The sequence below is a fragment of the Parasteatoda tepidariorum genome, chromosome 10, assembly GCF_982258835.1.
Source record: "Parasteatoda tepidariorum strain Cologne lab strain chromosome 10, Ptep-v5.0, whole genome shotgun sequence".
Classification (NCBI taxonomy): domain Eukaryota; kingdom Metazoa; phylum Arthropoda; class Arachnida; order Araneae; family Theridiidae; genus Parasteatoda; species Parasteatoda tepidariorum.
This window is the reverse complement of record NC_141764.1, coordinates 44,109,722-44,398,079: the sequence shown is the minus strand read 5'-3', so window position 1 is coordinate 44,398,079 and position 288,358 is coordinate 44,109,722. Positions and strand designations below refer to the sequence as shown.

Below are 288,358 nucleotides of genomic sequence, written 5' to 3'. Positions count from 1 at the left end.
TCAAAATTAGAAGAACTTTCAAAATGAATCAATTATCTCTAGATCTACTTGACGGATTGTAATTAAATTTGGTTACGATATTAGCTGAAATGAGGCGAAAGAATTAATTATAATACTTTTCTATAGTTGTAATACTTATATTTGCATAAATATCATTTGAATGGTAAATCACGAAAATGCAGTTACAAAATTTTTAAAAAAAATTGGAAAATATGTCATATGGCTTCTTCTTTCATGTATACAGACTGCTAGAAATATTTCATACTCTAAATAATACAGCTTATTCAGCAACGACATTTTTTGTCCCTAGATGGTTATCAGAGAGGGATTGCAAATTTCATTTGTCCTTCTCAGAGCTTCCAGACACTTCTTACCGGAGTTCCGGGTTCGTGGAGGTTCCGATTCCCTGCACGAGTCAAAATTCTACTTCCACAGGCATGGAGGCGTATGCGGGTATTCAACATTATTTCTGCTCAGCCCTCCAAACTTCTGCTACTAAAATATACTATTTTTTGGTCATTGGTGGGAGAAGCAGATCTCGATCACTTTTCGTTTTAAAGTGTAAATCATTTGTACTGAAAATCCACAAACTGTTCTCGTTCACCTTAATGTCGTTTCTTATGGATGATAAGGTTTGTTAGTTTTTGAACTTCTAGTAGTCATGCATCCCTTAACGTCTCACAAAGAGGCATTTAACAAGCGTGAGGCCAGGCCAAAGGGTCTTGGAGCCCGGTGTTTGACTTTTTAGGAGTGCAGTTGACCCTCAATATTTCGAAATACAACGAATGAACTCATAGAACTCATCTTGCTGTCAAAAACTTTCTGGAAATTAACGACATCCAACTGATAAATTAGCCCTCGACATCTCCAGATCTTAACTTTAAGCAGCATGATTAGGACGCTGCAGAAAACAAAAATCTCTCTGGTACGCTGTTCAAGTCGGAAAATCGAGTTCCTGTAGTCGAAGAGCTGATTGTCATAGGCACTCTAAAGCTGCTTCATTTCCAACACGAAACCACGATTTTCTGTCAAAGGTTTCCACTTTATCTGTGAAAGGGACTCCAAACTAGTTCTTTATTGTTCCGTTCTACAACTATTATTTTTTACTTTCTCATTTCCGCGATATTTACAATTGTTTATGAGTATGTAATGTAAAAGTTACATGCTCATTTTTAGTTTGTATTACATCAACAGATAAGTATACCAACATACATCAATGTATACAAGTCGCACCAATTTCTTTAAAATTGTCATATATTCTCTAATTTTAAACATCAAATTGTTTCCTTACTTTAAGTACAAAAAAAATCGAAAATAAAAGATTTTGAATGCGTGTTGGTTTTGAAGTGTTTTAAACATAAAATCAAATTATAAACTTAGAGACATTTTTTTTTTAATAAAATGTTTTTATAAATTTTATACATTGAATTTCTTGCAGAGATTTATATTAAATATATATTTAAAGCAAACAGTTGCTCTTGTAAATTGAAAAGAAACAGAAGAATTAAATTACTAACTAATTTTAAGTAATAAAAGTAAATGCTAGAGGAATATTTCTTCAATATCGAAACAAAGTAAATATACATTTTTGAGTCTTAGTAAGCTGGCCAGTATCCTACCAAAACTAAAAAACTGTCGTACATTTTAAACGTACACTTAAAAACTCATTGTTTTACCTTCCCCATTTAATATTCTGAGAACAGAAATTCCTCACTCAAATGCTCTAACAGAAATAATTTTTTAATAATTGAAATAGTAAAACAGTGAGTTTTCAAACAACTGCTTGGAAATTTTACTATTTATTTTTTTTAGAATTGAACTATGGTTAGCTTAGTTTCTGTGTCATTCATACAGGGTATTTTCAGTATCATTCATACAGTATCTGTCAAACGAGACTCAGAAACCAGAATTTAGTAAATAAATTAATGATAAAAAAATCAAAATAGATTTAATTTACTAAAACCCAATGAAGGAATTTGAAACCTATTAGCAAAATAACAGTCATATTAAAACAGGAGTAAGTAATCTTTGCATCATTGAAATGACACGATTCCTTTGCCTTCTACAAATGCCAAGGAAATTGCATTTCATTAACACTTTGTAAGAATCGTCGACAATAGATGGCGCTGCGAGATAAAAAAAAAAACTTAAGAAAAAAAAAGAAGCTGGGGGCTGTTCTCTAGCTTGGTGGGAGAAGACTGGAATGTTCTATGATGGAGCGCGAAGTTTCATTGATTATGTGATTAATTACTATTATTTTCTATATACTTCATGTTTGTGCCGTGGCATAAGAATGCATCTAAATAAAATCGTTTATGCCAAGAAAGGTTTATGGTGAAATCATTTCACATTGAAAAATCTGAAAAAGAACCTGCGAAATATTACTGGCGCAGCCGGCAGGATGATGCAGAACCAAAAACCAGGTGAGAGCTCACTTTATATTTGTAAATGTATGCTCCCATAAATAAGTAATTATAATTATTTGGGCGAAAATTATACAAAATGGAAATTAAATGTTTGTGTTCCGACATGGAACATTAATTTAGTTTACTCGTCAGAGTACGAACACGCCAGTGTTCTAAAGTGAATTCTTTTACTCGCCAGAGTACGTAGATAGCATATTTCTAAAAAGAATTTGGTTGTTCTTGTTGTTTTGATTTTCGTCCCAGATAATTGAAAATTTTATTTCATTATATTGAATTTATTGTGGTTTTTAAGTTCTGTTTTGGAAATTGTTGGAAGCACGCCAGTGCATAACGTATAGCGTGGTATCGTAATTGAAAATTTTATTTGATAAAATTGAATTTATTGTGGTTTTTAAATTCTGTTTGGGAAATTATTGGAAGCAGCATAAAATATAATGTTGCAATCGTATTTCGAAAAATAAAGAATGCTGAATGATCTATTATTTATATCAAATAAGATTTATTAAACCAAACAAAAAAAAAAGCATAGGTTGTATCAAATAACGGAATATAATTTGGCGTCAACCAACCTTGGAAGTCTCATTCTAAAACGATTGTTTTGTTTCTTTTATTTTGCATAAAATGTTTTTTTTATTTCTGAAAGAAGAGGCAAGTGTCTTTTAATAAGAAAAAAAATACAAAACTGAGTTTGTTTTATTCTATTTGATTATTTTAATATTGAATTGTATCATTGTTGAATTTTTTTTATACGTATGATATATTTTGTTTTCGTACATTTTAATGAGAAATTTATACGAAAGTTATTTATAAATTTCTTATCGCATTTAATGATTTAAAATATTCAGTTAAAGTTTTCATTCTCACGTAGAATTTGATTTTTGTTCTAAGAATAATTATTTTGGTTAAAATAATTTTTATGTTTTGAATTTGTGAACTTGTAGGAAAGTATATATTATATCTAGTGTACACAAAGTATTGATTTAAAATGTTCATAAGTGTTAAGGTTTGTTATATAAGGTTTATTATATAACAAATCGATAACTGAATATTACAAAGTATTCTCAGTATTTTGAGGTTGTTAATTTCGTTTTGAGGTTGTCAAAAATAGACATTTTCTATAGATTTGTGAATGATGTTCATTTATGTGTTTCTTTTAAGAAATTATTGGAATATTAATTAGGAAGTAGTCAATTTTTTTCGTTAATTTTTTTTATGATTGAGAATTATTAAATTTAATCCATGGCATTTTTGGGAAAGGGTAAAAAGGAGGATTTGATAACGTTGGCCACCGAATTAGAAATTGATGTGGATCCAAGTATGAAAATTATAACACTAAAAAACAAAATAACACAAAATGACACATATGATGAAGCGTTTGCCAGAGAAATGTTTTTCTCAATTGTGGAAGAGAGGAAAAGGAAGGAAGAAATTGAGGAACAGCGAAGGAAGGAAGAAATTGAGGAACAGCGAAGGAAGGAAGAAATTGAGGAACAGCGAAGGAAGGACGAAATCGAAGCTCAGCAGAAAAGAGAACAAATGGAATTTGAGTTGAAAAAACTTGAAATTGAATCCCGTACTCAACTAACTCAAACTTCATCGCCCAATGGAAACGGACAACATAACGTTGACTTAATTAAGCTCATTCCTAAATTCAAGTTAAGGGATGATGATATCGTGATTTATTTATCTTTATTTGAAAGACAGGCTAAAAGAACAGGGATTGATTCTAAAGACTGGGTGTCATGTTTATTAACTTTATTGCCTTCTGAAATCATTCAACTAATTGGTAGAGAATCTGAAGAAAAATTTGAAGACTACGAATACATTAAGGCCATCTTATTAAAGAGATTTAAATTGAATCCTGAAAGTTTTAGAAAAAAGTTTGTGATGCACCAGAAAAGCACTGAAAATCGTGGAGGGATTTTTGTTATGAAATCACGAATTATTTCGAAGAGTGGATTGATGGACTTGAAATCAAAGACTTTGCCAGTTTAAAAAATCTCATTATCACTGATCAACTTAAGAAAAAGGTACCTCATGAAGTAAGAGACCACCTTCTTGATGAGTGGGCAAATTTCGTTTCTCCAACCAAATTAGCGGATAAGCTTGACGAATATGACAGTGTACGTAATGATTCAAGGAAAACAACTGGAACTCCCTCAAAAGACAAAACTAATGAAAAGTGGCGACCTCGTTCTCCACCTTCAGAAAGAAATTCAAGAAACAAATTCTACAAACAGGGCTCCTCAAGCGCATAGTGAAGAAGCAAGAGTGATGAACTACAGAGGTCGTTTTCCAAACTATCTTGTTATACTTGTGGAAGAGAAGGCCATACATCCAGATTTTGCCTTAAAAATCGGCAACCTAGAAACACTCCTACAAATGCCCAAAACAATCTAATCCAATCGTCACCACTCCCTTTAGAAAAAGAAAAACCAGAAGTGCTAACTGCCAAGATCTCTATTCCTGTCTCAAAATCCGTGGATATATCTGGAAACATAGATGATTTAAAACTCGTCAGAGTTAAATGCGGAAACGTCGTTCTAAATGGCATTGTAGACACAGGAGCCCAGATATCGGTAGTCCGCGAGAAGTTAGTCGCCGACATACCTTGTGAAGGAGAAAGTAAAATAGAGATATCTTCTGCTTTCGGAGAAAGCGAAGTCACTCCACTGAAAATTTTCCAAATGAAAATAAATGACGAACTTCATGGTAGTGTACCTATCACCTGTGCTGTTTCAAAGAAGCTGGTAACCGATTTGCTGCTAAGTTCTTCAGCTTATGAGGTACTGTGTGAAAATATTGAGCTTTGTCACAGTAATCTTCAATGGAATACCTCTTCAGAGGGGGAAGACTCTAGCGACGAACCATCACAATTGAAAGAAAATACTTCAAATTGTGCTGTCATTACCCAAATTTCACAAAAAGACATTAAGAATGCAAGAATGGAAAATGACACTAAATTGGATTTTAAGACTCTTCAAGAACAAGATGAGAGTCTAGCAAAATGCTTTGAATGGGCGAAAAGGAACAAAAATGCTTATACAGTTCAAAACGAAATTCTACTTCACTCGGAGAATATTTGTGGCGAAAACATCAAACAAGTTGTGTTACCCTTAGAGAAAAGAACAGAAGTTCTGAGAATGGCTCATGAAATTCCTCTTGCTGGTCACCTCGGTGAGAAAAAGACAACTCAACGAATTAAATATTCATTCTTCTGGCCTACTATCAAACAAGACGTTAAGAAGTTCTGTGAAAGCTGCAAGGAATGTCAATTGAAGAGAACAATCACATATAAAGATAGAATTCCAATCCAACCTATCGTCAGACCAGAAAAACCCTTTGAAGTATGGAGTGTTGATTGCATTGGACCGTTAGAACCACCATCCAGAAGAGGTCATCGGTTTGTGATATGTGCAATTGATTTATGCACTAGATGGGCAGAAGCCATCCCTGTTAGAGAAATAAGTGCAAAGACCACATGCAACGTCCTGATGAAGATTTTTTCTCAAACCGGATTTCCGAAAATGATTTGTTCCGATCAGGGAACTAATTTCACAGCCAAACTCACCCGATCTTTTGAAGACTTACTTGGCGTATGTCCCAGATTTTCCACTCCCGGACACCCCGAGAGTATGGGTGCTGTCGAACGATGGAATAGGACTTTAAAAGAAATGATGAATAAAAATATCCAGGAACATGGAAGAAATTGGGACCTACACCTTCCCTATCTTCTGTTTGCCTACAGGGAAGTGCCACATAGCACCACTGGTTTGTCTCCCTTCCAGATGGTGTATGGGAGACTGCCACCGGGACCTTTATCCTTATTGAAAGAGATCTGGACAGGCGAACGTAGCGTTCCAGTCACTGCATCCCGCTCAATTGAAACTTACCTACATGATCTTATCGGAAAAATAAGAAAAGCTCATGACATTGCAGCTGAAAACTCCAAAATCTCTCAAGACGGATACACATCAAGATACAACTTACGGTCTAAGGATAAGACTTTGAATGTTGGGGACAAAGTCCTCGTGCTAATTCCATCGTCATCTCACAAATTGCTCAGTACTTGGCAAGGACCAGCTACTGTAATCGAACTTACCAGACCTCACTCTGCCAAAGTCGAAATGGAAAACGGGAGTATAAGGGAACTCCACATAAATAAATTAAGGCCTTATATTGTTCGAGTGGATCATATTGGTATCATTTTCGACCAAGATGAAGACTTTGGAGATATCCACTATGCACCAGCGGATCTTATGGACAAATCTACTGAAGACTTATGGACCCACTTGCAAAATATGAAAGGTGACCTAAAATATTACCAGCGAAAGGAACTATTCAATGTGTTAAAATCATACACCGATGTTTTTAGTAGCAAACCAGGTCAAGCCCATGTCGATGGTCATGACATAAAAGTTACAGCAGACTGCAGTCCGAAGAGATTAAAACCCTATCGTGTCCCCATTTCGCTACAAGACGAAGTTGATCGCCAAGTTAAAGAATTACTAGAATGGGATCTAATAGAGCCCAGTGACAGTGAATGGGCACATCCTGTGGTATGCGTTGCAAAAAAGGATGGTAGCGTTAGACTGTGCATTGACTTTAGACTTCTGAATAGCTTCACAGTTCCTGACGCATATCCAATGAAGATCGCAAAAGACCTACTTTTTGAAATAGGTAAAGCCCACTTTATAACAGTAATCGATTTAACGAAAGGGTACTGGCAAATCCCGATGAAGGAAAGCGCCAAACCATATACAGCATTTGTCACTCATGCTGGCCATTACCAATGGAAGGTCCTTCCGTTCGGTTTAAAGAATGCTGGAAGTACCTTTCAGAAATCCATGGATAAAGTACTAGCTCGCCATAGACGCTACTGTCGCTCATTTATTGATGATGTGGCGATATTTTCTAGATCCTGGGATGAACATCTCTACCACATCGACCAGGTGGTTCAAACTCTGCGAAGTGTTGGTCTAACCGCAAATCTAGAAAAGTGTGATTTCGGAAAGAGTCACGTGAAGTTCTTAGGTCATATAATAGGTTCTGGCACTCACTCTCCAGATCCTGAAAAAGTAGAAGTCATCCAAAATTTGTCTAAGCCTACCACCAAAAAGGAAGTTAGAAGTCTGTTAGGGCTGGTGAGCTATTATAGAGAATATATCCAAAAATTTTCTGAAATAGTTCTACCTTTAACGAACCTTACTAAAAAGAATGTTCCGAATAATATTTCACGGGACTCGAAAGCAGAAGCATCCTTCAACAAACTTAAAGAAGAGCTGATTAAAATGCCATCACTACATACTCCAGACATCGATAAACCCTTTCAACTCTATACTGATGCGTCTGCGTTTGCAATTGGAGCATGTTTAGCTCAAAATAATGAACAAGGGAAAGAGATGCCCATCGCATTTTTTAGCAAAAAACTGAATCCTTGCCAACAACGATGGTCAACCATTGAGAGGGAAGCGTTTTGTGTCATCGAAGCGTTGAAAAAGTTTGATACTTGGATTTTCGGTGCCAAGGTACAAATTGTATCAGACCATAATCCCCTTACTTACCTGACCCGAAGTACCCTTCATGGGGCTAAACTCTCTCGGTGGGCCTTAGCCTTACAACGCTACAATATGACTTTAACATACCGTAAGGGCAGTTCACATGGAAATGCCGACGCATTATCAAGGTTAACAGTTAATTCCTAAAGAAATCATGTATATATATTTGTCTTAAACTCGGAACAAAATTTAAATGTCAGGGTTGTTTAAAAGAAAAAAAAAGTGTTTTTTTTTACATTGATAACGTGTAAAAGGAGAAAAAAAAATAATAATTTTTTTTGTAATATTTTGAATTGTTTATATTTATGTTTTTATTTATCATAAGGAATATAGTTTTTTTTTATATACTTATATATATATATATTTATGATTTTTGGGAGCTGCATATTTTGGAGCTCTCACTTGAATTTCATCACCTGAATAGAAGCTGTGTTGCTGTTTTTTTTTTTTTTGTTTATTGTATTTTTCAGGTTTCTCTCTCTCTCTCAGCAGCATTGTCTCTAAGGTGACGAATGTGCTTCCTTTGGGGGGACTTGTAAGAATCGTCGACAATAGATGGCGCTGCGAGATAAAAAAAAAACTTAAGAAAAAAAAAGAAGCTGGGGGCTGTTCTCTAGCTTGGTGGGAGAAGACTGGAATGTTCTATGATGGAGCGCGAAGTTTCATTGATTATGTGATTAATTACTATTATTTTCTATATACTTCATGTTTGTGCCGTGGCATAAGAATGCATCTAAATAAAATCGTTTATGCCAAGAAAGGTTTATGGTGAAATCATTTCACATTGAAAAATCTGAAAAAGAACCTGCGAAATATTACTCACTTCATTCACCGTAAAATGCATTCGGGTATCAAACTAAATATATTGTAAGCTATATCTGAAACTCACAATTCTATGCTGCTTAATTAAAATGAATCATCTAATTTAAAACATTAAGTAACAGGTGGATTAAGTAAGATTACGAATCACATGCATCAGAATAAAAATTTTTAGAACGCTTTAATCAAATGAATTCATAGTAATATTGAAAGCAAGACTCACAAACGAGTATTTAGTAAATAAATTCCAGATAAAAAAATCAAAATCAAAATAGATTTAATTTAATAAAACTTAATGAAGAAATTTGAAACCCATTAGTGAAAGAAAAGTAACATTAAAATAGCAGTAAAGAATCTTTGGATTATTGAAATGACACAATTCCTTTGCATTCCTTTACAAATACCAAAAAAATTTCACTTCATTAACCCCTCATTCACCATAAAATGCAATTGGGTTTCAAACTAAATGTATTGTAAGCTATTTCTGAAAAACACAATTCCATGTTATTTAATTTAAAGGAATCTAATTTTAGACATTAAGTAACAGTTGAATTAAGTTAGATTTAGAATCAGATGCGTCAGAATAAAAGTTAAAACATCATGTCAGTTATTATATTTAATGTTTGATATTTGCGCCAATTGTTTCAGTTTAAAGGGGAAATAATTCAACTTATGAGGTACGAAAGCTATTAAATCTTCTCGACTTTGCACAATAAAAACGTTTAATTGTAATAAAATTAATTTGAAAAATAATGTTAAAGATAAGGCACTTTTAAATTAACCTTTTTAATTAAAAATAATACAACTTTATTGAATTCAACACATAATAAATTGAATTAATAAATTTAACACATTAAAATGCAATAGTTATTATTAAAATGCATTTTATCAAAAATTCGGAAATTGTGCAGTATAATTTTTTTAAATATATTTAAATTTATATTTTTGTATACTCTGAAACTATTATTTATATTTCTTTGATTTAATTTAAATGCATGCATATTTCTACTAACACATATATGCAATTTAAATAAAGACTTTTTTTCCCTAATTTAAAGGAGTTATTTAGTTCTGTTGTATACAGAATGTTTGGTAATTTTAGAATTCATGTCAAAATTACTCTCTTTAGGAATGGAAATTAATAGAAAGCTATAAAAAAAATGCTATCATTCTCTTTAAAATAAAATGGAGGAAAGTTATTTTAGGAAATCAAAACCAGTTTGATTTAGGGTAATAAAACCCTGTATTTGTTTATCCTCCTTATTTTTTAGTTTATATACTTAAATAATTTTAAAGCAAAGGTGTAGCATATCCATATCAGACAACTTTAAAATTGGCATTCCATCTGTATCAAATCATTGGTCGATGTTCGTGCGAATCTGTTAAACTAGTAAATACTAACTAGTTTTAACATTTAAAGCATTTGTATATCTCATTGCTAATAATTTTCAATTAGAACACATTTAACAAAAATCTCTTTTCATAGATCATGAACGGTACTGCATAAAAAGTAATTCAGTGATGTAATATTTTTTTAAAATAAACTCTAAAATCACTTAAACGTTTAATATGAAAAGAATTCAATTGAAATACAATCACACAAAAAAAATATTGACAGAGACAATAAGCAAAATGACTCTCACCAATCAAGCTAAAAAGCATGAGGAAGAAATACATTTTAAGAAATACATTTACATTTTCAGAAGTAAAACTCTCACTTTTGACAATTCATCTATCCTTGAGCAGTATTTCGTTGATTTTAAGAATAATTTCATCACGAAGTCAAGTGATTTGTGACAAAACACGAACTCTCAAATATATGACGAAAATTTCTCAACTCGAAACTTCACCGTAACGCATTGTTGGGGATTGTTAACAAGATTGGCGAAACTGGAATAAAAACTAAAGATTCGAAGATAATGTGATGGCATGTAAAGTGATCCAGAAGTTATATCAAGAGGATCCGGGGTTTGAATCCCGCTTTGGGCAAAGACCCATTTGTTCCTGTTACGCTGTGCTACCTATATGGTGCCCATGATAAATGAATTATTAGAAAAGTTAAATATATTAGGCAGTAAAGTTTTTTTTTCTCGAGGAATGACAAATGTTATAATGAAATCATATCTTGAACAGTTCATTATACCTCAAATTTTAACTGAAATACTAAGACAATCAGTAATTTCAATTTCATTGTAACTAACATTGTCACTCAACTATTAATGTAAGATTCTTTATAATTAATGAAAAAAATTAACAATGAAATATAGTTTTATAAAATGCGATAAAATGTGATAGAGGTGATAATTTTATTAAGAAACCTTACAGCATTTGAGAAAATCCATTTATTCAGTTTAAATTTACTTAATGCGTGGTGACAAGAACTATAATTTTGAAGACCCGATTCTGTAAACGGCACTGTAAACCGCAACAATAGGAACGGAACAATTAGGAAATGAATGATTTAAAAAGCGTAAAATTCACTATAAAATTAGCTTTAAGTATAGGTAAAACAAAATAAATTCACAAATTTATGGTTACTGATTCAAATTTTTTATAATATGCCCTAAATTTTGAACCCCGTACTAAAATCATTGAATACAGAAATAGTTACGGGAAAGCTGCAAATTTAAGCCGAGCATGAATATTTGAGGTTAACACTCCCCCAGATAAGCTGTAGTCTCCATTTCGAATTCCCAGAGGGAAAGAAACAAAAGTGGGGAAAACTTACATTTACGCATCATTTATCATTTTTTATACATATATATATATATATATATATATATGTATATATATATATATATATATATATATATATATATATATATATATATATATATATATATATATATATATATATATATATATATATATATATATATATATATATATATATATATATATATATATATATATATATATATATATATATATATATATATATATATATATATATATATATATATTTGATTAACACAAGCATTTTTGTGAAAATTTATTTCTCAATTTTAGAAATAATATTAAATTTATGTTTAATTTATTACTATTTTTATTAAATAATAATAAATTGAACATCATAAATTCATCATTTCAAGCTCTAACTTAAAAAGCAACCCTTTATTCTTCATTCATCTAATGGAAAAAACAAATCATAATTATAACCAGAAATGTTTATTTAAAAAGCTCATTAAGACGATCTAATTATCCCCGACTTATTTGTTGTGAAAGTTTCACACCGTAAGTTATTATTTATACAGAAGTTTCGAAAGAATTTTATATGAAGTCGATAAATTTAACAGACTTTTATAGTCGCTTAAGGGCTGATGGAACTCTTAGAATAATATGTATTTAATTTATCAGAAAATAAGCAGAGTTTTATTTCAGAATTTAATTTCGTTCTACTTCTTAAAATAATTAAAATTTTAATAAAAGAATTTTATTTTATTAAAAATTGCTTGTTCTGAAAAATATAATTTTTATTAAAATATTATATTTGCATTTGAGATATAATAATCATTTTACACATGCATTTCAAATGTTAAAATTGATAGTTATTAAGTATTTCATATTTTTAGAAAATAAAAACAAGAAAACAAAACAAGTAAAACGACTGAAATGACAGGGAGGTACAAAGAAGACAAAGCAATCTAGTGTGAATAAAAAAGACTTTTGAATTTATAATGCACGCAGAATGAAATAATTTACTGAAAAGCAAACTGAAATTTTTGAGTCGCTAGAAGTTATTACACCTAATGAATGAAATAAGGATAAAATATTAAAAGAAATTTTTAAACTAAAGACTATCTCTATTAACTAAAACTAAACAATAGCTTTTCGTACAAAAATACAAAAAACACAAAACTCTGATACAAAAATCTACAAAAAAAAATCAAAATCTGACTAACAAAATCTGATGCACCTTAATTTTTTCAGTAATAATTACAGTAAAATCAGTGCACTCTAATTAAATAAATATTAATGTAAATACTGCTTAATATTTTACAGTACAAAAGGATTTTACGGTAAAATTAATCTTACAGATGATACTCCCAAAATGCTGGTACTTTATAGAGTAATTTGATCCGCAATCTATTACAGTGTATAAATACGTGTTCGAAAATCACAAAAAAAGAATAAATTTAATTTAATGTTATCTAAATTAATTTTGTTTCATTTATGGTTTTCGATGCATTATATGTTATCTAAATTAATTTTGTTTCATTATGGTTTTGATTCTTGTTTAAAAATCTTAACTAATGATATTATTTTCATTTTAAAAGATAAGGTAACATAACATCGTACGACGTAATAGCATTTTAAAATATCTTCTTTATAAAAGTATAATAGATGCTTTTCATTAATTTATTATCATCTCATAGAAAATATTTATCAATGAACTTTCAAGAAGTATCTCTTAAAAGTTGGGAATTTTTAGCTATTTATGGATTATGGCTTAACTTGTGTACATATGCACCTCAGCCTTCCTGAAACTGAAGGTTTAAACTATTAAATCTAATGTATGACTTAAAAATTTTCTTAAGAGTTTTAAACAATTATGGGAAGCTATTTTCGTGACTTGGAAGATTAATTACCTTTTAAAGAATATTAGTTTATTTCATCAATTTTTAATCAGTTCTTATTGATTCGACATTATATTTAATTAGGGTTTTAAAGTCATAGAAATGAAAATTTTTCTTAGTGGATTAGTTTAATATTTGTAATTGTTCCGAGCACACTATGATTGTTCTTATTTATATAAAATATTATTCTCTTCATCTAAGATATTTATTTTTCTATAAAAATAGAATACATTTTACGTGGTTTTCTAAAAGGCAATGCTAACATAACAACCGCTAATTACATAACCATCAATAGAACTAAATAACCAAGAATTTCTGACTAATAGTAAAAACAGAGCTCTATAAAAAAAATTATTTACATTTAATAAAATTATAATTCAATATGGTAATTAATAAAAACACCGTTCTATAAAAGTATATTGTTTGCATTTAATTTAATTATAAGTCAACATGGTAATTAATAAAAAAAGCATAATTTTATCACTTAATAAACTGATTTGACAACGCAAAATAATTTATAAAATAAACCAGAGGAGCGTATTTGCAAATGTTATAGATCGAAAAGTTGTGGAGCATTATACTATTTAAATTATAAATTTCTATCTCTCAATTTATATTAAAAAAATTAAGTCATTAAACATTTACGAATCAAATAGCATTTAATATTTGAAATTTTAACAATTATTTCCATATACTATTCTTATTAAAGTTTGTGGTGTAACTACCACTATAAATATTAATTGCCGATTCATTAGTATAAAAGACAAGTTAACTTGATTCTATCTTGAAGTACCTTTTAATGGATGAAGGTTGACATGGTCGATTAAAATAAACCCTTCAATGGTGACCTGTGGACATGTTATGAACTTGCCAAGATCGAGGGATAGTCCACATTAAACAGTTGCTTTTCTTTAAATATAGCGCTAAAAAAAAGAAGAATACGGTGAAGTAAATAAATGTCTCCCGGTCAATAAACGAAAAAATGAAGAAGAAAAATAATGAGGGAAATCTTATAAGCGAAATGAAGAAGAAAAAAAAGCGCTATAGTAATACAAATAAAAAAAATAATAAATAAAATTAAAAAAGTGGTATTCGTTCATCGAATTCTATCACAGATAAAATTCTGGAAGGGGAGTAATGTGGCGTAACTACCACTATAAATATTAAATACCAATTAACTAGTATAAAAGATATGTTATCTTGAGGTACGTTTTGATTGATGAAGGTTGGCATGGTCGATTAAAATAACCCTTCAAGCTTAAAAAAGAAGAATTTTCAAAAAATATTAAAAAGAAGAGTCTTTCATGATGCTCTCTTTCCTTATCTTATTTCTCTATTTTAATTAAGTTTTGTATACTTGATTGGTTTCAATTTTTCAATAAGTAAGAAGCATTCGACCTACATAAAGCTAATTGGAGTAAACAAATTTTATAATTTTGTGCAAAATTTTTTCAAGATGTAATGAAATGTGCATAACGCATAATAAAGAATAAGGTGTCCAAACTTTAAACTGTTCTCCTAACCAAACTATTGAGACCACATTAACTAGATTGCGGCTGCCCCTTGCATTTGAGCAGTCAAGAATCTAAATCGGTCGAAAAAATAGAAGGTTTATTCAGGGAAAATACGTTTTTATGTAGTAACTTAAAATATGGTCTGCACTACCTACATAACATATTTGAGGTCACCTCTACGAGCCACTAAGACTGAGTAAGAGCACGCAAAGATCCGAGAATTAAATCAAAAGTTATAGAGAGTTATTATTTTTTTTAATTCTGTGCACTGTTCATCCAAAATAGTTCGGTTTTCACTGAAAGTGAATAAATAAAAACTTATTATTTTTTTACTGACAATTCAGCTGTTACTAAATTTATACATTTGCCAGTGTTAGTGAAAAAAAAATATATTAAATGAAAACAATTTATTCAATATTCACAATTACAGCATGGTCATTGTTCGAAAATTTCTATTTTAGTGAGAATTAATGATATTTAATCAAATTAATATATTCATCATTACTCTTTAGGGTATACTGAATATCGACAATTGCATGTTTTAGTGAAAAATAATGATATTCAATCAAAATAGTAATTTTTTATTCCCCTTTAAGGTAATCTGAAAGTCAAAGTTTGCTAGTTTAAATTAAAATATTAATTCAAAAATTAAAAACCCTTTCAAAGTTATCTTTATTGATGTGAACTGAAATTTTCTAACTTTGGTATAAAATAATGATGTTCAACTTTATAATACAAGTCGAATGCTGATATATAAAGAAATGTAATATTTAACCAAAACATTCCATTCAACCTATAACAAGGTGCCAAATGCCATCATTTGAAGGTTTTAGAGGGAGATCCAGTGATATGCAACAAAATATTAAATCAGCGTTCAACTTCAGCGCATGCCAAATGCCCTTATTTGCAAGTTTTAGAGGGAGAATCAGTGAAAATTAACCAACATATTTTATCAGCATTCAATTTTGGTGTACACCGAATGCCAGTATTTGTACGTTTTAGAGGGAGAACTAGTGCCATTTAACCAAAATATTTTATCCACTTTCAACTTCAGTTTGCGCAGAATGCCAGTATTTGGAGGTTTTAGAAGGAAAACTAATGGCATTTAGCAAAAAAATATTTTATCTACATTCAATTTCAGTTTATGTAGAATGCCAGTATTTGAAAGTTTTATAGGGAGAACTAGAGACATTTAATCAAAATATTTTCTCCTCATTCAACTTCAGAGCATTGTTTTATTTTATTTCATTACTGTCGTTGAAAAGCCGACCCAACTTTGGGAATGTTTAACTCCGCAGCCTTGCAATTTTGAACTCAATTCAAAAGAGGAAAGAACTTCTGGATCAAGTATTGTAAGAAATTTGCCTTCGTGGAGGGCTTTTTGATGAAACTAACCAGCATTTGTGCTACATGGAGTGTAAAACCACGAAAACATCCTTCGGTTAGCCTCACGGCAAAAGTACTCTAACCCATGATGCCTCTACCTCTGAGGATATTTTACGTCAACACTGTGTTCTATGCGAGCCGGATGTGGAATTCGTATCAACCAGCCATTGCAAGGATTCGAACCCGGTTTACCTCATTTAAAGGCGAATGGTCTATCCCCTGAGCCACCATGGTTCTTATTTTTGTGTTTGCCGAATGCCAGTAATTTCAGGTTTTAGAAGGAGATCCAGGGATATTTAACTAAAATATTTCATTCCACATTCACCTTGAGTTCACACTGAATGCCAATATTTGAGAACGATAAAAAAAACATAGTCAATAAATATTTGAGACATACACATAAGTGACTAATTTAGTACTAAAATTAAATGAGGAATACATATGATAACTTTCGGTTACTTACAAAAAAAATTTATTGCAAAACTTTACGAAACACAAATTTATACTTTTGTATATAAATTCGCTTTTTTAGACTCATATGTAACTTCTGAAATATTGTACGCCAAAAATATAGATTTATAAATCAAATACGAGTATGGTATACTTTAAAATCTTGTTTATTAAAAAACAGTGTTTTTAATATTCGGGTTCTGAATTATTATCTAAGAGGGCGGCGGTCTGAGACAGCTTCCTAAGTGATAACTCATTTTGGGACCTCCAACCCTTTCTTCATATTTCATAAAGATAACTTACTGTCATCTTACATCACAAAATACTTTTGAAAATCTCCCATCTTTCCCAAGCTATCAATTTTATATATTTTTTAGTCATCATACTTTTCCTGTAAAGAAGTTCACTGCCCTGTTTGTTTTATAGCTGATCTTGGAAAAGGACAAACCGTTAGGAAATAAAATCTACACATTTTATGTGGTCGGTATTTGCGAAATTATTTTGAAAATGCTGCGATGGCTATATCTTGAGAAATATCAGTATCAATGTTGTCTACACAATAATAAATTTAATAAATGTAGATATAATATTTTTTGAAACAAAAGCAATAAATTTTATGACATAAGAGAAGTCTGTTTCTATTTCATTGTATTTTACTCATAGTTATTCAGAAAGTTCAATTTAAAAAAGTGCTAAGGTATTTTTTTAAATATGAAAACGCATATAAAATACGTTATATGTTTATTGTTTTATAGATACAAGTGTTTATTATTAATAAAAAGAACAAGAAATATTTATAGTTATTTATTATTACTTATTACGATGACTAATGATAATTATAACTCATTATTTCAGACTGTTGTATTAGAGATATCTAATGGAATATCAGTATCAGCTATCAGCAGATTAACGTATTGTGTGAATATAGATTTTTTTAAACAAAAAAATGATTTATGTCGCATAATTTATGATGAATATGTTTTTTATTATATTTAATTCGCAATTGTTCAGCAATTTCAATTCAAAAAGTGTTAAGACGTCCTTTAAGTATAAAAACGATACCAAAATTATATATATATATATATATATATATATATATATATATATATATATATATATATATATATATATATATATATATATATATATATATATATATATATATATATATATATATAATAATAATAATAAAAATAATAAATAAATAAATACAGGAAAACACTAAGAAAGTTTAGAAAAACAATAAGTTTCATTTATTGCGCCTAAGCTGCAAGTAAACAGCACTCATTAGATAAGTTCAAAATGAAGAATAAAACAAAGAAAAATTTTAGACATATGAAAAAAAGGGGGTGGGAAATAATAAGTAAAAAAATAACAAACAACATTTTATTAAAAAAAAATTAAATGTTAATTAAAAAAGCCGGAAAAAAAGATATAATCTTTTCTTCAGCCCACACGATTATATCCGCAAATCAGAGTGCTTTCTGATATTGTATCAATAAAGCCAAAGCAAAATATATTAATACAATAGTGTATATATATATATATATATATATATATATATATATATATATATATATATATATATCGATTCATGATTAAAAAAGGAAATTAGTTATAATTATTTTATAATAGTCTAAAATTATCTTGAAAATCAACATTTACAAATAATAATTGTTGACAAGAAATGCTTTATAATAAGTAAAGAGTTTTATTTCTTCTATAGTCCTAATGTTTGAATAGATTAAGGAAATAATAATAATTAAATGTTCATTATATAAATGCCAGGTAACTATACTTTATATATTTTATCTACAATTTTGTACTTTAAGGGCATCAAAATTAGCTCCTAACTTAGTAAGTGTGTTAAATACTTTTGTTTTAAACATCTCCCTAGAAAATCACTTAGCACCTTAAACTGAGCAAGTGAGAATTTTATTTAAGTTCTCCAAAAAGCATTTCATACCAATCCGTTACTTACAATGCGAATGATACATAATCAGAATTGCTTTGAATGATTACAGCGCTCTCTATTAGTCAGGCAGCAATTTTAAGCAGCATCTATTTATGAAATGCAATTTTTAAATAAAGTGTATAGCATATAACTTATTCTTAAATTTCGCTTAAGCTATTTAAGTTAATTAATAACTATTTAAATATAAAAAAAAACTGAAAACTTTTGGAGAGGAGGGGGGGAAAGCATAAACATATGATGTGGCTAAAATTTAATGTCCATTGTGTAATTCTTTAATGAACTGAATTGCCAACAATGTATATTAATTAATTGAATTTTCGAACAAATAGCTGTTTTACGAACGAAAAACTGAACTAAACAAAAGAAAACTATTTGAACTAAAACCACACCTGTGATAATTTTATATTAATTTATTCCATAAAAACTTGGAAAAGAATTTTCTTTTATAATCCAAACGAGACAAAAAAATGTCAGTATTACGTCTGTTTTTCTATTGAGAAACTATGACATTGAATAGAATTCTAAATTTAATATCCTTAGGGATATTTCTTTGATAAATATTTTTTCCTTTCGTTTCAGTTGATGCAAGTTCTATGACTATGACAATTTTAAAAAGAATATATTTTCTTCTAAGTATCAGAAAATATGTTAGTTACGAAATATTTTTCTCAAAAATAATATCTTAGGTTAAAAAAACATTAAAACCAATTTTTAAATTTTGATACATTATTTAGAACATAGAAATATCCATTTATGTTTCATTATGTAGCATGCAATCTCTATTCTTTTTATTAATTTTAAAATGATATTATAATAATTAAGTAGAAAAAAAATGTAAAAAAATGTCTCCTCAAAAACGATATTTAGTAGTATATATATATGCAGCAAAATAAATAAATACAAAAAAACACGAAGAAAATATAGATAAACAATAAGTTTCATTTTTTGCGCATAAGCTGCAAGTAAATAGAGCTTATAAAATAAGTTCAAAATGAAGATAAAACAAAGGAAAATTACAGACGAGACAAAAAAGGGGGAAGAGGAAAAATAACAATAACACTAGGGGGAAAAAATATATAATAAAAAAATTTTTTTTATAAAATCCGAAAAAAATGATAATTTTTTTTTTAAATCCGGAAAATAAAAGCTATAACCTTTTCATCAGCCCACACGATTATATCAGCAAAATAATTATGCAAATATTGATACAATATTAGAAACCACTCTTTTTTGATGATATAATCGTGTGGGCTGAAAAAAAGATTTTCTGGATTTTTTTTAATTATATTTTGATTGCTTTATTTATATTCAATCACTTCAATAAATGGCAAAAATTTAACTATAAAAAAATAAGTGATTTGACGCATAAGGAAGATTGTCACAAACTTTTGATAGCTGTTTTTTTCTGAACAAGAAAATTCTACTAGAAAAAAAGTTTTCTTACAATCAAGAATGTAACTTTTTTCAGAATAGAAGTAAGTAAAGTTTTAGTTTCAGATATGAAATTTGAATGTTATTTTTTTTAAATAATCTTAAATTTTTATATTATTTGTCGTGTTTAAAGCATTTTTGTGAGTTTTCAAAAAGCAAAATTTTAAAACAATTAAGGCCGCTGGGTAGCTGTGATCAAAAGAAGATATTATTTTGCCTCCCAAACAACTCCAGCAGATGTCATTGAACAATGAGAGTTTTATTAACACTTATCAAAAGTAAGTTTTTTAAGTAAGTTAAATAGTTTTAAGTAAGTTAAGGTTTAGTTAAAAAAGGGAAACAAATATGGCGTTTCTGGAAAATTAGAGCTATCTTTGATTCTTTAAAACTTTGAAACTTTGCTAATTAGGAATCAACACACAAATAAGCATTTACATTTCTTTCTCATTGCCGTTCAGACGCTTTCAGAGTTTTTAAAAATGTTTATTTACATACTATTCATGATATAATATATGTATATATATATATATATATATATATATATATATATATATATATATATATATATATATATATATATATATATATATATATATATATATATATATATATATATATATATATATATATATATATATATATATATATATATATATATATATATATATATATATATATATATATATATATATAATATATACATATTATTATATTATATTTATGTATATTTATGTATTATTAGCTGAATACCCGTTCTTCATAGGAGTGAAAAGAAAGTAAATAATCAATAAATGATATTGAACACAGCGAAACCATGCAAAATACTGAAAAATATATACCAACACAAGTAATTAAGTTAAGTCAATTTGTTTTAAATTTTTTATTTGCTACATTTGCAGGGGGCTTTATGCTATTAGTTAAGCGAAATATATTTTTAGAAGTTTATCCTATCAAATTAACGATTAATTATTATATCATTCGACATAATACTTCTGATCAAGGTCACCTCCTAATAGTCAAAAATTACCATAATCAGAAATCTTACCCGGCACTCATATGTTTTAGTATGCCGTAAAAACTTTTTTTTCTCCACCTATAGTAGGTACCACCTATAATAGGTAACCTATTATAAATACTTAAAAACCTAATTAGCATAATAGCTGTAGCGCCTATTACTAAAATTAATAAAGTTAGACACAATGAAAAGTAAAAATATTGACCACATACAATGGCCTGTGTACTCCTCGGATCTAAATCCTATAGAAATTTTTAATCATATAGAGTAAGCCTAGATTGTCCTTGACTGACTTATTTCACAAAGAACACACCCCATCCAAACCGTGCAAGAACTATAAACCGCCTTGAGATATCCCACATGGACTCTTCCATAGTTTAAAGACAACATCAAGGAATGTAACATTCACAGATGCAATCACACATTTTACTGAGGTACTCATTTCTGTTTCATTCAGGCAAGAAGATTAATTTTTCATGGCTGTTTTGAAACCGTTCAATAAGCATCGTTTTGATTTCAAATTTCATTAGTTTTCGATTTGTCAATATCTGAACTATTCTGCATAATAATATATGCACATTGTCTTTACTAAATGCGAATTTAGTTTCATTTCATCAATAAACATCTATTATTAATTATTCCGAAAAATGTAACTGTTCCTTAGCAATTTGCAAGCAGTGCAGATTTAAATATAATTTATAAATCAGATTTAACCATTTTATGTAGACCATATTTGTGTAAGGGTTTTACTGTGCAATTACCATTGTAATATCTTTGTTAAATAAATTCTATTGTCATATTCGTATAGCGTTAAGATGCATATTTGGTAATGTTTAAATATAAATTATATTTTCTCCTTATTTTAACAACACTCAGAAAAAGTTTACCCGTTGTACATTAAATATAAACATCTGCACTAAACCGTACTTTTAAGAATTAAATAAATACCACAACAGTTTAATTTTCGAATAAAAAAGTATTAAACTTATGCTACTCACATGACTTGAAAAATAAATATTATATATAAAACATTAATTTTAACGATGGAAAATGTTATAGAAACCTCTATGAAGATGTCAAGCCATGACAAGAGATTCGTGATATTTTTTGAATGAAATACTTTTATTTTAAAAAAAATGTGAGGATATACGATATTTATAGTGTACAATTTGATAGCATAACTTTTAAATTAAATACAGTTTCTTAAAAATAATTCAAGATAATCTTAAAGTTGAAGAAAAAATATGAGTTTTTTTTGCAAAATATAATAAAAGTAGGAAAATTAAACAAACCTTTTTCAAGTATTTTAAGAGGAAATTTAAATTTTAACCAAATTGGATTATTTTGCACTATTACAGTGTTTTATTGTGAAGAACCAGGGTTCTATACCCAGTGATGGCTTAAAGCATACCGAACTACTGATTGAAAGTTGTCTGTTGATCTAGAAAGTAAAGGCAACCTGCACGAAATACAACCATCGTAAAGTTGCTCTTGAAATTGTGTAGCTTAAATTCCCCTGATTAATAAACGGGTTTTTAAAATATTTTACTATTATGGAGTTTGTTGTAAGAATACTTTGCCAGCCATAAGAAAGTGTAAAAATACTATAATAATGATGACAAAAAATACATGATGTCTACAAATTAATAATTATCGATAATTTCAAGAAAAAAATATAATCTGATTCATTATTTTAACAGAAACAAATACTCAATTATAAATTTTATTTATAGCTAAAATATATGTGCTTATTTCAATAAAAAGTTTAGAGTCATTAATTTAAAGTTTAGCTGTTGAATCTCAGAGACTGTTTAAATATTGCATTTGATTCAATGGTAAAATTGGATTTTCTTTTAGCCTCAAACTTCATTCTTCAAATTTATCAGGGATCTTTTTAACAGCTTTTCTTTTTCTTTTCTTGTAAAAAATAACCAAATTCCTTATTTCATTCCTTATCTGTGCTTTGTGTGTGTTCAACAACTGAAAAAAAATATTCCGTTGAAATCAAGAATACGGATTTTGGTTTGCCTTGAGCTTAGAGAGTTGAAAGCACAAAACCAGATTGAAAAATCAATACTAATGTGAAGATAGAAAGCTTTTCATCCTTATGCAATGTATGCAACAATTCTTTCCACAGCTTTGGCAATAGGAGCATTTTATATGGAATACGGAAAACGTTTGTCCTGACATTCATTCTCCGTTTTATGGGGTTTTATGAGCTTTAACTGGCGATGAAAAAGTGCTTTACTCGCAAAAAAAGTGATTTTACTATCTCATTGGAATAGAACAAATCCTTTTCTCATACGATGCATTGCGTTTTAGCATATTTTAGAACATAGTTTTATGGTTTAAAGAAAACAAAGACTGCTTGTTTTACATTTTATGATACGTCACACATAATGAAGCGAGTTTTATTGAAGTGTAGTGGCCGTAAATGCAATCGGTACATCATATTATTATTCGTATAATGTGACTGGATTCTAATTTTTCGAACAATTATTTTAATAATTTCCTCGAGAATTCTTTTTTTTTCATTGAATGAATTTGAATGTCTCGTTAAGAAAATTTTTTTTATAATATACCGTGCATAAATAAAGATTCTAAATCGCTTCGATGCATATTATGAAGATCTTTGAAATGTGATTCAGATAAGTCAAATATACAAGATAAAGACAAATAAATTAGCAAATTTTAAATATTTATATTTTCGAAATTCTACTCATTACAATTACTGTTCAGACAAAAATATACAGAGTTTTCTTGGTTACAATTGTTTAATGTACGCCTCTTTTTTACACAACGAAACTTTCATATGTACTATGTTTGCTCCATACATTTTTTAATTTCCTTGTGCATTTTTACGTGCTTGCAGTGTTTACAGCATCAATGTCTTATAAACTTTTTCTTGGCCTTACGGATAATAATTTATTTACCTAAAACTGCATGACGCCCAAACTTCCCGGATCTTATGATATAATCGGGATTATACCAGAGCTTATATTATACATTTGTGCAAGATTAGGAACCAATTGAACACAAAATGTGAGGAGTGGATCTTGACTATGCATATTAGGTGTTTGCGTGTAACAATATTTGAAATAGAAGAAAAATATATCTTTTACTTAATTTCATACATCACTTATATGTGTAATAGTTTAAAAACTGTAAACGTTTAAAATCTGATACATCTCTTGTGTTAATAGTGTATTAACTAAATAATACCTCAAACAAATATATTATGTTGTTCTCAGTAAAATTTAATTTCTTTGAATCAAATTAAACATCTATGACTTAAAAATAAGTTGAAAGTAGTTCAGGAAAAATCCATACCTAAATAGAGGTATAATTCGTGTTGATACATCTTATATAGTTCATGAAGTGCTTGTTAGATTAAAATATGAATAATTAAATTCATAACATTGAAAGTAAATTATTTAAATTAGCTCGGAATAAAACTAAACACCACGCAAGAAATTTCATGAAAATAATCTAAGATTTATAATTTATGCATTCATGAATAATAAGTTGGTTAAAATTAAGCAATACAGAACATTTAATAAAACTGAAGTATTATGCAAATTTATACTACAGAGTTCAATGAATTTTAATTTTAAAAAAATTACGCTAAGTATATTATTTCTGAAAAAAATAATTTAGCTTTTATTATAAAAGAGTTCTCTGCAGTCATATGAAATATCTACGTCATGCAAGAAAAATTGGAGCATTTTTTATTAAATGCAGCACATTATAATTATTAGAATTTCGCTAATTTTAATGTTGTGGTTCATGCCATTAAAATTCATTAATATTCTTATTTTTATAGTTTATTCTCTCAATTTTACAGTTTATTGTATTTTAATGCACATAAATTATTATATAACTAAGTATATATTACATATTTCAAAAAAACATTTTTTTTTTTGTATTGAATTGTCTTAATAATGACTTTAAAATATTTCTCAATAATTGAAGTGTTATTAAAAGTTTGAAAAAGCTTTGTGATAGGCAGTAAAAAAATATCGAATAAAGTGCGCGTTAATTTAAAATTTATTATATAAAATTATCTGTCATATAATTTTAAAACAATTATTTCATTAAAATTCAAATAAAAATATCTTCCTTTAGAATCAAAATGGATATTCATATCTCATTAGGTTAGTGTACCTATATCTTACATAATTAGAGTTTTACGGCAAGCAGTTTCAAAATTGCCTAAAAGGTTCATTTCCATATTTAAGGAAATTTCTATCAAACTCTTTTTTTCTTTCTTCGCGCAAAACCATTTTGACTCTATCGAGCTACGCCTCGCTACGATTATTTAAAACCCAAAGGACAATCGAAACAGCACTAAAAGCTATGTAAATTATTAAATAGCTAATTATGCTTGTTAAATATAAAAATAAAATTTTTTTTTCCATTAGTTTGTAAAAAACTTCGATAAATAACAGAAAACTGAAATTTCACCAAAACATTAGATGAATTTTGGCCCATAACAGCATAAAAAGCTTGATAAAAGAACCAAGTGTATTTTCAAAGTTTTTTTTAAAAAAATTTTAGGATATAGTTACTTACCACTGTTTTTGTATATTTTAAATTATTTAAGTAGTTAATATTAATGTCAAAAGCCAGGAAAAAGCATGCATGCTTTCAATTTTGAGATTCTAGGTCATTAAGGTGCCCGTCAATCACTGTAAGTATAGTTAACGAGGAAATTCGTATTTCTATTTTTTTTTTCACTTATGTCTCTGAATCACAGATTGTTACCAGTATTCGATAACTCTCTAACCACGATTGATACAAGAACTTTAATATAGATAACAATAACAGTTTTATGCACGCAAAAACAGTAAAAAGATTGTTAAATATATGGCAGACTAGACACTGTAAATAATCAAAATCAAAACAAAATATATAGTATAGTTTATTGAACTTCATTTTGAAAAACTCTTATTCATTGAAAAATATGAGCCAATTTTAATTAGATCCCAGTAGAATTCCGGTTTTATTATAAGATTTATTATACTGATAAAAAAATGAACAAAAATGAAAATCTTTGAATATTTTTGTTTTTTTTATTTTGTTAAACAGAAACTAGAAAAGACAGTTTTAACAAGAAGTTTCTTTTGATGTTATAATAATTACAGAAACATACTTTGAAACAATAATATTATTTATATATATACTTAAATCTGAGGTGATAAATAAAGTTTTTGTTGCATAAATATTTTATTTCATTTTTGCAATAAGGAAATAGGAAAAATAACAATTTAAAAGATAACTAAAATCAAAATTTGGTAATTAACTACTTATTAATAAGACAAGTTTTGTCATTTGTCAGCTGAGCTACCAGAATATGGTAAAATTTATCATGTTTATGGCTCTATGGGAACACCAATGAACTCAATATTACTCAACATAATGTGGGAAAAACTTTGATAAATGAGGCAAAATTTGGTAATTTATCATGATACTTAGAGCATGGTGTAAAAAACCATTTAATAAGTTGAATTATTCAACTATATATTTTTTTACTAAATGTGTGATAAGAAGAACAATAATTTTGATAACTAAAATTTCTTTTTAACCGTTACCATATGAACAGAAAAATTATCAAATGATCGGTTATATTTTGGCTTTATTAACCAGCATTAGGGTTTTTTTTTACCAGAAATATCATAACTCCACAGTGCGCTAATTTTACCAGACTTTTTCGCTGTGTTTATGTTTAAAATATAATGTTTATTTAAAAAATAATACGTGTGGGATATATGAAGTATGTCTTTCAAACTCTGCGCATAAAACTTATTTTTAAAGAAGAAACATTTCCTTCGGTATAATGTTTAAAACATGTCAACTAATTGCATATATTTCAGTCAACTAATTGCATATAAAACAAAGAATAAATTATTGTATTTTATTCTTTGTTTTATTATTAATATTTTTATTTTTTATAAAGTACTATATCCAACCAAAAGCAATCAAAATAAAATACAGGAAACCAAAAAAGCTCTTACAGACGAATTGAAATGCAGTAGAAAGATGATGTTTAAGCAAAAACAAACATTCCAAATATAGTTAAGCTACCATGCATTATTTAACATGGAATGCAGTATAATGCAAAATCACGCTACGTTTGTCGTAAATGGATATTCAAATAAAAATATCCGGGATTCGAGCAATGCGCTTTACCTCCGGTCAAAAACCTCGCCAATGAGCAAACAAAAAAGCTTACTTTGCATTATTTTGGCATGATAAGTCAGTTTTGTTTGTAAATTGAAAGGAAGAAGTATCGCCCAGGCGCCATTTGTGATTCTGCATTACAATAAAAGCATTACATGCATTAAGATTTTCTCTTGAGAATCTTCCAAGAAATCTGTTTTTAAGTATTCGAAAAGAAAATATTATTCTTGGTAACTAAACTAAAAAAACTTCCATTCTGTACAAAAGCAGAGTTTTACTTATTTGACTGAATTAATCTAGGAAAACAGAAAACATTCTGAGTAATTAGTCGCAATTTAAAATGCTCTGAAAAGATTACCGAATATTGCTGAAAAGTTTTACTTTCTTGCTTTAAAACTTTACATAGGAACGCAATTTAAAATAATTAAATAGTATTGGATTCCCACAATGTTTGACAAAATAATCTAAATGCAGGCTATATAAATTTTTGATAGAATTGATTTGTACTCATGCCTCAGACCTTATCAATCAATTTCCTTATGGGTTTGGATTTAGTGATTTAAAAATATATACTTCATGAAAGTTTTAAGTTTTTAAACTAACAGTATAACTCGTTTTTAAAATGTTGTTGTTGTTGCTTCTAATACCTCTTGCCAATACCAACAAACCAGCTTGGGGAAACCAAACGAATTTAAGGCAGATGGAGAGTTTCTTCTTTTTCAGGGGCGCCATCTATAGAAAAGAATACGACTTCAGCCACATTCACGTCCCAGGCCATTTATAGGGTTTATCCATTCATTCATCCACAGATCGTAATTTTGACCTGAACCAGAGAACATTCAATCTCTAATTCATTACCCCCAGAGGTAGGGTTTGTCTTAGGAACATAGAGGACTTTGTGCTCTGACAGATTTACATGGGATCATTCATCTTCCAATGAAGTGAACGGGTTCGAATCCCAGCACTGGCTGGTCGATATGAATTCCACACCCGGCTCGCACAGACCACAATTCTGACGTAAAATATCCTCAATGGTAGAACGATCATGGGTTAAAGTCCCCTTGCCATACGGCTTGTCATGGGATGTTTTCGTAGTTTTCCCTTCCATGTAACGCAAATGCGGATTAGTTCCATCAAAAAGTGTGCCACAAAGGCAAATTTCCCCTAATTCTTGACCCAGGAGTTCCTTTGTCTTCTGCATTGGGTTTAAAATTACAAGGCTGTGGAGTTGAGCATTGGTTGTCATAAACTAAAAATTGGGTCAGCTGTTCAACGACGTCAAATAAAATGTTTACTAAATGCTAAAAAAAGGTTTAGGGAAATACTGAAAATTTGAAGAGAAAAAAATGCCTTAGATGCAGAAAATGCAGAGCAACCAAGTAGAATAATATAAACTTTTCTAGAGCAAAGCAATGCTCTGAATTAGTTTACTTCGAAAACTTCTAATTCTAAAAGCTTATTTGAATCAAAGTTTATTATTTACTTTTTCCAAACACTCTTAGAATTATTAGATATTTAATACGATTTTTGTCAAATCAAATTGAAAAAGCCCAAAAAGAAAAAAGAAACTCATTGTGCAACATTCAAGACTTGAATCAAAAACACCATCAGTGGTACAATTTGAGTTGATTCTTACAATTTTGCTTTATTTTTGGTTACGCAATCGGTTCAGCTGATTCTCGTGGAGGGTAGCTGTTGTTGACTACCTTGTTAAAAACTTAATTTTTAAAATTATTACTTTCATTTCGAATTAGAGTTTTTATTTCTTTAAACATAAAATTTTTTTAATGCATAATTAGATATTTCAAATAACATAAATAACTAGTGATAATAATAATATAAATTAAATACAATAAGTTGGAAAAAAATATTATTAAAACTTGTTACCTATTTTAAGGATCTGACTATATTTTTAATCACTGTTTAATTACGTCTTCGGTTTTTAATTATTTCTCTAATCCACTTTTAATATCTTTCTTAATATTACTTTTTAATATAAATTAACACGCAATCCACAAATACGAATTTATTTCTGGGAACAATTAACTTTTCTAGGACGTAACAATTCTTAGAATCGGTTTTATTCGAAGAATTTCTCCGAATCTAAAAGTTTGTATGATACACAGAAATGGGATTAAGTCTTTCAGAACTCTTCATTCGCATCTCTCTGAATTATCGGCTATTGAATGTGATAACAATAGAGCAGATAAGAGGCATGGATACGGCACAAATTAATTAATAACTTCTAAGAAAATTTATCGTTATAGAATATTAATGTACTTTTTATTTTAATGATATAATTCGGCGACATAAAGAAAACTTAAAGCAGAGTTTAGAAGACAATCTAAGAGTCTATAATGCTTTTTATTTATTAAAATGGAGTGTGGTAGACCAGTGGTTAAAGATTCGGACACCAATCTGGAGGAACGAGATTTCAATCCGTGATTCTGCTTAGATGCACCGAGTACATGCGATACACGAGCATGTAAAATCTGTGGAATCGAAAGTTCTGGGGTCAATCACTAAGTAGCACCACGGTAGAGAAGCTGGGAAATATTTCCTTTCCCTTCTGATAGATGTCTAAATTATGAAGTAGTCCCATGAATAATTGAAGCTACCATCCATCCCGCGTGGTTCTGAATCAAGACGTATTTTCACCCTTGCGGTGCTCTCTAGTCAAACGAAAGGCACACATGACTTGCTTAATTCGTGAGGCCAATGGCTGCCATTAGCAACAACATTTATTAGAAATAGCTAAAAAAGAGTATGAATAATAAGGAAATGAATTATTTCGTCACGTCTAAGTGATTTTACTTCATAAGTGTCTTTTCTTTTCTTCCTAATTCGATATGCATAAATCATTTCAATAAAAATATATTTCATTTACTGAATGTCTAGATAAACATCTTAAAATTTCATGTTTTGTAGACACATCTTAATGCATCTATTATTACTTCAAAAAATATGAATATACAGTTCAAAAATTACTCATTTATAAATGAGTTAATTATTTAGACAACGTAATTTTGTAACTAAACGCAGTTGAATAAATTTCAACAAAAAGAATATATTTTAACATGCAAATTGCAATTGAATAATTTACAATAAATCTTATTAGCAAATGCTCTTTCAAGTTTTAAAATGAATTTTCTTGAACAATTCGAAAAGCATCTTTGTAAATTGAATCATTCATTATTATTCAAGTGTATTAAAATGTTTACTGGCATGACTTTTATGACTAAATAGTTTTAACATATTATAACTTGGATTTATACTGGATTATAAAATACAAAAGTTAATTGCCTTTTTTTCAAGGAAAAAACGTCTTGTTAATTTCTTATTCTTAAGAAAAAATGATAATATAAATACATTCTTTAATTAACAATTTATTGAATAGTTAGCATTTAAAGGCGTATGAATAATTATAAAAGGTATTTAGTTTCTTAGTGCTTTGAAGAAACTTTTTTATTTTGTGAAACGGATTTATTCCACTTAAAAAAAGTTTAAAAATTTGAAAATAAAAAACTAGTTTATTATGCTAATTCAATAAAATTGCTTACCAAGTTTGAAATATGTACATAGAAAAATGAAATACATGTATTAAGGTTTAGAAAGCAAACTAAATAAACATACAGAAGGGGGAAAAAAAAGGCCAACTAAAATAACTTTTGATCTGATGATCGGATTTTTACGTTCTGGGACTCAATCTTAATCGATCTCTAATATTCTAATTAATTAGTGCAGACAATATTTTCAGTTACGAAATCTGATACAAAAGTGTACTTTCTCTGAATGAACATCAAAGGATTCGGATTTCTGACTCCCAAAATATAAGGGTTTGTCTGGCAAGGGGAAATATTGCCCCAATAGTTTGGTTAGTAGATCGCTTCCCCTTAATGATAATTTTACCCCTTTTTGACCCCTAAATGTTAATTTTACTTTTTGCGTATTTCGCTAATATCTCGAGAACTTTTTAAGCAAACTGAAAAAATTTTGCACTCAATTAAAAAATTCGTTTATCCAACGATAACCATGTTAAACATATATTTTTAGTAAATATTTATTATTTTGTATTATTTTATTAAATGATGGACGAAAAACCTTTGAATCGTAAAACATACTATCTTTAGCATCATTTTAAAGAATGAACTTTTACATGGCAAAATGCAAAATTTGAGCATTATTGGTCGAATAGTTCCTGCGAAATCAAATTTTGAAAATAAGACTTTTCTAAAATTCAATTTCTCAAATTTTGTATTTTGCTATGTATAATTGCATTCTTTAAAATTATGCAAAAAGCTATGTATCTTATAATTTAAAAAACATTTCGACCATTATTGAATAAAATAATCAAAAATAATAAATATTTAGCAAAAGTTTTATGTTTCATAAAATTGTCTTTAAATAAACGAATTTTATAATTGTATGTAAAAAATGTTCAATTTACTTTAAAAAGTTCTCGAGATATGGTGAAATGCGTAAAAAAAAATTAACATTATGGGGTCCAAACTTTGAATTGCTCTCCTTACTAAACCATGAGGACCATATTTCCTAGATTTCGTCTACCTTCAATATTTTGGTTATCAGAAATCTCAATCCGTTGAAAATAAAGTGTATATATTCAAATAAAGTGCGTTTTTGGTTCAGATTTCTGTAACTTGAAATATCCACCGCTTTATTAGCATATTTGAGGTCCCTCCCTCTCAAACCCTTAAGAATGAGTCCCAGAAAGTGAGGTTCCAATCATTAGATCAAAAGATATTCGGAGCAGTCCTTTTTTTCGTGCATTGTACAATAATGATTTAATGCAATAAAAAATATTTTGAGAAACAAGAAATATTAAAACCACATTCCTGATTAAAAATTAGTGTTTAATAAAGAGAAAGGAAAGTTTTCTGAATTTGCTTACAGAGTTTCAAAAGTTTTCTGAAATATATTGCCTTTATTACACATTTTAATCGAAATTTTGTTAGACACAGTGGTTACTTGACAATAATGATCAATAGAAAGTATATGTACTTTGGTAGATTAATTATTTTTAAGAATTAGATAGTTTGTTAGTTGTACAAATTTTACCTAAATTAATAGTTTAAGAAAACAAAATGCTTCTTAGGTGGTACAATGTTCTGGTCGCAATGAATTTTATCATAATGTGACGCTTGAGAAATCTTATTGATTTTTAAAAGCGATTTTTATGGTCAAAAAACTGTTAAACTATAGAAATTACATTTTGACTTAAAATAATGAATCAGTGTTGTTTCAACATGTTTAACTCTTTCACGTGTATTTAACAAATTTTCATTTACCACAAAAAAGTGCTAAAAGTAATTAACAAGAAATTTTCAACGTTATACAAATTCATAGCAATCAAATTGCTTTTTACTCAAATTGTTTGTGCACAATAAATAGATACGTTTCATTTGCACTCTATAGTCATAATTACCTAAGTAGCATGCAAAAGTAATTAGCCCAGTTTCACAGTTTTGTAGATCAAATTTTGTGCCTGGTAATAATATTTTTGTTTGTGTATTCAGTTAATTTCACATACGCATGATTTTTCTTTCAAATTAGCACATTACCAAGTTTGCAAAAAAGGGCTTCTTAAAAACTTGGCAAAAAATGTCAAAATAGCTCCGAAACAAATATTATGGATTAGGAAAATCTCATGTAGTTAAAGTTAAAACAGCATATCATCATTTTTTAGCAAAATGCATTGTCTCAAAAATTGAAGTGCAACGAGACACGTGTGAGAGAAATGTCCGTTGAATGTTGGCAAGATTCGAACTTAGGACCTTCAAAATCGGTAATTTTAATCTCCTTTTTCGTTTATTTAGCTTTATCTCAAAAACTTTCAAGTGAATGGTATGTACGTCATGATATGTCATTGCAACACTATACAAAGCTTTCCAATTCTCCCTGGAGTGGGGTGTGCAGATATAGTGGTTAGAGCATCCTGCTACCATTTTCGAGGTAGTAGTTTCGTATCCTGTCTGCAAGCAACAAAAGTCTCTTTCACACTCTCCCCTTTCACATCACTTTTGAAACGATACATTTTGCACAAAAATGAGTATATCCTGTCGGCCAGCAGCAAAAATCTCTCTCACACTCTCCCCTTTCACATTATTTTTGAGACGATACATTTTGCTCAAAAATGATCCTGTCTGCAAGCAACAAAAGTCTCTTTCACACTCTCCCCTTTCACATTATTTTTGAGACGATACATTTTGCTCAAAAATGAGTATATCCTGTCGGCAAGCAACAAAAGTCACTTTCACACTCTCCCCTTTCACATTATTTTTGAGACGATACATTTTGCTCAAAAATGAGTATATCCTGTCGGCAAGCAACAAAAGTCTCTTTCACACTCTCCCCTTTCACATTATTTTTGAGACGATACATTTTGCTCAAAAATGAGTATATCCTGTCGGCAAGCAACAAAAGTCTTTTTCACACTCTCCCCTTTCACATTATTTTTGAGACGATACATTTTGCTCAAAAATGAGTATATCCTGTCGGCAAGCAACAAAAGTCACTTTCACACTCTCCCCTTTCACATTATTTTTGAGACGATACATTTTGCTCAAAAATCAGTATATCCTGTCGGCAAGCAGCAAAAATCTCTCTCACACTCTTTCCCTTCACATCACTTTTGAGACGATACATTTTGCCCAAAAATGAGTAAATTCTGTTTGAATTTTGTTCAACTCTGTTTTAGTTAAAAGGTTTTCAAATTCGATAATGTTTCTTTCTGAACTATTTAGACACATTTTTTCTCAGTGTTTAGAAGCAGTTTTTGCAGTGAAATAGGTGGTAAAATGTTGTTAACCTGCTTAATTTAAATATACAAGTATATTCCAAACACAATCGTACACAAGTGCATGCTCGACAACTATACCATAGAATTTTTGCTTAATCACACCAATAAGACAAATAGACCATCGTTGCTAGAATAAAATGAAAAGAAATAATTTAATTGCTTCCCAAGAATATACTTAGGAACAGTAACATACATTGAAAAGCAATACAAACACGAAAAACTAACTTTTCCAGAGACGAAGGAGATTACATAAACAAAATTGACAATAAGAAAAAAAACTCTTGGATCCAATCATGGGAAAATACCTTTCACATAAAAAATATGAAAGCCCAATTGTATTTCAAAAGTTTATGCTGAGAAAAATATTTTTTGGCATGAAATACTAGCTTCCCACATCTAATAAATAATACCATTCAAATTCTCCACCATTCTGAATGGAAATTATTATATATTCTCATTCCCATGGTGCTTCTGGAGCTAATAGGTATGGTTATAGAATATTTTATATCATACAAAATATACATTTTTTATATTTTTTCCTACACGCAATATTAAAAATTTTATATAATGACTCAGGTTATCATTTATTCTTCTATTAAAAAGTTGGTATGATCAATCAAACTTTTGTGCTAGTAGTTCTTCGTAAGCTAAAGCTATTCGTAAACTAATTTAGTCCAAATAAAAGTAGAAACATAAGGATGATTATTTTTCTACCATTCTTGTATAAATATTGACATGCTGAAATAAATACTGAAATGAATATTTTAAAAACTGAAATGAGTACTGAAATATTGAAATGAATATTTAAGTACTGAAATATTGACATGAATATTTAAATATTGAAATAAATCTTTAAAAAAATGGCTAAATTCCAAAATAATAGGGCGAAATATCCAAACATTGAGTTAGGTATATAATAATTCTTTTAACTAAGAAGATATAGGACTTAAAAATGAAAATATTGAATGTATATGTAAATTGTTTACAAGTACTGAACAGTGGAGAGATTCAAACAAAATAGCAAGTAAACAATGAGTAAAGTTGATAAAAAACAACAAAACATTTCATAAAAGATTAATTACTAAAAATGAAAAATGAGCATGGATTCAATTCTCTTTTTTAACACTTCTTAAATTACAAAAGTACCACAAAACAAAGTAATCTAATACAATTGCAAGCAAAAATAGAATAAAAGAAAGAAAAACACTGTTTCGAAATCTAAGTCTTTTCTTTAGGTAATAAAAAAACATGATTTAACTTACTAAACTGAAAGGTCATCCACGTGTACACACTCATTTCACATTACAATTGTTGTATATGCAGAACTAGCGTTCTATATGCAGGACTCAATCTTAACGATGTTGAGATGTTTTTTTTTTTAAATTAACTGTGTCCTCTTACTTGAAACTCGTGTCTTTTCTGTGTTAAGAAACCTAGGAAAACAATCCTGATAAGTTTTTGTTTTCTTGAAAAGAATTTAAGAAGTAGAATCAAATAAAGAAGCAATTAACAAAATCTAATCATGTTTTTAGTTGCTTACTTTGTACAAAAAGGTAGATCTTCATTTTTCTTTTAAAAAAAATAACAGTATATAATGCCGATTTATTACACGAAAAAATATTTTTCGAAACTGTTCGAAGCGTGAGGTTTACATAAAAAAAAGTTGTTTACAACGAGAGAATTTTAAATGAAATAATTCTGAACACTGATTTAGAAATAAATTGTAATTTCAGCAAAATTAAAAAGAAAGTTTTTATCCTTATTATTTTAAAAGGAGACTTTTTTAATTTGCGCTTTCAGGAAGTGACGAACACTACTACTTATTAAATTCAGTACAATTTTTCTTTATTTTGCTGTCATCAAAAACTTTTTTTTATTTTTCTGTCATCAAAAAATACGAGAGACTAATATAATATTTACATATGTTTTTTTTAATAGTTGTAGTAGTACTGCTTTCGTCTGCCGTGCATTTCGAAATCAAAATTGTTTGTATAAAAAAGAGTAAAAATATATTTTTAGCACGACCTCTGATAACAAAAATCTTACAGAAAAATTTTGATCACTGTATATTATACTGCAAAAACACATATGTAAGAAAATCATTTGGGTCTTCAGTCCAAGTGCGAACAAACTATTAAGCAATTCAGTGATTCTATGTAATTGGAAAAACATTGGATACCAAATTTTGGTTAAATTAATCAATTACATGATTCGCTGTGAGATGTGATGATCTCTTCTGAAATGAGTTGTAGTAATTAAGGGAAATTTAAGACACAATTATATTGCATATGCCTAGCAGTTTAATTAAATATATTTCTTGAATTAAAAATATATATAATATATAAATGAAGGATTAAACCCATGAGACAATTTATTGCTTTATTAATGACTCAGAAAAATTGTGAAATAAACCTCGGGTGAATTGAATCAATGAAAGATAGCGTACATTAAACAGTTTTAAATGGTTTGAGTAACTTATTTCATATACGTTCCAATTTTTGGCTTTATTACTGAAATTAAACACATAGAGAACTTTTTTTTAAAAAAACATTTCGATTTTTAGTTTATTAAAAGTAAAAAAATTAAATGTAAGTTAAAGCATGTTGAACATAATTTAAGTGATAAAATCTGAAATTTCAAAAAAACTTGTTCATGACAAATAAAAAATTTCACAAAAGCCCGTATTTTAGTCAACGAGAGTTGAAAATTAAGGGTAAAGATTCGAATTAAAAACTAAGGTTAAAAGCTTTAATTCTATATTTAAACACCCAAAATACAAAATTTCCATCAGAATAAATATTTAAGTAAAATAGAGTGTAATTAGTAAAGTAATGTTACAAATATTTTTCACGACTACGTGAAAATTTAGCCAAACCATTTAACTAGTTCATGGCCAATAAAAATTCAAAATATTTGTCTTTAAAGTTCATTGGAATCTAGATATAAAGCTAAATATTAGAAACAGCTAAATATTAGAGTATATTTTGGTTTCATTAACCTGAAGTGCGTTTTTTTTTTAATTTTAAAAATTATATAAACCCGTTTTGAAAGTATAAATATGAAAAGATAAACACGTGATTGCAGATAATTTTAGAGATGCAAATTCATTGACGTAGTGCGTCTATATCATCACGTTCACGTTGCTTATTACGTTTATCTTACATATATATTCGCTATAACGAATAAAAAATAATTTAATGTCTAAGGACATACAATAAACTTATTTTTAATGAGAGCTAAAGGTTAGCAAATATTACTGTTATCTTTAAAATATTTAGAAGAAGAAGCAATCGCCTACAATTTAATTGAACCAATGAAAAAATTCCATTTTTCAAAAGCCTCTCCCGAATGTTTCAATCGAAATTTTTGGTCAACTTTTAGGATTTGTAGCTAAAACCGCCCTTTTCACCATTGCCTAAATGTCGGTACATTAACATAAGTGATTATGGAGTTATAACAGCGAAAGACAGACGGATAAACTATTGATTTTGCTATTATAGTTTACTGTAATGAAATGGCAATAAAATACAACCAATTTCTGAAACTTTTTGTCATTAAAAATTTGACTAAAATAGCTTTCAATGACAATGTAAGTTTCATTGTTTCATCAGCTCTACTAATAGATTTTAATTATCCTTTTCCACTGAAAGAATATAATGTCAATCAAATCTTTGAACATTTTTCGACTTACTAGAATACTTAAATTTACACTGGGGATAAAGCAATTTTCAATCCTTTTAAAGCCGCAATAAACAGAATTTATCGCCCTAATATTTGTCAATGGAAGTTAATTACCACTTAAAATTTTATTCACTTTCTAACTAACATGAAAACTAGCATTTTTTTTCCTTTTAGTTGCTGTTAGACCACAATAAATAATTTTGTATTGTTTCGTAGTCAAGGAGAGTTTAATTCCTTATTTACGCTAAAAAGGTATCTGAGGTACCTCCAAATATTCCAATTACTTTTCGGCTGGCTAGTTTCTTCTTTTTATCCTTCATCCAAATGGTCTTAGATGCGTTCTTGCCTTCTTCAGAATTCTATTCAATGACGTTTCGTTCTTGGCTAAGGTTTTTTAGTTTGTTATCCTAATAGTTTTAAAATCTTTTCTAGAAAGTTATCCCACCTAAGATTTTGCTTCCCTTTGATCGAGTACGAGATCTTTCGGCTAAGAAGATGATTTCAGTGGCTAGACCATCATCCAATCTTATTAGGTGTCTCACCATTTTAAATCTTTTCAAATCAATAAATTAAATGATGTCAGGCTTTTGAAATATTTTATAAATTTCAGAAATTATAGTTCTTTTCTAATAATTGCGACACTCCATTCCTCCAATAATACTTCTCAATTATGCAGATTTTCGCATTTGCTGATGATGTTGCAGGTGTCTCTGGGATCTTGAAACTATTTAAAAAGTTATTCCTTTTATTGGAAGATGCAAGTAAAATGCATCTTTCCCTCAATCATCGCAAAAACAAATATTTGTTATGTGCCAATCCCCATTTAATAAGTCCCCTTTTTAAGATAGGTGAATACAGGTTTGAAGTTGGTCATAATTCCAAAACTTTGGGCTCTGAAAGGAACAAAATGAATTCATACATAACGCCAAGGATAAAAAATAGAGTCACATCCACATTTTTTTCCACCAAAGATATTTGAAATCGAATTTCATCAGCAGAAAAATCGAACTACTTCCATACTAAACCTTCATGGGACTCATCTTTATTTATATGTTTGAAACATGAACAATAGCTGGTAAGACATAGAATTCTAATAAATTACCGTACTTTATGGTAAAGGAATTTTTAATTTAGAAAAAGAAAGCATAATTTCGGTTATACAAAATATATAAAGTATTTAAACCGTTTATTTGATAATTCTACAATTCAAATTAATTTCTTTCAAAGCAATATTGATTCAACTGAAAGTTTGGTTTTCAAAATTATATAGTTCTTATTACACCAAATTAAGTAAAATATACAGTAAATTTTACCATATTTTGGTAGTTTTGACCATGCATTTTTTCTCAGTGTAACAATATATATTACAATTGTTTCTACGTGCTACAGGTTAAAGTTTGTTACCAATTAAAAATGTTAACAACTTACAAACACAAACATTCACCTGACTAAAATAGATATTTAAAATTTACATTTTTACAAATAAACTGAAAAGTATGTATTGGTATTCATTTTTTTTTCAGATCGAAAATTTAAAACAACATTGTGCTCATTAACTTTTTAAAAAGCTTTTATTAGCACAGTGTAATCCCTCTTCATCTTCCAACAATCAGGAGCTTTACATTTAACATTAAGATTTTTATAAATAAAATTATTTTAAGCTTTTATTCTACTTGGAAGACTCAGTTTTTAAGTTTATATTTAATTTTAGTACTTTTAATTATATAATAAACATAAAAAAAGTCCCAAAAGAAGGTATTGATTTAAAATTATATATTATTCAGAAGTGAAAAAGTAAATCCTTTTTGTTAAGTGTTAATATGAGATAAGGAGTTTTTAAGCAAAGAACATGCTAAATATGTGAAATAGCAAATATAATGAACAATATAAAATTAAGAAAACCTTTGCTGTTCTTAAAACTACGAATTAGCAAGTCTCATGTGTAATTAATGTGAATAATTGTTTACTCAAAAAGGCGATGCAACATCATATAGAACAACAACATAAAAGTAGTACAAATGGATTGAATTATTCCGGGAAAGATAAAGAATATTAATTTAACTCGAAACAAATAATCACATATTGTTACATTAAAACTAAGCACGTAAAAGATAAATTAGATTTGTTTTGTATCAATTAAAGCCTTTGATCTTTTTGTTTGCTGCGTAAAATATTCAAAAAATAGTATACCTTAATTAGGAGGAAGATTCCGTAAGTGTTAGTTTTTGTTTTTTTTTAGTGATTATTATCGTATTTTGAGATTTTCTTCCTTTTTATTTGTTTTTAATAACCGAGATTCTTTATTTGTTTCTTGTCAGTTTATAGATAAAACAAATAATTTTTAAAAACAAAAGCCTAGTTTCAAACAAAAGAATTGAGTTAATTTTTTTTTCCATAAATGTATAAATTTAAGTGGAAAAGATTCAGGAATGTAAAAAAATCACGTTTGTTAACATATTTGTTTTGATTTTACTCTTCTTAGTTTTAAGGAAACTCAACTATGTCTACAGTTTTATTGGGCATATAAAATAACAGTGACAATATTTATATTGTTTGATTTTTAATGTAATAATAGCAATTTATATTTTACCAGCTCAACTTATTAATGAAATATGTAAAATTATAAAAATCTCTAAATATAATCACAATTAAAAAAAAAGAAATAATATCATGCAATCGCCTTATTCAAACTAAATAGTAATACATAGTTTCAAACTGTATATAGTTGCGTTGCGTATGTTGTTTCTGTGCTAGATTACAAAAGCCTTGAAAGTGTATTCAATTGTCTTTTATTTTCTGTTGGCTTTAATTTATATTTTTTGGAGAAATACTACTATGTTTTGTTCAAGATACTATTAATACAGTTTGTTTAAAGCTTCATCTTATGTAAATTTATTGATTCATTGCACAGAAAAACAACCTAAAACGCCCTGTTATTGTGATACCATGTCTATCATTCCGGTCCATTGATTCTAAATACATCTTTTTAACAATTAATTCATAGGTTAGTAATTTATAACTTATACACTTCTAGTTAAACTCATCTAATACTCTTCCAAGTTATAGTCTTTATCTCTTGTAAACTTTTAAGCAAAATTAAGTTATGAAAAACGAAACAAAAATATTTATAAATTTTAAAAATCAAATGTTTTAGTTTTATCTCTGCTTATATGTTTAATATTTTACTTATTTTGGCTTATATATAGCTCAATAAATTCCCCCAAACCTTTTAGAAAGTAGCATTTATTTCACCAGTAAAAAAGAAGCTTTGTTTTTGAATACATCTATAATACAGAAATATTGAAGACCGAAAAACTGCTTTTTTTATAATACTTTACATTCTAGAAAGCATAAACAGTTCTGAAAGTCTCAAGATAACATCATGTGAAGTGAGAGTCCAAATAAATCATATGGAGAATCAAGTAGTTCAGTTTGTTGCCTTAGCGTTTGTTGTTTTATTACATATTCTATTGGCTTTAAAATATTTAAAACTTTCGCCTTGATATTACTTTTTTAAAGGTTCTCGCTTTTAAATTTAGCAGTCTTGATCGGATTTTTATATGTTTCAGAGCTTTTCTTCTTTAAATATTAAAATTATATTTTAAAAGTGACAATCCTTATTTGAAAGCAGTTATGCCTACATTGATCACTACCTACTAACTCAATGATTTTAAAAATTTCTTCAAGTATTAATATCGCCTAAAGAAGCACAAAGAAGTCTTCATTCTCTATTTTTGTTCATTGTTCCTAAAACTTTCGCTACTTTTATTTTAATTTGTGAATGACTGTAATAATTAGAAGCATTTTGGGGACAAATACAATTAATCTTTCGTGCACAGTAGATGAAATTTATTAATGTGTTTTTTAATTAAACTCAGAAATATTGCGTGTACTTTGAGCAAAAAAAACGGACCACCCTGAAAAACTTTTGATCTAATGATTTCACGTTCAAGCACTCTTAATGGTCAGAGAATGTGACCTCAAATATGCCATTCAATAAAAGCTGACGATATTTTAAATTATGAAATCAGACACAAAAACGTATTTTCTCTGAATAAACTGCAAATCTTTTTTTCGACGGATTTAGATTTCTGACCTCCAAAATATAGGGGATAGCCACTATCGGTGAAATATGGTTCCAATAGTTTGGTCTCAAGTTTGGACTCTTTAATGTTAATTTTACTTTTAACGTTTTTTGCAGTATCTCAAGAACTTTTCCACGCAACTACAAAATTCGTTTATTCAAAGATAATTCCATACAAAAAATGACTTTTAATAAATATTTATTATTTTATTTAATAATGGTGGGAAACATTTTGAATTGTAACAAATTGGTAGTATACAAGTATACTGGTGTAACTGGTAGTATACTGGTGTAACAAATTGAAGGTATACAAATTGTTCGAATAGCAAAATTGGTCGAATAGTTCCAGAGAAATCGAATTTTAAAAATCTTTGCCATTCAAAATTATATTCTTTTAAAAGATGCAGAAATTTTTATGAAAATTTTTGCATGAACAGTTCAGGAACTATTTAACCAATTTTGCTCAAATTTTGTATTTTGCCTTGCAAAATTATATTCTTTAACATTATGCTAAAATTTGTATACCTTACAATTCAACATTTTTGCCACAATTATTAAATAAAATAATGAATATTTACTGAAAATTATTTTCTACGTTTTTTTTATCTTTGGATCAACGAATTTTATAATTGTGTGCAGAAATGTTTGAATTCACTTAAAAAATTCTCGAGACATAGCGAAGCACGCAAAAATTAAAATTAACCAAAGAGGACCAAATTTTGGAGCGCTCTCCTGTACATGGAACTTGAGATTAAATCAAGACTCTAAAGTGTGATTTCTGAGCCCCAAAATCAAGGAGTAGTCACAATCTGGGAAATATAGTCCCTAATGTTTAGTCAGAAGTGTGAATCAAAGCTTGGTACCCTTAATGATACATTTTTTTTGCGTATTTCGCCATATTTCTTGAGCTTTTTAAGCAAATTAAAAGATTCTGCACACAATTATACACTATTAGTATTATTATCCCAAAAATATGGTGTAATAACCGGTAGAAGTCTGTCCATCTGATTAACCGTAAATTTATGGTAAGGAACATTTATTATCTTTACGGTTTTGAAACCGTTTACTACTAGCATGGTTATAAAACCATTAATATAAAACTATACTTTTTTATTTAATCATTTACAATTACTATGGTTTCAAAAACATAAGAAAAGAAATTTAATTTCACATAAGAGCTAGCCTTTTCGATATGTGTGTGGGAAGTGCAGGACACTAGAAACTGTTCATGTGTTGAATGGAATGGAGAAAATATTGTGGTGTCAATGCTGGGACTCGAATCCCAGTTCTCTCGGTCATTTGACTGACAGATTAGCCTTCTCGGCTGTAATATATGAGCAGTTAAAAGGAACTAAGTGGGCTTAGTCGGTGCTATAAAATTTTGGTTGTTTAACAGTATTGGGTAAAAGCAGTTGATAAACAATTGTTCTCACAGTTAAAAGCTTGATTACTATGCTATTTATGGTTATTTGACTGTTTTGTGTGAATATTGTAAAATAACAATTAAATAAATTGTAATTTAACAATTTTTTTCGAAAAATTTCTAACAGTGTACAAAGCTAACTCCAGCCGAAAAATATCTTTTAATAATTATTTCTATTGTTTTTTAATATTTTTCGAAAAAAATTTGAAATCCAATTCATACAATTTTTGACTCATTTAAGAGAATGCAATTTTATATAGTAAAATTAAAAATTTAAACGAAGTCGGTCGAATAGTTCCTGAGAAGTCGAATTTTAAATATACAAAACTACTTTTAAACATTTACGAAAACAAATCTTTAAATTGTTTGAGTCACATTCTTTTAAAAATCTATCAGTAAAAAATAGCCAAAACACTAAAAATTTTATAACGCAGCTTGTTAAATAGTATATAACTTTAATAGAAATCTGCAAATAAAATGTTTTAAACTAGAAACAATAGAATAATTTAAACATAAGTGCAAAAATCGAAAGGTTAAGGGCAAAAAATGTATTTCTCAGCTATTAATTAATTACTTAATATGACGTATAAAGTATCATTATTTCAACAATAACTTATTGTTCATTGCATGAAATATATTTTACATACTGTTTTCTTCATTAACGACATTACTGACATAAATATATATTATCATTGCTGGTTAATAATTAACAATCCCCTTCAGACAGTAAAAATATTTTATTTTTTAATGTTAACTTAAAGAAAATTATATGAGCACAATTTATTTCTTTATTAACCAATCAAATGTTATTTTTGAATAAATTTGCTTTATTTCAATTATTGATTTATATACTGTTAAACTTTGTTATCTGTTTTTAAATTTGGAACTTCAAGGAGCTTTTGAAACGCTAAAACTGAACTGAACTTTTAAAACTGATTTTTTTTATATTTTTTATTTCAAAAATATTTACAATCTCAAAAATCTGGTAACGAATTTCAACAGTATGCAACTCAATGCTTAAACTAAAATAAAAATTACTAAGAAAATGCCATTCATCTAATTCTCTCTAGGTTAAACTGAAGAATGTATAAAAAATGTATCGTCTGAACAACGCTTAGAACTTAAACATATTCTATGTATCAATTATTTTTTATCAATTCTAGCAAAACTTTTTTATAGCATTTACCCTAGAGCACAACTAAAAACGAAAGATCCTCTTTATAAAGATTCTCTTTGACCGAGCCATATCTGCTAAATTTAATTTGTTCAGAATCTTTCATTTCTGGTATTGTGGTGCATCTCATTTTTTCTGGAAATGAAATTTCCCTGTTTTGATCTTTCTCCCATTTTTCTTTTTCAAATTCTCATTACATTCTGTTTTGTTAAATATTTGAAATGTTACTTTTTAAGCTGTTCAAAATATTCTATCGAATATATTTCCAAGACAATTTTGTTACTTTTGTTTTCTGGTTTTGTGATGTCTCTCATTTTAATAGAGGGGGGGAGGAAATTCCCATGTTTTGATCTCTCACCGACTTTCTCTTTCAAATTCTCATCACATTTTGTTTCGTTAAATATTTGAAATGTTACTTTTTATGCTGTCCATAGCATTTTATCAAATGTATTTCCAAGACAATTTTGTTTTTTTTTGTCTTGTAAAGTTTCTTCACAAATGCGGTTAAAAATATTGAAGGTTATTTTTGTTAAATCTTTATTTTTCATCAGCATGTATTACGTGTATAAAATTAACTAAATATGTTTAATTTATTTTCATAAGTACTCCATCAAAAAAGATAATGCCTCATAAACAGTGAAAATCTGAAGCTTGTTTTAGTTTTTTCGATTTGAAGTATAATAAAATACACCAGGAAAAGTGCTTACCGTTGTAAACACTTAAAATTTCTCTTCAAGCTAAATAAAAAAAAATAGCGTTAGGACCCAAGACTGAATCAAATCATGTTCTCAGCTCAAATTGGCTGTATTTCTGATTTCTGATTAAAAATATTAAAGTATTAGACGGATCAGGGCGGATTAGACGGATCAGTGCCCTTGCATTCAGGTTAACCGTGGAAGGTTTTTGTGAACTTATTCTCCACGTAACAAAATGAGGGTTAGTTTCACTCCAAAAGACCTCCACAAGAGCGAGTAGGCTCAAAATATTGATCAAAAAGTTTACTTGTCAATTAAGTAGGGTTAAAAACTACAAAGTTTTAGAGTTGTAAATTGTCATAGCCGTTAGTCTGATGTGGATCAAGGTATGAAAATTAAGTATATATATCTAGAAAGATAACTCCTAAGTTTATGGTTTATTCATTAATATTTCTATTTAAATTATCAATTATCAAAGACTATTATATATGACCAAATAAATTCCATTTTAGCTTTTTTATAATGAATATGATTTTTATTAAATATTACTTTTAAGAATTGTTTAGGATTGAGTCAATCACACCGCAAAAAAATTCCAGATTGAAATACGATAAAAGTAGAGACACTCAGTTTGCCAGTATTCTTCTCTTACAGTAAATTTATTTTTACCGTAACACGTTAAAGAACAAGAATCTTATATAACATAATTTCTACAGTAATAATTTCAGCTAAATCGCTGAATCACTCTAATTAAATAAATATTACTCTAAAAACTACGATATAGTACTTTACTCAAAAATTGGATTTATGGTAAAATGGATTTTATAGATGGTATACCCAAAGCACTTTATACTGTAAATCAGCCAGATTTTCTTTATACCAGATTTTTTACAGTGTTATATTCACTTTTTTCTATTTAGCTCAATGCAATTTGTTTAGAAAACTTAGTAGTGTAGTATAAAAGGTTTTAGCTATGACAAAAAGGTTTTTGAAAATAGAACAAATAAATATAACACATACATATAGAAGCAATTTAAAAGAAATAAAACTTTTGCGTTCGTACCGTGCTTGACATGATAATGTAAACGAGGGTATAATTTGTTAAATGACAGTGCAATAGTTAAATTTCAATGAATTACGTAATTGTTAAAATACTATTAAAACAATATTGAATAGTTCATGCAACATTTCAGTTTCAGTTTTCAATTTAAATTCGTTATTCACGCACTGAATAAAATTAATTCCTTTAAATTCCTTTTTGGTAAATCCTGCATCACACTAAAATTAACGGAAATAAAATAATGCAAATCCAATACGAATTTAACATTTTAAATACTTAATTCTCAAAAAGATTTCTGTTTAAAAAGTATTTGCAATTCTGCTTAAAAAGTAATTTCTTTATATGCAAAAATTCGTAGAAATGTTTCTTAAAAGTTAACTCTTCAATAAGGCACCTCATATTTTATATATGCATGGATTATATGTTTTGCGGGTGATAATAGCGCAAGAATTACATTAAGAGCAAAAGTAATTCTTCGATATAGCACGGAATTCTAAATGGCTGCAATGTATTCTCATATATACTCTAAAAAATAAGTTCCCAGATTCTGGACTTAGCAACAAATCAAATAAATATTTTTGATGGCTTAAGCATTTCTGAGAATTATTAAATCATGTCAAGAGGGCATTCATGTGTGCCAAAAGTGCACCGAAACTTAAACGCACTCTCAGAAAAAAGTACTCCCTTTTCCCAGAAGAGCTTAATCATGGCTTGGGCACCCTTCTTCAAATTTCGTCGAAATATCTCGTCCTCGGGACATTTTCAAATCCAGGACTGAGGAGAAAAATGACGCAATTTCGGGAATTTAAGGGGGGGATGCATCCAAAATGACGGGGGTTAACTGTCGCGCAAGCTTTGACGTCATCAGGAGCGCATGTGCCCGGGAAACCTGGGGTTAGAGAAAACCATAGGTACGTACCAACTCTCCCCTCAGAAGATGAATCCACATCTCCTCTTTCGCATCTCCACTTTTCCCGCTCTAAGCAGGAAAAGCTCTCTTCTCTGATTGGTTGGTTTAACTAAGAAGAAAAGTAAAAAAAGTTTGAGTGAAGGTATAGTTAGATGGAATAGAGATCTTTTGACTAAATATTTAGGTCTTATCAAGATTGTGTATGACATCCGCTTCGTGGTATTTGATTACGAATCTCCCTCGTGAGAAGGTAAGCATTGTTTATAAACTTGTTGAATAGATAAATTGTTGCACGCTTTGCTCTTATAAACGCTTGGAGTGATTCATGTTTACATTTTAGTACATTGTAAGTTAAGTGCTTTTTGATTGTTGAAAACAAAATTATATTGCATTTAAAAAGTTATAAAAGGTATTACAAAAGAAGAAAATATTGCATTTTTAACAATTTTATTTGTTGTTTTGTTTTAAAATTTGTGTTTGACGTTTTGAACAATTGCATTTAAACTTAAACAGCTTAATTCCTTTTAAAGCAATAACTTAAATTGCACTTATAAAACTAGTTAATTAAAGACAAAAAATAACCATTTAGGAATTTTTGCTAAATTTTTCTCTTGTTTCTAAAAGAAACTGTTATATTTTTTTTTCAAAGAAACGTATATTGCTATGGTTTTTCTGTTACTTCAAAAAAAAAGTCAAGCAACTTGATTATTACTAGCTATTTTTGTGAGATTTAAATTTGTTTAACTTATAAATCACTTTGAAATTTGTGGTCAAAAACTTTTACGAACTATAGATTAGGTTAAGGGAGTGATATTTTGTTTCAGTAATGTGTCAAAATAGTTATGAAATTCATAAACCTTTTATAATAATGGCTGATCCAATTTTCCGCTTTCTACGTTGTTCAAAAAATACAAAGTTACGCTCTAAAAATCGTTGTAAATATAAGTATACATGTAATAAGTAAACGGACAAATATATATATATATATATATATATATATATATATATATATATATATATATATATATATATATATATATATATATATATATATATATATATATATATATATATATATATATATATATATATATATATATATATATATATATATATATATATATATATATATATATATATATATATATATATATATATATATATATATATATATATATATATATATATATATATATTAAATTTTTATTTTCTTTTTAAAAAATTGCTTTTGACAGTAAATGTAGTTTCATATATATGCCTTCATCAAAAAGATTTATCACATTTAAACAAGTTTTTCAATCTTTAAAGTTATATAATTTACTTCTACGAGCATACAATTGTTATTCCTAAACACGTAATACATTACTTAACAAAATTCCTTAAATATAAAAATCAAATGTTTTTTTTTAAATTATTTTTAAGCACGTTTATTTACAAAGGTTATACTGTTTTAGAATTAGTAGAACTATTCAATTTCTGTATAGTTTAGTACATACTGCTTCAGTTTTTTTATCACTATTAAAACAAGATATTTAGTAATTGATTCATTAATTTTATACTTGTAAATGATTCGTCCTCTACACAAATTAAATATGTTTTTGCGCTTCAAGGATCCCATACATATTCTTATTCAAGATATAAAAAAGTTACTGTATATACATATTTTATATAATAAATAAATATATTTTATATAATAAATATGATATATTAAAAATAATGAATGTATTTAAACTAAAAATCGGTACACATGCAAAAAGAGACAGTTTCATTAAAATTGACATAATTTTAATGTACATATTTCAGTAACTTGCGATAAAAGTTTCATCAAATTTAAAACAAAATAATGTTGAAAATTGTCTGATTTATTTACAAGCTTTAAATGTAATTTGTCTCTTAATTGATAATTCATGATACAAAATAAATTTCATTTTTATGTTTACGATCCATAAATATGTGAATATGCGAATTCATGAATTAAGTTTATTTAAAATTAAAATCTTTTTTGTGAATGCACTTCTTTTATCAAAAAAATATGTTTTTTTTTCGGTTAAGGTATCTGAGTGGGTTAAAAATCGTCAATTTTAAAGAATTTTTTTTCTGCAAAGCAGAGTAACAATTATATACTTTAAATATGCATTTTAAGAAAAATGTTGATTTTGAGAAAATTTATTTAGCGAATATACGTAACAAAAAAAGTTTATTGTAGATTTCTTTAAAACTTTTAATGCAGATTTTGTATTAAGATGAAATGTAGATATTCTATCAAGAATGAAGATTTTCAATTTCATTATATTTTTAAAATTTCATGAAGATTTTAGTTCGAAACACAGATAACTATATCACTGAACACGAAAAAAATATTTTAATATCCATGTATTACAATTTGTTGTAAAGCTATTAACGTAACTTAAAAAGTTTGCAGTCTCTTTGCTCAAAATTTACACTCATTCTGAGAAAAATGTTTTAAAAATTTTATACTTTATTTTGTGTTTATAATTTTAGAACACTTGCCTGCTAAAAAGTATCTTAAATGTTTTATTAACTAAGCTTTTAATTTAATTTCCGAAATAAAATTGTGTTGAACTCGAATATATTAAAGAGTTAAGATTTTGAGAATATTTATTTATGTGAACGAAGATATTCAATTTCCTTATATTTTTAAAATATTATAAGTATTTTAGTTCGAAATACATATTACTATATTATTGAACACGAAGAAAATATTTTAATATTCATGTATTATAATTTGTCGTTGAGCTATTAGCGTAACTTAAAAAGTGAGTAGTTTCTTTAATCAAATTTGCCCTCATTCTGAAGAAACTATTTTATAAATTTTAAGCTTTACTTTAGTTTTATAATTTAAGAATACTTTCTTACTAAAAATGATCTTAAAATTTTAATTAATTAAAATTTTAACTAAATTTCAAAAATAAAATTGTGCTGAACTTGAATATATTAAAGGGTTAAGATTCTCTCAAGTAATTACTGACCCATCCTCAATAATTTTTCTTAATATATATATATATATTTTTTGTTCATTTTTATCAAATTACGTTTATAAGTTTATAAGACCAATTTATCATTATGTTATTTAAACTTAATGCAATACAACATATTCCATCTCTGACGTCCTTAAAATTTACGTTACAAGAAACATTTGCATGTTATTTATGGAGCTATTTTCAATCATTATTGGAAAAGTAAAATATTTTAAGAAAACTTATGTTATTATATAGATTATTTTATAACTACCAATTTCTTTTAAATAAAAACCAAAAGACTACACCTATATGTCTATACATTCTTAATTACTATTTTAACCATAACGAATTTTAATTTATATAACTTTCTTTTAAATATAATAAGAAAAATTTATTTAATTCAATTATTTTATCGCAGCTACTTTTGAAACAATCACTATTAAAATCTTAGTATGAGATTTTGTTTTCACTTCTCTTTTCTTATTGGTTATTGTGAATAAATTAAAGGTTTATAATATTAGTTTTAAAAAAAATTCAACTTGCTAAATTAATCAAAATTATGTATTAATTTTACGGAAGAAATCTAAGTCTTCACAACATAGATTAGGAAAGAGTCATTTTTTTTAAATATTTAAGAAATATAATTATTGATATATTTAGAATGGCGCAAAAACCATTCATTAGTTTAAATTTACTTTTCAGTTTTGTATTTTCTACTAAACGTGTGGTAATAAAAAATGTTTTGAAGACCAGAATTTCCAGCAAACCGTAACTAGGTGAGCGGAAAAAAGTATGAAATTAGTGGTTTAAATACCGTATATGTTGGTTTAATGAACCAGAATTAGTTTTTTTTTTTTTTTTAAAAAAACCAGAAATGTCATTACAATACAGTGCGGTCATTTAACAGAATTTTTTTTCTCCGTGTATGGGTCAACTTGTTTTTCATTGGGACGCAGTTAAAAGTTTCTTTAATTTTAACTCAAAAACCTGATACAAATTAAGGAATTCTACATTTTTAATTTTTTATGTAATAAAACATTTTATTTCAACATACAACAGTAAAATGGTTCAATTTCATAATGAGTTTGAGGTAAAAACTAGTTGGTATCCCAGATAGAAATGCAGTTTTTCTTCGTGCTCTTTCACAAAGCTGCGCTTAGTAGGGTTGATTTCGTATAAAATTGCCCCAGTTCCACAACAACAGTTGAATTAAGGAAATTTATATCATCACAGATACAATTCATGCATTTTTATACGTTTGATACATATATTACATTATTATAAGAACTCAAAATTACTCTAAGAATATTCCAATTTTGCACAAAACTTTTTGAAGAACTTAGCTAAAGAACCACTGGTAATGTAGACATGATTCTACAATTACTAAGATTCTACTTTACTATATAAAGTAGAATTAAAGCGATGTAATTTATGTTACCCTAAATATAGCTGATGCTATTTACAGTTTGTAAAAATTCATAACTTTTTGAAATCGAATGATTCTCATAATTTATGAACTACATAAAGTGTATAAATTAATAATTTAAAATTAAGAATCGCATTGAACTAAATTTTAATTTAGTTTATTTTAAAAGTTGTTAAGCTCTTGAATTAAAATTTAATTCAAGTAAACTATTGCCTCGTTACTTCACATAAACTATTGTTTTCTTTTTAACTGAAAACTTATGTTACATAATTTATTACCGCGCACTTTCACATGTATTTAAAAATATGCAAAATGTAAATACATAGAAACCAAACTAGATTATTCAAAATTATGCAAATAATAAGGGAAATCATGAATAAATAAACAAAGTAAATAAATAAAATTAAAATAAACAGTTTCATTTTCAAAGAAAATGCATAAAGAACATTATGAAAACTTGTCAGTATATAAAAATTCGAGTTTAAAAAGATATATCTTAATGAAAATATGACATAGAATTTTTTCTTAAAATAAAAGAGTATTATAAAAAGCGTGCTTTGCTATATTCTTCCCTCAGGGCCTTAATTAATTTTTCATTCTTGCACGAAGATTTATAAAACTTTCCATCTGATTAAATTCCTGATTCAAACAATGGTGATTTAAATTTTTTAGTAAAGACTGTTTTTAAATTAAATTTACTCGTATATTAAAATATTTAATAAACTTTTGATTTCAATAAATTATATTTCAATACTAAATATTATTCAATTCAATAATAAATATTATTCAATAATGTTGATTTTTATAAAGAAAATGCTTAGAAAAATCAACATTAATGTTTTAAAAGTAGATGCAAATTAAGATCTTCTGTTACATATTTACAAACAAAAATGCGAATAATCAGTCATAAAACATTAATAATATTAACAAAATTGTATGTGCATATATTGAATTAATATTAATATCTTTACGAAATTATTATTCTATTTTCAAAGAAGATTAGACCTGTGTTTGAGCTAAAGCCTCACAATTTACATTTATTTAGAGAATCAATTTTTAATAAATAAATAATAAATGTAGATATATGATAAACAGTTCAAATTCATTGTAAAACATATGGCTTTTGAATTAAATATAGAACATTTTGCGTGTCTTCAGTTTCTTATAGATGCATAGTAAAAGAACACAGAATTAAATCGCTCTTTTCGAAAAATTAAAATAAATATAAAGATTATGTATTCAGTTTCATGTTTACTCGTAAATTTAAGAGCTCATTTTTATATTTTTTTAAAGTGTACAACTGATTAAAATAATTTACTGTTAAAATTGAATGGATTATGAAACTTAATTGCAAAAAAAAATTTTATTGTCGAGTGAGGGAAATTTTTAATGCATCATCTTCATTAAATTTATTTAATGCTGCCTTAATTTTTTTCAATGAAAATTTTAATTAATTTTATGAAGTTCGCATTGTACTTTCATTTTTTATACTTTCAATCTCCTTCCCAAGTCTAAAAATAAATTATTCATAGAAATTAAAGCAATCGTCATGTATGAGAAGGAGACATAGGAAATAAATGAATTTAATTGCGTCATATAGAGATACTAGTCAGGTATATGATCCAGATATTTAATTTTTACAAGAAATATAAAAACATCAAAATGCAGCTTATCAGTTTTACAATAAATTCTTCATACATAATACATGACTATGAATAAAATTTCTGCAAAATTCAAGGGCGAATCAAAATCTTTCCATTGGTATTCAAGTCACATATATATTTGAAAAATATTAGAAATAAACCCAGAATTCTTACGTACTTTATTTCGCGAATAAATATATATCTGTCTTTTCTAACAATCCCTCTGGCCTTTGGATATATTTCAATCTAGAAAAACGGAATGTTCTGTGGGTATATCGATCTTTTCCCTACTTTTAGCAAAAATGTTACTTTAAATGACATGCTTAGTTTTTGCTTTCTACGGTAGTTCTTGTAGCAACACACTCAAACAATCATTAATACTACTTTGATACACAGATATGATTTGAATACACAGATATGACAGTTTGAAAATGTGGTATCCTGCGTTAAGTATACTGCAAAAAGCAAAACTAGTTTTTATTTTTGACAGGAAAGAGATTAACTTTCGCTTGCTTGCGCATATATTACAAACTAGCAAAGAAAAAAAAAGTTTAAAAGGAGAAAAAAAATCTTATTTCACACTTAATGCTTAACTCTCGTTCATAGTTTCGTTAAAATTCCCAGAAACAAATTTGAGTTTACTAATATGATATAATCATTTCAATTAAAATATTAAAATTTAAGAAATGTTTTAAATTGTTACAGATATGATGATGATTCCAATTATTATTTATTTTTGCGGTAGAATTGTTATTACATTTATTAACATTTTATTATTAACTCTTATGGTTAACATTATATTATTGCCGCTTTTTATTAAAGTTATATTATTAATGCTTATTATTACTTATTTGCTGCAAATTTATATTAAATTAAATGCTCATTATTTAAGCTGTTTAATCTGAAGATTATTTAATTGACAGCAAAACGCATATTTTAGAGCTAGCACAACTGAGAACTAGTTAATAAAATCGTTGATTTTATGACATTGAGTAACCAATAATGATTGCGTTTGAAGCATTATACTCTTTTCCGGTTTTTATGGCTTAATGGCTTATTACTTTATAGTAAGCCAATCAACCAGCATTGAATCCGAACATAGGCATAATTTAAACAAGGCAAAAGTGTCCATTTTAGTAGATTTCTGCTTAATTTAACTATTCAATATCTGAGATTTTGTAATCTCAATTTCACTTTTGTTACATACCATAATTTTCTTTTCTTATTACTACTTAAAATAATTGTTCTAAATTTTTGCACTATTTTTAAATGTACAATTTTTGTTCAATAATGTACAGTTTTTTCAATATTACTAAAATAACAGTTTTCTATCTACTTCAAAAATGAATAGTATTCAGTATATTATTCATTATATTATTATCATTACAAATATATTTGAATAATAGATTCTGGGAAAATATATTTTATTTAGTAATCTTTAAACATTCTGTGCTATGAAAAATTAAAAAAGTTTTAGTGAGAGGGGGGAACAGACTAAAGCTTTTTTAAACCTTTCAACAAAAATTATCTTTTCATAGAGCTATTCTATCTAATTTAAAATACTAGAGAGTTTTTTGAAATTATATTCAAGCATTAGATTCGCAAAATTAACTAATTTAAAGACTTGTCGATATTTTAATGTTCATGGCTATAAAAATTATGCTTCATTTTGGAGGCAGTATATTTTGTTGAACTCTATACAATTCCATCAAAAAGCATCAAGAAAAGTGCAATAATTTTTGGTTTATTTAAAATATAAATCAGAGTGCAGAAATTAATATCTATAGTAGTAATTTAAAGAATTTTTACTACTCATAGCAGGCATGTATTTAGATTGAATTTTGCTATTGTAAGGGAAATTGTTTTGTTTTCTATAAAAAAAACTGCCATATGCAGGCAGAAATTCCCGTGAAAACTTATCTATATCTTTAAATATGCTCATAATGTAGCGCCATTTAGCTATTTTTGTTATCTTTTACATTAGATAATATGTTTGTTACATTTCTTTAAAAAATAAAATTTTAAATAAATTTTGTTTTCAGCTTTAAAATTACTATGTAGGGTATAACCGAACAAATAAATAATTTTTTATATACTTCATTGTACCTGTAAGATATAAAGCATTAGCTACTTCCAAGGGCTAACACAGAAGTAAAAAAATATCCGCAACACTTAGCGAAGCCTAACCATATAAACACTTAACTCCGCCTGTAGAAAACAATTCATAATTAATATAATTTTAAAATTTATTCTTAAACCTCTATTTCGATCTGTTTTTTAGATGATGAAAATAATAGATTTTGACAGTTTTTAATGATATTAGATAAAAATTCATCAACAGCTCAAACGTTTTTTTTTTAATGGCGGGCACTTGGAACTATTGTCCATTGGCCACAGAAAGTGCCAGAATTGCTAACTCTCTTTTCGTTACCCAGTGGGCACCTGTGGCGAAGCCACGGCGGTGGAGCAGCGTCGCCCACGTCACACTACCACAACCCATTTATAGGGCGGGTCACATTCACACAAAAAGGAGAAAGGACATAGAACACAGATAGAGAGAAAGAAAAATCCATGCCTTTCCCGGGATTCGAACCCAGTTCCCTGCCCCCTACACAGGCCGGTCGGCACAGCTCAAACTAACATATTTTATAAGTTGTTCATAAGCAGATAGTTTGTAAGCATTAAAATTTTCATCAGTTTCCAAATCTGAAATATTAAATACTTACCGTAATTCCAGTGAATGTTACTAAGAATATTAAATAAATAATCTCAACTTAAAAAGAGAAATTAGATGTTGTTCTACATATAACCCTTTTATGAACGATGATGTATTGTGAGGGAAGAAATTGTGATATAAAACTTAACGCAATTTTTTTATGAAAATCCACATATGATAATAAAATATTTTTTGCATAGATACAAGCTTAAAAAGTAGTTTTAAATAAATATATTAGAGAATTTCATGCAAATGTACGAAAAAAACATAAAAATTACCATGGAGCTTTTATAAACATCATGGCTTAAACTTTTTTATATGTTAAACAAATATTTCAATTTAAAATAATAAAACTATCCAAAAAAGGTTTCCTTAAATAATACATTATTTGGTATTTTTCCAACATTTTGCTCCATATAAAAATTAAAAATCTTCCAACTAAGTCGTATAAATACAATGCTGTTTAATTAAATATTATAACTAAATCGATACTTTTGAATAGTAGGTTCTAAACTACGTTAGCTTCCGATTAGAAAAGTAAGATCATCCCATAAAGTTATATTGTACTATTCGGTACTAAACAATATTACCTTATTTGGAATTCGTAGAATATTTCAGATTAGAACATCAAAGTTGACCTTCAAAGCTTAAATTAAATAGCATAGTTTAAACAAAACTAACATATTATATTTTTAATTTTTGAATATAGATCAGCAACTATGTCTCGAAAAGTTGCATTTAAATATTTGACGATTTACAACTGTACCTTATTTGGTAATTTTCGTTGATTATTTTAGGTGAAAATGATAAAACTATATTTAAGTAGTAGATTTTGATCAACATTACCTTATTTTGTATATTTTTATGGTATATTTTAATATTGAACAGTAAATTTATCCCACTAAATTGAATTTTATGATTGGGTGATAAACAGCGCTACCTCAATATGTAGTTTATTTTTAAAACTTCAGACTAGAATAATACATTTTGATTTAAATACTATGCTTTAAGCAACTTTAAATTCTGTAATTTTTAAGGCATATATATATATATATATATATATATATATATATATATATATATATATATATATATATATATATATATATATATATATATATATATATATATGTCATGCCATAAATAACAAAAAGCGCTCTAGATAGCAGAATAAATATAATGAAGCTATTCTGAATATTATAATTGAAATTATTCCGATATTAAAAACAATTACATAAAACTTTAGTAAATGAAAATAGAGTCGTCACATCGAAATATATAAGGTATGCCAAAAAGTTTATATTATATTGTTTCTTTTCCTGTTTTTAAGTTAAAAAAAACTAAAACATCTTCTACCTAGCATGAATAAACACTCTGAAGCTTTTTGAAACATTATGACTTAAACTATTCTGATATAAAAATGTAGGATAAATATTTTATTCCATCTAACCAGTTATTTACGCAACACTTACCTTTCACGGTATATATTTCTTTATAAAAAATATAAACTTTGTTCTCAGATATTTATCGCAAAATAAAATGTGACATAGCTTATTTTATATTCTTAAACAAAACAAAATATGCCGTCGTAATAAAGCAAGGTCAGAATGTACATGAATAAATATTTAACTTTTAAAACTTGATTTATTAATTTTAAAAACCCTAAGGAATACTTTGAACAGACAAGAGTGGAAATTGAATGACTTGTATTAGATTTTTTTTTTTTTTTTGGATTTAATAAAATCATTTATACCGTCAAACTTTTTCAGAAAAATCGAATTAATTTTGAACCATAATACTGGAAAGTTTAGCCAGTACCAAAATTGCTATGACCATAATGAGGTGTTCAATTCAACCATTATTCAGTTAAATTTGAACCACAGTATCGCGTATTTAAGTACAAAGTACAATATGGTTCAAAAAATTATGGTGCAACAATTTCAAACGATATATGGTCTAACAAAATTTGTAACGGTATATATCATTTCTGCTTTTGCACAGCTTTCTAATCTGTTAAGTTACAAATACAGTCACAATGTGTAAAAAAATAGAATTATTTATCATTCTTTCTTAATATTATTTCACACTACGCACCGGCACCGTTATTATTATCTTTTCTTATTTTGATTAATATTCAATATTATAGATTAAAATCAAAGAATTTTCCTGCATAATGTTACAAAATAATTGCATGACATTACTATAGTACACAATATTTTATAATTATTAAACGTTAAAATTGCTTGTGTTAAAAATTTTGCGTATTGTTGCATGCAATTAAAATAATTAATACAAAAAAAATACTTCACATTTTTTAGCAATATGAAAAATTAACTTTTTGTACTATTACTTAATAATCTGTTAGGTGAAAGATGTCTATTAAAATATCTAATAAAATATATAGTATCCAAAATAAAAATTAATTTAGGAATCAAGTTTATGGAATAAGTTTCAGTGATATTCAGGCAAAATTATTCAACTTAAATTTTATCTTTTTGTGAATTTTTATGGAATTTCAGTTAAAACAATCCCATGTTATTAAAATATGGAGTTATAGGACATTTTGAATAAATATTTTTATTCAAAATGTTAATTGTTAATGTTAATTGTTCTTTTTTTTCGTTAAAAAAATAAATTCAAAACTGTTGTGGTTGGTTGTGAGTGAAATGATCAAGGGTAGCAGCTTACGATTATTAATATAGGGAAATATTAGTTCATAATATTATAATAAATTTAATTATAATATTAATTGTATTAGTTATTTTTAAGTTGTAAAACTTATAAATATTATTGTAAATTTAAGTTTTAACTGAATTCATTTTATAAACAACTAACAAGAAAGGTACATGAAGGGACACTTACTCACCATTCAGGCTGATGTTTTTACAGATAATATTTCAGACTTTAAAATCATATAGAAAATGTATTTTATATATTTTTAGTAATAAGGAAGTGATAAATTATCAAATACAAAAATTTTTTTCCTGAATACGTCGCCATGTTTAATTGTGTAGACAAGGAGCATTAATGGCTATAAAAAAAAATTTTTAATTTAAGATTTCCCTCCATAATTGCAAACTTCAATGTTTGCGAATTAAAATAAAACTAAATTTAAAAGATATTATAAAAAAAGAAAAATATTATGTTATTTTGAATAATAAAATCTAAGACTCCCGCATGAGTCTGCATTTTTCTAGTACTCTTTATTATAAAATTTGTTAGTTGAATTAAAACTCTAACTATATATCGTTTGAAGTTAATTTGATAAATATCTTAAATGTGGTTTTTTTTTCCAATTGTATTATTTATCGTGCAATTGATAAAGTTTCGGTGATTTTTCATATTTTTTTATTTAACTCAAATTTTCTGCTACCTTTTTTGTAAGTAATTTACCACTTTTCTCACAGCACAAAAAAAAACATTTACTTTTTTCGGATAATAAAACAACAATTATCACAATTATTTAGAAAATAAATGCCTATTTTTCATTCTAGTTACAAAAATAGGGAGAAAAAAAGCATGAAATGAAAAGTTTGTTCTCTACTTCTTACAATTTCATTTGTAACAAGTTGATTTTATAATAACAAGAAAGATATTAGAAATGTCAAATCCTGACGTTTGCTTGTTTCTTTATTTTGTTTCGCTTATTAAAAAATAAATTTATCGTCTGTGTATGCTAGTCTAAGCATATTTAATAATAACGTTGAATAAACATTGAATAAACTCGCCTACGTGAATTCATGCGATAAACATGAAAATACACTAGCATCTTCAGTAAAAGAAATGTTAAACAATAAATTTGTTCATTTCTTTTTCAAATGTTTTTTTATTCTTTTAATATGCAACTGTTTGGTTGCATATTAACTCCAAATTTTCAACATTATTTATTAATAAAAATTCAATTTAAAAAATTCTCAATTAAAGTTGATGAAGAAAGTTAATTAATTAATAAAATACATTACATTCAGTAATAGTTAAGTTACATTCGATACATTAATAAGTTTAGTTATCTCTTTAGAAATAACTGAATATAAGTTTTTAAGTTTGTAAGTAGACATCAATATGAGATATTTTTAAATGTAATAAAGCTTTGTTTTAAAACTTTGTACAATTATTTTACATACTTTCAAATTTCATAACAATGATTCCATTCTAATGAAGAAAAAAAAGATTTACATGCAAATTAATTTTGAATATAGCTGACTAAATTTTAACTAAAGGTTCATGATTAATTCGAAACTAAAGAAGTTATTTGTTGATATTATATAATACAAAAGAAATAATATCATATGCATAGCGAAATATTATTGTACATTTAATCAAATTGCTCAATACATTCGAAAGTTTGGTAAAATATGAACGGTTTCGAAATATTTTACTTTCAAATTAAACGTTATATTAATAAAACACGAAAGAGATTGTTTTATTTGTATTTTAGTTTAATCGAAGCTTTTAGAAAAATTTATTTTTATTCACTCTTTCTTTAAAAGTTTCATTTATACAGATTATAATTTATGACAATAAGAATTCTTTCAATTGAATATGCTTATATCAATTCATAAGCTTTTCAGTTTGTTATCAAAACGTGAGGTCGGGATATCGAGGAAGAAACGGAAATGGAAAATGGCATGATATAATTGCCAAAATGTTGATCGAGGACCGTGCGAACAGACATCGCAATACGCCATCCTACACGCCATTTAGTGCATTTCGCTGCTGCAATTCTTTATATGATATAACGTAATCGTACAACATAGCTACATAACGTGAACATGCTACGAACCCCTTCAGCGTCACTTCCACAAAAATAAGTATCGGCCGAGAACATATATACCTAATATGCCGCACTACACAGTAATTTTGGAGCCATAAAAAGGTACTAGTAACACATCATGCGGATTCCTGTTTTCCCAGTGCACACAATTTTTGGCCTTCTTCGGTCTGAAGGGTAAAATAAGCCTTGTCCGTCCATTAAATGCGAAGAGGCCAGTCGTTATCGTCAGCATATAGGATAAGAAATTCATTCGCAAAGTCGATACAGAGTCCACGTCCAACGTCTGGAAACGCTGTTATCGGTATGGAAACATGCGGAGTACGGAGCGTTAGTTTTAGAACTGTTGATTATGGTATATCCAAGACACGAGTGGTACCTCTTACAATTTAACTGTGTTTTGAAGTCCGAATCTCTGTCTCTTACAGGTGCAGTCAGTTTCTTCGAATTTATGTATTAAATCTCACAGAGCTTGAGGTGAACATGGGCCGCATATTAGGCAATGGTTTCCACAGTAAACATGCAAAGTTTTCATATTGTTCATCTCATTTTGATAAAAGAGTTTTACTAATTTAAAATGAACTTTCTTCAGGGTCCCTTCTACGGCTCCCGACTAAAGGACCAACGTTTCCATCTGACTTTTTATAGGTTTTATATGTTAAATATTTAGTAAACGCCATTGTGATACTGCTTTCTTAACTTTATAATATTTCCTCTGTTTGCCTCTGCCGTACGCGTTTTTGACGTGCAAAGGGTACTTAACCGTGCACAGCAAATGCTGTGCGACACGCAAAGTGCGTCTGTCTTTTGCGATTCGCTCATCGTTCCAACTGTTTTTAGGATTTTTATATGCGCTGATTGGTTTGAAATAAATATTTGTTGCTGTTAAAAAATTGTTAGTTTCTTTGACACTTTTTAGCCATTTTTAGAATCTCGAGCTCAGACCCTTAAATAACTCTCTGAAATCTCACCAGGATTGGTTGTACGAACCAGTCGCTAGTGGCCAATAAGTGAGTTATTTTATAACTTATCCTGTATATCTAAATCTCAACCTTATAAACCTAAAAACACAAGGCAACTCAAAAAATAATTGAAGAGCAATTCCTTACAAATAAATGCAGTAAAATAAAGGGTTTTAAATGTTGGAGAAATTATATTCAAAATAAAATAAAAAGAATAATCATTTCGAAGTTTATTTGAAAATTGAAGAAAATAACATTAATTTCTATTAATTTTTCATCGGAAAAAATCGTTTAGAAATTTTACTAAAAATGTTACTAAATCTGTTTTTGTTGCCTAAAGTTCAACACATTTACATCAAATTAAGGAATTTCCATGAGAAAAAAAGTTTCAATAATACTTCTTTTGCAATACTTATTATCAAAAATAAAAAGAAATTTCTTTGAAAATTGTCCAAAATTTCATTCATTGTTCAAACACATGAGCGTCAATCTTAGAATTTATCCTGCAAACTAGCAAAAAAATAATTCTTAACTTTGGTAAAATCATTTTTTTCCCTTTTCCTTGATTTTAAAACATTTGCGGAAATCTAGAATTCGTTTTAAAAACAAAAATTTCATGTAATTTTTATACCAGTAATAGCAACTTTTCCACCCATACCCCTGTTATTGAAAATATAGAATAAAGTTTGTTTTATTTTTTAATATTACTGCAATAACTAAATAAATGAAACTAAATTTAAATTAAGTTGCATTGATAATTTTCAAACATCAATTAAAAGTGCTTTAAAAGTAAATAAAAGCAAACTCTTATTTAGCAACACGTAAAATAATTTAATTTTATTTATTCTGTGTACTACAAGATACATGTCTAACTGATCATCCATTACATTATTGGTAAAGATGATTTAATTGATATTTTTCAATCCCTCTAATATTAGCGATTATAATATTATCGTTATTGAAGTTTTGAATACGATACAAATCTGGATCAAATTTCTATAAGACGTCGGGTCTGATTATGGATAATTGTGTCTACGCTAAAGGCTCGTTATAAGTTAAGGAAATCGAATAAACATTCTTTTTATTAGATAAATAACTTTTCTGGAGACTTTCCCAACGGGTAATTGGTATTCCACTCCGATCGTTATTGTATGGTAAATGGCATTAAAAGTAGCTCCTCTACTTTAAGCTATATTTATATTTTAATATTGCGAATTCAAAACTTGCTTATTCTGTATTTTAAGAAATGCTTTCAACTATATTAGGATTTGATAGTTAACATGCATTAAATCATTTTGTTTTCTGTTTATCATAAAACAACCTAACATCTTTTACAAAACTTCTTTATATTTCAATCAGTCTACGAAAAGAATTCGATGCACAGTGAAACAAGTTTAAACTGATTTGTACCTATAATTAATAATTCGCAATCAATTGTATTCAATAGTACTCCTGTTAAGTTGCTTTTAGAGCATCCAACTCATTTTTAATATCAAATTGCTATATTGCCGAACATAAATATATGCTATTGAGTTAAGATGCCTTTTGATACTAAACCAATGACATGACACACTTTAACGCGTTTACAGTACTGAAACAAATTATAAACATCAAATTTCATATTAAAATTTGAAAAAAAGTATATTTGAACCACAAGACATCTGAAAAAGCTTAAAGGATATAGATAGATGGATAAACCTTCTGAAAGCTGTCTGAAATGTTAAGAAAACATGAATGAAAACATGAAATGTTAAGAATGTTTTTTTACCTCAATTTCAACACATTTGCTACAAATTAATGAACTGTTATAAAAACTTAAATTTGTTCTATATACTGCGTACCACTAAAAATACATTTCGTAACAACCAGATATTGAAAATGAAATAAACTATTTGGAATTTCGTAAAAAAGAAGACATTTTGCTGAAAATAAAAAGTATATGTGTGTACCAATTTTGAAGTTTTTTAAAAACGTTAAGAAAAAATTTTTACGTAACTTTTTCTTGTCTAATGCATTTGCTGAAAACTAAGGAATTGTTATGCAAACTAAAATTAATTTTTAATGCGAATTTCTTTTACAACTAGAGCTTCTTAACGCAGGACCAAATTTTAAACCAAAAATATTTTTTTCGGAATTTTACTAAAAATCTTTGAAACAATTTTTTTTTCTTTCCTAAATTTAACGCATTTGCCCAAGTTAAGATATCGTCATATAAACTAAAGACTTTTATGTAAACTTCTAAACTTCTAGAAACGAGCAGAAAATATTTCATCTCATTTCCTGCTATTGAAAGTAAAATATAATATTGTTTTGTTTTCGAATATTAATGTGTTCTTAAACCTTTCATTATTTAACAACCTTTCATCACAACTATTAATAGGAAACTAAACTAACTAAATGAAATTAACGTATACACATGTCATAAATTGCCTCAATAATTTTCAGACACCAACTACAAATGCTTTAAAAATAAATAAATGTTTACTCTTAATTGGTAACACTGTAATAATACATTTTCCTTTATTTCATGCATTTCAAGATTGATATCTAATTAACAACTTACGATATGGCTGATGAAATTGTTTTTGATAAGATAACAAACTCTCTCGTACATTATCGATTACAATGATTATCTTGATTGCAATTTTGAATACGAGGCAAATCTCGATAATTTTCTTTAAGATTTCGGGGTCTGATTGCGGGTAATTGTATTTACGCAAAATACAGCTGAAGGCTCCTTACAAGTTCAGGAAATCGAATAAAGATTCTTTTTATTGGATAAATTACTTCCCAGACGTCTTTCCCGTTGGGAAATAGGTATTCCACTCATATCACTTTTGTATCGTAAATAACATTAAGTGCGGCTCTTTAACTTTAAAGGAATTTTATATTTTTATTTTTTGAATGCAAAGCTTACCTAAATATTTGGCTCTTTAGAGCTATCTTTTAAGAAAGTAGGAAACCCTACCACTTACCAGCCCCTCATCCTTGTTTTTTTTCCCTATAAAACTTGATTTTTTTTCTTTAAAAAAAAGCTCAGTTTGTTTATAAAAAAGATAATTATTTTAACTATGTATAAAAACATTTTGTTGATAGGTCAATCGAAACAAAATTACCGATTGCTTGGATTCGAAAAATGATGAACTGTACTTGAAAAAAATATACAAATTTAAGAATGCTGATTATGTAACACAATACGAAGTAATTAATGAAGAGTAAGGGGCCGGAATAGCCTGGTCGGAAGGGAGCTGGGCCCATGTCCGAGAGTTCGTGGGTTCGAACCCCGCCAGCCGATGACTTCCCGTGTAGTAAAAGTGACTGATGCAAGCTAAATCTGTCGCGTCGCAAGAGTCCTCCATGCTCCCATAACAAATCAATACCTCTGGGGGTACTGGATAGGAGATCGATCGTTCTCTGATTCAGGTCGAAATTACGATCTGTGGATGAATGAATGGGTCCGCCCTATAAACGGGTGTGAGGCATGGTGTGGCAGAAGTCGAATTCTTGGCCATAGATGGCGCCACTGGAAAACAAGAACAATCGCACCCCCTCTGCCTAAAACAGGCTTACGTCAACAACAACAAATGAAGAGTACTTTTGTTAATTTTGTATAAAAATTACATAATGTTTATACAATATATGTCATAAGTCATTATATTTTTAAATCTTTTGATAAAAGTGTTGAGATATAATTTTTAGTTGAAGCAAAAATGGAAAAATAATATTCGTAAAAAGTGCTTAAAATATTCGCAATTTCAACTTTCTAAGTTTTATAGTTTTATTCCCATCAAAACAAAATGTAACGTTAAAATAAAAAAAATGAGAAAAAATTCGTAAAAAATGGCACCTAAAATGGCACAAACATACGAAAAAAACAGGATTTGAGAGCTAATTATCGTACTTTATTTATTCTTTCGTAGTTTCTTTGCATTTTATACACACCTTTATAGTTTCAAGTCATGGTATCTCATAGTTTTTGCGCAACAAACCAAAATTTAATGTTAAGTTGAACTTTCAAACAGTGGCGGCAGTGCTTACGGTTTTTTCTTTAAGTATAGAGATGATAGTAAACATTTTTTAAATCATTTTATTAGCCGTTCATCATAATGAAAACTTGACGTCTTTTGTAATGCTGCAAAGTATTTCAAAATGTCTTTACAAAATACACAATGATGCATGAGGAAAGAAGTTTAAACCAATTTGATCCCAAAATTAATAATATTAATTCTCTTGTGATTAATAGCTAAATTACTTTTGATTTACTGTTTATATGTTATTTAATGTACATCTAACTATTTTTTAATGTATGAAAATTACTCCGCTTATTACTGATAGCGGTAAAAATAATCATGCGTAATAGTGGTACATTTAAAATCAAAGCGTTTTCTTGTCTTATCTTACTTAACATTTCACGTAATTTTGATTGAATTTACAAATTTCCTACATGGTATTGCAATTTTTACAAACATGAGTGTGCATTTTTATTCGGAACATGAGTGCATAACCAAAATACTATATTGCATATGATTAAAAAAAAAACAATATATTGAACTGAGAAATAATTTTATATTAAGCTTATAAAATCAGGTTCATTGCTGAAACAAATGGCGCTTAAAATGAGGAAACAAATTATAAGTATCTAATTTTTAATCAAATTGTAAAAGAATATTACAAACCTTATATTTTACAGTTTCAATAAATTTTAAAACTTTATTAGTTTTAACATCATCGAATAGAAGATTGGAATAGTATAAATATCCAAGCAAAAAACTTTATTTTTGCTTAAATATATAAAACTTTGCAATTTTTGATACAAAGTGCCTTATAAATTATATTTGAAATCGAAATGACAGGAAAAACTTGAATGTCCAGACACTTTTGCAGGAATTGATTATTTTTTTATTTTATGAAATATCAGTAACACATTTCAATAATTTTAAAATAATTATTTTTAAGGAGACTGAAAATCATTTTCAAAGTTTTTTTTTTCATTTTTTTGCTGAAAAATAGATTCTAAAAATGTAAAGAAAACTTCACTAAACATTTGAAAATTACATTTTTTAAAATTTTATTTGTTTTTGTATTCAATTTGTTTACATTTTCTTTAGTTTTGTGAATATTTTGCTTTAATATAAACTATTATTTATTTAAATTTTATTAAAAAATACCGGAATAATTATTTAAGTTTTTAAATTGTTATTAAAGTTTTCATTTCATTCAATCAGTTGTAATTTGTTATAAAAAAATTTATAGAATAATTCAATATATATTTTACTTTTACTTTTATTTTATTTTTTAAATGTATACTTTAAAATCTGAAACTAATTTTGCAATTTCAAGAATACAAATTGAAATAAGTTTTTATGCGTTTATCCTTTATACATTTTTATCAAATGTAATTTGAAGATTGAAAATACATGTTCATAACTATAACCTAGAAAAATGCATTTCAAATTTCTACTTCATTTAAATTTCAACGAGGAAACAATGAATCAAGTTTCATGTAAATACTGCATATGTGTAATAAAATAGTTAGCAGTACTTTTAAATTTAGAGTTTGAATAGTTTTGTGCGTTCCCTTTAAATAAGGAACTTTTAAGGAATTGTTTAAGATTTGTTTTAATTCATTTTAGAAAATGTTACTTTTTAAGTTTTAGTTAAGAACTGACATTGAAAAATTGTCATTTTAATTTAAGGAGTCAAAATTAATTCAATAAAAAAGCCATCTTTAAAAAATAAATAAAGTCTGTGTTAAAATTTATTAGATTTTATTTCCGAAGCCGTCTGAATTAAATTGATGATTTTGTTCATTCTTCACATTTCATAATGAGTATGACAGTTTTTGAATTTTTCCTTTTAAAAAATAATTAGATTTAACTAAGCAAGACTCTCAAATTTTCCTAGGATCGGAATTCTCAATTCCGGAGACAATCTCAAAATTTATAAATTAGTCGAAAACTTCTTCACTATCAGACATACATAATTAAATGTATAAAAGTTGAGCTGGTTATTAATCAAATTCTGCTACATTGGTTTTGCAATTTTCAACTTTTCTGGTGTTATAAAACTGAATGATATCCAGGTTATACAATTTCAAAAAAGTCACTGTTTATAATTAAATATTATCATAAAAATTCATTGATAATATATTCTACTTATTTCTATTACATTCAAATAGGGTGCATTAACGTGACATTGGCAAAGAACGACTTAATTACAAGATTCAAATTTAAATTGTTCCAAAAAATTTGAAAACGAACATATATTTATATCCACGCTACAAGGAAACTTGAAGACCATTTATAATTTTTTTTATGAATTTCAACAGAAATTTAATAAAATATAAATAAAACAAAATTCCTCCAAAGAATTTATAATGGAATATATATTTAAAACTAAACTACAGTGAACCGTGAAAAATTTAAATATTCCTAGATATTTCATTAAAAATTCAATAAAATATACATAAAATAATTTTTTTCTCAAGCATTTTGTAAAGAAGCATACGTAGTTATATCCAAACTACAGTTAAATTTGAAAACCTTTAATTTATTTTCTATGTATTTCATTTCAATAACAATTCAAAAAAATATAAATAAAACAATCTTTATAAAAATAAAATTTTATGAATTTTTATCAATTTTTATAATTAGTATATTTATAATTTTTATTATATTAAGCCTTTGAAAATACCCAATATTTTAATTACTTTAAAATTAATGGCTATAAAAATAAAAGAAGTAGAAACGTACTGAATATATTTTATAAAAAAATAATAAAATTAAGGATACTCAATAATTTCATAACAAAATTTTATAAATCCTTCCAACAATTAGAATAATTTAAATCAAATAAGAATATTTTTATTACATTTTTATGTATTTTTAAAAAATCAAAGAGTATTTTTTAAATATATTTGATATCGTTTTAATGAATAATTAAATACCACGCATTTTAAAAATAAAAAATAAGGAATTAGAATAAAGCTTCACTGCTTTTTTTAAGGAGGTATATGATTTTTTTACGAAACTTGTCATATTACGAAAGAGATTAGGAGGAGCAAGTTCACTTCTTTTAATTACTTTACTGAAATTTATTACTGAAATTAGCGCACATACACGCTTTCATAATCAATACGGTATCAGAAAAAAAAAAGACTTTTCTACTTTTTCAAGAGTTTTTGTTTATTTTTACGCGCATTCGTACTGATGCTTCTGGTATAGTGGAAAAAGATAAAAGCCCTATTTTAAAAGGGAATTCATTAAAAAAAAAATTTTTCTTGATTATGAAATGACTAAAAGAATTTAAGGAATTTTTAATATTGTTGTAATTTGTCGCTTTCGTTAGTCGATATTACTTTGAAAAATTGCTGACAAACGAGAATAAACAGTAAAAAAATGTCAAAATATGCAGACCAATTTTTAATTTTTCTCTAAATTAAAATCAAATCTATAAATTGTCAACTCCTTTATTTCATGAAAAGTTTAAAGTAAAAGTCCTACAGAAGCATAAGAAGTATGATATACACAAAAACTTAATTAGCATTCTCATTTTAAATTATGTTTTAATAATTATCTGGGCTATGGTAAGCAATTTTAAGGCTTGCTTATGTGCTGAGGTACTCAACTATTTACCATGACTCATCCATTACATTATAAAACCCTCGCAAAAATCTTTTATTTTCGTATTGTAAGTTTTGCTTGGGAATTTATTTTATGAAAAAATGCCAATTGATGAAATTGTTAAACAATACATATCAACTTCAGACAGACTATTAGCAGATGTAATACTTGTACGCATATAATTAATTCTGATGGAAATTTAGAAAATGTCAAAATTTGTAACATCAATTTTTTATTGAAATTGTTTGAAATCATCATCTTTGAACAACTGATCTCCATAAAGAAATATCAGCTTATTTATGTTTTACTCTGCAGTCTTGTAATTTTGAAACCATCAGAGAAGACGAATTATCTTTTTGATCAAATATCAAGGAAAACTCATTTTCCTTGTAAGGCTTTTGAGTGAATTCAAACTGAATTTCTGTAAGGAAAACAAACTTTAAGCTGAATGCTATGTACAGTAGCTTAATAAATTGGAAAATGAAACATAAAAAAATGAAGTATGAGAAGTCAATTTCAACAAAGAACTAAATCCAAATCCATGGAATGTCAGGAATCTTCATTTCTCCAAATCCATGGAAGGTTATTCATTGCCTGCATTCAAAGCTTTTCAATTATGAAAAATTTTATTAATAAGACAAAGAACCATCTTTCATAATTTTCTTCTCAGCTAGTTCTTCCAAATGTAATGCAAAAGAAGCATTTCGTGTCTGATCTTGTTCTGATCTTTCTAATTGATTTTGTCGAGAGAGCCCGTTTAGAGTTTTTGGCTACAGACCAAAGGGTCTCTAGTTCAATCTTAGCCCGTGTCCAATGAAATCTCTTCCTCATCTCTTCACACTAATAACCATGCCCAATGAACATGAAACTCCCTCGTTCCTTGACAGATGGCACCACTATACTATATTGCTTCGTGCCATGATTCATTTTAACAAGACAAACGCAATCACCTGAGTAGACACTTTCAGCACTGAACTTCTTAAAGTCAATTGTGCTGATTTACTTTTACCACTACTGGGAAAATCTGTTATATACAAAAATTTTCTGTATTGCTTAGTTACAGAAAATTCCTGTCAACTTTGCTGCTAAATAATGTGAGCAATACCACAGAATGTTTTAACCCTGTACCAGCTCGTCCAAAACTATTCAGTTCTAATGGTTTTAAATATATATTTAAAAAAATTGAGAACTAGTCGTGAGATCATAGCGATGATAAAAAAAACAACAGCCGATTCATTTTATTGACATGAGTCTAGACTATTTTCCTAGAGTAATTTACTGTAAGAGTTGAGTATTACTGTAGAAACAACATTTCACCAAATAAATGGGAAAAATATAAGTTGTCAGAAGTAACTGACTTGACATTTAAAAGAGTAATCAGTTTCGCGACGTATTTAAAAGTTCTTAAATTTTTCAAAAATCCCGTGATTTCGTGATGAAATGATTATCAAAAATATGAAATACAGTTCAAGACTTGCAAAATCATATAAATTGAAAGGTTTATTTCGATGTAAAGTATATCCTTTATGAACGTCCTTCGCTGTCTGTATTTTCATTCCAAAGTTTCTGAAAAATAACCAGCAGCCGTCTATCCATCCAATTAACCGTAAAGTTTGCGGTAAGAAATATTTTTTACCTTAAGTGTTTAGAAATCGTATACAACTAGTATGGTTAAAAGGCCATGAATGCAAAGTAATAAGAGTTTTAACCATTTACAACTAGCATGGTTTCAAAACCATAAAAACTAAATTTAACTGGACATTGAAGCTTGGCGCTACGTTAGGTAATGGTTATTGGAGATAGGTTGTGGTTGGTAGTGTTGTGTTTTATCAAATGAGCAATAAAATGTGGTATAAATATTTTGTGTTTGCTTCACCTATGGTAAGACATGGGAATTACTCGACTTTTTTGTGTCTATCGGCCTTATGGTTACGTCATCTATGCGCGAATGAGAGTATCGTGCTCTAATTGTCCAGGGTCGCAAATTGGGAGTTCAAGACATAGGAAATTCTTCATGCGTAGAAGAGAATGGAGGAAATATTGTGGTGTGAACACTGGGACTAGACCCCCAGTTTATCGGTCATAATTGACAGATTTGCCCTCTCGCCTATAACATGTACCCACCTACAAGGAACTAAGTAACTTCATTAGGTGAGCATAGCTGGTGCGATAAAATTCTAGGTGTTTAACCATGTTATATAAGAGCAAATAGTAAACAGTTTTTCTCACAGTCAGAAATTTAAATACCATCTTATGTATAGTTATTTTACTGTTTTGTTTGAATCTGGTAAATTAACATAAATTGTTATTTAACCATTTTTTCGGAGAAATTTCTAGCACTGTTCATTATCAAAATCTTTTCAGAAATCTTAACAAATGTGATCTACCATTTTAAAATGTCATCTATATAAACTCTCCCCTCCCCTTTCCATCAAGAAATAAGTAACGCTATTTTGCTCTCCACTGTTTACATAATCGATAGTCACTAAAAATATTCAAAATCGATCGATGATCGCATGTCACAAATGTTACTAACAATTTAGTTAAGGAATCCTAATTTACGCGTTGAGATAAATTTACTATTATGCCGCTTGTTTAAGTATCATATTCTGTATTCTTTCATTTGCGTTAGTAAGATTTATTCTTATTTTAAAAGATTTAAAACAAACTATAGATATTTCTTCAATTTGTGTTTTTCACAGTAATAATAATGCTGTATATATTTGTAGAAAAAATAGTCCTGTGTTTTTAAAAAGCAAACATAAGTTTAAAATAGTTAAAAAAATGAATCTAACTTGAGGGAATAAAATACAAAAATAAATAAACAGATTATGAAAGCAAAACTATTCATTTGCTTAGTTTTAATAAACTGTGTTTTGTTTTAGCATTTCTACAATTCTGTCAAAATAATTTCTCTGTTCATTTTATTTTCCAGGATTTAAATCTTTTGTTTTCAATCCACCTTCACTCCTCCAGTTTTGCCACTTTTATTTTTGAAACAAATATAATATTTCAGAGTCACATTTTTACCTATTGTAGTTTTTGCAAAAAGATTATTAAATTAGCAGTAATGCAATCAATTTAAATGTTACAAACAGTTTTTTTTAAGTTTTATTCCGATTTTTTTATTTACTTTTTTTCTTATTTTTGTAAAACAGTATTTATTTGCTAGTAACCTAGTTCGCCGTATTTAATTATTTTTATGAAGCTAGATAAGTAATTTTAAAAAATTAGCAGAACTTGAGTTTAAATTAAGCTAACTTAATTCTTTCCTAATTAGATAAATCCAGTTTCAATTTTCATTCTAGAGAATAATTTTATCCTTTGAATTTTTCCTCTTTCGACTTATAGAAACAAGTTTAACCAAGAACAAGATATATAATATTTTGAAAAATTTTAAGATATTGTTTGATTGCGTAAACAAAATAGTTCATTACTCAAATACTTACTTCAACAAAATAACTAACAGTTAGTTTTTTCCTAGTTGCCATAGTCTACAAATTATAAAACAGATCAATGACTACTTTTTGCGAGAAGTCCTATTTTTATTACTGTAAAAAATAAGTTTACAATTTTGAGAATTTTGAAAAAAAGTATTCTGTCTTTGATATTTTATGAAGAAAACAAAGAAATTTCCAATATATTTGTAAATTTCTGAGAAACCTACTCATAATTTACTGAATTTGAAATTCGAATAGAATCATGTTCTTTCTTCCACATTTCTATTTTTGAGAATGTTTTAAAATAAGGTCCTGTTTTATAAAAATCAAAAAAATCTTGTCTTTCTTTTTTAAAGTTAAGAAATCAATTACGCCATCGACTTCATTATTAAAATCTTTAGTCCGTCCCGTTTTCTCGTTTTTTAAAAGCCGAATTTTTTGACGAGTTTATTTTTAAAACGAAAAATATTGTGTTGGTATCATTATTTAGATAAAACATCTTGTGAAGGACCGGCCTTTTTGATAAAACAATTTTCAGTCGTGGTAAAATGTCTGGTATAAGGCCTACAAATGGACAAGAATTTCTCCTAAAAAGACCACTTCACTGCTAAAATTTTAATTCTCAAATTACGTAAAATAACCGTCAGCAGTCTGCCCAGTCGGTTAACAGTTAAGTTTACGGCAAAGAGCGTTTTTTCACTTTTATAGTTGTGAAACCGTTTAAAACTAGGTTTCATGGGTTAATGAATACAAAACTATACGGATTTTTAGCCATTTACAACTAGCATGGATTCAAAACCATAAAATGACATTTAACTGAACATTGGATCTAGGCTTCTTGTTATAAAATGAGATTTGGAGTTAGGTTGACGTTGAGTTGTGTTCTATCAAATGAACCCTGGAATATGGTTTAATTAGTTAATCTGGTTGTTTCACCTTTAATAAGAGGTGGGGTATACCAATTTTTTTTGTGTTAAGCAGCTCTATGATGTCTATGTGAGAATAGGAGTATTGTGCGGTTTTTCTCACAGTTAACAGTTTGAACACCTTCTTATTTATGGATATGGGTCTATGGAAAGAACTCTTCTCACTATTTGTCTGAAGCAGTGACAGTAACTAAACGTTACGAGGTTTATTTCAAGTAGGTGTGCTGGGTCAATATTTTTGACTCGTGTCAACGAGAGGAAGGGAATCAGGGGATAAAAAAGCTCCCCTCTTTGAAATGCGCCTTTTCTTGCTTCCGTAGCAGCAGATGCCTTAGATTTTGTGACGAGATGAGTTCTTTCCATAAACAAACTATATTTGACTGTTTTGTTTGAATATGGTTAAATAGCAGTTAAATAAATTGCCATTTAACTATTTTTTCCCAGAAATTTCTAATAGTTTGCAATCTGACATACTTATTGTAAAACTATTATTCTCTCATTTTGTATTATTTCTTATTTTATTATTTTACTAGCTTTCACTCCTTAAGTTTTCTCATTATCAAATGCATTGTTTGTTTTTTTAGAAAAAGCATGTGTCAAAAACACACATTTTGTAGTTAATAGGGCATAGATACCTCATTACCGGTTGATGGCATAAACCTATTTACTGAAATATCCACCAATGAAAAATGACATCACAAATAAAAATTTACGATTGTTTACAAGCAAGCAGTAAATTTGAAAGGAGATTCCGGGCATAAACAACAATCTTTCTTGCGCAGTAGTCCCAAACACGTTTCCCATTGTTCAAAAGGATTGCGTTCCCGTATGAAAGGCACGTGTGCCTCTTAAATATATGAGCACCAGGGATTAGCCCTATACCAAATAGTTACTTACATCTTTGACGCTAGCTGTTTACTTGTAAAGCCAAAGAAAAAATAGACTTTTATTTATTCGTCGAAAACATGGGTAAGACTTAAACGTCCCAAAATTAGAAATAAGCTGGATAACAAGTAATCCCAAATCTTACTACATACGTTTTGAATCCTTATCACTAAATGAAGGCATAAAAATTAGATACCCTACTTTCAGAAAACTTCGTTAGATATTGAACTATTATATTAATACTTTGAACTATAATATGGTGCAAAGTTGATGTAATCTTAACACCTTAACGATCGATTAATTTTCAAGAAAACGGTCATAAAAGAGCCTATTTTTTTGGTTTTTGTATTTGTATTACGTTTTTGATTAGTGCTGAAATCTAGTTTAAAATAAGCTAACTATCTACAATTACCTTAAAAATATCCTGGTGCTGCTATTTGGCGGGTAAAATGAGAAGTAAAATGTTTTCCAGGTAAAAGAAATGAATTAGTTTTATTCTTATTGGCGCGTTACTACCGAACACTCCAGCCCGTCAATATCACAGGAGCGAGAAATAGCTGGCGAAAACTCACCCCGTCATTTTCACGGGAACAAGAAGGAAAGGGTTAATAAAGTCTTAAAACTGATCCATGTATCAAGTAAAACCACAACATAGCGTAAAGGAGCTTCAAATTCACAAATATAGTTTAATTTCTTGCCATTTTCTGGAGCTCTTTGTTCGCAGCATAATTTCTTATTCAAAAATTTTAAGCACTTTGAAATTTGAAAACCATGTTTAAGTAAGAAATCTTAATTCCGAACCAACGAATGATTTTCGGAGTGTATTTGAGCGGAGAAAGGATTGAAACAATCAGAGCCTCTTTATTTGTATGATGGAGCTAACATGAGGTTCCAAACGATAGTCGGACACCTAATAAGAACATAATTTTAATTCTACACTATTAGAAACTTCATTGCGTGTTTAACCATTTAATCAGCAAATCTTTCAAATTTGCAGCAAACTTTATACGGTGCTAAACCACATTATTATCTTGCAAATAAAATCACCTTACGTGATGCTTTTCAACTTAAAAATATGATTCAGTCATATACTTATTAATATTACATCAAATTTACACGATATCATGGTTAAGTAAAAATTTCCTTGTTTAACGGTGAACCGCTATATTTATAATGTACCGAAATGGCATATTTCTAAAATTGCATCATAAAAGCCTTATTAACAGCAAATAGAAATTGTGATACACTGAAGGAAATTTTGGAGCAAATTGAACCATATATGGATCAACATCGCTGTTTTAACATTTTTGGGGGCTAATTTGAATCATATTTACCGTGCATTTTAAACTTAATGTAACACTACTGTTTAGCGTGGACAGAAATAAGATTTAATCTAACACAATATTAAGATTGTTCAGAGTACAAAGATTATGGTCAACTAATTTACTTGAAGATATTTTTCTGGGAAATTAAAACATAGCACATCCGTTCTTGAGACATATTTATCATATAAACACTGAAGCGTGTGTATTTATGTAGATTGTTAAAATTCTGATGAAGTTTATGTTTTGAGTTACCAACAAATAATAGAAAACTGAAAAATCAAGTGAATTAGCAGTCATAAACATGAACATTAAAATAGTCATGTGATGACGGGTAGCGAAAAACTGAGACAAACTGAGCTTTAAGTTGGGAATAAATAAAAAGAAAAGCCAACAATTCATAGAATCAAACTGTTCTTTATTTTTGTTTTAATTATTCTCGTTAATTTACGTAGGTCCAATAAAAATGCGGGACTGCATTTTAGTTTTAACGGTGTTTCATAATTAATGCAGGATGACGATGCATTTTATGAACAAAGGGCCAACTAAGCTTTTTTTCCAATTAGTACTTTCTTCTTACACTTTATGAGTTTATGTCAGAACAAAAAAATAAAACTGTTGTGTCTCCCAACATTCCAATGTGTCACCAGTTTATAATTGTATGTACAGAAGAATTCTATAATTTATTTGTCTCAAAAGTTTTTTTTTTTTCAAATGTCACTGAAATACGTATAAACCAATCTACAATGTATATACACAACACAGTTAGAAATTCATCGGAAAAAAATTATTAAATAATAATTTATTTAATTATTATTTTACCACATTCAAACAAAACCGTCAGATAACTGTAAATAAGATAGTACTCAAACTGTTAAATGTGAGAAAAACCGTTTATTAACTGCTTTTACCTAATAAACAACCATAATTTTATCACACCAACTGGGCCAACCTAATGAAGCAACTTAGTTTCTTGCAGCTGGGTGCATAATATAGCCGAGAGAACAAATCTGTCAATCTTATAACCGACGGAACGGGGGTTCGAGTCAATTTGTTGATACCGGAATATTTCCTCCATTCTCTTCAACACATGAATTGCTTCAATGTGCGGCACTCTCCAATTTGTGTACCTCGTCTAGTTTGAATACGATTCTCTCATTCACGCATTGATGGTATTTCCTGAAGGTGCTTAACACAAAAAATTCAAGTATTTCCCATCCCTTACGATAGGTGAAACAACCAAGCAAACTAATTAAACTACATCCCACGGTTCATTTAATAAAACACAACTCAACCGCAGCTTAACTCTAATGCCCAATTACCTATGAAAAATCTAGATCCGATTCCTTTTTTATGGTTTTAAAACCATGCTAGTTATAAAGGGTTTCGAACCGTAAAGGTAAAAAATATTCTTTACCGTAAACATCATGGTTAATCGAAGGGGACAGACTGCTGTTAGTAATTTTACAGTAATTATCGAAGGAAAATTCTAACAATGTTTGTGAAAACTTCAACACTGTGAAGGAAATTAGAAATTATTGTCTGAAATTATTGAAAATTATTCCATATATTGTTGATATTAGTGCACAGTCGAATCGTAATTCAAATTAATTTCATGTTTCACCTCTTTTTAGATATCGTGTAATTTTTTTTTTTTTCAATTTGCATAATTCCTTCTTAGTGTTGCAATTTTCACAAATATGAATATAAATCAAAAGTTTCACAGGATGTGTTGCATATTTTTAATATTTTTAAAAAAGTACCGACATACATACCACTAACATACATACATACTACTAACATACATACTACTGACATACATACTACTAACATACATATTACTAAGATACATACTACTAACATACATTCTACTAACATACATATTACTGACATACATACTACTAACATACATACTACTAACTTACATACTACTGACATACATACTACTAACATACATATTGCTAACTTACATACTACTAACATACATACTACTAACATACATACTACTAACATACATACTACTAATATACATACTACTAACATGCAAAATAACATACATACTACTAACATACATACTACTAACATGCATGCTACTAACATACATACTACTGACATACATACTACTAACATACATACTACTAACTTACATACTACTGACATACATACTACTAACATACATATTACTAACTTACATACTACTAACATACATACTACTAACATACATACTACTAACATACATACTAACATGCATACTAACATACATACTACTAACATACATACTACTAACATAGATACTACAAACATACATGCTACTAACATACATACTACTAACATACATACTACTAACATACATACTACTAACACACATACTACTAACTTACATACTACTAACATGCATACTAACATACATACTACTAACATACATACTACTAACATACATACTACTAACATACATACTACTAACATACATACTACTAACATGCATACTACTAACTTATATACTACTGACATACATACTACTAACATACATATTACTGACATACATGCTACTAAGTTACATACTACTAACATGCATACTACTAACATACATACTTCTACCATACACTAAAAGCTATATTAAAATACGTTAGTCCGGTAAGTCCCAATGAGCGATCTGAGTGCTCTCAAATATCCAAGCAATCCGAAAGAATTTGCAAAAGTAGTTGGCTAGCGCAGCAAGCAAGCGAGAGAGCCTTCTAGTAAATGTTATATTTTCTGATAAGTGAGAATAAAAAAACGATAATAAAATAAAAAACCTTAGCTTTGAATTTAAAGAATTTTTACTTTTCTCAAAATACCACAAAAACTATATAGTAATTATAGCCAGATTTAAAAAAGTTTCCCAAGCAAATTTATTATTTACTTTTTTAACCGCAACAATTCTCGCCCCTAACCACAAATCCATATCTTTAGGCTTCCATGTTGCAACATTTCATTCAAATTGGACACATTTTAATTAGAAATCTAGATCTTGTATATCTTTGAATTAATTTACTCTGCGCAAAGCGGATTTCATTTGTCACGCCAGTCATTTCATTCATTATGTAGCAACATTACTCACCTTTACAAGATACTAAATCTGATATACTGTCGTCGCCAAAAACCGCCAAATTCTGAGTTACCATCCCAAATTATCTTCGCTTGAGTCGCAAACCATTTTCATCAGCCTGATTGTTAAATATAGGGTCAAAGCTGCTCTCACACTATCTGTCGCTATATCTTAGAAGGTAATGATGGGTTGTTAAATTTATTTCGTGACATTTCGCTTTCAGTTTAATGAAGATGCTTAGGCTTTATGTGATAATTAATTCTATAAATAGATATTTCAATTTTAATCTATTTTGAATTAGTTATTATTATTAAAAGCACAGGAGTAAAAATGTCACATTTACTAGCATTGTAATCATAAATAATCTTGTAGTAATATGGTACTGAGTATAGTAATCATATGAAATTTATGATGTGTGTATATTTATTTACTTATGATGTGTGTATAAATTATTTACTTTTTACATGTAATTTTTACTACATTCAATTATAAATTGTGTGCCCCAAACCAATTTGCTACATTTGGAAAAAATTTCAAATTATTGATAGTTGGAGCGTAAATTCATACTAACTAATTATTTATAAATAGTGCACTGTAAAAAATTCTTGATCGAATTACAGTAAAAAGTAACCACATTCAAGATTCCGATATAGTCATAATTCAACGTCGGTGGAATTAAAGTTATTAAACATATTCATACATTTACTATGATGCAATCTTAACTTCTTAAACATAGAAATTAAGTTTATAAATCATTTTTCATATATTTCCCCTTGTGCTGCAGTTCATATTTTTTTACAACCGTCGTTGAACAGCAGACCCAATTTTTGGGTTTACGACTACTAATGCTCAACTCTGTAGCCTTGTAATTTTGAACCCAATCCAGAAGACAAGGGAACTCCTGTATCAAGTATAGGGAGAAGTTTGCCTTCGTGGAGGACTTTCGATGGAACTAACCCGCATTTGCGTTACATGGAGAGGAAGATCACGAGAACCACCCACAGTTAGCTTGACTGCAAGGGGAAATCTCCCTTAAATCCACGAAAATCTCCCTTGGTTAGCCTGATCCCATGATCCGTCTACCACTGGAATATTTCACGTCAGCACTGTGATCGGTGCAAACCAAATGCGGATTCGTATCGACCAGCCATCGCCGGGATTCGAACCCGGTTCATCTCATTGGAAGGCGAACGCTCTATTCCCTGTGCCATCCCGGCTCGCAGTTCATATTTTATTTTATTTTATAACCGTCGTTGAACAGCCGACCCAATTTAATGGGTTTACGACTACTAATGTTTAACTCCGTAGCCTTGTAATATTGAACCAATCCAGAAGACAAGGAAACTCCTGGATCAGTACCCCCAGAGGAATTGATTTGTTATGGGAACATGGAGGACTTTGAGACTCGACAGATTTAACGTGCATCAGTCACCATTTACTACACGGGGAGTCTTCGGCCGGCGAGGATCGAACCCACGACCTCTTGGACTTGGGCCCAGCGCCCTACCGACCAGGCTATCCCGGCTATATATGTAGAAACTAATGTACTACATCTAGAACTTCATGCCATTTTATCACATGCTGTAAAAATGCTGGATTAAAATAAAAAATACCTGCGCTCAAGTTGCCAGTACTTTTTATAGTAAAATTCATTATTCCCGGAACATGTTATGGTGCAAACAATCTCATATACTGTAATTTTTCAGTAATAATTACCATAAAATCACTGAATCACTCTGATTAATTAAATAATATTGTAAAAATTCTGGTATAATATTTTACGATAAAAATGGGTTTTACTGATGCTGCATCCAAAGCGCCAGTGCTTTATTTCTTAATTAGATCTGAAATTTTTTACAAAACATGTAATTAATGCAAAAAACAAAATGACTTAGATATGGCTTATTTAAATGTCATTGTGTGTCAAAGTTATGAAGGTAATTCTTATTCACATTAAATAAACATTATAATCTGTGAAGTGTAACATTTGTATTATTTATCGAAAAATCTTTCCTTTTAGAACATAGAATTTTAATGTTCAAAAATAAACCAAGAAATAAACACTAACATTAAAAATTCCATTGAAAAGACTAACGTGGTCACAAGAGACTGCATTTAATTAGTTGTTTATTGCAAAAATTCAAGGTCGCTCTTATTAAAGTAATTAAAGACTCTGGTGATTAACAAAAGAATATTTAAAGCTCTAATTTGCATAATTCCTAGTTTTGAAAACCGTGAATAATAAGATGGCATTTCCAATTTAATCCTTTTAACTCTTTCAATAAATTTTATCTTGGTAATAAGTCGCGCAAAATATATTGTTAAATAAATATGCTGTTAAGAAGTCATTTAAATTACATTTTAACTTTTAGTAAAAAAATATTATTAATTAAAACCGTGAAAGTTCTTGATTTAAGCTATTGTCATTCCTTTAAATGTTTCTTTGGAATGTTGATTTGATAGGAGAATTTCGATTGTTTAAATTAGATGCATTTTCTAAACAGACTGAATATGAAAATTCTCCTTTCAGTTATTATTTACTTTGAAAGAATAGAATACAATTGAAAAAAGCTATAAATCTGGTTGTGCAATAAGAAACAACACTGGATAATTTGTAATTCATCAACTAATTTAACTCCCAATCAACAACCTAATTTACAAACCTTTTTTTATTTTTGTTATTTTGACAGCCAATTTCCTACTTAAAACTCTGAGAAGCTACAAAATGTGCAAAACTAAACATGTATCAGAGAAAAGTGTAATATTTTTTAATATTTTATTTTATAAACGTCGTTGAACAGCTGACCCAATTTTGAGTTAACAGCTACCAGTATTCAACTTCTCTGACTTGTAATTTTGAACCCAATACTGGAGACAAGGAAATTCATTAATCATATATTAGAAAAAATTGGCCTTCATGGGAGACTTTTTTAATGGGATTGACTCGCATTTGCGTTACATGGAGAGGAAAACCACGAAAGCTTCCATGGTTAGCCTAACGGTAAAGAGTCTCTAACTCATGATCTGTCCACCGCTGAGGATATTTTACGTCAGCTCTGAGGTCGGTGCGAGCTGAGTGTGGAATTTGTATCAACCAGTCACTGCCGGGATTCGAACCCGGATCACCTCATTGCGTGGCAAGCGCTGTATCCCTTGCGCCACCATGGCTCAAAGAATAATAATTTTATCTTATAACCGTCTTTGAACTGCTGACCCAATTTTTTTGGGTTTACGACTACTGATGTTCAACGCTTAAGACTTGTAATTTTGAACCCAACCCAGAAGACAAGGGAGCTCCTGGATTTAGTATTGAAGAAATTTACCTTCTTGGAGGAATTTTTGATGGAACTAACTCGCATTTGCGTTACATGGAGGGCAAAACCACGAAAATCTCCCTTAGTTAGCCTGATGCTATGATCCGTCTACCACTGAGGATATTTTACGTGAGCATTGTAGTCGGTGCGAGTTGGATGCGGAATTCGTATTGATCAGCCATCACTGGGATTCGAACCCAGTTCACCTCATTGCACTATTCCCTGAGTCATCACAGTTCAAATAACAATAAATTAATCTTGTAACCGTCGTTGAATAGCAGACCCTGTTCCAATTAGGATCTGGGTAATAGTTTACAATCAGCCGCTTCCTTTCATTTTTGGCGGTTTGCAAACAAACGAATATGTATGTAAATAAACCAAGAACCAATCACATAAAAGTAAACGAAAGTTTCGGTAATCCGAAGGTGACATCAGTGAAAACAAAGACCGCAAAGTGTTATCATGGTAATCAGAAATGAGATTTCAGCAAAACTGAAAGAAAATTATCGCCATACCAAGAAGAGTCCGATTTCACACTAGAACCAAAATCTGTAACTATTGATACAGATTTTTACCGTTTTGAATATGAAAAACTTGTATGCTGGTTAGGGAGTTGACCTCATACCAGGAAGATACCGCCTCATACCGCTTCGGGCCTTTTGAACTAAAAGATGGAAAAAAATAAGTAGTCGATTTCTCAAAAATCATGGAACTTCACATAAGAAATTAAATGTATCAAAACTTTAATCAAAATTTCAAAAATCTGCTTAACTCTACAAACCAGTGGTTATACAGCTACCTCCATACTGAATTTCTCTATCGCACCCTGACCGACGGAAAATATCTGATGGGTACAGATATTTTCTGTAATGTTTTGTTACAAAAAATTTCTGTCAACGTGTTTCTTCTGTAGCATACGGATAATATCTGCCAATTTTGCTGCAAGAAATTTTCGGTATTATAGCAGTTTTTTTCTACAACGTAGCTTTAAAAAGTTTTTTCTTTCTCAAAAATGAAATTTTTTCACATTTTTTTAAAATACATAACTAGCTTCAACAATAAAAAAGTGTATTTTTACTACATTTCTCATATGAAATTTTAGTTAAGTTTCTGCACAAAACTAAACAAACAACAAAAACTAAATACATTTTATTATTTATTCTTATTTACATAAAAAATCCCAAATTAAAGCTTCTTTTTACGACGTAGTAAAGTTATTAAATATGTAGCAACAATAGTTTAAACTTTCTAGATGTGAAGTTTTTTTCATTTAACTCTTTTAATTATTCATTTAAAACCACTCTTTACAAAAGAAGTTGAAACAAAATGCCTTGTTTTAGGAAAGTCACGTCTACAATACAAAATAAATTTCTATTATTTTTGGAATGGCACTTAAAATGTAGTTAATTAAACAATGACATATTTATTTTGCTGGTAATTATTTTAAGAAAACAGTTGTTTTCCTGTTATAATTCTAACAAAACTTAGTGCTAAAATAAAAAGAAAATCTTTATTTGGAATTAAGTTTTCGCTTTAACACAATGCAAAATAAAACTTGTTTCCCTAATTAGTTTAACTTCTCTTATTGTAGCTACAGGCTCTCTTGCTTTGAATATTTAGTGAGCAGGTCATTTTTTAACTACGTGAGTTCAGCTCATTTATATAGCTTTAGATGATGGTTTAAAATTATTTTTAAACCATTCTTGTCAAGCAGAATTCTTATAATAAACATTAGAATTATTGAATTACATAAGCGTAAAAATTTCACAATGAATTCTGTTCCTTATATTTTGCTGAAAAAAGTTCTAAATGTATCTTAAGTGTATTTTTAAATTGGTGGAACTATGTAATGAATTGCTAACTTTGTTTGTAAATGCAAATATTGATAAATGTCGGAATTAATGAATTAAGTAATTGGTAAAATTTCACAATGAATGCTGATCATTATATTGAGTTTGAAAGAAGTTCTAGTTGAATCTTAAGTGAAAACTTATGATCGATTGATAACTTTGTCTAGAAATGTAAATATTGATGAATAACAGAATTATTGAATTAAATAAGTGTAAAATTTCACAATGAATTCTATTCCTTATATTTAGTTTGAAACAGTTCTAGGTGTATCTTAAGTGGAAACTTATGATCAATTGATAACTTTGTTCAGAAATGCAAATATTGATGAATAACAGAATTATTGAATAAAATTTCACAAGGAATGCTGTTCATTATATTTAGTTTAAAAGAAATTCTGATCGTATCTTAAGTGGAAACTTATGATCAATTGATATATCTTAGTTTAGAAATGCAAATATTGATGATTATCAGGATTATTGAATTAAGTAAGCAGTAAAATTTTACAATGAATTCTGTTCATTATATTTAGTTTGAAGAAGTTCTAGATTTATCTTAGTGGGTTTGAACCTTGGTGGAAACATATGATCAATAGCTAACTTTGTTTAGAAATAAAAATATTAATATAAGTATAAGAAGGGTATACTTTTTTAGTATACCCTATTTACAATATTTGCTATTATTAATATGATAGCAAATATTGATGAATATCAGAATTATTGAATTAAATAAGCAGTAAATTTCATAATGAATTCTGTTCATTACGTTTAGTTTGAAGAAGTTCTGGATGCATCTTAGTGGATTTGATCTTTAGTGGAAACATATGATCAAAAGCTAACTTTGGTTACAAATAGAAATATTGATATATAAGTATAAGAAAGGTATACTTTTTTAGTTTATGTTTGATTCTTTCGTTAACGAATATGTTAAAGTCAAAGATTAATACATCTTACGCATACATTGTGTTTAAAAATATACTAAATCACTAATTTCAAATCGATCAACAAACCCCTAATATGAAATTTGTAATAAAATTAATTGGAAATCAAATTTTAAATTTTAAACTGATTATCTAACTGAAAGCTTTAAAGCTTATAAATATTATTTATATTATTATTACTATTAATAATAATAATAATAATTTAAAACTGAAGGAATTTCCATTTGCCTAGAAATATTAAGGTGCTTAAATAAAAGTAAAAATTGCTTATTCTCCCTTTATTTTGTTTAAATAAGCTGTTAAATTACATATATTAAACTTGAATTGATCCTAAGCCTGACTTTTTTGTTTGATTTTTTTTAATTCAAATATTTTGCTTTTTTAATGAATTAGCTTTACTTAAAATCAGCTTTACTTGAATAAATATATTTTAATTATTTTTGTTCGAAGGGATTTTTTTTCTCATTTAAATGTAAAATAAAGTGAATTGAAACACTTTATTTATAATCTTCCTTACTTGCATAACCTTAAAATTTGCATACGTAAGAGAATGCGAAAAATGCAGATAAAATTGCGGTGAAAGTTACTAGGAAACAGTGTTGAGTGCCGATACATTTTTCACTGTAAAATCCATTTTACTCTAAAATTTTATACCCAAATTTTTTCAATAATATTTATTTAATTACTGTGATTCAATAAATATTACTATAAAAAAATTCAGGGTGACAGCACTTTTTACCTTAGCTTTAAACAGAATTTATTACAGTGAAGCTTCATAAAAAAAAACATTTATTTAGCAATTTATATGGTAATGAAAGAACGCATATTTTTAATGTAAAACATTTTTCATTATTGATTTTTATAATGTATTTTATAATAATAACAATCACAGATCATACCAGGCATAGATTTATATGTATGTAGACATTCGTAAAACGACACTAAGATAAATTATAAAATTTGTTCAAACAATTACATTTGAAATTTATGTAACAAATTATTATATATAACCAAGTTTAAAACATTCCGGAATCAAGTTAAACAATTCCAGATCAAATTACGATTAAAAGTTCTAGCACCTTGAGGGCAGCATCAGTAAAATTCATTTTACCATTAAATTTTGCACCGTAAGTATAACTGTAATATTTATTTAATTGCATTGGTTCAGTGATCATACAGTATGTGTTACGGTATATAATTGTTTTCTGTTCCGAAAAAGTTTGCGGTACAAATTAATTTTACGGTAAAATGTACTACTACCCTAAAGCCTGGTACTTTTACCGTAATTTGATCCGGAACTTTCTGCAGTGTATACCAATTCGTAAATGTAAAATAATTTAGAATTTCCAAAAAATTACTTTTGTATTTCACAGAGTTATATAATAAATTAACAATTATGTAATTGGTTGTTCGTAACCAAGTTAAAAGTATCATATATATTGACATTTATAAAAGTCAAAAAGAAAATTAGTTTTTACAATTTGTAATACAATATTTTTGAATTTCGCAAAGTAATATAGTATACCAAGTGTTATATAATTATCATATTATAACCTAGTTTAAAGTTATAAGTATATAGACATTCACAAAGATAAAAAACAAATTTGTTAAAAACTTTCAATAAAATACTTTTGTGTTTCTTAAAATTATAAAATAAATAATTAATTTGCATAACCTAGTTTAAAGTAATGACTACATTAAAATTCATAAAAGTAAGAAATTTAATTATTTTTAAATACTTTTGTTTTTTAAAGAATTATATTACTCCGATAGTAAAACGAAACAAATAGACTATTTGTCAGAAATCAAGAAATTTTCGGAATTCTAAAAATGGCTACTGTTTCCATTGATTCGATCTTTTTCCTTACATTGCAGAGAAAACGTCTTTCTAAAAATAGACACAGTACATCCCCCCCACGCATTTCACATCCCCATCCTCCTATCCTCATATCCGATTCCATTAACAGGATCTTGGAAGTGCTATTTGTAATTTACACAAAGAATGAGATATCGGGACATATTTTCTTCAAGGGATAAGATGTCGAAAATTTAATTTAATCGTATGATTATTTCTGTAAGGAAAAAACGCATTAATTCGATAAAATATATTGGAAAGGTTGAAAAATTTGTTTTACATTTGAAGCGTTTAAGAAATTATTTCTTGAATTTGTTTCCTTTATCTTTGCTTGCTTTAAACTGTAAAATTTTGTTCTATTTGTTTTATATATTATGTTATATTAATTCTATTTGTCTTTTTAATTAATTGAATTATCAATATCATAAAAATATGGCATCAGTAATTGCAATATAGCAGTAAAATGTAGAGACTTTTAAAATTATGAATGAAAAGAATAAATTGTAAATCTAATATCATAGAATTTAAAACACAAGTGTCCATAATTGGGACAAATCATTTTATATAAACCTAAGTAATAATAAATAATTAATCGAATATATTGAACAAAAAGACAATATCTGAAAACCCAAACAAATATAACTTTCATAATTGATTCTAAATTTTATTTTTGAAAAAAAACTGAATTACAGATCATAAATCCTATAAATAGATTTAGACAAATATATTTAAAGACATTAATTAGAAGAAAGAAACTTTACACAGAAAGTAGGAATTCTCAATAATAAATATTAAATCACATTCATAAATTTTATGATAATAAATATTTTAATAACAACTATAGAGTCTAAAAAAATAAAACAAAATTAATTGTAATTAAAAAATTGGTATTGAAGCTGATAAATATTTGGAAAATATATAAGTTTGAAAGAGTACCTAAACTTAAAACAAATGTAAATTTCTAAACCTAGCAATAACCTATAATATTATTATATTATGTTTGAAATGTTTACTAACTATTTGAAATGTTTATTGTAAAACTGATATTTGTTTGCTTTTTGCTTTTAATTTTATATAAGTTAATATCATAAAATCAATATATATTTTGTATAAGTCAATATCATAAAAATTTGGAATTAAACAAAAATTGTTTTACATAAAAATATAAGAATTGAAAGTAATAAATATCATATCAAATAAATGAATTTTAATTGAGTAAACCTAGAAAACAATCATTATTTCTCAACTTATTTATTGTTAAATATGAAATATGTTAAAGATTAAGAAAGCAAATTTTCATTTACATTATAAAATAAATATTTGCTTAGGACGTATTAACTAATGTAATGAAAATATAGTTTCGGTAACTAAACCGCAACTTTCTTTTCAATAAAAATTTAAAATTTAAGACAATAAATACTAAAGCAAGCATGTGGGTTCCATGAAAGTCCATTATTTGTTTTCACAATAGCTACAAATAATTACACGGAGAAAAAAATTCTGACAAAGTTACCGTACTGTATGGTAATGAATAACATTTCTAGTTGAATATTAAAAAAGGAAAAAACATTATTTTAGTTAATAAAATTAAAAGGAACACTCCAGATGAACATTTAGATAAAGGAGAAATATTGCTCTTTAAAACCTAAAAATAAAATTTTGACATCAAAATTTATTGTGGATTATTTTTCTGTCCACTGCTTTGAATATACGAAGAAAGTTTAAGGAATTATGATGTTAATGTTACACTTTCAAATTATTCAAAAGAGGATTTTTGGTTAAAAAAAATGGAAGGAAAGAAAGAAAAAATATTCCCAGTTAGCCAGTTAGTTAATAAGCTAACTAGTATATTGTACTGTTATCTAAAGGAAATTCTAGATGTAAAATACCTATCTAAAAAAATGTTGAGGAAAAATTTAATGTAAAATATCACCTTCGAAAAAGTATGACTTATCATTAAATTGTGCCAGGTCTTTCATATATATTTTATAATAATTACACCATAATTTATACACTATGGAAAAAAATCTGGTAAAATTATTGTACTGTATGGTAATAAAATCTCTGGCTTGGAAGGCAAAACATACTTCTGGCTAATAAAACAAAAGTATCCGATATTAAAACCATCCAGTTGGTAATTTATTCATTCATATGGTACCGGTTTACCATAAATTCCTGGTTTTAAAAATTATAATTTCCATTTCCTATTACTATTATAATGGGAATTATAGTATATAATTCCCATTATAAAACTGAAAGGTAAATTCAGCTTAATAAATTATTTTAATGCCATGCTTTAAAGTCATGATTAAATAACCAAATTTTACCACTATCACAAAATTTTATTAAATAATTCAAAACCATATTTTATTGTTAATTTTGCCAAAATCATTACCAAGACGCTTCGGTAAAAATTACCGAATTTTTTGATGTTCCCATAGAGCCAAAAACACAGTAAATTTCTCCATATTCTGGTAGTTTTGACTATGCATTTTTCTCAGTGTATTTATTATACCATAAGACCATATGCAAAAATCGTTAATCAGTACAATAATTCGTAAAACGTAATGATAAAAAGAAAGAAAATTTTTAATGTGAGCATGGTACGAACCTATAAGTATACTCTTGAAACAGCCAGCGATTAATGATTGATTTAATTCAGTTTTTCTGAAAGCAAAATTTTCAATATTATGAATTTAAATATTACAATCTGGTTCCATTTTAATACAGATTCCAACATTTAAAATCCTGAAATAAAAGCAATATACATAAAAACTCTCGTGTTTTTTTTTCGGAAATTTTGCGACAAGATAAAAATATTTTTCACAGAAATGCACACAAGAAAAACTTATACTAAATCTACCATAAACCACTTTTTTAAAAGAAGTTAAATATTTTCCATGATTATCTTTTTTTATGCTAAAAGTATAAGAATACTTGGAAGGAAATACCTTAAAAGTAATATTTGCATATAAAAAACTTCTTTTAAAAAATTAAGTTAGAATTTTTAAAACACGAAGAAATATTTTTCTTGCATGCCTACTTTTATAAACGCTCATTCTAAAATCATTTTAATTCTCTTAATGCAAACACAGATTTAAATTCAAAACAAAGAAAACCGAATTTATTTGGAAATGTTTTTTTCATTGCAAAATGTCGTGGAAAATGGAAAATAAGTCATGTTATTTTTTATAATTTTCTTGCTCGTGTAATTTTAAAAATATTTCTACATTAGTTTAATGTATTTTATTCAATAATTTATTAATTTTATACGGCAGTATTTTTTAACAAAGCTTAGTAAATTTATAAAAAACTTAATATTAAATATAAAAACACAAATCATATTTAAAGTTGAATTTTATTTGAATTATTCATTCCGTAACATTTTTATGTGTAGTAATTAAAAGGGAAAAAAAACATTTTTCATAAATATATCGAACTTTTATTTATTTATTTTTTTAACCTGCTTTCTGATATCTTTCTTTTATTTCAGGGGAATTTCAAATTAAATGCTGATTTTATGCATGTTAAATAGTTAATAAAACAGCGTATTAGAGTATAAATATGTATACGACTTAATTAACTGATTGCTGATTGTTAAGCATATCAACAAGTGCATACTAGCATCAATAAAACAATGCAAAACAAGCAATTCAAATTATATTAAAAATTAATAAAATAAATCAATGTAATACTTATAATGATGTAAATCACATGCTTTTATCATTTACATGTTTGTGAGTGAATAGAATTTTTTGAGAAAGTATAATTATATCTCTTTTAATATGCAGAATTTAAAAGACCTAATTTTAAAATAAGCCCATTATTCTTCAAAACAACTATTTAATCAAATTTAAACTACTCTTTTGTTTCTGGGTGTTAAAACGAAGCTCAATCTTAATTAATAGTTGCCAGCCAAATTTATCATTATTTTACAGCCAAATAAAATTTATCCTCCAGCTAATCAAAATTTCAAACACTTTATGAACTGCTAGAGTTAGTTCTCTAATGTTTACTACAACTCTTTAATTTGATAAAAATGCAGTTTTTAATCGTCTTATGAAGGCTACAAGCAGAGATTCATTTATCAGATCATCATTTTATCGCTAAATGGAATTTGTTTTCAATAAAATTTTCGACGCTTTTCTGAATAGCTAGAGAGCTCAAATTTCAGCTGAATCTGCTGGGCAGTATTGAAAATAAAGTTTATTTCCAACAAAGGAATGTGTACTCTTTGTGATATGTAGAAAGCAAAAAACGTCAAATAAAAGCACAAATGTTAGTACATAAATGAACATACTATAGTTTCAATTCTATAAGCAATAACCTTCCTCAGTGTCTAAACACCAAAGATTGCATTTATTTCCACCTTAACACCAAATGATGAGATCATTGGTGTTTAGACACTGGGGAAGTTTCTTGTTTATAGAACTGAAACTATAGTATTTCCATTTATGTACTTTCATTTGCGCTTTATTAACTTTTTTTTTGCTTTATTTACTTTGTTTTTGCTTTAGTCAAGTTTCTATTGACTACTGACCACTACAAGCAGAATTTATAGCCAAAGAGCTTAGTTAATCAAAATTTAATAAATTTAGTAATAAAATATCGAAGTTAATTATAAAAGTAGTAATAAATATCATAAATTTAGTATTAAAATTAGTTAATTTAGTAATAAATATCGCAGTAATAAAATATCGTTAACACCGTTTTAAAAGATTCTGCCAATGTCATTACTGATATCAATAACGGTATAAATTATAGCTATAAAATCATTGTTTTTATGAGTAGTGTGCTTAACTTGAATGATGAGGACAATAAAATCAGTTTATGAAATCTTTGTAAAGTCTTTACTCCAAAGTTCCGGTACGTAACTTCCCTTCTGCATATCTTTTAATATTTTTTGTTTGTATCCCCTTCTTTTTCCTTTCAAAAGCATCATCATTTAAATTTGACAAGTTTCACTTAAAAACACCAATTTCAGTTGATTATTATAAGAAAAATTAAAGATTAAAAACATCTTTTGATGCAATTTTCTTAAAATTAAATGTTTCGTTTTAAATATTTAAATATGTATGAAATCGCATCCGGAAAACGTAATTTTAAAATGCTCCATCAAAACACCACATTCTTCGATTCTTTTTCAGTTTCACATACTTCAATTGCATTATTTTAGAATACGTGTATTTTTTTCTGCTTTCCTTTGATTCTATTTCCTACATGAAACAAGGTGAAGAGACAAATTGAAGTTCAGAAATTGAAGTGTCGACGCTGGTTTCTTTTTACTTCAGTCGAGGGATAGATGAGAAAAGAGATTTGGTTACAATGGTACACGATTTGTTGATAAACGTTCGACACTATTTCAACAAAGGATTTCGAAGTCTTCTGACTTCTGAAAATTTGCTTTTCGGATTTTTTTTTTTTTCTTTTTTAACTTCCTTATTTCTTGAAACTATCTATCTATTTAGTTTCCTTTAAAACCGAAGCGTTGTGGCACATTCTTTATAAGATTTTTTTTATTTTAATGGAAGATCACCATTACGGTTTTCTCAAAACAAGAATTTATTTTTCACATACATATTTTTTACATTTTTAATTACTACATATTTATTTTAATATTATTCAGTATATTATAAACTAAACATTAAAATTGTTCATAAAATATATTCATTAGAAATAAACCCGTGAATAATGTTAGTCATTTTCTTTAAAAGCATATAAGAACGATGGATTTTATTTTTTATGTCTAACAGAAGGGCCGGGCCTATTTAATGATCAGGCAGCTTACCTCATGTCAGAAAGATTCTGGGTTCAAAAATCCCGGTAGGAAGCATGAATTTTTTTCCTTTTTCCCTATACTACCTATCTTTCTTATAGTGGGAGCAACATTGGCCCACCTAGTTTAGTGCCCCTATAAGAGTAGTCAACATCTGCCCTTCTGATATCCGAGTGACAAATGTTAATATATGAGGGTAGGCATTGAAAAGAAAGTATCTTTATCTGATTTGCACAAGTTTTTGACAACGTGTATATCGTTGCACAAACTTTTGTTACTGGTAAAATATTTTAAGGACCATTTATGTATTAAATTGAGACATGTTAAATAAAAAAAGTCTAATTTTTATGTGCCGTTTTATTAGCAAAGAAAGAATAAGTGAAGATAAAAAAAAATAATTGAAAGAACGGAAGGATGTATGCAGACGAAGAAATAACGATTGCAATAAACTGCAGAGAAGGAAGGATGCATTGAAGCAAGAAGAAAATATAAGAAAATAAAGAGTGGCATATAAGCAAAAAGGAAGTAATCTATAAGCTAAGGAAGAGTTTGTAAAGATAAAAAAGAAAGAATTATGGAAAGAACAGACGGATGTATGGAAACAAAGAACAAACAATTGCAATGAACTGCAATGAGGGAGAGATGCATGGCAGAAGGAAAAAAATTTAAGCAAATGAAGAGTGATATATAAGCAAATAAGAAAACAATGTATTATATTAATAGATAAGCAAAGAAAGAGAGAGTGAAGATCAAAAAAAAAAAAGAATAATGGAAAGAACGGAAGGATGTATGGAAAGAAAGAAATTACAATTGTAATGAACTGCAGTGAAGGATGGAATCATGGGAGCAAGGAGAAAAAAAATAGATGCAGTGAAGAAAAGGAATGATGCAACGAACTGAGGATATTCGTGGAAATAAAGAAAATATAAACAAAAGGGGATAAACGAAGACATAAAAGGAAAACTAACAGAAAAAGGAAAGAAAATACAGATAAACGAAGAGGGTAACGGAATAAGAATATGCCCTTAACTTCAAGTCAGAGCAGGTTCAAAGAATATATATATATATATATATATATATATATATAATTATATATATATATATATTCTTTGAACCTGCTCTGACTTGAAGAAGACTTGCACTACATTGAATTGATAACTTTATAAGAAAAAAATACAATATTATAATTAATGCAGAAAATTTTTCTTCTTGTTTTAACTCCAAAGTCCTTTTAAAATTTATTAATTTTAAATCCTACTTCCTAAGATTGTAATATAACTAGATACAAACATAAATTATTGTTTATGTTTAATAATTTTATTTATTTATTCATTTTATTTTTAATTTTAATGATCATAAATTTCAGCTCTGTTGCATTTTTAAGCAGTAATATAAATTTTTATGAACAATTCTTTTTATTAAAGCATTTTAAATCATAATTATTTCAGTAAAGTCAATTTTTGTTTTCTATAAAATCTCCACTTCAGAACTTAACATATGAAATTAGAATTTCAATTACCTAAAATGTCTGTATCGGCAACTTTAATAATTATAGGGAATATGTCCGGTAATTAAAATGTAGCTAAACTTCCCCAGAGATATTTAATGCCTCGTTAATTTTTCTATTGCCGCAATAATTTAAATGTCAGTCAGCACTTTTATTCATTTCCAACATGGTGCACTTTCGGCGTCTCATAACAAATATTTCATAATAACAAGGAGCAAAATTTACCGAATGCATTTTTATGAATGTATAATTTTTTTTTTTAACTTTATTCTAACTTCATTAAGAAATAAAGCTGTTTCATTATTTTTTTAATGTATTAAATACGAAAAAAAAAAGTTAAATAAAAAAGTTAATTTTCAGTTAATAATAAATTCAGCAAATGAAAAAAGAAAAAAGCTTAAAATACGCAAATATTTATAATTTTATTAAGGGTAGTGCCTGATTTCAATCACAGTCAGAATTTAATTTTTGGAAAAAGTTTTTAATGTTTTATGTGAGAGTATCTGTGAAAATTAAAATATTATTTGCTTCTTCTGAAAAAAATTATTTTGGTACAATTTTTATTCTTTTATTTCTTCGGGGAGAAAAATTAACGTTACACTGTAAAAAAGAGTTTCTCAAAATTGAGTATGGAAACCGATCTGTTCTATACTCAAATATATCGGTTTTGAATCGGAATAGATTATGTATTCCGATTCAGAATTTTTCGCGTACTTGTTTCTTGTTTCATTAGCTTATTTTAAAAGTGGTGATTGTTTATAAGAAGTATTGACTTTTGATTTTAAAAACCTATTAGTGAACACATATTTTTTTCAGTATTTATAGCTTGTATGCGTTTGATTTAACTTTACGAAAAGCTTTACAGCTATTTTTAATTTAAGCATGAGTGAGGCATTCTACATTTATTTCTTAGATAAAATAATAAATAAAAGATTTTTTATCAAAACTACATTTAAATTTGATTTCATACTAATATGTCTAACAAACGATTTTTAATATTTTCTGATAAAGTTAAAGACCAAGTGGAAATATTAAATGAATAAGCTAGTCCAAGAGTAAATGGAACAAATGGAAGAAATCAGGAAATTAATCATCATATGAGGAAAAGAGAGAATCAAAAAACAGGCTAAATAATTTATAAATAAATTTTAAAAATAAAAACTTTGTTTACCCACTACTCGTTTTTCGTTTAAAAAAAACACTTTAAAATCAGAAACATTTATTGTCTTAGATGAAATTTATGTGAGTATGAACTGAAAATAATGTAAGAACATCAGTGTTACGGAGGGAAAATGCTATTTTTCTCAAACAGTAACGTAAATAGAGAGTTGATTCTCCTTAACGCTTGAACAAAACTACCTGCCGCAGGTTTAGTTCGTAAAATACGCTATAGATGTCAGCACTACAATTGAAATAGATTTGTACTTAAAAAATTCAATTTGCTTTTTATATATATATATATATATATATATATATATATATATATATATATATATATATATATATATATATATATATATATATATATATATATATATATATATATATATATATATATATATATATATATATATATATATATATATATATATAAGTTCATGAATAATTCGCTCACAAAAACAATTATAAAAAACTTGGAAAACTTTTAATTTTTTCTATTAAAAACACAATAATTTTTTTCTTTTATTTCACGTTTATAAAAACACTTTTAATTAATCATCATAAATTGAAGTTTGAAAAACATTTTATGTGATTTTAAAGTTTAATTCATTGCTAATAATAAAGTTTTAAAATTATTGAACAGACAACACCTGAACAAGATAAATTATTGCCTAAGTCTTAATTTATAACTTTAATTGTGTTTACAGTCTTAAGATTTGGAGCATTAAGCTAGTTTAAGTAGTCGATGGCTCTTGTTCAAGTTTTATTTTAACTTTGCAAATTTATTTGAAAATTAAACTACTCATATAAAATTAAACTAGCCTAAATGCTTGCTCTACCGTAATATTAACGGAATACAAACCTAGATGTTTGCTATATTGTCAACGGAATGCCAAATTGCCGATATCGTCAACTAAATGTCAAATAAAATGTTTGCCTGTGGAAAACCAATCTAAATGTTTGCAGCATTGTCAACGGAATCCGGTCTGAAGATCACATGTTTACCTCAATATTAACCTATGTTCGCGTCTATCCCTTTTTACTGAATAAACGCAATATTTCAATATACGGGTGAAACTCCATCGCCTGGTTAACTGTGGAAAATATTGTTTTTCTATGAAACCGTATGAAGTTGTATATAAAATATAACAAACCCAAATGCTCCTCCGTAATGTCATAGAAATAAAAAAACCTAAATGTCAGCCGTATTGTCAACGAAAGTCTAACTTAGAGGCCAGCTAAATTGTCAATGGAAAACCAATTTAAATATTCGCAGTATTATCAATTTTTTCACTAATGTTACCAAATGTTTGTTTCCATTCCGCTTTACTATGCTTAGAATATTACATTATATATTAATTTGTGCTAAAAGTTCAAGCGTTAGGTTAACCGTGGAAGATTTAATGATTTTTCTCTCTACATAACACGTAAGGAATGATTTCATTCAAATAATTTTCTGCAATGGCGAGTTTGATCAACATTGACCCGCTACTTGTTTTCTGCAATGTTGACAAGTTTGATTACCATTAATCCGTTTCTTATTTTCTGCGATGGCGAGTTTGATCAACATTCATCAGCTACTTGTTTTCTGCAATGGCGAGTTTGATCAATATTGATCCGCTATTTAGTTTCTGCGATGGCAAGTTTGATCAACATTGATCTGCTACTTGTTTTCTGCAATGTTGACAAGTTTGGCCACCATTAATCCGCTTCTTAATTTCTGCGATGGCGAGTTTGATCAACATTCATCAGCTACTTGTTTTCTGCAATGACGTGTTTGATCAACATTAATCCGCAACATTTTTTTTTCAGTCATCATCTCAAGACCTTAAAAAAATATAAATTTAATTAGAAAAGTTTTTTACTTCAAACCAACTTATAAAATTGGATTGTTAATCGGCAACAGTAAAATTATTTTATTATAAAGCTCTAAAATTAATATCCTGTTATTGTTATTTTCGTCTAAATTTAAAAATATATGTCACTTTTTAATGATTAAAATGCAAAAGCAAAATCGAAACAAATTAAAAAATTCAATAAATTAGGAAAGTAAAATTATTTATCATAGTTGACTTCGTTATAAGAAAATTATCTGAATATTACATCAGAAAAAATTAAGGAATTAATTTATCCTTTAAAAAAATCTAATTATTAATTTTTTTTACCAACTTTGTCACGAACTCAAATTTCATTTAAAAATTAATTTCCAAAATAAAAATATGACAGCAACCAAACTTCTAACAACGAAAAAGTTTTAGTTAATGGTAAAATCTAATAAAGTATTCTTTAAATTAAAATCAATGTTCTCTGGGTTACGAAGCAGAAAGTAAAGTTTTAAAATCAAAGAGATTGAACTAACTTAAAAAGGTTTCACATTGCAGACATGAAAAATAAGATCTGAGAGTAAAATTGTTACTAATTATTACAGTAAAACATGAAACCGTTAAGTGTTTTATAGATTATTCATTTTCTTACTTCAAGAAAATGAGCTTTTCGTGTTGTTGAAACTTAGATCAATTAAAATAAATAGAGAGGGTTATTTAGATTATTTATATTTTTCAATGTGCAGTGATAAAAAAATTACTTTACTGTAATAGTAAATCGCAAAAGTAACTATTGTGCTTATATAGAGCAAATTAATTGTTAAATTTTTTTTCTATTTTTATAACTATTGCACACATTGCATTAAATAATGTACTAAAATATTAAAAATAATTTATAGTTATAAATTTTTGGAGGGTGATCCCATTGTTATGGGACAAACTTTTAGTCTTTAATCAATTTCGATTTAGTCATTTTGTAGCTTTTCACTATCAATAATGATTCCTTATACTGCATGTATGTGTTATTGTTCAGTGTTTTCAGCATAAATGGTATATGAACATTGCCTTTTGTAAGTGAGGAACAGCGATTTACTATTACTCCCATTGCCTTCCATTTCCCCCGACATTTTCATGAGATTACATTTTATATAGATGACATCAAATACATTAAAAGATCACGGATGCCAAAAAAATTGTAAAACACTGAAATTACGCGTTTCTGCTGCATTAAAACCTATTCACGGGGAAAAATTGCAAAATGTGCTGAATGAAGTCGTTCACAGATTAAAGGTTTGTTCTAACAAATGGATCACACATCGAATATTTGTCGCTAAAAAAATCATCGTATATTTTCTTCTTTTATCATTTATTGTAATATGATATATTATTATAAAAATATAAACATTTAAAATCCTTTATGCTAACCCTGTTTTATTATAAAGGTTGAACATTTGTCAACTTTCTACATTATGGTTCACAGCATTTTTATGGTGCGTAGATGAGCATCAAGTGCATTCAACAGAAAAATCCTTCGAAGAATATTTCGTTGGTATCGAGTACCCTGAGATTTAGGACCAAGGCACTACTTTATAAAGTGCTCAGATCTGTACTTACATGAGCCACGGAATCGTTGAAGATTACCTCAAAAGATGAGCATTAAGTGCATTCAACAGAAAAATCCTTCGAAGTATATTTCGTTGGTATCGAGTGCCCTGAGATTTAGGACCAAGACACTACTTTATAAAGTGCTCAGATCTGTACTTACATGAGCCACGGAATCGTTGAAGATTACCTCAAAAGATGAGCATTAAGTGCATTCAAAAGAAAAATCCTTCGTAGTATATTTCGTTGGTATCGAGTGCCCTGAGATTTAGGACCAAGACACTACTTTATAAAGTGCTCAGATCTGTACTTACATGAGCCACGGAATCGTTGAAGATTATCTCAAAAGATGAGCATTAAGTGCATTCAAAAGAAAAATCATTCGAAGTATATTTCGTTGGTATCGAGTGCCCTGAGATTTAGGACCAAGACACTACTTTATAAAGTGCTCAGATCTGTACTTACATGAGCCACGGAATCGTTGAAGATTACCTCAAAAGATGAGCATTAAGTGCATTCAACAGAAAAATCCTTCGAAGTATATTTCGTTGGTATCGAGTGCCCTGAGATTTAGGACCAAGACACTACTTTATAAAGTGCTCAGATCTGTACTTACATGAGCCACGGAATCGTTGAAGATTATCTCAAAAGATGAGCATTAAGTGCATTCAACAGAAAAATCCTTCGAAGTATATTTCGTTGGTATCGAGTGCCCTGAGATTTAGGACCAAGACACTACTTTATAAAGTGCTCAGATCTGTACTTACATGAGCCACGGAATCGTTGAAGATTATCTCAAAAGATGAGCATTAAGTGCATTCAAAAGAAAAATCCTTCGAAGTACATTTCGTTGGTATCGAGTGCCCTGAGATTTAGGACCAAGACACTACTTTATAAAGTGCTCAGATCTGTACTTACATGAGCCACGGAATCGTTGAAGATTATCTCAAAAGATGAGCATTAAGTGCATTCAACAGAAAAATCCTTCGAAGTACATTTCGTTGGTATCGAGTGCCCTGAGATTTAGGACCAAGACACTACTTTATAAAGTGCTCAGATCTGTACTTACATGAGCCACGGAATCGTTGAAGATTATCTCAAAAGATGAGCATTAAGTGCATTCAACAGAAAAATCCTTCGAAGTACATTTCGTTGGTATCGAGTGCCCTGAGATTTAGGACCAAGACACTACTTTATAAAGTGCTCAGATCTGTACTTACATGAGCCACGGAATCGTTGAAGATTATCTCAAAAGATGAGCATTAAGTGCATTCAACAGAAAAATCCTTCGAAGTACATTTCGTTGGTATCGAGTGCCCTGAGATTTAGGACCAAGACACTACTTTATAAAGTGCTCAGATCTGTACTTACATGAGCCACGGAATCGTTGAAGATTATCTCAAAAGATGAGCATTAAGTGCATTCAACAGAAAAATCCTTCGTAGTATATTTCGTTGGTATCGAGTGCCCTGAGATTTAGGACCAAGACACTACTTTATAAAGTGCTCAGATCTGTACTTACATGAGCCACGGAATCGTTGAAGATTACCTCAAAAGATGAGCATTAAGTGCATTCAAAAGAAAAATCATTCGAAGTATATTTCGTTGGTATCGAGTGCCCTGAGATTTAAGACCAAGACACTACTTTATAAAGTGCTCAGATCTGTACTTACATGAGCCACGGAATCGTTGAAGATTACCTCAAAAGATGAGCATTAAGTGCATTCAACAGAAAAATCCTTCGTAGTATATTTCGTTGGTATCGAGTGCCCTGAGATTTAGGACCAAGACACTACTTTATAAAGTGCTCAGATCTGTACTTACATGAGCCACGGAATCGTTGAAGATTACCTCAAAAGATGAGCATTAAGTGCATTCAACAGAAAAATCCTTCGTAGTATATTTCGTTGGTATCGAGTGCCCTGAGATTTAGGACCAAGACACTACTTTATAAAGTGCTCAGATCTGTACTTACATGAGCCACGGAATCGTTGAAGATTATCTCAAAAGATGAGCATTAAGTGCATTCAAAAGAAAAATCCTTCGAAGTACATTTCGTTGGTATCGAGTGCCCTGAGATTTAGGACCAAGACACTACTTTATAAAGTGCTCAGATCTGTACTTACATGAGCCACGGAATCGTTGAAGATTACCTCAAAAGATGAGCATTAAGTGCATTCAACAGAAAAATCCTTCGTAGTATATTTCGTTGGTATCGAGTGCCCTGAGATTTAGGACCAAGACACTACTTTATAAAGTGCTCAGATCTGTACTTACATGAGCCACGGAATCGTTGAAGATTACCTCAAAAGATGAGCATTAAGTGCATTCAAAAGAAAAATCATTCGAAGTATATTTCGTTGGTATCGAGTGCCCTGAGATTTAAGACCAAGACACTACTTTATAAAGTGCTCAGATCTGTACTTACATGAGCCACGGAATCGTTGAAGATTACCTCAAAAGATGAGCATTAAGTGCATTCAACAGAAAATCCTTCGTAGTATATTTCGTTGGTATCGAGTGCCCTGAGATTTAGGACCAAGACACTACTTTATAAAGTGCTCAGATCTGTACTTACATGAGCCACGGAATCGTTGAAGATTACCTCAAAAGATGAGCATTAAGTGCATTCAACAGAAAAATCCTTCGTAGTATATTTCGTTGGTATCGAGTGCCCTGAGATTTAGGACCAAGACACTACTTTATAAAGTGCTCAGATCTGTACTTACATGAGCCACGGAATCGTTGAAGATTACCTCAAAAGATGAGCATTAAGTGCATTCAACAGAAAAATCCTTCGTAGTATATTTCGTTGGTATCGAGTGCCCTGAGATTTAGGACCAAGACACTACTTTATAAAGTGCTCAGATCTGTACTTACATGAGCCACGGAATCGTTGAAGATTACCTCAAAAGATGAGCATTAAGTGCATTCAACAGAAAAATCCTTCGTAGTATATTTCGTTGGTATCGAGTGCCCTGAGATTTAGGACCAAGACACTACTTTATAAAGTGCTCAGATCTGTACTTACATGAGCCACGGAATCGTTGAAGATTACCTCAAAAAATGAGCATTAAGTGCATTCAAAAGAAAAATCCTTCGAACTATTTTCGTTGGTATCGAGATTAATGAATTGGGAGAAGAAGACCCAACCATAACCGCCCGACTTTATAAAGAACATGACATTAGCAGATATATCAAAATTCAAAGGATGAAATGGACTGTCCATCTAATGCTATCACCGGAAGAATGTACATTTAAGAGAATTTTTACGACTAAGCCATTTGGGAATCTACCAGGAGAAAGACCCAAATTCAGATTGCAGGCAGATCTGATTCTGCAGATAATAATTTTCTCATACTGAACTGTAAGAACTGGAGACAGTTGCTAAGAAAAGGTTAAAATCGAGAAGGCCAGAGCCTACCCTGGCTCTCGTACCAAAGATGATGATAATATATCAGAATTCAATCATGCAACAATTTAGAACCATTCACGCAGATGAAACAGCCAAAAAATAATTTTATCGTTAATTATTATTTTACCAGAATCAATAATTTAAAGCAATTAAACAACTAAGTAAAGTTTAAAAAGTGGTAGAATTGTTTAAAGATAGAGCCATTTACATCATGGGTGTCTTTGCACTGTAATAAATTCCTGTTCTCTTTTACAGACTTTCTCTTCATGTTTGACGGTTTAAAGCTGTTTTGTTGACAAAACGGACTGTTTATCCTCCTTAATCATAAACGGATTAAAACCGCTAGTTCAAATTCCAGTTTTTGCAAATCAGTTTTCTTTAACGCTGTCTCTTAATCAGTTTTCTTTGACTTTTAAAGTTTATGGCTACAAATTCATCATCATTCATTCTTTAAAGGATAAAATTTATTGTCTCGTCATTTTTAAATATGAACTTAAGAATTTTAGCAAAAAAGCAAATAATGTAACAGCAAAGTTCCTCCCTATTTCATTAAACACAGCTGTTTTTCACACATTTCCAATACTGTATACTTAATGAATAAATAAACAAATAATTTTTAGATATAAATCTGTTTCCTCTTTTCTCGAATTTAACCCAGGTTTATACTTAATTTAACACTGAAAATCCATTTAACTATCAGTGCGCATTGTTTCCTAAAAAAAGAAAACTACTCAAATGCGAAATAACTAGTTGAAGGGGCAAGTCACAGAGAAATATATTTTAAAACACATTGTATTATGTGCAAGACAAAAGCAGAGGGTTATAATTAAAAAAAATAGTAGATGTTTTCTACAAGCATTTTCGACAGTTACAATTAAATATTAATGAGTTCGAAATTGTGTTTCAGTTGACATAGGTCAATGATGCCCTCTAGTGTGACTTCTGATAATTTTTTTCCTCACCTGTATCAAGAATACTTCATGTGTGAATTTCCGGATACCGTCTATAATCCGACGGAAACATTAAAAAAAAATTGTTAGTTTGCTTTTTTTAACTCTTATCACGCTATAAATTAACATGTTCAATTCAAATCATGAATTCAATTTAAATAATTATTTTTAATTCAAATCAATCTAATACAATTTAAATAATTCAAGTTAATTTAAAGAGTAATTCGATTCACGCAATTCGTTTAATTTAAATGATTAAATCAGGTCATATAGTTTATTAAATTTAAATAATTAATTATATTTGAATAATTAAATCAATTCTTTTGTTATACTTTTTACTAAACAATTCAATTCAAATTAACCATCCAATTTAAAACTACAGCAAACTTAATTGAATTCAGATCAATAATCCAATTTAAATAACTCAGTTAAAATCAAATCAATAATTCAATTTATTTAATTCAATTAAAATTAAGCAATAATTTTATTTAGCTTCAATTAAAATCAAATCAATAATTCAAATTTATGAATTCAATTTAATTAATCCAATTAAAATCAATAATTTAGTTTAGTTCATTCAATTCAAATTACATAAATAATTCAATTTAAAAATACAGTTTAATTAAAATTATTCAGTTCTAATAATTTTTGAACTTGTGCTGTACTATAAATTAAATACCTGAAGTCAAATTTATTTATGTCGGGATCAATATAACGAAGTGCGCCAACACTTTCATTTCTTTGTGAGAAAAAGATATATACGATGATGACTCCATTAAACCACTTCATATTTATTCATACACACTCACATTAACATTCTTAATGTAAATTGGAATGTTTTAAGCTTCCTGTAGAGGTCTAGCTTCCAATTAATTTCCGCTGCTGTTTTTCAGAAGTGACGTCAATGACAAGTTTAACCAATCAAGTCTTAATTTTCTCTTCCCGCCCATCAACTCAAAACGTCATTCTTTTCTGTAACCGCGAAATAGAATTCTTTCCAGGCGAAAGTTATTTGTTTTGCGTGAGTGATCTGATTGATAATGATGATGATGACAACTGAAAATATTATTTTGCCTGTGTTCGATGAAGCGGTGAGATACTTGGTAGTGACAATTATTTAATATTTTATTTAATGTTTTATTTAATTGAAACTTAATTTATTTCTAATATTTTGAATTATTAGTGAAATTGATACAAAAACCTATTAAGTAACGTATAGTGAGTTAGAAGCATACGGCAGAGAAATATAAAACTGTTTCCAAAAAAATTATTTTAAAATTACATTATACAAAACTTTTTGTAGAAATAAATATGCCAAAATTTGAACGGGAAACTTTGAGTGTTTTCCATGTATTACTTGACACATTCAGACATGAAAACTTTATCGTTTCTCAACATTACTTAATAAGTTTAAATATGAAAATATGAGTGTATTGAAAACATTATAGTATATTCAGACGGAAAAATTTGAATGTTTTCATAATATTAATATGTTTACCCATGAAAATTTGAATTTTTTTAAAACTTTACCATTTACATTTGAACATTTAAATTTGAATGTTTTCAAAAAATATCTTAACACATTTAAACATGAAAATTTTAAAAATTCCTAACAATAATACTTAATACCTTCAAACATGAAAATTTGAGTGTTTTGAAAACAGTTCCTAATGTGTTCAGACAGGAAAATTTGAGTGTTTTCAAAATATTAACAAGTGTATACATAAAAACTTGACTGTTTTTTAAACATAATCTTTGTCATTTGAACATTTAAATTTCAATGTTTTCAAGAAACTACTTAACAAATTTAAACATGAAAATTTTAATAGATTCCTAACATTAATTAATCGTTAAAACATGAAATGTTTTTAAAACATCAACAGGCTTAACCATGAAAATTCTAAATTTTTTTTAAAAAATTATCTTTTACATTTGAATACTTAAATTTGAATGTTTTCAAAAAATTACTTAGCACATTTAAACAAAGAAACTTTAATGTTTTCTAATATTACTTAATGCGTTTAAACATTAAAATTTGAGTGATTTGAAAATATTACCTAATATGTTCAAACAGGAAACTTTGAGTGTTTTCAAAATATTAAAACGCTTAAATATGAGAATTTGAATGTTTTCAAAACATTACAATTTATATTTGAATATTTAAATTTAAGCGTTTTCAAAATATTACTTAGCATGTTCTTCCAATAAATTTTCAGAAATGTTTAATTATTTAAATTTAGTAGTTTACTCCATTTTTATGTGGGATTAGGAAGCACTAGAAAAAAAGGACTAAACAATCAAAATTTATTCTCAAAAATTGTTATTTCGTTAAAATAAGTTTTAAAATTTTATTATTTCTTAAACAAATAAGAAACCTGAATCAGTTTCATTCAGGTTTCTTATTTGTTTAAGAAATAGAACATATTAGTTTAATTTAACTCATATCAAGTGAAATATATAGATTACTGGATATGGATTAGATTTAATATATTTAATTTAGTGTATTTAATTATATGTATATTTATTTTAATTACTATATTCAAAACTTGTGCTTAATTTATGAATTACATTGTTTTAAGTAAATATGAATTTGTGGGTGGCGTAATTACATTCTTCACTAAAGATATATTCACATGTACTTTAAAAAACAATAAAAACTATAGTTTAGAAAAAACAATAAAAAAAACTCATGTAACTGCTGCGTATCGTAAATTCACTGAATTTACCCTTTGAAGCAGGTGGTACACCGGTGTTCCTTTTACATATTTTTTCTGATGTTCTAAATACAAGCAAGAATGTATTTTAGTATTTTTTTTAATTGTAGAAAAGCAGTATAATAGTTACAAAAATCGGTGAATTCGGTTAATCGGTTAATTTATCGGTGACTTATATAAGTTCTAAACTCTAAAATCTAAAAAAAAGTAGTTTGAATTTTTTTTTTCATTCATTTTCAAAAATTTATCGATAATTCATTGTGTAAATTAAAGAAATTTCAATGATAAATAAATATTTCTCATAGATCTAAATAAATCCAAATAAGTGCAAATTATAAAAATTATTGTTTGGAAGTGAGCCGTGTTTCGTGTTTCTTACTTAGTTAAAAAGACACCGGTGTTTTATGCTGTATTTCATACCAATAAGTTATTAAAATGCTAAATATAATATTTTTCACTTATTTTAACATAAATTAATATGAAATAATTAAATATATGTTTAATAAAAATTTTGCATCAAAAAGATAATATGAATACAACAATGTTTTGAGACGTTCAAGGGGAGTCGGAAGGACTAATAAAGCTAAAACTAACCTTTTTCGATGTACCTTTTCTCAGCATTTGAACAAGATGTTGTTTCAATTTTATTTTTCACAGAACACTTACATATACATATTTACACTGTGATAACTATTAATACGTATCTTTGGCAGAATTTTTTTTAAACAAATAAGAATTGAGAATATTTACATAATATATTCACAGAATATTTACATATACATGTTCACACTGTGATAACTGTTAATACATATCTTTGGCAGAAATTTTTTTTAAAAATTAGAACAGAGAACTTTGAATTTTTTAAAATGTTTCATAATTTTTTAGCAAATATCATTCATGACTTAAAAATTATTCCTTTTTAACTCTAAAACACTATCACAGCATACAACAGTATAATCTCAAATATCCCCAACAAGTTTCAAAGCAATATCATAAGTTGTTTCATAGAAAAGGTATATCGAATTAGCATTATTTATATATCTCCTACCGTTTCTCCTTAAATTAGAACATATTTAGCATGTTCAAATGAATATTTAACATGTAATTCACATAAGCTTTTCATTTTTGACTAATTTTTCGAATTGGTTAAATCAGTTCCATTTTCAAAACGACTGCTGTGATCAATTATTATGAGTTACAATTTATGCAAAGATTTACCATGAACTGCTTTTTATTCCACTATGCTTATCATTAATACGCGTGCAGGCAACATAACTTATCTTATTTATATGAAGTATTTTTGCAGGTCAAAGTTTGAACAATTGATTTGATTAGAAACTACAAAAACCATTCAAGTTATGAATTGATTACAAATTAAAATATGTAAAAGAAACTCCTACAGAACATAAAATTAATGATAAAATTAAAAATGAGACTGTTGAATGCAATCATTAAATTATAATTACGAGTAACAAAACCTTTAATTTTAAATGATTGCTGTAAAAATTTCTTTGCTTTTGAAAAATATTACAGCCTATTCTAATTCTTCATCTTGAAAAGTAATTAATATTTTAACAATAAAATGCAGCAATGTCAATAAAAATTCTCTCACAGTTTTTCTAAAGTGAAATTAATAAATGAATAAGAAATTAATAAATTCCAGAAAGATGTATTGAATAAAGAAACAATTGAAAATAAAAAGAGCTTAAATAAATGAAAGTAATTATTTTTAAACTCTTTCCTTACTGATAAATGAGAATTTTTTTTTTTATGTATTATAAAACTGGAAAGTAATTCTGAGTATTTCATTTTTACTGTCGTTATAAAATAAAATCTTAAAAGAATATAATAATATACTTAAAAAAAATTTAACATTTCAGTGCTGTATTCGTATTTGACAATATTCGTCTGATCATTTATTCATTTAATTTTTACAATAGTTAATTTTTCCTTCCCTGGAAAAAACACACTGAAATTATATTACAAATTACAATAAATTGCACATTAATTTACATAATTTAATTATTCTCAAATTCTTCATCATAAAAAATATTCCTGTATTAATCCTGCTCTTTTTCACAATTTTTACCATATTTTAATTCTACCAATTTAAGTTACCGAATTTCAAAATTCGTGTATATCTCATGTACAATATCTACATCAACTACATCACAAACGTTAATTCATGAAAACTATTTTCACGAAATCAGCCTCAACTACATCATAAATTCTAATATACAAAAACCATTTTCACGGAATCAACATCAACTGCATCACAAATACTAATTCATGAAAACTTGAGAAAAGTTAAAACTTTCATTTACGAATTTTTTTCTTACATGCAAGCTTAAAAATATTTTATTTTAAAATTCACTAGTATTATTATCCCTTTTGATCGGTGAAAAAGTCGTTTGCAAAACACAGTATGAAATTCTGAATCACCAGAAGATCTTATTGATTTTCATTGTATTATACTCTTTTGCAAACTTTTTAAGTCATCTTATATATTTAATTTTCACTATGATGCATTTTTCTTGAAATGATATCGTTAAGAAATGGAAACAATTGCTAAACTTTACTAGTAATAATGGAAGAATTGAAACTACGAATAACGCAAATTTCCTATATCTTTAGCTTTCATATTTTTTAGGCAAACCATATCTTCACAGTAAAAATGCTTGTTTGTTGCTCAAATGGAATGATTAGTTCAATTCAGTCATGTTATTCAAAAGAAATTAAGAAATTGAAGGTCTTATGTGTAAGACCAATATAACTGCATGATAACAGCATATTACTAAAATTGAGAAAAGTGTATATTTGAAAAAAATATCTGCATATTTGCATGGAAAAAAAAATTCAGGAACTAAACAATTTTGGTTTATAAAAAAAAAATACGATATTAAAACCATTAATTTGATAGTTTTTCCGTTCATATGGTAAAGGTTTACCGTAAATTCAGTCTTTCAAAATTATACTCAGGTAGGAAACATCACACATTTAGTAAAAAATAAAAAACTGAAAAATAGATTTATGTCATGCTCTAAGGTATCATGATAAAATTGTCAAAATTCACCGTATTAATAAATTTTTAGGTAACAGACTTTTTATTTTATTTGAAGTAGTATAATCTGTGCTGAAAAGTCTTTCTGAAAAATTATTAATGTATTTTCGTTTTTTTCTTTTCGTTTTTTTTTGTTTTGAATTAACTCAAATATTACTTCCGATTATAATTAATAAAAGACGATAGATCAAATGTGTGGTTAAAATAAATATTTCTTAGTTTCATACATATTTTTAATTTCGTTTACTGCAGCTATGATAATTCATGCATATAATTCATGCATTGATTATATTTATTTTCATTGATTATATTTATTTTCATTGATTATATTTGCTTCATTGATTTCATTTATTACACCCCGTATTATTTATATTACATATTATACAGCAAATTGGAACAAAACTAATACAATAAAATCAAATAAAAAAGACTGGGATCAAGCACATAAATCAAAGGCCAAATATTTTCTTATTCCGTTTTTCTTTTAATTTGATCCGAAGTCTGCTGCCTTAATTTTTAAAACCCTTGAATAAAGTGAAATTAAATAAATATACTTAAGAGATCAAAAAATTTTGAAAACCTGTCGAATCAAGCCCTTTAAAAACTTGCTTGATTGTCTAAATAATTCAAGAATTTCAGTGGACGTAAAATGATTCGATTAAAAAAAAAACGATTATTCATAATTAGCTTTGAAAATTTTAACTGGTGCTATAAGCAATAGCTAAAAAAAATTTTGCACTAAAAGAATTTATTATAGCAAGATTTATAATTTGTTTCCTTAAAGTTTATAACCCATAAAATCTTATTACCGCTATAAAAACAAATTCATTTTCCTTAATCCCCATTTTTATTCAAAAATACAAGAAAATACAAGCAAATAATTAGGAAGAAAATTAACACAGGTAACAAATATATTTTGAGAAACAAAAGAGAAAAACTTAATTAATTACAAATACATTATTGTCTACTTACTTTGGTACAAATAATTAGGAAGAAAATTAACGCAGGTAACAAATATATTTTGAGAAACAAAACAGAAAAACTTAATTAATTACAAATACATTATTATCTATTTACTTTGGTACAAATAATTAGGAAGAAAATCAACACAGGTAACAAATATATTTTGAGAAACAAAAGAGAAAAACTTAATTAATTACAAATGCCTTATTGTCTATTTACTTTGGTTCTCAAACCTATTTCTCACAGGCGCTAAAAACTCTCAGAAACATGTTTTTAACATTATTACAACATTATTACAAATATTGCACGCCAGTAATTGTATTTATTGGTTCTGCACATTAAAACATCGACTTGAAAAGGTCCTCTAGTTATTCGACGATTTCGATGGCACTGGCATATTTTTGATGTCAAGGGCTATCCGGAGAAAACAGTCTGATGAAAAATACCGTAATATATGGTCATGACAAGTTTAGTAAAAAAAAAAAAAGTTTAAAAAAAGTTTAAAAATTTTTAAAAAAAACATAACTCTAATTAATAAAACCAAAAATATATGATATTAAAACGATTGATTTCATCGCTGGGAATCGAATCCTGACCACCTCAATGTTAGTCACCACTTTAATAACATAAAAAAGAATATGAATACAGTAAAAAATATTAAGGCACATTTTAACTAGGAGGCTCTGTCCCCTACTCGCTAACGTTTGCCAACCTCCGGAACTGTTCCCTTCAGATAGCTTTGCAATCAGGGATTAATATTATCCGAACTTGCTTAGCCCGCTCATAAGATACTTTTCTTCCGTCCTTTGTATACTTTTTTAAAGTTTAACAAAGTTAACTTTTTTTTAAAGTTATACTTTTTTAAAGTTAAACTCTGCACAAAGTCATAAAAAGATATTTCGTTTCTCGGTATAAAAAAAAAATTCTAGATGCATACATTTCTATATTAATTTGAAATTGCAAAAAGTTAACAGATTTTTCTTAAGTACACAATCCTAAATTTCAGTTCTCAAAAGTACAATAGTTATAGGTATTTATTTCATCTCATAGTTGTAAAATGTATAAAAACCAAAGAAATAAGTAATAAAATTTAGTATTGCCAGGAAAAGGTTAAAATTAAAGTAGTATTTGGTACATATAAAAAAATTATACGTTGAATTCAATGCTAAGTCCCTGAGTCCATGTTGTAATCGAGTTAAAATTGTAAAATGTAAAAAATATAACTTAAAAATGGCTCATAGTAATAAAGTAAGTGAAAATTAAGATAGTTTTGTACAGTATGATTTTTGTATAATGCCTGAAAAATAGCATTCGCATTGCATACGTGAGTGCGAAAAAAATTGCACCAAACGCATTTTTTAAAGCGACTCGCAGCTCTTCGTTGCTACTAAGTCATGTAAAATTTAAGCGAATGAAATTCGAAGAACTTTTCTGCTTTCCCTTATGCTTATGCCAACAAGCATCGAATAAACAATTTAATCGAATAAACAAAGCAGAGTTAAATTATGTAAATCATTCGTATCAAAAATAGTATATGCATGAAAAAAGAAAGTCTTATGAATTAGTATACTATTACTAAATATTTCGCACAACTTGTTATAGCCTTCCAACCGGACAAATTGCATTCAAAACAATTAAAAAATAATCAACTGAATAAAAAAATTTACTTTCACATCAATCTGAAAAAGAAAAATATATTTAAAAAAACTTATCTATTAAGACTTATAACATCATATCGTTAATGAAGAAATTTCATTTATGAGACGTTTAAAAGCGGATATATGAACAAAAAATTTCAGATAAATCTCAATTAATTGTAGTTATGCTATTATTAAATAAAAAGACGGTTTTGAGTAATTAATTTCGTAATTCAAACCGAAGCTATGATAGACTATTTAATAAAATGAAATTAAATTTACCCCATTATGTGATCCAAACAGTTTTAAGTATATCACCCAAGAAAAAAATGCCATAAGTCTTTAAAATTTACCTTCAAATAATATATTGCTTAATAATTTGTCTGAAATGAACAATTGTTGTCTGAAGTAACATTAATAACAAGTTGTAACCAAAACATCGTAAAATAACTCGATTAAAGTTTGCGTAACTTATTTCATTTATTTCAAGCAGGGTTATTAAAAAATACTAATGCTTAGCATCTATAAAAAGTATCAACGCTTAACATATACTTTCTGAGCAATAAATTAAGTAACATTTCCTTTTTAGTAACTAAATGATTACTGTATATTTTCATATTCAGTAAAAGCTTTCACGGCTCTGCGCATGCTCCAGGTCTCCTTTCGTTTCGTCAAAATAAAGGGAGGGGGCATGACACACAGGGGGGGGGATATCTGATACCATTACTGTACTATATAATAATATAATAATGGCATTTCTGGTTTAAAAAAATGTAATTTTATTTATAAAACCAAAATATACGGTATTTAAACCATTCATTTGATAACATTACCGTTCATATGGTAACGGTTAAACGGAAATTCTGATTTACAAAATTAGAGTTCTTATTACCATTATACATTTAGTAAAAAATAACAAAACTGAGAAGTAAATTTAACTTAATAAATGAATTTTATGCCATGCTCTAAAGCATCAGGAAAATATTATAAAATTTTACGACATTTTCTAATTATATTACAGATTATAAGACTCATTTATTTTTTATTTTACCGAAGTAATTATAAAGCGCTTCGGTGACAATTATCACGCTTTTTAGTGCTCTTAAACATGGTAAATTTCACCATATTATGGTAGTTTTGACCATATTTTTTTCGTATCTCAGTGTGACATTTTTATAGAAAATTTTATTTTCATAAAGATTCTATTTTTTATTTTAGATCAGCGATTCGGAAACAGATTTTTTTATGGTATTAGTGGAGTATAACTTGTACTTTGCAATGCGTCACATATAAGCATACTTAAAACTTTTAAAAGCATACCCATCTGGCTGTAGAATCATCTTAGAGTGGTAGTTCTTGCTTTGGAAAATGTACAGCTCCATAAATTTAGATTTAATGCAACAATTTATGTAGAGTATGTATTTTTAAAAAATTTCCCCATTTTAAAATTTCATTGAAAACAAAATTTAAAAATCATAAATGATAAAATTTTATTAAAAACTATACGCGTTTCAGTGGTACATTAGTACACCCTATTAGAATTTTGATTGTAAAATTACGGTGAAATAAACGGCATTATTTCTTATGAATAGTTATTGCATGATTTAAAAATTTGCTTTTGTTTACATTCAAATATGAATAAAATATCTATTTTTATATTACGTTGTATTTGATACACTCAATGGAACAAAATTTATTTATACGATAAATGCCGTAATGTTAAATGTACCTTCGATGGTGGACTACACCGATGGTAATTAAGTGGACTACACAGATCATCAAATTTTCTGCAACCTTAATATCGTGCCATAAGTTGAACCATATATCCGTGCTTAATAAACTTATTTATAAGTCACTATGGTTCAACTGAAATAGAAACACAATTAAGATTTAAAAAACAAATGATTCAACAGAACACTTTAATAATGCATTAAGCTTTCGCTACATTATGGATCAAGTGTAAAAATTATAGTTAAACATTTAACCAATGTTTCTAAGAGTTTTCTTCTAAGGAACTTATTTGGTACTTTTTGAAAGGATTCAAAGTACCAAAAAAAATTTCAACGTTAAACTGGTTATTTCAAGAGTGCACTATCAAGGAGTTTTGTTTGGCATTTTGGGAACAGTTCAAGGTACCAAAAACGAAGTACCGACTATTCCGAGAGTGTGTAAGCAGAGGTATTATTTAGCATCTTTTGAAAGAGTTATTTTAATTCAAAGTACCACAAATTATTCAACAATCAGTTCTGTTTTGAACTGAATTTTCCGACAGCGTACTACATCCAAATAGCCTTTGGCATTTTTTGAAAGTGTCCGATAAACGTTACGGAATATTTATGAAAACTGAATTAATATCTATAATATTATTGTTATCTGTGGAACTAGTGCTTAAAACCAATTGTTGTCAGATTTTTCTCATTTCTTTTTTGGTTAATGGAGAATGCGATTTGGTAAAGGGCATCAAAAATCAACAAAAACTGGAGAAAAAAAGTTGAAAAAACAAAAGTTGAGGAAAACATTTACATAGAAATGGAAACAGGCAAGAGGCTTCTCCAATCACGTGTTGGACATTAATGATCTTCCATAGAATTCGAAAAATACCGGCAATCAGTAATTTTATTACTGAAAAAAGTTATAATCATTTGAATGGTATAAATTAACTAAAAAATTGCAACGAACTGTTTAATTTGATACTTCTTATTATGTGTCTTATTTTAAAAGCAACTAATGAAGATTTATTATTTTTAATCTTAACATTTTCTCTTATTTTCAGGGAGTTCTTGCAGAAGAAACGGAAAACAACAATCCAAAATGGACGGTGAGCGAGATGGAAAAATTCATGAGGGAGCAGAGCGAATCAAGCGTCAGTCTTGGACTCATCTCGCAACCGTCCCTGATAACCAGCGACAAGTCCAAACATGGCAAAAACAACATCCCAGATATTTCTCAAATCGGAGAGATGATGGAGATAGTAGCATCCGAGAGCAGTCCATCTTGGGCATCCAGCAGCACTGGAAACACTCCGTCCTTTGGCAGTGGGGGGAATACATTCGAATTCAACAGCAAGGTGGAAGACAGAAACACCCCTGTGATCACCACGACTAAGTGCACCCCTCACTCCACCCCAGAAAATAGAGGGAATCGAATAAACTCGGAAGATTTGACACTGACTGCAACGACGGATCTTCTAGATGCTTTGGATCATGGACTAGAGTTATCTCTTTCCAAGCCAAGGAAATCTAGAAAAGATTCATCGAGTAGTGACAAAGGTCCAAGTAATTCTGGATCACATGGTGGAACACCCATCAAAACCAGTAAATTGAGTAAATTGCTAAGAAGGACTCATAGTGCTGGTGGTCCAAAAGATGTTTCAAGCCAGTCGCACTATTCAAAAAACAAAACAGTAAGTTTTTTTTTTTAATTATTTTTTCATTGCTATTATAACCTTAAAACAAATAGGAAATTTTTGTACCTATAAATTTAATGCATGACTGCTTTAATGTAGAATGCAGAAATATATGCAAACTTACCACCCTGAATAACTTTAGACTATGACTCAATCTTAACTCAGACGTTCTAAGACTAAATCTAAATCTCACGTTCTAAGATAGGGATGGTCAAACTTCTTTGGTCAAGGGCAAAAAATCGAGAGAGAAAACATTTGGTGGGCTAAGTACTAAAAAGATATGCAAGTTTTAATTTAAATACTTAATGATATGAATAAAATTGTGATTTCATTTTTAAAAGCTCCATATAGTGAGGTTCCAAGTGAGATGTACTTATTTTAAGGAACGAGGCTAAATGTTTGTTGGTTAGTCTACCTCTGAAATGCTTCTTTCTAAGATTCCTAGTTGAAAACACTTCTTTACATATATAAGATAAAGCAAACATAGCACTGATTTTCTGGGCAAGAAATATTAAATTTGGGAACTAGCTTTTGGTAAGGATTTGTAAAACTCAAACTTTGGCATACTTAGAAACAACTGCTTCAGATGGCTATTCTATAAAAAACTTCTGCTTTCAACATTTTACTAATTGAAGCTGTCTGTGCCAGCTATTTCCATCAATTTATGTTTTGTATACCAAAAATAAAGAAAGTAAAAAGGTCATCAGTACTTTGTTAAAAAAGAAAGAGCAAAATTAGCATTAAACAAAGTAGACAAAAAAATAGATGTATATTGTTTATATTCGCCACGGATTGGCAAGTTAAAATTCTATCAGCGGGTGGGATAAAACCTTCCGGCGGCCACAGTTGGCCCGCGGGCCGTAGTTTGCATGTCCCTGTTCTAAGACTTAATCTATCAAGTGATATAATAATCTGCATATATTGAATGAAAATATTATTTAATCCTTGAGTTTTTTACCATCTTTATTGCCTTAACTGTGCAGTTTAAATTTTTCGTGAAGCAGAACAATTTAAAAAGTTTTAATTTTTATCAAACTGTACAATTTGATGAAGTTTAATTTTCAACCAACTCTAATGTTAAGTAACTTCAATTTCTTTCAAACCACACAATTAAAGTGGGTTTTCTTTTCTTTCTACTCCAGTTAATTGTTAAATTGTTATATTAGTTTCCGTCATGGTAACTTTCCTTCAAATTAATAACAGCCTGTATCAGCATTATTTGCCTGCCTGTGACAATTGAATGAATCATTGAATTAAACAACTGAATGAATAAACAAACAAATCAAACAAGAATATAGTGTAACAATTAATATCATGTGATGCATATCTCGTTGCAAACAAATTAATATGTTGTTACTACAACTGAGTTTTTCGACCGTATTTACTTACGAGTTAATAATAGTCTTTTTATATTTTGTATGATACTCAGAGACAATTGAATGATTGCCTCCGAGTGGCTTCCAGCTCAATACAGCCACAACATCCTGTGATACAGAGACTTGTCTGACATAATTGGCGCGAGAATTGTAACCTTCTCCATCTAACTTCCCCGCTGACTTCAATGCCTTTCAACCATTAAAATATACCATTCCATCAATCCTACATTCGAATGTTCCATTTCCTGTATTAAGCCAGGCTATCAGTTTTAATGTCTGTATACCTCTTGTTCTAAATGAGGTGCTTTGTTAGTATTTGTTACATAGCTAATTCTTATACAAAAGTAGTATTCATATTTAATGTTACATTGCCAAGTATTCCATGACAATATTCTGGGGAGATATTTTTCATTCAATTATTATTAATTTTAACCAGTAAAAACAAAAATTAGTTTTATCACAAATACTTTGCGTAAAAGATTTAATTTTTTCTTTTTCAAATATATGATGAGTTTTCAAATCCGAAATCTATTACATATTTTCATTCTCTTTCAATGTAATTCTTGACATTTGGCATTTTAAAGAGAGTTTATGAAACTTTTTCCGGAAGCTAAACATTTTCCTTTAGCTTGAAAGTAATTTTCAAATCAACTTCTGACAGTTTCTTAATTAAGTAATCGGATTTAATCCCTTTTAACATTTAGTTTCCGTTCCCACCCCTAAATTTTTGCTCACAATTGTACTTAGTTTATTAATAAATAATAATTAATTAATTAGTTAATTTAATAATAATTAATTATGTTATTTAATTATAATTAACAACATAATTTGCTAATAGCTAATAATTCATTTAATAATATAAATCAAAAATAGCTGCTAATAAATATTTAAATTATAGTATTAATGAAAATTGTTATAATTCATCAATTTAGTAAAAGCGCATTTGCATTACATGGAACATATTTCATGGTTAGCCCAATTACAAAGGTACAAACTTCTAACAATTTCTTAATTAAGTAATCGGTTTTAATCCCTTTTAACATTCAGTTTCCTCTCCCACCCCTAAAACTTTGCTCACAATTGTACTTTGTTTATTAATGAATAATAATTAATTAATTAGTTAATTTAATAATAATTAATTAATTAGTTAATTTAATAATAATTAACTAATTAGTTAATTTAATAATAATTAATATGTTATTTAATTATAATTAACAACATAATTTGCTAATAACTAATAATTCATTTAATAATATAAATAAAAGATAGCTGCTAATAAATATTTAAATTATAGTATTAATGAAAATTGTTATAATTAATCAATTTAGTAAAAGCGCATTTGCATTACATGGAACATATTTCATGGTTAGCCCAATGGCAAAGGTACAAACTTCTAACAATTTCTTAATTAAGTAATCGGATTTAATCCCTTTTAACATTTAGTTTCCGCTCCCACCCCTAAAACTTTGCTCACAATTGTACTTTGTTTATTAATAAATAATAATTAATTAATTAGTTAATTTAATAATAATTAATTAATTAGTTAATTTAATAATAATTAATTAATTAGTTAATTTAATAATAATTAATTAATTAGTTAATTTAATAATAATTAATTAATTAGTTAATTTAATGATAATTAACTTATTAGTTAATTTAATAATAATTAATTATGTTATTTAATTATAATTAGCAACATAATTTGCTAATAACTAATAATTCATTTAATAATATAAATAAAAAATAGCTGCTAATAAATATTTAAATTATAGTATTAATGAAAATTGTTATAATTAATCAATTTAGTAAAAGCGCATTTGCATTACATGGAACATATTTCATGGTTAGCCCAATGGCAAAGGTACAAATTCTAACAATTTCTTAATTAAGTAATCGGATTTAATCCCTCTTAACATTTAGTTTCCGCTCCCACCCCTAAAACTTTGCTCACAATTGTACTTAGTTTATTAATAAATAATAATTAATTAATTAACTAATTTAATAATAATTAATTATATTATTTAATTATAATTAACAACATAATTTGCTAATAACTAATAATTCGTTATTTAATAATATAAATAAAAAATAGCTGCTGATAAATATTTAAATTATAGTATTAATAAAAAAATTTATAATTAATCAATTTAGTAAAAACGCATTTGCATTACATGGAACATATTTTAAGGTTAGCCCGATGGCAAAGGTATTTGAATCCATAATCCATCTGGAATTCTAAAAATATATATTAAGGGTGTTCATTACGAACATTCTATATAAATTTTAGAAAGAAAAGCATTCCCGCAACTGCCTGTTGTGAGCAATGGGGCTTATGAAAGTTTAATTTTCCACAATTTCATGATAAACGGCATTATGGTTGCAATATATTCAGGATTGCTCACACGCCGCCTTTACTTCCTAACGAGCTGGTACCCATCGCTTTGAAGCTGGGTCTGAAGTTCAAAGAGCCACTAGGGATCCAACCCAGTCCATCACGATAAGAATTTCCTGCCTTAACCACTGAACCATCATGGGTCTACTAGAATTCTATATTATATGTTATAACGCTATATTATAACTCTGTATTATATGTTAAATCGTGAATCATAAATTTCGCATTAATTTTATTTGCTTCCATTTTTCATAATGAGTTTTACTTTAGTTAATGAGTTTTAATTTAGTTTTAATTTAGTTTAATGAGTTTTTATTTAATAATGAGTTTTAATTTGGTTTCTAAAGTTTCATCAGAAAAAAATAAGAAGTTACAAATTCGACATTTTAATTATACCCGATTTATTGTAAACGAGTATAGGTGATCTGAATTCCTAACTATTCCATAATCAGTTATATAAGGAAATAAATCCATAACAGAAATATCCTAACCATTCAGTATCTTTACTATCACTCTATGCAAACATGGTTTGAAATTATAAATCACAGAAGGATATTTACCTGGCTGTTTGCCGCAAAAGTAAATATTTATGTTCTTAGTTTAATTCGCCTGTGAATATTAACGCATGTGTTATTATTAACATTTGTCTATAATAGGTGCCACATTTCCGTCTATATGTATCGTTGCCAAGTAGACAGAAATCAGCTTCCATTCTCGATAAAATTAATGAACAAATATTAAATCTTTAGATATAACCACAAACAGAATATGCATGTTATTATACTAACTTCGTTACACGAATCTAGATTATTCGCTTCTTTTTAAAAACAATTTTCACAAGTATGGATTTAACGATATATTTATTTATCGATGACTAAAAAATACAAAATAATAACTGTAAATATCTATTTCTTTAACTAAAAGGAAATCAAAAACTAACTAGAGTTACTTGTTAATTATTAAGACAATAATGAGTAAAATCGACTTAAATGTGTCGCCGACATTTATTTCTAACTGAGAAGAACAAAGTTAGGCATGCAGGTGCCTTTAACTAGATGTTTATAAACTATAAATAGTGTCAGATATGGAACCACAGCTTAAAGTGACTGTTAAGAGGAGATTATATATATATATATATATATATATATATATATATATATATATATATATATATATATATATATATATATATATATATATATATATATATATATATATATATATATATTCGTAGCGTGGTCGGTGCTTATTGAAAGATATACAGGATCATATGAAGTAATAATTGAATTTTATTAAAGTAAGGGCCGGCGGCCCAAAAATGAAAACATTACATGCTGGTGGATAGGTAGAGAAGAGAGGATTGACCTTAGGAAGAGGGTTTTTATATCTTTCTGGACAATATATTTAAATATTACTAGGTCTTAATATTTAAATATATTGTCCAGTAACTGATCAATTTCCCAAGCTATTAAAGACACATCATCTCATTTTCTGAGGTTATTAGATCAATATTATTACCTTCTGTCTGGGAAAGGCTTTAAATGATTGCGAGTTAGATATAAGCTCTATTTATGGATTATATTTAATATATAATTCTTTATCATTGCATAATATGATTATATTGCGTAAAGTTAAAGTTAAAGAAAAATCTTTCAACCAGTTCTTGTACGAAATTCCTAAATAAATTACTGGACACACACTCCGAATTTGTGTGGCTTAATTTCATGTTTTCATCTCTGTGCCCAATCCCAACATCCCTCTTTTGGGAAACCGTTAATATAAACTATGGAAAAATTCAACGTAGACTGTGAAATAAAGTTAATATAAAATAATAACATGTAAATTCTAGTAATCGAAAAATACATTAAATGATTAGGTGTTATATAGTGATAAGATATATAAACTATAAATAATATATTATTAAGATAAATAATATAGATTTAAAAAGGGCAATTAGTTTAAATAATGAAAAAAATATTAAACTCTTTTTTAAAAATCGCCATTTCAGCTATAATTTTTTTTTATCAAAAAAATTACATAAAAAAATAAGCAGGGTTTGGTGCAGAAAAATGATAAACCACATATTTTCCTAAGATTATATTTTTACAAACAATTTCCAGTTTTACAACAAATACCATTTTTCTCCTTTTCCTGAGTATTATTACCATGTAGATACTCTACAAATTTGCTGAATTTCTTTTAGATGGCAGCACAAGGCACGAAAATACCATATTGCCTAAATACATGAAAATTCTTAGGCTAAATTCGCTAGAAACATTCTTTTGAATAATTTGAAAATATTGCTTAACATAATACTGCCCAAATCTTTCTATTATGTATTTTTCCATTTTGCGTAAAATTTTTCATGTGAAAAATTAAAGCCTTTTAGAGTTTTCCTCTTGATTTGGTATATTTTGTTACCGAATTGTCTTTGGTGATGCTAAATTACTTACAGCCGTATGAATTAATTTTATAAAATCTTTAACTCATGTTTACTTCAGCCTATAAAATAACTTATTGCATTGAATATATCAATAAAAGTGTAATTTTAAATAATTTTCAAATACATAATTAATAAAAAAATGCATACCCTACCTAAGCATGTAAGGCGTTAATGTGTATTTATATTTCGTTGACACTAAAAACTTATATTCATTTGTTTATAAATAGTAGAGCTCATAATTCTATATTACTACTTGCGCATTATCAAATTCTTTTTCCGAAATTTAAGCGTCTCAACACTAACAACGATGTAAAATTAGCTTCTCTCCTAATCTTTTAAAAAAACATTATGTCCACGAAAAAAAATCCCTTCATTTCTAATTAACTTTTTTCATCATGTTTGTAATCTTAATTAAGTTTTATTTTATTTAATTAGGATTATTAGCCTGAAAGTTCCCGCTCCAAGACTAATGAGTGTATAAGAACCTAATGGAGATAAATGACTTTTTGTTCAAAAGCTAAAGAATCGAATATTCTCTCGCACGCCAGCTCGAATTATTTTAATGAACAGAAATTGACCTCATTTATTAAAATTATTCATTATCAAAATATTGAACTTATTAGTTTTCGTGGGGAAAAAAAGACTGGGATAAAAAAAAAAATTAATTTTTTTATAATGAAACATTTAATTAAACCAGCCTTTTAAATTAGATTGTAAATCATCGCCTAAGATTTTCATTGCATCAATCATTTCATAAAATATTTTCTTAAATCAGCCTTTTATCAGTAAGTTGTAAATCAAAAGCATTAATATTTCAAAGATAAATTCAATATTCAACATTGAGGCTCAGTTTCATCTGTTCTGCAGTCACGTGAAATAAAAAAAAATTTAGTGCAAGACATGCTGTTTTTAAGTATGATGTAAGTTTTTAACTGTTATTTAATTGAGTGAGGCTAAATTTTGCCTATATCTTAAGACTAAGCTAATTCTGAAAATTCCACAAAAACTCATTATGAAGAAAAGCAACGATTTGTGAACCATAATAAGCCTCCTATTCGTAAGCTCTGCCGTCACATGAAATAACACTTTTTTGGGAATAATATGCTTTTCTTACAAATGTTCTGAGTTTTTAACAGTTATTCCTGCGTGTTAGGTTTTATTTTTCCTATCTTTTGCCAACGCTCTCTATACTAATTCTAAAAATTCCACAAAACTTCATTATGGAGAAAAGCCACGGTTTTGTAAATCATAAAGTTCTTTTTTGTAGGCTAAGCTGTCACATGAAATAATACTTCTTAGCTCATAATATGCGTTTCTCATAAATGTGGTGAGTTTCTCACAGTTATTCTTGTGCGTTAGGATATACACCGAAGAGCCATTACATTATGACCACCCTCCATCTGTAACAATGGGTTCGCCCAGGTTTTCATGGTTTCTCGCCCAGAAACAATGTTTTCATGGGGCACATTAGGACCCATAATCCTCATAGAACAATCTCTGACGTCTGTAAGCTACTTGAATATAGTTGCAGACCAGGTTCACCCATTCATGGCAACAGTGTTTCCTGCGGGAAATGGTGTTTACCAGCAGGATAATGCACCATGTCATAAGGGTCGAATCGTCATGGATTGGTTCGAGGAACATTCCAGTGACTTTCAAGTTATGTCTTGGCCCCCAAATTAACCTGACCCTAATCCAATAGAGCATTTGTGGTCCTACTTGGAAAACCGAATTCGGGCTGCCACGCTACACCCTCGCAATGTGAGGGAATTGCAGGACCAGTTGGTGAGCGCTTGGTACCAGATACCTCAGACTACCTATCAGCACCTTGTGGAATCAATGCCACTGCGTGTGCTAGCAGTTTTGAGGGCTAAAGGTGGTCCTACATGTTATTAGCAGGATGGTCATAATGTAATGGCTCTTCGGTGTATCTTCCCTATCTTTTGCTAAGGCCCTCTATGCTAATTCGAAAAACTCCACGATACCTCATCATGAAGAAAAGCCACTATTTTGTGAAAAATGAAAGATTTGCGATCTAATTTTTTCATCTTTAAAATGTGATTGTATTTAGCACCAAACACATTAATTGTTGATGTTGATGGTAGCTCAAGTTGAAAAATAAATATCATTAATAATTATTCGCTTATTTATTGTTTCTCTTTATAAAAACTTCCATATGCAACGTAAATATGACCTTTGCATTATTTCATTCACAAAGAAGCAGGAAAAGTTTATTTTAAATAAATATTACTTGGCAAAAGGAATAAAATTATAAGGAAAAATATAGTCATTTGCTACTAACCGTATAATTTTTTATGTATTTTTATAATAATAGCTCGTATATCTCTTACGTCATTATTTTCAAAGATTTCTTTACGTTATTAATGCTATAAAAATTTTACAATGGGATTCCTTTCATTCATAGGTATTTAAATTGACTAATATTAAATCTCAGTAATGGCTTTTAACAATTTTTGTACCTTTTCAAAATAAGGCTTGTATAAAATAGGAAGAATCCATTGTTTTCTACCAACTATGAGGTTTTCAACCCCAATTGTTTTGTATTTTAAGACATTCTTAAAGCAATTATTTAGTTTTGAAGAAGTTAACTGCCGAAAATTTTAATTTTTGGATATACATCTTTCGATAAATTAATTTCTACTGTGTCATATTTTTTTAAGAAACATTTTTTTGAATATTAATCTAAAACTTTCTAGCATTATAATTCCAAATTTGAAAATAATATTTTTTTAATTACTTAATAGCAAAATCTAATCTACTGATTATCTTATATTTAAAAACTTGCCTTTCTTAATCCATTTTAATTGAATTCATTTAACCCTAAACATAGCCAATCAAATATTCTTTTTTAAGTATTTTGAAAACAATTATGTTTTGGTTTCAATTTTTGTATTTCATTTTCTAGTCTTTTTTACTCAATAGATTCAGTTCTAACCACCTTTGTAACACATGAACATGAACTCCAGCCCTTAGAAAAAAATTCTGATAAAATTACTGTTTCGTATAGTAATGAGATTAAAAGAAAATCAAAAAAACTGATTCTGTAAATAAAACCAAAATATACGATATTGAAATCATTCATGTGCTAATTCTTCCGTTCATATGGTTATGGTTTACCGGAAATTCTGGCTCTCAAAATTTTAGCCTTTATTATCACAAATTTTGTTAAAAATATAAAGTTGAAATGTAAATTGAACCGATTAAAAAATTTTCTCTACGAATGAAATCTCTACAGAATGCTCTATATACCATGATAAATTGCCAAATTTTATCAGGTACTATAAAACCATATTTTATTGTTAATTTCCCCAAAATCTATCATTACGAAACACTTCGGAAAAAATCACCGAGCTTGTTAGTGTTCCCAAAGAGCCAGAAACACGATAAATTTTACCATATTTTTGTAGTTTTGACCTTACTTTTTTTTCTCTGTGCATTTAAGCAGAGAGTATTTTTTTTTAAATTTACGTAACGTCTGAACTTTTAATACACTATTACCAAATTCGCGCATAACAAAATTAATTTTCAATTTTGTTATAGTCTAAGGTCCTTTATTTTAAATATGGAAACTTTATAATTCTGAGAATATGAGGTGAATTTAGTCATAATACAGGGTTATTCATAATTCCCTCCGGGGTTATGAAGCGTTATAGTAAAAAAACGAAGACAAATATGGCAATAAAGACCATATATATTATTCCGAAATTATTCAAGTTTTAATTTAAGCAGTTGCCGGTAGATGGCAGTAACATGTACCACTGAAGCCAGTTGTAGTAAATAAAAATGGCGTTTACAGACGAAGGGAATTATGAATAACTTGTGGGAACTTGTATAATAAATTTTTCACGTATCTCACAATTTAGAAACATTAAACTACTAAACTTTATTTACTTACCCATTTTGGTGTACGGTAAAAAACTTATCATCATAGTACCAATATTAGGCATCTATAATGGTATAAAAGACCCTCATCATCGTAATATTAAGACAGCAATATCGGTGGTATTTAGTACCACATTTAATAAAACCTCACTGGCATTAATAATAGTTTGGCAATTTTTTTAGCCCTTCGAAATAAGTATCGATATTGGAGCCGTTACTACTTATTTTCAAGAATTAAAACTAATTTATTTTGTCAGTAGGTGCAAATTGAAATAAAAAAATAATTTTTGCACAAAGAAAACTTGCTTTATCTAGAAAAGACATTTATACATGTATGAAAACCATAAAAATTGTTAATTATTATTGACGGAAATAGTGGTAGATGTTAATTGGTGTTTTTAATAGGTACTAATGTATATAAGACTGGTACAAAAAAAAACTCTTAGAGGTACTGTGGGAATAGGTTTTTACGGCCTACAGAAAGGGTTTGAAATTGTTGTTTAGGATAATTTTTGACTTCCAGGCATGCCCTTTAGCAAATGCGGAATTTCCGCTGCTTCAGAAAATATTTTTCCTAGAGGTAGCTAAAATATTGTATTATTGTTTAAGTAAATTTGAATGAAAAGAATTTTGGTCATCATCAGAAAAAAATTATTTAAACAGTTAGATAAGTAGTCAAATTGACTAATGTTCATATTTATCCGATCCGGTGAACTGTTTAATACAATTTTATTTGTTTCAAATTTTCTGTTTCTTTTCACTACTACTAGAAAAAATTTTCCAATCCAACTTCAGATGGAATATATGCCTATCAGGAGTTGACCCCGCGCAATAGAATTATGCTAAATAATACTGAATAAATTAACCTTTATTTGGATGGGATAAACTTCTGAAAACATATTTTATTCAACATAAAGCCACTGCGAAATGCAACAAATATGAAAAAAAATTGGTTTTGTTTTGGCTTAATAAATTGTGTCTGTGTATGTTTTTCAGTTTTATTTATGATTTCGTAGTGTTGATTAATACAGTTTTATTGATCATTTAACTTTTTTTCCTCCTCGTACGAGTCTTGAGTTTTATTCCCCTTTAGAATCACTTATTAAACCAGTAATAAACATCATTTATGAAAACTTTCATCAATTAAACTGTATATAACGGATTTAACAAACATATTGCCACTATTCATAGAAATTTAGAAATATAATTAGTCAGCATGCTATTTTTTTTCTTTCAAAATGCAACTATATCTATTCGTTTATTTCAATTTGATGTTTTCATGAAATTAAACAATTGAAAAAATAGCCTTAACCAGTCTTATTTTTTATTACTTTTTACTTTTTTGTGTTATGTAATTACTACACTAACTCAGGCATTTTCAACTCGATTTTTCCGATAGCAAATTAAGCATAATCACATCGAGTGTAAGTCAAACTGTATAAAAAATATTGCTTAAAATACAAAAAAAAAAATTTAAATTTCAAACCTTTTACAACAAAGTAATTGTCTAGTACTAATTTTAATTTCTTTCAATAAAAATATGTGTCGTAAAACTTTCCATTTACTAATTTTATACAATATTCATACGCACTCGCATGCTTTAGATTACTTGAATAATACAAGTTTTCACAAACAGCAGCCGTTCTTTCGTTGGTAAAGTTCACAATATTTCCTATTCAGCCAAATACTTTTTAAGCTTATTGCAGCAAGCCCACTTACTTGAAGGCTAATTGGAAAATATATCAATCATTGTTCAATTAATTTGATTTATTTCAGATAGTTTGCATTTAGTGTAAAGTAATTAAAGCTTATTGTAAATGACCTTAGCTGTATCAAAACAAGTTGAAGCTCAGTCAATCTAATTAATACTTCGCACATTTCCTCATTAACTAGAGACACATAGGCTGGTCATAATAAGCCTGAAAGTATCAGGTAGGTTAGAAAATAGTGAAGAATTTTTCAATTAAAATGTCATAGACATTTACAAATAGCAAAATTTTCAATTAGCCAAAGGCAGATATAATATTCCATCTGAATTATGCTAACAAATAAATTTTGGAATTATAATATACAACCTAACTTAATTATTCGATATTTTGATACCTACATATTTTGGTCTAATGTTTATATTTTAAATTAAATTTATGATCGATTTTAAAGTTTTTTTTTTTTTAAAAAAAGTTAAATAAATGTAATACAAATTTACTTTCATTGTAGTCTACGTAAGCCGTAATCAATTAGTCAGCAAGCCATATTTGACCCGCTTATTCTAAACTATTTGTTCTTTAGCCTTCTAAAGACGATACAATCTTCATTGTCTTTTTAATGCCTTGCGAAGGTCAAGTGGGATCAAATTAGGAAATTCATCTATTCTATCCGTTCAGAAAAGAAAAATTGGAATATTTATGTCTATTCTTTTTGACTAGTGACGTCATGAACAGTGTACCTTTCTTGCGTATCAATCTACAAATTCTAAACCAAAAGAATGTTTCAAACGAAATAAATCAGAGCATGCGTTGTTCTCGATGTCCTTGCAAACTCGGTTCGGTTATTTTCTGGACATGAATTGTAACCAAAATAAAAAATTTAAAAAATATTGCGCATGGAGGTGTTGGCAAACGATATATCATAAAGGTAGTTTATTTAACTTTTTTTAAGCCAAAATTCAGGGACATTTATTTTGAATGACGTCATATGACGTCAATGGTGACCCTGAAGGTTCGGAAGAGGATGGGCAAGGTACATCTTCTCATATCGTGCTCAGCGTGAGTAAAAAGATGAAATTACCTTTTCGGTAATTATGCAAACCGTTGCAAATAAAAATTACATAAAACAAAACAATCGAATATAAACAAACGAATGTAGCACGTAGTACTCATTTTTTATAGGTTGTTTCTTTACTGTTGTTTCTAATTGTTACCATTTTTATCATCGCTATTTTTATTATTAATTTTTTTGATAAAAAATATTTTTTTTATTTTTTTGTTTTATGAGATGTATTTTACTTTATTTTTTTTTAATAAATGATAAAAAGCTGTCAGTACGTGTGCTTTCGAGGTTTTGGGGGAAGAAGGGGAAGGATAGACTCAAAACGCAATTCTTATCATTACTTTATCGCTGTTGACTCACTCTCTGGAAAAAACTATAGGGACCATATTTCCCAGATTGCGGCTACCCTCGATATTTTAAGGTTCAGAAATCATAATAAAAAAGGTATGTTTATTCAAAGAAAGTACGTTGTGTCTAATTTAGTAGCTTTAAAAACCATCTGCATTAATTAACATGCTTGGGGTCACCCCCTCGAACCAAATTTTGAGTCCTAAAACGTGGACCTGAAACTAACCAGTCACTACGTGGCAAGTCAACGAAAAAAAAGGTAACTTAAAACAACCAGGCATTTTTTCTCATCTTTTTTTTTTAATTGTTTAATGATAAAAGTACAACAATGCAGAAAAACTCTAAAAAACAGAATTTTCATTAAAATATGCAATGTCTTTATTCAAAATTTCAGTCCTTCAGAATCCATCAATTACTGACAGAAAGATTCAAATAGAAAAAGTGTTCTTTAACAATTCACGTAATTTATAGCATAAATGTTATAACGTATACATTAAATGTATTTCGCCGCCCGAAATATTTTTAAATAAAATTCTTTAAAGTCAGTATGTCTAACTAAATTTGGTCACATATTTATCTTATTTTTATTGCTGAATTAATTTTTTATAGCAGTATAGACTATTTTTAATATGAATGTTTTGAAGAAAAAAAAAGTATAATTTAATCCAAGCAACAACAAAAAAGCAAAAAAAAAATTGCACAAAAAGTGGCTATTTAATAAAAAGGACCTTGCGACGTCGGCTATTAAGCATGAGGAAAAAGTGGCTAGCAAGATATTCGAGTCTACTGGCCACAGTCTACTAACTAAAAATTAAAATTTTAAGGTCTACTTGAACGCGAAAATCCGATCATTAGATCAAAAGTTATTCAATGTGGTCCATTTTCTCCCGTATTGCGCACCAAATTTGTTGCTGATTGGATCAGAATTCCGGTTTTGTATAAGTTGTGTACATATAAATGTATACGTATAAATATTCTGCTTTACTTATCTAGGTTTTAGAATCATGTACAGAATCATCTTAGAAAATGCAGTAATGCTTAAGTATGGAAGCAACTTTTAAATGGTGCAAAAATTAGGCCTTTAAAAATAGAACAGAATGTCAAATTTTGTTTCCTCCTACTATTGTATGTCAAGAGTAGCGAAAATATCGAACATATTTTGAATTTTCAAATGTCTTTTTTTTTTCCAAGGTCCTACTCTTCGCGTTTAAAATTAAATAAAAAAAATATATATAAAAACAGATTCTCACATCTATTTTACATTTTCAAGGAGAAAATGAAAAAATATTTTATTTATTAATAAAAAAGTTTTTAAAAGTCAATAGCAAAAATGCTAATAACAATTTAAAGAGAGAAATTTTTTATCATCATTTCTTTTCCCTGAAATATTTTAAACACTTTTATATATGAGAATTATAAAAAATTCCAATATACTATGCAAAAACCTAAGCAAAAAAAAATAAATAAATAAAAAATGACTTTTTTAAGTAAGTTTTAGAAGACCCCTGTAGAATATATATTTGAAAATGATATAAGAAAATTTTAATTTAAAAACTGAATTTAGGAACAAAAAATATAAAAAAAGAAGAAGAAAATAAAAACAGATATTGTTGGAAAGAATTAAGTTGAATAAAAAAATTTCAAACAAGAGAATTAAATATTTTAATTCTTTTACTCTAAATCTTAAATGCACAAAATATTAGTTTTTATGCAAATTAGCTTCATTTTCTAAATGCGAAGTAGTTTTTATTTCCTTTAAGCAAATTAGATTTTATTTCCGTTTTAAAAATAAATAGACGATCTGGCATTAAATCGCCGGCATACTTCTTCATTTAATTATTTTTGAAGTATTTAGTGGCGCCATCTATTAATTCTACATGAAAATGTAAATTAGAATGATGATTGAAGTGGCTTACTTAAATTTTACAAAAATTTATTTCCAAATAATTTAAACAGTTTTTCTGTTTTGCATAATACAGAATAAAAATGCATTATCGGTGCTTTGATAAGGATAAGTACAAACATTTTATTTAAAAAAGTTGTATCTCTGTTCTTTTTAAACCTTTCTGTATGTCATGGTGCTGCCATCTACAAAGAGAAAGAAATAATAACAATTATCATGTAGAATGTTAAGAATCGAAAAATAAATTTATAATTACCATTTATATACAAAAATTTGTGTACTAAATGTTACAATTTTAACAGATTAAAAATAAAAAAGATTCTATAAACACATTTATCAGTAAAGTCTATTTTTCCATAAAGTGTATATTTTATTATTCTTCAGAGTCTGTGGGTTGTTGCTTATCTTATTTTCTTCTGATTGAGACAGTGAGAGAAATGTACTTTTTATCGTAGATATAATATCTGTAAAAAAAAATTTTTGAATTCTTAGTAAGGGAACATGAAACCTTACTGAGACTCTTAACCTTTGCTTAAATTTTGATAATCATATACTTTATAAATAAATCAAAAAATAAATTAATTAGCTGAGCTTTCGGGCTAGTGTCCCCTTTGCTTTATACTACTCTATTACAATTTTTTTTTTTATAATTAATGATTTTTTTTTACTTTAAAAAAATTATATCATTGTTAATTCCAAAATTTATTTAGAAACTAGTTATAAGTATAAAATACACGTTATAAGAAGTTATACACGTTATACACGTTTACATAAAATTTTATTTTGTTATAGTTTAGTTGCTTAAAGATAGCTAGATAATAGCTTGATAATAACGTTTTCGATGATATTGAAATGTATATGCTGAAAAATATAATTTAATAAACATTTTTAAAAAACTGTTTTTTTTAATACATAAATATAAATAATATTTATTTTTAAAAAATATGGCAAATTTTATAATGATATATTTCTTTTTACTCATTTAGATAATCTAATTGTATCTTTTTTAAAACGATTTTGAAGCTTTGATATCAAAAACGTATTTACGAATATTACTTATTCCCTATGAATTTCAATTAAAATGTCTCTTCAGAAAATTAGTAGTTTGTTTTGAAACAAATTCTTTGAAACTATTTACAAAGTTTTGAATCAGTGTTACTAGACAATGGCGCTAAAACAGTTTCTGATTAAAAGTAATCTTATGTTAGATGAATTTTAGAAATACTTAAACAAATACATTTTATTAGGCTTATATTTATCAGTAAGAAATGAGAATTTTTATTAAAAATATTTCAAACGATAATATGGAAAATGTCCGTATATTTGCGAGATAATACTTTGCATTTTAAATGAAATAAAAAAAAAATTTAAATATTTTATTAAAATTATAAATAAATTAAATTTCTGAAACTAAAATTCAACATGTACGTGCTAGTTTAATTTTAGGTTTAAAATATTTTAAAGATTTAAAATAGGTTTAAAATATTTAAAAGATTTTATTTTAAACCAAAATTGCAATTTTAGGTTTAAAATATTAGTAGGCACATTAAATAAATTATTTATAATTTCCGATGAACAAACTTAAACATTTCACAATATAAGTGCTGCATAATTAATCCCTAAAGTTTTGCACAACTTTAAATCAGAATATATGTATTAATTTTTATTTATAGTTTGTTTTTAATTTTTAAAATAGTGTAAATTAAAAAATAAAATATTATAATAATAATAATTAATTAAAAATAATTAATAATAATTATAAAATATAAAATAATTATAATTATAAAATATAAAAATAAAATATAACATAAATTAATTACAGTAGAGTCCCGATAATCCGAGCCCCGGTTATCCGAGTTTCCGCTTTAACTGAGCTATCAAATATTTTAAGGATTTTTTTGTTCTAGTTTATTTTTTATTTTTAAAAATACCGCCGCAAAATAAATCTGAATTTTATCTTCCAAACACTCGGGAAAACAAAATATAACATCCCATGAAATGATCATTAATATCGTCAATAATGAAAATGAACCTAGCGAAGATGATAAAGACAGTGACGATGAAAATCAACATATAAAAATCTCTCACACAGATGAACTTAAAGCTGTCGAAAATGCTACTGAATACATATAGAACAACAAAAAGAGATGACACCAGCCTTCCTGTTATCCCTAAAAAATGGCGAAACATTGCTGCAGAAAAGCACCAAAGTTTTGTAAAACAAAAAACGATTATGGACTTTTTTTAAGTAAAAACTCTTTAATTCTCGCAAAGTATACTTTTTAAGTTTTGTCAAGTAAGCTTTTTAATAATAATAGGAATTATATGTGGTATACTCGTATAAATTTTATTTTTCTTAAATATATTACATTTATACTAACTCTTTTTCTTTCTTTTTTTATACTCTTCGTTTTAACCGAGTTTTTCAGCTATCCGAGTTAGTCGTGGTCCACATTAACTCGGATAATCGAGACTCTACTGTAATAATAAAATATAAAGAATTTTTTTTTTAATTTTTTTTTTTCGTTATTGTTACTTTATTTCACCACCTAAGAAAATTTTAGGGGACACTTTTTCAACAATTCATAATTTATCTGATTTTTTATGGCCAATGACATTTTTTTCCAAAAAAGCTACAGACTGAAAGAAAAAGAAACTTACAGCAAAAATATTTATGTATGTTTAATACGTTTAAAGGCAAATGCCAAAATTAAATATATTTTTATAGTAATGGATTTACCTTTAAACATATAAGTCATTCCAATGTAAAAATTCGTATATTTAACATTCAATTTCTCAGGAACTAATCAACCGATTTCACTCAAATTTTGGACTTAGCCATTTAAATTTACATACTTTAAAATGATCCAAGACATAGTATACCTTACAATTCAAATTCTTTAAATAAAATAATAATAAAAAAATATTTACTGAAATTTATTTTTAACATGTAATTTATCTTTGGATAAACGAATTTTATATTCTGTCAAAAAAATTTCAATTCGCTTAAGAAATTCTCGAGATATGGCGACATACGCAAAAAGTAAAATTAACATTAAGGGGTCCAAACTTTGGATCGCTCTACTGATCAAACTATGGGGACCATATTTCCCAGATTTCTACTATCCCCTATACTATGGGAGTTAGATATTCGAATCTGTTGGGGGGAAAAAAGTCATGTTTATTCAGCGAAAGTACGTTTTTGTGGGTGTGTTTGATTACGTAACTTAATATATCATCTGCACTGATTAATTATCATATTTGGCGTCACTCCCTCGAACCATTAAGATTGAGTCCCAGAATGTGAAAATCCAATAATAAATCAAAAAGTATTCAGGGTGGTCCGTTTTAATTTGGTGCACTGTACACAAAGCTATATTCATACATTGCAAAATAGCATATCTGATGAGCTGGGAGTACTAATTAAATTGGGAACCTTGTAATGCCAGTATTCAATGCATTTGAAAAAAGTTATGTAAGTATATAATTAGACATTATCAAATATTTATTGAATTCTTGTCAAAATTGAAGTTAAGTATACACATTAAGGGCCGACTGATCTCTATTTTTGGCCGCTAATTTTCTTAGAAAAGGAAAAAACAAAAGCGCTATCGAAATCTACCCAATCACTGCTAAGGAAGAAAGGGCTGAAAAATAGGAAAAGCTCCTTGTTGAGACGGAGGGAAATGGACACAGCTCAAAATGCGTATTTGAGAAAAATGGACATAATTACGAATATGTACGTAGCATTTGATCCCGTTATTCAAACTTATATTATGAGTCTTGGTTCTTCCTTAATGAATAAACAAATGAATCCAAATAAATTCATGAAGTGATATCAACCATTTGCTTAAATCAGTTGGTAATTTTTTGGCTTCTTCTTCGCTTCAATAGTCCCATGAGTCTTCCGATGTGCATACTTTTTTTATTTCGTTTCCGACAAATATTCGAAATCGATATTATATACGTATTTATATCGACAGAAGTGAATTACAGAACAGTGTGTTTATTTGTTCCATACAATAAACATCAATTAATCAAAAACAGACCTTGCTTTCTATGCAGAATTGACATGTTTTTGACGGTTTAAACATGAACAAAACCTTCACGTAAAAAGCTTCCAAAAACCTCAAAAACTGTTCTTATGTAATGGTATTAGCATTTTGAGTAACAAACACCCATCCTTGTTCAAGAACTTAGCCCCGCTTCCAGTAATCCATCTTTTAACTGCCTGGTAAGAATGTTAACTAATATTGACCCCGGTCAGATGACGTGGACAGAGTATGAGCTCATATTATTCTCTCCAAATAGCACGACCATCTAGAGGAATTTGATGACAGACAAGACAGATTTAACTTGCACCTTGCGATGCGTACACACTTTCATACTATAAGCTAACTGGAGATTTACCAGAAGTTTTACTTGTATAATTTCATAGATTATTGAAATTGGAGTGAGGATTCATTGCGAACTAAAACTTTTTGTTAATTCAGAGTTATAGTTTATTAAACTAGAAGGATCCACTCAGCAACTACCATAGTTATTTCTTATTATCATTACCATGGTCAACCCTCATGGTTGTTTCTCATTATTATTACCATAGTCAACCCTCATGATTACTTCGCATTATTATGGTTTTTTCATCATAAAGGTTTTCAAAAAGGAAACGAGATCATTTTGTTTTTAAAATATATAATTTTTATTATTTTATGTAAGAACATTAATTACAAAATCTAATTAATTATAATTAATAAATACACTAAATAGCATATTAATTTATAAGTGTTGATTAAATGAAGAGTCGAAAAAAACAGTTTAGGAAAAAGAATTTTAGTCATTTCTTTAAACTTTCCGCATAAAAATTATTTCCGCATAAAAATTATAAATCACACATAAACAACATGATGAAGCTATTGATAGGCCTAAGCTAAGTCTTTACATCTACCGAAGACTACATCATCTCTCTGTCGACAGAGGGCGCTATTTGCGTTGAGAGAGTGAGTGCTGACCATTTCAGCAAGCCATTCATTACAAACTAATTTAAGAGAATATATGTAACGAAATGAGACATTATCTGAATTTGAAAATTAATCTAGAATAATCTATTTAATAATAGGAATAAAACGGATTGTGTAACAAAATAAGGGGAAACATAAGAGGAGTAATTTTACGCATTAATTATGTAAAACGATGATAACCTTATAAAATTATTACAGTTCAAATTTAAAACGTCTCTTATGTCTCGTAAGTCTTTTATATGTTTAAAAATTACGCTATAAATGTTAATATTTCTGTTTAGCAACATTTTTTTTGTTGTTATTTTTGATATTAAGTCAAGCTCGCACTTATAAAATGGGGATCTCGGGAGAAATTTGCATTCTTGAAAGCAGACAAATAATCAATATTTACTGTAAAAAAAAAGTTACAGAAACAATTTCTTGAAAAAGTGCTTAAAATCGCAGTAACATTCGAAAATATACTAACGTCCCTTTCAATGGGTCAAATTGAAACTTTTTCGGTGAATTTTTAAATCTGGACACAGCACAAAATGCGTGTTTCAAAAATGGATACATCTCAAAATTCAAAAGCGTGTTTAAAAAAACATAGCCCAAAATACATGTTTAAGAAAATGGACATAGTTATTTACGAAAATGAATTTCTTTTTTCAAGCATCTTTTATGAGTTTTGATCTTTTTAAAGAATAAACCAAAGAATTCAAAAAAGTTTGTAATGGGATATTCGTTCGCATAAATCGCTTAGTACACTTTATTAATTTAATCTTTTTTTTAAAAAAAAAAAAAAAATTTAAAAGTCAGCAGTTGTTTTGCAATGTCGACAAGATAATAATAAGGTCGACAAGACTAATTTTTAATATTGATAGTAAAATTACGTAGTAGAAATTCAGAGTTTTAAAAGTCAACTTTATCGTTTAGAGCATAGATTCTCAACCTTTTTAACGTTACCGCCCCCTTAAGGAGCAAAAATCATTTCAACGCCCCCCGTTGTGAAAATCCAGTTATTTAGAGCATGGTGACTGATCGAGGTGTACTGAATTATAAGAGGCAACATTAAGCAATTTATTAGGAGTTACATTTGTTTGGTTTTAACAAATAATGTGTACATTAACTCGATACTTTTCTCATGGCAAGTAATCGCAGTCTATTTGTTCTTATTAAAATAAATACGGTAATAAAAAAATACAAAAAAACCTATGCTTAAAATCAATCATTTATTCTTAATTAGATAATTAAAAACACACCCAAAATAGTTTTTCTTACACTAAAAAGTAGTATCAACGAGACATTCGTTTCTTAACGTTTGGTTCAATACTTTAAGTGTGGTGAAGACGCTGGTCCCCTCGTTACACAATTTCGAGTTGATTTCTCTTTTTTATGTGACAAGATCCGTAACAGCACTGAATCCACTTTCGACAAGGTAGGAGGAAGGGAGGACATTAAAAAATTTTTAACGATAGTCCGCAGTCCAGGGTAGAGGAGACCAAATTCTGTGAGACGATCATCACTTCAAAGTTTCATTAGTTGAAAGTTCGACCAATTCCTCATAAATCTGAACCTCTGCTGTTACAATATTCACAAAAGGGTTCATAACCCATTGAGGGACTTCCAGGGAACAAAAAATCTTTAAAACGGTCAGAAAAGTCCACGAGTAAAGAGTCAAGGTTTTGACAATATTCTTGTGCATCATCAGAGCGAATTTCACCTGCTTCACTGAACTCATTCCAACCAAAATTCTGCTTCCACAAAATGAGTTTTTTCAGAAAGGCAGAAATGACTGATTTTATAGGGATCAAATTGAGCTCGTCGGCATGAAGTTATAATTTTATGCCATTAAATTATAATAATATAATCAGCCAAAGTCTTTCTCCAATTCTAGCAATCTGTCTCTCAGAGCTACATTTCTGTTTTAGAGAAGCTTAAGCACAGAGTCAAAAAGATTCCAAGACCTATTGAGACAGGCGCCTTTGGAAAGTCAGAGAATCTCGGTGTGTAGTAGCAAACGATTGAATACTTCATTATACACAGTTGTCTGAATAATCAATCGTTGAGAGCATTACTGCGAATTTTATTCACAGCAAATATAACATATTGCAATAACTGATGCAAACGGTCTCTGATATTTTTTCCCACTAAATGCTGTCGGTGAATCAGGCAGAGAACAGCTAAAATATCTGGTATTTCCCTTTACAAAAGGGTGATGTCGACCCACCATTGCAGGATCTCCATCAGTGGCAATCGACATAATATTCGCAAGAGGAATATTTTTCTTTGTAAAATAATCTTGGACAGTATTAAAAACAGATTTACTTTTGGTATCTACAATCGAGCTTCTTGCAAAAAGTCCCTCCTTCCAACCTTTCCAAACCGGACCTACGCCTACAGTAAAGCTTACATTGAATGGCAAGGTTGATTCCTCCACTTGAAGGAAAAATTCGTTGGATATTAAAAGTTTGCTTAAAGAAGCTTCAACATTTCGTAACCCGCACTGTATCGTTGCTTAATGGGATATTTCGGATTACATTGGATGTGGCTGGATGGCGTAAAACTGTTTCTAAAACTTGACAACCGGCAGTATCAGCTCTGATCCGATAGTATGAACCTTCCCAGAATTAGCAATAAATTTTGATATATTATAAGAGGCTATCAAACCATCGTCGCATTTTTGTGATGAGATTGCTAGCAACCCGGTGACCGAAGGTGCTTTCAGAAACTTGTCTTTGATGTTCGCGAAAAATGACAAATCTTTATTTTGTTTGTCAGGATGAGTTTTTTGCAAATGCTCCTGCTAGCGGAAGGATTTAATTGTCTCATAAGATAAAACTTTGTTACAAAGTAAACACATGGGCAGTTGAGAGTTCAACAGCGATTGAACAAATCCAAACTTCAAGTGCGTGGCACGGTATTGATGGTACTTCTTTTTGTTAACCGACATTGTTGGTGGCAGCAAAGTACAAATGATGAAAGAAAATCAATTATTTCTCCAAATTAATAAATAATTTATGGTAAGGAACTAATTCGCGCATATACCTGGCCAAATAAACAATGAGATCGAAACGAAACTAGGGAAAAAACTGTAAGGAAGGTAACGAAAATCATCATAAGAAACAGGAGTCAAATCAAACATTCATACCGAAAGCTCATGCTCTTCAATTTCCATCAAATGACCTGAATGAGTCAGAGCCATTCGCGAAATAGCTATGATGAATCAGAGGCAAAAACTACAGACTCATGAGCTGCGCTGTGCTGGTTCGAAACGGAGAAAGGGTGTCGTATAAGTTCGTTTTATCGGTGGTACAAAAGATGTAAAAATCTTAATTTATTTTGTTAGTTTAATCTTTATTTTCCTTTAATATTAATTTTAGATTAATTTTATTTATTAAGTAAATTTATTTGTAAGTTTTAAAATTAAATTTGAATGACAAAAAAGCTCATCGCCCCCCTACCGCCCAAAACATACCCAACGCCCCCCCAGCGCCCAAAACAAGTTCACCGCCCCTCAGCATACTCCCAACGCCCCCAGGGGGGCGGTATCGCCCCCGTTGAGAAACAATGGTTTAGAGTAACATCACCTGAAAAGGTACATCTGTAATCACCCCGACCCCGAAGCTGGGACTTTGCTCCATAATGATTATGCTTAGTAAGTAAGCACATACAAAAAAAATAAGCACATACATCCTCGTTTAGTTGCTAAATTTTGGCTGAGAACTGAAAAGGCACATTTCGTGTTCATTTTCGTATACACGTATTTCGAGCTGCGTCTATTCTCTTAAACACGTATTTCGAGCAGTGTCAATTTTCGTAAACACATTTTTTGAGTTGTGTCCATTTTCGTAAACGCGTAATTCGAGCTGTATCCAGAATTAAAAACTCACGGACGAGTTGTATTTCAGTGGGCAGTAGTTCGGCCCGTATAGTATTTTTCTTTTTTTACTTACAAGTTTAAAAGTTGATATTCTCGAACTAATTATCAATTTTATTTATTTTATTCCATCGTACTTCTTGCACATTATTCTACACACCATCGTATTTTCAAGTCTTAACACGTCTTAAAATTTCACACGTCTTTGAAATTTCACGTCTTAAAATTTTTGCCCGGCCAAACGAAATGTAACATAAAGTTGAACACCCAAAATATGAGGCAGAGACAAAATATGATTTTAAATAAACTTTAAAAAGCTACGCAAGCATGATTTCCTGAGTATCTTAATCGAATTTATTTTAAGTTTTTGACGACTTTAGTGAATGTTTGACAATATTATCTAGTTTTTGAAGCTGATCACGTCAAAAAAGATGACGCTTTGACCCAACCTTGCATCCATGGTTATGATAATCTGCATCTATTGCATAAGGTCGCATTTTTACTAAGAAAAAAATTATAACAATTATTTTACTTTGTAACTGGCAAACAATCCAAATTAATTGCAATTAAACGAAACAAATTACCTTTTTTTTTCTTCAAACTTTTTAAAGCATTTAGGTAATTATGTCAGCTTAATAGAAATCAAAACAATCATGTTTTTCAAAATTAATCTTTACTTAATTACTCTAAAAAGTCAAGGTTAAATCCATTAAAACAAAGAAGCAAATTTCGAAAGCCTGAAAATAAAACTTCGCAACAGTAAAAAACATATAAGTTTTTAGAAATACTATAATTGAGTGCTATCTTTTGTTTTTTGTGTGTTAAAAATTACTTTAAAATTTTTTTTAATAAATTTATTAAGCAGACTGTTTACATCGTTTGACCTTGAAATCATCTTAGAGGAGAAACTTAACGAGACTAATCTCTTTATATAATTTTTATTTTATTAAGATTTAAATCGTCAGACGAATTGAAATTTTAATAAGGAGAAAAATATGTTTGTGACAAAATGCAATATGGCAATGATTTATAAATATTGTAATTTACGTTTTTATGAGAGAAAAAATTTCTTACAAGGTAACTCTAAGATTCGAATTAAAGACAGTTAAAAATTACTATTAAATTAATAATATTAATCATGTTTCATGAACTATTATAAACTAAAAATACAAATTCTGTGAGTTAAATATTTAAACCATTCCTTCTGTAATTTATCTATCATATGGTAACGCCTGAATTCTTATTGTCACAAATTTAGTTCGCATTACCATACATTTAGTAAAAAACACAAAATTGAAAAGCAAATTTAACCGAATAAATGGCTTTTTTATGCCATGGTCAAAGGTGTCATGATAAAATTTACCACATTTGCGAAATTTTATCACGCATTTTAAACTCATATTTTATTATTAATTTTATCAGATCGAATAAATGGCTTTTTTAGGCCATGCTCAAAGGTGTCATGATAAAATTTACCGCATTTACGAAATTTTATCACGCATTTTAAACCCATATTTTATTATTAATTTTATCAGATAAAAATTACCGACATTTTTAATGTTCTCATAGAACCAGAAACATGGTAAATTTTACTATATTCTGGTAGTTTTTACCATACTTTTGTCTCAGTAGATAAAATTTTTTACGGTTAATTCAAAACCATATTTAATTTTCTGTCTGAAAATATTTAGAGGGCAAAGAAGTGATAAAATTGATGGTATAAAAAGGATTGTAAGAAGTTAAATTTGTTATGATAGGAATTAAGGAGTTAATGTCATGTTAGACATTATATTTTACGCTATTTTATCGAAAGTCTTTCTTGCCACCCTGTGACAAATTCTGGATGAAACTGCAGTAAAAAAATTTTAAAAAAAGTACTAGCGCACTAAGTGCCACTATTTTTTAAATAAAATCTCTTTCTACCTTAAAATTTTATGGAAAAAAATCTGATACAACCGTAATTTTTATACAGTAATATTTACTGTTAAATCACTGTCTCCCTGTAATTAAATAAATATTTCTGAAAAATTTACGATGCAAAATGTTTTGGCAAAATGAATTTTACAGCAGCACTTAGAGAGCCAGTACTTTTTACCGTGATTTTATCCTGTAATTTTAACAGTGCACTTTAGAAAACATATTTTATATTTTAAAGAGCACGTTTTTATGCTACTTTACCGAGCTTATTTAAACTTAATTTATTGATCGTATTTTATACTATTTTAAAAAGCATGTTTATAATATTTTATCGAATGCATTTTATCCATAATATCCTTATAGATAATATGCATTATTGTGTATTTTTTTGTACTATCGTTTGAAAGTGTTGAAGGTCATGCAATTGCCGACAGTGTTTATTCCTTTTGATAATATTACTTCCTTGTCAATATTATGTTCTCCAATACTTCACTGTGTTAATAAATACCTAATATTTTGTTAATAATACTTATTACTTCTTCTTTTTATGCTTAGAATAATAATTGTTAATGTAGATTTAATGCTCTTACTATCATTTTTTGACAGATTAATACAAAGTACATAAATATGTTTTCCTTAATGCACTATTGAAAAAGACGTTCGAGCATGTATTCTATAGACTATATACTAACATGACCGACATACTGTAAAAATTGCAGGATAAAATTATGGTAGAAAGCATCAGCATTTAGAGTGCCAGTACTTTTTACCGTAGAAATTTTAGGAACAAAAAAATCTGGTATACCGTTAATTTTACTGTAATATATACTGTAAAATCACTGAAAATAAACAAAAATTACTGCAAAAACTAAGGAACATAATTTTACGGTAATAATAGATTTTACGGAAAAACAGATTTTAAGGTACTCTTTAACGTACTGTTAAGTACTCTTTACCGTAATTTCATTCAGGATTTTGTACAGTGCAGGAGATGTAATAGTATATAAGCTACGCTGAAAACGATGAAAACGAACGGTGAATTAGTTCAGTATATCATTTTAGTATTTGTCTAATATAGTTTTTTCACTAATTATGTGGACACGTGTTTAAATACACCATTGTAACTCACATAATGTGAATTTACGATGGCAACAAAATGTCTTTATCACTACTGAGAATACATTTCAGGTTTGTAATCACGTTTCCCAGGCTAGAAAAATTAAATCGCACAGTAGCATGTTATTTTTGATTTTATGGAGATTATAATTGAGTGAATTAGCATCAGAACTCTACGTAAAAATAACAACTCACTGCGATGGAAGTTAATTTTTATTTATTATTATTGACGTAGATTGGCGTCATAGTATCATGAGTCATTAAATAAATATTAAAAACTTGGGAGTGTTACTAACCTTAAAAATATATAATGGTAGAAATTTAATGTTTAAGACATTAATCAGAAGCAAATTAGTATATCTAAGTAGGTCATAAAAAAATAGCCACAATGCTTACAGAAAAATTATTCCTTAATAATTACTTAGAATGATTTAAAGGGCAGAAATATCCGGAAATTTCCGGAATTCAGTTTCAAGATTTTTTTTTTCACCCACGTTTCAAGGTTTTTAAAAGCGTAACAGAATAAATAGACAGACTTCGTCACTAAACCGATAGTTTTTTTTCCAACCAAAGAAAAATTTTAATTGTATCCTCTCATTTGATTGAGTAATTATTTTTTTCATCTAATGTATTTTAAGCAGAGATTTGCCCCGAGTATTAAGAATAAAACTCATTAGTAACAAATGATATCCTTAAAATGGCTAAGTTCGCAATGTACTAAGTAGCCAGCATATTTATTTACTTATTTATTTATTTTTTCGTTAATTAATAGGAACTATCCGCTTTTTGAGACCAGCTTGGTTACTTTTCGAAATTATCTTGTAAATTATATAAACTTTGATGCTAATTGAACCGAATGCACAGCACAATGCATTTAAATATTCTAATTATTCAACCCCATCTACAAGCCTAATGCCTTAATTAGTGTTGTTTTTTATAATGCTACTAGCCAAATACCAGCAAGCCTGCTTGGTGAAGCCAAGAGAATTTAAGGCAGAGGGTACGTTTCTTGTTTTTCAGTGGTGCCACCTATAGCCAGGAATGCGACTTCACATATCACAGTCTGAGAGCAAACCCATTCATTCATCCACAGATCGTAATTTTTACCTGAACTAGAGAACGATCGACCTTCAGTTCAGTACCCCCAGAGGTATTGATTTGTTATATGAACTTGGAGGATTTTGTGACAGATTTAACGTTCACCAGTCTTCAGCCGACTGGGATCGAACTCATAACCTTTTGGACATCTACCCAATGGCCTCCCAAACAAGCTATGCCGGCCTCTTCATTAGTGTTAAACAACATATTAACCAAATTTCTCATCGTCCAGCTGTTGCCCATGTCTTTTCCCGCGCGGAAGTACTTTGTCAATTTTCAACATTTTTAAGAGATATCCGCGATATTAACAAAATTCTGCACGTACGGAACTTCAGTAACAATTTAAAATCTGTCTGATCTAAATCACACAATCTAAATCACACAAACCACCGTAAGTATGAGTTTGGGATTATAGTAGGTAGCAGAAGTATTAAAAAAAAACCATCCCGATGCTCCATTATGTGCTGTACTGTTTCCCCACGCAAATCTCGAGTCGTAACTTGAGTTAAAAATATATATGCTATTGCTCTAAAAAGGCAAGCTCCGTCCCAGATAATAAGTACGACAGTATGGGACACCATTTATGTTTAAAATTCCTACAGCATTTTAAAAAGTATCAAAAATAAATCTAAGTAATTACTTATTAACTATGTTTTATATTTCTAAAATATTGCAAAAATACAAGGAGGCTCCGCCCCCTGCTCGCTAACGCTTGCCAACCCCCGAGAATTGCTACGCAATCCTATGTGGTTCACGCCGTGAACCATGGCTCGCTACGCTCGCTCGCCAATGAGCACAATGTTCTAGCACAAAGACATAATATATTATCATCAAAGACATAGTATTTTATCATCAAAGACATAGTATTGTACTTATGTAGATGAATTCTACCAATGTTCTTATTGGCTTTTAAAAAAGTATATTAGCTATTTAGATTGTACATGGTGAAAAAATCAAAACATTAGCTAAATAAGAAACATATTAGCAAAATAAAATATCAAATATTGCTTCACTAATATTCTGCATTTTAAAGCGTGAAAATTCAATGCATAAATAAACGCGAAATATAAAAAAATTCAATGCATTCAATACAAACACTTAAACGTTTTTTAGACGTTTAGGTAGCTCCCAATAGAAAAATATCAATTCAACAGCGGCCTTTTAAAGCATTCTCACTTCAATTAATTAATTAATTCCTAATTGAGTTTAAATTAAATATTGTCATGTTTTTAGTGCATGAATCTGAATTGAACAACCTGATAATGCTCACTCTGGTTATTGTTATCTGGTTGCTCACTACGTGCTCTTGCGCGCCGAATCCAATCAATTAAAAATGAAAACTGTTGCCAGCGCGAGAAAAGAAATATCATCGGTTTTATTGATACATACATACATACATACATACGTACGTATTAGCGTTTTATATAATATAGATTCTAAATAAATTTACTTAACGTATAATAACTAACAATTTAACACTACTCATTATTACTTAAGACAACCTAACAAAATGAATCTAAATAAATACTTAACGTACAACCATTTTTTAACACTTCTTAAATAATTACCTAACTAATCACCCTACCTAACTAAATGATTAACAACTATAGTGCTGTTAATAGATAAATAAATACCTGATTCATAGTACAATTTATAGTGCCACATAACTACAGTGATTTATTGGGCACATCAGAGAAATATACATAGAGATTATTATAATTGCTATTAATTTCTTGTTGTCTATTAATAACATCGCAGAAACATAATTTACGGTAAATAAAAATTGCTGTACAATGTCTCAACCTTAATATGGTGTTAAGATTAACCATACCATCGTATTTCTCAACCTTAAATGCACGATACTATGGTATGGTTTAACTTGGAGAACAGGGTCCAATTTAACACCTTATTAAGGTTGCTTCGTGGAGCGTACCTAGATTAGGATTTCACGTTGAAGCACATTTTCGAAATGCATTTGCTTATTTAAATAAACACATTAATTACTTATTTCAGACATTAGATAAACTGATAATGCTGATGTCCAGTATGTCCCTGATCCTGTATCCCCTGAATGATTGAAATTCTAAATAAAATAATCTATAGAAAATTAAATTGATACAAAAAAAACAAAAAAAAACTGTAAGTTGATCCCCTCAGTAGTTTGATGTACTTCCCAAGTAAATATCAATCAACTTAACAGACAAGAAACAAAGTGGAAATAAATTAAACTGATTCTCTTTAAATTGACGACACTTCAAAGCGGACTACCAAACTGTTACTCAGTGATCAATTTACTCAGTTTTTGCTGTTCGCTCCTCGTTTAAATTTATCGTTCACTGCACGTTCCTAAATTGATATTCACTTCAACAAGCAAACATTTTTAAAAATGGCGCATTTTCATAAATATTACTGCCCACTGCTTTGTCAAAGGTTCTGTCCACTGCTGTGTCAGAGGATCTGTCCACTGTTCGCTTCTTCCCCCAACCCCACGAAACTGTTACGCATTGTCTCTTTCAGATTGCTTCCTTATAAAAAAAATCGCCTCACTCTCTCATTGTAGACACGTGTATTTTTTGTTTTGCTTTAAATTAATATTTCTTACTCTTTTACCGAAAAGAATCACCAATAAAAATTTGAAATTTAATTTTAATATATTTATACAATACGCTTATAATACAATACGCATATGCAGTACGCATATAATGCAATACACATTTAATTCTCAGATGAAAAGCATATTGCATTCGACTAAACTTAATTAATATGTTTTTTATTGTTTTTATGCAGGAGTTTTTAATATTTTTATGCATATAATGCAATACGCTTTTAATTCGTCGATAAGAATTAAATCTAGTCATTGTGTTTCTATAATAATTAAATGTTTAAAAAAAATAACTAAAATCGCATAATTTTGCACGATATAAATAGCATAAACTTATACTATTTTAAGCGAAAACAATTCTATTCCATGATTACCTGCTATTAATACTACATCCTTCGAAAAGTTGGTCATCACCTTGACCTTATCCTTGTTGCCACTTCCGGACCATAAAATATTGATATAGAAGCAGACGATAAATTACATCTCAGAATCAATTCTAGGTTACCGAGAAAGTCATTTAAAACAGATAAATGGTAAAAATACTCACGATGATAAAAAAAAAAATAAGAAAACTGTTTTAGGTTTTGATAGGCATCAAGGCGGCGAGTAATATTTTAGCTCTTGCTGATGCCAATTCTGTCAATATAAAAACGTAATAGATATTTGTTTTCGCAGCTTTTCCATCAGGGACTATTTTCGTAACTAAATATTTAACTTTGCTCCTTAGAAAAAATATTTGCAGGTATGAAAGTGTGAATGAGTTTAAGCTGTTTAGAATTGATACGTTTTCGGGGCAATATCTATCTAACCTATATTTTTCTTGTTATTTCTCAATGATATATCTATTTGGATAGCTAAAAAAAAACGCATTACTTTTTTTACTTTCTCTTAGCAAAGTGATATCTTATATAATAAAAAACGAGGAAGAGATTAATGCAAACATTCTTTAGTTAAAATAAATAAATGAATAAATATATATTTTTTATTTTAATTTATTTTTTATTAAAACTACTTGTTTATTTGAATTCAAGTTATTGCTTTTGAATATGAGGAGAGAGACAAGATGTTACTATTTTTCTCCAATTTTTTCTAGATATCTTTATGCTATCTTGTAAAATATTCTTTCATCTTATCTCTTGAAATCTGTTGAGCAAAGGTGGCCAAAACAGGATGCTTAAAGTTATTCTGGCAAATAACTCTGTGACAAATAGATATTCAAAAAGTAATAGTTGTTTTCTATTTTCACACTTTGCGGATATTCTTCGGTACTCAAATTGGAATTGCGCTGCATATTTTTAGAAATGCATGTTTATACATTCAATACTGCAAACAGTTCTCACGCTTATGGGATATGACAAAATTGGACACAAACTTAGTACACATACCGGAAACTTGCAAAGCGTATTTCTCTTTTTTCACTTGATCTACTCGTCTCTTGAATACATATATGTCGTACACCAATCTGAACCGACGTCACTTTCCAATGCGCCTATAAAACTCTCTGCATTGAGTCTAACAAATAACGTTTCCAATTTACAAAGAGTCGGATTTTCCGTTTGATCTACGGCATATATGTCGCTGTAGTTCTATTTGCGTAATTTCAAACTCTAGGAAAATGAATGCGACATATTTTTCGAAGTCATATCTGCTACTTCACTTGTTTCCACATCATCATCTTTCATTCATCATATCAATGGTCGTGTCAGGGTATGCCGCCTTCCACGCGAACAGTTACACCCCACATATACAGCAGGTCATACACTGCTCATAATTGTGGTAGAACAGACCCTGAAACCAGTGAACTACCTGAAAATTATTGCGGGTCGGTTGCACTCTCTCAAGACGTCTGTTTTCCCAAAAGAAAATGGAATCTTTCTGCCGAACAATGTCTCAATTCACAAGGCTCGAATTCTGCTTTGAATTTTTAAAGATCTACTCCAACATATTGTTTAGCGGGGCTCATACATCTTTGCAAAAATTGAAAATTGCTCATTGACTTTATTTATTTTCATGTTGGTTAAAAAAAAAATATATCTCCAAATGGGCGATTTCCTAAAAAGTGTAACAATTTTCGTTAGAAAAATATTTAAACTATTAGTCTGCTTTGATATTCGTATAATTTTGAAGATTCCGTAGAAGCAGGACTTTTTCCCCTCTCCCATTGTGAAGCTCATACAAACAGAATTGTGACGCTCATACAAACAGACGCTCATACAAAACTGACAGAATCGGAATCTTTAAATGAAATAGGAATCTCTCTTAATTATCTAGTCAAATCAAACATTTTCAGCTCTACACTGCTCCCTTTTTGTGAAATTTTGAAAATCTCTCTCGTTTGCATTTAACCTATTCTCTATCGGAGTCGCATCTCATACGTTCGACGTGTTTATTCGTGCATGATCGGCGTCGCATGCCATGAGACGAAGAGAAAAATTGCATCATTGAAATTGAACTCATACTCAATCGTCTCTTTGAATCTCGTGATTATTTTTGCATTTCTGAATATTGCATAAGAGACGACGCAACTAGTCCCACTTTCTTCACAATTTTCGCAGTCAGATTTCCGCCTTGAATTGAAATCAAGATCATTTTGTACTTTTTTGAAATTTTCTTTCATTAGTGGTGTATTAAAGAATTAGTGTTTGTGATAAATGTGATTTTCACACTCTGATGCTCAAGACTGATTGTGAAGCTGTTTTAACGGTAAGGTTGGAAGATTATTTAAATATGTTTTACCTAATTTTAATAATTATTTTATACTGATATTTATCTTAAGCACTCTAAAGCAATAGAGTTAATAAATATGTTATCACAGTGTGTTTTTCTAAGATAAAACTTGAGTGCGTTGCAGGGAAAACTGGATATCAGTGGACTGGACACCACATATTTCACCCCCTATAGGTCAAGCAAAAAACTGCTTGCTGAGAAGAACATTTTGTATTTTCGAATTTAGGATAAAACATATATTAATTTTCTGCAATAAAGAATAGTATGTTTTTGGTCGGAAATTCGAAGAAAAAAAATTTGACAGAAGGGCTTAAAACTCCCTTATAAGTATTTTTATTATAGCAATATAAAATCATTAATTTTTAATAATGCCAATATCTTTTTTCAATTTTACTCTATATTTCTAAGTTTATTTAAACTGAAAAAAATTTTATTATGTTTTAAATACGTTTTAAAAACAAATGGAAATATTTTAAAAACAAATTTGGAATAAGGCCTTTTAATCTCAAATCATAACCTTGTTGGAATGTCTTTCAGTAAACAGTTCAGATGAAATAAATCTTCAATTTAATATCGTGTTTTTACTAAAAAACACTGCAAGTGGCAAGGATTACTTATTTCGGATATTTCTTCAAAGCTATTCCAGGAAAATAAATCCTTTCGTTTTGCTACTAAAGATGTGGGTCAACAAATATATTTTGTTACACTTATTTTTTTCATCAGGATTACATTTCCCAGTAGAGGAGATAAATAAATTCCCTATTTGTTAGAAAAAGAAATTGGACTGACCACTTATTAAATACTTCCATATGCTCTCAATTATTCTTGCCGCTGACCCAAATCATACTATTCATCAAAATGACTATTGCAAATCTTTACAGTATGGTCAAACAAGGGCTTGACCTCCTTTCAAAGATAATTTTATATTTAAAGCCGCACTGTCCGCAAGAATTTAATTTAAGCTTTCTGTCCACAGAATTGTGTCGTTTTCAATGAAAGGTTTAATCTAAAACGAATTGATCATAGTTGGAATGCCGGTCTTAGCGTGATGCGTTGAGGGTTAAAATGACATTCATTTGTTCATTTAGATTTGATAAATTATCTCCCTTATATATCACAAAAAATAGGACAATCAGTTTATTAGATGCTTTCACTGTAAAACATGCCTTAAATTTGTTTTTCCGTTGACCTAAAAGTGCACTATAGATCACTATTGCAAATCTTTACGGTATAGTATAATTATAGTTTACCCTCTTTTCAGAGATAGTTTTACATTCAAAGCATCCTGTCAACGAAACTTTAATTTAAATTGCAGCCTATTATTATTTACAACTTTAACTTTAATAGTTTAATTAGCACAAAATATGAATGCTCATTATATATTTTGCATTTATAATCTGCCGACTAATATAAAGTAATTGTTTGTGTTTATATGCCTGATCATGATCAGAGGCAAATAATAAAGCAAAATTTTAAAGAATCATTTTAGCCCTTTGAATCAGAATTTTTACTAAACATATTTTTCAAACTTTTTTAGTATTTTGTATCAATTTATATCAAGGTAAGTGGGAAAATATTACATTTAGCATTTTAATAATTTATGGTTATGAAATACAGCATGAATACAGCAGCAGTTATGAAATACAGCACCGGTGTCTTTTTCTGCGTTAAAGCTAAAATCTTCCAAACATAGCTCGCTTCCAAACAGTAATTTTTCAGATTTGAATTTATTTGCAGTTATTTGGATCAAAAAGAAACAGTTATTGATAATTTAATTTCCTTAATATTCAAAATCAATCATAGAAAAGTTTTTGAACATAAGTGAAAATTAAAAAAATTCGAACTACTTTATTTAGATTTTATTGATTGTTGGGAGTTATAAGTTGAATCATGGCTAAAAAAAAAAGATTAGAAAACTCTGTTCTGTGATTTCCTCTTCAATTTCATAATAAGAAGCAAAAGCGAATTATTTCATTAATTTAATCGGAAATAAACCCAATATATATTTTATTTGAATGGCAAAAAAAACTGATTTAATCAAAGAAAAAAATTTTCTTTCATAAAACATTAAAAAAAAATGCAATATGTTGAAATACATCAGCAGTGAAAAAGTGAAAACAAAAAGTTTTTTTTTTTATTATGCACTGTTTTATAGTATAATAAATTCACTCAAACAAGTTTATTTTTGATATTTTTGTTTCATGTTTGAGAACGATTTTGAGAAATAGGAAGATCCTCTTCCATATTATTATCTTTCAAATGAACCTGAAAATAACGTCGGCTACTGTTCAGCCATTAAAAACTAATCGATATTATTTGATACTCTAGTTGCATACTTATCTATATTAAAATAAAATATGGCGTCATTTCTGAGGAAATGAAATTAATATTAGCCGAGAAAGTTAGAAATAGATTGTCTTGCGCAGCTAACTAGCAATTTATTAGCAATCTTTTGCTTTATTTCATGTGGTTAAATTTAGGAGAGTCATTGCTTCAAATGGTGAAAGAACAATAATTATGACTTTTTTTAAGTTCAATATTTCTAATTTAATATCTAGAATAAAAATAATATTTGCGAAAAAAGAAAAATATATCTTGCATATTATATGCTCTACTTGGGCATAAAATAAGACCTTAAAAATTAATTAGCTAGAATTCTTTGAAACAGGAATGGATCACGCTGAATAACTTATAATCTAATAGAACAATCCCAAAAGAAAGGTCAGCTATTTAAAAAAATAATACTAAAATCTATTAATTTTTATATTATTAGGGCATTTAGAAAGTTAAACATTTGTTGGCTTTCTTATATAATATCGTAACCAATCGATAAATTTTTATGCACGCTGGAATAATGTTTGAATGCCCATCTCGCACTAGCTTCCCGCCATGTCCAACAGCATATATCACCTCATCAAAGGTGATGCTTAATTAATATTGTTTGTTCCATTATAGTTTTTTTTAAAGTTTATTGGCAACGGTTTGAGGTGGAACGAGTGAAGAATGCTAGCGCCTTAACTGAGCATTCTTTTTCTCCACTTAAATTCTCACACTGTAAAAAAAGATGTACAATTGCCACCATTTTTGATATTGAGGTGTAAACTAATTTTTTTATACTGCATGTAGTCACATTATTTATTTACTTTTCACTGTTATAGTTTTATTTATTTATGTAATCATTTTCTTGCTTGTATATTTACTGACAATACATATTTTTAGAATTAATTTATGACACCAATATAAAAACACTTAGTTTAAAAAACAAGCAAATTTTTAGTAAAATATTCACTCTAGTTCTTTCAAACAATTGTTATTTTGTAAATATATTTTTTTTTTTCGCGATTATTACAATTCTATACTTGAAATTTTATCGAGTTTACTTTAAATCCAAAAATGGTGAAAATTACACTCCTAAAATTTTTGCAGTGCATCTGAATTTCATCTCTTTATCAAAGTTTAACAGAATCTGCCTGTGTTTATCATACTGATCGATATCATTACGAAATATGACAAAATAACCTATTTTAGTAAAGTTTTGCCCGATTTTTTGGTCCCATAATGATATTCTCATGACTGTACTGTTTTGTATAAACAATCATAATACACAATCGCACAATTCAATATCATTACGAAATGTAAAATGCAAAATACATCGATAGAATTTTCCCTGATTTGGCACATCTCATCATAATATTCTCATGACTATGCTATTTTAATGAAATACTAGCACACAATTCAGTATCATTGTGAAACATAACATGTAAAATACATTAACAAAGCTTTATTCAATATGCAACAAGGAAAAATAATTCTGATAAAATTACTGTACTTGTATAGTAATAATTTATGGCAAAAAAATCATAATTCTGGTTATAAAAACAAAAATATACGGTATTTAAACCATTCATTTGTTTCTGTTCCTATGGTAACGGTTTTCTGGAAATTTTGGTTATCAAATTTATAGTTCTTATTACCACACAATTAATAAAAATACAAAACTAAAAAAGACATTTAGCCAAATACATGGTTTTTATATCATGGTATAAAGTATTATGATAATGTTACCAAATTTCACCTCATTTATGACCAAACAGTATGGTAATAAAACGGTATTTTATTGTTAATTTTACCAGAAGTCATTTCAATAGCGCTTCTGTAAAAATTACCGAACATTTTGGCGTTCCAATAGAGCCAGAAACGCTGTAAATATTACCATATTTTGGTAGTTTTGACCGTTTTTTTCCCGGTGCGATCGCTATGTTGTCGTAACTGTACTATTTTACGTAAATAACTCAATTGCACCACTCAATATCATTACAAAATGTAGCAAAGTAAAGTACAATAGGTTTTGTCTGATTTCTAGATCATGCGCAATTTCTTTTTTCGGCATACTTTTAAATTTTGAAATTTTAGGCTAGGATATATATAGTATTAGAAAAACCTAGTTAAAAAATAAAAGTAATCACAAAAATGTGCGCATTTTTATGTTTAGCCAATTTAAACATCAACATTTTTAACGCCTTTCGTTAGCATCGCGAACTTTTAAATTGTGCATTTTGGTAATGCACAAATGCATTACCAAAAAGAAAACAAAAATTTCAAAATATTGCAGTTTATTATATATTATTCACTATTTTCCAGTATCTAAATTATTCTGATTACATAAGTACAGTGACAGTACATTTATTTTTAAAGCAACGACAAATTTAAAGTTATCTTTCAACATTCTTGGAATCCTAAAATTAGAACGTAACTTAAGGGTTAATTAAGCTCAATAAATTGTAAGAATATGCTTTAACGAGAACCCCTTTCCCCCTTTTTTAACTGTTCGCTTGCTTAAAATAAATTCAATTCAAACACTCACGTTAGGAAACTCACTTCTCCATTTGTTTCAATTAATAAGTAAATAAATCATCTGCAATGTTTTTTAATTATCTGCTATTGAAACTAATAATCCTAAGTTTTTACTTTTCTTTCTGAGAAAAAATAATTTTGTCCTAAATAAAAATTACTTAATATGTCCCATCGATGCGTAATGTAAAATTTAATAAAGAAAGAAATTATTCCTATTATGAAGTCACGTTTCTCAACGTCTGAGTCAACATTTTTTTTATCGCTAGAATATCTTTCGAACCAATTCATAGATTGAATTTTAATGTTTTTAAATAAATTTTTATCCGAAAACAACTGATAAATGATTGACAAAACGTTTTTTTTTTCTAATATTTACATAAGTATGAAAAGAATGATGGAATTTCAATTTATGTTTTTGATATTATTTAATCATTTTAAAATTTAAAAAAACATAAAACCTTTTGTTAAAATATGTCGTAATTTTTTAATGAATTTAATATTTTAATGATTTCATATTTCCAATATTTATGTAATTAAAATAAATTAATTAATATATGTATTTATATAATAATAGGACAACTATGAGTAATTTAATTTTTTTAAAAAGTGAAATCCTATTACGAGTCATGATTTTTTTTTTTTTTTTTTTTTTTTTTTTTTTTTTGCAATCTGTAACAAATCATTGTATATTTATGTAATATTATATATACTCATTTTATTCACAAAAAGGTATTTTATTACATCTATTTTATTCACTCTTTGATTAACAGAACTTTAAATTAACAACATCGGTTATCATTTATAGATTGGTCTGCACCACTTTTTAATATCAGTTTTTAATGAAAAGAACTCTGGGAATAGAATAAGTGTACGTATAATAGTTTTTGAAATTTAATATTGCTGTTCAGCAAGTTAAGTCAATTTTGAGTAGGATAGTTGTACTTAATTAATGACGATTACAAGTTTTTAATTTTATTAATGGTCAGCAGCTTCTTTGCCATATCAATTATCTATTCATATCTTAAATATAATGTGCATACATATATGCTATTTAAAATCAGAGACAATTTTAATGAGTGTGATATTACTTATAATTTTTCCTCCTTTTCCCTTCTTCACTCAGATACTTCCCAAAATCACAATTGGCCAAATAAATGGTAACCAGTTAACAACACAAATATTTATTAACAAAGAAAAAAAATGAAGTTTGAAGAAAATTAATATAACCAATCCACCTAAACAATTCGCTTCCGCTCTCCATCAGAGCGTTCCCTCCTCTGTCTTTTTACAACATCTACCTTGATGACAGCGCCATCACAACATGGAGGCATGACAATGAGAATAATGGTAATTAATTCCATAAAAAATTTAATTTTAAGGCTTAAAGTTTCTGAAACAATTCAAGTTCTCCAGCAAATTTATTCTCCATGAACCCTATTATAAAGTATTGATTTATGCCGTTGCGCTTGTATAACCCAAGAATATTCTAAGCTGTATGTATAAAGTATTGTTCTCATTCAGACGTTCTAAAGTACTCGTAGCAAGGAAATAATTTGGTGTCTAGACTGGAGCTATGTCTGAGAATAATGTAAAGATTAGAACATCGAACTGTGGCTATTCTAAACATTTAACTATTGTATTGATACCTTACCATCTAATGAAGATGTTGCTTCCCACATACAACTGCCACCTTACATACAACAGTAGAATTTTTTCATGAATGAATCCTGGATAAATATTCGTCTCAAAACTTCATTCTATGCAATATGATGCTGAATACGGTTATATTTTGAAACTAAATATTTAATTTACAACTCAATAGGATTGCCAAATTTAAAAGAGATGATTTCAATTATTGGCAAATCAGACTGATCCGAATTTTGAATTCTTATATCCTGTGTAAGTTTGAAAAGTATTTGGTACAAAGTGTTTTGAGCTCTTGAAGTTACGGATAAAGTTTATTTGGAAAAACATATTTTCAGGTGAAATCAAGAAGATGAAAAATTAAGTTTTTACATTTTTCTGTTCAATAAGAACGAAAAAAATGTTCAAATTAGAAAGTATTGATGTTAACAATCCAATTAATTCCTTTCCATAAAATATATTTCCCAATTTCTAAAATTATATTGTCAAAACGCATTGATATAATAAGTTGCTTGGTTTTGTTGGCGTAAATATAATAAACGTTTAAATATAATTAAAAACACGTGAGTATTTAATATAGATTACCAAACTACTCACCAAACTTGCTTTAAGTTTACAATTATATTCATTATAACATTTTTTATTTGTGTCTACCCCTTTCTTTCAAAATAAATAAGATTGTCAAAATTACTTTCGTTCTAATGGTTTTAAATTAATTTATTTTCGTAAGGCACATTTTCTAAGCGTATAATCAAATTTTATCATGTATAATGTACTGTGTAAGAACTATTCAAAATTGCAATCCTACTATTCAAAATATATATATATATATATATATATATATATATATATATATATATATATATATATATATATATATATATATATATATATATATATATATATATATATATATATATATATATATATATATATATATATATATATATATATATATATATATATATATATATATATATATAATAAATAAATAAATACAAGAAAACACTAAGAAAGTTAAGAAAAACAATAAGTATCATTTATTGCGCTTAAGCTGCAAGTAAACAGCACTCATTAGATAAGTTCAAAATGAAGAATAAAACAAAGAAAAATAGGGGGTGGGAAATAATAAGTAAAAAAATAACAAACAACATATTATTTAAAAAAAAAATATATATATATATATATATGTATATATATAATCGGATATAATCGTGTGGGCTGAAGAAAAGATTATATCTTTTTTTTTCCGGCTTTTTTTCCGGTTTTTTAATTAAAATTTCATATTTTTTTTTTTTTTTTTTTTAAATAATATGTTGTTTGTTATTTTTTTACTTATTATTTCCCACCCCCTATTTTTCTTTGTTTTATTCTTTATTTTGAACTTATATATATATATATATATATATATATATATATATATATATATATATATATATATATATATATATATATATATATATATATATATATATATATATATATATATATATATATATATATATATATATAAATGATTTTATATACATATCTTGCATTACTTTTCACAGTTAGAAATTTCGCTGAAAAATAGTTAAATAACAATTTGTTTTATTGTTATTTCACCATATTTAAGCAGAACAGTAAAATAACCAAAAATAAGATGGTATTCAAACTCTTAACAGTGTGAAAAACCATTTATTAAATGTTTTTAGATAATACGGCTAAATAACAAGATTTTTATTATAGAAGAGCACTTAGTTCCTCAGAGCTGGGTGCATATTATAGCCGAGAGGACAAATCTGTCAATCTCATCACCGATAGAACGGGGGTTCGAGTCCCTGCGTTGACATCATTCTCTTCAATTCATAAAGAGCTTCCAGTATTCTGCAGCCTCAAATTTGTGACACGAGGACTATTAGAATAAGATACTCTCATTCACGCATAAATGACAGTACCATAAAGCTGCTTAACACAGTGAAGTCTAGTATTTCCCTTTTCTTAGGATCGGTGAAACAAACGGATAAACTAAATTAAACCATATTTAATGGTTCATTTGATAAAACACAACTGAACCCCAACCTAACTCCAATGCTTATTATTTAACGAAATGCATATCTCCAATGTCCAGTTAAATTTTTTTTTTACAGTTTTAAAACCATGCTAGTTGTAAATGCGGTCCCGGTCCGTGGATCCAATTGTACCGGGTCGCCCATTTCATTGAAATTGAATTTAAATTCTTAGGTTTATACCCCAAATTAAAAATAGTTCCATTAAAATTTTATTTATTTAAAAAAAAGTGAACCCCGAAGGTAGCGACATAAATTTTTTAATGTTTAAAAAAGAAAGAAAACCACTGAAACTATTTTTTCTTTCAATTGGTTTTAATAAAAAAAAATCAATCATCATAACTGTAAATATCATAAATAAAACATGAAAGCTCGGCGTGAAATTTACATTGGAACTAATGAAGAACTTCGTCTTCTCTCTCGATCGTGACTAATTGATTTAAGTAAGTTAAAATGTAAAATCGCTTTATATTTATTTTTTGGTGTAACTGTATTTTGTTTTGATAGCATGTTTAAATAAAATTAATAAATTAAAATTAATAAATTAAAATTAATAAATTAAAATTAATAAATTAAAATTAATAAATTAAAATTAATAAATTAAAATTAATAAATTAAAATATAAGTAATCAACCAGTGGTCCGCGGAAAAAATTATCAAGCGTTGACAGGTCCGCGGTGATAAAAAGGTTGGGGAACACTGGTAAATGTGTTCATATTTTGCTTCATTGTTTTTTTAACCATACTAATTGTAACCGGTTTCAAAATCGTTAAAATAAAAAAAAATTTTACTGAAAATATTACGGTTAATTGGATGGACTGATTGATTCCAGTGTTTTTACCGTAATTTTTGCATGAAAATTCTAACAGTGCTTCTTGGAGGAATTGATTACTGGATCTGAAACAGCGATGATAGAAATATTTCATAAAAAGAAGATGAGGAAAAATATCCAATCTTGCTTTTTCTCAACTCCAGCAATATAAAAAGGTATACCAAGATAAAATATATTTTCAGTTTTTCAGAAACTACTTTAGGCTTCCTTTTTATTCCGGGCGTTGAACCTGTACCTGTTCAATTTCTGTAGAAAGGTGCTAAATAAGACCGTGGATTTGAATTCAAAAGGTTTCTTTAACAAACTATACTGATCGCTTTTGTACAGAAAATAGAATTCCTCGAGATAAACCCCTCAAAAGAAAAAGTTATTGAACTTTGTTTCTTGGTGGATCAATAAACTCAAAATTCAAGGACTGATCTTCAAAAATCTTGATTCGAACAATTTTAATTTTCTAGTATAAACTCGATTTGGTATTCTATCTATATTGACACAGCATACATAATTCATTTCTGTAAAATTTCCTTAGGTCATCGACACAAGTCTAATATCAAGGGCAACTCCTGGTGTTTATTTTTTTAGTAATATTTACTCAAAGATTCTATTCCTTCAATGTTTATTTTCTGACAGAACAAATCCAAGAGTGACTTCAAACGTAATAAATTATTCAAGAAATGTTCATCATAAATTTTGAAACTCATTTGATTTTTCTGACTCAAAAACGTCATGAAATAAGACAACTACTCGCTTATCTAAAAACATTTTTAATTTATTATTCAAAACAATTTTATCGAATTTCTTATTGAATTATTTCGTTTCTTATTGGTGAACAATGTTAAATTTTTCTGTTCTAAATTTGGAAGCTATTTTTCTATTTTAAGTCTTAAAATATTCGTTTAAAACTGATTCACATTTGTTCCCTGAGGGATGATTTCATATGAATTCCCTATTTATTTTTCGTTGATTTATTTAATAAAATTAGAAAGTTATATTATGTTTCTTCCCTCTTTAAACGCAATCAAAAACTTTGAATCGATTAACAATTATGGTTCATATCAGATCTTCATATTCAAAACTAAATTATAAGCACAATGTTATTTCAATTCAAAAAATTATATATATTTAATTGCTTTATTCTTATAATTTTACTGTAGAAACTTAGTATCATCAACTTTTGTGAATAATAAATTAAAATTGTTCTCAAATATACTTTAAATTCGAAAACGTGACCTTAAAAAAGAAAGAAAATTTTTGACATCATGCAATACATTGAAAGACTCTAAGGCAGTATTTCCTTATCTTTTTTAAATAAATTTTAATCAATTAATAAAATTGTATAATAATTTGTTCGTTTAATAAATTTAATAATTGTAAGTAGATATTACATATAGACAAAAGTTTAATAAAAACGTATCCTATTTAATAGCTTAATAAGAAATATTGCCACAATATTCAAATAAAAAACTTTTTTCATCTTTTTCATTAATGAGATTAATTGTAAATACCAAAATAAATTTATCATGAAGAGATTTTAGCCGTCCAGCTAAAGAATTTAATGGACAAAGAGTAAGTAAACTTAGTGGATAAAAATAAAATGGAAATTTAGTGGAGAAAGATAAATAATTAGATTTTTCGGAGAAAGATGTTATTTCAGCCATTTTTAATTGAACAGCATTATTTATTTTTCCTAATCTGTAAATTTCACAAATTCTTAAAGTGACACTTTTTTTTTTTGAATTTTCGAAGCAAAACAATGTTTCTAGTTGATTTGGCAACAGTCGACTTAGTGGATAAAGATAGAATGGGAATTTAGTGGACAGAGATAGCTAATTAGATTTTTCGGAGAAAATTGTTATTTCAGCCATTTTTAACTGAACAGCATTATTTATTTTTCCTAATCTGTAAATTTTACAAATTCTTAGAGTGACATTTTCTTTTTTTTTTTTTTTTTTTTGAATTTTCGAAGCAAAACAATTTTTTTAGTTGATTTGGCAACAGTCGACATAGTGGATAAAAATAAAATGGGAATTTAGTGGACAACGATAAATAATTAGATTTTTCGGAGAAAGATGTTATTTCTGTCATTTTTAATTAAACAGTATTATTTATTTTCTCAAATCTATAAATTTTGCGAATTCTTACAGTGGCTTTTTTTTTCTTTTTTAAATTTTCGAAACAAAACAATGTTTTTAGTTGATTTGGAAACTGTCAACGAGTTAACTTAGAAAGTATCGCTTTTTTTTTTTTTTTTTTTTTTAGCAAATTAAAACACTCAGAGTGTTACCACTATGGCGTGAACATTTTAAATATGTTTTAGGAATTTAAAGATTTTGTAGATTAGATCCCTTATGATACTACTTTTTAACAAAAAAAAATAAAGGTAGGGCAAAATCTTTATTTCAAGTAGTCAATGTATTAACTTTAAAGCCAGTTTAACCATATTTTACCGAAATGTCATTTAGAACTTTCATCCACCAAACTTTTCTAGCTATGGTTATGATTTTGACACAGTTAAGCAGATAACCTATACTTACAGGAACTCTAATGCTGATACTAGGGTCGAGGCGATTAATATTTCTTATTATAGATATTTTAAATTTGTCATAATACTAAATTTGCTTCACGAATTATATTTAATAATCTGTTACAAAGTGATATTCGTTTATGTTTTTAGCAATTTCAATTTTTTTTTTTTACTTTTAATTCAAATTGTTAATTATAAATGTCTAAACAGTTTCATACGAAAGCAAGCAAAATTTTAAAAATAGACCTTTAAAGTATTTTTATTAGCCGACCAGTGACCGAATGACTAGCGTGTCTGACTCCGGAGCCATTGGTCGCGGTTTGGAATCCTGCCAGGGCATGGATGTTTCTTTCTCTCTCTGTGTTCTATGTCCTTTCCTCTTTGTGTGAATGTGACCCGCCCTATAAACGGGTTTGTGGTTGTGTGACGTGGGCGACGCTGCTCCATCGCTGTGGGTTCGCCACAGGTGCCCACTGGGTGACGAGAAGAGAGTAGCAGTTCTGGCATTTCTGTGGCCAATGGGACAAACCCCAAGTGCCCGCCATTTAGAAAAGAAAAAAAGCTTTTTTATTAAAATTTAAGGCTTAGAATTGGTGGCAACCGAGGCACCTGTCAGGCTAATATAAAACACTAATCGAGCTAATGTGAGACATTTATGGAACTAATTTAAATCATGAGGCTAACATGCGACACCTAAAGTATTTGATGAGATACCTATAGTATAAAAATTAATATACTGACTAAATAACTCGTTTTCTCGCTGTTTTATTTCATTAGAAAAATCTACAAGATCGCTATTAAAACTCCAGCAACACTATATGAAAACAAATTAAAATTGAAATATTATGTTTCATGCAACTATTATCACGAAAAGAGACATTCATTAAACTTAATTTAGTTTCTAAATATAGCTTTCCCCGCTATTAATTCAATTACTGAATTAGAAAAGAAATTAAAGGAAGGAAATGTCAAGAAAATTGGAAGTTTAATTAATAAAAGAATGCTGTCCGCATTGTCATATTTTTTTTTCGTTTCGGAAACAATTTCAAGACTCCGGATGTCTTGGATACTGAGCTTTAATTTTACTCCAGATAAAGAAATTTAAGCATCCAGCTAGTTCTTATTTTTTCCCGATTCTATTTTTATAAGGAAATACGAACCAAGTTTTAGGATTTCAACCTTTGCCATTTTGCATTTTTGCATTTTTTTAAGCTTGTTTGTTAAAAAATCAGTCAAGGGTGACACTCAACATTTTTAATTTTGTTGAAATTTTCAGGATATGTTCCTTGTGTAAAAATATCAGACGCGTGTTTTTTTTTTTTTTTTTTCGGGAAGTCAAAACTGATGATCCCCTGGAATATTAAGAAAAACACTTTTACCTGTGACAATATTTCTAGTGAAACCATTGGACCACGGAACTGACAGTTATTTTGTGTTTAATTACTTCTATTTTTAACTATTACGACATATGTACTTACAATTAACTTTTGTCTCGAAGGTAACATGTCCTTCAAAAATCTTCGAAATAATGGTACTTCCTCGGAGATTATTATTGTCAAGTACTCTCAGTTTAAGTTTCAATTTAAAAATTATTGACTATCAAGATTTAAAAACCTTATTATTCTAAAAAAAACTATGTAAATATTGTAAATAAAAAAATGCATGTAAATATGAACATTTCAAGTTATAGATTATAAATTAGAGATTTGAATTACGCATAAATATTGATAAACATATGCAATGCAAACTAAATTCAATTCTAAATTTTAAATTGTTTGAAAAGATAATGAATCTGCTGAGTGTACAGATCAGCTGATAAAGTATCTATAAAACAATTTGCTTCATCAATATCGTTATTTCATACAAAAAAATAGTTTTAAAATGTTTAATTTTAAGTAATGTAATAAAAATAAGCAATAAAAATGCATGTAAATATGAGCATTTCAAGTTTAAGATAATAAATTAGAAATTTGAATTGTGCTTTAATATTGATAAACATATGCAATGCAAACTAGATTCAATTCTAAATTTTAAATTGTTTGAAAGGATAATGAATCTGCTGCGTGTACAGATCAGCTGATAAAATGTCTATAAAACAATTTTTTTCTTCAATATCGTTATCTCATAAAAAAAATGGCTTTAAAATGTTTAATTTTAAGTAATGTAATAAAAATAAGTAATAAAAATGTATGTAAATATGAACATTTCAAGTTATAGCTTATAAATTAGAAATTGAATTATGCATAAATATTAATAAACATATGCAATGCAAACTTGATTCAATTCTAAATTCTAAATTGTTTGAAAGGATAATGAATCTGCTGAGTGTACAGATCAGCTGACAAAATATCTATAAAACAATTTGCTTCACCAATATCGTTTTCTCATTAAAAAAAATGGCTTTGAAATGTTTAATTTTAAATAATGTAATAAAAATAAGTAATAAAAATGCAGGAAAATATGAACATTTCAAGTTATAGATAATAAATTATAAATTTGAACTATGCATAAATATTGATAAACATATGCAATGCAAACTAAATTCAATTCTAAATTCTAAATTGTTTGAAAGGATAATGAATCTGCTGAGTGTACAGATCAGCTGATAAAGTATCTATAAAACAATTTGCTTCATCAATATCGTTATCTCATAAAAAAAATGGCTTTAAAATGTTTAATTTTAAGTAATATCTATAAAGTCGTATTAAAAATATTACATTAACGCTTATGAAAAGTCAAAAAACTTTATTTGGTTATTCAAATATTACATTTCCGAGTTTATAGCCCAAGGATATTTCTGAAAATTTACTTGAATAAAGTTACCTTTAAGAGAAGTTCGAAATATTTGTGAAACATAATATAATTAAAAAAATTTCTGCTGCAAGGGAACATAAATTAATCGCTAAAATATCTATTAAACAAATTGCTCCATACATATGTATATTTTACCAAAAAAATGACAATTAAAATGTTTAACTTTACATAATCTTCAACTTAAATTTATAGTTGAAAATTGTTGAGTATTAAAATATACAATATTTATTTTGCGTTTTACGTCCTTAAATAGTTTGAAAGTTTTTATTTTGCATCGAAATCTCACACATAGCATCGAAATCTCATTAAGTATTTATTAGTCTCACCAAAGCTTTCGAATTTAAATCTACCGTAAAATGGAAACAAATCTAATTATAGGATTAGTTATTTTCTAAACAAATAGTTTCCTAACAAATTTAACAGTCTTAATTTAAAAGTTTATTGACCTGTTCAGTACGTGGCGAATAAATTTGTTTATTTAATGATTTTATTCGCCGGTAAGAGGGTATATAAACAGATCGTTAATGTGTTCACACTTATTGCTTCGTAGCTAAATATACTCAATTACCCTAAATTCAGTTAAAATCAACATACATTATAATAGATAAACTAACGTCAATTTACTCCAATCTTCTATTTTTCGCTTATATATGACATTTATAGCTCACTCCGTAAAAACAACTCTATCACAACGGAAACATGTTTTGAAGAGATATATTAATTATATATTTACGTCTTTAAGAGTTTTGTTTTCCCCTAAAAGCTTTTTAACAATGAAGTGAGCAAATTAATACCTATATTAAACGGTTATTCTTAATTATAGCTGCTAAATATTTACAACTTTTTGTTGCGCAATACATTTATTTGATAGAATAACCTATTATTCTTCCAGCTTAATGGGAAAAAACGACACTAAAATCATGTATTATAAATAAAATAGCTACTGTTTGAAAATTACTGTAATAAATAACAATTGAATTTATATTTATTCACTCTTAAAATAATTTCTTGGATTTCTGTATAAAATATATAATTTTAAAAACAATTTATTGCTTTTAAATTCATATAGTAAAAAATATACATTAAACATAAGGAAGTAAACAAACTAAAATCATATTCACTAAATAAAACAGCTATTAAATGATTAATCCCAAGAAACTGAAGCGGAAAGATATTACTTAATTTAAAACTTCATTCTCTTCAAAAATATGTAAATGAGAAATAACAGTCAACATGTTTCAAGCACTCAAAAATAGGTGCCCATTTTCAAGACTTGTCAGACGTAAATGAGCTCATAAAATAAAACAAAAGAGACATAAAAATGTTTATCTCTATGGTAAACAAAACTTTTTATATCTTTTTACAGAAAAAATGGCAATAGCACCGTGAATGCCAGTACATGAAACTGTAATTTTTCAGGAAATTTTTTACTGTGTTATCGTAAAAAGTCATGAACACGACACAGCTAATTAATCCTATTTTTTAATAATCAAATTTATTTCAAAGCTTTAAAAAAATACAATTTTAATTACAAATACAAAAAAATTACATGAAAATATTGTATATTTTTGGAATATTATATCTTTATCATATGAACAAACTGTATCTTTATCATATGAACACACTGTATCTTTATTCTGCTAGAGAGAATAGAAAGCATAATACATCAAGATAAACATGGATATAAGTATATTGTGTTTTTAAGAGCGGTGAAAAAGATATTTTTTTTTAACAAATAGTACTTTTTACATGATTAAAATGTTACCTTTAAAATGTCTAACACTTTTCAAATATTATGCGAAGAGCCGAGGTGGCTCAGGGGATAGAGCCCAGGTTCGAATCCCAGCTGTGGCTGGTTGATACGAATTCTGCTCTCGGCTCCCACCGATCACAGTACTGACGCAAAATATCCCCAGTGGTAAACGGATCATGGGTTAGAATTCCCTTTCTGTCAGGGTAACCATAAAACTTTTTCGTGGTTTTCCTTGCCATGTTACGTAAATGCATGTTAGTTCCACCAAAATGTTCACTCCGAAGGCTAGTTTGTCACATAGGACAAATCAATCCATATCCGGGAGCTCCCTTGTATTCTGGGTTAGGTTCAAAATAACAAGACTGCGGAGTTTAGCATTGTTAGTCGTAAACTCAGAATTGGCTCAGCTGTTCAACGCCCTTTAAAAAAATAAAATAATAGGGCAAAAATTATCAAAATTCACATGCGAAATACTCCTAAATAATTTTTTTTTCTTTTTATGTGACTAACCCTGTTACTTTATTTTCTACTTCTGAAATAAAATCACTCATCTCAATCTAAATAATAAATTTATTCGCTAAACCATTAGCGAAAAGTTTTTTTTCATTTTGTAGCAAATTAAATTAATTTTTTGAAAGAAATTAGAGGAAATATTTTCAAGAAATTAATTGAAATATTTGTGTACATTTGTATATCAAAAAACTTAATTATCTTAATCCCAAAAAGTTTTTAAAAAAAATATATTATTATGGTGTTAGTATTATTAAAACAGTTCCATTTTTTGCGAAAAAATATAGAAAATTAGTTTAACTGTTTTAATCGCATTTTGTCTTTTCAAAGAAGAAATGCATTTAATTGAAAAGCTTATTTTTTTTATTAGAATACAGAAAGAAAACTAGTTGCCTTTACGAGCGTTTATTTTTCCCAATTTTAAAAATGTTCTATTTTTAACGGAATCTTTCCTAAGAAACACGCTTTCTACGCCTTACAAATCAGCTTCTTGGAATAACAGTAGTCTTTGTAGCAGAAAAGTAAATACTCAGATAAATACTCAGTATTTACAAAAAATAGTCCTTTATTTTGAAAACTAGGAAAAAAGTTAAAGACCCGATAATGTAGTTTATAACAGCGCTAAAATTTTCAAACAAGTTAATGGTTTAATGCATTCTGAGAAAGATGCAGAAAGAATACAATAAATTACTAGTATGAAAATAAAGCAAATTTGGTGACTAAGATTTTTTAAAAAATATAGAAATTTATATACGTTTCTTGCAAAAAAAAGTTTTTATTATTTTGAAAAATATTTAATTATTTTAAGTATTATTTTCTTTTCTTTACTTTAAGATAAAATAACATTATAAACGTTAGCAATAATTTGAATAAATTCTATTTAAGGTCTAAGAAAGAAATGATCAAAGAATAGTTACATGATTGATTAAATTAAACTATATCTAATCGAATACTATCGAAAATTACATTACTAAATCTTATCCTAAAAGCGATAATTAATTGGCATTAACTTTGGGAGTGTTAGGAAATACAATTATCTATTGTGAGCCTTTTATTCATCATGTTTTATTTCAGTTTCGCCCTGCATAAAAAATTGTTGGTTAATAAAAAAAGAACATAATTATGATTATGAAAAAAACCATTTATATTTAAACCATTCATTTGGTAATTTTTCAGTTTATATGATAATGGCTTGCCGGTAATTCTGGCTTTCAAAATTGTAATTCTTACTACTACACATTTAATAAGAAGCCAATTTAACGGAATAAATGGTTTTTATATCATGCTCTAACGTATCATGATAAAATAACCAAATTTTAAAGCATTAACCCAAATCTTATCACATTTTATGTCATATTAAATTAACAATAAAATACGCTATCTCATATTTTATTGCTAATTTTATCAAATTCAAAGCGTTTCGGTAAAAATTACCCGACTTTTTTGCTCTACCATCGATCAAGAAAGACGGTAAATTTTACCAGTTTCTAGTAATTTCGACCATATTTTTGTTTTCTCAGTGTATGAGCTAAGAATAAGTTATACCAAGTTTTTATGCAAAAAGTTAGCCTAAAATGTTGACGAAGGTGTTTAAAATGAGCTAAAAATCATTAATAAAATTAATTAATAAATCTTGAATTAATGTTGTTACAAAACACGATTTAAAACATATACTAAAGTCTAGAAAAAATTCCGAATAATTAAAAATTTTTGTTTAATATTTAGTGTATTATTTTATTAACTATGTTGTATTATTTTATTAACTATGTTGTATTATTTTATTAACTATGTTAAGAAAATTTTATTTTAAAAAAATCCGTGATTCGTGAAGCCTTATAGCAAAGTCAGTTACAATCTATTACATTAATTTCGTTGTTACAAAATACGATTTAAAACATATACTAAAACCTAGAAAAATTCAGAATAATTAGCATTTTTTGTTTAATATTTAGTGTATTATTTTATTAACTATGTTAAGAAAATTTTATTTTAAAAAAATCCGCGATTTGTGAAGCCGTATAGCAAAGCCAGTTACAATCTATTACATTAATTTCGTTGTTACAAAATACGATTTAAAACATATACTAAAGCCTAGGAAAAAATCAGAATAATTAACATTTTTTGTTTAATATTTAGTTTACTATTTTATTAACTATGATGTATCATTTTATTAACTATGTTAAGAAATTTTTATTTTAAAAAAAATCCGAGATTTGTGAAGCCTTATAGCATAATCAGTTACAATCTATTACATTAATTTCGTTGTTACAAAATACGATTTAAAACATATACTAAAGCCTAGAAAAAATTCAGAATAATTAAAAAAAATTTTAATATTTAGTGTATTATTTTATTAACTATGTTTTATTATTTTATTAACTATGTTAATAAAACTTTATTTTAAAAAAATCCGTGATTTGTGAAGCCTTATAGCAAAGTCAGTTACAATCTATTACATTAATTTTTATGAGTGTCTTATGATAATACGTAGATGTAAGTTTCTATATACGCTTTCAGACTTTTCTTCTTATCATACTTGTGAACCGTAACGAGTTTATTGAAGAATGTTTAGTTTATTTAACAAGCCATTGGGTATGCTCGGTGAACAAGACATGAACTTCGTTACGCTTCTTAATATGATGTTCCCTCCTTATAAACTTCTTGAATAATTTTTCCGCATCCAAAAATTCCTTCCGGAATAATCTTTGCACCAGTTAAAATTTAGCGTAAATTTAAATTATCAGAAATTCAAACCTTGGCGAATAATTAGACTGCTATATTTGGCATCTGATTTGACGTTTTAAACTACTTTTGACGTAGTATTCGATTTACGTAATCCTTTCACGCTAACGCAATACAACCTTGAATCTATCTTGATGTTTTAGATGTATTAAAATCGTACGTGTAAAATCGTTACTTCAGTTTAATATTCATCGGCACGTTCATCTTAATTTACTTTAAAAAATATTTCTGGGAGATAAATATTTTTAAATTTCTGAGTTTGTTGCCTATTGCTATCTGTTATTAATCAACTGAGATATTCTTTATCGAACAAATTTGTATTGAGAATCTTAGTGTTGGTGGGTAATCAGCACAAAAACTTATAAATAAGAGAAATGGCAATAATTAGAGATTTATATCAACCGCAATCTTTCGAGATTTGGGAAATTTTTATGACGGAAAATTCGGATCAATTTACGGTATAAAGAACCGGCACTTTAGATACATCATCCGTAAAATTCATTTTACCGTTAAATCTATTTTTACTGTAGAATATTATATCGCAATTTTTACAGTATTTATTTAAGTAGAGTGATTTAGTGATTTTACAGTAGTTATTGCTGTAAAAATTACTGTATATCAGATTTTTTATTACGTAACATGTTCCATTGAAATTTTATTTTATGGTAAAAAGAGACAGCTCCCTGATTGCCGGTACTTTTTACCCTATTTTTTTACAGTGGAGATTCAGAGATCTTTGAATGCAAAAATATTACATCAACTCAAGGCAATGACAGAAATATAAATTGCCGTTTGCCCAAAAGTAGTAAATTCTTTCATATATGCTTCTTGATTTTCAGGCATGCAAATAGTAAATGCTATATAAATTACCAGCATTAATTACAGAAGCATCATTTGATATTGTACAAAGAATTGAAATACTTCAATTTTTTCAACAAATCTTCGAATAATTACTTAAGCATTGCAATGATTATAGATTACTTAAGCATTGCAATGATTCCGTTTGATCGAAAATGTTTAATTTTTTCAAGAATGCATCTTAATTAGCTGGTCTGTTTCAAAATGATGCAATGGTTACAGTTTTTGCCCCAAAACTGTAAATTGTTTTTATTTGTACTCCTTGGCTAACAGTTTACAAAAACATTACTAAATAAAAGCAATAGTTACAGAAATATAATATTTCTATTTTTCCCAAATTCGTAAATTGTATATTATTTGCCTCATTATAATCAAGCCCCCAAATATCAAAACTAAGTACAAACTAATCAGTTTGTTAAACGTGATGATAAAAAAAAAAAGAAATATCCTATAATCATAATTCATTCGGATCTGTGATTGCGCTATATTTTATAAGTAATTGCAGGAGTTCGAACCTGAATCACCAGTTATAGAAGCAAACTCTTTATTCCCAGAGTGATCCCAGCTTTTATTAATCAAATCAATATTTATTAACAAACCACGAATCAAATATTTATTTAATTTTTGAAAAAGATAACGAAAAAACGGTAATTCGTTTGCATATAAATATCATTTAAAACTTTACACAGTTGACGGAAATGTTAAAGGGTCATATCACAATTATCAAATAAATTAGTGCCAAATTGACCCCACTTGAGTGTTTGCGCACCTTTTTGATATAAATATGACACAACTACTTCCCGGAACAAAAATACTCTCTAAAACGAGGAACAAATTTAGATCATCGCGTTACCATACTACTAAATCACGAAAGAGAGTCGGTCAGCGTTTTACGAAGTTGACAAGTTCGTACCACATGTGCCGTTGTGTTTATACACGAGGAAATGGCAGTCATCAACAAGCGATTCCCTCAGAAGATCCTGGTAACGTTTTGACGTCAGAATTGATGACAGAAAAACGAGTAACTCAGGAAACAACTGAAGAACATTCTAAGTGTGCCACATTGTTTTTCTGAGGAATAACGCCACTTTAATATCTTTTTTTTTTCCATCGATACTTGTTTTAGATATTTTTTATTAAGTGTGAATATTTCGCTTTCATTCGTTTTTTGTCAAATAAATTCTTTATTACCCATCTGATAGTTGATTTTTTTCATACGTTTTTCGATATTTCGCCAGAAAAACATATGTATAAGATATGAGTTTTACTTTTGCTTATAATAGATGTAACCTAAAGGAAAACTATGTAAGACGATGCTTGGTTTTGTGGAAAAGGCCTAAACTGTAAAAAAAAATTTATCAAATTATGTAAAAAGTACCGGCACTCAAGATGCTGGTACTTCCCACCATAAAATCCATTTTTTCTAGAACATGTTACAGAACAAAGAAAACTGAAATACCGAGATTTTTACAGCGATAATTAGCATAAAACTACTGAATCACTATAATAGAATAAATATTACTGTAAAATTTATAGTATAATATTTTGTGGTAAAAATTTATTTTATGGATGCATCCAAAGTGCCGGCACTTAATACCATAATTTGATCCAAAATTATAATAAGTTAGTTGACTCATTTTGCGGTAATATTATATTTTACATACGATTACATTTTGTGAGCATTCTTTTTATTCACTAAATATATAACGAGGATTCCAAATAGTTTTACAGTTTTAGAAGAAAGTGAAACTGTGCTGATACATGATTCATTGATCAAAAATTGAAATGCAAAATCTAACTGAACATCCCAAAAGAAAGCCGATTTTGTAAAAAGTACCCGTTCCCTGAGTACCGGTACGTTTTAACGGAATTTGATCTGGAATTTTTTACAGTTTACTAAAGAAGAACATAATTTTCAAAAAGAATTAGTTTAATCTTTTGCTTGCACATTCTCTATTATTGAAAAAAAATTATAGTGATTTTCAATTATTAAATAACCGTTTTTAAGTACGGATTGGAATATCGTAAAAATTAATGAATTATGATTAATTAATACTACGCAATCATACTCAAAACTAAAAAGCATAAACCGATGTAACTAAAACATTTTAAACATTTTGATTTCTTAAATGTATTTATTGTCAACACATCTAATTATTTCTTAATTAAATTATTATGTGAATAATGTTACTCTACTTTATAAATATTATTGTTTATGTTGAAACAAAAATGAATATTTGACATGGAAAAAAAATATCCTACACCATTCCCTTACTTTTACTGAATTTCGAAAAATTCGGTAAAAAATTTTCTTCTTCAGATTTTAAATTCGAATATATCTAGATGTTTTCGAAATACCAATTTACATACAAGTGTCCTTTTCTTTGAGAACATAGATTGCTTTTTATCGAAGATATTTCTCTAATTTATTTTATCTTTTGACAACTCAACTCTACCAATAGCAAATATAAAATTGAAAAATGGATACTTTAGTTTATGATAACATGTAAATTTTTTGTATGCCTCATATTTTCGATGTTCGGTCATTGAACTCGATCTCAAAAAGCTCTTTAAGTCTTGTCATGCATGCACTTTCAAAAATGCAAACTCTTAATTATTTTTTCCTTCAAAATAAAAACTCAATAGATTTTATTTTCTGTGAACAAAGACTTGAAAGAACGTGCAAATAAAAAAATAAAATTCATTCTTTTTAAAGTAAGACCTCCTTTTGTTACAAAAAATAAATTTTAAAAAAATTGCTTCCGGACTGGAAGAATACAATATGAGCTTTTCTCTGTTTTTGCTTAGATGTTTTTTTTTTTATAAAAATTAATTATCTAAAGCAATTTTTCAACATTTCATAAGTTTATTTTAAAATTTTTTTGATACGATGCGTATTTTGATACACAAAAGGAAACTATAAAACTTGAAAATAAAATTAATACTCTAGAAAATTCGAATTGGTTTGAATTAACTTTTAAAAGACAAAAAGCATATGTTCCAAAATTAATTATTTTTATGGATTTTTAGTAAAATGTAATTAACTCCCTGAGAATGATTTTAATTAAAATTTTGAATTTGACTTTTTATTCATTTACTTCAAACTCGCATCATTTGAATATTTTAAATGGCATTTTGAAAGAAAGTATTTTTTCATATTACTATACTGGTATACTGTTCTGTTACTGTTATACTGTACTGTTACTGTATACTGTTACTATACACTGTATACTGTATACTGTTACTGTATACTGTTACTGTATACTGTTACTGTATACTGTTACTGTATACTGTTACTGTATACTGTTACTGTATACTGTTACTGTATACTGTTACTGTATACTGTTACTGTATACTGTTACTGTATACTGTTACTGTATACTGTTACTGTATACTGTTACTGTATACTGTTACTGTATACTGTTACTGTATACTGTTACTGTATACTGTTACTGTATACTGTTACTGTATACTGTTACTGTATACGTTTGACTAAGTACAGCGTGCAAAAAGATAAACGGATTACCCTAAATAACTTCTGGTCTAATACTGGGATTTTCATGTTCTAGAACTCAATCTTAATGGTTGTAGGAGAGATTAATTAGAGCAGACTATATTATGATAATTAATTAGAGCAGACAATATTTTAAGTTACAAAATCAGACACAAAAACGTATTTTCTCTGAATATCATTTTTTTTGTATAATTCAAATGTTTGATTCCTAAAATATTGGGGGGTAGCCGCACCCTAGTAAATATGGTCCCCTTACTTAGGTCAGGAGAGCAATCCAAAGTTTGGACCCTTTAATGCTAATTTGAGTTTTGCGTATATTGCCATGTCTCGAGACTTTTTAAGCAATTTAAAATTTTTTGCGGACGATAATGAAATTAATTTGCCGAAAGGTAATTTCCTGCAAATAATAACTTTTAGTAAATATTCATTATTTTTTATTATTTTACTTAATAGCTGTCGGAAAAAATGTTGAATTATGAGGTATAAAATTTTTCTCTCATTTTAAAAAGTTTAATTTTATATGGTAAAATGCAAAGTTTGTGAGAAATCGATCGAATAGTTCTTGAGAAATCAAATTTTGAAAGAATCGGGTTTTAAACAGTACATGCGTGAATAGAATATAAATATTAAAAATTACAAAGAATTTTGTAAATATTGACTCCTTTAAGATGAAAAATTACGAAAAATTTGTAAATCTTCGTAACTTTTCAAAAGATATACTTGTTTTTTTTTTTTCAATTTAAAAAAGTCAAAACGAATCATTTAAATTAAAAATGATTGCATGTATACCACATAAGGCTTTAATTTTGTATTTTATCACTGACGTTGGGACGAGCGTACCATCTCGGATTTATAGCTATACTTGTTCAACTCCGTGGCCTTATACTTGAGGTCTTTTAATATGTAGTGTAGTCTTAGTGGAAAACTTTTTTTGAAACTAACATGCAACTGCGAAAAGCTCAAATACCTCCAAGGGTTAACCTGAGAATGAGACTCTAAACTATATTCTTTTTTTCTACTGTTAATATTTCTTACCAGTATAGTTGTAGGGCATATAAGTTGTAAAACTTAATTTCTAATTTTTTTTAGAAAACAAAAAATTTGGGTGCCAAATAAACCGCTTGCGAGAAATGCTGATATAAAAGCCCATAAAAAAGAACTCTTGCTTCAAATTAATTACGAATTTTTGTTTCAATCGTAAAGAGTTGTATTAAAATAGCCATTAAAATTCCTCCAAAGCTAAAAGAAAAGGACATCATGTATTCTTTAACATTACGTAAGTACATTAAAGTAAAATATCTTATTTAATATTTTTTATTATATAAATATTTTTAGTATATCTAATTATAAAAATGTTTTAATATATTTTAATTTTAAGGAATTTTTAATGTTTATTAAATTTAAAAAAAATTAATATACATAAAATGTAAGATATGTTAATGTATCTGAAACTTAACACACTTTACATCGTTAGTTTTAAAGAACAGATCTATCAGAATTTTATTTTGATGTACATTACATTTAAAAGTTACCTATTTTTTTATTCTTTTTTTTTAATTAAAACATTTTTGTTGATCAATAACTTTCTCCACAAAATGTGCCCGCATGTCTCCGTTATCATTAAAAAATTACAAATATTCTTAGTTTATCTCAATATAGAAATGTTTTTATATGTAACAAATTAAGCGAATTTTTTATTATAATTCAACCATTGGAAAGCATCTTAAATTTAACATACTTTAAACTGTAAGTTTTTTTTTAACAGGTCCATCAGAATTTCATTCCGATATACATTACAGTTAAAAGTCACCCATTTTTTTTCCTTACTTGAAAAAATTAAAACGTTTCTGCTCGCCTATTACTTTCTCAACTAAAACAGCATGTTCCCGTTTCTATCTATTGTAGCATCTTCATACATTTCTGTTATCTTCTCAGTTGAAGCAGCTGCAGGAAACGTGACAGTTTGTGAGAGTTAGAAAAAGAATTTTTTCCTTATACAACTTATATATACATTTTTCTGTACCCAAATACATTTTATGAATAACTATGTTTACTTTTGTTTTTCTAGAGAAAGGAGATTCTTTGCTTTCAATGTTAACCATAACCCTAGTACACGATTCACTTTCTTTTTGTCATGAAAACACGTGCTTACTAGTTACCATACCATGTGAGCTATGCGCGTGAAGAATATATCACGTGATGTAAGACACAGAAATTTTCGATTTGTATCTCGCTATATTAAAGTATGGTGTGTGTTCAGTGAAATTTAAGATAAGGTAATGCAAGCATTGACTTCAATATTTAAACAGATCTGAATCTAGAATAATGAGATATGAAACTTACTAAAAAAATGTATAATTATAGATAAATTATAATTTTAATTTAAAATGAATAAAACACCTAAATTCAAAATAATTCTACAGCATATATAAAAAGCGTGTAAACTCAATAAAAATAAGAATTTAATAAATTGAATTTAATGAATTAAATTTATAAAGATTAAATAGATTTTAGTCCAGAAAAATGAGGTGGTTCTAATACTTAGTTAAGAAACTTGAGTATAAAATAAAAATTCCGATTTTTTTTAATTCTCCAAATTTAAAAAACCATCAAACATGTCTGAATCTAGAATAAAAAGGTTTTAGAACTTACTTTAAAAAGTGCGACAACACAATAAAAACTGCACATTTTTAGATAATATAAATTTTGAACGAGATAAAGCGATGTGAGATCATAATTTTCCACATTGCTGAAATTAAATATCCTTAGGAGTCCCTTTGCCGTGGTTTTCCCCTCCACGTAACGCAAATGTGAGTTAATCCCATCAAAAGGTTCTTCCACATAAGTAAATTTCTCCCAGTACTTTATCCAGGTGAACCCTTTTCTTCTGGATTGCGTTCAAAATTACAAAGCTACGGACTTGAACATTGGTAGCCATAAACTTAAAATTAGAACGGTTGTTCAACTACGGTTTCAATATCAAATAAGAAAAAAAAAAGAAAAGAAGAATATTTAAGATGCATGATGTTCGTGTAATTCTATTTAAATAGATGAAAAAAATACATATTTCTTGGAATTTTTTCAAAAAATAAAGAAAAAGAAGTGCATAAAATATAAAATCTCTTGATTTTGTAAGGCATTTTATACTTCATGTACTTCTTTATCTTTTGAGCCAAACTATTTAATTTGGCTCTTAAGAGCCTAATTAAACTTCAGAAAGAAGTTGTTTTCTAACAAAGTTCAATTTTGCAGTAAGCAACGAAATATTTATATCGATATTTATTTAAATTTGTTTCATACTTCCACTGCAATCTATACTTCGAAAATCTATCTATACTATACTCAGATAAGCATAATATACTTTAAATGTTTAATTGTAGTATTTACCTTAAAGAATGACTAAATTTGTATTAATTTTTTCTTTGCCAAAACGGAAGTTTTTTTAATTGTCTATGTCATGATATCGATTTTTTTCTATGACGTGTGAATTATGTATTCCCGAAGTCTTGAATTGATACTTCCACATAATGCATCTCTGAATAATTAGGTATACATTGTGTATACACTTACAATATTATTTTGTTTGCTTTAAACGCATTTATCAAAAATTAATAAGTAAATAAACTCTAACTTCTCAACAGTGCCACCAGGTGGTCGAGTGGCCAATGGCTATGGATTCGAATCCCGCTCAGGGTATAGATGTTTCTCTCTGTGCGTTGTCCTCTGTTGTGTGTTATGTGTGAATGTGGCCCATCCTATGAACGAGTATCTATGGCAGCGTGGTGTAGGTAATATAATTAGCCGCCGTGATTTTGGCCAAAAGGTACACGCCAGGCAAAGCACAATGCGCAACACTTCGGCATCTTCCGTGGCTTCTTGAGCCCAAGCCTGATATCGACAGTATTTTTTCAACCGAAGATTGACATCGTCTGCATTTTTTTAACCCAAACCCGCGATCCGATTTTTTAACCCAGTGCCGACATCTACGGCATTTTTTAAACCCAAAGCTGAAGTTAGGTAACATAGTTTAGAAAAACGGAAACCTTGGAGGTGGCCGCTTTTCCCTTGGTGATTTGTTAAAAACGAAAATAGACTTTATACCAATTTTATCATAACTAAAAAAAAAATTAAGTTTGGTTTATTTTAAAAAACTTCATTATAATCTCGAATACTAGAATTAGCAGAAATAATACGTAGATATGAAAATAAACGATTGTTAAATTTCTGGAAGAAGACATTTAATTCCTTCATTTTATTATGCTTCAACAGTTTTATTATGTTATTGTGATAAAACTGTAAAGATGAAGCCTAGTTTGGGGCTATCATCGTACTAGATATATTTGAGTCTTTACTTATATTGTAAATATTAACAAAGAAGTCTTGAGTCTATATGCATAAATTTTGACGTATGAACATTTCAAATAATTAATTATACTAAAAGTTTATTAAAGTCGTTAAGGTTTGATTTTTAAGCTTTAAAATAAAGTTCACAAACCTTATTACGTCACAAAAGGCAATCCCCAACGTTTTTCATTTCTATTTCAACGCTTGAAGGGCTTCATTTTACTTCAATTTCGATCAAATGGGAAAGATCGCTGTAAAAGCTTTTTATTTTCTTCGAATGAATGCTTTTATTTCCCCCGAAGAACAAAATTTTTTGTCTTTTACTCTTTCGATTAAAATCCTACGTCATTTCTAACTTAATATTCTATTCGGAAATAGGAAGTCAGTCAGTCTAGATTTCTCTGAAATAGCATTGTATTTTTGGAATTGCTTAAATAGTGGACATAGAATCGTTTAAAATTTAGGAATTTTATGTTTCAAATTTTTTGCGACAAAACACTAAAAATAATAATAATAAATTTAATTAGTTTCGTAAAGCGTCATTATTTCCCTGCGTGGTAACAAATCAGCTATATTACGAAATCTCCGTTGGCATCATCATCTGTAGCATCTTGTTTGTTTACTAAAAAGGCAGTTTAGGTAATCAATGCCTCTTACTCTCGAAATACGTTTATCATTTAACCTAGTATCAGAATTTAGGGTTTGAATTCATCACGATTCATATGGTTTCGGAATGTTGTTATTCATAAAATGTTAAAATGCATTAAAAAAATATATAATATCTGTCTATGAACGTCTATTAAATATAATATGCTTATTATATTTAATAGACGTTCTAAATCCCTAGTTACTCTTATATAACTCAACAATTTAATTTATAACGACTGTATCTGTCTTATGAATTAGATAAAAAAACAATAGTTTAAAAATAAAAATTAAGGAATTTTAAGTTAGTTACAGTTAATATTATGCTACTTCGTGTTTTTTTTTTTTTTTTTTTTTTTTTTTTGCGAAGTTAGTTTCTACAATAAATCTAAATTTGTAAAAATCTTTGTTTCATTTAAAAGTTTTAAAAAAGACATTTACTCTTCTTTTACTTTTAACATGGTAATTGTCTATTTAGCTCCTTTCTTAGAGCACGCAAAAACTACCAAACTACTGAATTTAAACCATTTATTTGGAAATTTTTCGTTCATATGGTAACGGTTTACAGGAAGTTCTGGTTTTTTAAATTCCTTAATTTTTATTTCAATAGTTTTAAAATAAAAATTAAGGAATTTTAAGCTAGTTACAGTTAATATTATGCTCATTCGTGTTTTTGTTTTGTTTTTGTTTTCTTTTGCGAAGTAATTTTCTACAATAAATCTAAATTTGTAAAAATCCTTGTTTCATTTAAAAGTTTTAAAAAAGACATTTAATCTTCCTTTACTTTCAGCATGGTAATGGTCTATTTAGCTCCTTTCTTAAAGCACGCAAAAACAATTTTAAAAAACCTTTTAGTCGGAAACTAAAATAAAATAGTAAAATCGTATTAGTAAACTTTTTCAAAGTGGCTATTCTTTCTAACAGCCAAAGCATTTTAAAACAAACTTTTGATTATCCGAAGTTCTGTAAAACAACACATTCCAAAAAATAACTTAAAACAAATATAGGCATATATAATGTCAGGCCTAAATCATAAATCTTTATTTATAAAACTTTCGATATCTATTACCTAATAAGTAAAATACAGAAAATTTACGTATAATATTTATAATTGATAACCTCGCACCAGTTAAATTTTCGAAATGATAAACGATTTCAGGAGAATTTTAATAAGTTCAAGATATTACACCATACTTATGAAGGATTAAAAAATCTTTATTGTTATGACTAGGGGTACTCATTCTGCAATATTTTGTCATCTTAAAGAAGTTTGATGTCTCTGAATTATTTAGAGTGTTCCATTTCATTCCTACAAACAATTTAATTTAACTATTTTCTCAGCAAGGAAATGTCAGGAATGTTTGGGTAGAAATTGCTATCACGTATTTGACTGCCACCTGAATAGTCTGATTGATTCGTGATTTCAGTAATCCAACAAATAAAGATGCCGTGAACCCTAAATGAATATCGTGAATAGTGTGGTTGCCACGTGAGTACAATAATCTCAAAAATATAGATGATGTAAGCCATAAATGGCGATCGTGAGTTTAATTTGTGATATTTATGTTTCGAGTAAAATCCATACTACGATTCAGGTTAGCCGATATCAATAATGCATACTCTCTTTGCTTTAAATTTATTTTTTAAAGTAAATTTCTCCAGAAAACTAAAATTAGTTAGACTTTAAAAGAAAGTTTTAATTGGAATTAAAAACAATAAGGCAAATATTATCTGTAATTTAAAGTAAATCAATCTTGCGCTTTAGCATGTTGCGTATTTGAAATTCAATTGATTAAAGTTAAATGACGTTGTGACTAACACTTGATGAATACTTAATATCACGTGTTTGACTGGCACCTGAATAGCTTAGATGATTTGTGATTTCAGTAATCCAACAAATATGGATACCTGTCGTATCGGCTGCATCAGTCACGTGGTACAGAGTAGTTGTCATCTTCAATACTCATTATTCACAATTTGTATCAAATTTCTTATCTATACTCTGTTGTTATAAAAGAAACAATGAAAATTTGAATAAGTCAAACTTCGTAAATTTCGAAGCAAATAATAGATGAGTTGTAATTTTTTCACTTATAGAAAGGCGCGTGAATTTCTTTTCACGTGTAACCCCTTCACACTCATAATAAAAGTTTCATTATGCTTAATATTTAATAGACGCTCTAAATCTCTAGTCTCTCTTATATAACTCAACAATTTATTTTATTTCGACTCTCGGTTATTCGAAGAACTCTCTCTCTCTCCCTCTCTTTAGTTCTTAGATTTTAGTTCTTAGAAATTTTCTCACTTATAGATCTTTTTACATAATTTTTATGCTTTAACTACTATTTAATTTTATTAATTCCAATGTCAAATTAGTAAATTAAATTCAACATTAAATACATTAACTAATTCTAAAATTAATATTTTAACTTATGCCGACCAGACTGTGGCCTTGCGTCAGAAAAGTTCTGAGTTCGAATCCCGGACAAGGCTTAGATGCTCTTTCATTCTCAATAATATCTGTCCTTACTGTAGGAGCAACGTTGGCCAGCCTAATAGAAGAAAACAACTACCCCTTTAAGAATGGCCAACAATTCTGTCCTAATAGGCCTGAATTGACGAAATGAAATGGATGGGTATTGGAAAAAGAATATCAAGCCAGATAGGCATCGGAAGAATAATACTTTAACTTATTTCATTTCCAGATTATTTATTTAAAGTTATATATATATTGCTCCCATACATTTCCCCCATAATATTTCATCAGTTTTGTCGATTAACTTAGTAATTCTTATTTCCGATGTAGTGAAATTAAGTTAAGTAACGTCTTTAAAAGGGCCATACTTTTAAATTAGCAATAATCATAATGTTAATTTTTCAATTAACAAAAACTAATCTTGAAGCAAAGTGGATCTCTATTTTTTTTTTTTTTTTTTTTAACTTGCCTAAATTATCTTTAATCATTTTTTAATGCTTTCTTTAAAAAGAAAAGCTTACATAAAAAAAGAGTTTCCTTAATCCAAAATTACAAAAAAACAAAACAATATTGAAACAATTATCTGTAATTTAAAGTAAATCAATCCCGTGCAATAGCATGCTGTGGTACATGAAATATAATTGGTTAAAGTGATGACTAACACTTGATGAGGAAAATATTTTCAGCATTGCGCAAAGGCACCTTTACTCCCAACACAACTTGGTACATACCAATTTAAAGCTGGGTTAACTTCAAGTTGCCACCGTTCCAAAATATCTGAAAGATTAGCAATTACAACTCAAAGAACAGAATTACCGAATTTCTTTTTATTATTATTTAAACAAATATATATATATATATATATATATATATATATATATATATATATATATATATATATATATATATATATATATATATATATATACACACATCCCTGTTGTCATTTTGTTGTATTCAGCTTGAATAATTCAGTCCGTAAGTCATAATACGTTCTCAAAAGGTTTATTTAGAGGTAGGCTGGTGGCTAACAGTTCACATCCCCACTCCACAAGGGAGGGGGTGTCTTTAAAACTCCGGATGGTTCCGGCAGATCTTTTATGGAACACGTCATTCAGCAAGAGACATGCGAAAACAATCGCTCCTGGATTAAATACCAACAGACCTGCAGGTGAAAAGGCTCAGTCACTGCATAGTTTGTAACTCTACGCATCATCGATAATCATTTAATGCTTCCTAATATGGAAGTGAAAGAGGGACAAGATTCTAAAAATAACACCTCCTTTGAGATATAAATCTAATTATAATTCAATGGTATGTTTTCAGCCTTGAAGTCCCAAAATAGAATTTATACACCTATTCTTTACCAACGACATTTTATGAAAACGAAAGAGTTTTAATGTTGTTATTAATACAAAAGTATTTATAATTTTTGTATTACATATATATACATTTGTTTAAATAATAAGAAATATATATGTAACATTAAAAGCCAAAAGACTTAGAACTAAAAAAACTGTTAAGTTAAACAAACTGTTGAAAATGAAAATCATAATCTTAAATTTGCTGATAACGCTACTACAGATTTTTAATTGTGTTAAATTTTTACCAAGAGTACAAATGTGTATTTTTTATAATTCATGTTACTTTTATATATTGTTGATATTACAAATTTTGCTCTTTTCATTTTATTTGTGTTTCTATCATGGGGAAGATTTTGCAAATAGAGATAATTTTTTTAAATTTTTTAATTGTAATTAAAAAATTTCGGGGTGGGGGGTGTAACATAATTAAACTTTTTATGATATTCCTTTTCTGTAAATCCTTTTCAATATTTATTATTCAAAACGAAATGCTTTCTTACACTTTTAAATTCACATCCGGTTATTTAATCTATTTTTGGCTAAAGTATGCATTAATTGTAAGTAAGACATTTTTCCCTTTGCTCTTTGTGGGAATCGCGCCACCTATTTAATAAACCAATTACAATTACTAAGATTTCTTTTTTTCCCTAAAATGAAACATTTTACGCGTTTCCCTAACTTATATTGAGAAGCACAACATTTCGTGACCACTTTTATAGCTGTTCTTACTCAAATAATTAATAAATAAATTTTTTACTCTCGTTCCCTGCCTAAGACTTGTTTTAATCTCTCCACTAAGCAACGACGTTATACATACATACATATATATATATATATATATATCCTATTTCATCTTTGAAATGAAACTCGCACGAAATTTTAAAATAACCTTCGAGATCATATTTGCCTAATTATAATTATTCAAATTCATCATATTTTCTTCATACTTTCATATTTTCTTTACCAAGGCATTGAACTCCATAATTATTTTTTTTTCATAGTGATTTCTGTTTCATCTTTAAAGCAATAAAACTCGCTTAAAATTTGAAAAATATCCTTCCAAATTATATTTCCTTTCATCTAAACATGTCTTCGTATTAATTTAGCTAAACACAACTCTTCCTTAAAGTTTTCTTTACCAAGGCATTGAACTCCATAATTATTAAGTATAAAACATTTTGTTTAATATTTATTTTCAGCCGAAAGTCCTTAGTCTTAATAATCAAAAATTCATGCATATTTTTGGTTTCATAAAAAAAAATTTTCATTAAATATGTATTTATAAAATGGAAGAATGTTGGAATCTCTTAAAACTTTCTATTCATTCAAAACTCATTACAACTCTGTTTCTAAATTGTTTTTCTTTTTTTAATTAAATGTAAAAGTCTCCTTTTATGTTGTTAATTGAAATAAAGACAACTTTTATTCATAATATAAGTTTATTTTTGAAGTTGTTAAAAATAGTTATCTATTATGTTTATAAATTCCTATAGAAAAATAATTTTAATTTAGGAAAGCAAAATTAAAAATTTTGTTCAATAATGCTGTTAACAAATATTTTTTTAGAAAATAACTGTTCATTATGCCATACATATGTCGTTTGATAAATTATATAACAATGTTCCAAAGCCTAAACATATGTGTATACATATAATATTCCAAATTCTCAAATGTCAATTGTAAAAATATATTCTTCATCTTGATTAATAAAGTACCACAATAATAAAATTTCGAGAGGACGAAATATTTCTAAAAAAGAACATTGAAACGGTGGCATAATTAAGTGAAGTATAGCTCGTGTGTTTTAGTGAAAACTGACAATTATGTGTTCAACCTGATTCCAATGAAAGGCTAGGCAAGTAGTGACGTAAATAACAACCCAGCGTTGCGGTGGAGTGGAGTGGCGTATGTGATTTGAGAGCACCCTTGCCAAAAAAAATAATAAATAAAGGAAAAGAAAATAACACTATGAATTAAAAAAAGTTTATGAATAAAATATATTTTTATTTTTAGTTCACTTTCTAAATAATAAAAAACCTTAACAAAACTTTGAATATAATAACTATAAAACAGTGAGTAATTTTCTACAATTATTAAAAAAAAATCCTCACAATGTGGTAAGTGTATACAGTGTTTCAATTTAATACGTTAATTCTACTTTTTCATCGAAATAATTTTAATTTTCTTGAATTAAAATAGAATAAATTATTATAAATATCCGAATATCTCTTTACCAAGGTGTTTTGTTGCATAAATCTTATATGGTAAGCTTGAGATAAGGCGTACTTATAAATCTTGTAGGGAGAGCATCTAAATCTATGTCCACTACTGTCCGCAAGTAAAAGTTAGGTCATAGAAGGACAATTGCAAATTCTCAACCCCGTCCTTCAATTATCCATTGCCTGCAATAATAATTTGACGGAATAATGTGCCTTCAATGGTAAATAGATCTACTCCTACTTAAGTTATTGACAAAATATGAAAATTCTATTAATTTTGACATCATTATTGCATTAGAGTATATTTCCTCCTCTTATAACCCACATCTATTTAATTAACAATATGCATATTTTTAAGAAAAAAGGAATGCTTGTTATTTAAAATGAATTTGAAGAAGCCTTTTGACGTTATGACTAAGTACAATTTTACCAATGCCATAAAAATATTATTACAAAATTATTGTAGTCTAGTATTAAAGTATTACGTATCACTTTACAGCTTAATGAGAACCATCACTGCTATTAATGATTCTCTCTAAGTATTATTTCAAGGTTTTACTTAAAAAGAGATTTTAATTCTTATAAATTTTCTGACATAGATCTTTTTACTTAATTTTTATTCTTTAACCACCATTTAAGTTTATTAATTCCATTGTCGAATTCGTAACTTAAATTCAACATTAAATAAATTAACTAATTCTATAATTAATGTTTTAACTTACGCCAACCGGACTGTGTACGAGTCAGGGAACTGGCCTTGAATCATAAAGGTTCTGGGTATGAATCCCGGACGAGGCATGGATTTTCTTTCATTCTCAATACTATTTGTCCTTACTGTAGGAGCAACTCTTGCCCCCCTAAAATGGTGCCCCTGAAAGAGTGGCCAACAAATCTGCCCTAATACGCCTGAATTGACGAAATGTCAACCCAGATTGGCATTGGAAAAAGAATATTTTAACTTATTTCATCTTCAGATTATTTATTTAAAGTTATGTATATATTGCTCCCATAAATTGCCCCCATGATATTTCATCCGTTTTGTCGATTCACTTAATTATTATTTCCGATGTTGAGAAATTAAGTTAAGTAACGTCTTTAAAAGGATCATTCTTTTAAATTAGCAATAATAATAATGTAAATTTTTCAATTACCAAAATCTGATCTGGAAACAAAATGGATCTCCATTTTTTTGTTAACTTGCCTCAATTATCTTTAATCATTTTCATTTAATGCTTTCTTTTAAGAAAACGTAAATGAAAAAAGAGTAATCAACCACAATAAAATAGTTACTTATATTACTAATTCACTGATAATTCTAATTATTATATGACGATAATGAAATATTCCATATTTTTACAGTCTCCTTAAATAATTAACTGTAGATAAGCCATTGAAATTTGCTCGTTTAGTTTCAGAATGAAGCTAAATAAATCAATATGTAATTTCCTTAAAGAAAACAATGAAACATTTTTTTGTACTAGAGTTCAACTATCTAAACTTTCAGAATGAAGCTAAATAAATCAATATGTAATTTCCTTAAAGAAAACAATGAAACATTTTTTTGTACTAGAGTTCAACTATCTAAACTTGGTTTAAATGTTGAACGAAATATCCAAAATATGATTTAATTGCAATTTTTGTTTTATGACAAAATACCAAACCTTTTTCTTATTATTAAATGTAAAACGTAATCAGCCTACACCCGAGCATTAGTTTTGCCCTGCAAAGCACTTTAAATTCAAATTCACTATTTATTTCATTTTGTTTTCGCTAAACTTTCTTTTTAAAGCATATACTGTTTCTTAGGGAATATTTTTTTCCAACAACAACAAAAAAATAAAGAATGTTAAAATTGCAAGGAGGCGATCTACCTCTAAATCAGATTTTGTTTTTCCCTGTTCATATTGTGATTCAGCACACCTATTAGAGACTATATTGGTGTACCACCTGCTGTCAGGATGACGTCTTAAAAAAAAATTACTTACCTAAAATGAAAATAATAAAAATTCGTGCATTCTAATCCAAGTCGAAGTGATGGTGAGATTCGATAAACTGCGCATCCCTCGATCTTCAAGGTCCCGCCCCTTTTTTGACGTCACACACGCTGTTTGTTGCCAGATGAAAGTGGCCTTTTATCCAAAAACTAACCGCTCTCGACTTCACTGATTTTTGAGACAGTTTCGTTTGAGGAACGCTGTAGAGTTCTCGTCTGCGGAACAAGAATTTTTCTAAGCATCGTGTCATTTTAAAATCACGCTGGAGTCCTCACTGAAGAGATCGTCACTTGTCAGTGACATTATGTTGCAGTTTTTTATTGTGGTGAGAAAAAAATTTTAAACTTATTTTTGAAAATATACTTAACGATTATCAATTTAAAAAACGATTTTTACTGTAATCTTAATTGAAATGTGTCATTTTAAAATATTTTATTCATTTTTGTTCTTTATTTTGAAATTAAAATTTATACTAATTTGTGATTTGTAGAAACATTCTTCAATCATTTTGTTCTAAAAATTTCTCTTTCTTTATTAATATTTTTTTAATAAAAATTACTATTTTAAAACATTTTGTTCTTTATTTTAAAAATAAAATTTCTTCTATTTTGATTAATATAATAGAATCTTAATCCTAAATCGCATAAAAATATGACAGATATTTATGAAACATATCTAATTTTTTAATATTGTTAAGTTTGCAGTGAAATCTATATTTTGTGCTGTGATAATTTAGTATTTCATGTTTTCCTGTGTTGACTATAGTTATTGGGTGATTCCTTAATGTTTGCACTATTAAAATGTAAGAAGTTAGTTCTTTTAAAATTTAAAGCTAATAGTTTAACTGTTTAAATACATTAAATGTTTAACATTAAATTACTTAAATCAGTTCAGTATACAACTTTTAACTATTTTATTACTTTTAATTCTCAATTGTGTTTACAAATAATTTTATTATTAAAACTTAACTACATAAAGGTACGCAGTTTTTTTTCTTTATTTATTATTTTAATCCTTTTTTAAATCGAAAAAGCTACCACATACAAATTTTAAAGCACTACTTAAAAATGAACTCCAGTAAATTTTCTAAGAAAAAAGTAGTTAAAAACGATTAATTAAATTACCATTAATTTCTGTGAAATACCAAATAAATAAATGTCGACAATCCTCTGTAAATGTCAGCAGCATTCTCAAAGCAGCTTTCATGTTTATCCAAAATATTTTAATACACAGAGAAATGTTGACATTCAGCATGACTAACATTTATTTTATGATAGTTAATTAATATACGTAATTCACGTAATATACGTATTATTTCTCTTCAAAATTGTATAATTTTATTGCTTGAATGAAGTTAAGAATTAATAAATTTATTTTTGTATTTTGATAAAATGTTATTGAGCAAAAAAATAATTTAATAGGAAAATTCAAGAAAATGTTACATTAAAAAAAATATTTATCCTAAACTTGTGTACCTTACGAGATGTAAACAAAATTATAAATGAAACAAGCTTTGCTAATATATGTAAATATTTTTTTAATAAAGTAAAATATACTTTTGCGTATAAGGTGGTTACGAAAACAATTATATGTTTTCAAAACGGTAAGATTAAATTTATTTCGTTCATAAGATACCTTTTCCATTTTTAATGGTTTATACATTGCATTTTATATATTGAAGTTAGAAATCAAATGCTAAAAGTGTGCAAATTCCGATTTCGTTCGGAGAAAAAATATGTTGGTAAAATTACCGTGTTGTATGGTAATGACATTTCTGATTTTTTGAAAAAAAAATGGTTAATGATATCAAACAACTGTATTTAAACCATTTATTTGGCAATTTTTTCGTTCATATGGTAACGGTTTACAGGAAGTTCTGGTTCTTAAATATATTAGTTTTTATTACCACAAATTTAGTAAAAAACACAAGAGTGAAAAGTAAATTTAACAGAATAAATGGTTTTTATGCCTTGCCCTAAGATATCTTGATAAAATTTTCACATTTACCAAATTTTATAACAGGTAATAAAACCATATTTCTAGTTAATTTTATCAAAATCATAAGCAAATTGCTTCGTTAAAAATTATCGCTCTTTGCGATGCTCCTATAGAGCCAGAAACAAGGTAAATTTTTATCACATTCTAGAAGTTTTCACCGTATATTTTTTTTCAGTGCGAAAACAATTATTTTATCTTCTGAAAAATTTATTCAGTTAATAAAATTTCTTTTTTTACTTTTAAATTTGTTTGCATTATTTTTGGCAGTTTATGATGATAAGTAAATGATAAGTACTGAATTTCGCTTAATCATTTTATGAATCAGTTAAACTTGAAAGTAATAAGACTTGAATTAATAAAACTTTATATGTAAATGTCACTCAGAAACTTCATTGATCATTTATCAGTTGTCATCTTCAATATTGATTATTCACAATTTGTATGAATTTCGTAACTCTCTACTCTGTTGTTATAAAAGAAAACAAAGAAACAAGATGAGTTGTAATTTTTTTACTTAAAGAAAGGCACGTGAATTTCTTTGCACGTTTAACCCCTTCACACTTATAATAAAAGTTTCATTATGCTTATTATATTTAATAGACGTTCTAAATCTCTAGTTACTCTTTTATAACTCAATAATTTAATTTATAATTACTCGAAGGTTTCTTTTTACTTCTGAATTATGCAATACAAGAAATAGTTATTAGGTGAAGCTTGCTATGCAACAGTTTTAGGACTTTTATGACAACTGAATATTGCTTAATCATTTTATAAATCAGTTAAACTTGAAAGTAATGATACTTGAATTAATGAAACTTCATATGTAAATGTGATCCAGAAACTTCATTGATCATTTATCAGTTGTCATCTTCAATATTGATTATTCACAATTTGTATGAATTTCGTAACTCTCTACTCTGTTGTTATAAAAGAAAACAAAGAAACAAGATGAGTTGTAATTTTTTAACTTATAGAAAGGCACGTGAATTTCTTTGCACGTGTAACCCCTTCACACTTGTAATAAAAGTTTCATTATGCTTATTATATTTAATAGACGTTTTAAATCTCTAGTTACTGTTATATAACTGTAATTTAATTCTCAAACGACTCGAAGGTTTCTTTTTACTTCTGAATTATGCATAGTTATTAGGTGAAACGTGTTATGCAACAGTTTTATGACTTCTTTCTCGGTTATTCATGGAACTGTAATTGTTTTTCCACTAAAACTTATTTTATGTCTTTCACTTTGAGTTAGACAAAAAGGGTTCTCGACTTTTTCAAAAATTTATTGTTAAGTAATTAAACAAGCATTGTATATTATTAAAGTTTTCCTTGTCAAGAACATGGCATTTATTTATGAAATCTTACATTGTTATTACTATAAATATTTTTAAATTTACTACTAAGTAAAAGTGTAAAAGAGTTTTTTGTTCTTTCATTTACATTTGTAATTGTAATTATGTAAACTGGTTGAAATATTATTTCATACCTTGAAGTTGCAGTGGTTTTTAGCTTTTCAATTTTTCATAAAATAAATTGCTCATTGAAGTTTATTTTATTTATTTATTTATTTATTTGGCAATCTCTGCCAAATTAGTTAGTAATAAAAAATATTTGAAAGATCATGTTTGAATTAAAAAATGTTCTAAATATCTTCATATGCATAAAATTGTTTATTGAAATTTAAAATCTTTGCCTCACTTCAATCTCTAAAAAATTCGTTACTAAATACCTTAAAATAAATTAGAATGTGATTCAATCATTGAAATAGCATATTTTTTAACCTATTTCTTATATGAATTGAAAACTATTTCTGCTCCTTTTCAGACTCTATAGAACTAGTTTATAATCTGAATATGTTTCTTATATTTTTTAATTATAATGTTTTAATTAAAAATATTTATAAATAAAAATATTTATAATTAAAAATATTTATAATTAAATATTTTTATAATAAAAAATATTTTTCGAGATAATATTATCAATTTAAGCAAAAGAAAATGCTTTAATACCATCGAGTATAGAGCAAAATTTTAAATAGAACTTCAATTTTTTTTTTTTTTTTTTTTTTTTGAGATTTCAACGTTTTTAACTAACTTTGTGGTTAAATATTTATATGAAGTATTAGTTATATGCTTGTTTATGACACATCTTGATCCATTAGCGATGGCATTACTCTATACACGAAATTTAATTCATTTATAATAAATCCATCAATACTTGATTGTCTTATCAACTTAATGTTTAATCTTTGAGTTGAATTAAATAATGTTGTCTTTTAATACCAGGTGTATCAACACAAAAAAAAATTATAACAGAATTTCGAGAAGCAAATGCTTGATTTGAATTACTTTTGTTTTAAGCCTCTCATTCGAATTTAACTACTTGATTTTATTGTTATAAAAACACTCAAAATTATTAAATTATGATAATTTTTTGACAATGATAAAATATTTTATTCAAATATAACTTCACGAAAAATGAAAATTTTTAATTATTTTTTCATCTAATTTAATGACGATCGAAATTATTTCTTTTGAGTTATAAGCTATAAAAAAGACATACATCATTTTAAACTATATAAATTTGAACAATAAAATCTTAATATTTTTAACCAATTGCACCCTTAATTTACCTGCAATACTTTTTCTTTAAAAAGAAAACTCCTACTCTTTTACCTGACCTTCAATATTTTCGATCGATAAAATAATCAATTTCCATAAGATTTTTATCGTTTGGGTTACTTGTAATTGTAGAAACTATCCATCGAGTATTTTTTGTCTTTTCGTGACTTTCTATGTGCATTAAAAATGTATCAATTAGTTTATCGATAAAAGAAAACAGATCATGGCAGTAATAATACTATTTCAACCCTTATTTTCTTGAGGTACTTTCCTTCATAGTATCGTGACATATGTATCTATCCTTTGCGTGATTTATAAGCACATTTTATCACGAATCTATTTTCTTATTGCTTCCTTTAGCATGGATATGTCAAAATCATTCTGTTCTCTAGTTGATGATTAGATAAGGTGTATTTTTTCGATTATAGGAATTTGCTGTTTAATGTCTTATACATTAAATCTCAAATCTTCGCCTTGACATTTAGAAATGACTCTATATAGTAATGTTAAAATAAGTTAATATAATCGTTTTAATTTTTTAGCATAGCATTATAATTATTTTGATGTATTTATTGGAAACGATCTGGGATCATCGTTAATGACGATCTAGAAACAATACTGGCACTAAAAATGCTTAAATCTTAAACTTTTTGTTAGCATCACGTTATCGATTTTTCACAAGAAATTGTATTTATTGTGAAAAATCGATTGCCCCTTCGAAATTAATAGTCGTTTATTTTTGGCGTGGTATGTTCTACATTAAATCAAAAAAATAAAATCTACACTGTAAAAAAGTCTGAATTATATTATGATAAAACTTCACCGTAAAATTCATTTAGGGTACCGTAAAATTCGTTTTTATTGGAACATGTTACGGACAAAAAATCTGATATGCTGTAAATAATTTCACAGTAATAGTTACAGTAAAATCACTGTATCTATCTAATTAAACAAATATACTGTAAAAATTACAGTATATTAGGTACGATAAAAATGGATTTTATGGAATATGCACCCAAAGTGCCGGTACTTAATACCGTAATGTCATCTGTAATTTTTTCACAATGCAACTAAATAAAAAATTTATTTTCCATTGTTTTTTGTTTCCTTGTCTAATTGCTTACAGCTACTTGACAACAAAGTTAGCATCTGAAACACTTGTAGGGGATGGGGGAGAGAAGAACGAAATATATTTATAGCGACACAGTTTTCTTTATAACGTCTTCAGGGGGGAACAGAAGAGAAAGTTACGTGCACAAAAACATTTCTAGGTCAAAGCACGCTTCTTTTCCATACTTTTCTAAAGAAAGCTTATTCCCAGGTTTACACGCAATTTTTTTATGATAGTTACGTTCTACGAAGTGGCAACACCAAACCTATCTAATCAGTAGTTGACATTTCATCCTCGACTTACAACATAACGGTTTTCTTCCAAAGAAGGTCGTCTCTGACGTTCTTGAGATTTAAGTCTTCTGGGTGAAGACTTTTAATTCTTCTATTTTCTTCAGAATCTTTCTTTTCTTTCTTCCCCATCCTATTCAGCAAAAAATCGTTCTCACTGGAGTTTTTTTTACGAGGGGTGGATACGGAGAGAAAACGATCCTGCACCCCTCGCTATACCCTCTTAACCTATATTTTATATATTCCTTTATAATCGATCTAATATAAAAACTTTAAATGCTTTCCACTTTCCTACTGTGTTGAATCCTGGTTAAAGATATCATTGACCTATATTTAGTAGAGGAGGACGCTAAAATGGTAGATTTTACGGCCCCTTGTAAAATATTCAGTTTCTTTTTAAGCAAGTACTGATTTCTTATTTAAAGTAGGTCGCTGTATGCGGAATTGGTAAAGTGGAAGACGTTTTAAAGTTAGACTATAAAAGAAATTAATAGTTTGAAATAATTTACTGAAAAAATAAGAATATATTATATTATCTGAACTAATTAGCTTTTATAATATACGAAATAACTAAGAAAACCATTAATTATTTCAATAGCTTATTTTTAAAAAAAAGCTATCTTTGTCAATTGCTTACTCGAAATTACCAGGTTCTAAATATAGTAAATAGTTTTTATTTATTTGAAATTTACTTAATCCATAATGACTTAATATTAAAATTTAGTTTAAATTGCTCTAACAATATAAGTTAAAACAAAAATTCTATATAGATATTGTAGCGTTTATCTTTTTGTTTCATAAACTTTAATGCTTTTATGTAAGCCGTTTTAGCTACTCGGAATCAATTACTTAGTTTAATTGTAATGTTTGTATAGTTCAGTTCATTTAAACACAATTAATATTTCATGGCATTTGGATTTTTGAAACTAGCTCAATTTTAATTGACTGCAACAATCAAATATTTTTATTATACTTTCGTTTAACACTTTTGTGTTTTATGCGCATTTTAACGAATACTATTTTACATTATCTAGATTAATAATAAAGACCAGTACAACATTTGAATTACTTATAGTTTATATATTTTGACAGTTACGATTAATTGTATGTATTTGAAAAGATTTCTTACTTAAAATAAATTCCACTTACTAAATTGGTTTCAAAAGTTTAAAAAAATTCAAAACGTTAATTGAGGATTTATAAAAAAATTGCCTAGTTTCAAACTATATTTAAATAAGGTTTAATGTAATAAATTCGCTTTTTAAATTATATGAAATAAAAAATTTTAAATCTAACAAAAAAAAACAATTCTTCGTTAAAAAAACTATTCAATATATAATACGTGGCACATTTTCGATTTTTTCATAAAAGGCACCCTTTGTATTGTTATATTCACGTGCTTGTTATATTCACGTGTCAACATACTAAAAAGAAGTAATAGTAACTTCGATACAATGGAATTTATAACAAAAAAGTTGTCTTATTATGTTATAAAACTATGAATTATCATGTTACAATAAACCTTCAGTATCACGCCATGGGCCTTTGTTTCTAGTTCAGTAATAAAATAAAATTAGGTTTTAACATTTTAGTCACGTTTCCAGAATCATGATTTATATTGACATAGACATTTTTAAGTTGTAAGCCTTTTTTCATCTTTTTGCAAATCCTAGTTAAATTTGAGTCATTTGAAACTAATTACACGTAACAAATTGAAATAACTGAGAAGCTGAAGATTAAGTTATTATTTATTACCTATTGTTTCTGAACGCGAGTTAAGTGCAAAAAATTTTTCTATTTTAAAATTACATTTAATGAAGTAATGAGTGTAGTAAATTTTAAATTAAACTTAATAAAATCCTTTTTTCCTTAAATGGTTTTGATTGTAATGAGCTGAAAGCATATATTTTTCCTAATTAAATATTTTCATAAATTAGAAAATTTATTCAATTCAGTTGGATGAAGAAAATGATTTTCCCAGAGAACATTTATTTACTTAAACCGACGAATTATCAATTTATTGCTAGACTTCAAATATAGCTATATTTGAAGTCAAGCAATAAATTGGTAATTACATTTGTTGATAATTAAAATGGTATTTTATCGCTGTTGTAATTAATTACATTTGTTTATTATTTCAGATGACTATTTTGAAAGCTGTCATTCGAAATAACTATATTTGTATGAAAACAAACCAAGAACTAATTAAATTAATTAAATATAATTAATAAAATAATTAATTAAGAATTAATTAAAAGTAATTCTTTAAATGTTCTTTCAATGACAATTGCATTTATGAAATTTAACATGATTAAATCTCATATGGAATTTTTAATTTAAAAAAATACTTTTAAACTATATTTTTTAATAGTAAAATAATGATCAAAATTAATCAAAATTTACATATTAATTTGATAGCAAATTATTTTTCAATATCCTTTTGCAGGCCTCTTGAACGTATTATGATTAAATTCAAATAAAGATTTACTAATTTTAAAAAAAAGTGTAATTTTAAATAAAAAATGATTTAAGCTTTTATTATTTTAAAATGCAAATTAATAAATAAAAATAATTACATTTGTTTATTATTTCAGATGACTATTTTGAAAGCTGTCATTCGAAATAACTATATTTGTATGAAAACAAACCAAGAACTAATTAAATTAATTAAATATAATTAATAAAATAATTAATTAAGAATTAATTAAAAGTAATTCTTTAAATGTTCTTTCAATGACAATTGCATTTATGAAATTTAACATGATTAAATCTCATATGGAATTTTTAATTTAAAAAAATACTTTTAAACTATATTTTTTAATAGTAAAATAATGATCAAAATTAATCAAAATTTACATATTAATTTGATAGCAAATTATTTTTCAATATCCTTTTGCAGGCCTCTTGAACGTATTATGATTAAATTCAAATAAAGATTTACTAATTTTAAAAAAAAGTATAATTTTAAATAAAAAATTATTTAAACTTTTATTATTTTAAAATGCAAATTAATAAATAAAAATAATAAAAAAGACTATGTATTTATCTGCTAGTCAACTAATATTGTGAGCTTATGAAAATATTAAGAATTTGTTTTTCAATGTTCTTTATCTCAAGTATCTCGAAGGTTAACTTTATTTACTAATTATGCTAATGATGATGAATAAATTTTGTGATGAGTTCTGATAATTTGCAAAAAAATATCATTTTAAATCAAAACAATTTAAACCTTTTATTATTCTTAAAAGGAAAATAATAAATAAGAAGAATCGAACTTTTATTTCTAGCAAATTCTTGAAATTATCTAAATTATTTTTTTCGTTTTATCGATATTCTGATTTATTTCTTATCACAATAAAGAAATGACTTCAATCATTATTTTATGATTTATTGAGCATAATGTTCGCGAAATGCGTATTTAAACACAAAACCCGGAAATGCATTCCTAATATGACATCAGAACAAATTCATCATTACATAGTTACGAATTTTTGATCTATGTTTGGAAATTAATCCTGTTCTTATTTCATATTTTCCTTTTTTGTTTGCTTAATAATGCAAAAGCATTGTTTATTAATACTTTTATTTGTGTTGTCTATACAAAGCCGGTTTAAATTTAATTAATTAACACATGATAAGATTTAAAAAAAACTTACCACACTAAAGTACTTTGCTGCAAGTGTATAAAAATATTAAAAGCTTTCTTATTTCTGCTTTATACGATGTGAAGCTTCTCAAAATAATCCTCACCCTGTAAGTTTTTCTTATTAATATATTAGTTCAGAATAAATATTTCCATGCAAGGCTCTTCTTAAGCTCTAAGTTATTTCTTTTTCTACATAAGTTATTTTAGCGTATTACTTTCTTTTATATTTTATTAACCGTAATACTATAGCGTGGTTGATAATGTCATATATAATAGTAAGAAGTTTGCTAAATTACTACGTTTATGTTTATTTAGCAAATATTTTAGTGACGTGGTACAAATAATACTTTTTTATTGCAAATTTTTCTTATTAATATAATAGTTCAGAAAAAGTATTTTTATGCAAGATTCTTCAAAAGCTCCATGTTTTTTTTCTACATTGTATTATTAAGCATTACTTCCTTTTAAATTTTATCAAACGTTATATGTAAAAGTAGGAGGTTTTTTTAATTGCTAAATTTATGTTTATTTAGCAAATATTTTAGAAACACGTTAGAAATAATACTTTTTTCCTTGAAATCTTACATAATTTTAAATTGTCCAGATTTTTTTAGTTCTTTACCAACTGTGTTTTTATGACATTAATGTTATATTCGAAATATTTTTTAAATATCGAGATTTAAATTATCTAACCTTCAATACTTGCTGTGCAGTTAAGTTTAAAATTTCAATAACTATTTTTTTTTTCAAAGATTATAATTTAATGTTATTTAAATCATAGAGAAGGGAAATAATTATCTTAATGTCATTGAGGTAACTTCTTTGAATTTCAAGGAAACTTCAACTAATAAAAACAAAATGAATTTTTTCATCAAAAAAATCTTTTTATTTATTATACCTCAGAATGAAAGAAAAGATCTTTATTTCTTATTAATTTATTGTTAACAGTATTACTACTTTGTCTTTTAGTTCATTTAAATTTTATTTGCTGTTTTACTTAACTTACAACTTTTATTCATTCGCATCAATCAGAAATAGCACTATTTGCGTACGCTTACGCATTTATAAGAAAACGACAAATACAAATTTTCCAAATGAAAATAAATCAATATAAAGGTCTTTTGCATAAACATGAAACAACGTAGAAATATTTATGTTTATGACATTTGTTTACGACAAAATATAACTTTTTTATCACTTAATAAAGAATTGTAATGCTACTCGAAATTTCTAGACACCAATGCGTGTAACCCCGGGTAACTACGAATTCCTTTTTAAGTCAAATCATGAACTTAATTTAGAACTCATTCAATGACGCCTAAAGTCGACATTCATTAGTCTTAATTTAGGTTCCATTAAATCTAATCGAATATTTGGCGCTGTCGTCTCTCTGTCTCCATGACATCGTCGTAACCGTACCTTCTTTAGAGTGTTTTTGCAGCACTCTAAATAATGAAACTGTCTCTGAATCGGCCTTAAAGGTTGAAGCTTTTAAGCTTCTTTTTCCATTTCAACAACTTTAGAGGTTACAAATAAATTATTTTCAATAAGATCTTTTACATTTTAATTATAAATATATATCCTAAAGACTTTTTAAAGATTTACTGCAATCTATACGGGGTATTGTTTAACAAGATTTTTCCAAGCTCTTTCGCCAAGAAAAAAAAAACAACAGTCACAGTTTAAGTGCGTTTGGCTTAAATCTAAGCTATAAATGCTAAGCTTTATATGCTATCTTGCCGTAGAGAAGTATTTGATCTTTAAAGCGAACAAATAACTAAAATATTTTAAAAATTATTAACCTTTTTTAAAAAATCGCCAATTTGATGGAATTTTTCCACCTTGATAAAAATTGTCAAAATCCATTTTTAGCAAAATTTTTATGAGTCCAAATAATGCGGCATTTTTAAATATTAAAAAGTTAAACCGCAATCGTTTTTAAATTTATTAAAACTGAGTGCCATTTTCGGAATTTCTTTGCGCGATGTTCAGGATAAACATGAAAGGCGCTGGCTAAAGGTAAGCTAAGCTTGACCTAACAGTTGTAAGTAACTTCGGCAAATTCATTCAATTAATCGCAAAAAAGCGTTACTTAATACGACTACAGAAACTTTCAGAAACAGCCTTATGTTTCAAGATTCTGTGTCAAACAGGAAGTACAAAAGTATTCATATTTGAGTTCGCCAACTAAAATGTACGACTTATCAAAAACACAGAACAAAACTAGAACTCAAAGCAGAAATAATTTAAAATAAAACAAATAAATTTTTTATATTTTAAAACAAAAATTTTAAAAGCTTATTTTCTTACTTAAAGATTATTTCAACCATTAAAATATATTGATGTTTTATTTATCATTATGTAATGTACATATTTTCTCGTGACTTTTTATATTGATTTATTCTTATGATTTCTGGTGCAATACAGTTGAAACCACTAAAATCATTCTGAGTAAGACTTAATGTAAGGATTAAATAAATCGAGTTGATTCAGTTCCAACGAAATCTGTATCTTTTTCGGAAGGTGACAAGCTAACGGGTTATAAGTACCTAAGCCAATGCACACATAATTAGTGCAATGCCTCGTTCTGTAGTGACAGGCGGCTTCTTTGACTGTGTAATGCCTCAGTTGACTCATTCATCTAGTTATATGCCAAACTGCTAAGATTAAGTAGGCCTGTCTTCTGTCGAAAAAAGAAATGGTCTCAAGATAGAATACGTTTATTTTTATAGCCACTTTGCCCATTCAACCATATCGCGTATCCATTTTGAATTTATTTTTCTAAGTAATCTTTCTTTTTTTCGAACTTTCTAAAACTTCCAGACTGCTTGGCGTCGACTGGTGAAGGTCGAACGAAATCAGAAAGGAAAAGGTAGCCTGTCAACTTGCAGTGACGAAATTCGGTGGGACGCCGATGATTTCTGCTTCCATGTTTGGGTGGAATTAAAGTTGTCTAATGGGAAAAGTTTTAAAAGTAGAGACTTTTAATTTATTTCTCTTTCTTGCAATAAAATATATCAACCGAAAATTCTAAATTGTGAAATTCCTATTTTCTTGAAAAGTTGTTTTTGGCTGGCTTATGTAGCTAAAGGGAATAATTTCTGATGCAATGGCCAGCCAATATCTAGTCCGTACTTTCAACAGTCAAGGTTACAATAGATAAACGGTGGTATGGATTTAATATAATAAACTTCATCAGCCGTTTTAATAAAAAAAAACATCTCTTGCAGACTTTAAAAATATAATTAGGATGTCTTTGTGTACAGAACATTTTTAGAATCAGACCTTAAAAAAATATTAGGCTGGACCGCACCCTATGTGAGACAATTTTATTGACTGACGTAAAATATTTTTAACATCTGTATTCGCATGTGAAATACACAATCGAAAAATGTTTTTGCGGAAGGTTTGAATATAATAATCATTATGAATGTCTAAAATATTATAGTGAGAGGTAGATTCTTCTTTTTTTTTTTTTAAATTACTTGAAAAATATAAAATAAAGACTGCAGACTAGACTTTGAATTATTGCAGTAGTGTAAATAAAAAGTAGAATTTGTAATTACATTAATTTTCATGATTTTACACCAGAGGCAACAAAAAGAACTTCGATCGAAATTCATGTTTTTGATTGGTCGGTTTTAAAAGACGAAAATTTTAGTTAGTTTTCAAATATAGTATTGTTACTAGAATAGTATTCAATTTCTCAAAATACGAAAATACAAATGATCGTATTATAATTTTGGTTATGAAAAAAGTTTGAAATCATAAAAAGAAAGGTGTGGTGGTTGTCTCTAACGACAACTTGTTAAACTTTTAAGTAAAAATTAATGAAAATAAGTCAAAAATCATAAGTTAAAATAATCAAAGTTATGTCATAACAGAACTAAATCTGCACTTCTGTTTTTTATTTATTTATTTAAAAAAAAGTAGCATATGTAACAACATTCGTAATAAAATTACAAAAGTCTTAGATCCTTAATAGTTAAACGTGTGTATTAAAAACAAAAATAACTTGTTTAGCTATTAAATTAAAATTCTCTAAAATATCTTTATTAATGTTTTCTTGAATTTTTATAATTTATTAATTATTTTGGTGCATTGTCTCCAGCAAATAAAATAGTTCAAAAGACGAAAAAATAAACAATAAAAATTCAATATCTCCTGAGTTTTAAAAAAGAGTATAAAATTTTACGGCTCAGTGGTTTCTGTTTTTAATAGTTCATAAAAAAAAACATTCATAATTTATATACTTTGAAAACCCGTACTATCTAGTAATAATCAAAGCTTGAGCTGTTAATGTCTTTAAAAAGAATAAACTTTAAAAGCACTCCGACTAAGCTGGGCATGTAAACTGTCACGTAGTCCTCTTAAAGAACCTCTTTGTCCTCTCGATCTTCAAGAAAATTTATCGATGCTCTGAGTCAAAATTGGACATCAGCTATCAGAATCTTATCAAACGATGATGTTAGAGAACGTTAGTACTGTAGGCGTAGTTCCATGCTGGGGACACGCCCAATGATTTTGTGGTTAGGATGGTACCACGCTGTCTGATAACCTCAGTTTCATCTTTGCTGACTTGGAGTAATTGGAAAAGACACTTATGGAGTTAAAAATAATCCTTGCAGAGGTCTCGTTAAGTTTTTAAGTGGAAAGAAAGTTATAATTCTTGGGTTGCTTAGCGACCGAGTGTCTACTTTAAGTCTAAGCATTATTTGTTATCGTTAATTATGTTCTCTTTTTTTTTTTAATTAAGCGTGATTTTATCTGAACAAGCATTGAAATAACTAGAATGTATTTGATTACATTTCTGAAAACAATTATTTACACTCAGATGAGAAAGAAGTTACCTTTATGTTTTTGGAAGACTGCACGGAGAAAGAAAATTCAGGTAAAATAACAATATGGTAGGGTATTCAAATTTCTGGAGAGAAAAAAAAATGGTTTACAAAATCAAAAAATACGATATTAAATTTTTAGCGAATGACTTAGAAGTTTGCAAATCGTTGACTCATTTATACAATGCCTTTGAAGAATATATTTCATGCAATTAAAATGTTTGTAACTATTAAATTTTGTATTAATTCACTAGATACCATAATTTAATCTTTCATTAATAAGTTTGCAAAAGTTGTTTCATCATTCATTGTATGAACTTATTGTATGTTCATGAAAATTTATGAATAATATGATAATGAGGCATTACGAGTTATGAATCCTACGCAGTTTTCTATAAATATGAAGTCTAGTCTTTTTTTTTTAAATTCATCTAGACGAATTTATTTTATTTAGTCAAAAATATAAAGCATTAATGTTAAAACAAAAAGAAAATTACAATTAGAAAAATTGCATATTTATGGAATTGTTGATTCAAATTGTTTGATCATTAATTAAATATAAAAGGATACAAAAGTTTTCAACTAATTATTTTCTTAAACTTGACTAATTTCATTTAAATTGTTATAAAAATATATGTTTAGCCACAAATAGTCTTAAATGTATGTCTGTAGACTGATTAAACAATTTTCTTGCTAAAGGATTATAAAATACGTAGGTCTAATAATAAAATGTTAAGTAAAATGGTGGGCTGATATCAGATTTTCCAATCGAAAAAAAAGCACCAGCTGTAGTAATAAATTCTCTATTAATATTATTATGTCCAAAAACTATGAAGTGATAATCTTTTATGAACTGGCAACAACTTGTTTACAATTGAAATATAAATAACAATTGAAATATAGTGGGTATTTTGAAATGCATTGAAATTTTTTGAAAAATTATTTCCTCTGGCAAGTTTTAACAAATTCTTCAAATTGGAAATATATAATTTGTTATTTAAGGCACTGCTCAATCACTGTTCAAAAAAAAAATAACCAACAAGTAAATAAAAAACAGAGGTCGACGAACCCCATTTTATTCTTGCTTTAATTTAACGAACACAAATTCCTGAAATATATTTTTCTGTATTCCCTACATATTACTTTTTCTCGACATGAAAATCAAAATAGGATTATAGTTTTCGGGATAAAATCCTATTCTAAGTTTCCTGAACCCCACGCATAATTCCATTTTAATGCATCACATAATAACAACTGTGAGGGTTAAAAATGCAATTTTTTACATTCTTCGATGCATAAATAAATAACTTACAGCAATATGATCTAAACTTGTTCCCCTAAGGGTAACGGAAAATGCATTTTGATGAATTTGTGTATTCATAGCGTGTCAGATGTAATCTCATTTGTTACATGAACCGTGCAATAGTCTGGCATAACCTGAGTTTAAATCTCGCCAAATATTCCGTTTCAAATTGATAGAGCTAACTCTTAGAACGCAATTCATATAATAGTGATGCTTCATACAAAGTTATTTCATAAATTTTTTAAACGTAAGCTAGCTTAGACATGAAACTTCATGAACGTACCCAGTGTCAATACATTTTACCAGAACTCAGCTTGTTAATGTAATCTGAGAAGTATTGTAGAAAAATGTATCACTTACAATGAAATTGCTCGTTGTGCATTAGTCTGTAAGTTAAAACAAACAGGGGTGGATCCAGAAATTTTTCCTTTGGGGGGTCATAGACTCAGATCCCCCCCCCCACAATTAATTTTTTTTATAAAAAAAAAATTTTTTTAAATATTTTTTTGGAAAAAAAAACAAACTAGGGTTTTTAATGCTAGTCTTCTGATTTATTTTTTCATAATGAACAATACATAACTATGACGAATTTCGTTTTAATCTTTTGGATTATGATTCTTGAAACAGTGAAGAACATAATTAGATGGAGAAAAAAATCGATTTTTCCGACCTACCTAGGTGTATTTGCCCCCTTAAATAATTTTTAAAATATTTAATTTCTTTTGTAAATTATTTAGAAAATTATTATTTTTATTTTATTTTATTCTATTTTGGGGGGGGTCATGACTCCTATGACCCCCCCCCCCGCGCTGGATCCGCCACTGAAAACAAAGCAATTATATTTTGCAAGTATAGTTTGTAATCTGAAATGAAGCAAACTGCTGGTTCTGTGTTGAGAGTTATACTATAAATGTTTAAATTCTTTTTAATGGTGACAAATCATATTTGCATTTAAAAAAATTTTTAATTAATTCATTTATTTTTTACTCCTTTGATGGTTTACTTATCGGCGCGACATTCCGCTGTGTTCTGAATCAATTGTACTGCTAGATGTTTAAAATTTTAACACGCTAACAGAGATAAAAAGAAATTTCCTTATCATTAAACAATCATCTTTTTTAATTATTTGTTTATTGATTCATTTTTTTTAATCTTTCTGACTTTCAACTTACATTTCTAGTTCTTTTAATAGAAGATCAGATTAATATTTGTTTATTAAGTTCATGAATGTCCCAAATGCTTAAAATAAAGAAATCAGTATTAAATGAGTTAAGCGACAAAGAATGTTGGGAAATAAACGCCGAACTATTTTATCAATGGTAAGTTTATTTACATTTCGCTTGATTATGCAACCTTCATGGTTTTCTACCATGAAAGGACAAGATATTCATTTACACAAATCAAATGTTTGCAAACATTTGTTTCAAATAACACTTAGATCACCAACCTTCAAAAAAAAAGATGTTTTTTTTAATTTTCCATATCTATTGATGCAGCGCACTTCCTCATTCGCAAAATGGTAGAAACAGAACAAAAAATTGTCTTCTAATTAAAGCAATCCCATCTAGGTGGCGGCAAGGATGAAACAGATTAAATTGCTGAGTTCTTAGAGATTGAAAAAAGAAAATGGCTAACTACTTAAGAAACTTTCAAAGATATCTTTCTGTGGGAACATAAATACTGTATCATCCGAATTAGTGATAATTTCTGAAACTAAGAAAACTATTCAAGAGCAATAATTCTAATTAAATATCCTTACACTAAAACTGCAATAGTTTTCTGAAGAATCTTCTAAATACGCATTAATAGTTATTAATGAAAGGATCTTTTTAGCTCTTAAATATAAATCAGTTTTTAAGTAGGTCATGCATTTACTTTTCTCTTGATGGTATTAGTAGTATTAAAAATATTTGTGATAACGATATTTTCACTAAGACTATTATTATATTCGCCTAGTACAGTGTTTCTCAAACTTATGACTTTTGTGTACCCTTTCTAAATTTTTCGTAACGCTGTGTACCATAATAAAAAAATGAATGTATTTTTTACTATAGAAAAATTGCACAAAAGTTAAAAATCACAACTGGCTGTTGACACCACTAATTATTAACTATTAACTTTGCAAAAAATAGCCAATAGGAAAATACGTAATCATAAATTTTCATGGCTATCTTTGTTTTTATAAAATTTTCTGAAATTTTCTATTGCTGCAAGATATTTTGCTTACGAATGCGTACCCCCGCTAAACTGTTCCCGTACCCCTAGGGGTACGCGTACCACACTTTGGGAAACACTGGTCTAGTACGAAAAACACCTCACATTTTGCTTCAAATATATAAATACATTGCATACTGTTAAGTTATTACTACGAAATAAATTGAAAGTTAAGCGAAATATTGTTCCATTTAAAAATAAAAGTTTCCGAACTCATTTTGGAAAGAAAAAAAAAATTTGAAGCTAAGTTTTTTTTTTTTTTTTTTTTCTCGAGCCATTTTTATGTGGGCTTCTTTGCAACCTTATCATGGTGCAGACTTAACAACAATCTCAAGCTAACAAAAAACATTATTTTAATGAAAGGTTAGCTACAATCTCAAGAATGCATAAAACTTTATATATGGTCTTGGCTGAACCTTAATCTTGAATAAGTAGAAAAGCATATTTGGTTCTAGACTGAGCCTTAATCTCTAATAAGTCGACGGATAAAAGAACTCTGGTAAAATTACACTATACGGTGATGACATTCCTGATAAAAAATAATAATTATGTTTGATATAAGCAAGTTCTACGATATTTAAACCATTCATTAGGTAATTTTTCCATTCGTATGGTGACGTTTAACCGAAAATTCTGGTTTCGAAAATTATGCTACACATTTAGTAAAATTAAAATTATTCTACACATTTATACTTAACTAACTCTTATTAAAACACATTTAGTAAAAAATACAAAATTGAAAAGTAATCAAATAAATATTTTTATGTGAATAATAACCGAATAAGTAATTTTTATGCCGTGATAAAGTTAACTAATTTTCACCACACTTATTACCAAATTTTATAAAATTTTATAAATCCATATTTTACTGTTAATTTTACCGAAATGATTATTGATAAAAATTACCATGCTTTTAGTGTTCTCATAGAGCCAGAAACACGGTGAGTTTTACCATATTCTGGTTGTTTATACCATACATTTTTTCTCAGTGTAAAATATCTCACTATGATTCTCGGTTGTACCATCTATTGAAACATAAATAAGTGCATCGTCTTTTGACTTAAATTAAACCATAATTTTCTTTGGAATTAAATAATATACATTATAGTGTTACTCCTGAAAAGTACTATATCGTAGTCAAACATTGAGCTGAATATTCTCACAACGTAATTTAATACTGGTCCTCCAAACAGAGATCTTTAAATCGCCATTGCACTACATAAACGTAAACCCCATTTTCGACGCTTGCAATATTTCAACGGGAACAATATCCAGGACCATTCGAATGGTACACAAATTATCTTTATCTGCAAGATAAATAAAGATGCATATTATCAAAGAAAAATAATTTATCCCGAGCTCACTGGGAGATTCTGACAATTCTGTCAGAAACAGTCTGGCTTCTGGCCAAGACTTAAGGAATGCGGCGATGACGGAACCTCGAGAAACTAAATCACACCAGATCGGATTGTGAGAACGGACGAAAAAAAATTGATATAGTTATTAGAATAAAGAAAAAGAAAGGCACGCGATCTTATGCGATTTGTAACGAAGATAAATGTATAAAAATTCCTTTTGGTTTATCTAAGCTTGCTCATCATATCACCACTCGCATTTTTGTACTCGCATTTGTCGGTTTGGATTATTACTTTGATCCTGGATTTTAGCCTGGATTGTTAAATTGTGTGCTTTGTGTGTTTTTTGTAGAAATTTGGTTCTTATTTTTCAAAAAAATTATTGGATTAGAGTTGCATTCGGTTAAGGAAAGGTGGGTTAGAATTAGCACCCGAAACTGGATTTGCATGCGAAATTTTATGATGTTGACTAAGTCTCTCATATTTAGTATGCAGGTAAGATTTGTTGATTGCAAATTATTTTCAAACTAATAGGAAAAGCACGCGCTTTGCAAAGGAAGATAAATGCATAAAAATTCTTTTATCTGAGCACGCTGATAATATCGCTCTCTCATGATATTTGAATTATTACTTTGATCATTTATTTTAAACTGGATTTTGGATTGTAGATGTAGTGAGTTTTGAAATTTGTGCTCAATATTGTGCTTTTTTTCTGTGTTTTCCTTTAAGTGTTTGTTATAACCTTTCGAAACAATATTGGATTAGAATTTCATTCGTTAAAGAAAGTGGATTTGAATAAGTGACTGAAAAAAAAATTGGATTTACATACATGAAGAATTTTAATATGTTGACTAAATCACTTGTATTTGGTGTGAAGGTAAGATTCACTTGCAGATTGCAAATTATTTTTGAACTCATTTTGATATTGACTGCTACTTTATGCTTCATGGAAAATACTTATTAGCAAATATATAAATACGAAGAAACAGAGACTTTATGAACCCTCTCGCATATAATCTTCTATCCGTCTTGGCCAAAGCCTCGTTTCATACTCTTCAGTGGATTATGTTTGTGCACTGAGGAATCAATTATAGACAATTGTCTCCGTTTTAGATTTTCTAAGTTTTCATTTATCTTCTACAAGCCTAATGTCCAGTAGTATCATGAAAAAAATATTAACGATAGCGAAATTTTCCATGTATTTAGTACAGGAGTTCTCCCGTCTTCTGAGTGCACGATTACAGAGTCAAACATTAAGAGTGGCACATCTAATATTGATCGAATTTTTATCGCTGATAACAAATATGTAAATAAATAAGAAAATATACTTACTGCGAGTAAGTATACTTACAGTAAACCCTTTATTAACTGTACTAAATGTTACATTTGTTTGTACAATTTGTCGAATCCATTTCTTGGGGAAATTTCTGTGTCGTGATCTGCGCCAAAGTTATCCCCAAGCTTTTGCAACTACTCGTAAGCTGCCAGTGATAAACAATTAAATAAAATAAAAATTTAAGAAAAACATCAGAAGGGACTAACTTGAAGGATATAACCCATTGCCACCCTGAGGCAAACCTCTTTATATTTTGTATTTAATAAAAAAATTGAAATTTAAAATCCATTTGGCGCTTTGGCGATTGTACTTACCTCAAAGATACGGAGATATCTATCTCCAAAATGACTAGATTTTAATCGGGTTGGCAGAATCATTTTAAAGTCAAGAAGTCACTTTTTTAAACGATCGTTCTCTTGAAGTACGTTCTTTAAAAAAATTCTTTTTCATATCTCGTTGTTATTCATGAAGCGAAATACTAAAAAATAATTTGAACTGTTTGCCTATTGTTTGAGTTATCTATGATGGCATAATAATCAGAAGGATTGAATGAAGATTAGAAACTTACGTCAATGCATTAGTAAAATATAGATATCAAACGATTGATAAACTTATTTTAAATATTGTGATTTTGAACTCGATTTATATAAACATAGCTGTTTTGTTTTAAAAACAAAACGACAATAATATTCATTTTTTCTAGAATGATATCATTAAATATGATATATTGTTTCAATTAACTTAAATGTATATTTTATTTTATTATTTCTCATTTTCTGTAAATTTAATAATTTGATAAAACTGATTGAAAATTCATTATTTTTCCAAATTAATATCATTTAAAAAAAACATCGGTGTTTTCCTTGATCTTACATTGTATTCTGAAAGTGATTCAAAACCGATTGAGCTCTTTGCTTTTAAGCATTCTCCTAAATGCGCAAATTTCTCATTAAATAACATGTTGAAAAACAAGGTTTTTTGGCAAAAAAAAAAAAAAAAAAACAAGGGGGAGAATACCGGCTAGCACCGGCAACAGCGCTGATGAAAAGTAGTCTTAAGGTAAATAGATTATACATTATCAGCATAAATCTGTCAGTCATCCACGCTGAGAAAAAAACTATAGTCCAAAAGTACCACAATATGGTAAAATTTACCATATTTCTGACTCTATGGGAGCTCCTGAAACCTCGGTAATTTTTACCGAAGTGCTTTGGTAATGATTTTAGTAATATTAACAATAAAATATGGTTTTTAAATAGGCGATAAAATTTGGTTATTTTGTCATGATACCTTACAGCATAGCATTAAAATCATTTATTTCGTAAAATTTACTTTTGAATTTTGCATTTTGAAAGCCCGAATTTCCGTTTAACCCATACCATATAAGCGGAAAAATTACCAAATGAATGTTTGGAAAACCTTAGGTTTTTGTTTCATTAGCAAGGATTATGTTTTTTTTAACAGAATTTTTTTCTCCGTGCACGAAATTGACTTTGTCCCCAATGCTTAACCTACGAGTAGTTATGTTTTCTTATTTAGAATTCAAAATTACAAGCCGGTTCATAATTTGACATTATTAACTTCACTTCCACCATGTGGGTAGATTGTTCGTTTGTAATGCAATACAAGTAATGCAAATACAGTCCTTTGCCTTTGAAGCATTTTGTTGAGGATTCCGTTTCTTAATTTCTATTAAATATTGTTTGCTGTACCATGATTATATCGTACTTTTATATTACTATAAAATTATACCTTACAGCATTATATACTGCAAAAACATTTTATGTGCGATTTGCAAGTATTGCTTAAATGTTTAAAGAATACATTTTTTCCCTTTGAGCAAAATGTTAAATAGAAACAGCTTTGAAAAATTCTCTTCGTTGGAATTTTGGTTCCCCGCCAGTTTCCGCCATAGCTCAACTCTTGAACGTGTCAAACATGCCTCGTGAATTTGTACCTGTCTCAGTTGGAAATTGTTTACGATAGTTTAATGCGCTGCTGAAACATGATAACCATTCAAGGCATTTGTGGGAAACCATAAGAGAATATACGTTATTCGGAGAGAAAAAAGAATCCATTAATGGATAAAATTTCATTTCGGCGACTATTTCTCATTATTTTCAATTATAAATGATCTCAACAAAATAGACACAAAATCTTCACCTTTTAATAATCATACGCTTAATTAAATGTAGAATATTTACCCCATTGATCTATGTGGCATATAATTATTTAAAATGGGATTATATATACCTCTAAGCTAAATTAAGAAGGAAATTTAGCCTTAAATTAACATAATTACATTAATTTTTGCACTCGAGTTCTTAAATTTAAAAACTACTGCCTCGTGAAAATTATGAATCACTCGATTTTTAAATATTAAAATTAATTGTGATAAATTTAGGAAATTAAATAATGCAGTAAAAATGGCTATACTTTTCACAGTTGCTGATCTTTTCAATTTTAAGAGTCGATGTACTAAAACTCCTTCCATGAACAATCAAATCCAAATTCTAAAGTTTTTGTCCATGTTTATACTATGTATTTATAAAAAAATATTTTTTTAATACCGTTATAATAGCTTTTAGCTTTTTTTTTCTTCATAAGTCTGTATATCTAACAAATATTTTCTAAAAATATTTTAATCTTAACTTTCAAAAAAGCTTTCTCAATTTTTTTTAAAAATTCTCCTTATGAGTAATAATTTTCACCATAACGAATATAGGGTCTTTGCTAACCAAATAAAATTACCCCTTGATATATTTTTTTTAATACATTATTTTAAAAGAATAAACACTTTTCTTTATGACACTCTTATTTCATGTTCTTATTAGGTATAGATTCTAACGAAATATCGGTGTCACTTGACACATTTTATAATAAAAAAGAGTCTATGAAAAAGTCGCTAAAATTAACATAACTGGATACCTTGATATCACTAGTAATTAGTCTTTTGACTAGGTGAAATAATAAGGGTTTTTCAGCTTAAACCTAATACCAGACTTCACACAAAACTCAAGCACACACAATAAAAAAGCTTTGTTAAATAGTAACTTGAAGCTCTTTTGATCCAAACAATAAAGAAAGATTGGAAGGCGAAAAGGAAAAAAAAATTTGTCGGAAAGTTTATTTACCAAGTTTACGTGTGCATAGCTTATTTATAAAGTATGAAAATGAAGCAAGAATACAGTATAAATGTTTCTGCACCAAATTGTTTAGTTAATACTGAACTTTTTTTTATTATTTATGTTTAATCAATTAATATGTTTAATAAATTAATTTTATTAAGACTGGATATGTCATTTTCTATAATTATTTCCACTGAAAAAAATATATTTATTTTCCGAAATGCGTGAAATATTTTTTATTAATGTTGTATAAATTAGGTGCACATTTTAATGACCTTTTGACTAAAACTTTTAAAATATATTTATGAAAATGTTTTAAGGTCTAGTCTTCATCTTTTTTTTTAATGAATGGGGTTTTTGTCTTGTGTATTAAGTTTTCCTCGTTAAGTTATTCTGCCAATTAAAATCTGTATCGCGGGTGCCTATCCCGTAACTGAAGAGCTATGTGTAGCTTATATTTTCAGCGCTGAACTTCCAAATCCTATTCAGAACAGAAAATGCTATTTTTTAAATCTTTTATTTTTTTATAAAAATATTAAACAGCTAATAAATGAAATTTATTAGTTGCTATCAACTATTAACAGCTTAATAAATTAAATTTATTAAGTTTTATGCTCGGGAAAAAGAATTCTGGCAAAATTATCGCACGATATGGTAATTACATTTCTGAAAAAGAAAAATTCTGGTTAATAAAATCAAAATAAACGCTATTTAAACCATTCCTTCAGTAATTTTTCCGTTCATATAATATTCCGTTCCGGAAATTCCAGTTTTCAAAACTATAGTTCTTTTTATCATACTTTAAGTAAAAAATACAAAACTGAAAAGTTAGTTTAACCGATTAAATAGATTTCATGCCATGCTAAAAGGTATCATGAAATAATTACCAAATTATACCACATTTTATAAAAACATGTTTTATTGTTAATTTACCCAGCTTTTTGGTGTTCCCATAGAGCCAGAAATACGGTAAGTTTTACCAAATTCAAGTAGTATTGACCATACATTTTTCTCAGTGTACATGTTTCCGAAAATATTCGAAAACATTATTTTAAAAGATTTTTTTTTCTGTTTATGATTATTTCGGCGTACATTCCGAACAATATTGATTCAATTTTCTCCTTAGTGGAAAACCATTCATTCATCGCCTTATCAGGACATGAAGAAAATAAATAAAAAAAATTCGGTACCTTTGAAAACATTTCGCAAGCCAAAAGGAAGCTTGTTTTTCAGAAAAAGCAATGGATAACTTAACATTTCAATGTCCTTCTTTCACTTGTTTTGCTTAACCGAGATTTTGATTACCCTTTAATATCGATCGGTTCTTTTGAGGTGGCAGTCTTTGAAACAAGATTAATCTAGTAACTGCATTATTCTGTGTAGGAAAATGTCAGAAAATTATTGTTCGGTTTGTACCCGAAATAGTGGGTCGATACACTTGATAATGAAATTCGACCTCATGATAATAGTTGATGGAATTTGTGATCCATAAAGCGAGACTTGACGGGCTATTTAGTTAAGATCGCCATATCGATGAAAGATCATATCGATTACACGACATTTAAAACATACTTTCCGCAAAGAGTTTATCGATTACACTTATGGGAGCGAGTTATATTAAACAAGGAAGGGATTTTAAGGTCTTAGAAATGATAATTAATTGTGCAAAACTTATTTTTTATATTTATTCTCATTCTATATTCATTACATCTATTTTTAAAATAGCATATTTAGTGTTCTTATTGTGTTATCGCTTTTTGCTAGAGCTTAGAGATATATTCTGAAATATATTGTTTAGCATCATGATAACGATGACAAAATATGACAATATATTGTAAATATTTTGTTTTACGATAAATATTGAATATGTGATAGTTATCAGATACAATAATATCGTGATAATGATCGACAGCGAGAATTATCTAACGCAATAATATCGTAAATATTTAATATAATTATCTACAACAATATTATCGTGAATATTGATAAATTTCATTTAGCTGCTAAAATATCTCTATAAACCATGAAGTATCGATATTTATTTATGTCATGTTGTGATATTAAACACTCTTTTTTGCTTTACTTGCCGCTAACGTGTTTGGGTGGGAGGAACTGCTTCATCCACCATACTGACCAAATATTGCGCCATCGTATTTTTTTTCCGATCGTTACAGTCTTTTCTGAGGAGTAAAAGATTTGAAAACTTTTGTATGATGTCCAAAATGATATCTCTAGGTATTTTACGCCAAAACCTCCATTGATTCCGCTTGAAAATCTGCATTCTAGATGAAGCAAGGTGTTTACTTCATTGATTAAAAATAAAATATTGTTAAAAATTGTCTTTTTAAATATAACGTTAAAAAATATCAATACTTTCTGTCTCACCTAATTATTAGTTTATTTTATCTTACGCTTAAAAGCAACATTTCTGTTGTGTGTTTTTTTTTTCAACTTAATTAAAAATTTATTAAAACGTATTATTTTATTGCATATTATTTATTTTACATTGTTTGTCATTTTTAATAACCATACCTTAAACCAAGCTAAAATGTTTCTGATATTCTATCTTGTATTATAATTGAGCATCAAAATATAATACGCGTTCAAAAAAAATTTACCGTTGACCGTAAGTAACCTTTTATGTTTTATTACTCCACAATTTGTTTAAATCTTTATGCATAAAGCTTTTTGTTAAGAAGCATTACTGACTCTGAAACACAATAGCCGCAATTTCTGTCAGAAATTTCTTATGGAAAGTTTCTTCCTTTATGTTTCATTATAATTGCAAATAAAAATTTGAATATTTCTCCGATACTCACTCTAAAATTTTATGCGGAATGCATATTTTACGTCCTTATAAGAAGTGTTTTTGCTGAAGAAGGAAATTGTGTTTATTTTATGCTGATATTTCAGTTGAGCATAGCTCATTTTCTAACCTTCTGTCTCATCGGAAATTTACGTTAACTTAAGTGATAATAAGTTCAATGAACTTAAAAATATAATTTCGTCACATTTGAAATTTTATATTCAAACGATGTTAACAATATTATTCATTTTTTTCAAATATAAACACAATTATATGAACCTTGTTAACATCTCAACTACCGTCTCTCGTCTCTGTTCATAATGTTAAGTTAATAAATAATGAAGAAAATGATAGAGTTTCCTTACAAATTAAAGTTACTATGATTTCTGAAATAATTACAATAATTTAATTTTTTTCTGCAGAAACTATTTTATTTACGATTTCCCAGTTATAAGTTGAAAACGATACTTCAATGAAATTATTCAATAAATTATATAATATTGGTTTAATCACTACTTGAACGCTAATATTTATTGCTAATTAAAATATTTAAATGAGTATCTGACGCAAATGTTGGTTAAAACATTACTCTATATTTCATGCTTTATATTTTTTTACATATTTTTAACTAGTATATTTTTTTACATATTATGCATGTTTTACTGTTTTATATATACTGTTAATTATAATGGTTTTTATGCATTATTATTTATATTATTTTTCACATTTTATTATTTTTACTATTTTTTATGAAATTAAACTATTATGCAATGATTAAACTTGACATTAACTAACATTTAAGAGTTAAACAATCTAAAAATATACAATAATTAAAACTGAACAATAATTAAAAATTAGCCGTAAATAATTATAACTGTTCAATACTATGTAACATAGGAAAAAGATAAAAATAATTAATAACGAAATGTATTGATTAGTAACTTTAATTGAACTTTGTTATTAGTTGTGAATGGTGCACATTTTAAGCTAAATATATTATTATGTTATAAAACTGTAAATATTTAATATGTTGTTTCATATGGCTTATGCACTCTGAGAAAAAAAATGATCGTCAAATCTACCAAAATGTGGTAAAATTTATCGTTTTTCTGACTCTATGGGGACATTAGAATGTAAGGTAATTTTTACCGAAACACTTTGGTAATGATTTTGGTAAAATAAACAATAAAATATTGTGTTATAATCTGTATTTCCAAAAAAAAATTGGTACTCCAAGAAAAATTTGATTTAAAATTAAATGAACCAACATAAAATTTCTTGGTAAAATTTTGGAAATTTCATTATGACACCTAAGACCATGGCATAAAAACCATTTATTCCGTTATTTTACTGACTTATTTCAGTTTTGTATTTTTTATTATATATGTGGTAATAAAAATTATAATTTTGAAAACCAGAATTTCCGGTCAACCGTTACTATATGAACAGAAACTATTACCATAGTTTAAACACCGGATATTATAGTTTTATTTAATTATATGTTTTTTAGCTGAAATATCTTTACTATCCAGTACGGTAATTTTATCTATTTTTTTCTCTGTGCTGATTCATATTATCAGTGTTTGAGTTTTAATATTTGATGACGCTTCATATTTTCATTTAATCACTTTACCTTTGAAACTTTACTACAAAATCTGCTCGTAATTAAGTTCTTCATTGCAGGAAATATTGCACACTTTAAACTAACATTGCATATAAAACCTCTTAATAAAATCAATTCCTAAATAATAATTTTCTTCTTTTCGTATTTTTCTCAGAATTTTAAAGTATGACGTCTTTATCCGCACAATTGAATCTTCTTCCATATTTCAAATCCGCCCACTTTATGATCATAGCTTTAATAAGTAGCCCAGTGCTCTCAAGTCCTATCGGCAGGAAGTCCTTTCTTGACAGTTAAACGACATTTTCCTCAAATTTATTTCTTTCTTATCCAAAATCCTATGCCGCTGGGTTCTTTTGGGAATGCACACAAAGTGCATAGAAAAGCGTATTTAAAGAAGTTCGCGTTTCTAATGTCAAACCATTTAAACAGATGTTTCGTTGTGCTGCCATTCTATACATGGAAATGATGACGTACTTTAACTGCATGACGCGTAAATAAGATCACTGTAATAAATAGAAGCTCAAAATTCACGGAATTCAAAATTCTTCGTTAAGGGTGAAATAGTTTTCTGGGCAATGCCCCAAGCAGATATTTCGTCAAATTGTGAAAACTACTATCTTCACTTGTTTGAGAATACGATATTTGCCAAAAGCATTCAGATTAATGCAACATATCGGTTAACACAATTGATTTAGGAAAACTACATAAAATGATTGTATTTGAACGAGTTCTCAACCGTAAACAAGAACGAAGCAGAAAAACAGCTTGACTAGCGCTGACTCCTGTACCATCCCTTCATACAGAGCAAACAATTTTAAAATTTATAGTTAAAGGCATTTTAAAACTGCCAAAATGCACTGATATGACACACGAGTTCGAAAGCATTTTCATTACATATTTATGAGAATCCTGTTTTGTTAAGAATTACAAAATTTCGTGACGAAATGATTGCCAAAATTGAATAAAAGTTCAAGGCTTGTTTGAATTGTCATAAATGAGAATTTTAATTCTAAGAATGTTATTAACTCAAACACATAATAGAAGTCAATGACCTCATCCAAGGAGGAATTGAATTCTCTTCTAGAACTAAATGTTTAACAATTCCGTCAGTTAATTATTTAATTTACGAATTAGATAAGTTAATTTTGTTGGTAGAAAAGAATTCATTAACTATGATAAAACGATTACTTGGAGCGAAAAATAGAGCTATCGCAATCCCTGAAATTTTTGAAAGTTTGAAGCAGAGGTTCTGTTACCCGACAACCAATTCCGCAATTAGTTAATGGAAGGTTAACAACCCCAGAAACAATTACAGAAACAATGGAAGCCTTTAATAAACTGCTTTTAATTCCGGAACTCTTTAGTTCCGGAAGAACTTCATTTGTTGATAATTATAACACGCTTATTTTACAAAGATAGTTTCGCTTACGTTGACGATTTGTAAAAATTGTACATAAGCAACTTTTAAAAACTTACTAAACGTCATAAAACTTCCCTATGGTAATTAAACAGCTCTTGATGAAATAGCTAATAACTTTTATAAAATATTATATTTTAAAAACACATTCTAGCATTTTATTTATTTAATTAGCTTAAAAAAGGTCATTTTAGAAGATGAAGATATTTATGAAATAAAATTCTTTCGGCTAAAATCTTATAGTTGAAGCAGTTTCTTCGTAGTTTACAAATTTATAAGAAACTTACAAAATGTTCTTTTAAAAAAAAAATAGTTGCTAATTTTTCTATATTCACAGAACAAATAAAATTAATTTTATGCATACAATTTTATAAGAAACTTAGAAAACAACAAAAAAAATAATATTTAAAAAAATAAATAAATAAATAAATAAAAATTATTCGATATAAATATTGTTATTCGGGTTCTAAATAAATAAATTGTTTTTCCTTTTTATTGTCACTGCAAAAGATAGGCTTTTTGTGAAACATATTAAGTTTTTGTTTACAATCAATCCCCCATTAAATGTAATTGTGTACATACATAAATCATACGTTGCGATTAATTTTATTTCAGCCTGTGTACTCTTTATACTTCCATCAGTAAACAAGTCTGACTTATCTATTGTCTTATCCCATGGTGATTCGTATTGTCACAAAAACAATAAATTATTTATGAGGAAGTTCTGTAGGGAAGCGCTATAGAACGGAAATTATCGTTTTCTTTTCTTCTTTTTCTTCCCGTTTCCAAAATAGAATGGAAGAGATCAATACTGCGGGGAAAAGTCCTTTTTTGTTATCGAATGTATTTCCTTCTTTATTTATCGTTTCTAATAGCATATATAACACGCTTTAATTCGATACAATTTTTCATCGCATCTTTCTTATGTATAAATAATTATATATCCAAATTGAACTAAGTCCTATTATATTTATAAAGCTGTATTTTTTATGACTTCAGCATTCAAGTGGATAAAATCCCATATAATCCAATTGGTCATGTCGCTTTTCGAGATTTTTAAACAATTTCAGAATATTTGAAAATAAGATTGTTGACGTATGCCTGTTTAGGCAGGTGCGAATGTTCTTGTTTTCTAGTGGCGCCATCTATGGCCAAGAATTCGACTTCTGCCACACCATACGTAGCACCCTTTGTAAGGCGGACCCATTCATACATCCATTTATTCATCCACAGATCGTAATTTTGACCTGAATCAGAGAACGATCGATCTCCAATTCAGTACCCCCAGAGGTTTTGATTTGTTATGGGAACATGGAGGACTTTTGCAACTCGACAGATTTAACGTGCATCAGTCACTTTACTACACGGGGAGTCTTCGGCCGGCGGGGTTCAAACCCACGAACTCTCGAACATGGGCCCAGCGCCCTACCGACCAGGCTAACCCGGCCCGAAAATAGGATTGTTAGGTTAAATAAATATTCCCAAGAAACTGAAGTGGTGAGATTATTACCTGTTAAAAAACTTAGTTCGCTTTTCAAATATATTAATAGGATATAACAATTGACATGTTTCGAGTGATCAGAAACAGGCGCCCATTTTCAAGACTTGACAGGCGTGAATGAGAAGAAGAAAAAGTGATTTGAAATATAAAACGAAAAGTTGTTAACGAAAAACGAAAAAAAATTTCCCTTTTCCAAGAAATTGCCAACAAAAATTGGAAAAATTCTTTTTTTCTTTTAGGAAGTTTTTAATCAGGTAAAGTTTGTTAGGTATTTGTCGATTGGTTGTGTCTAGTGGGTATTTTTTATAGAATAGGAAATGTTTTGAACTACACACGTTACACATATCCATCCTACACAAGTGCATTAGTTATCGTATTGCATTACATATATGCATCAGTTATCGTAATACTCTACATATAGGCATGAGTTTGTCATAAAACTTTTTATCAACTTTTATCTTTATTTACCGACTTAGTTACATAGTCAGTTTTTTTGCACCTGAAAGTTATAGATTAGTAATTTGTGCGATTATGACAGAAACACTATTAATAAAAAAAGACTAAATTTATTTTTCTATTTATGTATAAATGAAATAGAAAAAATTTCTTGTAAAAATGATAATCAAAGTCATTTTTTTAATGGAGTTTATTATTCTTAATTACAAAAATTAGGTCAGCCTGTTTTTATTGAACTCAATAAAACTCATTACAATTATGTTGAATAGATTTAATATCTTGTCACAAATTCTTTGAAAGTGTGTTTAAGGGTAACATTGTTGAAATATAATTGATAAATAATCCATAAAAAAATTTGAATAATCATTCGTGTTTTATTACTAAGCCTCTTATAATTCTAAGAACATTATTCTTTTTTCTCTAACATAATTCTTTTTTTTCTAAGAACATCAAAGAATGCAAAAAATACTTTTTAATACCTTTTCAAAGAATTCCGAGCATGGAAAATTAAAAGAAATCTCATCTTCTAAATTAATTTTAGATCAATAATTTTGAATTATGGCTTGTGCGTTAAAAAAGATAAGCTTTAAAACTTATTAGCCTAAACTTTTCTACCTTTTCAAAAGCTTCATTATTTATATAAGTTGGTTATTATTACTTTTACTTTTTATGCTTTTTTATTTTTAAGCATCTATAGCATTAGTTTTTGTGAGATCACGTTTTTTGTTTGACTTTTTTTTCATGTAGTATCGAATAATTCTGTAGCTAGAAAACGGAATTAATATTTTCACATTTGCATATTAATAGAAGTTTTGTTAATTGATTAAAAATGAAATAGGAATCAATTAGTTGCTTTTAATTCTTTTGAATTAATAAAAAAAATTTTAAAATATTTTTGAAATGATTAATGAAACCTTTTATAATTATTTATAATATCTAATCAGTATATTTGCATCGCACGAATCGTAACAGATTTTTTTTATAATACTTGTTTGTATTTCAAAATTAGCGATTATAAAAATTACCTAAACTATTACTATTTACATTATAATAAATAATTATATAATAATAAAAATCATAAAATACTAATCAATAGTAAATGGTAAACATTACTGAAATCTTTTGTCTCTTAAATGTTGTAAGGCCGTCGACTTCTAAAACTACACTATTAAACAAAATGTTGCGTATTCTTTCTTTTTTATATTGATGTTTTTTTCTTGTAAAATATTGATAAGGAATAAAATATTATAAGATATTTATGAAAATTTATTTTTGAAACTTAACACATTTTTCAAAAAATTGTTAAGTTTCAAAAGTTTGTTGATTACAGCTAATATTACCTCTAAACTCTTAAGGTGCATTTAATGTTATAATAAATTTATTTAATAATAAATATTACATAATAAATAATAAATATTGCATAATATCATACATTTTAATTTAATTTTTTGTCTCATGAATTTTTTAACTTGTGTACTTCCTCTTTCACGGGTAATTTGTCACGGTCATTTTTTACTAAATCTTACGACCTTCTTTTTTATAATTATATGGTCCTAAGCTTATGTAGCAGTGTAATTAATATTTATTTACGTGTAACAACATGTTTCATAAATTAATGTTTCTTTTTTCTTTTCTTTACAGCCCGTTACGAAAACCAAATCTGCAGATTCGGCTCCGTGTTGCCGCGACGATGGAGACGAAAAGCAAAAAAAGAACAGAAAAACACTGTAAGTAATTTGAGACATTTTAAGTTAGCAATTTTTTATAGTGACAATTTTTACGTATTATCTTTTCATGACCAAGGACATGCCAGTTGCATTGTGTGAAATTATATCAAACATTAATATGATTTATTTCGCTCGAAAAACAATTTTGTATGTCCAAACTAATTTTTATATTTGGTATTGGCTAAACTTATTTCTAAATAACGATTTCTTAAACGTTTTAAAAATACAAATAACGAACAAATACTTATTAATTTTACTAAAAATTTTCTTCCTTATATTTAAAAAGTGCTTTCATTTTTTTTTCTTTTTTTTATCTTAAAAAATTATTCCCATATTACTAAATTAGAATTTAAACCCGTCATTTGGTAATTTTTTTTTCTCCGTTTAACTTATAAACGTTGACCGGAAATTCTGGTTTTGAAAATTATAATTTTTATTACCACACATTTAGTAAGAAATACAAAACTGAAAAGTAAATTTAACGAAATAAAAACAATTTATTCTTTTATACGTAATAAATGGTTTTTTTTTTTTTCTATACGCAGAATATATGTACCGAACAAATTGTTTTTATTCCATGCACTAAGGTATCACAACAAAATTACCAAATTTTATCACTTATCATAAAACCATATTTTATTGTTAATTTCCCCAAAATCATTTCCAAAGCGATCATTAAAAATTACCGAGCTCTTTCGTGTTCCCATAGAGTTAGAAACATGGTAGTTTTGGCTATTTTTTTTTCCTCTGTACTGCTGTTTTTTCTGTCGCTTTTTTATCTTTGAGTTGTTATCTTCTTTGTATTTTCTAAACAGAAAACTGTTTTGTTTCTGCAGGGCCCAAGACATGAAGATGCGCTTAAGTTTCCTGCGTAGGAGGCACACAGATAGCTCGCTTCAACCATCTGTCAGACCAACACCTGAGGAAGCACACAAATGGGCAGAATCCTTTCAAGAATTGACAAACAGCAAATGTAAGGAATGGTTTATATTTCTTTTTATACGCTGTTCTTTGCTTCCGGGGGCATTTTTTTGTTGTTGTTTGTTTTAACGAAATGGAACATTTTATGGTATCGACAGGATATATTTGGCTGCTCTCAAAACACTGTTTACATTGTATTCGCTCAAACGCATCTCCCATTTACAAAAAAGTTTCTTTCCAAAACGCACCAGAAAAGAGTTTCTATAAGTTGCTCGAATAATTTTCTTTTATTATTTTTTTAATTTAAAACTTAAATCCAATTATGATTATTTCAAGAATTCCAAAAAGCACCAGAAAAGAGTTTCTATAAGTTGCTCGAACATAGTTCTTTATTATTTTTCAATTTGAAACTTTAATCCAATTATGATTATTTCAAGAATTCCAAAAAGCACCAGAAAATACTTTTATAAGTTACTCGAACATATTTCTTTATTATTTTTTAATTTAAAACTTTAATCCAATTATGCTTATTTCAAGAATTCCAAAAAGCACCAGAAAAGAGTTTCTGTAAGTTGCTCGAACATAGTTCTTTATTATTTTTTAATTTGAAACTTTGATCCAATTATGATTATTTCAAGAATTCCAAAAAGCACCAGAAAAGACTTTTATAAGTTACTCGAACATATTTCTTTATTATTTTTTAATTTAAAACTTTAATCCAATTATGATTATTTCAAGAATTCCAAAAAGCACCTGAAAAGAGTTTCTATAAGTTGCTCGAACATTTTTCTTCATTATTTTTTAATTTAAAACTTTAATCTAATTATGATTATTTCAAGAATTGAGTTTGTAGACATTTCAACAGCTAAATTTATCACCGATCCCAGAAATGACTGATAGTTACTTAACAAAATAATTTTCCTATTTTAGCATGATTTGGTGAAAATTAGAAATATCTAGACTAAAATCTGCAAAAAATGTCTGACTAGCCTTCATTTAAAATTATTCCTCATTCTTCGAAATGAAACTAAGAATCAATAAATTATCAATTAACTAAATATAAAAATTCAGTTACAGATTTACTTCTAGTGAATTTTTTTGTTTTTCGAAATTTAATACTTTACGGTAGAGATAGGATATGTTTGATTGCTCTCTAGACAATATTTACCTTAATTTTGCTCAAAAGCACTTTTGACTTTTTTTTCAAAAAGAACTAGTCACTTTCCAACCAAAAAGCACCAGAAGGGGATTTCTCTTTGTTGCTCTAAAAATTTTCTTGAATTATTTTTAACGTTACTTGTTTTGAAGAAAAAAATTACTCATTATTTCATTTTGAAAATATCAAATTTTGAAGAAAAAAAAGTGTGCTTTATTTATTAGAAAAAAAAATTAAAACTCCAACTTTAGTCGAACTATACCATTTTCAGAATTGAGTTAATTATTATTTCCACATTCAATTTATCACCCATTTTATAAACAACATATAGTTAATTGTAAAATAATTTTACTTTTCTCACCGGATTTGGCGAAAAGAAAATCTAGATTAAAAATCTCTAAGAAATGCTCGGATTAAAATCATTCATTAAAAATCATTTCACATTTTGCTAAATTAAACTAACATCTAGGTAGGCAGGTACTTGATTTACGTCACACTGCTGTTGCACAATGGGCTATTGGCAACTGTCTAGGAAACTTCCCTGAGGATGATTCGAAGATATGCCATCGCAATTTTGATCCTATGCATAAGGGATGACTCCCATACTTTGGTAACCCGACGACCTGCGCGCGAAGTCGAGCACTTTACGGTAGATCAGTTTAACGAGGACCGATGCCGCACACCCTTGGTTCCTACGCAGGCTGATCAAGGTGGTCTTCCACTCGCTTACTGTTTGCAGCCTGTGAGGCTTGACTTCAGTGTTCTACTTTGAACCGTGTCTTTACGATCAGTCCACTGCGGGACTAAACAAACATCTATTAATATCATTCCATTAAATAAAATGAAATTTCAATTACCTATATATTTAAATGCATGTTAATAAACAAAAGCAAATAGTCCTTCCTTGTTAAATACTTTTGTCTTAGACTTTGTTTAAAATTTCTTTTTTTTTTTCCTCTCTAGATGGGTTGTCCTTGTTTCGAGCATTTCTTTCACGTGAGTTTAGTGATGAAAATATAGACTTTTGGTTGGCTTGTGAAGATTACAAACGCTGTAGAGTAAACAAATTAGCGTCAAAAGCTAAGAAAATTTATGATGATTACCTAGCTGTTTCTGCTCCAAAAGAAGTAAGCATAAATTTAAAGCATGCGCTTTTCAATTTGTTGAATTTAATTAATTAAAATTTAAATTTGCTTATTATTAGTTTTACTTAATGATACAATACAACTTAAAAATCTTGCTTCGTATATTAAAGTAATATAAAATCTTTGAATTCATAGGTTTGCTAACAAAGCTAAAATTAGTTTTTAAATTTTGTGTAACTTATAAAATATTTCTATGCAATAAACGTCTATAATAGACTCCAAAAACGTGTTGTTATATTTTATTTTATTAAATTATTTTTAGTTAACTTTTAAAAAATTATAAAGGGAAATACGTCATTTATTATAAAAAATCGTTTGCTTTTAAATATTCTTTTCTTTCCATAAGTTTATTCTATTGCATGAAGTAATACGCGAAACAAAAACAAACAAAACAATTTGTAGATATTTTTTAGTAACACATTATTCTACAGTCTTTGCATTCATAGGTTTTGCTAACATAGCTAAAATTAGTTTCTAAATTTTGTATAACTTAAAAATATTTTATATATAGTAATTTGTTACTCCAAAAAGATCTTGTTATATTTTATTTTATTAAATTAGTTTTTTATAACTTATAAAAAATTCTAAAACGAAATCCGCCATTTATTATAAAAAATCGTTTGCTTTTAAATATTTTTTTTTCTTTCCTTACCTTAATTCCATTAGAACAAAATCATATATGGAAACTTTCTAAGTTGCACATTATTTTTACTGTTAGTAAATTGTGCTAAATATTTTAGAACACAATTACGTGGTGTATTATGATGTTAATTTGATGCAAATGTTAGATTCGAAGTAATTTTTTTTGTTGACAAAAGTTAGAGTTGTTTTAGCTAATTTAATAACGTTTTATGAAATATCCCGCACATGACGCCACAGGTATGGAGCTTTATACGCATTTTAAAAGCTTTTTGAAGAATTTTGTAAAAATATTTTTAACTGTAAACATATTGAAAATTTTGAAAGCTTTCTCTTATCAAATTAAATTGACTTGGCGAAAATAAAATAATTTTTTTTCCTTGTAGGTAAACCTGGATTCTTCTATTCGCATCGACATTCAATCCCACCTCCAAAACCCAGATAGGCAGTCTTTCGATTGCGCTCAAAGGCGGATACAGGGTTTGATGGAACAGGACGCCTACGTCAGGTTTCTGCAATCAGATCTGTATACAGACCTGGCGCAAGGAAACTCTCATACATCTAGTTGAAGACATTTAAACAGTCTTTAATGTCTTTTCAAACATTCCCATTTGTTGGAACTCTGACATCATTTGAGTATTTAAAAAAAAATCTTATTCAAGCTCTCTCTTAGGATGTATTATTAATGTTGTATTATTTTATGCTCATATCTATGTTCTTTTTAAATAACTTTTCAAAAAAAAAAATTTTTTTTCTGAAGCTTTTCAAAACGTCTTTATCCACTTGCTTTAATATGCAGTTATGACAGCTAACCAGTTAATTCAAAAGAATATTATTTTATTCAACTTATTTTTCAATTGGAACGAAATAGTTTTTATTACAAATGAATTTTACATTATCCTTATAAAATTACGTTAGTTTAATTATTTATAAGTTTAAATATTTCTTAATAATTAATATTATGATAAAATTCTTTTTCATCATTTAGCACTTTGTTTAAACATCCTAAGAGTGATTAGTAGAACAAGGTTTTTTATCTTTTTGTTGATGTTTTTTTTCTTTTTGGAAATCTCATTGAAAGATCTAAAGATCTTTTGTTTTCATAATATGGTAGATCGCATCGATGCCTGTACATTATTTCATGTGACATATGTATTATTTATATGATGTATTTTCTTAAAGGCAATGTGTGTGCTCTTAAAAAATACAGTAGAAGATGCTTGTCTTCGTCATGAGTTACAGCTTAATGCTGAATGATTGTTTTGGCTCTTATATGATTAATTTTGATACACCGTGATGATATAGAATTCAGTTAGAATATTTTTATGCTGTTAAAAATACATATGCTCATGTTCTTAGGTCATAAAAGCGTGAGCCTTTGGTAATTAAATTGCACCCTATGTATTGTTTTTTCTTCGACACAAGTTACGGTCTAATGCAGAATGAATGTATAGCTCTTATATGATTAACTTTGATACACGTGATGATATAGAATTGAGTAAGATTATTTTCATGCCATGAAAAAAACATACACATGTCCGTGCTTTTATGTCATAAAACCATGAGCCTTTGGATATTGAGTTGCACCTTATTAATTGTGTTTCTTCGACATAAGTTACAGTTTAATGCTCAATGATTGTTTAGGCAATTATACAATTAAGTTTTATACATAGTGATAATAAGATGATATAGAATTCAGTACCGTTAAAAATAACTTCATATGCTCATGCTTTTTAAGTCATAAAAACGTGAGCCTTTGGCTGTTTAGTTGAGCTGTATTAATTATTTTTCTTCGGTATAAGTTACAATTTAAAGCTGAATTATTGTTTTGGCTCTTATACAATTAATTTTGATACCCCGTGATGATATAGAGTTCAGTTAGAATCTTTTTTACACCATTAAAAAACATGCTTTTATGTCATAAAAGCATGAGGCTTTAGTAAATGAATTGCACCATTCTAATTTTTTGTCATTTAATATTAATTAAGTTTAACAGAATTTATATAAAACATATATTAATGTAAAATAAAATTGGTGCATAATTTTAGCCTTACGATCGAATACCGAAAGTGAAGTTGAAATTACACAAAATTTATCCTTATATGAAGGTATGGTAATTATAATAAACAATGATTAATTTTATTGTATTTTAATTTTTAAAATGAATTGATTTATTACTTCAGTTATTACTATTTTTTTCAACAAGGATATAAGATCTAATTAGTGAAAAAGTGTATTTCAAATACATTTACTCAAGTCTTCTCTAAAACATAATTTAAGAAAAAGCATTAGTTTGTATATATTGTTGACGAACTTTAGAATGTGAAAAGCGTTTATACGGTTTTATACATTTTCCACTTTTGAAAACTAAAATAATTATCTGCTTAAGCTTTAAAATTAGAACTGAAGGTTTTCTGATAGAATTTTCGTATCTAAACTTTAAGTGTCTTTTATAAAAAATAAATATCTAATACAGAATTTAAATATTAGCTTTCATATAACACATATCTAAAACAGATCCAATAGCTTTTTATTACTACATATTGCTTTATAAAATCTTTGTATACATTAAATAACTTGATAACTTCAAAAATTCCTTTTGAAAAAATGTCAATAGTTAAACTCGCCTTATAGAATACTAAATTGGCGAGTTAATAAGTGATTTTTAATACGCTTATAATAAGCATTTCTTGAATATAACATAACACTATTAACATGATTAAAAGCTCTTTAAAAATATTCTTGTGAATTTTTACTAAGTATAACAAACACTATTAATATATTTAGTTACAAAATGGGTTTTCTGAATTTTCTACTTTTTTGGAAAATAATTAAATGGTAGAAATTTTTCTGGAACATTTTGTGAAAATTGATTTGTTGGTTCATTAATAACTCAATGGCTTTCATTATTTTAGCAGAAACAGTTGAACAAAAGAAGTGATTTCATGAATAAAAACTAGATTCTTGAAAGTCTTGTTCACAGTGTTAATAACTAAAAACATATCTTAAAAAATTTAATATATTCAAATTATGTTCAATGCTGCAATTATGCATTATTCACTATATTGCTTTTAGGAGTTGAAAGTAATGGTAAAAAGCTTTCTACTGAAATATATCTGACTTTCATGAACAACTTATGCGACGTTTGGTTTCAAGCATAGCTCAAACCAGTTTTAGAAATTTAATAAAGAAATGAAAGAAAAAAATCTTTATCCATGTACTTTGAATATGTTTTTGTTACATTTTTGGTGGACGAACGAGATCCATGATTGTTTAAAAAGAATTGGATCTTTAAAAAGAAATTTAATTAAATATAAATTTAAAATTGAATTTAATACAAACTAGTTTAAATTTGTCCTTTTTCGAAAAAAATTAATATTATCTAAAATATTTTCCAATTGAATGCAATTTTTTTCCCAAATATTTTTTTTTACAAAAAGTCTTTTTTTGTCTCGTTTTTATTTCAAAACTTTTAACAATTATGAAATATCTTTTCGGTTTTTTTTATTTGGTTTTCTTAGCATATTTTAAGAAAAATATATAACTGAATGTAAACTTAAAACATACTTTACAGAGTTTATTAACAAACAAATTTTAATTTGTTCGCTTTCGAAAAAAAGAAAACTCACGTTATCTAAAATATTTTCTAATTGAATAAAAAAAAAATTTTACATAAGTATTTTTTTTTCGTCACTTTTTTTTCACAATAATTAAAAATTACCAAGACATCTTTTGGACTTTTTTTTATATAATTTTTTAACATATTTTAGGAAAAGTATATAGTTGAATTCAGGTGTTTTTCACCTTAAGCAATTTACAAAATCATGGAAAAGTTTGTTTCTGTAAAAATGATTTGATTTGGATTTGAAACGAAACGCCTCATACGTATCGTTATATCCTCATATATGACGTATTCATATTCACCATATTCATTTGTTTGGAGTTCATATTTTATACTAAGTGATGAAAAGTTCCAAAAGTATTATCATTGAATAAATCTTGCATTTGTGTGTAATATTTATCAATAAATATAAATATATGTGTTGTTTTGTCTTACGTTTTCAACAGCTTACCACGTTTTGTAATATATCTTGTAAACATGTGTATATTTATTTAAGTTATTAGACGTGGTTTTTGTGACCAAAATAAAAAGTTGTGTGAAACAGTAAATTTTATTTATTGCATGTAAATATTAGTGAGACTTCTGTTTGACGCACTTTGTGCTAGTACAATAATAAGTGTGGAAATATGTGCTATTGTAAATACACCGACATATATTAATTGATAAAATTGATATCAATTGGAATTAATTTACTTGACTTCATTTTGTTATGCAATGCTGAAAAAATTATAATCCACTGAAATGAAAATTAGAAACATATGTAGCGAATTTCGTGGATATTGTAATATTGCATGTTAAATTGTTTTCTTTCGTAATTGTGCTACAAATTTATTTTATTAATATAACTGTTTCTGTAATTGTGTAATAAAAAATTCACCAGAAGTGTTTAATCGAAATAAATTATTTTGAAATTTTTCAAGGAAAATAATGTGCACTGAAAATATTGTACAAATGGAAATCACTGATTCCTGAAATAAGCTAAATATTTATCATTGTCCATCATTTCTTTTATAAAATTCAAAAATTTTATGTTTTCATTACTGTGACAACTATTATGATTTAAGAATATTAAATTGTATATTAATTCAGTTTCAAAGAATAAAATTTCTTATGAGAAAAACTGAACTGGACTTAAATTTTTTATATGCTCTTATCACAACATACAGAGTGTTACATAATAGACTACTCTTAATATAAGTTTTTAAAACCCTTTTCTATACACATTAGGAATTACAGATTAATATTTAAGCCGCGATGGCTCAGGGGATAGAGCGTTCGCCTTCCATTGAGATAAACCGGGTGATGGCTGGTGGATATGAATCCGCTGTAATATTTATTTTATCAAGCCTTTAGGTTGCGCCATTCAATCGTGATAGCATGTCCGTATTTCCGTAATAATTTTCCAAATTTTCCTTTTTTTATATATTTATTTAAACATAACAATAGGAACACTAAACATAAACACAAATAAACATAAAATTTTCCTGATTATGCATTATATATTCAAATCGGATTTTTCCGATTCCACGAGATGTTTATCTCGCCAGTTCAAGTTTCATTCTGATTGAATTCTCCCTCGGTTAGGGAAGACGCCTAGTAGAAATCCCTTTTGTGGGGATTTAACCTTATTCGTGGCTTGAGTTGCCACATCCTCCCGCCCCGAAAGAGAGTTCAAAAACAATTTACAAATAGAATTTAAAATTATACTAATACTAATTCTACATTAAACTACCAAATTAACAATTCACGACATAAATAATGAATCATACAAAAATTTATGAAAACAATATCAGCAAAAAAAAAAACATAAATTCGAATTAGAATAAAAACAGTCACTTATTCATAATCAACTTGTAATTTGTTACTCACTCATTTGATGCAATTTCTAAATTATACAATAACTGTACTGGGCGTCTTATGACCCCTGAAGACGTTTTCACAGAGACTGATCTTACCTTGCCATCTCGACCCTTGTGGCATTCAAGAATTCTTCCTAACTTCCAAAGTTGTCTTGGTATTTTCTCGTCACCTATTAAAACTATATCATTTACATTAAATTCAATGTTTACATTTACATGTTTGTTGAAATTTGCACCTTTTAACAGAAGAAGATATTCCCTTTTCCATCTTTTCCAAAAATTATTTAGAATCTTTTCCCTATACAAAAATCTTTTTATCAAATCCCTTTTACCTTTAAATAATTCAAAATTTGCATTACCTGACCAATTAGGTAAAGCTGTTAATCTTCTTCCAGTTAAAAAGTTAGCAGGAGTGAGAGGGAATGGTTCATTAGGTTCATTATAAACATATGTTAATGGACGCGAATTAATTATAGCTTCAATTTCTGCCAAAATAGTCTGCAATTCTTCAAATGAAACAAATGATTTCCCTAAAATTTTCTTTAATGCGATTTTTGTTATTCGAACCATTCTCTCCCAGTATCCTCCCCACCATGCAGCACGTTCAACGATGTACTGCCACTCAATACCCCTTTTGCTAAAATAGTTCTGAACTTCGAGTTCATTAATGTTCATGTATAGTCTCTTGAGTTCAATGTCAGCACTTTTAAAAGTTAAAGCATTATCAGAGTTTACAATCCGGCAAATGCCTCTTCTGGAGATAAATCGTCTGAATGACAAAAGAAAATGTTCTGTACTTAAACTCGACACAACTTCAAGGTGTACTGCTCGCGTTACAGCACATGTAAATAATGCGATGTAAATTTTATCATGGTCCTTTGAGTACACAGGACCAGCAAAGTCGATGCCTACAACTTCAAATGGATTAGCTTCACAAGTTCTATTTGCAGGTAATGGAGCAACTACCTGAATTCCATGTTTAACTTTAAATCGTCTACACTTAAAGCACTTATTCAAACAAGTTTTTACAGCTTGCCTCCCTCGGATTATCCAAAATCGTTCTCTCAATTGTGTAAGTGTATCCGAAACACCAGAGTGACACAAGTTTTTATGTTCTTTAAATATTAAGAGTTCTGTAAATTTTGTCTTATTTGGGATGATAATTGGGTGCTTTGATTGAACATCGAAATCTGAATTTTGTAACCTTCCTTTTAAGGCTATTAAATCATCAGCTGACAAAATTGGATTTAAATCGTATAATTTCGAATTTGGATGTATGGGACTATTGTTTTTTAAATCCAGGTATTCCTTTTCAAATTCAATTCGTTGCACAACTTTAATCCAGTAAGTTTCCGCGTTGGTCAGTTCACTCGCTGTGATTGCTCCTATCCTCTTTTCGTGCGCTGCCTTACAGTTATGAATGAAACGAAATATGTATCCTGTAATTCTGAAAACTTTGTTTAGGTCACTATAATTATCAAGATTCAGTAACGGCTGAATAGATACAGTTTTTAAATGTAAAGTTACAATTTTTCGTCTCTCTCCTACAACGTTATGCAAGTCAGGACAAGAGGCGCTTTCATCGTGTGGGATATTCCTTTCTTTTAGCCATGGAGGTCCCGATAACCAAACAGTATCGTTTAAAAGAGCTTGAGCATTCATTCCTCGTGTAAGTTTATCTGCAGGGTTATCTTTTCCGCTACAATGATGCCAATGATCCGGATTGGTTTTTTCCTTTATTTCTATCACTCTGTTTCTAACAAACTGCTTCCAATCATCGGATTGTCCCTTGATCCAGTGTAGGCAAATTGTAGAATCTGTCCAGTAAAATATTCTTTTCTCATTTAACTTAGAGAAAGTGTCTTTAAGATAACTTCCAATTCTTGCGGAAATTAATGCTCCCATCAGCTCTAACCTCGGTAAAGTAAGCTTCTTTAAAGGGGCTAGGCGAGATTTAGACATTATAAAGCTCGTAATATTGCTCATCCGGAAATAAGCTACAGCTCCATAACATTTAGGGCTTGCATCGGAAAAAATATGAATCTCTAATGACTCCCAATCCAGTTCTTCGAAATATTGCCTAGGTATTTCCAAGTTTCGAATTATCTTTAATTCGTTATACCAATCAATAAATTTGTCCTTTATTTCGGTGGGAACACACTCATCCCATGAAATGCCTTTTTCCCAAATCTGTTGTAACAAAAGCTTTATTCTAATACTGAAGGGGTTCATTAGTCCAATGGGATCAAAAAGCATACCGCCTGCTGCCAAGATAATTCGTTTAGTTATCACCTTGCACAATCTCAGCTTTTCAAACTGTCGAATGTCGAATCTAATGTTGTCCTCAACATTGTTCCAGATAAGTCCCAAAATCTTTAAAGGTACGCCTAGTTCTTGAGATGTTTCTCGGCAATCTATAAAGGCTTGTTTCCATGCTTCGCCAAGAATCGGAGAATTTGTTGTCCATCTACGTAGATTCATGCTAGCTTGTCCAAGAATGAATATCATCTCCTTACTCAAACGAAAGGCATCCTGCACGTCAGAAGTTCCGTCGATCATATCATCTACATAGAGTTCATGGAGCATTTCACACGCTTCACCATAGTCTTTGCGATATTTCTCTATGTGTAATCTTATTGTTGCTGACAACAAAAATGAACTACACTTAACTCCAAATGTAACCCTTTTGTATCGAAGTGTTTGGATATTGTGATTGCTGAGATCGAGATTAGGACCCTTTTCTTTTATCCACAAAAATTTTAAAAATTCTCTATCTTGTTCTGCGATCCCTACTTCCAAATATGCACGCTGAATGTCAGCGCAAATTGCAATTTTGTGCAATCTGAACCTCAAAATAATTTTCAGTAAATCCGGGTTTAAGTTTGGACCGCAATCTAAACAATCGTTTAATGACAATTCCCCTTTACCCTTCGAAGATCCATCGAAGACTACCCTAACCTTTGTACTGTCCTTTTGTTCGCGTACTACAGCGTGATGTGGGAGAAAATAACCTGTATTTATATTTTTATCTAAATCCATTTCTACCCTTTCAACAATTCCTTCCCGTACGTGCTCATTTATGATCTCATCGTATTTTAAATATAATCCCTTATTTCTCTCGAATGTTTTGTTTAAACTAAATAAACGACGTTTTGCAATTTCATAATTACTATTCAATTCTCTATTATCCGCCCTCCATAATAATCGAGTTTCGTATCTTTTATTTGAATATGTCGTATTTTGTTCAAACGATTCCAAAATTTCTTTATCTGACGGAGATAGTTCTTTATCTGCATTTATCCCGATTGCTTCCAATGACCACAAATTCTTAATCCTATCACAATCTAATTCTTCATTTTCAACAAATAAATGATTGACTGGCACCTCCGGTGAATTGGATTCCTTATCCTGTCCTTGTAGTAAAGCTCCAAAAATACTATCCACTGCGATCAATCTTTTACTAATTCTTACGTTCCTTTCACCTAAAATTTGTGATATGTAATCCGAACCAATTAAAACATGTATTTTATTGGAGGTACTAACATCAGCTAATTCAATCCCCATTTCTATAGCAATATTTCTAACCCATTGTGACGGAATGCTAATTTGTGCCGAAGTAATCGAGTCAATTACCACCGCTTGTATTTTTATTTTTCGATTTGAATTTTTTATACTTTGTAATGTTAATTCGACCACATCATATGTGCGCTTTTCTGCGATTTCATTTCCGAATGTATAAATAATTAATGATTCTTTATTAATAACTTCTAAATTTAATGACTCAGCTATTTCTCTTAAAACAAAAGATTTATTCGCCCCTCCGTCTAACATACAACGCAATTGAATATTAACTCCCTGTTTTGTTTTGCTTTCCGCCGAAAAAGTTTGCAATAAGATCGAATTACAAGCGCTCCTCTTTATTTTATTTTCTTTAGAAGAAAGAGAAATCATAGACGATATAGCATTTTGAGTTTCTGGGATTCCCCCTTTCCCCCCTTGCACGGCGTCAACCGCTGGCGCCGAAACATTTTTTCTTTCATTATGTTCGTTCCCATTACAAATTAAAGAGTTATGAGAAGAAGAATTACACTGTTTGCATTTTTGATAATTCCTATCACAAAATTTACTTAAATGATTTTGAAAACATATAAAACATAAGCCCTTAGACATTAAAGCTTTCTTCTTCTCAAACACATTTAACAAGCAATCGTGACTCATATGATTTTTAGAACAGAAAATGCATTTAAAATTATTCACATGTCTATCAGAATAGGAAGTATTAAAGTTTCGCTTTGAATTGTAATTTGTTTTCGCGTAAGAGTCAAATTTATGAGGGTGTGAGTATCGTTCTTCAACGTGTGTAGCTAAAACTGCGGCGCTAGATTTATTGCCCGAATAATCATTTCTTTTAGTGTTCGAATAATGAGGCCTATTAGGGTAACTTTGATCTGTTTTATTTTTAAATGAATAATCTCTAACAGTTGCATTTTTAGGATTCGCTAATAATAATGCTGCTTCTCGGCAATTTACCTCATCTTTAATAAATTGAAGCAACAAAGAAATATCGAATAATTCACCTGTTTTACGTTGCCGATTAAAATTTAAATTCAATTCCTCGGGTAATTTTTGTAGAATTACTGGGCATAGGAGATTACTATAAGTTCCTGCAGCTACTCCTAATGATTGTAAAGATCTAATTTGGATTTCTATTGCGTCATACATTTTTCTTAATCCAACAATATTATTACAAGATTTAACAGGATCTATTAATAACAGCTTATGCATATGTGTTGACATTATAATATCAGGTCGCCCAAATCTATCTTTCAGCAATTGTATTGACGCGTCATAATTTTGATCCGTAAGTGAAAATCCCGATACTGCACTTAATGCTACTCCTCCTAGATAGGATTTTAGATATGTAAACTTTTCTATTTTCGATAATGAAGTATTATTGTGTATTGCAACTTCAAAAGAATTCCAAAAATCTAAAAAATAACTACAATCACCGTAAAAAGTTTGAATATTTAGTTTCGGGAGTTTGACAATATTTTTAGTTTCGTTATGTGGTACAAACTGAACAGAGTTATTTACATTTGCCGCGACATTAGTCTCGCTTATCTGAATTACACCTTGTGGTTTAACAATTAAATTTTCTAAATTCCTTTCTATTTTCGATTTCGCTTCAATACCCTTATCTTTATATTCTTCACTTAAATCTATTTCAGCTGCCATATCCTCTATTTCAATTTTTAACTGCACTTCATCATCAGCTTTAATTAAATCATTTAATTTTTCTGTGAGCTGAGATTTTAAGCTCAAAAGCTCATTCACTTTCATTTCTTTCGTATATTCATTCGAAATTTCAATTCCTATCGTATTTTCTATCTTAGTTAAATGCTTACTAAATGAAATTCTTAACCTTTTTCGTTTTTCCTTAATTCGTTCTAAATCCATTTTATATATCAATAAATTGGAACAAAGAAAAATGGACCTACCTCAAATCTCAGCGTTTCACTATCTGAAGATATTTTCATCGACTATGTTTATTCCGTGCCAATTAATGAATGTTCGTGATTCATAGATTTCTCGTAATAGTTTCATAGATTCGTAATTCCTAAATCACCACAATTTCCTAATTCCATACTAGATAACGTCCGTTGGTCACCAAATTGTAATATTTATTTTATCAAGCCTTTAGGTTGCGCCATTCAATCGTGATAGCATGTCCGTATTTCCGTAATAATTTTCCAAATTTTCCTTTTTTTTATATATTTATTTAAACATAACAATAGGAACACTAAACATAAACACAAATAAACATAAAATTTTCCTGATTATGCATTATATATTCAAATCGGATTTTTCCGATTCCACGAGATGTTTATCTCGCCAGTTCAAGTTTCATTCTGATTGAATTCTCCCTCGGTTAGGGAAGACGCCTAGTAGAAATCCCTTTTGTGGGGATTTAACCTTATTCGTGGCTTGAGTTGCCACATCCGCATCCGACTTGCACCGACCACAGTGCTGACGTGAAATATCCTCAGTGGTAGACGGATAACGGGTTAGAGTCCCTTTGCCTCCAGGCTAACCGTGGGAGGTTCTCGAGGTCTTCCTCTTCATGTGACGCAAATGCGGGTTAGTTCCATCAAAAAAGTCCTCCACGAAGGCAAATTTCTCCCAATATTTGTAACTGGTGACAGCAACAATTGAACGAATCAATTGTTGAATAATTTTTGAGTTGAAACTTTCAAATAAGCCGTTTTACGTTTTCTTTTATTAAAAACTACTCGAACGGTTTTGTTCAAATTTTGACATTTAAAATTACGTAGTCTAAAATTATGATGTAAAAATTTATGTATTTTATTAATCAGAATTGCTTGATCGTTATTCAACAAAATAATAAAAAGTTATTACAAATTATTTTTACCTGGTATTATCTTTGGATATAAAAATTTTATAATTATGTCCAAAAAGTTTTGATTCGCTTTAAAAATTCTCGAAATGTGATGAAGAAAATTCAAAAAAAAGTGAATTAACAATATTAAGGGAAGAAAACTTCTCCCTGTTCTAGTGGGAAACAATAATAAATACCTTTTCTCCTTTAATTTTTCTTTTTAGTGCATAAATGATTTGCACTTACATTAGTATCTATAACCAGCAATAATTACCATTCTACCTGTAGTACCTAGTACCAAAATTTACTAAGCATCAATGGCGATTTTTTACAGTTCCCCTACACCAGTGGTCGGCAAAGTGCGGCTCCAGAGCCGCATGTGGCTCTTTGGCTCCTTAAGTGCGTCTCTGGCACAAATATCCACGGAAGGCGCAATAATATTTTAATTTTAAAAAAACTTGCTAAGAAAACAGCAGAGCAACTTTAGCATTTGTCAAAAATCCTCTTAATGCTACGATAACCGAGTTGAAATTTTCTCTTTTTGAAATTGACATTGGTAGCTTTAAATACAATTGCTGGATTTAAAAAACAAGAAGATATGGCGCTCTAAATTCGAACGTCTTTGTGTTGAATTGGAAATATTGGAGAAGAAAAAATTTGATCTTAGTTCACAACACAAGTGGTCTGCTTTGAATGACCTAGAGAAGGAAGACATGATCATTTTCAACGCTTGGAATAGTATTCCTGACTCTTACGATCAGCTGAAAAAACTCGCGTTTCCTGTTCTTTCCCTTTTCGGCTCTACATATATATGAGAACAATCTTTTTCAAGCATGAACATTATCAAGAGTAAACTGAGAAGTCGTCTTATTGATGAGGATCATGCCTAAAATTAAAAACAACAACATATAAACCTGACTTACTCAAACTTTCCAAGGAAATGCAAGCACATTGTTCGCATTAATAAATATTTATTAAGTATGAAATTTAGTTTTATTTAGTGTACTACTTATTTAGTGTAATAAAAGGTTACTAAACAAGCAGATTTGGCTCCCAATTTTTTTTAAAATTGTTGTAATGTTCAGATTTGGCTCTTTGGCTAATAAGTTTGCCGACCACTGCCCTACACGAATAAGTACCTTTTCTTCAGTGATTTTACATTTAAATACCTAAATTTTTTTTAATTCCAATTACCGTTGATTTTTAATTACTTAGTTTTATAGAAACACGTTTTAGTTAATGTAAAAATGAAATAAACACGTGGTTTCAGATAATTAAGGAAATATAATTTGATGACGTAACCCTCACATGCCCACTACGTTAATCGTTGAGATTACCTGATATCACGAACAAAAAAAGAAATTAAATATTAAAGAACGTACTATCAATTCTTTTTTTATTTTAATTTTTATAATCAAATAGAACTTTGAGCTAGCAAATATTACTAATATTTTATAATAAATATTTGAAGAAAAAAAGCAGGATTGTCTTAAGTTTAATTTAAAACGTAATGTGAAAATATAGTTTCATTTACAACCATGCAAAAAATAAATTAAAGTTCCTACCAAACGAGTAAATAGAAATTTATAAACAAATTTTAGGACCCACTGTCTAAATTTTAGAACGTTAGAACAGACGATTCTGAAGTTCATAAGAGACACTTACACACAGATCCATAAACTTTTCATTCGATTACTAGTTAAATATACCGTAAGAGGTGAAAAAAAAGTAAATAATTAAAAAAAAAATAGTATCAATCACAAAAATATAGCACTAAACTGAAAAATATATACGGACCAAAGCTAAGCTAAATTTCAAACTAAAACAATTCCAATTTTTATTTATTTATTATCCGTTATCTACCTTCCCTGTGACTTTGTGTCATAAAACTAAGCAAAACATGTTTTTAAATGTTCAGTCAATCGAAATAAAGATTTAACTATATTTAGTTTCATGTTGCATAATGCGATTGTTTGAGATCAACTCCTGATAGTAAAAAATTGACAAAATTAAAATTTTTCGCTGTTACTTATCCCTCTCGGTGAGCCATAACCTATTTTCACAGTACTTATAATGTGCAAATATCAGTAAGTTTAGTACAAATTAAAAAACGTCAATTAACATAATACCAGTTATAATTATTACTAAAAATAATAATCTTAGGCGTCATAATAATAAAGTTATTTTTGATTATTTTACCAGATTATTAAATACCTTTTCTCCATTAATTTAGCTTTTCAGCACAAAACTTACTTTTATTTTTAAATTGTTCTCATGTACAAATAATTAACATTGCTCCACTAAATTAGCTTTTCAATACAAAACTTTCTTTTATTTCAGTTTCCACCTATTACTAAAATAAATTATAATAATTCTTTAAAATAATTAGTAAACCTTACATTTGCCTTTTTGGGGGAACAGTTGGTCCTGATTTCATTTTAATGGCTGACAATGCAACACCACTCATAGCAGTTCTAGTAGACTATTTTCTAGAAAATGAAGATATTCGCCTGCTGAATTGGCCAGCCAGATCTCCAGACCCTATAGAGCATTGCCTTGGACCCTCCCCCCTCCAAAAACCATTCAGTGTTTAAAAACAACGTTACTGAACAACGGGGACAAACTGCCACTGAAATTCACGAATCACCTTATTTCCAGTAGAAAAATAATTAATTTTCAGTTCTAAGGGACGAATAAATACACTTCCTTCGTTAATTAAGCTTTTTAATAAAAATTTTTGTTTCAATGTGCACCGATTACCAAAATTAATTCATTGTAATTCTCGAAATAATTAGTAGCAACACTTACATTTTTGTGATCATTTCTGGTGATCGAATTAATATCGGTAGGGAAGAGTGGGGTCAATTGTAACATTTTTTACTTAACTATTTTTAACTAACAAAAAATCCAATATATTATTAGTATTAATTGACAGACGAGTAAAGTAGACTGTCCTCTACTAGAAAAAAAAAATACCTTATTTTAAATGTTATATTAGTTATTAACAATTTTTGACAGTCGTGCACTAGTTACAATTGTCCCCGCGTACGGGATCAATTGTAACAGTTCATAAATTCAACTAAAACATAGTTAATTGTACATATTATCATAGTTGTGATATATTTTTTTATTGATCAAAATAGTAGTGTTATTTTAGGAGTGAAAATAATAATGAGCAGAGACCTAAAGGGTTAAACGGTTAACTAACAAAACTAATCTTTTTTTTAAAAAATGTTAATTAAGGTGTCCACTTACATATTCGGTTAATAATTTTTATTTGTTAAAATAAAATTACTTTGTTACAATATAATACCAAAATACTAAAATACAACTAATACCAAAAGAATTACTTACGTATCGTGAAAATATCTTTTGTGATGAAACTCTTTTAAAAGTACGTAAAAATGGTTGCCAGCAGGGGGGTACATGTAGATTTATTAAATACCCCTTGCGCGCCACCTAGGAACCAAATCTAGAACCCGACACTCGAAATTTTTGCTCTGTTACAATCGTACCCTGTTACAATTGACCCCACTGGCGTCGGAACCATAGGGGTCCGGACCCCCCAATAATTGGGAAGTCAGGGTTCATTATTTTGAGAAAATATTTCCGTTTTGTTTACATAACTTTTAATTTCTCTCTTATTTTTACAAAGCGCAACTTATTATATTATATAATTAAAAGAAAATTAGTAAAATATAAAATACACACAGAAAAATGCACTGTCTGAAAAAATAGAACAGGTGTTTAGAGAACTACAAGAAATGTCACAGCCACCCTTTCCTTCAATAAGCAATAAAACACTCTTCCCACCATTCCTTTTCTTCTCACTGTTAACTGATAAAGACAATTCTCCCTCAACATAACACACATAGTCATTTGATACCCAAAAATAGCCGCCTTAGTTTAGGATACAGGAAAATGGTTAGCATTTTTAACTTTTCTTTATCGTATTTATGGCCCTGGGCTCTTTTGTCCTCTTTTTTAAAATGTCAAATATCAACAGACCCCTACCTATTCATAAATTGTCTCAAACAGGCAATTATCTAGAATTTCTAGGGGGGATTTCAGTAGGGGGAGATTCTTGTAGACATTTTTTTTTTTTTTTTTTTTTTTTGGTGGTTTTGTTAAGAAAATTTCTCTGAAATAGAATCATTCTAAATCTTCTCTTACGTATAAACGCTCACAGTGTTATTCCATCATTATTTAAACTAGACATTTCCAGTCAGTTCGAAATTTTGATAAATATAAGTAGTAATTCTGTTTACTTTTATATTTTGTTTCATTAATTTATTAGTTAAATTTAACTTAAATTATTAGTTGTTATTTTTTTAAATAAAGTTTATTTAAAGTTTTTGTAATAATGTTTATCGTTGGATAATAAGAAGTCATTAAATAAATTCTGGGGAGGTAAGCAAATGTTTGTATTAAATCACTTACTAATACATTTATCATTATATGTTTGCAAGAATTGTTTTATAGTTTGTATATTAAATTTATTTATACAGTACATCATTTCATGGTTTTACTGTTCATTGCGCATGAATTTATTTTGAACGCACGGAGCTACTTTTTATTTATATTTGTAAAATCAATGTAACTTTTTAATTTTTAAAATTATAAATCGAAACTTAGAATTTTAATGACCTTTCTATAACTTTGCTTTCATTCAGAAATTTAATGTCACGTTTATGTTTATACGGACATTTATAAAATTAATAAAAAATTTTAATTAAAAAAAATTATATAAACATTGATTATTTATGTTCAAATATAAGTAATTATCACTAACTTGCATTTTAATTAATTAAAACAATGAAGAATTACTTTAAATGCAAAAGTTTCCTAAAAAAATTCATATAATTTTATTACGGTAAAAAAAACTGATAAAAATATTTTTTTTAAGAATGGGACAAATTGTTAAACTCAATTTATTGTATGAGTGTTTAATGATTACTTCATGTAATTTTATTTATTTTGTTTTTATCAAAATAATATGGGATTTTTAAAGTAATTATTTTGTGCTAATCAACGTTTTCATAATTTGGTATTTTCAACAAATATTTTTTCTGAATTAAAAGTATTAATTTTTAAAATTTTAATACTGAAATTATAAATACTGCCGATAGAGGAAGAAAAATAAGAGTTCTATGTGTTGTCTTTTTTATTTTTTCGTGTACATTTATATGAAGTTTTTATGGTTACCAAAATAAATCATGCGATCCAAGAAAACCAAAAATATCTCATCTTGTCTGTTTCTTTGCTTGAAAATAATAAGAAGATAAATACATTAAATAAAATGGGCATAAAAATTATTCCCATCACAATTATTATAATTTATCATTTCTTCAAAATATGAATACTATAGTTCTGTCAATCAACTGAATAAAATTTTATTTTCCTTTTTAAAGACAACAATTTCGATTTTTAAAACGTTTTGAACCGGAACAAGATGAGAAAATAGCTAAACTTAAAACTGCTTTAAAATTCTTGAATTTCTCAAATTTTTTTTTCTTCTTTTTTGCAATTTAGAGTTTTATAAATATATTTATTTTAATCATGATAATCTCTACTGAAACCAATAAAGATAGTTTCTCCAGTATTATTATTAATGTTGTATCTTTCATCTCAGAAATCCAGATCAATTCAAATTCATAGTAAAAAATTTTTTTTTTCGTTTAGCAAAACGTATTATGACTTTTTCCTTACATTTTTAAAAAAAAAATTCGACTACAATTTAAAATGTTAAAATATGCCCCAAAAAATTTATCTCATTCATGATTATTTTATCACGTAGGATTACATGACATATATATATATATATATATATATATATATATATATATATATACGTTTTTCTTCATAAATAAATGTATTTCGTTAAAACTGAAAGAAATTATGTCCACGATGAGTTTTGTTTGCGATGAATTGTGCCCAAAATAAATTATCATTACGATGCATTTATAATGACTTATGCATTTATAAATTTCATGCATTCAATGAAGACTTATGCATTTATAAATTTCATGTCATTCTCATCAAAAACTTTAACAGACAAAATGTTCTTTTCAAAATAAAACTATATTTTTAAGACACTGTGCATATTGGATTTAAGTAACTTTACTTTTACCTCAATGTATTATTTAAAGAAATTATGCTTATTTTTCAATTGAGACTTTTGAAACAGGGACGTACGTGATACATAAAAATGATATGTGATACATGATTACTTCATATATTTTTAATACTTTATATGTTTTAATTTTTACATATTTTTAATTATTTAACATATAGTATTGTAATAAATAATGTATCAATCAACAGTCTCTCAGGGGCTAAATCTTTTAATTAGTTAAAAATAAATTTAAACAAAAAAATTTACAGTATTATCAATTTGTAAAGTTTTAGTCGTTTCTATGATACAATTCATTTTTTAATCATAGAATAAATTTGCAGTATTTCATACATTATATAGTAATCAAACACAGAATACAAAAATATGAAAGGTTCAAAAGTTAAAAATAAAATTGATGAAATTTTGTTTTTGAATAATGCTTTTTTATAAAAAATGTATTAGAAAAAGAAGAAATAATCATTTAATAAAAAATGGAAAGTAAAAATAGAAATTATCAATGCTACTATAATTGAAATAAATAGTATTTTTATTAAAAAAATATTTAGCTATTTTAGACTAACAAGCCTAGCTCTCAAGGTAGTTTTTGAGGACAAATATATTTCCTCGCCTGAAGTAAATTACAAACTTATGAATCACCACAACTCAATTTTTAATTGATATTAATGTAATAATTGTATTTACTGCTTATTCTACTGGTTCCCATTTTGATTCACATCTTCACATTGCACAGTTGCATCTGCATCATCCGGAAAAACTCCCCAGTTTAAATTTTTTATTCATTTACAAGCCGAATACCAGTTCAGCGCATGGGGTAGAAAATAGGAAAGTAAATAATCAATAAATCGATGTTAATCAACATGCACAAGCATGTACCAAAGCAATTAATAAAGTTGAAATAATTGAAAAAAATTATTTATTATTATTTGTCACGCAGACACGTAACCATAGAATAGGAGATATAGAAAATCCTAATAAATCGACAATATAAAGCTTCCTCGGATGAAAAAGTTATTCGCCTTTTTAGGAGATTAATACAGTTTCGTTAATCATATTTTTTTTAGTTTATTACATGTTTCATTTACAAACATAAGTAGAATGGGAGGTATATATATAAAACAAGCTGTTTTATATCAGTTAATTTAGTATATAAAAACCAGATTACCTTGTATTGAAGGGTTCTCATGTAAATTCGTGTAGTAAGTAGTAAGTATGGATCAGAAGGTGAATTAACTTATCAATAAACACGAATTCACGTAACAAACAAACTTAACAAGTTTTATTATTAAATATAACAGATCTGTATAAAATGGCAAGAAAAAGAACGATAATCGTTTTTCTTTATAAAAAGCAAGCGCGTGGCTAGATAATGATTGCACGCGACAACTGGTAAACTGTTTCAGCGCAGTGAAAGTATTTAACGATAGGTGGCGGTCGCCACACCATCTCCCCTTCTGGAAAAAAATAATTAAAGTTCAAATTCCTCAGTTAGCCTTTTTGGGAAGTGTACTACTCGTCCAAAACGAGTCTTTTTTATAGCAGCAGGAATTCGATCATTTTCTGTTGGTCGTAAAACAGGAGCATTTTGTACCAATTTGGAAGGAATATCTGGGGGTTCAACTAAATCAGAACTATCTGAGAGTAAATGAGCTGGTTTTACTCTATCAATTGACACTACACAGTTTTTACCTTTGATTCTGATAGTGAAAGTTTTGTCGTTACGACTGTAAACTTCATAGGGTCCAGTGTAGGGTGTATGAAGAGTTGGTTTTACTGCATCAACTCGTAAGAAAACATGTGTGCAAGCAGCCAGATCTTTGAAAACAAAAACATGTCTTTTGTCGTGAGAAGAGGTCGGAACTGGCTTAAGATCGTGTAGGTGACGATTCAATTTTTGCAAAAACATATTATCGACCTTCTCTATTTCCGAAGAGGTAAAAAATTGTCCCGGAAGACGCAGATTCTCTCCATAAACCAACTCAGCTGGAGAACATCCCAAATCCTCTCTATACACAGAGCGCAATCCAAGTAACACAGCAGGTAAAGCAAAAGTCCAGTGGATTGAGGTATGACACATAATGGACTGCTTAAGAACCCTATGCCACCTTTCTATCATTCCGTTCGCTTGAGGATGATATGACGTTGTATACGAAAGACGTATACCAAAGTTTTTTGCTAAAGTACGAAATAGTTCACTTCTGAACTGAGATCCTCTATCAGTTGTTATACCTTCAGGAATCCCATATCTAGCAAACCAATGAGTGTAAAGAGCCTGCGCAACTGTCTCGGCTTGTATATTTGTCAACGGTATTGCCTCAGTCCATCTCGTGTACCTATCGATACATGTGAGACAATATGAAAATCCTTGTGAAGAAGGCATAGGTCCAACTAAATCAATGTTTATATGGCTAAATCTTTTGCTTGGAACAATAAATTCTTGCAGCGGCGAGTGAACATGGCGAGAAATCTTTGCTTTTTGACATGCTATGCATGATTTGGCTAGTTTTGCTATTTCTCTTTTCATGTTTGGCCAAATAAAACGATCAGTAATTAGTTTCACAGTAGTTTTAACACCAGGATGAGCAAGGTTATGCATGGCGTCAAATACTTGGGTACGAAATTTTTCAGGAATAAATGGGCGAATGAATTTAGTTGACGTATCACAGAATATGAAATTTTCACTGTTGGGTATTGGAAGTTGTTGAAGTTTAAGGCAAGAATTTGTATCAGATAAAATTTGTTGCAATTCGGGATCATTTTTTTGAGAATGAGCGATTTCATCGAAGTTCAATGATTGAGGGAACTTAATGCTATTGATTCTTGAAAAGGCATCTGCAACAGGATTTTGAGATCCGTCAATATATCGAATGTCACTTGTAAATTGAGCAATGAAATTTAGATGGTTAATTTGTCGAGGTGAGAGTTTGTCATATTTTTGATTCAAGACATGAGTTAAAGCTTTATGATCAGTGAAAACAATGAAGTTTACTCCTTCTAATATGTATCGGAAATATTTAATAGCTGCAAAAATGGCTAAAAGTTCTCGGTCATATGTGCTGTACTTTTGCTCTGTCGTGCTAAGTTTACGAGAGAAAAAACCAAGAGGCTCCCAACTATTGTCACTGGTTACTTGCTGAATCGATGCTCCAATGGCCTTATCAGAAGCATCACACATTAGTGCAAGTGTTGCTTTAGAATCAGGATGGGCAAGAAAAGTTACATTTTTTAGCTCTTCTTTGCACTGAGTAAAAGCATTGTCTGACTCTTCTGACCATACTAAAGGAGTCTTGTCATTTTTCTTTGTGACACCCAACATACCATTTAAAACAAATTGTTTTTCAGCAGCTCGAGGAAGAAATCGTCTGTAAAAGTTAATAATGCCAAGGAATCTACGAAGTTCATTAACAGTTGAAGGTTTGGGAAAATTCTCAATTATTTGAATTTTTTCAGGAAGTGGAGTTATACCCTTTTGGTCAATGAAGTGACCCAAAAATTTAACTTTGTCAGTAGCAAACACGCATTTGGATAAATTTACCTTTAAATTATGTGCCTTCAACCTACGGAGTACTTCATCTAGATGTAACAAATGCTCTTCAATAGAGGAAGAAGCGATGAGTATGTCATCAATGTATACAAAACAGAAGTTTAAACCCTGAAGGATGTGATCAAGGAGTCTCTGCATGGTCTGGGCGGCATTTCTTAACCCAAAGGTCATGTAGTTAAATTCAAATAAACCGAAGGGAGTTATGATAGCTGTTTTCTTTATATCATCTTTATGCATTGGCACTTGGTGGAATGCTTTTTTTAAATCCAAAGTGGAAAAGACAGTTTTTCCATACAAATTCGAGGAAAAGTCATGTAAGTGACGTATGGGATAATTATCCGGTACTGTCTTTGCATTTAATGCCCGAAAATCCCCACAAGGTCTCCAAGATCCATCTGATTTTTTAACTAAATGTAGAGGACTACTCCAACAACTATTAGAAGGGCTGCAAATCCCTTTCTGGACCAAAACAGAAAATTCAGCTTTAGCTGCTTCTAGCTTGTCAGCAGATAATCGTCTAGCCTTAGCTGCCACAGGAGGTCCTTTAGTCTCAATAACATGAGTGGTATCGTGAGTTTGAGTTTGGTTTGGCGTATATTCAATATCATCAAATACGGTATTGTATTTTTTGATGAGGCTATCAAGTTCAAAAGAAGATTTTAAAGTAGTTATACTAGGTAAACTGTCTGTACTTATTTTACCTCTAGTGGAAACTGATGTTAATCTGTCAATCAAACATTTTCGCTTTAAATCGACAAGTATATCGTAATTTGACAAAAAATCTGCGCCCAAAATAGGTCTGGAAACATCAGCCACCGTGAAAGTCCATTTAAAAAGACGACGTAAACCTATGCCAACAGTTAAAGAGCGTTTTCCATAAACAGGAATTTTGGATCCATTAGCAGCTACTAAATTTAAAATTGACTCTTGCTTTTTGCGTTCTGCAACAGATGGTGGTAGGACGGATATATCTGCACCTGTATCTACAAGAAATTTAAGACCTAATGTCTTCTCACAGATGATTAAGCGGCATTTATTTTCTTTGCCATAAACGCCTGCCACCAACGACGTCTGGCATCCTAGTTTTCCGACTTAAAACTACAAGGAGGAATGCATTTGTTTGCCCTGTCTCTAAACCGAAAATGATACCAACACATCCGTGTTTTGCTATTAGAGCGATCACGACGTTTGTATTCATCTCTGTTTTGGCTACGACTACGAAATCTCAATGCTTTATCTATTTTTTTACTCAGTTCATTAATTTGAGTTTGCATGGTAATTATAGTGTCAGGTAAACCAACAATTTCGTTTTCAGACTGCAGTGTCGATTTTACCGTAGCAGAGTGAATTTCATTTGTATTTGACACATCGGCAATTTTATCAGCCATCATTGCTAGTTTATTTAATTCGTCAGACGAAGTACTAAGTATAGCTTGCATCTGTGTTGGCAGTCTTTGCAGCCATAACGATCTCAAAAATTTGTCATCCACACTATCGCCAGCTAAATCATGCATTTGGCGAAGCAATGCAGATGGGCGTTTATCGCCTAAATCGATATCTTGAAGGAGTTTTTTAAGTCGTCTCTCTTCCGAATCACTAAATACTTCAATTAGTCTATTTTTTAATGTTTTATACATATCATTAACTGGAGGTGAAGTAATTATATCACTTACTTGCGCCAAGACTTCAGTTTCGATTGATGCAACGACAATATGGTACTTTGTACTGTCTTGTGTTATTCCACTCGTAATGAATTGCGATTCGACTTGCGAAAACCAGATGATAGGATTATCTTTCCAAAATTGTGGACATTTTACGGCAACTCGAGCCAACTCAGTAGTGCCAGTTTCACTTTCATTCGTGTTCGGCATAATTCACAGTTCGTGTCACCAATATAAATTCTCTGTCCGGGTCACCAGTGTAAATTCGTGTAGTAAGTAGTAAGTATGGATCAGAAGGTGAATTAACTTATCAATAAACACGAATTCACGTAACAAACAAACTTAACAAGTTTTATTATTAAATATAACAGATCTGTATAAAATGGCAAGAAAAAGAACGATAATCGTTTTTCTTTATAAAAAGCAAGCGCGTGGCTAGATAATGATTGCACGCGACAACTGGTAAACTGTTTCAGCGCAGTGAAAGTATTTAACGATAGGTGGCGGTCGCCACACTCATACGCTTTCATCGAATATTTTTAAAATTTACATCCTTGCTTAATTTTATAATAAATAAGCGTTTACCAACTATACATAGAATCCCCTCCCCCGAAAATTTCAAAGTAGGCCGTAAAGTTAGAAGTTTCACCATATAGTGACACTTCAAGCGCTAATTAACATTTAAACATGTTGAGTAATATTTTGTATCAAATAAAACGAAGTATATACCAAATTTAAAGTTAAAACGTGTTGATAAATGGAGGTTAACAGGACACTAATCATTTGTCCATTTTTGAATTCATGATTTTGAATAGTAATAGATACTGAATAGTAGTAGAACAATAATACAAACAAACATGGAACTCATTTTATTTAATTTAAAATTAGGGATGGAATAAATATATATATTAAATAAATACAGAAGCAAACAATACACTGGGCAAAAATCCATTTTGATCGATTTCTTTTCTGGAATTTTCCAATTTTTAAAAAAATTACTGAACTTCACAAAACCTAGAATTTTGGATTGAACAACTTTATAACCCCAGAACCGTTTGTGCTAGGATTCTGAAATTTTGAAAGAGGGTGCAAAAGACAATTTTAATTAAATATTCAATCAAAAATTGCTTTAACAAGAGGAATTTCTGAAAAATTAATTTTTCTCATACAGTTGTTTACATTGATTTCAAAATTGTTGCAAATTAAACTTAAGATTTTATTATTTAATAGTTAAGAACCAAACATCAAAGATGTTTGCTACTTACAGCTCTGTTAAATCAGACTAGTTTCACAGACATTTTTCAATAGTTATTTATACTTGATCTATTTAAGTCAGGTAAACAAAAGCAACGCGAAGACGTCTATTGGGTACTGACAAATCAAGAAGTGACGTGTTAATGTCTAACCATGTGATTCAAATCAGATTTAATTGGATACCTGTGCAAGCGATGTCACGAGTGTGTGTTGAACTCTATTTGCTTCTGAATCCACAGTTTCCTTACAAAGACATAGCTTGCAGGTCTGCTATCTGATCTTATTTTGTTTTAAGTAACACTCTTGAAATTTCTTGTTGGCCGCGATCAATAGTACTACTCTTCAACGAGTTTAGTAGTTCTTTTTCAGGATATAAAATCATCGAAAAAGGGAAACAAACAATAACTAAATAATGAAGAAAAAAAACTTCTTTTGGGGGGGGGTGCTAATGCTCTACAGTTTTGTGCAAGATTGTGTAATATATACAGATTTATTTATTATTTATAATCTTTTTTTATTTTAACTCTGTATAAATGACAGGTATTCAGCTAGAGTACAATAAAACACAAGATTTCATTTTTATTGAAATAACAAATGTTTAATTGCATTTTTATTTCGAATAATATACAATTCATGATAATCTTTGTTAAACAAAATATTTTATGTGCTTTTCTGGCTCATAACACCATTACATGAAATGATAATGAAGAGCAAGGTTAGCTTAGCAAGAAAAGAACAGTAAGAAAAAAAATGAAGATTTGCAAATGGAATTATTAAGTCATTTGGACTAGTCCACATTCAAACTCATTTAGCGGATAGCTATCAGACCAGATTCTAATAATTTTTGGATTTTCGCTGCTATATCGGGGTTCTTCAGATGCCTGTATAAAAAAATAAATTTGAAGTATTATTAAAAAACAATAGTTTACAAACCAACGAAAATTTACAAAATAACGAAAAATTTTATTATATAAAAAAATGTACAGTTATACAAAAATATTGACATTGATTAAAAAAAAAAAAAATTTTTTAAAAAAAGAAAAAACAGTAATGAATGTGAGAGAGTACACATGGGGATCTTATTTTTCGAACAGCAATTATTGCTTTAATACTTTTGATACGACGGTTTTAAACTTTTTTTTTACTTGAAACTTGAAGAGCAAGATTTCTTTCTGTCTGATCTAAATCTGTAATCAAAATTTAAGTTCTTAAATATGTTTTATATATACAGTACAAAACCCGTTATCCGGAAATCAGAAAACCGGAAAACCAAAAAACCGGAACGAAATTCGATAAATTTTCCAGTTATTTTTTTCAAAAAAAATTTTTTTTCCTCATAAGATTTTAGGATTTTTCTTTCTTTTTTGAAAGATGTTTACCCTAGCATCATTTTGGAAATAATCATTAGTGTATTACTTCGTTTTTTCAAGATTATTTCCAAATATTTTTTTTTTTTAGTTGGGTTTAACAATAAAAAAAGCGACTTTTTGTAGCGATTCAGAAAACCGGAAAAATCAGTTATCCGGAATAGCGATTGTCCCGATCGTTCCGGATAATCGGTTCCCTACTGTATATATTTTAAAATATTAGCTCACACTATTCACTAATGCCCGTGACGGTCTCACATTCATCTCTGTTTTTTCCCCTTAAAAGTCAACATTTTTCGAAGAAATTAAATTTTGTTTTTAAAAGACATATTTATGATGATTTTATGTAAGAAAATTTTGTTAATATGTTAATCGTAGAAAAATAATCAATCACTTGTATTTGAAAAACGCTCAATGCTACATGAAAATAAATATTTCAACTTATAAACATAGTGTGTGACACAATAAGTAATGAATGAAAACCTATTTTACTTGCTAACAATAATCTTATATTGCATAACTGCTCAAATTGCGAACAGTTTTTAACTTTAATTTGGATATTTAGATTTTAGCTTTTATAGAGATTTGTTTTTGAAAAATTTCCATATAAATGTCGCAATTTAAATCTGACAACATGTGAAAACTTTCTCTTGTTACCTTTAGTTATCCCTTTTTGTAACTTTAAACATTAAGTGAAGCACAGGTTGCTAATAAAATGATTTTGTGAGTGGCAAATTTTTCAACAGATAAATAATCATTATTTAATTAAAGAAAGAAAAGTTAACAAAAAAGTACTTAAATTTGCAATATAACTTTCAAATAAATTGGAATTTCAAAAAAAATAATAATAATAATAATAATAATAAGTTTATAATTAAAAAGTGCCTTTTCAGTGTGCATGAATTCAATAATCAACAGTTTGTTTTTAGCTTTTTTTTTTACTTCAAGTTTAGCAGTTGATAATTCTCGAACTAATAATTCATCACAATTTTTTTTCTTTTTTTATTCCATCATATTCCTAGTAAATTTTTCTGTACACTTTCCTAGTTTTTAAGTCTTCAAGAATCCACGCAAAAGAACAAAATGTAACATAATGCAAAAAAAAGTGAATTTGCAAGGGAAAAAAGTGCATAAAATTGGACTAATTTTTAAACAAATTGAATTTAAAGAAAAAAAAAGAAGCTCACATGAAGTTCATAAACAAAAATGGCACTTTCCATGTCTTAACTCAACTCGGTAGTATGCAGTCCTGCTACTTGTAGAGCAGCTTGCATGGTATTTTTTTAATGCAAGTTTAAAAATTAACAAATTTTTAACTGATTATGGTTTGTTACACTTTTTTTATTCCATTGTACTCTATATATTTTTCTATACATCTTCTCAATTTAAAGTTTCTAAGTCTTAATAGTTTTTTGTACAGCAAAGCAAAATGCAATATTGAATTTAACTCACAAAACAGCTGCAGCAACACTTATGACTTTTTATAAAGAGAGAAAATTATAACTTTTTATCTCCTTTAATAGAATTGTTGAAGAATATAAAGTATAAATTGCATTCTAATTTAGATAAAAAAAAATTAGTAACCAAAATATCTCAGAGCTACAGCTTTCTTTCCAGATCACGTTCTGGTTTGAGAAAAAGTTACGAGTTTACCCTGGTTATCCTAAGTAACAATCTTAAAAACAAATATAAACAGCAAAGCAATACATCACTTAAAGAATGAAAAAGTATTTAATTAAAAACTGTTAACAGAATTTTGAATTAAATTAAAAGTCATATCCTACATTATCAATACAAAATATTATCCCTCCTACATACTATTTTATTATGTTATTCAATATGATTTATGCATATATTAATACAATAAAAAAATTTTCAATATCGAGATTAATTCATTTCCAATATTTTTAAGAATCTCACATAAAAGACTTTTATTTACCTAAAATTAATTGAACTCTTACCTTCAGTGCAAAAAATTAACCAAATTAATCAATAATAAGTTACAAGAAAAGCTCTTTTCTAACTCATTACTGAATCAATAAAAATGACTAAAACACATTTGAATTGAAAAATTAAGAATTCGGGTAAAAAATTGGCATTCTTTAAAAACATAAAAAATAAATCACTTTTTAGCAAAATTTTTATTTTTCCTAATTTTTTTTTATTAATTTACTCACAACCTTGACACAAAAAAGTCTTCTGAATGACATGGGAATTATAGATCTTAAAGACATTTGTTATCAAGAAACTTTTATCCACTTTGTATTAATATTAAGCATTATTTAATTATTAGGTACAAAAATAATATTTTCTCAGACAATGCAATTTTAAATATAAAATCCAAAAGCTGGGGGTGAGGTGGAACAAATACTTCCAGAGGAACAAAATAACGTTTTTAAAAAGCGAAATTCTTAAATTTTAATTTTCTTTTAAATAAAAGACCTAATTTTGCTTCAAGTTTGAGTGCTGTAATTTAAAATTCACATTAAGATGTTATAAATTTAATATAATACATATCTTTTATGATTATTAAATTTAATAAGAAATATAAATTAAAAACTATTTATTGCATTGAGATTTCACACAGGATTGGATTAACAAATCTATAGTAATAGATTCATAACAGTTCTGCCACTATAGGGAGGGAAAGAAAGCAAAAATACAGAAGTAGCATAGGAGACATGGAATTTTTTCCCCTTATTGCATAATTTCTTTTGCTTAAAGCAATTGTTTTAATCCAGAACATATTTTTCTGAATCTCTAAAATTCTAGGGGTTTCCCTGGAATACAAATAGGCATGCAAACTTTTAACACATTCTCTACTAAGATATGAAACTAAATTTTCTGGTTTCAATGCCCTCCATATTTAGAGATTCACAATTCTGAATCTGAAAAGAAAAAAAAAGTCTCTTTGAAAAAAGAATACTTGTTACAGATTTTATAATTTGAAATATAGTCTGCACCAATTAATCCTCCATTAAGTAGGTCCCTCTGAGTCATTAAGATTCCAACTTGATAAACTAAAATCCACTTCTTTAGATCGAAAGTTATTCAGAATGCTCTTTTCATGCAATGTTCATTTCCTTTACATTACATATTGCTTCCAGAGCAAGCAAAATATCTAGTGTTTTCAATATTAATTTCATTTCAGAAAAATGACGCATATAAACAATACATAAACATTCAAAAAGCAATAAAACTTACTCTTGCAATGCTCTAGGATCGTTCTGCATTTGTTCTAAGATTAAACGCATTGCTGGGTCACCAAGAATTTGTTGTACTTCTGGGTCAGACATGGCTTGCTTACGGACTTCTTCAGGATTACTACTGTTAGCAGCCATGCATTTTCGGTATCCATCTAATGCTTCCTAAAAAAAATTAAAAAATAGCAATAGAATTTATCTTATTGTAGAATAAAATATTACATAAAAAATGACTGTCAAAGTAATATATACATACTTGATTATTTGGATCAATTTCTAAAGCCTTTTGGTAAGCAGCAGAAGCCTTTGAATGTTCTTTTAAAGCCATCAGTGCCATTGCCTTTCTAATATAAGCTTTAACTGAAAAAGTATTTAAAATATTATTTTACTTTTAACATTTCTAAAAAACACTCAACCTAGAGAAACAATGTTGTAAGTCATACCATTCAAACAACCATAAACCCGTTAATAGAGCGGGTCACATTCACACACACAAAGGAGAAAGGACATAGAACACACAGACAGAGAAAGAAACATCCATGCCTTGCCCGGGATTCGAACCCAGGACCTTTCTGATGCAAGGACAGTTCCCTGCCCCCTACACAGGCTGGTCGGCTTTTTTTAAATTATTAATAAAATATGTTGTCATTCTATTTTTATTATTTCAAGGTATATAATACAACAATGAAAAGAAGAAAATAAAATCAAAAATATAATTTTGTCAATAGAATTTGAATTGGCCAATTCCTTGTCACATCAGCAATAAAAATTATGTTGAACTTAATGTTCTGAGAGAAGTAAGCAAAAATTTTTAAACTGTTTTCTGGAATTTTCAGCTAAGGTAGGTTTAACAATGATAGAAAAACTTTCAAATTAAAAAAAAAAGTACATTACCTCCAATTTAAGAGAAAAACTTAAATTTTTAATTTTTACCATTAATAAAGCTAATTAAGGCACTGTAAATAAATTCTTCTCAATGATTAAAAGACAAATTCATTACTTAATAAATCTTAATGAAATTTTTCATGCTTAAAAGATATATAGGTATAAAAAATAAATATATTTTTTTGCTTAAAAAATACGTTAGTAAAATTCTTTCTTGATAATCATAAAATCATTAAAACTATAAGTTATTTTCTTTCTGTAGTCTCTTAGTTTCCATCTTGTAAAAGCTAATTAATTGTTTAAAATGACAGAGTGTTCCATTCGTAGCACCAAGCTAATTTGGCGTTACGAACCCATGGTCCGTTACAAATTAGTTTGTATTCTTCATAATTATTTAAATTTGATATGTTCAAAACTTGAAGGATTTTGAAACCTTCATACTCTTCTGAACATATTAAATAACATAGTTTTTTTTTAAAAAAAATTTTGTTATAATTTATAGAAATATGTAAATCTGTTGATCACTACACATATTTGACATTTGTGTAAGTTATGTCTGTAGCCGTCAGTTTTTATTTATTTATTCTTTAAAAAAAAAATTCAAATTCATAAAGTAAAAAAAAAAATTGGAACAAGTGCAGAGAACCCCAGTATTCCTACAAAAAAATTATTAGAAGTGTTTGATGGTTTCTAACTTAATTATAGGCACTCAAAATCCACAAATGCTATGTCCATAATGGTGGAATCGCCTTAACTAAATGCTGTGCAGCCCTAATTTATTAGTGTCTTTTTTAATAAAAGATATAATTGAAGTTAATGTAAAACAAACATATTGTACATTTCCAATTATAAGCCTAGAATTTCTAGAAAATTTATGAAAGCTTAAGTGGGAAGTCCGCTTATAATCAGATCCAGTAACTTTAAAAAATTCTAGGAGGACATTGCTAACAGATTAACTTCTTTTGCTCCAACAGATTTTCTCTTTATCTATAATCAGGCAAAAATTACAAAACATGCACATAATACATAAAAATACAAAAAATCAAGGCTGAAAATTAAGAAAATAAATAAATAAAAAATACCACTTGTATTTTAATAATGATTAAAATTTTTAAAAAATATTGAACATCATACATAATTAAAATACTGTCTTCAATATGGCCCAATTATTTCAGCAGAATATCACTTTTCTCAATTAATAGATTCATTTAATTATCTTTAAGATAATTTTAGTCAAAATGGTAAATAAAATTATTAGTCACAAACAGTTGCCTCTTATGGTAAATTACATAATTCTATGGGTTGTAGTAAATTTTTCAACTCACCAAATGTTGGGTCTAATTTTATACAAGTGTCACAGTCTTTTACTGCCAAAGGAAACTCAACTAATTTTTGATAGCAAGCAGCTCTGTTACTATACAGCTTAGCATCATCAGGATTTCGCAAAATGGCTTCAGTATAATGTTTCATTGCTCCAGGATAATCACCTTGAAGTAGACAGTAAAATTTATCACAAATAACGAAAACTGAATCAAGTAATACAGAGAACCTTACAATAGTTGAACAAAACTAAAAGAGTAAAAATTCAAAATAATATCTCGTTCTTATGAAAGAAATAATATCTCCCTCTCCTATGAAGAAATTAATGTTCACCTTATCTACAAAGGACTCACTATAATAATTTTAACTATTAAAGCAAGGAAAACCTTAAAACCTTATACAAGTTTTTTACTTTTAATAATTTTAACTATTAAAGCAAGGAAAACCTTAAAACCTTATACAAGTTTTTTACTTTTGGAGAGGAAGGGAATTATAACACAATCAGATTAAACTGACCTTTCTGAAAGCATTCATTGCCAGAATTTTTCGCTTCTAATGCTCTTTCTGGATCAATATATTTTTTCTTTTCTTCTTCTTTTATAATCTTTTCTACCTATTACGAGTAAAATATATTATTTCAGTACATATAAAATATATATTCAAATGTAAATAATAATTTTATAGTAAGGAATGTACAGATTTGAAGTTTTCTTATATCAATATTTTGAAAATTACTAAAATTTTTGAGAGACAATTTGGAGCAATATGATTTATTTTGATGGTTTTGTTACTTTACCTTGCAAGTTTATGAAAAACTTAATATTTGTAGGCAATTGGTGTAATGAAAAATATTTATAGCATTCTTAACAAATGAATGACTTAACTTTAGAATAAAAGGATTCATTACTGTGCTACAGTGTAATAATTGCTGTTTTTTTATGACTTTTTACATTATTTTAGCTGAAATAAATTGTCATGTATACTTTAAATAACTGCAAAATAAAAAGCTATACATAAACCACTGATTTAAAGAGAACATAGCTATAAAAACTATCATCTTCTTATGGCACAGTTGGAAATACAAACATTTAGAGTCATTAAATGCAAGTATATAAAATAAATATAGCTATTAAAAGTGACATAATAACACTGTTTCATAATAATTAGAAAACTTGGCAGTATGTGTCCTTTTCCTTACCTTCAAATTTGAAGTTTTAAGTATCATTTAAAAATGTAAAAAGTCTAGATTTTCTTTTTTATATAAACATTTTTTAATAATGTAAAAACTTACTTCTTGTAGCTTGTTAAGGGTGTCTCGTGTTCTATGTTCAGTTAAAGACTTTTGATAATAATGTTTAGCATTATTGTAGTCTTTTAATTTAAAATAGGCTGCAGCCATTCTTGAATATGCTCTAAAGAAACAAAAACAAGAATAAATAAAAATTCAGTGCAATATTTATAACAATTAGCAAAATTTTATATAAAATCTGTTGAAGCAAAAAAGAAAAATTGTACAAAATTTCTGTTACAAAATTCTACACAAAAGATAAACAAGAAGATTTGGACTTGACAAGTATATGCAAGAAAATTAATTTCATGTACAAATCAAAACTTAAATTAAAACAAAAATGAAATTTAGAAATTTAACTTAAAGAATGAAAATTATGTTACTAAAAGAATTTTGCATCATAGCATTTTAACTGAACATGTTTATAACAAGTTTTAACTCTAGCATGTAGTACTGAAGCATTGCTTATTGCACACTCATTGTGTCTAAATAATTTACCTTTCCATGTTTTTTTTTTCTTTTCTAATGCAATTAAAGTGTTGTAATCCAGTAAAAATTTTGTCAGTCCAAACCTGTAAAAAGCTTTAAATAACACATTTCTGGAATATGAAATAATATTGGTATTTATGAATAGTATTCTGTCTCTATCCTTTTTCTATCCAAAGTTGGGGTCCTAAATTTGTTTTAGATATGCTAATGAGAATGAAGAGTGTTGCCCTAAGACTCGTGCATATTAGTAAATATCACCGTTTCTATTTTACTTATATCTTTTTAAAATTTATAATACAAATATATGTAAATTTATTGGTGACTAATAAGATGAAAAGTTCCATCTATAAAAAATTTCCCTTTTACGCATTTGAGAAAAAAATCTATTAAAATTAACCAATTTTTAAAAACATAAACAAAGACTGGCAATAACAAAATCAAATTATTTATGACTGAGACTACATGATTATACAGATCAAAGAATGTTCATAGAGAACACAATTTTTAAAGCAAACAAAAAGCAAAAAAAAAAAAAATTTTTTTTTTTTAACTGCGAAGAACTTTTAACACATTTAGAACATTAACAGTACTTTTAATCCATTCCAAATATGCTGCATTTAAATGCTACAACTCTTGTTCCGCTCAAATACAAATAATACATGTAGACCTTTACTCAACCCAAACCAGTTGGTCCTCTTACATTAACTATACATTTTGATCAGAAATGTTACTTTATCTAATATAGAAAATGAATTATACTTATATAAAAAAAAAACAATCATTATAAATTTACTTAGCAAATTTCTTGAAATCTGCTCTATTTTCTTTTCCAATCTCAATGGCTTTTTCACACTCTTTAATACAAGTTTCGAACTCTTTCATTTCAAAGTATACAGCTACAATATAGAAAGTTTTATTTATTTTCATGAGGAAATCAATATTTCAAATTACATACAAGCAATCAAATAAAAAAAAATGCTCAAAAAGTATTTTAAAAGAGTAAACTGCAATAATATACCAGCTTTATTTGTAAGGAATGTCATTTCAGTAGAATCTAGTTCAATAGCTTTATCATACTGAGCCAGGGCTTCCTCAAACTTTTTCTCTTTATACAATTCGTTGCCTTTATCTTTCTCTTCAATAGCCTAAGTAAGAACCATATTTAAAATATATATCACTCATTTTAAGGCAAGTACATTAAAATTAAAAACAAATGTAAACACTGACATTTTTATCATGATAAACAATATAAACTTAGAATAAATTATATCTACATAATTTTGAAAATAAGCTTTATTTTACAACAAGTAGATGTGTTTAAAATTTCAGCTATGATGTAAATTTATGTCATGTGCTATAGGAACATGTTATTCTCTTTAAAAAAAATTTTACAATTTTAATCTAAGTCTAGTATAATTACTAAAACCCTCAGGGTCTGGGTAGGATGTACATAACACTTAATGGCACGAAAAAATAATTTAAAAAAAATCACTATGGTACACTTGCACTTTACTGGAAAAAGCTTAACCTTTATTTTAGAAATTGAATCACCTATGTATTTTACTAATGCAATTAACAAGACTTATAAACCAATTTACTCCAAAGTAATAAATCTTATAATTATACTTATCTGTATAATTTTAATAATTATTGATTTCATAGTTATCTAGCATCTTCAATAATGTGCATGGTTACCAACATTTGAACCGTACTGATAACAAATATAAGAAATGAAAAGTTATAGTCAGAAAACAAGGGTAACTGCTTTTAAAACATAAAATAAAAATCAAGTTAAAAATAGTAGATTACATTATCCCTCTTATATCCATCAATTATATCAAAAATGAACAGAAATTTCTTTCCAAAAGTATTTGACAAAAAGAAAGCATCTTTTTAATTACATGAAATGGAAATAATATTTGAAAAAAAAAAATGCAACTTTGGTACTTTGCAAAGATTGGAAGAGCAACAGTCATTATTGATTAGATTCAACGAAAAGCTAGAAATTTTCTTAAAAAACAAAAAAGACAATGCTTTTCTTTCATTTCTTAAAAATGGCATTTCAAATTTGAATAATTTTCTTTTTTCAATCATTTCTTTATATAATAATGATATTTATTTTTTTACGTCAAATGTCAAAAAAAATCCGCTTGAAGAAATATATCGAAATTTGCAAGGCAAATGATGTATGGAGAGTTTCAAATTTTCAGACAGACTGACAACCCTACACAGCGAACTATTTTCAGGAATTGAAATCTAACGAATATTTCTCCGGAAGAATTTTTCTTTTAATATGATAAATGATAGAAAAATGCTCTTTTAATGCATACCTAAAGGGCTCAAGAGTTGATTCACATAAATAGTATTTATAGATATATTTAAGTAAGAAAATAATTAATGAAATGCATCAGAGTTATGAGTTCTATAGAAAATGCATTTAACACACGCCAATAATATGAAACCTAAGGGATTTAATAAACTTAAAGAGCTATTCTTTTAAAAGAATTCTCTATAAATATTAACACCACATCATAAAAATAACATTAATCCATTAATAGTAAAGAAAGATGAAAACAGGAGTTAAGACTGCATTTACTGTTTTCCGGAACTTATAAATAAAATGACTTTTTCAAACATCAGCTATATTATAAATAAAAAGATACAGAAATAGAGAATATATTAACTTCTTTAAAAAAAACATATACTTGTATATGTATATATATATATATATATATATATATATATATATATATATATATATATATATATATATATATATATATATATATATATATATATATATAAGTTCAAAATGAAGAATAAAACAAAGAAAAATAATAGACATATGAAAAAAAGGGGGGTGGGAAATAATAAGTAAAAAAATAACAAACATTTTATTTAAAAAAAAAAAAAAAAATGAATTGTTAATAAAAAAAACTGGAAAAAAAGCCGGAAAAAAAAGATATAATCTTTTCTTCAGCCCACACGATTATATCCGCAAAACAGAGTGCTTTCTGATATTGTATCAATAAAGCCAAAGCAAAATTTATTAATACAATAGTGTGAGAAGCACTCAAAAAAAATTTTTTTATAAAATAACTACATAAAAAAAGATCATAAAAAGTAAAAATAACATGTAAAAACAGATCATAAAATAAAAAGAAAAAACATTAAAAAGGGGGAACTATAAAGCGAGTAGCAAAATCATAACAACTTACATGGACTGTTATTTTTCAAGAATGATTTAAAAATGTTTTCGCAGAGAGATTGCCAGATTACAAAATATGAAAACAAAAGATGAAAACAAAAGCGCAAATTGAGTGTAACAAGAGGGTTTTAAAGTGTTGTTCTTACTGCACTGCTGAAGTGATTTGTTATTCTGGGTTTTGATTTGTTAGTTACCAAGGATGGGCCCGAAATGGATGTGCGCAAGGTAATATTATACTGGATAATTTTAAAAATTGATCATAAATAGTTTTAGAAGATAGATGTTTATTTAAGAAAAAATAGAAAATAGAAAAGAGAAACATAAATTGCCTGCTTTGCAAATAATTTTAGCCGCGGATTTGCACAATATGGATTAGCACGTAGAAAAATTATTTAAATTATCAAAGAAAAAATTTTAATAGATAATTTTAACACCGATTTGCCCGAAATGGATTTGCACATGGAAAAATTAACAAAGAAAAAATTTTAGCAGATAATTTTAACCACGGATTTGCCCGAAATGGATTTGCACATGGAAAAACTGTATAGATTTACCAAAGGAATTTTTAGTAAATAATTCTAACCACGGATTTGCCCGAAATGGATTTGCACATGGAAAGATTAACAAAGAAAAAAAATTTTTTAGTACACAATTTTAGCCACGGATTTGCCCGAAATGGATTTGCACATGGAAAATTGTATAAATTAATAAAGAAATTTATAGCAAACAATTTTATCCACGGATTTGCCCGAAATGGATTTGCACATGGAAAAACTGTATAGATTAACAAAGGAAATTATTTAGTAAAGGAATTTTTGGTAAATAATTCTAACCACGGATTTGCCCGAAACGGATTTGCACATGGAAAAATTATATAAATTAACAAAGAAATTATTTAGTAAATAATTTTGGCAATGAATTTTGGCCTGAAATGGATTTGCACATGGGAAAATCATAAAAATTAACAAAAAAAAAAAAAATGTTTAGAAAATATATCCACCAAAGTATACGATTAATTCAATGATTTTATATAAAGTTTTATTACATTAGTTGGGTATCCATTGTTTTTTATCAGATTTTGAAAGAGTTTATCGATTTGTTTTTTGGATAAATAAATATATACATATTCTTTTAATACTTATTGTTTTTCTTAACTTTCTTAGTGTTTTCTTGTATTTATTTATTATATATATATATATATATATATATACGAAAATTCATCTACATAAACATTTTAAATTTATATAACTTGCATACAATTAATTATGCAATCTGCCATGTGTCATTCATGGGGAACTGAAATTGAATAACTTTATCATGCATAGAAGATATTTATAAAAAATAAATTTTCTTCCTGATTAACAATACACATTAACAAATTATAATCTTCCTCACCTTTTTCTTTTCAGGAGTAAGTTCCACTTCCATAGGTTCTTCTTTAGGTTTAGGTGTATCAGGTTTAGGAGGCGGGGTCATCTCAACATCGTCCTCCATGCCGACTCCAGCACTACTCAAATCTATATTCAGTAAGACACCCAGTGTTGTCATAATACGTGGATCTTTCATTTTTGACCTATAATGAAACAGGAAAAAACAATTTAAGAATAGAAAATTTTAAAAAAAGGAAGAAAGGGAAAATATTATGGCATATTAACAATAAGAAAAATTAATTTGATAGTTGGAGACAGTAGATTTTATATTTAATGGTTCCGAAACAAAATAGAAAAAACATAAGCGAATGCAAGTTCTTAAAATCCTAAATTTATTTGAAATACATATTACATCAGCTGTATCCATTGAAAATAATTGAAAAGATGCCTTATAATCATTTTGCTGTAAAATTAGACACTAGATATAGAAAATTGGTGAATTCGAAAAATACTAGAGTTCTAGAATACTCAATACAATATTTTCACACCACCATAAAAAATAAAATAAAAACATTATCACACTATCAATGTACACAACATAGACATACTTTAAAAAATATTTTAAAAATAATTTTAATAAAATCTTACATCATCAATGCAGGATTCTGTTGAAGCTCCATAAGAAGTTTCAAGTAACTTGGGTCATTAAAGAAATCTTTAGTCCGTGGATCGTTTTTCAACTTTTCAACAGCTTCTAATCCTTTAAAAGGATTAGGAAAACCACCATCGAATCCAGCACCTGTAAAAGTTATTAAATTAGTAAAATATCATATGGAAATAAAACTTTAAAACAACTATAAAAAAATACAAAGATCACTTAGGATAGGGATGCACAACCATTTTCGTAAGAGGATATAAGAAAAAAATTTTCAGCTCTTGGGTGCAATAAAATTAGTTTTTATATGAATTGACAATAATGTAATTATTTCATTATGTAAGAAAATAATTATCAGTTTGCCACAAATATTAACAAACAAAGTATAGCAAATAATTTATAATATTTACAAGGTAGTTTCTGTATGATATTTTTGAATTAGAAAACATTTAAAGCTATGCAGATTTCGTTTCGTTAAAAAAAATTTAACATGTTTTTCATTTTGTCTGAGGAATACTAATTATAGTGCACAAACTACTTAAATCTTTAATTTTTAAATGTATGTTTGAGTTGTATTTGTTTGAAAAAATTTTTTTAAAAAGATTTTAATTTTGTTATTTTGAATTACATTTTGAACTTTTATAATCTCAGTATTTTTTGCTTGAAATACAGAAATGAATTTTTTTGGAGTAATGTAAGTGCACCTGCACACCCCTTAATAACCATTCACACTACTTGCAAAATGTTGCTTACAATGCAAATGTTGTTATAGAACTGAGAAATTGATTGGTGAAATATAATTTACCTGTGAAAAATTTGCCAATCAGAAAATCACAACATATTAAGAAGCCAAATCACAACATATCGAGAATGGGGGTCACTTTCTCATTCACTGAATGTTAAGCTATAATCTATCAACATAATTTGATTTTTCAAAATCTGTTCCATTACATAAATTCTAACAGAGTTCCTACTTAATTTCGTAAAAAAATATCCCTGACTTTTCCAGGTATTTCAGGTAAATTTTAAAATAAATCCAGACCAAAATTAATTTATATCATGCCATTTTTAACTGGAATATTATTATTTTTATTTGTTAATTTAGATTCAAATAAATATTAGATTGTGTGAGCAAAAAAATCATTGAATGAGGATGGAAACATGAAAAAGTTTCACTAAAAAGTAGAACTTTTATAACAAATAATTGTAATAGATGTTGCAATTACTTAATAATTGATTACTGTTACTGACAATTCTAAGACTTGTTATTTTCCAGCAATGATTTAAGAACTTTCCAGGTCAGGTTTTTGTGAAAAGAAATGCTATTTTCTCATCGCTCCCCTGCTTTTTAGAGTCAATATAAAATTCCGAGACAATTCCAGGTTTTCCCTTACCTATATGGGAGTCCGGTTTTAGCCATAGAGATAGAATTCTATATTAGTCAGAGGTAAAACAGTGAAAAGGATGCGCAAAATTATCGCAGCGCAGGATTATGGAAAGAGGAATGGGGCTCTGTGGGTGCCATAATAAGCATTACTTATTTTCTAGCTTTTAAAGTTATAATCATTTTTAATTATTTGTAATTCTGTTCTATCTAATTAGAATAATTATTTAATTTTTATTTATAAAAAAGCAAATATAAATACTTCTATTATTTTTTATTAACAATAACATAATATATAACTTCTGATGCGAAAGAAGTCGATAACTAATTCAATGCCGTGACAAAACGAACAACAGAATCTATTTGTAAGTCTGATTATTCAAAATTTAATATTAGAAACACAATGTCTGCTTTATTTTCAGCAGTATTATTTCCCAATAAATTGCAAACAATGGATCTCTCTCCTTGAATCTAATTATCAATTTGGAACTACACTTACACTTGGATTTTAATAATGTTGGCAAAAGGACTGAATGTTTATGGATGTCCTACAATGACCGCTCAGTCTGACCATTAAAAATGTTGCAAAATTTATAAAAATAAAGGCTTAAAACTGTCTTAATCTCTCTTGAATAAATAAAAAAATAAGACTACCTGATGATCTGCTAACTTACATTTTCTGAATTTGTAACCGAGGTCATATTCATAATCTTAATAAATATGTCTAATCTTAATATAATACAGTAGAGAACCGATATCCGGAACGATCGGGACCATCGCTATTACGGATAACTGATTTTTCCGGTTTTCTGAATCGCTACAAAAAGTCGTTTTTTTTTTTTTAATTGTCAAACTCAACTAAAAAATTTATATACATTTAGAATAATTTTAAAAAACTCTTACTTCTTTTGACAGTGTAGGGAACTAATGATTATTTCTAAAATGATGGTAAACATCTTTTAAAAAAGAAAGAATTCAGAAATCTTTCGAGGAATTTTTTTCTTCTTTTTTTAAAAAAATGGCAGGAAAATGCATTGAATTTTGTTCCGGTTTTCCGGTTTCCGAATAAGAGGTTCTGTACTGTATTTAACTACAGTAAAAATGATTTCTATATGCTTTGATAATTTCTCATCTACTTCAGAAATTTAATACAAATGCAAAGCAGGGAATCCTGCTATATCATCCGGCATCATAGGCTGGATGATACAGTTACCAAGAATTAAGAGTGGCTGTACTTGTCTAAAGAGATTGGAGAGATAAAAGAGAAGATCTAGAGAGATAAAAATAGAAAAAAATTCTATTTTGAAAATAATTCTTACAATATTTCATGCCAAATTAATGCACTTGAATAATTTCAAATAGCATTTGTTTCTCCTTTTTTTTTAAAAGATACTTAAGGAATAATTATGATCAATGCACTAGACTCGCTTTTGTTCAATTCACACATTTACTATTAAACAAATAAATTGTTTTAAAAAAAAAAGACTTTTAGGAGAAAAGGTCATCTCAGTCATTATAATGGATGTTAATATGTTATAAATAATTACCTTGATTCATTTGAGTTTTCACATCCTTGATACCATCTTTAAGTTGCTGATTGTTTGGATCAAATTTCAATCCATCCATGTATGCCTGCAGGGCATCCTCATATCTCTTGAGATAAGCTAAAGCAGCACCTTTTCTAGAATAGCCCTGCACAGAAAATTAATTTGACATTACCAGACTGAAAAAGTATTTCTGTTTATAGTAGCTATGTTAAACAGATTTATTTCAAGGATTCAAAAGTCTAATTTAGAACTCTTTTCAATGAACAGGCTCTTAGTTTCTGAACTAAGATCAGAGAACATATGAAAAAGACAATTTTGTTTACGAACACAAAATGAAACAGATGACGCTTTATAGATGGAAGTTTAGAAGGGCGGCCACCCAGCCTGCCTGTTGATTCCTATAAAAGTGCCCTTATTGCCCCTTTTTGTAAAATTTTATAAAAATAATACCTGGAAAACATCACCTTTTTTATTTTATTTCTTCATGAAAAAGGTTGTTTTCTCAACCACCTGTTTTAATGAAAAGTTTAGATATTGATATATACAGATTTATTTAGATATTGATTTTGGCCCAGAGATATTCACATCTTTTATTTAGGAGGGGAAGGTATCAATGAATATTTCAGTGATTTTTTAATTTTACCATTGTTTTATCAAAATAAATACCTTTCATTTAAAAATGCATCTTTAAACATTCATTTTCTCAAAGTTTTCAGTTTAAAATATAAAAAATGCCTTGAAGTTATTAATCAATTAATTTTTTTAGTTTAATTTTTTTTAAGAAAATTAATACACAGATAATGTCTTATAGCTTGTCTTTAATTATTTTTCAAAACCTTCACATTTTTGTGTTATTTTGATAATAAATTAGAGTTACTTTATGAAATATACACATAAAATAATATAAGAGAGTAATTTAAAAACTGAGGATCAAATTAAGTTATTACATAATATTACACATTTCGATAAATTTTAACAGTGGTAAGTGGTGCTCTTTCAAACCTTAAAATTCTTTTTTCAATTTTCCTTCCATGCCCCTTCTTTACCTAGGGAGAACTCTAGACTATGGTAAACTGTAGCACTTATCAGCTTCATAAAACTATAAAATAATTTTCAAACTAATTTTGACATCAGTGATATTTGTGGCAATAGGCATTACTGGTATCCTGGTAATTGGTTTAATATATAATTGTCTTGCCTTAACTTTTAGAACTTTCTCAGTTTTCAAACTAGCTTTTTTGACTATTTTAATTTACAATATTCAACACATAATTGCAATACCTTCTCTTTTATAACTTCCTCAACCTTCAAAGTAGTTTTTCCCCCCACAATTTGAAACTGTTTTTGATGTTAATCATATCATAAAGCACATTTAGATGCCAAAACATCATAAATTAAAACACAAAATTTAGTGTGAACTTGAAATCTTTACAAAATTACCAAACATTCTCCTTAGTAATTTTATATGCTCTTATACTAAACTTTTGAGTTTAAACCTGTTTCTGATGATTGTCATGTCAAATTATAAATCCTAATTTCAAAAGAATGAAAGTGCACTTGAAAGTTAACAGGTTAGTCAGTTGGTGTTTTCATATCAATGTAAACAACTATATTGAGCTTTTGACCAGCTCTATTTTCGGTCAGATAGTCTACAGCTGCCTTCAACAGCTTATTCCGTAAGGTGATATTTTCAAATAGATAATTTTCTTTATAATAAATTAATAAAAGGGGTAAATTGTATTATTTCTGATCTCAAATCTGTTGTTATCATTAGATATTAACGATATTAAGTAATTCTAATGAGTTTAAAGTGAAAATTTGTTTTAGTTATTTATTAGATGTATTGTTAAAAAAGGTGACATGGTTGCTCATTTAGAAAGAACTAACTTTTTTGGGAGTCTTGAATCGGCCTCTTTTTACTTCTTTATTACCGTTTGCTCTTGTTGAGAGCCTAGCACCACCATGTGTTAGTGCTAGCATATTGTTCATGCAACGAGGATTAAGTTTATTTTACATATTATCATTTAGGTTTAAGTTCAAAGTTGGTATATTTTTGAAAAGGTGTTTCATAACAAGTCTTTTTTTTAAATGACAATTCTTTTCTTAAACACAAATAATAAATGCAGTAACAAATACACTTATACAGTGAAACCTCCACAAAAGACCACCTCTATTTACGATCACTTTAGGGAGGCACAGAATTTTTTCCATAGACTTTATATTGAAGAAAACCTTTAGAAGAGAACATTAAAACCTCTCCCAGTGACCTGGCAAACATTTGCCCCAAATGAGAAAAAAATCAAATAAGGAAACAAAAAAAATATCAATGCAAATAAGTAGATTGAAATATATTCAAAATATTTGTATGAGGCTCTTATTCAGAGATCCTTTTCATGATACAGCCTCATTTTACAACCTCATGTTGCAGTTCGAGTGCAATAAAGACAATGCTATCAATGATTTACTTTTAAAGTTTGAAAGTTAAATTAGGAAAAAAAAACTTATTTATGAAAAAACAATTACCTCAAACAAATTAACCTCTTCTCATATTTGAAAAAAGCCAACTAATTTTTGTGATATAAAATGAAATGCAAACTGAAACAAGCATAACTACTTATTTAAAATAGCTTTATCATTTATAATTGGTAAATTTGTTTTTACACATAATTATATCAGTTGGGATCATTTTTGGAAATCCAAATTTTATTCATAGATCCGTCTTTTCATGATGCAACAGAAGTGGCAATTTTGAAAAATAGAAAATGACACTGTTTAAAATAAAAATCATTTGCGAAAAATCGTGCACCTTTGATAACAATTTTGAAGTCAATGGAGGTAACCTTTAACAACTAACAATCTCCATCAATGCACATTTTATTGTGGAACACAGAGTGGTCACTTCCAAGAGGTTTCACTGTACAAGAAATACTACTCAACAGAGTCAAAACACAATGGTCAAGTTGTAAGACAAAAGACTTCAAAGTACACCGGAAACAGTAAATCCGGGTGTATAGGCAGTAAATAGCTTGCAGTTCGCCCTAGTGTAGAAAAAACCTTCCATTGCATTTAACCGTGAGTATGTATATATTTTCATGAATAAATAACAGGTGAAGAGAGCATTAAAATGTAAAATAATCCTAAATTATTTAATACCTTAGCCCAATCATCTTTCATTTGAACAGTGTGTTCTGCATCTTCTAAAGCTTCTTTATAATTTCCAGCTTTACAATAGGCAGCACTTCTATTGCTGTATAAGACATGATTAGTTGGGTCTGCTTTGATAGCATCAGTGTAACATCTTATGGCTTCATCTAAGTTACCAGCATTCAAGGCAATATTGCCCTGATTTTTAAGTGAATTTGCCTGGAAAAAAATAATTAACTTTAAGTTCTACTTAAAAAGTAAGAAAAATCGCCAATCAAATTAAATAAAACAAAATAAGTTGTTTCTTTTTTTTTTATAAAAAAGTAGTCTCCCTCTGAAAACTGTATCAATTAATTCAGCAGCTGGATTTTCTTCCGACTTAAAATTATAATACTTCAAGGTTTAAAAGCATATTAAACAGCAACTATTTATTCAACTTTTGTGCCATTGTGACGCCTTTAAACCATGTTCAGTTTTAAATTCAAATTTCAACGTAGTTTTATAAAATCATTACCTAAAATAAAATATATAATTCCGTGTTATTAATGTAGTTTTGTCAAATAAAGCTATCTAAAGGTAGTTTTTTCTGATCAGCCGGTTGACTAATAAATTATGATTAGTCTAAACAAAATATTTTCACTTTATAAATAAAGAGTCTGTCTACCTTTTCAGCATCCGTCATTCTTACTTCTTGTTATTAAAAAGAGTGGGCTGAAAAATAGTATTGAAATCGCAGAGGTGCTTTCAAAAAACAAGGATGAGAAGTGAAATTCAATTCAAGATCAACACAGAATATTCTTAAGATAACTAGAAGGTTCTATCACACATTGGTGGTCTGTTTCGAAGCTTTTTTTTTTTTTTTCCTCATTGATATCGAGTTGAGTTGTCGCCCATTCTTTGAGAAACTAAAATACAAAAGAAATATTTGTAATAAACAAATCTTTATTTCTTGAATTCAGTTGATTTTTACTTTTAAAAGTTCAAAGAATAAAATGATTATTAATTTAATGATTCCTTCCAGAATTAAAAACTTGAACAAACTGTAACTGTATTTGAAAAATAGGCAAATGCATATTTGTTTATTTTTCTGTCTGCTGCCTGAAATTTTTCTTTCCTTTTTCCTGAATTAACCATAAAACGCATAGTTTCAATTATATTAATAAATCAGTTTTTAAAATAATTAATTAAAGAAACAGATACTATTCTCAGAACATAGTATTTTTGGTGTTTAGAAGTATCTTCTATATTAAAGATGAAACTATACGAAACGGATGCAAATAGTATTCAAGTACGATTAAAGTATCTTCGTAATGAAGAAAAATGGATCAGGGACTGTAAAAAATTTTTAGATCAAGAATTGTTTCGTTTGCAGGTAAACTTTGTCTTAGCTGAGATCGGTCTAACAAAACTTTATAACACAGTTTCCTATACATATTTTGTGGAATTATTTTGATTGCTGAATATTCTAATACTTCTTGTTCTGAACTCATATACTAATTAGTAACGTGTTCTGAAAGTTAAATGAATTTTATTTTATTGCATACTTTCCAATTTAAAATTAAATGTTACAGCGAATTATTTATTCCAGTGGTAATAAACTGCAGCAAAATTTTTCATACAACTAGGCCACATCTAAAACTTTCATCAGAACTTTATAACCAATGTTCTATTACAGCGGTTCCCAATTTTTTTGACACTAAATGACCCAGCATCTCTTGGCAGATATAGAAATAATTTAATATAGAAATAAAATTTATCAGCAGCCGTGAAGAAATTGACGGAAGAAGGACTACCAATTATTTTAATTTAATGTGTATCACGAAATTGTTTTCAAAAATCGTTTTATAAATAAAACTCTTAAATGAATAGATACTTAGTCAAACAATTGAATTCGCAGGCCTGGACTAGTATCAAGTCTAGTTCCGAATTTTTTTTGGTGTATATGTTACCATTAACGTATATAATTCAGTTATTTCATAAAATAAATAGATATTTCATGTTTTATTTCAGTTTCCTATGCTAATTTATCATTCCTGGTTTTTCAACTACTAGTTCCAGAATCTGTTCTTTAAATATGCACCTGTTGCCTTTTCCTATTAATGGCATTTTTAATTATCTGCTTTCTTTTTAAAGGAGACATTTTTGATATATCTGTTAAAACATAAAGTTGCATGAAGTAAAGGAGATTTTGGCAAAGCGTTATTAATTTTCTTTGTTGCTTTTTCCCAAAGATTGTCTGCTGGTGTAGCCAGATATTTACATGCTTGATTTTTCATCTTTTGCTTTTTTCTTTTTACATTACTTTGTGCTTCATTATTTTTTGTTCTTTTGTGCTCCTTCTGTTCTTCAGTAAGAACCTTAGAATGTCTATATTCCTTTTTTCTTTTCTTGCTTTCTTCTGCTTTGATAGTTTCATATTTCACTGCTTCAGCTTTCAATTTCTGTCTTCTCAGTCAAGATATTTCTGTACTTGTTAATGACATGAGGAATTTTTATAGTTTTACAAATTTAATATAAAATTCAATAATCTGTTTTAAGTTTTATTAACTTGAATTAATTATATAATAATCAAATAAATCAACTAGCAAAGATTAAATCTTTTCAAAACTCTTAGAAAAATTTAATTTAATAGAAAAACATCAGCAAATAAACATGTGCATAACCTAAATAATTTTAATAATGTTCTATTCTAAACAATGTTCTATTCTAATTAATCTTCTATTAACTGTTTGATTGCTATTATTCCTAACATAATTTCGAACAAATACACATGTTGCCATAAATGCAATTGTTGTTTAAATTTAAAATTCATATATCTTTTTTAATAACGGAAGAATTTAAACATGTTTAAAATGAAGTAATTTGTAATTGCAATTAGTCATTACGAAAATAAATGACACCTGTGCAAATTTTATAAGTTTTATGGTTTATGATACAAATTTATTGAAAGAGATTTTTTATCATGCTGAAATGTTTATTAAAAGTTAGTGAAATTATATTTTGCAACTTGTCATGTCTGTAACATTGTGGATATGACCAATTTAAAAATGCTTTAAAAAATACTAAATAGAAAAAAATAATATTTTTTTAAAAATCATAATAATGCAACACTGCAAATAGGTGAAAGAAATCCAATTTTTAAGAAAATAGATTTTTTAATTGCTTTGTTTTAATAAACTTTGAAAAAAAAATTATTAAAAAGTAAATATTTTTTCTTATAAGCATTCCATATTTATATACTGAACATAAAAATGACGTTTTTTCAGTCATTAATTATGTATATTCAATATATCTGTTAAAATACTATGTTTAATTATAAATATTAAATGCTGAATAGCAAAAAAAAAAAAAAGAAATTATTCTCTTTGTCATGTCCGCAACTTTTTTTTACATTTTAAGCAATTTAAAGAAACTGCTTCACTTTTTTTAAAAAAAAACTAATTGAATATTCATTAAATACATTTAATGACCTTTAATTTGGTATGTAGTTTATTAAATTTAATGAAAAAAAATGTTAAGCATGCCAGGCTACAAATAGTGTGGAATAACCCTAAAAGCAGTTAGAACCGGTTCAAAGAACTTTTAAGTGTCATATTTCATACTTTAACATTCATGTAATCGTTATTCTATGGAATTCAATGATTTTATTTGCTTTAACTGACTTGTCTGGTTATTTCATGAAATATCTAGTTATTCTACAAAAATTTTGCCTTTTCTTTTTTTACTGGCATTTTACTTAAGTAATTTTATAAAAATAACCAGACTATGAAAGAAATTATGGCTTATTGTTTTGTTATAAATATAATTACAAGTTTTCAAAAATTATTACTGATTTAAAAAATATAATCTGTCGGAACTTCTGTGACCCTTTGAAAGAAAGTGCCCCAGAGTTCTGGGGAACTGCTGGTCTCTTTTTCCATATATATCTGTTGAAATTATGATAAGTTTCTGTTAACCAAATACAGATGTAAAGTTGTCTTAAAGTCTTGACCTTGGCCAACTTTTTATTTTATTTTATTACACTTTTCTATTTTATTTATTTTTTTAAATACAGAATAAAATGGATGTACTCAAAAAATATAATTAAAATAACAAAAGTAAAAAAAAAGAAGAAAAAAAACGAAAACATAGTTGGGAAGATATTTATATTGTGATCTGCAACAGTATAGCAGCCTTCTTCAAAAAAGTTTCTGCAACTTTTCAGCAGCAGCCTGTGAGGAGCTTACAAAGCATCACAGAAGGGGACCAACTCGAAGAGTATAATTAGTGGCCACATTGGCAAACCTCTACTAGTTTTTTTGAAATTTAAAATCCATTTGGCACCTGGACATTTATAATTGACCCAACTGATCACAGTAAGGAAATTTCCCCTATTAGTTCAATTTCCTTGCTCCGGACCAACTGAAAAGTACTGAAATTATTTATTGATGATCAAAATGGAATACAAGTGGTTCATAGTAGAACTTTTTACCTATGGCAACATTTTACATGTTTTAACTATTAACAAAGATATTTTCATATTGTGATGTGTCATGCCAGTCACAATCGCCAAATGGATTTTAAATATGGAAGATCTAATAAAAATATATAGAGGTTTGCCTGAGGCTGGCATTGAGTTATATTCTTCGAGTTGGTCTCCTGTGATTTTTTTCTTTTTTTACAGTTTCTTGCAAGCAACTGCCCGAAAGTCACAGATTATTTTGGAGTAGATCACAATACGGAAATCTTTCCCCATTAGCATGTGAATAGTCATGGAGTAGGAAGAATGTTAGTTTCCGTCTTAATTTTTAAACTAATCAAATTTTTTTAAAAACGAAACTTAAAACTGCATTAAACATCATAGTTCGTAGGGGGAGTTTCATGAAAATTTTAAAATATATTTTTCTCAATCTAAATGCAAAAACTGTTATGAAAGAGGAAAACAATATATTATAATCCTATACATCTGAGCTCAGGAGGAGATGGAAGGGGGAAAGCTCTTGAGATGGAACCAACATTCTTCCCAGATTGCATATTCGAGCATTGTGATCGCAAATAGTAGAATTTTGTGGCAAATAAATTTATTTTAATTCTAATTTATTAAACCATTAATATATTACCGATGCTACCAGGAGAAAAAATATTATTTGAAACTGCAGGAATTATGTTTATTTCTTGGAGGGTATGTTATTGCACCTTATTAATTCACTAAAATTGAACATTTGTTTTTTAGATAGATGAATTGAATATTAAGTCTCAGATAAGAACCAGGCGCATTAAGGAAGAAAAAGTTCAAATGGAACAAGATTCTAAATCAGGAAGTGGAGTTGATGTAGAGATTCTTGGAACGGTCCAGAAAAATAAAAATGTTTCCCAAGTGAGAATTTATAAATAAGCCTCTTTTTCTATGCATGTATGTAATGTTAAAGAATCAAAGAGAATACATAGTATTAATTTCAATTAGATTCATAAGTTGTCATGTCATGTAGCTTAAATCACCTGAAATACTGATTAACTCAATATGCTAATGAGCAGTATGTGATTTTTGTTTAGCATTGTACATGGACCAATACAGAATTTAAAACTACCATTTCTGTGAAAAGTTTACACTGCTTTTTAATTTTTGAAAAAAAAAATTTTTTTTAATCTGACATTTTTTTTTTAGAAAATGCTTAAAGAAAAGTTACTTAAATAGTTTTTTTTCTTCTGTGTGTTACAAACAATTTAAATACTCAATAAAACACACCTAGAAATCATATTGTTAAATAAAAAATTTCATCACCATTTTTTTTTTTTAAATTTATGTTTTTTTAGTTTAACGCAAAAGGCTATATTAAAAAGAAAGTGTAAATAAGGTGGATATGAAATAAAATTTTAAACTTCCTTAATTTCTTTCTTTCTTTTTTTTTTGTAACATAAATATGAATTCACATTACAAAAGATTAGTAATAACAACACATTATTCTATGATGAAAGTTTCAAGAAATTCTCTATTTCTTATACTTAAATCAAGTGAAGAAATAAACCTTAACTATAAAGTTTTTGTTTAAAGGTATTAATAATACTGGTGAAAAGTATTTATTTTAGGCTAATAATTCAGCGTGTTTACTAGACATTCTGAAATCAGAATAGACACTCAGTGGTAAACTTTCAGCCTGTTAATTTTTTTTTTATTGTCAGCACTCCTAGCTTGAAGTTTCAATTGATCAGTTAGTGATAAAAACAAATATTATTGGCTATCTTTGTTTAGAAAGCACAATATAAGTGTGTTAAAGGTTTATTTAGAATAGTATAGGCAAGAACCAATCAGATATTGAGTTGCTTTTTAGTTTGATCTTGATTGGTGCTCAATTTATTACCAAACGTACATAAACGTGTTGATGGAAACGATTAATTAGGGAATAAATTTGTGTAATTTTTATTATATTTTTCATTGTTGTTGTAGTTTATTTACGTCGCACTAGATCTGCACACTGATCTATTGGCAACGGTCTGGGAAACATCCCTGAGGATGATCCGAAGACATGCCATCACATTTTTGATCCTCTGCAGAGGGGATGGCAACCCCTGCTGCGTTAGCCTGACGACCTGCACACGAATTCGAGCACTTTACAGTAGATTTTTGATAAAATTACTTTTAAGTGCTGATTTTTTGTAGAATTATTGAGAACAATTATATTATTAGTGTAAAACAATTATTAACTAGCGTACCTAAATCTTTCAATGCAAACGAGTAATTAGTGAATAAATTTATGTGAATTTTACCCTGTTTTTGATATAATTACTCTGAGGGTGCAGATTTTTTGTAGAATCATTGAGAAGTTAAAAAATTTTGGCTTGCATAATTTTTGTGAATGTATAAAGAAATGGTATTAAAATTGACCCGTATTGGTCCCTGTGTATAATAGCAATGTAAAATAAATTAGCATATTTTCTAAATACATTTATTTAGTTTGTATATATAAATTAATATTTTAGGAAAAAATTTATATTGTAAATAAGATTTTTATGAAATACATAGTTGTTTAAGTATGTAGTTAAGTATGAAGTTGGTATGTAGCATAGTTTTATATTTATGTTTAGCATGTGAAAAAATCTGTAAAAATTATTTTATCTTTGTCTATATTTATTAAAACGTTTGTTTTACAGGGCACCAGAAATCCTGCTCTATGTAATGGACAGTCATCACAATATTTAGAGCCTTTAAATCTTATTACACCTGATTTTGGTATGTATGATTTAAAAAATTTTAAAAAAATTTATGCTTCTTGACAGTTCCATATTTCAGTTTTTGAAATATAAGGAACTAATGCTTTTCTAATAATATTGTTTAAATACAATAAAATATTATGTTTTTATCAAAAACAAACTTTGTTTCTAAGTTCCTAAGGACAAGTATTTCAAACTTACCATCTTGAAATAGAAAAAAGCTCAAAGTTTTAGAGTTTGTATAACAAAACTCTAAAAGCTTTTAGAAGTTTTATTACAAAAAATTTTGGTTAACTTCATATGATTTATTTTATAATTGTTTTTTTCCTTACAAAGCCTAATGGAAAACAAACATTTAAGCCCAAATTTTATTTATTTATTGACAAAAATTACATTCATTATTTCTAGAATAAGTAAATAAATTTTTTTGAGGGGGGGGGGGAGCTTATTAACATGCTGAATGCCACGTTGATTTTACATGGCTTGTTGCCTGTCTGGCCTAAATGATTGTATTGTATTGCATTATTGCATTAATGTATTGCATTAATTTCTGCAATTATTATGTATTGCATTAATTTCTTCAAACCATTTTAGTAACGATAATAATGTAAAAAAATTAAAAGCATTAAAAATTTACTTGGAGTATGTGTTTTTAATAGTCTGGGCTTCGTCGGTCACCGATGACCCCCATGGCATTCAACGTGATAAAACTGACTAGTATCACCAACTTTGCCGTTTAATTCTCCGACAGTTTTGCCTATAAAAAGCTGTTTTCTAACCTGAATTATCTATAGCTAAGCAAACTCATTGTGGAGTTTATCTTCTTTTAAGTAAATACTAAATCGACAAGTGTGAAGTTCCCTAACAGTCATCTCTTTTTTTAGTTTCTAGGCTTATTTTTAGCCTTTTGTTAAATTTCCAACTTTCTGAAAAAATTTAAGACAAAGTATGGTAAAACAAGATTAAAAAAAATTTTAAAAAAATCACAATTCTGAATTTTGATTCCTACAAAGCATTTCTTAAGCAATCATCAAAAGTATGTATATTAATATATATTTTTTTTTGTTTTTTACCACTGTTTTGAACCAATTTTCATTGATAAATTGGAATTTATTTTTGAAGTACTAAGATCTGCATAAAATTTTTTATGTGTACTTAAACCCTTTTTTTTATTACTCCTTTATTTATTTTCCTTATTTCATTTTTGAAAATATCTCAACTTTCTTTTATGATTTCATATATCTCCTGCTAATTTTTGCGTCTATTATAGTTTCAAGCACTTGTTAGTAATAGTATTTTTCTTTTCTCTGTTGATTCAGAACAAATATAGTTGTATCTATCTCGTGTGACATTAGACTCATGCAAACCAATAAGCCTATTAAAACAATAGATTTGTCTTTTCTTTTTTTTTTAAATATGTCTCGCCATTAAATTAAAATAAATAAATGAAATAAAAAAAATTACCAAAATGTGTCTGTGTAAGCACCTGCTCATCCAAATAAAATTCAGCTTGTAAGAAAACTACTAGCTAATATACAATATCTCCAATTTTTTTTTCTTTCTTTTAAAGCTTTTTTTTTTTAGATTGAAATTTTTTCTTCTTTAAAAAATGTTTTAAGTATTAATTTGATTTTGTATTTTATAGAGGAATTTCAAATTGATAGTGATTAATGGAAGCGATTCAAGCAAAATTTATGGCTGAAGGTATACTGTTGTTTCATCCTTTTTTATTATTATTTTCTATTCCATTGTTTTGTTTTAAAAGTATACCTTGAAAAATGGATTATTTATATTACTTAGGATGTTGAGATTGTATTTTATTTGTTTCTCTAGCTGACAAAACAGTATATCCAGGTTAAAATTTATAAATGTTTTATGAAATAGTTTTTTTCAACCTTTATTTAATAGTGTTTCTATTACCCTTTGTGACATTTTACATGTCAGTTACTCCACAGAACGCATCTATAGAAGAGGTAAAGTTATTTATTTAACTTTTGAGAATAATAAGTATAATTAGCTTTTTGTTTAAAGACAATCTCAGAAATTATCAGTTTTTCATATCCTATCACAAGTAACTTTAAGTGTTCAACACTGTTGATTCTCTGAATGTTATATATTTATCTTTAAATAGTGCTAAAGTATTTCTCAGTATAATAGATTCAAAATTTTATTATTTGAATTTTACGATTATAAAAAGTTATGATTTTTTTGATTCAGTATCTTTATCAACTTAAAAAAGTGACTTCATGTTAAGTAACACAATTTGATTGAATCATATTTACACACAGGGTGGCCACTCAAATTAGATTTCAAATTTCCATGATTTTTCCAGATAAAAATCTTAAAATTTCCAGGTTTTTGTTTCTTTTTTCTTATAAAGTGTAGGATGTGTACAAGAAAAGTGTGTATATTATAAAATTTTTTATTCAAAATGTTATTTTTGTACAAATGTTTTGGTACAAAATTTTGAATCAAATATCATATATTGACCAACAGAGTAAAATCAAATATTAATATATAGTTAGTTCTTAAAAAAACTTTTTTAAAATTAAAATATGTTATAAAAGGTTAAAATGAAATAGAAAAAATTAGCATTAATGCAACAATTTATCGACAAGCATTGCTGTTAGCGATTGTAAAAAAATGTGTGATTGATTGGTTCGCTGAGAAAAAATACTTCACAGATTTCTTTGAATGGGAATACAAAAGCTTTCAGAAAAAGAGTGCAATATAAAATCTATTATTATTAAATTATAACCAACTAATTTTTGGAGAATTTTATAAAGTTAAAAATACAAAAACATTGTCAAAATGGGAAAAAAATTACCACAAAAGCATCGGAACAAACTTGAGCCATAAATGGATTCAGCCCAATGACTGAATTTAAAAACAGAAGCTAATATCCTAATCCCTTCTACCACCTCCACCACAATCTTTCCTAAATTACACAGTCCCATAGCGGTCAAAGGTTTCTACATTCATTTAGCAACCGTGGGAGAATTTTATGTGGCATTCTAGTTTAACAGAGCTGTAATGGAGCAAATTTTGATGCAAGCAAAGTTTCACTAAGTTGATGATATTTCAACTGTTTGGAGATACATTTCTGTCTAAAAAAAGTGAGTATAATGGATGAAATAATTTAAATCAAGAAAATTAGTAAATAATTTAAATTAGTGAAATTAAAAAAAATTATCAACGAAAAAGTTTCCAGCTTTTCTTTAAAATTCCCTAATTTTTTCAGATTTTTATCCAAATTTCCCTGATTTTTCCAGGTTTTTTCCGGTATAAAAAAATTCCCTGATAATTCCAGGTTTTCCAGGTGGGCCACCCTGTACACAATTTTAAAATCAAACATAGGGATTAATATTCACGCGATTTAAAAATATAATATTGCAATTCGAATTCACCTGATTTTAAAATCACTCACTGTGATTGGTATGTAGGAAATGTAAAAATTAAACTTTAATCGTATTCACATTTAAAAGTTTCAAATCACGATTCCCTTTTATACGATTTAAAAACTGCTTATCATGATTCGCATTCTAACGATTTAGAATCAAATATGGCAATTCTTATTCAACTAATTTAATCTTAAGAGATGACAATACTAATTCATAGATAAAAAGCAAACAACAAAAAAAGTAAGTTTTTCCTATAGCCTACTTATACTACTAAACATATTTATACCATTTATTTTCAATGCTCATATGAATAATAAAAAAATTTTAATGTCATATCATTTTTCTGAAGCTATTTTTATTACTCAAGGATTGTCCAAGTCTGTATCAAGAATTTAAATTTCTTTAATATTGTTGTGAAATGTAGGTTGTATTTAAATTTTTTAAAATAATGTGGCTCATAATTTTGATGAAATTTATTCATTTATAGTTTATGTAAATTGTATTACATTTCCTGAAACAAGATTAAAAAGAAATATAAATAAATTTTGCATTTATGAAATTTATCATAAGAATTTCCAATTTTTTTGAAAAGCATAAATTGAACATAATAAATCTATACATGCCTTTTCAAGTTTAATTATTTTTAAAAAAAATTTTAAGTTTATTCTTTTTTTTCACTAAGCCGAATTTTTAAAAAGTCGTATATTTAAAATTCAATTTCTCAGGAACTATTTAATCAATTTCACTCAAATTTTACATTTTGCCATGTAAAATTACCTTCTATAAAATGATGTTATAAAAATTGTATAACTTACAATTAAAAAAATTTTTTGACCATTATTAAATAAAATAATAAAATATAATAAATATTTACTAATAGTTATTTTTAGCATGGATTTCTCTTTGGATGAACAAATTTTATAATTGCGTGCAAAATTTTTTTAATTCACTTAAAAATTTCTCGCGATATTTCGCAGTTTCCCCCTTTAGTCTGAAGGTCAGAAATCTGACTATGTCGAAAAAAATTTAAGTTAATTCTGAGAAAGTACATTTTGTGTTTGATTCCTGATATTTTGTGATAAGGTAAAATATCATATGCCTATGCCCTAATTAATTAGTTTATTTGAGATCACCCCTTTGCACAATTAAGTTTGAGTCGCAAAACTTGAAGATCCAATCATTAGATCAAAAGTTATTCAGAATGGTTTATTTATTTATTTTTTTGCGAACTGTACATTCTTTCTTGCATTATATATCTGAAAATTATTGAAGTTTGATTTATCTACCATTTATTAAGTTGTCTATAATTTGATATATGTAAATCTTCACTGAGAAAAAGCTACATTTTTAATGAGACAAATCAACTATTTTACCTAAGACAAAATGCTATTTCTGCTGAGACTTTTTTTTTTTTTTTTTTTGACTATCATCTATGACTAGGGCTGTAAACACCAGTATATAAGTAAAAAAGTTAAAGGACTTTAATTTCTAAATACTATTTAGGGTTCCAGACTTCACAAAAACTTGTGCTTTTATATTTAATTATCAGTCGACTTTGTGGTATTTTTTCATTAAATTTTATAATAAGAAAATTCATGTGAAACTGAAATGTTTTGTAATTTTGCTAAATTTTTTTGTTTATTAACATATTAATTAAATAGTCATGGAAATATTTTAGCATTTTTTTAATATATGTCGACAATTGAAAAATAGACTGATTTTCTTTTCTTTTACATACATTTTCTCTTTCACGCATTAAATGCTTAGAGAATTGATGTTAGAATTTTATATTATATCAAATTGTTATAAATATGTTTAACAGTAATTTTTTATTGTAATTTCTTTATTTCTGTCAGTATTACTTATATAATAGGTATATTTTCTTTAAAGGAAACAAAGTAGACAGCCATCATAAGATGAAAGTGATGATGAAAATAAACCATTTTCCAGTCTTTGCATTCATTTTGTAAATAAAAGTTCATGAATAAATACTGCACTATGTAGAATGTAAGCCAGTTTTGTAAATTTACTGAAGTTTCACTTAAAATGTGAATTCTTTGAATGAAAAAAAGTCTGAATGAATGTTTGAAAAAATATGAATGTTTGTATTTTCTAAAGTATTTTATTAAACAAATTGAATCCATAAATTGAAAAGATTTGTCAATCAAATCACCTTTAGCTAAAAAATTTATTTGTAGAACACGAACTGCAAAAAAATATATATTATCAACAAAATAAACTTCATTTACTCTCAAGTTTTTCAACTAATTGGAGAAAATTTTTAAATTCTCCCCTTATTAATGCCTATTCCCTATAAGCCATTTCATCTTCCTAATGACGGGAATAAATACAAATATTTGCATTAATATCGCAGTAATATGAATGCATCAAATATATCATTTGAACTCCATAAAACGGCAACGAAAAACGAAACTTTAAAATTTAATGGCTACAAAAATTTTAATTTTTTTTAAACCGATGTTATTTTTATTCATTAGAATACGTGATTATAAAAAGAATTATAAATATATTGATAGTCTTAACATAAGTTAGTTTTAAAAAATTAGAAAAATCTGACTCTTTGGGGCATAGTAAACCTTTTTACCTATATCAACATATACCTTTATGCAAGGGCGCCGGCAGAATAATATGAAAGGGGGTGCAACCCTCTAACGATATATATTCAGTTATTACATTTTGTTTTGTTATTGCGTATACTTTCATCTGTTAATTTTTTTCAAGATACATTTCTTCATTGTTATCATATTTAAAAAAAAGTACGAATTTCTTGTACTTGCAAATTTTGCCACGAGAAACTGTATTGATGGCACTGGCATAGCTACGGACTTTGCAACACAAATAACTACAAACAGTAGTTTCGTATGCTAACGTGTTTGTGCACGCTTAACATTGGTATTTATTGTGTTGATATATTACTATGTATAAAGATCTGCTCTCACTGAAGCTACAACGTGGTACGAAATGTGGAGGAATAGAGAAAATTCTTATGAATTCCTCGAATATATCAATTTAATTATTGAGGCCACACCGTTTTATCCAGCTTAAACAGAGGCAATCAAAATTCGCTTAACTCTAGAAGCCACTATGTACTATTGAACACACTTTTCAATCAATGCGACACATCAAAACATGGAATTGGTCTACAATGTCTCACGAGAGATTAAGTAGTTTGTGCATGCTCAGTGTGCATAAGAAAAGAATCAAAGATGACTCAGAATTCCTTGAAAAAGTTACAAACAGATTTGGACAGCAAACAAGGCAATTACAATTCTTGTTTGATTAAACAATTTTTTAAATGTTATGTATCAATAATTACTTATTTGTTTTTGAATAAAAAAATTTTATAGCAAAATTGTTTTTCTTTATCTTTTTAATTGTTTAAAAAAAAGCCAGGGTGGTGCAAGTGCACCTCTCCCCCTGCCGGCGCCCTTGCCTTTATGTCAAATTATAGTTGACAGCTAAATTTTAACATATTTCCAATAGAAAATATGAATGCATAATTTCTATTAAGTACTTATTCTTTTATAGAAAAATTTTAGAATTAATTATACTCTGGTAAAAAAAAATTTAGCACTTGTGAAAAGCCTATCCATACACTTAGGATCTAATTAAAAACATTTATTTACTTAGTTCTTATTACATCAATTTAATTTTGTGAATGAAAAAAGAAACAATTGAATTACTTAACAGTAATTCAACTGTTTCTTATAATAAGACAAATGGTCCCAATGAGGTGACCAATTGTATACAATAGAAAAAAAAAGTTTTTCATTACTTAATATTAAATTACAAAATAATCTATATGTTTTGTTTCTCATACTTAACAGATATCTAGTTACTTGTTTTTCTAAGAAGGGAGATACCGACTGTGCACATCAATTTTGAAACATTAATATTAAAGAGCACTTCTTATGAAGTTTATAAGTTTTAAAATTTCAAAAACAAAGCACATTTTTTTTCTTTCGATCATCACTTATTTTTTCTGGATACAATTAAAAAGAATATTTCAATTAATCACAAGTTCACTTTTAACAAAAAATATTTAGTTTTTTGATTCCACATAAAGCTATCTTGAAACATTCTAACAATAATGGTGATATTAAGTTGACTTTTTAAAATTCTCATGAAATAGTGTTCTAGGTAGTATTCTTTCATCCGCTTAAAATTTGAAAAAAAATTCTCATTTAAATTCTTTTTTAATTTTTGATCTCTAAACACATAATTTGTCTTAACTCTTAGCAATGCTGCAAACTCAATGCAGTTTAACTCTTAACAATGCTGTAAAATCGATTTTCAAAAGGCATATTGTTTTTCTGATGTGCGTGTTTTGATTGGATTGAAATAAATAAAAAGAGAAAACAAGTGCATCTAATAACATTTAATGGTATCCTGAGAAGATAACCAGGCCACAGACATGAAGATAGCTATGCTAACACTTGGCCTCATATTCTCATAGAATGAAAATCCAACAGTATCCTCTACAGGTGGTCCAGTTTTTCTGTACATCCAACAAAAATAAATTTACTTCTCATTCACAAAAATATAACCATCTTCATATAAACAACAACCTTGTGCGCCAGCAAACAAGTTCAACAAATACTGTTAGCTAGATTTTCACACATTACAATAGACAGAGCTTCAATTAGCTAAATCACACTTCACACCTGCAAATTATAGGGATACCAATCACTAGCAATTTACATATATTTTACACACTATTACAAGAAATATTTTATCTTAATTAGTCTGCAAATTTTTTTTCTGGAAACAGAATTTAACAAAAAGCTTCATACTTAATTGCTTGATAGATGTTTAAATACAAATAAAAATAAACCAAATAAGTTTAAATATCTATTAACAGACTACTACTCTAAGAACTTTAAGATTGTGTTCGACATTAGTTTAGTGTCTGCATAATATTACATACCAATAATTATTTATAGAAAAAAAAAACATATCAAATAAAAAAAAATTATCTTATCTTTCATTAGTCTAAATACCATGTAAAAATTTGATAAACATTATTTAAATTACCTATAACATAAAATTATTAGTTTCCTAGATCAAAATATTCCTAATAGGTTTGTATATCCTATGTTTATAATTTAATCATATGAAAGAAATGTTAAATTATATGAATTTAACACAAAATTATTAGTTTCAAATAATGCCGAGAGAAACTAGGGATAAGAGAAATTTCAAGTTGACAACTAAATTATTTTGTCTACAAACTCGACGTATATAAATTAATTTCATAAAAATGTACTTGTATTCTCACTTAGGAGAAATGAGAGAGCGCTTATCTATCTTGCTCCTTACGTTGGTTCAACATCGGTAAGTCATACATGCCTCGTGATGAAAAAAGCTTATTAAAACAAATAATTTTACAACTAAGCAGTTCATATGTAAAAAAAATTACAACATCTAAAAGCTCCTCAGTAAAAAAAGCATTAAAAAATACTCTAAGTATAAGAGGACTAAAGCAAATTCTTTAATTGTGATCAAAAATTATTAAAACACTTAAAAAAATCAATAAGCTAAGCTGTTATTAAAATAATAACATTCAGTACCTTGATTTAGAAAAATAAACTTTACTGTTCCTGGATTTTATAATAATATTTATAATTAATGCTACATGTGATTGGCAACCCTGGACTTTTCAACACAATTGGCATTCCTGCCACTTTCAAATCTTTTTGAGCTCAACATAATCTTCAATCTAATAATATTTTACAGATTTACACAGACAAACAGTGGTATTTAATTTATTCACAAATGGACAGACTCCATATTCATACCTTAGCAGGTGTATCACACAATATGGCAATCTTAAACACAGCATCAAGAGTGTTTTTAAGCTCGTTGTGAAATCCAGCACATCCATTTTCAATATTATTAGTAGCATCATTCGTATGAATATATGACTCTTTACAAAGAATGTTGTTCTAGAGTAGCAATATCTTAAATTTCTGAAAAAATGTTTTAACTTTCAAAAAAAAAAAAAAAAATGCAGCCTCATACTGAGAATATATAAAAGATAACAGCATAGCTGCCAACATGAAGAGAAAAAAAAAACATTAGGAAATGATAATATTTTGTCCAACAATTATTCTACAATACAAAAAATATTTCAGATGTAGGGAATTTCAGGGATCATTTATAATCAATTAAGAGAAATAATATACGAAGTCTATTACAATAATCAAAAATTTGAATGAGCTTAAATGATTTTTTTTATTAAGCTCATTACATTTTCAAATTCACAATTTTGAAAAGTAAAATACAAATTCTTAAAGGAGGATTGGAGTGAACAAATATAAAAGGATTCGCAGTACATGTGTACCCTTAAATCCATGTTAAGGTGATGAGGAGTGATTACTTCATAACTTGGTAGGCTGAAATACCTTATCGTTTTACAGCAGATCTTGTCCAAGCTACTGGCCATTGTGCCTCAGTGCACTGATAGTTAAATATGGCTAAAGAATGATGAAGCACCAATGAACTTCATCCAGGATGTCAGGAATTACTTGGATGCTACTAATCGACTAACCAGTGGGTCAGTCTAGATAGACCCATTACTTAGCCCCCACGATCATCAGACCTGTTCAGTAGAGCCTTTTGAAATGTATGCTCTATTATTCTCCCTGTGGGCTCTGAAGTCATCACATTGGCTATTACAGCAGGAAATGTGCAAGACATTGCTGGTGTTTTTGCTAATGTACACCATTCTATGCTGCAGCAAGGTATGTCACATGTATTATGGTTGTATACTCTTACAAGCATTTGCAGTGACATTTTGATTTAGTTAAAGACTTATTAGCTTTGTTTATAGATGCTTGTTAAGATTTGTTGTTGTCTTTTTCCTTTTATTGGTTTTTTTTTTACTCACTAGAACATTCACACAGTGTTTCCGGACACACATTCTACTGAAAATTCTTTTACATTCCTCCTCTTTAATCATTATGCCAGATTTTTTCTCAGTATATTAAATTCCTTTTAAATATTTCCAACATAAACATTAAACATTCCTGAATAACTAGAAATATGGAAAACATTAAAGCTGAAGTTATGAAGAGAAGTTTCAAACTTGATGTATATATATATAAAAGAGTCTTCATTTATTATATAAGTAATATTATTTGTTTATTTCTCTAGTAAAATAAATGGAGTAAAAAAATAAATTATAAATTTATCTGTATCTTTTTTGGAAATTTTCCCCACTTAAGAGTAATTTTTAAAACTATATAAAAACCAGGAGAAATTGGCAAAATCCAGCACTCTACAGGATTTTCAAGGTGAGTTGGCAGCTATGGAACAGTTAAAAAAATTAACCACTTGAAATAAATTTATTAAACCAACCAAAACTTAATAAAAATAAATAACAAAACAACAAAATATAACTGTACAAAAAAAAGCAAGATATATACTTCTTTCACTATGTATTAATTTCTGTTTTTCTTTAAAAAAAATATATATATAAAGAAATGATAATATAAATATAAAAGAACCGGGAAAAACACTTCAGAAACTGTGTTTCAATTCACTCAACAACTCGCCATTTTTCTAGACAGATTACATATGTACACAAATTATTTTACATAACTATAGGAAAAATGGCACAATGGTATAATGCTTGCAACATGAAAAATAAGTAAATGCACAATAAAATAGATAACACAAAATAGTACACGTAAGGAATAGAAGTTTGGTTAATTGAATGCACAATTGAAACAACTATGTGCAAGTTACATATTGATACTCAAAATGTGCAATAAGACTAGATAAAGCATTACATATAATAAATGTTTTAATACACACAGATGAAACAGTAAAATTAAATGATTTAAAACATTAACACAGAATATACAAAGCAGATAACTTCATGAGGTGAACTCTAAAAAGACTGACATCACTTTGAATCATTTGTTTTACTACCTTAAAAAGTTAGGTTATTAAACAAAAAGAAAAGAAAACTCAAATGTTATTTACAAGGTGCTAATAACAAAAGAAAATAAATGCTTGGTGATATAATCAGTAGGGATGGGCAATTTAATTACAATTAGTAAAAGAATAGATTATTATACACATTTATTTTCAAAAATGTTTGGACAAATTAATAAATTTCATAATTAACCAATCGTTTAGTTTTATTCAGTCGATGGAAATATAAATTTTACGATTAATCAATATTTCATTTTTATCAAGCCCATTGTTTAGTATTAGGGCAACCTCCGGTTTATATTTGGAGTAGAAAAATAGAGACCAATAGGGTTTCTTTTTTTGTTTAGTAACAGTCCAAAATAACTTATGTGTATGTCAGGTAAAGATTAAAATTAGTGGTGGCCATTCTACCCTTTACCATTTTAAGTATTCTGAACCAGGTTAAAGGCTCAATAGAGAATTATAGATAGCTCTCTAAAAAGTAGTCCCTCAAGGATCGAACAGGCAAACTTTTAGGTGCAAAGCTCCGAATCAAAGCACCATAGCTAAGTTGTTGACATGCCAACAGCGAATAACTCCAAGTCTAAACATAGCAAGCAGTAACAAACACACTATGTAATCAAATCAAAGAACCGCTACAGAACCAGCAGATCCAGACTCGTTGGACCAAGGACCAACCTCCAAATGTAAAGCATGTGGTCCCCAAATAGCAACTAATTACAAAAATAGAACTATCAGAAACACCAAATTGAAGCATTTTAAATAAGTTAAATGAAAACAAAAAGTTCAAATTACTGTCATTTTGAAAAAATTAAAAGACTTAATTCCAACGAAACGAAAGGAATTAGTCGGTTAACTATAGTTAAAGAGTGGTAGATCTACTATGTTAAGTTTAAATATATATTTACATGAAAACTTCATTATGAGTGCCAGAACTATTTTAAACCATTGAGCTCAAAACTGTCCGGGATCAGATTGAGTCTCCTTTCTGCTTGCTACTCGGTTTGAGAATAACTTTTTAAACTGTAAAAGACTTAATATCCTGAATAAGTTCAACACAATATTGCCTTTTAAAGTAAAAATATTTAATTATGCTTTTTTATTGTACAAAAATGCTGATTCAAGCTTGTTGGCTAAAAATATATGTTACATAAACTTTTATAACAATGATTTTATTATTAAACCACCATTTTTGTACCACTGTTTATTTTAAGAAAAATGTGCATTATGTAAATTTCAGGTTTCTAGCTCCACATGTGTTTATAAAAATAGAAACTGAATTTTATATAATTAACTTGATAAAGTTATTCACTAATATTAAAAATAATATATAAACGGATATTAATCCAGTCATATATTTAACTACTTAACAGATGAAATTTATTGTTTATTTGCCCATCCCTAAGAACTAAAATGATTCAGTAGAATAACAGCAGCATTTGCCTTTGACTGTTGAAATACTCTAAATATCTACACTCAAATATTTGTACATTTTATTAGTAAGCAGTTGCATAGTTAGATTATATGACATAGTAGTAAGTGCGAAAAACTTCACGGTCTATTGCTCAGGAAAACACATTAAATGCATTATGTCTGGTTGAAATCCTTAAAGAAAATTTAAGACTGACAAAGCTTAACTACTGGATTCTTTTTGGCTTTAATACTGATATGGAGTTAGCAACAATATCAATTAGAAAAGCATTATTACTAACTGTTAAGATAGCATTAAAAGCTGCAATTTATACTGCAATATTATAAACTTGCTGAAATAATTTTTTATTAGCTCTTCATTAACAATAATAAGGAAGAATGAGCTTAAGCAGTTAGTAAAACATTAATTATTAGTAATTTTTTTATCTTTAAAAAAATCTGATACTTTAACATTTTTTAAAACAAAAATTGGATTGAAAAAACAGTATTAATGAAGAAAAAAACTGAAAGGCAAATATTTTTCTATACTGGATCAAAACTTTGTATCAAAGATCACCATTTTAAATATTTGCTAAGAAATATTTTACTAAAACAATCCTAAAGTGAAAAAAAGGTTAAACATAAGAGTTGACTTGGCTAGGCATTATAACAGCAATAAACATATTCATATCAAACAATTAATGGAAAACCTGAGATTTTAACAAGATAAACTAACAAAGAAAGCTTAAAATAAACTTGCTTTCTAAATCAGCAACTACATATGTCTGACTTTTATATTTCAAGTAATAAATGTATCAATTTGTTACAAAGATAATACACATGTAAAGCAATATCAATTAAAAACTAGGACTGCTGATCAATAATAAATTGAAATGTAAAATAAAAAAAAACATAAGTAAATAAAAGTAATAACAAAATAAAGATATTTTAAAACAATTTAAATTGTAAACATAAGAGTTTATTTTACAAATCGAATAGTCAGGTGACTACACACTGAGTTAGAGGTGTAGTAAGATTTATATTTATTTACTTTTTCTTTATTTTGCAGACACTCTTTCTTATTTATTTACAAATAATTTACTGCCAATATGAGTAAAAGTGATTTACAACAGGTTAAAACTAAAACTTGAAATGTTTTGTGATTTTCCTAAAAAAAGTTTTTTTTTTTATTATAACAGTTATCAAATAGGATTTATAAGTTGTAAATCAAATCAGTACAATTTTCCTTTTTATATATATAGTTTAATAACAATCACATGTACAATATAAGTAAAAA

The 288,358-nt window shown here is 27.9% G+C and overlaps 5 protein-coding genes across 10 annotated transcripts; 3 read left to right on the top strand and 2 right to left on the bottom strand.

Moving 5' to 3' along the window:
- The first annotated feature begins 4,541 nt into the window (after positions 1-4,541).
- Positions 4,542-8,131, top strand: LOC147802530 (uncharacterized). The gene is made up of 2 exons (XM_087152754.1): positions 4,542-4,785; positions 4,851-8,131. Exons 1-2 carry the CDS (start codon positions 4,542-4,544, stop codon positions 8,129-8,131), a joined length of 3,525 nt encoding a protein of 1,174 aa, XP_087008880.1.
- Positions 8,132-47,172: 39,041 nt separating this feature from the next.
- LOC107455989 (regulator of G protein signaling 2) lies at positions 47,173-224,466 on the top strand. 6 transcript variants are annotated; one of them, XM_016073744.4, is made up of 6 exons: positions 47,173-47,425; positions 114,297-114,926; positions 218,824-218,909; positions 219,746-219,882; positions 221,950-222,113; positions 223,157-224,466. In XM_016073744.4, exons 1-6 carry the CDS (start codon positions 47,378-47,380, stop codon positions 223,337-223,339), a joined length of 1,248 nt encoding a protein of 415 aa, XP_015929230.2. In that variant the 5' UTR covers positions 47,173-47,377; the 3' UTR covers positions 223,340-224,466. The 6 variants fall into 6 exon arrangements, with proteins under 6 accessions (XP_015929230.2, XP_015929229.2, XP_015929228.2 ...); XM_016073743.4 differs by lacking the exon at positions 47,173-47,425 and adding an exon at positions 104,113-104,239; XM_016073742.4 differs by lacking the exon at positions 47,173-47,425 and adding an exon at positions 104,113-104,251.
- A 3,791-nt stretch (positions 224,467-228,257) lies between these two features.
- Positions 228,258-233,708, bottom strand: LOC147802529 (uncharacterized). The gene is made up of 4 exons (XM_087152753.1): positions 233,261-233,708; positions 229,434-233,152; positions 228,611-229,217; positions 228,258-228,421 (listed from the first exon to the last, which is right to left on the bottom strand). The coding sequence occupies exons 1-4, from the start codon at positions 233,706-233,708 to the stop codon at positions 228,258-228,260; spliced, it is 4,938 nt and encodes a 1,645-aa protein (XP_087008879.1).
- Positions 233,709-247,816: 14,108 nt separating this feature from the next.
- On the bottom strand, positions 247,817-268,057 carry Stip1 (Stress-induced phosphoprotein 1). Its single transcript, XM_016073740.4, has 13 exons — positions 267,765-268,057; positions 267,110-267,319; positions 263,957-264,101; positions 261,019-261,169; positions 260,396-260,573; positions 256,811-256,937; positions 256,586-256,688; positions 255,307-255,427; positions 254,532-254,628; positions 254,021-254,182; positions 252,067-252,170; positions 251,812-251,975; positions 247,817-248,121 (listed from the first exon to the last, which is right to left on the bottom strand). The coding sequence occupies exons 1-13, from the start codon at positions 267,780-267,782 to the stop codon at positions 248,049-248,051; spliced, it is 1,653 nt and encodes a 550-aa protein (XP_015929226.1). The 5' UTR covers positions 267,783-268,057; the 3' UTR covers positions 247,817-248,048.
- Positions 268,058-268,162: 105 nt separating this feature from the next.
- On the top strand, positions 268,163-279,700 carry LOC107455988 (uncharacterized). The gene is made up of 5 exons (XM_016073741.4): positions 268,163-268,472; positions 272,313-272,456; positions 274,229-274,307; positions 275,934-275,992; positions 279,580-279,700. Exons 1-4 carry the CDS (start codon positions 268,353-268,355, stop codon positions 275,957-275,959), a joined length of 369 nt encoding a protein of 122 aa, XP_015929227.1. The 5' UTR covers positions 268,163-268,352; the 3' UTR covers positions 275,960-275,992; positions 279,580-279,700.
- The last annotated feature ends 8,658 nt before the right edge of the window (positions 279,701-288,358 follow it).

Bases quoted from the DNA above. Each gene is read 5' to 3' on its own strand.
- LOC147802530 (XM_087152754.1), top strand. From the start codon at position 4,542: ATGACAGTGTACGTAATGATTCAAGGAAAACAACTGGAACTCCCTCAA. The intron at 4,786-4,850 runs GCAACCTAGAAA...CACTCCCTTTAG, and splicing joins AGATTTTGCCTTAAAAATCG to AAAAAGAAAAACCAGAAGTG.
- LOC147802529 (XM_087152753.1), bottom strand. From the start codon at position 233,708: ATGGATTTAGAACGAATTAAGGAAAAACGAAAAAGGTTAAGAATTTCA. The intron at 233,153-233,260 runs GTGATTGTAGTT...AATCCTATCTAG, and splicing joins AAATATTCAAACTTTTTACG to GAGGAGTAGCATTAAGTGCA. The intron at 229,218-229,433 runs GTTCAATCAAAG...CATGGAATTCAG, and splicing joins TACAAAATTCAGATTTCGAT to GTAGTTGCTCCATTACCTGC.
- Stip1 (XM_016073740.4), bottom strand. The intron at 256,938-260,395 runs GTGAGGAAGATT...GTTCTTACTTAG, and splicing joins TTACTCCTGAAAAGAAAAAG to GCTATTGAAGAGAAAGATAA. The intron at 256,689-256,810 runs GTATATTATTGC...TCTATATTGTAG, and splicing joins ATTCCTTACAAATAAAGCTG to CTGTATACTTTGAAATGAAA.
- LOC107455989 (XM_016073742.4), top strand. From the start codon at position 104,189: ATGATGATGATGACAACTGAAAATATTATTTTGCCTGTGTTCGATGAA. The intron at 114,927-218,823 runs GTAAGTTTTTTT...TTTTCTTTACAG, and splicing joins ACTATTCAAAAAACAAAACA to CCCGTTACGAAAACCAAATC. The intron at 222,114-223,156 runs GTAAGCATAAAT...TTTTCCTTGTAG, and splicing joins CTGTTTCTGCTCCAAAAGAA to GTAAACCTGGATTCTTCTAT.
- LOC107455988 (XM_016073741.4), top strand. From the start codon at position 268,353: ATGAAACTATACGAAACGGATGCAAATAGTATTCAAGTACGATTAAAG. The intron at 272,457-274,228 runs GTGAGAATTTAT...TTTGTTTTACAG, and splicing joins AAAATAAAAATGTTTCCCAA to GGCACCAGAAATCCTGCTCT. The intron at 274,308-275,933 runs GTATGTATGATT...TGTATTTTATAG, and splicing joins TCTTATTACACCTGATTTTG to AGGAATTTCAAATTGATAGT.